This window comes from Callospermophilus lateralis, chromosome 7, assembly GCF_048772815.1.
Source record: "Callospermophilus lateralis isolate mCalLat2 chromosome 7, mCalLat2.hap1, whole genome shotgun sequence".
NCBI lineage: Eukaryota > Metazoa > Chordata > Mammalia > Rodentia > Sciuridae > Callospermophilus > Callospermophilus lateralis.
Window position 1 is genome coordinate 89,625,916 of NC_135311.1, and position 288,358 is coordinate 89,914,273.

At 41.8% G+C, this 288,358-nt stretch overlaps 2 protein-coding genes and 2 pseudogenes across 3 annotated transcripts; 3 read left to right on the forward strand and 1 right to left on the reverse strand.

Moving 5' to 3' along the window:
* Window positions 1-8,664: 8,664 nt before the first annotated feature.
* On the forward strand, window positions 8,665-10,127 carry LOC143404447 (amidophosphoribosyltransferase pseudogene; annotated as a pseudogene).
* A 38,514-nt stretch (window positions 10,128-48,641) lies between these two features.
* On the forward strand, window positions 48,642-171,858 carry Gng12 (G protein subunit gamma 12). 2 transcript variants are annotated; one of them, XM_076863736.2, is made up of 4 exons: window positions 48,642-48,722; window positions 98,580-98,633; window positions 166,068-166,186; window positions 167,831-171,858. In XM_076863736.2, the coding sequence occupies exons 3-4, from the start codon at window positions 166,094-166,096 to the stop codon at window positions 167,954-167,956; spliced, it is 219 nt and encodes a 72-aa protein (XP_076719851.1). In that variant the 5' UTR covers window positions 48,642-48,722; window positions 98,580-98,633; window positions 166,068-166,093; the 3' UTR covers window positions 167,957-171,858. The 2 variants fall into 2 exon arrangements, with proteins under 2 accessions (XP_076719851.1, XP_076719850.1); XM_076863735.2 differs by lacking the exon at window positions 48,642-48,722 and adding an exon at window positions 48,949-49,075.
* A 14,613-nt stretch (window positions 171,859-186,471) lies between these two features.
* Gadd45a (growth arrest and DNA damage inducible alpha) lies at window positions 186,472-189,540 on the reverse strand. The gene is made up of 4 exons (XM_076862311.2): window positions 189,222-189,540; window positions 188,675-188,776; window positions 188,195-188,432; window positions 186,472-187,112 (listed from the first exon to the last, which is right to left on the reverse strand). Exons 1-4 carry the CDS (start codon window positions 189,263-189,265, stop codon window positions 186,999-187,001), a joined length of 498 nt encoding a protein of 165 aa, XP_076718426.1. The 5' UTR covers window positions 189,266-189,540; the 3' UTR covers window positions 186,472-186,998.
* An 8,848-nt stretch (window positions 189,541-198,388) lies between these two features.
* On the forward strand, window positions 198,389-204,888 carry LOC143403999 (mesoderm-specific transcript homolog protein-like; annotated as a pseudogene).
* Window positions 204,889-288,358: the final 83,470 nt, after the last annotated feature.

Sequence of the window (288,358 nt, forward strand, 5' to 3'; positions counted from 1 at the left end):
AGATGGAATTCCTATGAATGATTGACTCACCCTGAAGCCCTCTACCTGAAGCACCTCCCCATGGAAAGCAGGACTCATAGCTCAAACAAGTGTCCTCTGTTTTTTTTTTGTGTGTGTGTGGTTTTTGTTGTTGTTGTTTTTTTTTGTTTTTGGTTCCAGGGATTAAATCCAGGGGTGCTTAACCACTGAGCCACATCCCCAGCCCTTTTTATTTTTTATTTTTTATTTGTTTTAATTTAGAGACAGGGTCTCACTATGTTGCTTAGGGCCTTGCTAAGTTGCTGAGACTGGCTTTGAACTTTCCATCCTCCTGCCCCAGCCTCCCGAGCCTCTGGGATTACAACATGAGCCATTGTGTCCAGCCTCTGTTTAGGTAGAATAAGTAAAAGGTTATTTTTTTTTCTGATCCTAAATATGTTTTTTAGTAATCTATATTCACAGAGCTATTTAAAACAAGAAAGAACCACTACATGATTTGCTTAGTTAGGTATCTTCTGACTTAGACTCCTTTTGTTTTCTGCTTCACAAATTTATGATGGTATTTCTACTTCTAGGCTTAAGCATCTGATGCTTTTTCACCTATATGTTTCAGTCCTTGTGTAAAGACTAGTTTAACACCGAGCCAAGCAACCTCCAAAGCCATAATTCCCTGAAGATTGAAAAATGGACAAAAGACAGGGAGGAATTAGAACAAGGATTTGGACTTTTCACTTTGCCTGCCAATGTCCAGTGGGTGGCTAAAAGCAGGATTAATGACTTGGCTTCTCTGCCTCCATTTTGCATCCATCTCCTTTACTCCAAGTCATCTTAGAGTCCAGGATCAAGGACTGCTCAGATAAACATCCTGTGATGAGTTAAAGTCCCTCAGGCAAAGCAACTTTCTTACTCTGAGATAATGATGGACAGACCACACCTGATCAAGATCCTCTGCCTTGGCAGCTGTGAAAAGCCTCCAGCTGTGCCAACTCCCAGCCCTTGCCCTCACTCCCTTTATGTAAAAGCCTCAGTCATTGTCAGCCCCTGGAAGTTGGGGCTCCAATGTGGGCCCCCTTGTCTTCCAGGTGTAGCTACATTAATTCAAGTTCCTTTCATGCTTTAAAAAAAAGAAAGAAAGAAAGAAAGAAAGAAATTGACCAACCTAAGTTCATGTAGGAATATATCACAGTGAATTCCTCTATTGTGTATAATTATAATGCACCAATAAAAATTAATTTAAAAATAACAAAAAGAAAGTCTTTAGTTCCTACACTACCAGCAGTCATGGCCATGATCTTTGAGAAGATATAAACTAAGCTCTTCTCTGCTCCCCTATCGAATGAACCCAAAGAAAACAGAAGATACATGTTGGACAGCTGGTTGGCTAAGTTGGTGGATCATCCACTCCCAAAGGCTTATCAATTTGAAAGAAAACAGTTCTAGTCCTTACTCAGAAATGAGAATATGAGACTGAGGCTGGCAGTTGGCCAGAATTTCTCATCTTGTAAGCCCTCGAGCTCACCCCTCTCTCCCAGGACCCCTAAAGCACCAAGTGAAAACTTTATAATGTATGAAGAATTTCCTCAATGTCCCTAGGACAGACGGTGGCAATAACCCCAAAATTCCATCTCCACCCATCATCTCCCTCTTGGTTCCTACCCACTCTTTCACCAGCATTTATTTAGGTCTTCTTTAATTGACTTTGGTGTTTTGTGGATTTTATTGTATAGGTCTTAGACATGTTTCTTTGAATACATTCTTGGGTGTTTTATGCTACTGCAAATGACATGTTTCTTTCATTATCTAAGCATGGAAATTCAATTAATATTTGCACATTAATCTTGTATTCTGCTACCATGGTGAATTCACTTAATGGAGTTAATAAGTGTTTGTTATTGTTGTTGCTATTTTGTAGGTTCCTTTGCATATTTTATACATACAGTCTTGTCATCTGTGAATACAATTTTATTTTTTCTCCTCCAATTTTCCAATTTTGTTTTTTTGTTTTTGTTTTTGATTTTTACATTTTTATTGCCTAACTGCATTTTCAGCACTTTGAAAATATCTTTTGGGTAGGCATTATCTTTAATAAGTCTGCTATCATTCTTTTTTATTTTCTTTTTCTTTTCTTTTTTTAGTACCAGGAATTGAACCAGGGGCACTTAACCACTGAGCCACATCCCCAGCTCGTTTTTGTATTTTATCTAGAGACAGGATCTGGCTAAGTTGCTGAGGGCCTTGCTTAAGTTGTTGAGGCTAGCTTTGAACTCGAAATCCTCCTGCCTTAGCCCCCAAGCCACTGGTATTACAGGTGTGCACCACTGTACCCGATTCTGCTATCATTCTTATTTCCTATAATATTCTCTGGATTCCTTTAGAATTTTCTCTTCCATTTTTGAGTTTTTTATTCTGATGCATGTAGGTATGTTTTTTCTCCATATTTAACCCTGCCTTGGATAAAATTTATGGATTTGATGAAGATTTTTTTTCCATTAAATTTGAGGGAAAAATGGCCATATTTTTTTAACTAATTTTTGTCCCATTTTCTCACTATTCTTTCTATTTTGAGGACTCTAATTACACTTTGTTAGAACACTGACCATTGTCCCATACATTACTGACACAGTAGAGATTTTTTTTTCCTATGTATTATTCTTTCTGTTGTTCATCTTCGAATTCACTGATCCCTTTTTCTGCAGTTCACATTCTGCTGTTAGACCGGTTCAATTTATTCTTTCTTTCAGATGTTGTATCTTCAGTTCTAAAATTTCATTTGATTTTCCTTCATATTTCAAAAGTGTCTATTTTCTATTTTTTTCCTATATATCCTTCCATTCTTTCCTACTTTTTCCAATAGATCTTTAAAGTTCTTGTCAGTTCATTTTAATATGTGGATCGCCTGGGGGTCTACTACTAATGATTTTTAAAGTATCTTTTTTTTTTTTTCTTTTATTGTGTACAGGAGAATAGAGGAGATGGTGTGTTAGTCAGCTTTTCATTACCATAACAAAATACCTGAAATAATCACTCAAAAAGAGAAAATGTTAATTTTGGCTCACAGCTTTGGTTCAGCCTGTGGTCTGTTGGCCCAGTTGCTTTTGGGTCTGTGGCAAGGCAAAACCTCATGGCGAGGAGTGCCTGCTGGACCAAAGCTGTTCACCTCATGGCAACAGGAAGCAAAAGAGAAGGGCATGGAGGGGCCAAGCTTTCAAAATCCCCTTCAAGGGCACGCCCCCAATGTCCTAACTTCCTTCTATTAGCCTCACCCACTAAAGGTCACCCTGGTCTGGAGACCAAGTCTTCAACACATGGCTTTTGGGGGACACTTAGCCAAAGCACTGCCAATGGTTAAGTTGATTTTTCTTTTCCTAGGGAGGCCAAGCTTTCTCCTATGTCTGGAAGCTGAGGTGATGAGCATTCAGCATTTGTTGAGCATCAAGTTTCTCTGGGATGAGGTCTCAACTTTACTACGAGTGAGCTCACCTTGGTTAGCCTGGTCACAAGCTGCACTCCACCTGCAAAAGCAGCTAGGTAACCTCTCCACTGACAGACGACTGAGGATGCTGTCATTATTGGGCTCAAAGTCTTAGAATTTGAGGAAACAGGCTGCAAAGGAAAGAAAGTGAAGCCTGAAGGTGTGAGATTCTTGAAGAGGGTTTTTGGATGGGTTTGTGCGTCTACGGGTAGATGTTCAGGAAGCTGTGATCAGGCAGTGAGAGGTCTCCAAGAAATGACAATGTTAAGGACCACGTGTGACCATGGAGTGGAATGGAAGTGAAGTTATTGGCATGAAGGAAGACGAGGCAGTGGGGGGCTTGTTTGAGGGGGGGATGATTCTGTTCACTCAACTGACCCCAGGGGATCAGCTTGAAGTCTGCTAATCAACCAAACCAAGAGGAACAACAAGTTCAGCTCCTTTATCAAAACAGTCAGGTTATGTGAAAGTTGCTGGAAAGAAATTCAAAGGGGTCTGATAGCTGATTAAAACAGGGCAGCCAGAGAGCCATGTTAAGAGAAATGCATGAACCAGAGCCTCAACAAAAATACAGTGAATGAATCTCCAATTAAGTGAATGGAACTGAATGATGTCTAGCCAAACATCCCCAAAGTGAGCAGTGCCTTTTGGGAAGGCGCTAACAAATTAAATTGGACATTTTCTGTTCAGACATCTGCTGAACATGAACAACATTTCAATTAGTGTCGCACAAGAAAGATCATTCCTGTCAAAAATAAGTGATTTTTCTATAGCTTTCAGGGATGTGATGCTGAAGAAGAAAAGAACAAACTTGGGACATGAGTGCTGGATATGTTTTTAAAGACATTGTGGTTTTGTATTCACTGGTGCCAGAGAAAGAAATGTAATTTAATGAAATACATAATGTCATCAGCCAGGATAACATATCGACCTGGAGACGAGGGTAAATGGTAGGCAGACTGAATTCCACAGATGATGGCTAGACAATGGGCTGTGCTGTATCATCCTGAGACATCTGCCTGATTGGCTCCAAATCCTTGAGGAATCCATGTCTGTCTCTGCTTGTTTCCAGGTTACCAGAGGAGGAAGAAGTACCTACTTTGTGGGTTCATGAGTCACTCAGCTGAGGCCCCAGCCCATGAAGACCTCTACCAGACTCTGGTTAGTTCTAATTCTCACTCACCATAGAGACTGCACACAAGCTTTCACAATATCCTGTTTCCAGGTAGGACTGTATTGGATACATATAACTGAAACCAAAATGGCAGCTGGCTAAAAAAGGCTAAAAATTTATTTCTCAACCAGGTCAAAGAAAATCAGAAATTATCATTTCAAGTATACTAAATAAATACCACAAAGTTATTAAAACCTAAGTATGTATCTTTTTGCTCTGTCATCCTCAGCAGATATCTTGTATCCTCAGGATCACTTCATGATCCAAAATGGCAGCTGGGTGCACCAGTCATCATGTCCACATTCTTAGGCAGCAGGAAGATAAAAGGAAACAAGAGCAAAGGGGTAATCATCAAAGCTGAGTTACCCTCCCCTTAGAAAGACTTCTAGGAAGTCCCCGACAACACTTGTGTTGATATCTTACTGACCACCCACGGGATTGCCATCCATTTTTACACAGTTCTTTACAGGAAGAGGTTAAAATGTTAAAACCCGTGGTTCCCATGTGGTTTATCTCGTCTCTTTTCGTATCAACCTGTGGGAATCATATACTCACTCAGCTCTCTCCTATATGCTAAGCTTAACCTAGGCCTTGGGAATGACATAAGTAATTTCAAACCAAAAGGGAGAGTTTTAGGAAATCCAGTGATAGCAACAGTTATTTTCCAGGTTGTTCCTGAGCATGTAACAGTTAATGAAAGTACAAATTTTTAAGTACAAAATAACATACACACAGTCCCTTCATAGACTCCTTATGGTGATTGATGGATTAAGTCCTCCCTCTGCTTCCTCACCTCCCTTCCTCCTCCGACCTGTCCATACTGCAGAAGTTGGAAAGCTTAGAAACCTGCATTTCTAGATTCCTTCACAGCTAAATTGCAGATGCAAATTATGTCCCACCAAATAGATGCGCGTGTGCAAGATGTAAATGGTAGAAATGGAGCTCGGGCCTATCGCCATCCCCCTTTGTTTTCTCCTAACCAACGTTAGAGGTTTTCTACAGCAGGATTGCTGTGTATCCTCACCTTACTAGGCTATAAAGCCATTTGTAATAGAGACAGTGGGGATGTGGGCCTCTTGACATGACTTCCTGATCCTTGGAGTCAGGATTCAGATAGTTTGGAGGGGCTGGGGTTGTGGCTCAGCAGTGGAGCACTTGCCTTGCATGTATGAGGCACTGGGTTCAAGCCTCAGCACCACATAAAAATAAATAAACAAAATAAAGATATTGTGTCCATCTACAACTAATATATGTGTGTGTGTATATATATATATATATATATATATATATATATATATATATATATATATTTAAAAAGAAAAGATTTATATGGTTCAGTGCAGGGTCCTTGACTGTAGGGTGTTGAGTTCTGTTCTGTGAGAAATATGCTCACTTGTCCAAGCCCAAAGAATGGACTAAGAGACATTAGGAACCGCAAAAAGAGGGGCTTTACTTTAATATTGTTCTTGCAAGATCAGGTGGCTGGTGGTCACAGACCCACAGTCTGGATACAACCAGTGTTTTATCCCCTAGAGCCCAAGATCCTTCCCTGGATCTTCATGGCTGAATACTATGGGGTGCACAATCTTCCTGAACATCACCTAGATTTTACTGTCTCCTACAGGGTTGTTTAAAGAAATATACCTTTAGTTGTGCCATCTCCCTTTGTTCTCTGGTGGCAGGAAATTCCCCTGGGATTGAGTGCCTTTTGTCACATAACACAGTTCATGATCTCTGTTGGTCAGGTGGTGGGGCCCTTCCTTCTCACCTCCTGTTCATCAAGGGACTGTGAATTCTTACATTCTGGTGCTAATTGCTTGGAACTTTTCATTCTGTTCTCCCCTCCAGCTGCCTTTCTTACATCCTAAGTTATTTTACTCTTAAAGCTAAATACTGGCTGTATGTGGTGGTGCAGGCCTGTAATCCCAACAGCTTGGAAGGCTGAGACAGGAGAATTGCAAGTTCAAAGCCAGCCTCAGCAACAGCAAGGCGCTAAGCAACTCAGTGAGACCCTGTCTCTAAATAAAATACAAAATAAATAAAGATGTGAGCCACATCTGGGGATGGGGCTCAGTTATCGAGTGCCCCTGACTTCAATCCCTGGTACAAAAAAAAAAAAAAGTGCGGCGGCCCGGCTGGCTGGGCAAAATAACGGGGGGGGGGGGGGGCGCGACGAACTACTTGTGTAGATTGATGCAGCAGGAATGGAAGCCGTTTATTGTAGGATCTGAGTGATATTTATACATTTTACACAGCTTATCTAATTAGCATAAAATAGATACAGCAGTCAACCAATAAGGAATCTCCACACTTAATGGCTCGCTTTTGTTACTTCACAAACCACTCCCTCTGGCATTTTGCCAGGCGCCATCCAGACTTGTTTACAGACTTTAACAAAAAAGCTAAATACTGTATTCTGAAAATGGACCATCAGGATTGTCTATTTCTCATATATTCTTTCTCAAAATTTCCAGGGGTGGCCTGAGAAGTGATAACTTCCACAGGGATGAGGAGTTGTTATTCTGGGTGTGAGGCTTTTTCTCCCCCAACCTTCCATTATTTTTACTAATATCTCATTTCCTGCATGAGAATAACTTTTGCATAAGATACCTATAGTGTTTCTCTTTCCTGCACTGACCACTAACTGATACACTATTCCATCTCCAGCACCCACAAGGTTAGGGAGTGAAATTGCTGATATTATAGCCAAGCACCCAGCAATGCCCAAATCCTGCTCAGCTTATCTTCTGTTCTGAAAGAGCTGTCCACAAAAGGAGGAATAAGTTAAAATTTAAACTACCACGTATTCCTAGTGTGAACAAGCTTAACCACTTGACCGCAGTGCTCTGGTAAAGACCACAATGGAGCCTAGGGCCCCTAATGTCCATTTTATCACTCTAAGGGACTGAGCATAAGCAGGAAGAAAGTTGAGAGAGTAAGCCAACAGAGTCATCTAGAAACTGCCATTGCATCCTGCTGCGAGGAAGGGAAGAGGAAGGTGAGAGACTCATGCAGATGAAGACACAGTAAACCTGCCCACTAGTCAGCAGAGCACAGCCAGCTGTGCTGGACTCTGACCACTCCAACTGACTCCTCTCCCCATGGAGGGAACTAAGGAAACAGTCGAGAGAAATGGGTGACCATGGGAAGAGGCCACAGGATACAAAAGAAGGGGCTGGCTGAGCAGAGAAGAGAGACAGAACTATTGAATATCCCTCAGTGAATGTCACAGTCCCTCTTCTGACACAGTGTGAGAGCTGGGATACACAGTTACATTCTTGTCTGTCCCTCTGGGGTCACTTGCAGATCTGAGACCTTCCAATCTGCACAGATGTGTAGTAGGTAGGAGAGTACATGTGAAAGAAAAGGATGGAATGGTGATGGGCAGCTGGCCTGTGTGGGCCAGTGGTGATACAGGTAGGAGGTGTTGATCATTATCCCCAAATGTGTGTGAAATTTTTTTTCAATTTTTTTAGGTTGTAGATGTATACAATATCTTTATTTATTTTTATGTGGTGCTGAGGATCAAACCCAGTGCCTCACTCATGCAAGGCAAATGCTCTACCACTGAGCCACAACCCCAGCCCCATGTGTGTGGAATTGACCTAAGGAAAAGACTAATACAGACACTGACAGAATACACTCATTTTCTGAGAGGAAGGGACTGAGAGCAGAAATCCTGACTGCTTGACCTAACCTCTCTGGAAGTTCAAAGAATTTTAAAGTTCTGTGAATCCACTCTGTGCTCTGGAAGCAAATCAAAATTTCTGTAGCCTCTAGGATTTCTTAACTCAAAGAAATCAACAAACACCAGCCTCCTGAAGCCACTTCTGCCTCTCTGCCATCCCCCCGCACCATGGTCTCTCTCCTCCTCCCATATGTCCCCACCAGGACTTCTTCCTCCATGAGGCTCCAGGGAGCCACCCGACCTTGGACTTTCAGCCTCAGAACTAGGTCAGGAAAGTGCTGGCATCATGACCAGTGATGTGACTTCAGTGCCAACATACAAAAACCGCACAATATTCAAGCCATCGGAAACATGGAGAAACAAAATGAGCTGTGCTATCAAATTTGGATGACCAGCGCAGAGATGCTTTTGTTACTAGTAGAACCAGCCTCTGTTTTCATCCAAGATATACTCTTACTTTCACTTTGCAAAGGAATGGGTCTTGTAAACCACATTTTTGCTGAAAACAATTTAAAGAAATTCCATGGCTCAAATCTTGGAAATGAACACATGAGATGCACCATTGCAGGAAACTGCAAATTCGAGAATTGCCAGCCCTTTGTTGTTGAAACTTACCAGCTCCTGGTCCATAAAAGCGAATTGGTAAGCAGTGTACCATTAAGGATGAAGCCCCTGCGTCACCGCGTTGATCTGTCAACACATTCTGATGGTGACAGAACTTATATGATGGTGTAGACACTCTTCAGGAACAAGATGACAGCCCAGACTGGGTAGCGAGATAAAAATTTAATGAAGGAAGCACCCAAGCATGCCGCCTGCTTGTAATAATGCACAGAGATGTTATTTTCGCAATGTGAGATCATTATGGAAGTTGTCCTCTGTGCATTGCTCATCTTATTCCAGTTTCTGATGTAAATGACAAAGAGGAAAGAACAAAAACATCAGAAACAGAAGGACAGGTGGTGTCCCCAGAGTCTTGCAGCTTTTAATCAATGATTATAAGATATTACTATGCAGTCTCCTCTGGAGAAATTGTGGAAATATCCAGACATGATGTCTGAACTCTTGATTTCAAGGCCTGAAGGAAACCCAGTGGCTTTCTGTATCTTTGAGTACGTCTATTTTGCAAACCAAATGATTTATACAATAAACAGTTGGCCATGGAAGCATCTGTGGATTCAGATTTGGTTGACACTGTTCCAGAATCTTCTACACCTGCTGGTCTTTGTTATGTAGGGGACCATGGACTTCCACAGGTGGAGATGCTGCATAAAAACTGATGTAGGAAGAAACTTCAAGTCAAACATGAGGTTAAGACAACTTAGTGTTGCAAAAAAAAAAAAAAAAAAAAAAAACAGGGGATATTGTCAGGTAACTCTAAAGACCAAAGAATAGCTCCTGTGGAGGATTCAATTGTGAGAGGTAATACCATCCCACCCAAAATAAAACTGCTCAAGGCAGAAAAGATAGACATTAGAGAAGCTTCACCACCAGTTGGATATCCAAGCTTCATGGGAATGAAGATAACCACAAGAGAAGATTTTACTACCAATAAACAAGAATCCAATCATCTTGCAGGGTGCCAAGGAGCAAAACAATGCTGTGTATCTGTCAGTAGTAGAAATATCGGTTTCCTCTGTACAACAAGAAATAAACTTTAAAAAATGGAAAGTGAAAAAGCACAATATTATAACTTGAAGAAATGGACCTGGTCTGGGATGTTTTAAAAAGAACAGTCACTGTGCAGATGTCTCACTGGAAAACACCCTGCAGAATTGGAGCAGAAGCTAGGAGGGACAGATGTATTCCTCTAAGGCATGAAGTCAGTCAAGAAGTTAAGTGATCATTACACCTGATCTATTGATTCTAACTCTCCTGCTACAATATAAAATTTTAAATGCTAATAGTTACCTTTATAAGTTTTGAGTTGTTGTTTTTTTTCTGAAAAGAACACCAAAGTACTATAATTGAAACTTGCTAATTGTATACAATACGATATGTGGCATTCTCTTTTGTGTTTGTTTCTTCCTGAAGTACTGGGGATTGAAGCCAGGAGCGCTCTACCACTGAGCTACATCCCCAGTTCTTTTTATTTTGAGACAAGGTCATGTCTCACTAAGTTGCTAAGACTGACCTTGAACTTGATCCTTCTGCTTCCTTCCAAGTAGTTAGGGTTATAGGTACTCAAGAAACACCACACCTAGCAGGATTCATTTTTGTTGTTGTTATATAAACTGGCTAGTTTTTGGTTTTTTTGTTTTTTTTCACATGATCAGAGAAGCTGGGTGGCAAATGGCATCTTTCAAGTAGATTCTTTAAAGGGTTTGCCAGAGGTTGGACAAGATGGGTGTGATGTAAACAGGACAGGTGAGTTAAATGTAACATCCCAAGCAAAGTTCAAACTCCTGCTCCCTCTGCAGTTCTAACTGTATGATCTTGGCTTCCCTGTCTAACCTTAGACAACTCTTTAAAAAAAAAAAAAGTATCTGTTGTGTCTCAGTTTCCCTACCTGTGTAATGGGACACTTATACTATTAAATAATTAATAGGGATGTTAATGTTGTAGTTTTGGTGCTTAGAGCCATAATTTCATCTCTGAACTTTAAGAAAATACATGATTATCAGCTTTGGAAAATTTGTTTGAAATTAGAGAGCAACTGAAATTTCATCATGATCAAGGGGGACCTACAGTTCGACAGATCTTTGGCATCTCTCTTTGAGATGATGCAAGAATGGTTATAAAAATCAGTGGAAAAAGTTTTTCCTATATTTTTCACAGAAAATGTGGCCCATAATATTTAGTGTCCTAACAGTATAAGCTCAGCAAGTAAACTAGTACATTAGAAATAAAAACCAAAATTTCAAATTCCAACACTTTTTATCCTTAACTTCATTAATTTTCAAATGAAGTGCTTAATTGCCTGCAAGCATGCATATGTGTATTGCACTTACACATACATAGGGTTGAAATTAGTGGAAAAGTAGAAACATCCCAGGGGACAATCTTATTTTAGGATCAAGGAAACAACCACTTTTTTGAAATAAGAATGCTCATATCCGAATACTAACTCATAATCACGCTTTTCTACTTCATTTTATTAGACTCTAATGAGTTCAGAGTTGAAGCTTTTTAGTAGAACTGTGAGATTTAAAAGATTAAAGTGACCTGCCTAACCATCCCTGATTATGTAAGATTTTTACAACATTAGTGTTTGTTTCTGTATTAGGTTACCACAATTTAATGTGTGCAGTGTCCAGAGCCACTTAGAAGTATGCTGTTTATTAATGACTGAAACTGTTCATCTTCATTGGGTGTACAGTGCTGTATGTTGTATTGTGGCAAGTCAAGATAAAGCCGGTAGTTCCAGAAGAACTTCCACAGATTGGGGAGTGTAGCCCAGTGGAATGGCACTCACCTAGCATGTATGAGGCCCCAGGTGCCACCCCTAGCACCAAAACCAAAACAAAGCACAAACCTGTGCTACAGTGGCTCAGATACCTGCCCCCCACACACATACACTCTTACACTTGTAATCCCAGCAGCTTGGGAGGCTGAGGTAGGAGAATCAAAAGAACAAAGCCAGACTCAGCAACTTATCACGGCCCTAGGTAACTTTGTGAGACCCTATCTCAAAAATAAAAAGGGCTCTGGATGTAACTCAGAGGTTAAGCACCCCTGGGTTCAATCTACAGTGACAGTGACAACCCCCCACCCCTCCCATCCCCCCTCCCCCCCACCCCCCTCCCCCCGCAGTGACATGGGCAATCCAGCCTTGCAAAGCCCTGGGACTTTTCAGTGAGTGTAGCCTTTTGTCTTAAATGTATCCCCAGAGCAGCATGAAAGGCGTAAGGCCTTTGGGTCCATTTTGAAATGCCCTTAGTTAAATTTAATTCTTAAAAACAAGAGACTCAGGAAAGGCACTAAACCAATGTCTCTGATTTGACTTTTGTGTTTTCCATAGCTTTTTTTATTTTATTTTGTTGAGATACTTTTAAATAATAATACTGTGACAGTTTTGGTATTCTGTAACTTTCTTAACATTTCTCCATCACGGCCTTTCATTTCGCAGGGTTCTGAAATCCGAATTAAATTACCTTCCTTTTAACCGATTTAGTTTCAAAAGTTGTTTAACTGCTTTAAATTTTCATAAGTAGGATATTACAAACCACAGAGAAGATGAAAAATGTGTTTCTACAAGATCTTGTTGTGAACAAAACTGGGCCTACATTTTATTTTGTGGCTACTTTATGATCCCTTGGTGACAAACATATATTATAAATGGGGGGGGGAGTTTGTTTTTTAGAAAAAAAAAATGACACTTCTGCCAATTCTCCTTATTTTTGTAAGCACTAAAGAAAAAAAGACATCTTTCTAAAGCAAAGCTGCGCTTCAGAATTGTTTAAAAATCTCAAAATGATCTGTTATGAAAATAGGCAGAAGAAAATAGGAAAAGTTCATTGTGCAGAAAATAAAATCCCATTTTGTTTGTATTGTTGAAAGTATTGTTTATATTGTTGGATGATCTGATCTTGGATTCTTCAAATGTACTGCCAAGTCCTTCCTTCACAAGCCCTCTGGCAACACACCACCGCGCCTGGCTTTCTTCAGCCTTTCTTCTCCATTTTTCAAGATTGGATAATTTTTATCTATCTTCAAGTTACCTGACTCTTTTTTCTGTAATACTAAATCTGCTTTTAATCCCACTTTGTGAATTTTTTTGTTTTGTGTGTTATTATACTTTTAAACTCTAGATTTCTCTTTGTTTTAATCATTTCTATTTACTGATTGAGATCCCCTATTTTCCAAATCATTTTATCATATTTTCTTTAATCTTTTATATTTTTTTTTTTACTTGTTTGAACATATTTGTAATAGCTGCTTTGAAGTCTTCTTTGCAGAATTCAACATCGGAGTCTACTTAGAGATGGTTTATATTGATGGTGCTTTCCCTGAGTAACTGTCATATTTTTTGGTATCTACATGTCTCATAATTACTTTTTGAATTGGACATTTATCAAAAATTATCAAAATATATTGCAGTGCTGGGTGCAGTGACATACACTTGTAATCCCAGCAGCTTGGGAGGCTGAGGTAGGAGAATCACAAGGACAAAGCCAGCCTCAGCAACTTATCAAGGCCCTGGGAAACTTAGTGAGACCCTGTCTCAAAAAATAAAAACTAAAAAGGGCTGTGGATGTAGCTCAGAGGTTAAGCACTCCTGGGTTCAATCTACAGTACCAAAAAAAAAAAAAATAAAACAAACAAAAAAACCCACTAAAATATATTATATATCACAGTAACTCTGCATTCTGGTTTATTTCTCTGAAATATTGTTTTACTCTGCTTAGAACTTTCCTGTACTTAATCTGTAGAATTTCTCTCCTATGCAGTATATAGCCACTGTTGTTTCTGTTTAGTAATCTTTAATTCTTATTTCCAGTTTTTTTTTTTACTTTAGTTTTTTAAGGGGGTGCCCCCTGTCTATATCTTTTGACTGATCACTGGCTGATCTTGGAAGTCAGCCTGTGACTGGCCAGAAGATGCTCAAAACTTCAGCCAGCAAGACTTCTACCAATTCTGATGGACCTGACTATTGTGGACTGACTAGTGTGCATACAAAGTTCAGGTACATTTCAAGGGTGCTCTGGATTTTTCTTTCCACTGGGTGCCACTGGGACTTCCTGCACACGCATGTCCTCTCCGTCATACGGTGATGAGTGGGGAGCTTATCTAATACCCAAGGTCTCGCTGTTGGATTTCGGGCCCTAACCCCAGATGGCGAAGGCCGAGAGCTCTTCCTATGTATTCCTGGGTTTTCTAATTTGAGTGACAGTGCCCTTCTCTCCAAATCAAGTCAACCCCCCCTGACAGCCAGACCCCTTGTTTCCACAGGCAGCCCCACCCTGGCAACACTCTTGTGGCAACAGATCTGCGGCAGGGGGTGCCAACTAGCCCTAAACAAGAATGCCACAGACTCCCGTTGTCCTTGCCCAGAGTTCAGCAGTATTTCATGATAAATGTTTCTCAATTTGTTGTTTGTTCCAGAACCCTGAAATGGTTGTTTTGAACAATTTTTTTCCAATTGTTTTGGGGAGATATTTGTCTACTTCTTCACTCTGCATTATTGGAAGTCTTACCTCCAATTCACTTTAATGAGGTTTGGGTTTCTCATGAGTACAATTAGGTCTCTTTCTTTTTAGTTCTATGCTATTTCCATTGATCCAAGGCTTCCAATGAGGAACTAGAGGCATATTAAAAGATGACAAAGATGTATCACTTAAGGCTTGGATATGAGCAACCTCGCTTGACTATGACTAGCTGGAGCATTTTGGAAGAATTGGGGACAGCTCAGAGACAAGAAAGCCACTAGTACAAATTTTAAAAGATGGTCTTGCCTCCAATATAAATTTTAAAAGATGCTTTTGCCGCAAACAAAAGATTATTCAATCACTATATGATTGTAAAACTAAACACCAAAAAATAGAGACCAGGAAGGTGGGTACCTCATCGATAAAAGAAGGGGAGGAGAAAGGATCGAATGGGAACAGGAAGGACAAGAGAATGCTAGTTTCAATTCCATAAATTAAACTTACTTTTTAAATGTGTGGCCCAAGTATTATTTGTGTTCCACTCAGAATAAAGTAAACGAAAGCCTTCTGCTTGGGAACACATCCTTTATTTTCCGGACTCTGTCAGAGGAAGTTTGTAAGGTCCCCAGAAGACAACACTAATTCTGCATATTGGATACTGGAGCACACCATTTGGGAAAACCCAGAACTGCATAGAGACAAGACCAGGTTGTCATGAGCAGGCCCCCACAATTAAAGGTCTCCCAAGTGAAGGTACATCCTAGATGCTGGTGCAGGTGCAGTGAGTATCTCAGCTTGGCTTCCCAAGAAGCAGGCTCTGAAACCAAGTCTCAAGTGCAAGCAGTTTATTGGGGAGAGCAAAGAATATTGTGGATGAGGAATTATCCTGGCCAAGGAGTGAGGGGATTGGGGTATTTATATGAGTTGGTCACGATTAAGGTTTATTCTCAGAGGAAACGTTCATTCTAAGACCATATGAGATGGGCTCCAGATGCATGGGGTAGCCTCCTACTAAAGATACAGGCAAAGGCTAACCTTTGTAAGTCAGGCTGACCTGGGAAGAAATGGTAAAGGGATTCTCAGAGATTTGAGAGGAACATTGACAACCTCATAGTGAGGCAACCCCAAAGTTAACAATGACATTTAACTTAATGGGGAAGGGCTGGAGCTACTGGTCCCAGGAGACAGGCACACAACGTGGGAGTGGAAGCATCATGGTGGGCTTGTTTAGCTGACCTAGCCACTCCCAGCAGACACAACCCCTTCCACTGTCCTCCCCCACCCAGTCTCCCACCAGTATCTCCCACTATCCAAAACCAATTGTGAACCACTTGACAACAGGGTCTGGAAAACCAGACACCCTCCAGACACAGAGAGCAGAGTAGGTCAGAGGAATGGAGACTGGCACAGCCAACAGCCTGCCATGACATAGAGGGCTCTGTTCTCCCCAATCTCAAAGCATCAGGATTCCTGGAACACTTTGTTTAAAATACAGATTTCTGGGCCCTATTCTTGACCCAGTGAATCCGTACCTTACAGATTAAGTTGGGGTGTCAGGGGGATAGATTTTTAAAAGGCCCTGAGGAGATTCTTACATAGAATAAAATTCGGCTACCACTGCAGAAGTGATTCCAGGTAAGTGTGTTACATATTTTATAAATGAAATGAACTATGTAACAAGATACAAATTCTATTTCTTGCCAATCCCAAAAAAAAGTCATAATAAAAAATGATCCTTTTTAGTTAATCTAATTTATCTGTATAACAACAAAACTTTGATTTCTATTTTACTGAAAAAATAATCAAGTTCAAAGGATCCTGGAAAATATATCCATGAAAGACTGAGGTGGTAGGATGCAAGGTACCAGGGAGCAAGGTTCAGATTGTGGATGTCTCTGCTGGTGCACTTATTGTGCCAGGTTGCTATGTATTTACCTGCCACGTTTGTCTCTCCTGCTGGACTCTAAAGTCCTTGAGGATGAGGATTGTGTCCTATTAAGTTCTGCACGCCCAGCCCAAGACAGCGCCAGTTGCACAGAAGGTGTCTGCTGAGCATGCTTACGATTAAATTCTGAATCTAAAGCTGTCCATAAGCTAGTAATTCCTCTGAAGGTGGCTCTCACAGGTACAAGTCAGCTCAGAGTGTGGACCAATGTTTTTTTTAATTTCTAACACCTTCTTTTATGTTTTCCACTAAATTGACCTTTACAACTTTTTGTCTTAGTTTTGAGCATTCGTGTGGTCAAGTTGTTCGATGACACGTTACACATGATCTATGGTGTAGTTCAGAATACTCAAGAAATTTTATCATAGAAACTGCATGACTTGATTTTATTAAGAAAAAGACCCCTTTTCCTAAGACAGTCATATATTTTGATCAAAAAAAAAATATTTCGAGGCATGAATTGAACAAAATAAGCATTTCAGAGTACAAATCCAAAATCAGAGAAAGATTGACTGTGTTCTAAAGTGAGATGAACAAAAACAGTTGATCAGTTTTACTGTTTCAAGGGAGTGGACGAGAGGATGGAAATGTATTTTAAAAATTCCATTACCATGAAAACTCATCTGGGGACATTTATTTACAGGGAAATGAAGTAGAAGCAGAAGGCCGCATGTCAAATAGGAAGCCTGCCAGCCCCAAAGCTAGAGCCATTTGGGAGACAGTTCCCAGAAATTAATTAAGAGGCCACACCGAAATCAACCAGACGTGGGTCGAAATCCAGGGCTTAGCATAAAACAGCTACATGATCTTGATCAAATTACAAGCTCTGTACCTTTATTCAGGAACCAGGACACCTGGCATGAAATCTTAGTTAACCAGTGCGCTCTTTAAGATGCTGTCTTACCATCTATAAAGTTTGGAGTTAATTGAAAATATGAATTGTCCCCCTAGAATAGGCATCTGGCTCTCTAGCAAATCTGAAGAAAAGGATATGTGACAGTGACAGGGAATGACTCTGGGTTCGCCATGGAGGGACATCAACAAAGGGGCAAAGGGGTACAGATGGAAAATTACCCCCAGCTCAATCAAGGCAGGGCCCTCAGGTTTAAGTGTCAGTCTGCAGGAGGCAGTTATGTTATGATAATGAAGAGCAGGGATTTTCCAGTCACCCTGGATTCTAATCCTCACTCTATCCTCACTAGCTAGCTTTGTGACCTATGGAAAATAACCTGTCTTCTCTGTGCTTAAGTTACATCATTTTTCAAAAACTGCATAACAATGCCCATCTCATTGGATAGCCATCAGAATTAAGTGTGGTCTGGGTGGTATTTTTAATCACAAGGCTTGGCACATGAGTGTTCAGCTTACTCTTAGGAGTAAAAGCAGTTTTAGTATGAATAGTACAGTCTCTGTTTCCAGGTTGGTCCAGGAATGAAATGCATCTCCCAGCAGGATTAAGAATTGGAAAAAAAAAATTAAGAGTCACAGTTCTATATGGATGGAGTTATCAGGGAAGATAGGCAGAGCAGTAAAAGGCAAAGATACAGGCACAAAAACAAGGTATGGTGCAAGACCAACAACAGAGTAAAAAGACAGTAACAAGAATCGAGACAAATAATCAGCTTTTACCTAGCAGCAGGTAGGCGGCAATGATATTGGGCCAAACATAGTGACTGTAGCAGGCAGGCTGAGCTGATGGCAGAGAACTCTGGGAAAGCAGATGGTCGACTCTCCAGCACACAACCTGAAGCTCAGTAACTCTCCATGTGTCCAGAGAGCGTGTACTCAGCAGCATCTTCCACAAACTAAACAAAAAAAAAAAAAAAAAATGCTTCGAAGCAATATTTGTCAAAAAGTCCACAAAACAGAATGCAGGCATCTCTCTTACTGATGGGGAGTTTGTCATCCCTCCATTCAGATCCTCTTTACCCTTGTTTTACAAACAATTTTAACTAACATTTGTGTTTGGTTTCCTAGCCTATGACAGATTTTGGATGAAAGAGGAAATTGGTGGTGGGAATCCTGTCAAAAAGGAGACATTACAAAATTATCTAAAAAATAGAACAAGTCTTTCAAAGCCTAGCAGTGTTGTACAATATTATGCAAGCTCAAATTGCCCTGGAAGCCTCATAAATCAAGAAAGGACATTACATTACCAGATATTCATAATGATAATTTTGAGTCTCCTCATCTTAGTAAAACTATTACTGACCACACCAATGAATCAAGCCCCCCAAAACCAGAAGTCATTGTGCCTCCTCCCCCATCTCCAATCCACTGGCAAGTCTTGTCAGTCACAAATGCAAAATATGCTCTGGATTCATCTGTATACTCTTCCTTACCTCCATCATTACCACCCTAGTCCAGCCACCACAGCCTTTTGCCTGGGTCATAGCAATGACCTCTAACTGGATTCCACAGTCATCCGTCATCTCACAGAAGCCAAAGTGAGCTTTTCAATACAAACATGGTTATATGTCAGCTCCCTGATTTAAACTTTGAGCCTTTTTTTTTTTTTAGTTGTTGATAGACCTTTATTTTATTTATTTATTTAGGCAAGTGTTCCATCACTGAGCTACAACACCAGTCCTAAGCTTTTAGCCTTCTATCACCTCAAAAGGAGGATTAAAACTCAGTATTCTCTGAGATTTCATCTTTGCTTTTGTCACCTCTGTGCTCTACCTTCCAACCACATGCTTCTTCCTTTGCTTTGTTGCTTAAATATGTCAGGACCTCACCCACCTGAGACCCCTGCTCTTCTCTCCTCTTGGAGTGCTCTTTCCAGACCTCTACAGACACTAGTTCAAATGGCACCTCCTCCCTGTCTCCAATCACTCAGTCCAAAGTTACACCAGTCATTATTTTAAATCTCAACTGATACTTAATTATTATTTTTTTCCATTTTACAAATAAACAAAACAAGTTTATTTGACAAAAAGTCAAAAAACAAAGTTACTTCAGTAGTTCTGGGCTCAAATAATTCAATGGGACAACTGTTCTTTCTCCTCCAGGTTTATCTTACAACCAAACCCAAGCCGAGGTTGCCTCACCCTCAGAGGTCCCATTTTGCACAAGTGGGGAATGCCAGACAGAATTCAGCAGGGTGACTCCCTCTTCCCTCACCCCTTCCAATTTCAGTGCACTGTGGGGAGGGGAAAATCCCACCCTGGCCCAATCCACTCTGAGTCACCTACTAGGGGCATCCTGCAACAGTTCCATCAGACCTGGGCTCACAGAGACCGCTGGGGTGGGGGAGGTGGAAGCACATCAGCTGCTGCCATGCTGAACCTTCCTAACTGGCCCCCATAAGGGTAAAGATGCTCGTTTCCCTGAAGCACAGAAAAGGCCAGAAGGAGGCAGAATAGAGAGCCTAGGAAACCTGCCCATCCACGGAGGGCAAAACTCCCTTTCTGTAAATAACCTGGGAATAGGTTACTTACAGTCACCAACTTCTCTCTATCCACCCTCCCTCCCCTTCCCACTGCAAGGGGTGGGCCAAGTCACTAAGGAGAGGTAGAGGAGCCTCTCTGAGGGTGTTAGGGATCTTCTGAGAAAGGACAGAGCACGTGCCCTTGCCAGGTTCAAGTCAGCCAACACCCAGGACTGCCCTCCCCTCATGCCCAACCTGGCACTGTCAGGACACTACAGGCCAGGGCTCCTGGCCTATCTTTTGACCCAGTAACAATGTTATTCAGAACAAAAATAGTTTGGCTAACAAAAATCCAATTATTGTTTCTTAAAATATATAAAGTAGAAAATATGGCTGTTGGACACTACCATCAATTAAAAAGCAAGATTAAAAAACAAGATAAAAAGCAGGGAGAGAAAAGAGATGAAGACAAATGTGATCTGTTTCACTGGGAAACTCAGGGAGTTTCCCTTGCACCTTGACTAATTAGACATATTTATAGAGTACAGTCAATGATCACATCAGGGTAATCAGCATATCTATTACCTCGAACATGGATCATTTCTTTGTGCTGGGCACATTCAAAATTCTTTCTTCAAGTCATTTTGGAATATGTGATAAATTATCATTAACTGTAGTCACCCAGTTTTGCTCTCAAACACTAGAACTTATTTTTCCTATTCAACTGTATTTTGTACTCAGTCACCAACTTCTCTCTATCTACCCTTCCTTCCCTTCCCAGATTCTGGTAACCACTATTCTATTTTCTATTTATATGAAATCAGTTTACTTGGCTTCCACACATGAGCGAGAACACATCAAATTTGTCTTTCCATTTCTAACTTATTTCACTTGACATAATGACTTCCAAGTTCATCCATATTGCCACAAATGACAGAATTCATTCTTTTTATGGCTGGATGATATTCCATTATGTGTATATATGCCACACTTTCTTTATCCATATTCCTGTTGATGGACACTTAGGCGGTTTCTTTTGCAAGGCTGTTGTGAATAGTGCTTCCATGAACATGGGAGTGCAGACATCTCTTCACTGGTCATTCCATTACTTCACCCTGTCATTTTTTTTTTTTACATGACATTTAACACTACCAGATATTTCTTGTTTATTTCAATGTATGTGTTGGGTCCCCACACTGAAATGTGATCTGGTCTTTCTCATGCTCCCTTGAATCCCCAGTATTCCCTGTTCCCATTATAGGGTTAGTTGACTAATAAATGGTTACTACACATGAATATCCAGGAAAAAGCCTGTCCATCAGGGGTTTTTTTATTTTTATTTTATTTTATTTTATTTTTTAGTTGTAGGTAGACACAATGCCTTTATTTTTATTTATTTATTTTAATGTGGTGCTGAGGATCGAACCTAGTGCCTCACCCATGCTAGACAAGCGCTCTACCATGGAGCCACAAACCCAGCCCCAGATTTTATTTTTAATAAAAGAACAATCTACAGACCTCAAACATCATTACTGTATACATACAAGTCACTTGCAACCCCTCCCCATTACTCAGGTCCTGCCAGGGACTAAGCACCTCTACTGTGGCAAATGAAAAGAGATCAGGTGTTTTTGCAAAGGAAGGAGACTTATGGAGAAGGTATTTTATGGAAAGGTGGATCTGGACAGACAGAAGCCAGTTTGGCCAGCTGGATTTCCATTTTATCTATCCAGCTGTGAAATGATGGAGCCTGAAGTTGTTCAGGGAAAGGAAGGAAGAGACGTAAGGATCTTTATGGTGGAAGAAACAACAGTGTTGAGACTGAGTAGCTTTGTGATGGAACCCTGAAGCTCCAAATCTTGCAATGATCTTCTCCCTCTCACATGAAGTCTAACATATATAATAAGCTGCTTTATTTAATAAAAATGGGTTCACAGCAAAATTTCCCTTTTTTGATTTATCTTCCATGATAATTATGAAAATAATGCTGTTTGCAAAAAGCCTAGAAAGATTTATTCAATACCAATAAGTACATCAATTAAAAATGTTTCAGTAATTACAGTGGTGTTCTATATACAATCATTTTGAATGGTTTCAATTGAAAGTAAGAGTTGGGTCTTTTTAACGTTTTGATAATTTAACACTTTGAATTTTCCTTGATGTGGTGCATTAGTTTTTTTTTATTGATGCTGTAATAAATTACCACAAACTTGGCAGCTTAAACACAGTTCTGCAGGTGAGAAGCCTGGCCCAGGTCTCACTGGGATGGAGCCAAGATTGGGCAGGGCCACTTTCTTTGATGGAGCCTGGAGAGGAGAGTCCATTTCCTGGTCTTTTCCGGAATCTAGGCTACATATATTCCATGGCTTCCTCCAACCTCAAAGCCAGCAGCTTCACGTGTAACTCTCTAAGGACCCTTAGAATTACAATGAGACTGAACCTACCCAGAGGATCCTGGACAGTTCCCTATCTTAACTTCCCCAATTTAACCACCCCTGCTCTCTCCCTTTTGCCACACAAGGTAACATATTCACAGTCCTAGTCACTGAGGCAAGGGCATCTTTGGAAGGTCATTATTCTGCTATATGTGATATCATATTGCTATTATTATTATCTTTAGGAAATATATTCTTAATGTGCCCATTGCTGTATTCTGTATCTGGATTCTCCTAGTAGCTGCTCACAGTCATAAGACAAAGAGGCAAATCAAAAATTTGGCCAATTTTATTTCCAACATTTTAGAAAATTATTTTGTTTTATTATATAAACCCTCTATCTTATCCTAGGCAACACTTAAGAAAGCTAGAAGGGCCTAAAAATATATGGTAAGGATGATGTGTCAGGAATGGAATGCAGCCTCCTCTCTTTCTATCCTTCCGTATGGACATCCTGCAACAGCAGAGTCCCACAGTTCAGAGCAGAGATTCTAGGGCCAGACTGGGGCAAGAACTGGACTCGTGCCTGGCTCTGTCATCTACTAGCTGTGTCTTGGAACATGATACCTAATTCTCTGGGACTTAGCTTCCTTATCTATAAAATGGGAGTTCATTTATTCAACCAATACTTAATGAGCATTTATTATGTGAGATCATAATTCTAGGCACTGGATATTCATACAGAAAAGACAAGTACAGATGGTCCCCGACTTATGATGTTTCGATTTAGCCATATTTTGACTTTACAATGGTGTGAAAGTGATATGCATTCAGTAGAAAATGGACTTGATGGTCAGTTTTAAATTTTTTTCTTTTTCCAAGCCAGCAATGTCCAATGTGACACTCTCTTGTGTTGCTGGGCAGTGGCAGCGAGTCACAGCTCCCAGTCAGCCATGCCATCATGAGGGGAAACAACTGACACTACAGCGTACTGTATGGCTGAACTACAATGTTGGTACATTAAGTGTATTAAATGCATTCATGTTCAACTAAGGATAGTTTTCACCTTACAATGGGTTTGGGGACATCACCCCACAGTAAGTCAGGGAGCATATGTGCTCTGTTGTTAAGAAACTCTCTACTCTCAACCTCAACTTCACATCTGCCCCAACCTCAGCCCCATGATTCTCTGGATTTTCCATAACCCAGCAATGGTACAGGTGATGCCCAGTAGAACAGAGGCTCTCCAGAGCACTTGCTCTCGTGCAGCCCACAGATGCCAACAGAGGCACCGTGGCAAGCTGCTGGAGAGCCTCTGTTGTGAATTTAAAATAACACCCCAAAACTATTAATCTGGGAGTATTTGCCCTTGAACAAAGTTCAAATGGTCCCTCCTCCCCAGAGTTATAATTTCATTCCTCAAACCAGATTGGGGTGCTCCAGTACTTAATGGCTTTCACGTAGCCCTGAAGAGCCTTCTCCCTGCCTAAGCTAGAACCTTAGACCATGTCCATGGAGATATCCAGAATTAACAGGGTTCTCCAGTACCTCAGAACTCTGCAGTGTCAGGTCCTGCATGTCCCTCCTATAAGAGAAGATTCTGGGGTATTCAGGAATTCCAAATTTCAATCACAATCTTTAATAGGCACCTTCCATGTAATGCCTTGGAGATTCAAAATAAAGTAACATCTTCTACCCCCTGAAGGGTGCTCTTCTCTTCTTTTCTTTCTCTAAACACCCTGCTGACCACTCTGCATTTTCTCAGGACTATCAACGTCTCCCCTGGGCTTTTTCTAGCAGGTGCTCAGCAGAGTTCCTGGTGTTCTCCCAATGAACAATTACTTCTTTATGATAAAGATGGTGTGGCCTGTAACTCAGTGACTAAGGGACTCAACTGCAGGAAATGACTGGTCTGTGATGCAGATATCCAGGGCTCTTTTCCCACAAATATGGGCAAATCAACTTTTAAAAAAAATTTTTTTATTTGTTTTAATTAGTTATACGTGACAGTAGAATGCATTTATGCACTTTGATATATCATACATAGGTGGGATATAATTTCTCATTTTTCTGAGTATACAAGTTGCAGAATCATATTGGTCATGTAGTCACATATATACATATAGTAATAATGTCTGTTTCATTCTACTATCTTTCCTAGCCCCACATCCCCTCCCCTTCTCCCCATCACTTCGCTCTACCTAATCTAAGGTAATGCTATTCTTCCCTAGTGCCCACACCCCGACCTTATTGTGAATTGGTGTCTGCATATTAGAGAAAACATTCGACCTTTTGTTTTGTGGGATTGGCTTATTTCACTTAGCATGATATTCTCCAACTCCAAACATCTTTTTTCTTGTTTTTGCAGTGCTGGGGATTTAATCCAGGGCCTCATGCATGCTCAGTGAGTGTTCTACCACTGAATTATATAATTATATCCCTAGCCTGTACCACCTTTCTTATTTAAATACTCTTTCATTTTATTTTGTCTTATTTTATTTTATTTTTTATTTTGGTACTAAGGATTGAACCCAGGGGCACTCTACCACTGAACTATACCATCACCCTTTTTAAGACAGGGTCTCCCTAAGTTGCCCAAGCTGCCCTCTAACCTGTGATCCTCCTGTCTCCCAAGTTGCTGGGATTAATACTTGAATACTCAAACATTCCCATTCCCTATTAGCAAGAAGCAGTCTTTTGGGTTATTCTCAACTCTCGTTCATCCAACGATCTTCCTGCTGCTTACACAATGCAACAGCAAAAACATTAGACCCACTCTCTATACCTGACTGAAAGAAAAATTGCTGGAAGGATCCAAGGCTGCCAAGCCTTCTATCAGTCATTGTCGTGGGACCAGTTCTGCCAGGTCCTTCTGACACTTGCCTCCTCACTTGGATCTTGAGGTCACAGGTCTTTCAGATGAGACCTTCAACCTCAGGAATCCTTCCCTTCATTCATTTCATTCTGACCAAGTAGCTGGTTTAGAAAAGCTTATGGTATAAATGATGGATTGTAGAGAAACCAGTCATATCTCACAACTTAGAGTCTTGATCCTAGGTCATCAGCCCAGATATCCCTTATTCATTGAATTGATTTTATTTTAGGAAACTGATAGCCTTCCCCTGCCCTGAATCTAAGGTGAACTCTCTGCCCTTCTTCAGTGTCTCTATCTAACCAGACCTCAGGGCAGAGTTTGTAATCATAACCCCTTGTCTTCCAAAGTTCCAAGAGTTCAACAGTCATCTTCCCTCAAAATCAATTTCCACTGTGTAGCAGCCTTACCCAGTTGATAAAATTGTTATGCCCCAAACCCAAAATAATGGGTGCCTATTTGTCACATATGAAACTTCTAAATGGACCACTCAAAAAGCTACACAGCACAGAAGAGACAGGCCTCTTGATAACACATATATCCACACTGTGCATATTAAAAAGCAGAAGCTGAAGACAAAAATCAGATAATGCAGTGTGATCTGTCTGTGTCTGACATTTTTATTTGATCTGTCTAAACATCACACTACATCTCATTAATTTCCTCTGTCTGATTTGGGTGAGCCCTAGAAGACTCGAATAATTAAGATGTATAGACAGAAGCACAAATAGTGTAACTGTTCTTTGAATATGTTGGTTACTGACAGAGCTTTCAGAAAGATATTGTGATACAAAAGCTCCATTCTGTTCTCAATTAAAAATGTTCAAGAGCAACTTGCTAGCTGATAGATGTCCTAAGGACAGGCCATGGCAAGTGTGAAGTGTGAATGCTGTGGGCAAGCACTGCATAGAGCCAAAGAAATCACCTGTTTCTTCCCCTGTGCTGAAAAGAAATGATGGTAGGACACATCGTTCACTCTTAATTGTGCATGATGGTATAGAAGCATGTGATTTAAGTCACATAATTTAAATAAGCTGGAACAAACACACTGTGCTCACTAGTATTGTTAAATAGTTTGCGAAACAATACTTTGAGAAGAGGCTGCTGCTCCCTGGCCAACAATATCCGTAACCATCTTAATCTGAAGATCAGTTGTCCCAGGCCTTTCAGTCTGGAGCTTATTGAAAAATCTCAATTTCCTCTCAAAGGGAGAACTCATTAGGAGTCAGCACACTTGGTCTCTGAACCGTGTACACCTAAGCCAGGGATAATGAACAGATTTTCATCTAAAGGGCCAACTCTGATAGATACAGGATTCTGCATCAACATTCAGCTAACAACCAACTGTAACATCTGTGTGGGCACAAGATGGAGCGGCTGACAAATTTTTCTCACTCACCTTGGTATTACCAGTGCCTTGAATGGCATGCAGCTCACAGAAAGCATTCAGGGTAAAAGCTTGCTGAACAAATAAGTGAGCAAATTAATTAAACTATAACCTCTGACTGTCATCTTTGAAAAAGTGTAATGTTGTAGGGCTGGGGTTGTGGCTCAGTGGTAGAGCGCTCGCCTAGCACGAGTGAGGTCCTGGTTTGGATCTTCAGCACCACATAAAAATAAATAAATAAATGTATTATTTTTTAAAAAGTGTGATATTGTAGAAAACACACTAAAAAAACTACATGAGGGGCTGGGGCTGTAGCTCAATGGTACAGCGCCTGCCTTGCATATGTGGGGCACTGGGATCAATCCTTGGCACCATATAAAAATAAATATAAATAAAAATATTTTGTCCATTTTAACTAAAAAAATAAAAAAACAAACAATTTTTTAAAAAGCTACATGATCCAGGAATGGTGGCACACATCTGTAATCCCAGCAACTTGGGAGGCTGAGGCAGGAAGATGGCAAGTTCAAGGCCAGCCTCAGTCACTTACTGATACCCTACCTCAAAATTAAATAAATAAATAAATAAGGAAATGGGGATATAGCTCAGTGCCAATCTCTGGTACCAAAATATAAAATAAAAATTAGAAGACATTAGCTCCAGGGCTAACAAACACCTGTTTTTTTTCTTTGCCTCTGAATCTCAATTTCCCCTTCTGTAAAATGAATGTAAGAATGTCTTATTAGTCAGCAGCTGAAAAAAAATGGACTATCTGAAAACAACACAGCACCATATATTTTTCTATAATTAGATCTATCAATTCACCACTTTGCCATCCGCTTCTCAGAATGAACCTGCCTCTTGCAACCTGTCTGACCCTCAGAACCTTCCTAGAGACATGCATTTTTCAGGTTCAGCCCCCTCCTGAAACCAGCCTCAGAAAGATGGAGAAAGACAAACAATCAGAATATTGGAAAATGCAGTTTGCAGTGAATAGTCTCATCCTGATGAAATTGTTAACTCCTGAGCAAAATTACAAGGTGAACTTTACAATAACATAATAAAAGGAGAACATGAAAAATCTAAGTGCTACACAGTGACATTTAGATACAAAAGAAGAGGTCTCCAGAGGTATCTCCTTGACAACCAAAGGCAGAGTGGAGGGAGCATGACCTTCCACAGTCTGCTTCTGTTGAAACAAACTATCACTTCATTACATCTGTTCTAAGTAGGGGGCTCTCTGTGCTGCTCACACATGTTTAAAAAAAAAAAAAAAAACTTATTCATTAGGGTAGATTTCCTGCTCAATGTGATTCAGAAATGAAAATACTATGAACATTAGAGAATTATATTCCAACTATTTAGGGCAACATTCCAGCTCCTCAAAGATCAGGCCCCATCTATTCCTCATTCCCTCACCTTTATGCAGATCTCTCCAAAGACTAGTCCTCCACTTGGAATGAAATCCAAAATCCTTGTAGTGCTAACCAGACCTGCATGTCCAGGCCCTGCGGATGTCCCCAGGTGCATCTGCTACTGCTTTGCTCCCACCACTCTGCTGTGGACATAAATACTTTAGACTTGCCATGCATGTTCCTGTTCTAGAACTTTCCATTCACTGTCTCCTCTCCCTGGAGCACTTCCACCTAGAGATTCATAAGATCCACAAGGACTTTCCAGGCCATTCTATTTGAGTTAGCAACCTCCGCACCAACACTCGATTCTCTAAAATTTTTAATGTTTTTTTTTTTTTCCTTCTGACATGTTTCTCACAAGTGTGTGTACACACATATCTAAACACTTTTAACTTGTTTATGGTCTATCTCCCCTCAATAAAATGTAAGCCCTTGAAGCAGGCAGGTTGTTCCACCTTTACTGCTGGATCCTCATGCTGAGAATGGTCTCCAGTCAGCATTTATGCAGCGCTCCTAAGTCAGAAAGGGGTTTGTGGACTTTTTTACTTACTGTTTTTTCTCCAAATAGATAGTAAACTCCCTGGGGGATAAAAGACATATAGGCTTTTGAGCTGTTTGAATCCTGACTCTGATACTCACTACCATATTTCATTGGAGTAAAGCTAACACAAGACACAGCATTTGTTAAAACATGCTTCTAAAAGGAGAAAAATACTGCCAATTAACTGCGGGATGCCACCAATTATAACATGTATGGATTTCAAAGATCTGAGTATATGAAAATTGTGCATCCAGGAATTGATGGAATGTGGGAGGCGCGTGGCCTTAAACAAGAGGCCCAGGTTCTTTGAACTTCAGACTTTTCATTTGTGAAATGAAAACCATACTTTTCCAATCTTTCGACAAATATTTATTGAGTGCTTTGGTGTTGAGATTTCGATTTTTTTCCCCTCAGGTTGAAAAGAGCAAGAACTGTCCCTGATTAACTTGAGCAAAAGGGGATTTACTAGAAAGGTATTCAGGGCCCAGAGAAGTAAAAGGAGGATGCGTGGGGCCGGGTAGGGTGGAGGGGGCCACTCAGCGATGAACCTGAGGAGCACCAAGACCTGGTAATAGCCTCTCACGAGGAGGAGCTCAGGACAGCCATGCTGGCACTCCACCTCCTCTCCGGACTTTGGGTAACCCCAAGCCTCGGCTGGATGGAGCTTGCCCCCAGGTGCAGGAGTCCAGGGCTGCAGCATCTGCCTCTTTTGGCTTCCATAACACTGAATTTGCCATGCTTAAGAGAAGAGATGTAATTCTATGAGAAATCTGAGACTCTGTTAGGAAGGAAGGGAAGAGGAGATGAGTGCCATGTAGCCACACACAAAAAAATATAAATTTCAGGCACTATGCCCCCAAATAGTCCTGGTCCCTGCTCTCGAACAGTGACCAGGGAAGGAGGCAGATGAAGAAAACAGACTGCTATGGGAGAGAATAACTGGGACACGTACAAAGCTAAATCCAATGGCTAATCCAATGGCCATTTTCAGTCTTCATTGTACGTGAACTGTCAGCAGCTTTTGACCCACTTGGTCACAGTCTCTCCATGAAATACTGTCTTCATAATAACTTGGAGGAAATGACATATTCATGGCTTTCCTCCTCCTCAATGGCTGGTCCTTCACCTTTGCTAGACTTTTCCTCTCAACCACTCTTAAGTGCTGCCCTGTCTATACTTACACCTTTGATGAATCTATCCAATCTCAAGGTTTTTTAAAAAAATATCTGTACACTGAAGACTGCCAAATATATTTATTCATCCAGAATAAATCCTCAGACTTACATATCCAACTGAAGTCTCAATATCTCCATTAAGATGCCTAATTCAAGGTTCAAATTTATCCTGTCTAAATCTAATTCCTTGCCTTCCCTAGGCCAAGCCCACCCTACCATAGTCTTCTCAATTCAGGAAACAGTAGCTCCATCTTGCCAGGAACTGTGCATTCATTATTGGCTCCTTTCTCTCTCACACCCTACAGCTGATCTGTCAGCAAATCCTGTTGGCTCCAGGCCTGACCATCTCTCACGCCTCCACCACCATGAGCCTGGTCCAAGTCAACCTCATCTCTACTGGATTATTGTAATAGCTTTATAGTTGGTCTCCCCAATTCTGCCTTTGCCTTTCTATGTTCTAATTTCAACACAATTCCTTGAGTAACCCTTTGAAAAATCACGATCTCTCCTCAAAATTTTGGGATGGCCCCTAAGACTTCCCACAGTCTTGTTTGTAACCTTTCCAAACCTTTTCACTTGACTCTCTTATTCATTCACTCTATTCTGATCCTCTACCAATGTTTTGCAATTGCTCTTGCCTCTTGCTGAAATGTTCTTTTCTCTATATACATTTTCCTTCCTCATTTTCAGGTCTTAACCAAAATGTCATCATTTTAATTAGCCCCTCCCTAACTTCCACATTTAAAATTATAACACTCCTCCAGACACACACCCACATGCAATCCCCTTCCCAATTCTCCATGCCTCTCATCACTATTTGGCATACTATATATTTTTTTCTGTATGTGTTTGTCCCCCACTAGAATGTAAACTACATTAGGACAGGACCGTCCTTCTCTGCTTCCAACAGTACCCAGCACATAATGTGCTTGCAATAAATATATGCTAAGTGAACTAAGTTACCTAACTTTAAAAAATATTACTCAAAGAGAATGTAGGCAATCACTCTTCCTACAGCACAAGATTCACATGAGAAGCTAGTGAAATACTGTGCACCGAACACTGAGCTGCACCGTACACTAAGCTGCACGGTACACATGTGAGGAAGAGTGAGAACCTGCTCTCTACCTGGACACATTTTTCACACCTTGCCCTTTAGCAATCCTTCACATGGATTGAAAATATGTTTTTTTTTTTTTTTGCTACCTGCAAAATGGATTAAAGACCCAACAAAATTTTTCTTTCCTTGCATGATAAAGATACATTTCTTAACTATCTACTTCTCATAAAGCTCTTATTACCCAGCCCCAGAAAACCCTCAAACAATGTAGGAAGAAGCTGAGAGGCAATTTTATTAGATAATAATAGTATTAGTTGGCAACATTTCAGAAAGCATATTTTAAAGCACACAAATATTTTTGGCTTTTATTAAAGAAAATGAAGCATCTGGTGGCCTGAGCAAGTAGGAAAGGGAGCAAATATATACGGCGGGGGAAGTTGGCTGACCTTGCTGTAAAAATATTCCCTGAGGCTGAATCACAGGCACTGGCATCAATTAGACTTCTTCCCCAGACAAATCTGAGCTATATGCATATAATCATATATTCTGTGTCAAGCTCCAAACAAAATGAGCTCTTGGCCCTCTCCCACCTGGGAGACTAGGAACATATGATTATAACAGATAGCAACGGTGCGTGTTTCAGTAGATTAGGGAAAGCAACGGAACAGAGAGTAATTGAATTCAGTGCAGTGTGTTAGGAAGAGGCTGATCTTCTGGCATTTGCATTCCATGCAGGAGCTTTCTCTCTCTCCATCTTCATGGCTTGCCTGTCCAATCAGACAAGTCAATTGCAGAAGGACTCCATCTTGTGTAAATGCAGAAATGGAGAAAGGATTATCCAGGAGGAGCACCTGCCAAGAGCAAAGCTCAGGAGAACCTGAAAGACAGCCACCATCTTGCATGACTCACAAGCTCTACTTAGGCAATCATGACTGGAAAGCTGCCCAGAACGGAGGCTGGTGAAGAGTAGAGTCTTGGGGCCAGGAGAAAGGAATAAGGGCCATTGTGGGAATAATATAATAATAAGACTATGGGTTAAGTGTTTACTTTATCCCAGGACTGTGCTAAGAACATTAATAAGCACATATTGTGTAACTTCACACTTACACTGACCCCATGAGTTTGATACATTCTACATATGAAGAAAGCGGTTCAGAGAGGTTAACCAAGGCTCCTAATACATCGCTGGCGCTAACACTGAAGGACTGAGGGATGTTTTATAATATGAAGCACCAGTCTCAGATCGTGCATGCACAAATGGACTAGCCCACATTAGCCTCCTTGTAAGGGGCCAAAGAAGGACCTTGCTCATAAAGCCGCCTCCACCTGCTCATATTACTAGAAAAACTCAGCAGATGGGCTGCTCCCAGAGTTTAGTTCTGACTGAACTCTGGCTGTGTGCCCCACAAGAACCACATTGATGTAGCTGAGAAGGTATGGCTTCTAAATCTAGGCTTTTATAAAGAAATGTTGCCATCTGCTGGATACCCAGTCACACTTTTAAAAAAGTATCCATGGGAAAAAAAAAAAAAACTAAAACAAGGGAAGGGTGATGTACCCTGAACCTGAGTTGTTCTTGTTTAATCTCAACTATTTCAGCTTCCATTGTAGGGTCCTTCTTTGTACTCTGCAATTAATAGGACTCCTTCTCTTTGTGGACAAACACCAATCTGAAGAATTTTCATTCATCTAAAAATAGCATCCGGCTATCCACTGCCTATCACCCTCCATACAAATCAAGTCCTCTTGTTTTCACCAGCCTAGTAATGTCAGCTCTATCAACCACATTATTTAATTAAGAAATCTGGGAGCCATACCTCTCATCTCCATTCCCTCTACAACTCCACACAGTTCCCTCACCATGTCCTATCAATTCTACCTCTAAAATATACCTCAAAGCCATCTGCTTCTCTCTTCACCTGTTTGGTGGTTCAAACTACCATCTCTTGCTTGGATGAATGCAATTTTTCTGTTTTAGAACTGGGCCCCGACTATATTGTTAAGCTCATCTACACAGCTCACATTGTTCTTCCCTTTTCACTGGATACCAGTCTTCTTTGGGCTTCTACAACACTCCAAGTTTTTTCCTGCCTCAGGACTTCACATATGCTGCTCACTCAGGCTGGTGCTCCTGACTCCACTGTGCTTGAATATTATTATCCACTCATTTTTCAGGTAACTGGAAATAATATGATAATTTCAAATGTATATTAAATCTCCAATATTTTTATTATTTCAGGATATATTCTTTTTTTTGTATTTGTCTTAAATACATTTGTGTATATGTATGTGTTTTGAGTTTTCCAATTCTTCATCCATTTCAAGATTTTAAGTTTCCTGAGGGAAAGAGCCATATCTCTTCAATGTACCTTTGCATCCCTAGCACACAGCATAGAGCATTATATATAAGATTTTTTTTAAAAAAAGGAAGAAAGCTAGCTTACAATTGTGAACAATATTATTACTAATATTATTATTAATAATACCTTATATTGTTAGCTTGCAGTTGATTAAAAATACTGGTTGTCACTTCACCAAAGAGTATATACAGATAGCAAATAAGCTTGTGAGAAGATGTTCGGATGTACTATCCTTTAGGGAAGGGCAAATTTAGAGTAGAATGAGATATGACTACACTCGTGTCAGAACAACTAAAATAAAAAATAGTGACAACATCAAATGCTGGTGATGATGCCAAGAAACTCTCTCACTCACACATTGCTGGTGGTTATCTAACATGGAACAATCAGTCTGGAAGATAGCAGGTAGTTTCTCAAAACTCCAACACACAACTACCAAACCCAGTAATGCACTCTTGAGCATTTATCCCAGAGAAATGAAAACTTATGTTCATATAGAAACATGTACACAAATGTTTATAGGCACTTAATGACAATAATCCCAAAATGAGAAGAGTCCATGCATCCTTCAAATGGTAAATGGTTAAACAAACAATAGTACACAGCAAAAAAAAAAAAAAAAAAAAAATGAACTATTAGTATATGCAAAAACTTGGATGGATCTCCAGACATTTATTCTGGGTTAAAAACAAAAATCTACTCTCAAAAGTTTATATAATTTATGATGCCATTTATATAACAACTTTTGAAATGACAGAATTCTAGACATGGAGAACAGATAAATGGCTGCCAGGGGCTCAGGACTTGAGGGCATGTGGCTATAAAAGGACACAAGACTGGGAATACTTGTGATGATGTAGATGTGCTGTGTCTTGTCTGTCTCAATGCCAGTTTTTTATACTATGCTGTAGTTTTGCAAAATGTTACTCTTGGGGGAAACCAGAAAAAGAATATACTGCATTTTTCTGAGATGCTTCTTACAACTGTGGGTCTAGTCTCTCCATGGCTTAGTCTCTCAATTGGTTTGCCTTGACTGGGGAACAACTTTTTCTTCCCTTCCCTTCCCTTCCCTTCCCTCATGCTGAATCGTCATGATGAAGCAACCTCAGTGAAGACTTGAGGGTGTCTGAGGTCATTCTGACAGGGCACATGGAAACCTCATGAAGCACAGTGTCAGACACAAGCACTTCATAGCCATGGACTAGTCCCCAGGCATGGTTGCTACCACTGTTGTTGGACCCATGCTCCAGGGCCACTTCTGCCCAGATTAAAGTCTTCCCTCCTCTCCCTCTTCCCTCGGTCCCTCTCTCCCTCACGCTGCATCTCGGGCACTCTGTCATTCCTCCAACCTTGACCACCACTTCCTGGGAAATAAAAGTAAAACTACTTCAGAATAATCTTTATCCAAGGAGAATATCTTTTAAATTGTATTATCCTTTGCGATTTTACGAAACGGCATGTTTTTGTCTCAACTACTCCTGCCTGATCTAGACCCTAATTTTTGCCTTATCTGTAACCAGAGGGCCACTGAAGTGTTTTGCAACCAAGAACAGTCCTTTCATCCAAGATTGTGTCAACAAACTCCTAGACCAATGTTTTTCAAGTTGAAGGTCATCGACCCATTAGTGAGTCAGGACACCCTTGGAGCGGGTTGACACCAGCATCAATTTAAAAGATAAAACAGAAGAAAAAAAATACCACAGTGCATCATGATTGGTATTTTAAAATTCAATATGTGTATTACTGTGAGTGGTAGTAAAAGAAATTGTTTTGAATTTAGAATACAGAACCAGCTACAAGAAATGTTTAAAATATTAACTTTTTTCCTTCATCTGTTTCAAAATAAAATATTAGCACTCTAAAATCTAAATAAAATCTACTAAAAAAGAAGATAGACAATATTTTCTTCCTATATTTCCATATCAGTTTATAGAAAAGAGGATACTTCCATGCAGCTTCCAGGAGAAAAAATTTCTATTCATATTTCTCTAAGACCCCATGCCAGTGCCCCAGGGAGGAGCCAGCAGGTGCTAATTCCAGGGACCAGAGCCAGATTCTTCTTCTTTTTAAGAGCTTTTATTTTAAAAAAGTGAATGTGTGCATTGCAGGAAACTGAAAAACACACAAAATAAGGAACAAAGTCGTCTAGTCACAAGCAGTTCAGGTGGACCTCCTAGGTCCTGCGTGTACATACCTAACATCCCAGTGTGTCACTTAGGCCACTTTGTAATGGCAGCTGGTCTGTTTCCTGTATCCTCTTCTACTTCACATGCCTGTGCGCAGTGGGCCATCTCCCCTTCCTAACCCCCAGCCCCCAAGGGAATCACATCCTGGGCACCAGCTGTCTCTTGGAGCGCAGGCTCTTGGTCCAGTGTGCTGGGCTACAACAGCGTGGCTGAGGCCAGCCAGCCCTTCCCCACTATCTGGCCAGTGAGTTCCCTCCATCAAACAGCCTGAACATGTCCAGGTCAGGACATTCTAGACTCAGCCATCTCCATTCCTCCATTGACAGGAGAAAACTCTGTGAGGCTTGCACACCAGAAAAATAGATAAGCTCTATTAGTCTATGAAATAAATCTAGTTCCTTGTCTTTTGATTGGCTTTTAATTGGCTCTTGATTGGCTCCTTCGGTAGCGGACTTTGGAGGTTTAAGGCATCAAACTCTACCTCTAACTCCTAGCAAGAAATATGTGAGACTCTTCTAATAAATAAGCCGGATTTGTTTCATGAATGCAGTCAGCCTCCAGAACTGCAGCTTCCTCATCAGGGAGTTCAGCCCCCTGCTGATCAAAACAGAAATTTTTCTTTTTAATTGCATCTGTACTGAACATGCAGAGACTTTTTTCTTATCATTATTCCGAAACAACACAGTATAGCAACTATTTACATGGTATTTACATTGTTTTAGGCATTATAAATAATCTAGAGACAATCAATATATACTGGAGAATATGCTTAGATTAAGAAAACGCTACACTATTTTATTTGACCATCTGAGGATTTTGGCATCCCCATGCACACTGAGGATTGAAGACTGTGTCTTCTAAATTTACTAATTTTCTGTAAGACTTTAGGTAAATTTTTACTCTTGTTATCTTTCATTTGTCAAATAAGATAGTGGGGCTGGGTAAAGTGGTGGACACCTGTACTCCCAGAGACTTGGAAGTCTGAGGCAGGAAGATCACGAGTTCAAGACCAACCTCAGAAACTTAGTAAAACCCTAAGGACTTAGTGAAAAAGGGGCTGGGAGTGTGGCTCAGTGATTAAGCACCCCTGGGTTCAATCCCTGTTACCAAAAACGAATAAACGAATAAATAAGGTAGTGAGACTTGATATCTTATCCATGAGATGGAGATAATACCCACCTCATAAGGCAATGGCAAAGATTTCATAAGGTAATAAGTAAAAATTCTTAGAACTATTTCTTGAATACAGACGAAGCTTAATGTTATTTTCCTCCAACTCTTTAAAAAGCTTCTCTTATAAATTACATGTAAGCAATGACTCAGAATTTAATCCAAAATACTTTCTTTTTTGTAGATATCAATGAAGAAAAACATGAAAGTCAATAATAGAAAGTAAAAGAAAAGGAAAAAAATGTCATTAGAAGGAGAAGTTAAATAAGACATATTCTAAGGAGAGAAAGGGAAGGAGGGAGATGGAGGAGGGAGAAGGGGATAAGGAGAGAAAGGAAGAAAATGAGCCATGATAATGAGGCCCGGAGACATGGCTGCTTATGTATCTTTCTGTGATCTCATTCTAAATTCAAGCAATAGAGCTTTACAAAGACGTGACTATCTGAAAATCAGAACTTGATACTGCCACCATTCAGGCTGGTACCATTTTTACCTGTTAAGCAAGCACTTTCTGCCTGTGTGGAAAGTTGCTGGTACATGATTAAATAAAACTGATTGATCACAGGAGTGTCTCCACTGCTTCCTAAGCCTATCAAGCCAATATTAAATGAAAAAAGAGAAAAAGTGTAAGCCTTTAAAAACAAGAAAAATGCAAGACTAGAGCGAACAACAGAGGGAAAATAGATGCTTATTCAAGAAGAACTGGCTTAGCAAAACAAAGAAAGCTGAATCCAAATGTCCATTGAAGGGAAAGGAGAACACCAATAAAAGCAAGCTAATTCATTGCACCAGAATACAGACAGGCTCAGAAATCCAAGGCAAAATCACCTTTGAAGATCGGGATATAGGGTAAGGCTGAAAATAGGAGGATTGATTGGAAGTCTTTATAAGGAGCCATTGGACCTCCAGATCCTGCCACTTCCTTTTGCAGCCAGTCAGCCCCAGCCCTCACTCTGGCCAAACAGTAGAGATGTGTTCCTACTAGAATGCAGGCCCAGGTGGGCAGAGTGATTCATCTATTTTGTTTGCTGGTGGGTCCCCAAGCATTTAGAATTGTGCCTAGGATAATATTCTAAGGGGATACTTGATAAATGTTTGTTGAATGAATGAAGATTTAAGCATCCACAGTGTGGACACAAGTCAAAGGTACAGAGTACCGCACGAAAAACAAGGAGATTGAGTAAACAGCTAGATTAAAAACAAAAAGCCACCAGGAGACCTCGAGGTTCCTGGAATACCAGTAGTCAGAGTTGAATCCTTCCCCAAGCCCAAGTGGGTCAGCTAATCTGACAAGGCCAACAGACATATAGAAACCAGAGTTCTGCAGACAATACAGCCAAATTTACCTTCCCTATTGCCATCACTCAGGGAGCCCTGTACACACAGAGGTTCCAATCAGAATCAGTCAGGCATTAATGGACATTTGAGAAAAGCAACTAACATGAAAGACACAGATGAAAATGAATTTATAAAAGACAGAAAGAAAAAAAGGTTGGGCTCAGAGGCTGAGGCAGAGAATTACAAGCTTGAAACCAGCCTCAGCAACTTAGCAAGACTCTATCTGCAAATAAAAAATAAAAAGAAATAAAAGACTGGAACATATCTTGGTGATAAAATGCCCCTGGGTTCAATCTCCAGTACCAAAAAATATTTTAAAATTAAAAATAGAAAACAAACTAAATTAAAAATACAATTAAAGGAACAGGAAAAAAACTCTAAAAATATAATTACTAGTCTAAAGGAAATGAGAAGACTTGGATTTTACTATTAAAAAGTAAAATGTGTGTGTGAGATTGTGAGGGTGAAGAAAGCAGCATTCCAAGTATAATAGCAATTTTTAAAATATCTAGAAATCAAAACAACTGTCAATAAAAATAGGCATTATTAGAATGTATACCATTTAGACAGGAAATTCAAAACTTTTTTTTTTTTTTTTTTTTTGGTCCTGGGGATTGAACTCAGGGGCACTCAACCACTGAGACACATCCCCAGCCCTATTTTGCATTTTATTTAGAGACAAGGTCTCACTGAGTTGCTTAGTGCCTCATCATTGCTGAGGCTGGCTTTGAATTTGTAATCCTCCTGCCTCAGCCTCCCAAGCCTCTGGGATTACAGGCATGTGTCACCACACCCAGCCTACTTTATTACTTTTAACTGATATGTATTGTGCATATTTATGTTCTCCCATGTGACATTTTGACACATATATATATTATATATTCAAATAAAGGTAAGTGTATCTATCTCCTCAAACATCTATCATTTCTTTATATTGAAAACATTTAAAATCCATTTTCTAGCTTTCTGGAAAGAACCATATACAATCAATATCATTATCTATAGTCATATTACTGTGCAATAGCACACCAAAACTTCTTTCTCCTACCTAACCATAACTTGGTACATGTTAATCAACCTTAAAGGAAGGAGAGATGGGAAAATGTTAATCAACACTTGATATATATCATAAAACAGGTGCAAATAAAAATATACACATCAGAACTAGAATTTTTGTCTGTGGACAGGAAAGGTATGGAACAAGAATAAGAATAAAGATTTTAAGTAGAAAAAAAATGGATCAACTAATTAAGAAAGGTCCTTATCCAGATGTAACCAGTACAAGTCACCAATGGAGAAACATGGTTAGGTAAAGCTTCCATGTTTAAAGAGTGTTAAAAGAGAGTTAGATCCAGGTACTCAAATGATGTCTACAACTCCCACGTCTGCTATCCCCAAGCTTAAATCTTACAATGATATTATTACTTTGTTCATTAGTGTATGTATGTTTAGAAATTCAGGAATGGCTCAACTGGATAGTTCATTTCCAATCTACTTGATCTAGTGGCAGGCTAGAGCCAGAGGTTCCTCTTTCAAAAAAATTTTTTTTTTCATTCACATGTCTGACACCCAGTGTATTTTGTACCCATCCTCACACATACACACAAACACACACACACACACACACACACACACACATACACATGCTCACACACACACACACACACACTAATATGTTGTAGTTTAGATTTTACTCAATTACTACTTTGGCAAACTACTTTTTGATAAATAACATATCTACAGTTCATTGTATCCATATCTCTTCAGTAATTCAGTCTGTCAGTATATACTGATGGAGCCTGTGAATGTGCATGGCCTTGTACTTATTATTCTAGGTCCACTGTTTAGTTGGTAGTTTAGTGGTTAGGTAGAGCTAACAGGATCCACAAATAACTAAATATATACATATCTTAGTGGAGAGTAGACACTGTATTCTTCTGAAATCAAAAGCCTATAGGTAAATTCAGTGCATTGTAAAATTAGAAAGTGCTACACAAGTGGTGGGATCATTTACAGCTGTGGACTGAGTACTGCCTGTACATAGAAAAACTCCATTCTTTCCAATTTTAGCTTACTATAAAAGTTGTTTTCTTATAATAAAACCTGAGATGGTTTTGTTTGTTAGCAGAAAGAAAGAGCAAACCCATCTTACCTACAGGGGATTGGGAGACTAGATCTGTCATCTAGAAACATTTTTAATTGTGTACTGCATTAGTAAGGATGTGAAGCATGTAATCCCAATATATGTGCTTTTATTTATAAATAATATATCAGAACTACTGTACTAACAAAATGAAAAGAAAAAAAATAAATAAATGCAGTTATGATTTCTAACATGTTTTCCTGCACCCTGGTGGATCGTTTTGGAGATTCAAGTAAAAAAGACTTTTGCAGTTATCAAGTACAATTTTTAAATCGTACTTTAATTGTTATATTATAAATACATTTTTAAAAATACTTTACATTTTAAAAGTACTTTACATTGTTAAATAACTAAGCCCATCTTAGGACACTAAATATTTAAGGGTGTTGCTAGAGACTGTTCCTAGATTTCTCCTTAAGGAAGGAAGAATAGACATGCTTCTGGAGAACAGAAGAACTAAACATGGAGTCCAGAGTTACTAGTTCAAGAAAAGAGACCAGGATGGCAACTCTGTTATGAGACATAATTAATATTTGTAAAGAAATTTGAGCCAATCAGATTAAGAATCAGGGTCAAAAGCAAGATTATTACTGCCAGGTTCCTGAATTCCAGGTAGATTCCAAAATGTGACCTAATCCATCAAGATATCTGTCAAATTTATGGACAAACAGAGTAGTTTGAACAAAGTGACCAATGTCACACCCCTCAAGGTCCTCACTTCCCGAAAGCCCCACCTCTGAACATTGTTGCATTGGGGACCAAGTCTTCAATGCACAAATCTTTGGGGGACGTTCCAGATCCAAACTATAAGAGGAGATGGAGATGAAAGTGGAGATCAAAATGATTAGAATTCACAGAACAGAGATCCAGGAAGAAGGGAGTTGTGCAGAAAGAGAACCCAAAGACTAAAACCTCCCCTCGAATATGAGGATGCATATGAAGAGTGAAGATGAGCTCGGGCAGATAAAGTAACTACCTAACACTGGAGATAAAGCTGTTTGCAAGAATTAGAAGTAACAATGCCTGACGCTCACACAGGAATAGTGCCTTTTCTCAGCAGCCAGTTGGAAAATCTCAAGATTTATGGAGCATTGGGTAGGCACACAGGTTTTATTTCTATAAAGGGAAAATTAGGCCTAAAATGACAACCATTACAATCCTGCCAAATAAATCTTAAAAGCCAGACCCAAAAGGATTTATGTTTCTTTTAACCATCTTCCAGAATAAAGCTCAAGGTTTGTTTATTTGTTTGTTTTAATAGAAATATCCAGCACAATCCATCAGAGACCTCCATAAGGAGATCCATGCCCAAATTAGCATGGGGACTACAGATGATGATTCAACATAAGATATTCAACCTTCCTAACAATCCAGGAACTAGGAGGGAAAATAATAAGAGCAGGGTTTAAATGGGAGAGAAATGTGGTCAGAACATTCTTTAAACTAAGGCACCTTTATTATCTTCAAAATTTTAATGTGGTATATACTTTCAGGGTAGTCTTGAGACAGAAATGATCCAAATTTTTATTTTAAATTTTTTTTTTTTTAAATTTTAGGGGGGTACTGGAGATTGAACTCAGAGTCACTCAACAACTGAGCCACATTCCCAGCCCTACTTTGTATTTTATTCAGAGACAGGCTCTCACTGAGTTGCTTAGCACCTCACTTTTGCGGAGACTGGCTTTGAATTTGTGATCCTCCTGCCTCAGCCTCTCAAGCTGTTGGGATTACAGGCGTATGCCACCACACCTAGCCCAAATTTTTATTTTTAAAATATTGAGACAGGCATGGTGGCACACCCAGACAATCTCAGTTACTCAGGAGGCTGAAACAAGAGGGTTGCAACTTCAAAGCCAGTCTCAGCAATTTAGCAAGTCCCTGTCCTCAAAAAGGGTGTCAGGGAGTTGCGATTGGTGATGTAGCTCAGTGGCTGAACACTTGCCTAGCATGTGTGAGCTCCTAAATTCAACCTCTAGTATCACAAAAAAAAAAAAAAAAAAAAAAAGCAAAACCTCAGATAACTGAGAAATACCAACAATAGTCCTTATGTATCAGTACTTGTGTAATATTGGAATGTTAAAAAAATAGCACTTTAATCACATTTTCTGAAATTCGTCTATATTCAGGAAAAAAAAAAGACATTTTAGATATTTTGGGAACTGTGTCACTGGAAGTCACAGAGATTGAAGGCTTGATACTTTCCATTCTCACCAAAATCCAAAGCAAAATAAAAGAACAGATCTGTTATCATAGCACCAGAATAAATACTTTCCATTCCCATCTCTACTTACTAACCAGTCCACATAGTTGACTGCATGAGTCAAAATCCAATAGCACAGGCAATAGATGAACCAATATCTAATCATTATCTCACAGGCTGCTTCCCTTTCTGACACTGCAAGGGCCTATATTTTCTTTAGGGAAGGTCTGAGGTGAGTGGTTGATGAAGAGAATGTTTCTATGGATATATTTAATTACTTAGCATCTGAGTACATTTTAAATCAGGGCCAATATCCAGCTTTTCTGGCTGAGTTCTGCAAATGAGCAAGGACCTGGCGTTGCTCAGATTGGCATCAGTTATCTTGCTCCTGTGAGTTCTGCAAGTAGGAAACTTTGAGGCTGGGTACCACTTATTGCGAAGGAGAAAAATCCCTGAACCTACTCTGTGCATCTGGAGGTAGACTGGATCACATAAGAAGGGTGTGCTGGAGGAATGGGGAGGGAGAAGATAGGCTCCAACCAATTTGTAATCTTTCCTCTGGGGCCTGACACCTTCCCTCCGCTCCCCTGGTTTGGTGTCCCCCAGGTCTGGGTCTATTCTTTAGGCTGTCATCCTACTTCCCCAGCATAATTTTGTTCCTAACTTCTTCAATCATTCTATCTTGGACAGATTCAAGCCAGAAAGAGAGATGAACCTCAATCCCCCAGCCCCATCCCAGTCCTCTTTCACGTGGAACAGCATCTGAGGACAAACTCTATCTCATCAGAAAAATGAGACAGAGAGGAAGAACAGGAGAAAGAAAAGAAGGAGAGAAACAATAGGTTGGAAAGAAGGGGGAGGAAGGAGAATACTATAGACCTTATCTACCAAAATACTGATATTATCATTTTGTTATTATAATCATTACCCAGAACTGGGAGCTACTTTAAAATATACAGACTATATTTTTTAAAAATTGAAACTGAGATACACTGAAATCTGAAGAACTGGTGAAAACTAAGTTGCAATTTGCCATACCAATAATGTTTTTTAGCTCCAGGGATTGCCATGCTTTTCCCCTAAAGGAAGAAATAAATATTATATGTAAGGTTTTGCAAGCCATAACTCCATCACAGCTATTCAACCCTACCATTCTAAAGTGAAAACACCCATAGACAATAGGTGAATGAATGATGTGGCTATGTTCCAATAAAACTTTATTTATAAAAATATGTGGTCCTCTGGTCTTCAGGTCATGGTACCTTAACTCCTGGTTTACTAATCCCTTTTTTCTTCATTGTATAATATTAAAAAGGATACACTTAAAACATTAAAAAATGATTCATAGAAAAGCTACACGTTCACTGTTTTAAAAAATAATGCACTATAAAACATAGGTTACCTGAAATCTCACCACCCCAAGAAAGTCACTTTTAATATATTACTAATTACCATTGCAGATATATTCATAAAGAAATTTGTGTGTGCCTATGTGTATTTTTTAAAGCATGAATTGGAAATTCTTTACATGCTGTTCTATAACCTGCTTTCTATGCTTAAAAATACATTCAGGGTATGTTTTCGTGTGAATATATTTAGATCCATATTTTTTTCACAAAGTACTATGGATGGAGGTACCATACCTCCTGTGATGGGGATTTAGGGTGGTTCCCCATACCCTCTACATCTCTACTTTTTAACTGACCACTGGTGGAATACTTCCAATGATGGGCAATTTGCTAACTATTGAGCCTATGTATTTGACCTTATATAACAGTATCTGGGGACTTCTGATCTGCATGTGGAGGAGATGTGGCTTGGTAATGAACCAGAAAACTCATACTGAGTTAGTAATCAATTACCTTGAGTCAATGCCTCCTTTTTGAACCACTCCCACCCAAGGTTCTGATGGCTTCTACACATCTGAAGATGGAACACTGTTAAATTGCCTTCTGATCCATAGCCACAGGTTTGGTCAAAGTTCCTGCTTGTGGTAATACATGTTTCAACAGGTTACCTGGGGATTTCCAAGGCTATGGGTGCTTCTTCCTGACCTGACTTCTTCATGGGAATATGGCAGCCTCTGACTGAGCAGAAAAACCAGTTTGTGAACACACTTGTCCAGGTATCCTACTTACAAAAAGGTAGCTCTCCAGGACAGGTTCAGACAGAACGTGGCCATATGCAACAGGACAAGTAAAATACCCAGGAAGCAAAGCAGCTATCCCATACAAATTGTTCTGAAGTCTGTGGATACCTATCTGGTCACCCATAGACTGACTGGTTTGCCTTTTTTTTTTTTTTTTCATATTTCCTCATGATCTCTTTCTGATACTTTTGTTAGGATGTTGTTATTGAATAGTGAATAAAAGTTCACATTATATTCATGCATGAATTGCAATTAATTTTAAAATTTGGCTGGCCTGAGATGTTAAATCATTTTCTTGCTTGCTTTGTAAGGGATGTGTAATGAAGAAAGCCACTTCATTTATAAATGTAATTTTCATAGAATTGGGACTTTAGAAACCATTCTTTTGCAATCCTTTCACTTAAAGACAAGCACAGTTGCAGTAAGGTCAAGTGATTGTCCCAAATTCACCAGTTTGCTAATGACAAAGCCAGGATTTAATCCCCAAAACCTCATCTCATAAAGCCCAAATTTCCCTCCATTCTACTGCTACTTATTCATAAGACAACTGATTTATTCATTTATTTCAAGTGAAGGAGAGGGTGGGAAATATAGAGCAAGAACATATAAAGAGAAGGAAATAATGTAAAAGAAGTATGGAGGAAAAAATAGGAAATTAAATAAGCATTCAATATCAGGAAGGGAAAGTACAACTAATAATTGCCCCAGTGCTACAGAGAAGACCAAGTTCAGGCCCTCCAACATTGAGCTGTGTATTCCTGTGTGAGCTACTAGAAACCAAATGAGATCCAGGAGATAACCAGCCTGTAGTGTATGCTGAGAAGCTTATCTCAGGTCCCTGCTCAGGACTGCCCCAGCTATTCCCCAGCTACCGGGAATACTGGCCTCTGAGCACTCCCAGGGGTCCATCACTGAGTACTGCCCTGGGGAACTGCTTTGCCAAAGGTTTACCTTTTCCGGGCAAAGGTAGGATATGGAAATATAAAGGTCCAAGTCGCTGGACTCAATTTGAACCAACTCTGAAGAGTGACTGTACATTAGTCCCCCACTGGGCTGTAGGCCCAACTGAGGCCTCAGCTGTCCCCACATTTAGAGGTAGTTTATCGTTCCACACAGTTTGTCACCTTCACTTCCTTACCTGTGTGTCTTTTAATCATGCACCAGTAAACCTTCCCATAAAATGCACGATTCCAGGAAACTCAGTTGTAAGATACCACCCAGATTCACACTTCTATCCCTGTCAGAATTGGGACTGAAACTCAGATTTTTCTGTCGCCTCATCTCATTAACCTAGACCATTCTCAATTACTATACATCTTTCTGTGACCAAGTCTCTATGTACGACTTGGCATAACACATCCTCCTATAAGGTGGGCCTCGTACGGTATGAAATGATGGTCGCCAGTGTGTTACACAGATGATTTTTGGTAACTGGCGAGGCTTGTTTTTACTTCAATAGTGACTATTTTAGCTTGGGATTCCCCAGAAGCAGACCTTGAGATGAGGATACAAGCGAAAACGATTTATTAGAATACAGGTTGGCTTCACTAATGTGTGACTTCCAGAGTTACACACATACCTATGCAGTCATATAGAGCCCTATGCTTGGTTTAATACATGGTTGCTGCCATTTTGAAATTCTTAATTAATTTGTGAACATTTTTCATTATGTATTAGCACCCCCCCCCATTCATGTTGCAGTTCCTGATTAGGACATATTACCAGGAAAAATTGGTATGGGAGTAAGAACTGGAACTGGGAAGAGGAAGAAGCTAAGCAAGGATGTGATATGAAAGTCTCATAGAGGAAAGAGGAATTTAGCCCCACCACATAGCGAGGGACTTCTGTTGTCCGTGTTGATTCAACTGAGAACTGTCCAAATTTGTTGCAAAAGAGTTGGAGTATTTTTACCCCCACACTAGTCTGTCATTGGTTAAAGGCCAAGTGTGAGACTAGAGGACATTAATTACCAACCATTTCCAGTTGTTCTGTGTGCGGGCAAAGCAAATCCTGCAGCTGAATGTGGAACTCTGACCACCAGATGCAGGTGCTGGTAGGCAGGAAACACATATGGAACCAGTATGTATGAAGTTGGAAAAGGATCACAGGGAATATGACCATCACTGGCAGCTATTGCTGGAGTTAACATGAACTAGAGTACTTGATTATCAACTCATGATATCATGGGTAGAATAACTAACTGCACAGGTAATAAATGTAAGAAGTAACAAAAGTGATTCAATAAAAAATGTAAATAAAAAGTAGGAGATCCAGTGATATGAAGATGAAATGTGAGTCACTGAAGTTTGGGGAATATCAGCAGAGAAAGAACATTGGATCCAAGGCCATTGGTAAAAGTACAAAATGTAGAGCCAGGTTCCCTGGGTCTAAATCCTAGCTCTGCCACTTTCTGACTGTTTCATTTAACTTTCCCGTGCTTACCTGCCAGGGTTGTTAGGAGGATTAAATAATTTAATACATATAAAGCACTTAAAGCAATATCTGCCATGCAGGAAGTACTGGTTAAACGTTAGCTCTGACTATTCTTGCCTTTCAACTAATTCGATCAGGGATTTTCCAACTATATGTAGTGCAATTGTTCCTCAATACCCACTTGGGAATGGTTCTAGGACCATCTTCCCACCACCACAACCTATGGATACCAAAATCTGAGGACAACGAAGTCTCAAATAAAATGACGTAGCATTTGCATAAACCCTATGCACATCCTTCTGTATACTTTAATCATCTCTAGATTACTCATAATATCTAAAACAATGTAAATGCTACATTAATAGTTGTTATACTATATTGTAAAGGGAGTAATGACAAGAAAAAAAGGCTGTACTTGTTCAGTACTAACTCAGTTTTTTTTTTTTTTCTCAAATAGTTTTAATCTGCAGTGAGCTGAATCTGAAGATTAGAATCTGCAGATGCAGAACCCATAGATAGGGAGGGTCAAATGCATTTTATTTCCAAGTTGTTGAAGGATGATACTTATGAAATAAACCAACATACAAAAATAAAAGCCCATGTTTTTTTAATGATTAAACGATTCATCAGGCATAACTGCTACAGAAGTTTCTACCGGCTCGTTTTCAATATCTGTTCCTTTGCATGACAGTTTACAGACCATTGCTAGTCTGTGACCATACTTTGAATAGCACTGAACTAGAAAACCTTCAATAAGCCACTTAGCTCTTGCACCTCAGTTTCTGGATTTTTTAAGAGACTAATGAAAGAAGAATAAAATTAAGTACATGAACGCACTTAGTAAACTACAGTGTACTAGAAGAGGAAATTTGTGGTAGGGCCATCAGAGTCAATTCTGTTGTCAGGCTCTTCTATTTAGGGTGAATCCTTCACATTTTCAGTATCTGAATCAGTCAAGTGTTTCCTATGTTGTACAGAGCAGGTAATAAAGGGCTTCTCTGGCAAGTTATGACTCCCACCCCAACAACCCAGCCATTCACAGGTTGCTAAGACCATACTCCTGGAAAAAGGCATCAACTATAGCAGGGAGAGGAAATGTATGGTTGTTCCTTCTGTACCCTATCCAAATGATTTCACAAAAACTGATACTTGAGTAGGGGTCAAAGGGAAAGCAGTGTGAAGATAATGTCATTAGAGCAGTTCTTGGAGCCCAGCTTCCCTGGGGTCCACTTCTCTTCAGCTGGTGAAACTCAACACTTACAGCCTTCACCAATGCTTTTCGACTCCAAGCATGGACTCTGCCCACACTGGTTCTAAGTGACTTACTTAGGCCTCACTTTCTCTTTTATCCACCCCGTCAAACAAGAAGGAAGATACCTAGAGATACTCAAGCAATCTACTGAGTAGTAAAATAGTAAATTTCTGTACATTCACCTTCTTTATTCTGTCTAGATTCACAAGCTTTATTTTATTTGTAAATACTGAGAATTCAACCCAGGAGCACTCTACCACTGAGCTACATCTCCAGTCCTTTTATTTTGAGGCTGGGTCTAAAGTGTGATCCTCCTGCCTCAGCCTCCTGAGCTGCTAGAATTACATGAGTGCTCCACTTGCTTGGGGGCTTGAAGCTTTTTGAGAGCAAGCCTCCTGTCAGATTGTTAGCTCCCCATCACCTTCAGCACCATACTTGGAATGAAGCAGGTGCTCAATTCTATTTTTGAAAAGGCGGTATGAATGAGTATGAAGTCTCTGGAAGCGAAAGTGGCTCTTCAATCTACCCAACCCCGAATCCATCCAGAAAAGGCCAACCAAATCCAATTAATTCATTACGCAGAACGCTGCCAAGTTCTGGGCATTCGGAAACACAAATTTCATGCGGTTGCGGGGAGGTGGAGGAGGGAAACCTCATGAAGGGCGGATGTACTTCAAATTTAACAATCTGGTCATACCTCTGCTTCTGGGAAACAAAATCTCTCCGTGGCCCCAGGGCCCTTTAAATGTTACCGAGGCTGTTTTCCTCAGACATTTTTGGATCAGAGCCTAACTTTTGTGTAGGGGTTTGGCAGCGCTCGTCTTCGCAGCCCAGGGGACCCGCTGCCATAAGGGCTGGCGAGGCGTTCACACGCGGAGGAAACTTGCAAGGAGTCAGAGAGGCCAGCGTTCGCCGGTGGCGAAGTGGAGGCCCCGGAATCTAAGTCCAGGTCTTCGGGGAAAATTCGGGGGAGTGGGAATGGCCAAGGGCGCCCAGACACTAACGAGCTTCGCCCACTCGCGACGTCTCCCCGCCGCGGGCCGGGACCCGACGCGCGCAGGGCGGCCGAAGCGCGGCACCGCGCGGGCGTCCGGGCGGAGGGAGGGCGGGGAGCGGGGGGGAAGGAGTCCTAGCAGCCGCCCCGCCCGTCGGGCCGTCCGCCCCGCCCACCCCGAGCGAGGCGGAGCCGGCGCCCAGAGGAGCGGGAGGAGGAGAGGTCGCTGCCGTCTCCAGGAGCCCTTAGAGACCGAGTCCCCGGCAGCGGCGGCGGCGGTGGTGGCGGCGGGGCCAGCGCTCAGGAAGGCGAGTGAGCGCCCAGCGGCGGGCGCGGGTGCCCAGTCGGTCCCTGTAGGGTCAGGGGCGCAGCTCGGGGCGGCGGCCCGCGAGTTCGGGTGCTGGGAAGCGAGATGGAGGGAGGGAACGGAGGAAGGAAGGAAGGAAGGAGGGAAGAGTGTCCCGGAGGGCGGGGACTGGTCGGGGCATTGGGCGCCGGAGAAGGGGGTGGAGGAGGGAGGGCAAGGGACAGCGAGACCCGGAGACCGGCGGCGCGCGCCCTCGACGGGCGGCGGCCGGAGCGCGCGGGTAGCAGGGTCTCAGGGGCTGGGGCCAGGGCCGGCGGGTTGGGGGAGAGGGAAGAACGATCCCCCCCTTCTCGCTCGCTTTCTCCTGACTCCCGCGGCGCGCCCTGCGCGGGTTTCGGAGTCCCCCACTGTCCCCAGCGGTGCTGGCGGTGGGGCCGGGCTGAGCGAGAGGCTGGGGTCTGGGGGCGACCCGCACGCCACGCCCTCTTCCCTACTTTTCTTCCTCGCTTTCTTGCGACAGGCCGGTAGGAGCGCAGCCTGGGCACCCGCTAAACGTTTGGGGGTCTAGCGGGTAAATAGCGGGTCACCGAGAGGGGAACCCTGATGACACACCCCGCAGGGGACCCGGAGGCTGCCCTTTTGCAGACTGTATTTGTAGGTGGTAAGGGGAAAGGTCAAAGTTCAGTCTGGAGTCTAGAATGTTGTGGTTTTTTTTTTTTTTTTTTTTTTTTTTTTTTTAAAGCCTTGCCGGGACACTTCCTTCGTCGATCAGGGTGACTTTTCATTTTAATTAGGCATATCATTAAAACTGATTTTGAAACGCGGTCACCAGCGTCTCCGGACACTCTCTTGTCCCTTGCCTTGTGTATCTCGTAAACTTGACTTAAACCATTCATAACTTCCGAAAAGGGAAGCGTGGTTCTCGTTGAACTCACGCGGTTGGAGTGAAACTTTGGACAACTGGAAATCGGAGTGAGGGACCTGAAGAGGCCTGTCATCGTGTGGTCATCCTGTGCGGGCGTGGCTGTATACAAACAAGGGGACCGGGAAGGAATGGCCAAACCCCCGGAGTTAGAAGGCAGGTCCCCTGCGCCCACGTGCCAGCGCACGTTTAATGGCTGCTCCGAGTGGAGACAAATCCGGAATTTATTAGACTTGGTGGAGTTGGACAAACTCCACATGATTAGCTTCCTTTCCATCAGTGATTTCCTCTCCCCACCGCTGTCTCTGCGGACACTGTTTATATTTCCTGGGGCAGTTGAAGCTTCGCCTGAATAGATTGTCTATAATGAATCTTTCGGATGTTGTCAGAGGCAGGGTCTGTGTCTGTGTGTTCTCTATGGTAAAAGGAGAGTTTGGCCTTGTTTTTAAAGTGCTAGTCACCACGTTGCACCATTGCTGCTGCTGCTTCTCCAGCTCCCAATGTAAATTACCACCGGATCCCGGCCCTCCCCCAGCAGAACCAGGAAGGCAGGCAGCGTTAGGATGACGGGATTGAATTTTACTATTGCCAAAACAATCACTTTCAAATAAGGAGCTGGGTTGGTTGGTTTTATTTTAAACCAAACTATGTAGATTAGCAAGGCCCTTTTCCAATAAACAAACTTGCGGCTCACACACACAATTTTTAAAGGTAATCAAACATTGCAAAGACTTAAATGACAAGAGGACTTTTGGATCAAACGTTCTGTCCCTTCACCTTCCTTAACAGTTAACCAGCACCATGAAGCTCTGGTTTAAGTCCAGAAAAAAAAATGCAGAACAGTCTAACTACTGTGTCTTTAGGCCTTATAAACAATGCAGTTGTATGTAGCCCAAGTAATTTATTAGGTAGGGGGCTCTGGGCATGATTTTGTGTAGAAATATATAGAAATGTGAATCTGTTTCACAAGAGACTAAAAAATTCTGTGTAGAAAGCCCCAATCTTATTTGAAAGACTAGCTCTCCAACAATTAGATTTGTGGTCTAGGGTTTGTGTTGTCACTTGTTAGAGAACATGGTTGTTTGTCAAGTTGTGACAGCAAAAGCCTTCATGGTTAAAAAATTTGAGGAAATGGTTAACTAATACCAATTTAGTTTTTTTTTTTTACATTAAATACCTTTTCTGTCTAGCAATAAAAAAAATCAGATTGATATTATGTCATTTGCTGTGTTAGATTTTCATTAGGTGGATTTGTTTCTTTGTTTTTTTGTCTTATTTCAGATTAAGTTGAACATACAAAGGTAAGTTGTAGAAGCCAAATAAATTTTTCTGAACCTTAATTGGGAAGATAAGCAGTTTAACAGAGGTTTGGGGTATGGGCTTTGGTGTTAGACAGACCTGGATAAGAATATTAGTTATTTAGCAATTTTTGTCTAATTTATAAAACAGGGATAGTAGTGGCCTCTATCTCTAGAATTTTAATAAATGTATGACACTATTTTCAGAAAACACTTTGTACCTAACCTACAATAAATGTTCAAAATATTAGATGTTTTAGTTAGCTTAATGGGAAAGCTGATGGTTAAATTATAAGATGGCAGCCCGAACCTTCCGGAAATGCTAGATAGAGCAGTTTTAAATTCTAAAGAAGGTACCTGTTTTTTATGTCTTCAAATATGTGTATGTGTTTGTCATGTTTCTACCACAGCAGTATGAATAATTATTATTGAAGGGTTAATAATTTTAATATGTTTTTAGAGCTGAAGTTACAGTTGCATGGTATTTTTAGGGCCAATCAGAAACATTTCATTAATTATCTTTTAATTTAAAAAGACTTTTTATTTCATATAGTTGTGTTTATTAGCCTTTGACATGAAATTAAACCAGGAACAGAAGAAGTATTTGTCTTTAACCATGTATGATTTTTACTTTAAGTATGAAAAAATGTGACCTAAGGGTATCCGGTTATTTGCTTTTACATGTACTGATATGCAAGGCCAATAGATAAGCCACTAGAAGTGTTAGGATTGTTTGTGAGCATTTGTTTTATTTTAAAATTTTTGTGAGAATGGATGTTCAGTTAATTCAGGGACTCTACTCATCGCATCATTGAATCATTTGCTAAAATTTGCAAAATTTTAAAAATGCTTCCATCTTTAAAACAAACCCTCTCAAGCTTCTCTGTGTGTGTGCGTGTGTGTGTGTGTGTGTGTGTGTGTTTCCTTAGTGCACATCAGGCACACAGAATTGGTCTGATTGGAATCTTAGCTCATGCCACAGATGACTTCTAATTTTACTAATTGTTCCACAGGGACAGAGAGATGTTGGTTTATAATAATTTCACATAACTATAAAGGGTACAGTGTTAATATGAACTGTTTCTTACTTGTGACACTATGCTCTGAAGCAGTGGATGACTTGATTGAATAAATTATTGATTGCTTTTACTCCTAGAACATCATAATATAATGACGGATTCCTGGCTCCTACTTGTAGATGTGCATGCTGTGGACAAGTTACTTAATCTCTCTATGCTTCGTTGAGGTGTTGTGAGGAATTAAATGAGTTAATCTATACAGAACATTTAGAACAGTGCTGGGCATTTAGTCAATTTCAATGAATATTAACATTAAATTGTTTTTTGGAATGTTATTATATAATGAGCATGAATTATATTTATTACAGAAGAAATTATAAAAGCTATATGAAATTATAACATTTTCCAAAAAATTTTTAAAAAGTCTCAGTAATCAAAAGTCCTGCCAAATATAATTTGAAAATTAGAGAACATATAGTAATTACACAATATCATTGTGTCTTTTAAATATGAAATGGATTGCAATCTTAATTATTCAAATTAATTCTTCTAGATCTCAATTCCATTCTCTTTCTTTTCAGAAACTTTTAAAATCAGTAATGCATGAAGTCTGTTATAGATTAAATGGGGGAAGGCAGTGTGCAAGTTTTACTGCATTATTACAGCCAGCTTAAAATTCTTAACTGTGCATTTTTAAAAGCCTTGAAGAAAATACAAATGGGTGACTGGATTATGTCCACCCCAATTTATCCTATTTGCCCACAATCAGCGAGTACATACATGATAGTTCATTTGTATAATAGTTACTCAAAACAAATTCTGACATTAATAGCAGGGTTTTGTTATTGTTTTAGGGAAAAAACATCAAATTTCATGGCACTTTAAGGTTCTCAAATTTAATGTCAAAACCTTTGCAGTGAGAATTATGTCGCAATATAAGGGAGTCCTTTCAGAAGCTGTAGGTTTGTCTTCATAAGAGATATTTGAAAAGTCCATCAATTGTTAATAAGAATCTGCACGCAGGCCAAGTCCACTGACCTTGACTTATGGAAGGTGCCTTTTGCAGATCCAGATGTGCAATGACTAGCTGCATTTGTACAGCATCTTCGGTATTATCAGACACCTGGACTGCAGGAACGTTCCATAGATAAAAAGTAATTACAACATAGTCTTTCCTGCAGGATCTCACCGAGGTCTCACAAAGACCCAGGTGAGGAGTCTGAGGTTCCCTCAAATCTCCAACCTTGCTCAAGGGGCAGGGACAGAATTTGCCCCAGAGTCATTCTGCCTCCACATCTCCTCACTAAGTGCTCTGCCAAGAGCCACAATGGATGTGTATCCAGTGTATCCAGCTAGATCTGGGAGTGAAAAGGGCTTTATGGAGGCAGTTCCATTGAAAAGTTATAAATCCGATCAAGAAAAACAGGAGATGGCTCCTTCTAAGAGAGAAACGAACCATCAGAGGAGAATCATCAGGGCCTCCATTAGCTTCACCCTTCTTCAGCCATCTGAAATAAATACAGACACCCAGTGCTTTGGTGACCTGTGAAGTCTGCCTTTCCTATCCCTGTACTCCCAGAGGAGGTTTGAAAGGTCCTGAGAGAACCGGCCTGCTAAGTCCTTCTCTAGAACCAGCGCCTGCCAAAAGGTCCTGAACTCTCTCTTCGCTTCTCTCTTAGGAAGGACAGTACAGTCTTAAGTATGTAGCTTGGAGCCAGAGAAGAGAGTGGAGGTGATTTGACTGAAGGCAACTTGTAACTGGATTACTCCCATTTACTGCCAAGTCTCTCTTGAAAATCATTTCTAATGTCACTTAAATGTTTGGTTTATCATGTCAGGTTATATTGGGTATCGTAAAAGTGCTTAGTTATGAGTGTCTGGTTGCCATCCTGGGACAAGGAAGGTTTTTGTCTTCTTTTAATGGGCCTGCATTTCAGAAGATTATATAATAAAAGCTGGAGTGTTACAGACTATTTAGACTTTTGATATTTCAGCTCTGCTGGAGGATTAATAGCTAAAGGAATTTTTTTTTTCAAGGTGTGAATGAATCGGTTGCTAAGAATCTTTTGCACTTTTCACATTCATTGATTGTAAATAGGTGACGTGGGAGCTGGGGGTCAGAAGGCTCACATATTCTGTGTGCTTCCTTATAGAAATAGGCTACCTTTCCCTTTGAAGGCAAGGTGGTGTAATTGACACAGAATTTCCTTTGATTGAGGGAGGAGAGAAGTGTAAGCCCTGGTTGTACTTGAGTTGGCGTGCTCACAGATACTCACTGGAGTGTGTCTGAATTGGTTGCCATGTCTTCACTTGAATTCTCTGTATAGAGAATTGCCTTCATTCAAAATGGCTGTGTGTAAACCCACATGAACCCGTTGGGGGTGGTATCTTATCTTCACTGGTGCAGAATAATCGGGCTTTTATTTAGCTGCAGATGCTGCCAGCCAAGATATCCCTGACCACTGGACACTAAACCCTTAGCCCCCACTGTGACATTTTGACTCTGATTCCAAGCTTATGGTGACCTCAAATTTTGTCTGCTTCTTGAGGAGAAATTGCAGAGGAGAAGTATGAGGCCTCTTCTCAAATGAAGATTCAGAGTGAAGCCTATGAAATTCCAATGTGAGCTAAATCTGAGGATGTAAAAAGGAATAAAAATCCAAACCATGTTTGGAGTTTATTGAGGCTTACCAAGACCTTATGGAGATAAAACCATCACCCAGGTTGATTCAACCAAAATCTCAGACGAACCGAAAAGGTGTCAAAACCAATAGACTAGGAGTCTGAATATATCTAGACTAATGAAATCTTTTGAATTATTAGGCCATGGCCTGCACATTAGACTACAGGACTTCATGTGGATATAAGTAATGATCGGCTGTCCTCTGATGGACTTCTTTTTTTTTTTAATGAATTTTTTTCTTTATATATGATAGCGGAATGCATTACAATTCTTATTACTTATACAGCACAAATTTTCATATTTCTGGTTGTATACAAAGTATATACACACTGATTCGTGTCTTCATACATGTTCTTTGGATAATAATGTCCATCATATTCCACCATCATTTCTAACCCCATGTCCCCTCCCTTCTTTTCCCACCCCTCTGCCCTGTCTAGAGTTTTCTATTCTGATGGACTTCTTTCTCTTCAGTTCCTCATTCCTTAAGGGGCAGGTAAAGACCAGTATTTGGGGTGTTGTTGACATTGTTTACTATTAATTGAACAGAAACATGCTCAGTATCATCTGATCCATGCCAAGGGAATATGGAAAGGGATTCCTGTTATTTATGACCAACTATGGGCCCTCCTCCTTGGGATGGGATGCAAGTGACAATGGCTGCAAGTGCCTTTGGAATGCCACATTTTGGAAAAAGATTTTTTTCTAGTTTAGGTAAGAAGTGGGGAGCCTTGTTGTCAAAGCCACCAGAAACTAAAAAAGAAAATTCAACTGGCACTGCATACTTGCTTTCTCTTTCAGGCTGATCCTTTAGCAAGCCTACTATCAGAATCAGCTTCATCTTCCTGGTTTCTCTCCTGAGAGGCATTTGCACAGCAGGTGGGATGAGCCCTGTTGGGTGAGTGTGACCGCTAAGGCGGTGGTGCTGAGGATAAAGGGGCTGTCCTGTACTTTGGACCTTGGCGTTCTGCTGTTTTATGGAGAGACTACACCTTGTGAAAACAGCCAGCAGGATTAGAAACGTGAACACTTTCACATTTAATCTGGTTAAATGTTCCCTTCTTCAAGCGAACTTGAATTCCCAAAGCAAAAATAGTAGAAGGTGAATTCCAAGGATTCCCTATGGAATTTCTTTAAATAGCAAAATCACCTACTGCGTTTTCAGTATGATTTGATTTTATAAAATTTCAATTTTCAGGAATATCTCCAGAATTGAATATTCAGTACATGCTTTGCCCTCTTTTTCAAGGTTCGTATTTGATGAGCAGTATGCTTTAGTCATTACTATCTACATCCCAAGAGTACATAAATGCTCCTGGCGCCCTGCCTGAGAGTGTTTCTACCTTTGCCTCCAGTTCACCTGCTGTTCTTGACTTCCTTCTGGGTGTAATAAATATCAGGGGCTTTAGGCCACCCATAACCAGCAAGGCAGAATCACCCTGTCCACGGTCACTGTGCTCACCTCCTGAACTCTGGACTGAGCTTTTTCTGCTCACTGACTCTCACATGAGACCTTGCCTGCCTACACCCTCTGTCTTCCAGACCCCTTCTCCTGAGCAGAACTCTTATAGCCTATTTATTCCCCTTGGGAAAAGAGCTATAAAACCTCTTCATTTTAAAATATAAGCAGTATATTTATCTGGTTCCTCCCCAAAATCTCACCACCCATATATAAAAGGAAAACACTGAAAAATATTGTTTCTGTCCCATCCCTCTCCACACCTTATCTATACTGTGTGTGATAAGCAACATGTAAATGCAAGCCAATAAGAACATGTTTTATATTATTTCCCATTATTTCAGGAAAGATGGAAATATTTATATGGATGTTCTGTGCCTTGCTTTTTAAAAAATTAATAGTATGTCCTGGAGATATCTCATCAGGTAGAGATCTCCCTTTTTCAACAGTGCAGTTGTTTTCATTGTGCTGGGTACCATGGACCAAGTCCCCTATGCAGGACTTTTTGGTCATATCCAGTCTTTTGCTATTACAGACAGTGCTGTGAGGGCTAGAAGTTAAGTCTCCTTGCTCTTGTGCAGGTGTTCTTAAAGACTAATTCCCAGAATTGGGACTGCTGAATCACTGTGCTCTGTAATCCTCCTCTGTCAGGGCTAGATCACTGTGCCCTCTCATGGCACTGTGTTAGATGGCTGGTTCCTATAGTCCCACCAAGAAGAAGAGTGTTAAGCTCTTTTTGGTTTTGCTAATCTGGTTGGTATAAAATGGCACTTTAGAATGTTTCAAGTTTTTCTTATTACAAGTAAGGTGGAGGTTTGGGACCATTTGTACATCTTTTCTTGATCATGGTCTGGGATAGTAGGTCCACCTTGTAGGTCTTGATTGATCTTCCCTCTTGCATGTATCCCTGTCAGAATCTCTTAAATACTGACTTCAGAATGTGATGCTTCCTTTGGCCTAAGTGTAGATTGGGCTGCCAAATGCTGCAGAATCAAAAGAAGTGGAAAGTAGGGTTTTATGACAGTTGCTAATGTCTGAATTATGAATAGTTTTCAGCAAATGGTATTATTAAACTGGGGCTTCTCCAAAATCATAATGAAGATGATCTTCTAGTCTAGAATTTCTTCCCCTTTTAAAAAATGAGCAAAAGAGAGATTGAGGAGATGTAAATTCCAATGACATTTCCCACATAATCTTTTCTTTTTAATTTGTTTTAATTAGTCATACATGACGGTAGAATGCATTTATGTACTTTGATACACATAGATGGGATATAATTTCTCATTTTTCTGAGTGTACATGTTGCAGAATCATATTGGTCATGTAGTCACATATATACATACAGTAATACTTAATGTCTATTTCATTCTACTATCTTTCCTACCCCCACATCTTTCCTCTACCTAATCTAAGGTAACGCTATTCTTCCCTAGTGCCCCCCCACCTTATTGTGAATTAGAATTGGCATATTAGAAAACATTCGGCCTTTGGTTTTGTGGGATTGGCTTATTTGGCTTAGCATGATATTCTCCAACTCCAACCATTTACTAGCAAATGCCATAATTTTACTCTTCTTTAAAGCTGAGTAATATTCCATTGAGTATATATACCACATTTTATTTATCCATTCATCTATTGAGGGACACCTAGGTTGGTTCCATAGTCTGTCTATTATGAATTAAGCTGCTATAAACATTGATGAGGCTGTGTCACTATAGTGTACTGATTTTAAGTCCTTTGGGTATAGACCAAGGAGTGGGATAGCTGGGTCAAATGGTGGTTCCATATCCAATTTTCTGAGGAATCTCCATACTGCTTTCCATAGTGGTTGTACCAATTTGCAGTTCCACCAGCAATGTATGAGTGTGCCTTTTTCACCACATCCTCACCAGCATTTATTGTTGCCTGTATTCTTAATGATTGCCATTCTGACAGGAGTGAGATGAAATCTTGTAGTAATTTTGATTTGCATTTCTCTAATTGCTAGAGATGTTGAACATTTTTCATATATTTGTTGATGGATTGTATGTCTTCTTCTGTGAAGTGTCTCTTCAGTTCCTTAGCCCATTTATTGATTGGGCTATTTATTTATTCGTTTATTTGGTGTTAAGTTTTTTGAGTTCTTTATATATCCTAGAGATTAATGTCATTGCAGAGGTGCATGTATGTGGTAAAGATTTTCTCCCAATCTGTAGGCTCTCTTCTCGCTTTATTAATTGTTTCTTTTGCTGAGAAGAAGCTTTTTAATTTGAATCCATCCCATTTATTGATTCTTGATTTTACTTCCTGTGCTTTAGGAGTCTTGTTAAGTCAGATCCTAGGCCAACATGGTGAAGATTTGAGCCTGTTTTTTCCTCTGTTAGGCACGGGGTCTCTGTTCTAGTGCCTAAGCCTTTGATCCACTTTGAGTTGATTTTTGAGCAGCGTAAGAGATAGAGGTTTAATTTCAATTTGCTACATATGGATTTCTAGTTTTGCCAGCACCATTTGTTGAAAAGGCAATCTTTTCTTCAGTGAATTTTTTGGCACCTTTGTCTAGTATGACATGACCATATTTAAGTGGGTTTGTTTCTGTGTCCTCTGTTCTGTATGATTGATCTACAAGTCTGTTTTGGTGCCATTACTATGCCGTTTTTATTACTATAGGTCTGTAGTATAGTTTAAGGCCATACAATCTTTTAAGAAGTCTAGAATTTTCCATTTATGTGTATCTCCAGAAGTATTATACATGTCAGACTTTTTTGTTTGTTTGTTTACTCCCTAAATTGGACTTCTGTTTTTTTCTTTGATTCCACTGTCAGAGATTTTATTTCCAAGGTAAAAGGGAAGATGAAAGTAAAAATACAGCGTTAAGAAGACAGACCAGAGCTCAGTATTCCAGGAAGTGAGTAGGATTGAAATTGTGTCTTGCTTTTTGAGCTGCTCTTTAGTTAGGCTCTTGGGTGTCATTTCAATGTAAAATTAACTTTCATTTTTTGAAGATGGAGTTCCATTGAAAGAGAGGGACATTATGATTTGGTGAAAAGATAGCTGTAGTCTTTTTATTTTTAGAAATTCCTAAGGCAGTAGTGTATAAACTTGGCCTACATCTGTATCCAAAAAAGTAAAAACCAAAAGCAAACTAATAAACCCACAACAACAAACTCTTTCTCAGAGTTATACCACTATCAGTGATGGCCCTTGGAAGGTCCCATAGAAAGGAGCAGATCTCCCAGCCCAGAGCTCTATGTCTTTTCAGCTCCTGAATATGTGGGTTATTTTGTAAAGTTTGGTGTAAAGATCTTCCAGTGCTTGGTTTTTCTTCTAGCATTTATCTTGATCTGTTGTATGGTGTTGATCTTCTCCAGTATTGCATCAGCCATAAGGACACTGCCTTGGTCTATCCCCAGCATATAGAAGGATACCAGCACCTTTGGGAGCCAGATCCATGTGGCTTAGATGCTCCTGAAGTACCTTCTGGACCCAACTGGATTTAGCTGCATTAGGGACCCTGTGTCAGACATTGGCCTGGGAAGTTTGTGTTAGCCTTTCCGTGGTCTTTTGACAGGATGGTTTAGAGCTTAAATCACCTAGGCATCACCTGACCACTTAGATCTTCTGACCATTTGAAAAACAGAAATAATAACACAGTATTTCAACATATCTAAGATGTCATCAATTATGACATATGCTGTTATTTTTTGTGCCAAAAGAAGAAAAAAATGCTGCTGATTAAACTATAACAAACATCAATGATAGGAGTGCATTCATTTTCTGTGGCTGCTGTAACAAATTATCACAAACTTAGCAGCTTAAGACAATCCAAATGTATTAACTCACAGTGTGTTGGGTCAAAATGCAGGGTGGACTTGGCTTGTTTGTCTCCTCTGGATTTTATAATGCTGAAAAAGTGTCAGCCAGCTGGGCCTTATTGGAAGCCTTGGAAGGAATTTATTTCTAGGTTTCCTTAGGTTGTAGGTAGACTTTAATTCTTTGCAATTGTGGTGCAGAGGCACATTCTTTGGGGTCTCATCTGGGGGGCGCCTTTATCTCTTAGAGCTATCTCTCTCTCTAGTCCTTGCCCCTAGATTCTTCGTCTCAGAGCCAGCAACAGTGTGTCAGATTCTCCTCATGCTTCAAATCTCTTTGAGGTCCTTTCTGCTATATGTCTATGCCCCTAGCCAGAGAAAATTCTCTGTTTATGAGGGCTCATTTGATTATGTTGATTGGATTGGCCCCCCTATAAGTTATTCCTCCTATATAAGGTCTGTAACCTTAATTACATAATGCAAAAATTCTTTTGTCCTTTAACATATAATATTCACAAGTTCCAGGAATGAGGATTTGGACATCTTTTGAGAGGTGGGCATTCTGCCTACCACATACAGTTATCCCAGTATCTGGGATGATAAAATGTGAGCAAACTATGCTTCTTAGTATTGATTAAGTACTGTCTGTCTTTATTTTAGGAATAAAAGAGCTACTGATGTATATAAAGCTCTTGGCATGTTAATAAGTGCTCAGGGGTTAACTATTATTGTAATTATAATTGACATTATGATCAGTATGGTAGATACCACGCATCACCTTTAATCTCAACTGAAATTATTCCACAGTTATGCATTTGTCAAACCCTAATTGAGAGAGTATAGTGTGCTGGCAGTAAATTTGATGGTAGTGATGCTGATGGGTACTCCTTGAGTGCCAGCTCTGTGCTGGCATGTGCTAACACCTTTACATGCACTTTCTCACTCCCTATAGTAGCTGTGAGTAGGAAGTGCTAGCTCTGTTTGTAGGGGAGGAGGCAGGTTCAGGGTTGACTATTGTGCACAGTAATCAATGGAGGTGACATCCTGCTTTGAATCCAAGTATGTCCGACTCTGAGTTGTTGCTCTTTTTATGGTGCCATGTTGTCTGTCCCTGTCCCTGTCCGCCCCCACCCCTCCTGCTAATACCATATGAAAAGTGCAACAGGAAACGTGTCCACCAGGTGAGCTGGAGGAAGTGGCCTGCTGGAAAGGGAGGGGACAAAAAGGGAATCACAGATACTGTGATTCTCTCCTGTGCTTGGATGTTTCTTTGCTGATAGACATTTTAGCTCTTGTGGACAAAGACCCTGTCTCTTCAGCCTTTTTTTCCTTCAGTTTTTAATAAGCACCAAAATGAACTTTCTTCATTCAACAAATAAAGGTTGCCTACTCTGTGGGGATGCAGCTTTGAACAAGATACTCCAGGTTCCTAGAGTGAAACCACATGAATGAGACTGATTCAGGTAGGGTAAGTCCTTTGAAGGCAATGAATATGGGAGTTTAAGAGGAGAAATAACCCCAACTCTGGGGAAAGACCACTCTGCAGATGTGACATTTGAGCTGCCCAAGCTAGGAATGAGTTGGTATGTTTGAGCACAAAAAGAGACCCTGTGGTGGAAGTGGGAGGGGCCCCATCATGTAGGCCATTGTAAAGACTTAGGGTTTAATGAAAATGCAAACAAGACTTTGCAGAGAAATCTGCTTTATTTTTGCAAATAAGCTAGCTATAGCAGGTTGGAAATATAATGTCCTGGGTGTGTACTGTGTGCTGTTTTCAAATCGGGGAAGGTTTAGGGGTGGAAACTCAGTTCTGCCAGGCCACTTTCCTCCTCTTCCCCTTTCTCCTTTGCCGTGGTTAGACTTAAATTAGTTTAAGAAGTAGGACTGGGGTTGAAAAAAAAAGAAAAGGAGTTACTTGAACTCAATAAACCACTCCAGAATCACAATCTAGAATTTTCTCAAGGCAACTGTAGATCCTAGATTATCTGTCTTAGGCTCTTCAAATTCAGGTGGACGTTGTTGAAAACTGATCTCATCTTCCTTCAGAACCTGTTTACTTTTTGGGGCTGGGATTGTAGCTCAGTGGTAGAGCACTTGCCTAGCACATGTGAGGCAATGGGTTCCATCCTCAGCACCACATAAAAATAAATAATTAAAATAAAGATGTTGTGTCTATCTACAACATACATATACACATAAGTAAAAATAAAACATATATAATAAATATATATAATATATATTTATTAGTATATATTTTTTTAAAAAACAACTGTTTGCTTTTCTTCCTGTTCTCAGTTTAGGACCTTTCCCTTCTACCAGGATTCCAGGCTCTGAACAACTGAGTCATCTGAATCTCCTTCCTCCTCTGCTTCACCTCTTTCAGCTCAACCCCTCTACCCCATCAAAGCCTGCTGCATCCCTTCCTAACCCGCCCCTGTCTGTGCCTCCCCCCTGCCCTGGTTTCCTCACTGACCTCTACCCTCTATATTGCTACCTGGCTGACTTCCCTTAAACAGATCTGAATCGGTCACTTCCTGGTTGAAAGCTGTCAACAGGTACCCAAAGGCTTGCCAGTCTAGTAGTTCAGAGTTCTTGCTGCCTAGATTTAGCCCTGGCCACATTGTTTACCAGCTTGGAACCTTGAAAACATTTTTACCTGCTCTGTGTCTGTTTCACCATCCCTAAAATGAGGGCAATAGTAGATAGTAGCACCTGCTCCACAGATAGGTTGTAAAATTGAAAGGGTTAATAGGTGGAGGCACTCAGAATAGCACTTGGCATACAGAAACCCTCACTGTCTCTTATTGCATTTTATAAACCTATTCTTCCGTGATGAGTTGGAAATTAAAGGGCAGGTCTTTTCTCATGATTACTTTGAGGAGCAATTCTCTGTCCCTGCCTACTAGTTCGGTGATTCACACTGTTCCTTTGCCTTGAGTTCATTATACATTTATTATGCACCCGTGAGCACAAGATTCTGGGGGCATAAAGTTGGGTAAAGTATTACCCTTACTTTCAAGAACGTTTCTCTTAAACTATCCAGTGAACTTCTGCCTATCCCTCAATATCAGTCTAACTTCATTTTTTTTTTTTTTTTGTCCATTAAGAAAACATTTGTTAAATACCAGCATTTACTGAGCACTTTCTGCCTCCTGTTGCTGCCCTAAGGACCACCAAGCTAATGGGGGGACATAGACATGTAACAAACTTTGACAGTACAATAGGTTAAAGGGCGGTGTGAACAGAGGAGGGTGGAGCCTAGCTTTGCCTTGGCAGGGGCAGAGAGAAGCAATCAGGAATGGTTTCACCACTGAGGGAAAGGCATGTGTCTAAAGATTAAGATCCATACCTTGGAGTCAAGCCCAGCATGGCCAAAGCCCAGCTCTGCCACTCACTAGCCACATGACTTTGAGTGATTGCCTCTCTGAACTTGGGATTCTTCATCTGAAAAATTGGAATAGCAGTACTTGCCTACCTCCCCAGAATGTCTTGAGGCTCAGGGGAGGTGGTATGTACAGTGTGCTTATGTGAGCATCTACATAAATGCCCTATAATGTCACCTGGCATAACTGTGCTGTCTCCTTTATTGCCTTCTCTGAGAATATTTAAATTTTCCCTTGTCTGGCATTCCTGTAACAAGCTATTCATCCAGCACACTTATATTATATTGGATTTTGTAGTTTTATCTACTATATATTTGTCTTCCTTCTAGAATGTGTTTTACCCCTTGGATTCAGTGGCATTTTTTCATCTTTATGGGCAGTATCCAGCTCATAGAAGACTCGTGTCTAGAGAGTATGTACTGAATTGAAATGATCCAACTTTGAGAACTTTGTACTTTTCGGAAAACTTCGTGAGGAGTCTGGTCAAACCTTAAATTTCCATCTTACAGCTGGGGAAACAGGCTGGTTCTAGATGGTTTCTGTTACTTGCCCAAGGTTACAGAGCCAGTAGATGGCAGTGGTGGCACTAGCACCCCAGACCTCTGATTTTCCTGGTTTCTACAGCCTGGTGGAGTCTACCTGTGACTGGGGGACTGTGGGTTGCTACTGGACTTAACCTCTTATCACCTGCTGGCTGACCCTGGAGGGCTGAGTGTGGGGGAGAACACACCTTCTTTCCCCACCCTTTCACTTCCTGCTGCCCTGCAGATATTCATGAGTCACACCAGAGCCTGGGGGCCTACCTGGAAACATGGTGGTGGAGGTGGGGCTGGGCCAGGAACCTGGAGGCCAAGAGTGTGGAAGTTTGTGGGGAGGATCTGCCACCAAGAAGGAGTAATTTGTAAGTAATTCTAGAGGGCGGGGCCAGTCAAGGGGGAGAAGCCAGGGAAGTCAGGGGGTTGGGAACTGGTGGCTCCATAAGGATATCTCCAGGGCAGTGGTTCTGCTAAGCTGATCACCCTGCCCCAGCGACTGCCCACAGCATTGTGGTGCGTTCCCTTTCCTTTGGAACCAGGATCCTTTACCCAGTTCAGGTGCACGTTCTTGTGCGCTAAACACTCAGACTAGGTATAAAGTGTAATCTTTATTATGTAGGAGGGCAAAGGGATGAATTCACTTGAAGGACTCTGACCTTGAGCTTTGCTGACTTGAACAAAAGTGAACAGTTTTGATTTTGTTCCTCTTCTTTTTTCATTAGAAGAAAAGTTGACACAGTTCTCTGAAGGAGCAGGATGTAGTGCTCCTGTAGGATCCCAGAAGCCAGAAGTGACCAGAGCAGCACTTCTCAAACATTTTTGCATGCTAGCATCAGCTGGGGAGCAATTTTGAAATGATGGGCACCGGGCCTTTGGAGCCAGCCTCTCCTGTGTGCTCCAAGGGCAGTGAGCTCCTGTCAAAATGGCAGGTCAGGTTGGGAGTCCTGGAGGTACCCTTGCTGCTGAGGTTAGTCAGGCTGTTCCTGTGGATAACACTTGGGAGGGAAGTCAGGCCTGGGCTGCTGAGGAGTCTCACAATTCTGACTCAGTTTTCCTCATCCATTTATAGGGTTTGGAAGGAGTCTGTGAGCACAAATTCTTGTCAAACCACAGAGCTGCTTCCTGGCAACACAGATTCTTCTTACTTACAAGCCTTACTTACAATTGGTGTGTTCTGTTAGGTGAAAACAAAAAAGCTGTCCTGGGAGAAGAACCACCTCCTTTCCTCTTTTGACACGGTAGTAACCTGCAGTGTAATAGCACAGTACCTCTCTGGACAAGGGACACAGTACAAGGGGTCTTGGCTGAGGCCTCTCTCTGAGGCAGTCTTGCTGGATGGACTGCTTTCCTAAGAAATTGGAATTCTGGGATTCCAGGACATAAGACATACTCATGGCCATGTTCTACTGTGGAGCCTGGGAGCAGATTGTTGTTTTTGAGGGCGGGATCTATGTAGACTTTCGAGTTTTGACTAGAAGTGGCTTTCATGGTCAATATTAATTTTCTTTGATATCCAGCAGTATGTTTTATTTTTATCTGAGATTTAGTAAAAGAAAAATTATGAGGGAGGGCAACTTGCAACATTTGCACTCATAGAAACAATTTGTGGCTTTGTTTTTCTAGATACAAATACAGGTTTTTTTGAAGAAAGGTTTTATTTGTATTGAATTTTTGATCCATGTATATTTTTGCATTCCCCCTTGAGAGCTAGAACTTTCGTATGGTAATACCTTCCAGAAGCACCTGAGAGTCAGTTCCTTAGGAACATTTATGGTCGCAAACCAAATAAAAATGAAATCTCAAGAGTGCAACTTGATTTTGAAGTTAACCTTTTACAACTTTGGTTTTGGGAAGGAGAGGGAAGTATCATTTTTTATGCCTACTCTTGATCATGTATTACAGTCCACCCAAAACAAGGAAGTTAGGTCATTTATAGAAGAGAAAACTACAACTCAGAGTGGTTCAGTAACTTACTCAATGCTGTACAACTCATGGGAAGTAAAGCCAGAATTCAGATCTATGCCCATTTGACTACCCCATCCATCCTCCTCAGACTAAAAAAATATACAAAACTTAGCGTTGTTTTCTTCCCCCACCCCCCAGCACCTTTAAAAGACTTGTTTTCTTTTATTGTTCACAGAAGATAGTCTGGATAAACATATAAAAGCACATGAAGTGTTGTTGAACCAGAGGCTTAGTGGAGATGAGCAAAGATGCAAAGTGTAGGAAAGAGAAAGTGGGATTATTCCCTGGCAGGTACGGTGTTTATGAGGAGCCCAGCAGCCACTCATGCAAATTCATTTTTAAACTGCCTCATAATAGCTGCAAAGATTGGCATTGTCAGTCCCCAGCTCAGTTGTCTTTTTATTTGGGGGGACTTGCCCTTGCTAAATACGGTAGGTAAGGTAGGAAAAATTTTGCTGATCCTAATATGCCTTCAATTGATGGTTACATCGCAGGAAGGTTTTTTTGGTTTTTTCCCCAGGAAACAATGCTGAGGAAGTTTTAGAGAAAATATTGGAAAAGTGACAGAATTGAAGGGTTGGCATTCTCCAGAATCTAGAAGGGTGCTTAGGGGCAAAATCTGGTGTTTCCTAATAAGCATGTGTGTGTGTGTGTGTGTGTGTGTGTGTGTGTGTGTGTAAATATTTTTATACACATGTTTTTTTAACAATGTTCCTAAAAATGTTTGTTGTTAGTATTAAAAAGGGGGCTCATGTAGTGGCAGAGCAGAAACCTGACTGGCAGGATTTAAATTTCAGCTCTCCCACTTGCTGCTGTGTGACCTCGAATAAGTTCCTTAACCTTTCAATGCCTCAGTGTCTTTCTTGGAAAAGAGATCACAGTGTCTTCCTCCTGGGGTTATTGTGAGGTGTAAATTAAGAAAGTGCTTAGAGCAGCAGTGCCTGTCACTCAGTAGACTAGGTACTCCATAAATGCTTGCTATTGTTATTTTAATTAATTGAAGCTTAATTAATTAAATTGGAGAAGTTAGAGATAATGGGGGTGGGGGAGGATTCTGAAGTTGTCACAATCCAGCCTTTGGTGAATTCTTCCAGGGTAAATAATTCTTTTCAGCTCAGTGATTCTAGGTTTGTGGTTTTTGTTCGCAGTGTACTCCACGTTTATGTTTCTCCAGTTCAGTACAGTGGGAAGGTCACTGAACTGTTCATTTTTTTAAATATGTTCTTATTTTAACTCTACTTCCAAGATGTGTTAATGTGGCCTCTGAGGAAGATATGTTTTCTGTAGGGTGGAGATAAAGCAAGGCAGCCTGGAGGTGTGAGTGTTCCATTGTTGTGGAAAAGAGTCCACCACATGCTTAGGCATTAATTGATGCCCCAAGTCATAATAAGCCATGTTGTTTTCACTCTGTGTCCAGAGGAAACAACCATTTCTGGTGAAAGACACCTGTTTTTCTGGCCCTAAAATGCAACAAATTTTATCATGTAGGTTCTGATGGGAGGAACACTGGGAACTGCTTCTTCAGGATCTGTAGTCTTTGTAGTGAGCATTTAGGGATTATTTTTTATCTTAACCCTTCAGGTAATTAGAAGCACAGTGTTTAATTTGGATCCAGTGACAGTGTTTCTACAGGAAAGAGTGAAGTCCAGGGGCTTGGTTCTTTTGATGCAATGTGATCAAGGGCCCAGCCTGAAGTCCTAAAGAAGGGCAGGTAGACTCTGGAGTCTGCTCTGTGAAGATCAGGGGCAGAATTCTGGGTTGTTCAGCTGAAAGGACCATTGTGATTATGCAGCCAACAACTTCCTTCTTACAGATGAGGAATCAGAGGCCCAGAGATTCGCCTCAGTTCACAGAGCTGCTGCATGGGGTATCCAGGTCTCTGGATTCCAGGTCTGGTTGCCTGTTCCAGTAACCACATCCTTGTCATAAAAGTTGCAGGCTTTAGCAGCTCTGTGCAAAAGAACTCTCTGCAGGGACGGAAGTGTTCATCCTGCGCAGTTTAGGAGCCAGCCACATGTGGCTCTTGAGCAGTGAGATATGAATAGTGTAACTGAGAAGTTGAATGTTTTGTTTTATTTCATTTTAATTAATTAAAATTCACATTTATGTAGCCACATGAGGCTAGTGACTACCATGTTGGACATTGAGGAGAGCAAGGCCTGTTCTTACATCCTACCTACCTCATTGCCACCAGGTGAGAGGTTTTCATTTCCAGTGGCTCCTGCCAAACCAGGAGAGTCACCTGTGCCCACCACACCTTTCCTCCCCTCTAGGTCAAAGGTGGTTCCTCTGCAAAACCAGAGGTGGAGTAGATATTTCTCTGAGGCCTTATCTGCTGCTTTGTGACTAGACCTGGCTTTCCACTGATCTTCAAGGTGACCTTTGGCATGGTACATAGCCTGCCCTGCCTCAGTTGCCTCACGTCAGCTGAAGTTAAAACCTGTTCTGCCCCTCAGAGATGTTGGGAGGGGACAAACTAGGAAATCATGAGAGGAACTCCTTTTGCAAGCTTGCTTTTTAAAAAAAAATAGTCTTCAGGATCTTGAAATGCTTTTGACTGTGGTACTAATTGGGCATGGGTTTTCCTTTCTCTGAGATGTTGCACTTAGATGGATTTGCTGTGTCAAGGTGATGCTCATGGTCAGGGCGGGACATTCACAACTCGTCCACAAGAAGTATGAGCTGGAGGCAGGGTGCTGATGGAGGGTGACTGATTTGAGCATGAGTGCTGGTGTTCAGAATAATCTTTAGGTACTCCCATCACTCCACAGCCAGCTGGCTCATCTCAGAAACCAAGTGGACCTGCTCTCTGGGAACAGTGTAACTCCATTCTCATTTTTTTCCTTTTGCTCTCTTTATATTCTGTGTGCATCCCTCTTTGAGTATCTGTAATGTGTGTTCTTCAGTAATCAAAGCCCTCTCACAGTTATCTCCTTGGTTAGAACCTCTGTGTCCATCGTTTTCAAACTTTATTCCTAGACCATGGCTTTCAGCTGGCATGTCACAACTCACGAATGAGCCTCAGCTCTTTTCAGGAATATGCTACCAAATTGTGAGAAGACATAAAAGGTAATTTTATTATTGCCAAACCATGAGAGTCACCTGTGCCCACCACACCAGAAAGTAGGTCTTCTGACCTGATGTAAGGTGGGGCACCACTTGCTCTGGGTTGCAGGCAGTGTAACAGCAATCTGGGGCCAGGCCCAGGAAGATAGCTACATTGGTGCTTTTGATAAATTTGCCCCAAGTGCATAAGATACTTTTCATGGGCCAGTGATGCCATGCTGGAGAATGACCTTGGAATGTGACCCATTATGAAGTGGCTTAACTGGATGCCCCTTGGGAGCTCCAGAAAGTTGTGTTTTCTTGTTTGTTTTGCTTTTATTGAGTTTGCCTTTTAATTATGGTTTACTGTTAAGTCTTTTAATTCTTTCAATGGTTCCACCAAGAGTTGTAGCATCTGCAACAATGTCACAGAAACTGTTCTCTGTCCCTGAGATTCTCCTGGGGTGACTGCAGGAAACAGTCAGATCCTGAGGGCACACGTCAAGCTCTTCCTACCCAGTACAATCTAATTAACATGTCTTACACTTCAGTCTTCTGAAGAAGATCCCTGTTGCAGGGACAATTCCGCTGCTTAAAAACAAACAAACAAAAAGTTGAAAACCCCTGCTCTAGAGTGTGGTTCTTGAGAATGTTCTAGGTGTGTCAGAGCTCCTGGTGGGCTGCAAAAGCACAAATCTCTGTATCCCCCCCCAGGGTGGTTGTAGTGTGTCTAAGTTGCAGGTTGAAAATTTGTACTTCCAGCCAGCTCCTAGATGATGCTCAGGTTGCTGGTCCAGGGACCACTGATTACAAACTGAACAATTGATTCTAGTGAACAGAGATAATATTAAATACTTGTTATGTCAGATGTGAAAAAAGGAGGAAACAGCCATTCAGAGTTTTAATAGCTTACCTGTCATCACACTGCTGGTCATCACAGAACAGGAATTTGAACCTCACTTGTCTCTGTTGTAGACAAATTGTTCCCAGTCTGTATTCCAAGGTGGGGCATTGGGTCAGATTGATTACAAGAGGTTTACAAATCTGGGTGTAAAGCAGTCATTGCCCGCAGCGTGGATGTCCCTCAGACCAATACCTTTTTTTTTTTTTTTTTAGCTTTAATTAGTAAACTTTATATTTTGGTGTACTTTTAGGTTTCCAGCAAAATTCAGCAAAGAGTACAAAGAGTTCATATATCTGCTGTTTCTGCATGCCTCAACCACCTGCACCAGAGTGGTTCATTTGTTACAATTGATGAACTTAACACTGATACATCCTTCTCACCCCAAGTCCATAGTTTACATTTGAGTTCACTCTTGGTATTGTACATTCTGTGGGTTTTAACAAATTAATGAACATATATTCTCCTCTTCAGCATTTTAGTATCCTGTATAATAATAGTTTCCCTTGCCTAAAAATTCTCTGTGCTCTGTTCATCCTTCCCTCTCTCCCTTCAACCTCTGATATTTTTACTATCTCAGTAGTTTTGCCTTTTCTAGAAAGTCTAATGGTTTTAATCATATCATGCAGCCTTTTCAGAGTGGCTTCTTCTACTAGTATAATATGTATTTTCACCTAATAAAGAACATCTTTAGGATAATTATGAATAAAGCTCCTATAGTAAATGATAAATCTTGACATGTACAAGTGTTTGTGTAGACATAGTTTTTAGTTTGTTTGAATAAATACCAAAGAGCATCATTGCTGAATTATGGTAAGACTGTATTTAATTTTATAAGAAACAAATGAGCTATCTTTTAGAGTATGGACTATACCATTTTGCATTTCTGCCAGCAATGAGAGTTCCTATTGTACGACATCCTCGCCACCATTTTGTTTGTCATTGTTTGGATTTGAGCCATTCTGATAGGTGTGTAATGGTATCTCTTTTTTAAAATTTATTATTCCCTGATGTCATATAATATCGAACATCTTCTCATATGCTTTTTTGGCCATCTGTATGTCTTCCTTAGAGAGCTGTCTCCTTAGGTCTTTTGCCCATTTTAAAATAAGTTTGTTTTCATATTGTTTAGCTTTAAAAATTCTTTATTTTATTTTTTTTTTATAACAGATCTTTATCAGAAGTTTCTCTTGCAATTATGTCCTCTCAGTCTTTGGCTTATCTTCTCATTCTCTAGACATTGTCTTTGGCAGAGCAGGAGTTTTTCATTTTAATGAAGTTTAGCTTATCAATTTTCTCTTTCATGATTATGCCCTTGGTTGTATCTAAAAATTTTGCCACGCCCAAGTTCATCTGTTCTCCTTTACTACCCTCTAAGAGTTTTATAGCTTTTTACATTTAGGCCTGTGATCAATTTTAGCTAATTTTTGTGAAGATTGTAAAGTCTGTGTCTAGATGCTCTTCTTTCTTTCTCTTTTTACATGTGGATGTTCAGTTCTGGCACTTTTTGTTGAAAAGGCTTTCTTTACACTATTTTACTGCCTTTGCTCCTTTGTCAAAGATCAGTCAACTCTATTTATGTGGGTCTATTTCTGATTCTGTACCATCCCATTGATCTCTTTGTTCTTTTGCCAGTACCACCCTGTTTTGATTACTGTGGCTTTATACTGAGTCAAGTCAGGTAGTGTCTGTCCTCCAGATTTTTTGTTCTTCAATAGTGATTTGGCCTTTTTGGGTTTTTTGCTTCTCCATATAAAACTGTAGAATCAGTTTGTTGATATCTATGAAATTTACTGGGATTTTGATTGCTGTTGCATTTGAATGCAATTGCATTGCCGTGTTGACAGTATGGTTTTCCTGTCAGTGAGCATGGAGTATCTCTCCATTTGTTTCATTATTGAGTATGTTTCATCAGAATTTTGTTGATTTTCTCATAGTTCTTGTACATATTATTAGGTTTATACCTGAGTATTTCGTTTTGGAGGGTTGTTAATGTAGATGATAACATCTTAATTCAAATTCCACTTGTCCAATGCTAGTATATAAGAAAACAGTTGATATAGATTGTTAGTTCCAGGAGGTTTTTTCCTCCCCCTTGGTCACTATTTTTTTTTTCCTTCAGATTTCTGTATAGCTTATTCTATCATCTATGAACATGTTTTGTTTTTTTCCTACTGTGTCTGCATATCTTTAAATGCGTTTTCTTATTGTATTAGTTAGGACTTCTAGTGCAATGTGTTGATCTTAGGAAAGCTATAAGTTACTTATTATTAAATAGGACTTTAGTTGTGAAAGTTTTATAGATGTTTTTTTAAATCAAGTTGAGGAAGTTTCCATCTAGTTTACTGAGGGAAACTTTTATCATGACTGAGTATTGAATTTTTCCAAATGCCTTTCTGTTGATACGATCATGTGATTATTCTCTTTTAGCCTATTAATATGTTGGATTTCATTAGTTGATTTTGAAATGATGACCCACTTTGCTTACCCTATACAAATCCTATTTTTGTATCATTCTTTTTACTCAAAGTTGGATTTAACTTGCTATTATTTTGTTGAGGATTCTTACATCTTTCTGTTCATGAGAGTTATTAGTCTGAATCTAGTCATGTTATTTATCTGGTTTTGAAAGTTAGGAAATATTCTCTCTGCTACTGTCTTCTCAGATTCTAGAGAATTTGTATAATTTAACCCTTAAATGTTTGGAAGACTTCACCAGTGAAACGGTGTGAGCCTGATATTTTCTTTTCTGTTTTAAATTATTGATTCACTTTTATTAGTAGAAAAAGGCCTACTTACATTGTTTTATTCTGTGAATTTTAGTGGATTGTCTTTTTTAAGGAATTGATCCATCTCTTGTAGGTTATCAAGTTTATGAACTAGGAATTGTGCATAAGATTCCTTTATTATTCTTGCAAAGTCCGTGGGATCTGTAGAATATTCTCTTTTGTTACTTTTCTCCTTTTTTTTTTTGTATGGAGAACTGAACCCAGTGATACTTTACCATTGGTTCACATCCCCAACCCTTTCCCTTAATTTTTAATTTTGAGACAGGGTCTCGGTTGTTTAAGGCCTTGATAAATTGCTGAAGCTGGCTTTGAACTTGTGATCCTCCTTCCTCAGCCTCCCAAGCTGCTGGGATTACAGGCATGTGCCGCCATGCCTAGTCCTTTCATTTCTAATAATAATTTGTTCTTTTTTCCATAGTTATTCCTGCCAGAGGCTTCATTTTAAACAACTTTTAATTTAATTGATTTTTCATTATTGATTTCCTGTTTTTAATTTCTCTTATTTCTGCTCTAATTTTTTTCTGCTTAATTTGAATTTAATTTGCTCATTTTATACTTTCTTAGGGCAGAAACTTAAATTATTGATTTTAGAGGTTTCTTATTTTCTAAGATGCATTTAGTGCTTAAGTTTCCCGCTAAAAAGCCCTGTTTTTGCTGCATCCCACAAATTTTGATAAGTTGGATTTTCATTTTCATTTAGTTCATATTATAAATTTCCCTTGAGATTTCTTCGACCCTTGTCTATAGTGTTATTTACTCTCCAAATTTTCTAGCTGTCTTTCTTTAATAATTTCTAATTTAATTGCATTGTGTTCTGAGATCAGGTCTTGTATATGATTTCTATTTCTTAGGTATTAAGGTGTTTCTGATGTTGTTGGTTGGTTAGTACTGGGGATTAAACTCAGGAGTGCTCTGCCTCTAAGCTGTACATACATCCCTTTTTCTTTTTTTCCTTTTAAGACAGGGTCTTGCTAAATTGCTGAGATTAGCCTCAAACTTGCACTTTTCATGCTTCAGTCTTCCAAGTCACTGAGATTATAGGCATATGCTGTATCAGGCATATTTAAGCGTTTTTAATGTCCTGGTATGTGGACATTATGTTCCATAGGAGCTTGAAAAAATGTGTAACCTGCTGTCAGATGAAGTAGTCTGTAGATGTTATTATATCCAGTAAATTGATGGTACTGTTGAGTTCAACTGTGTATTTATTGACTTCCTGCCTGCTGTGTCTCTCCATGGCTGATAGAGTGGTGTGAAAGTCTCCAAATATAATATAGATTCATCTATTTCTTCTTTCAGTTCTATTTTGCCTCATGTATTTTGATGCTCTGTTGTTAGGTGAGTAACATCATTTTTTTCCTTTTTTAATATTTTTTTTAGTTGTAGTTGGACACAATACCTTTATTTTATTTGTTATTTTTATGTGGTGCTAGGCAAGAGCTCTACCACTTAGCCACAACCCCAGCCTGCGGGTTGCTAGTTTTTTTAGAGAAATGACCCCTTTATTAATATGTAATGCCCCTCTTTTATGCCTGATAATTTTCTTTGTCTTGATGTTCTCCTCTATAAAATTAATATAGTTATTCCCACTTTCTTTTGGTTATTTTTAGCATGATATATCTTTCTCCATCTCTTTACTTTTAATCTATATATGTCTTCACATTTAAGGTGGGTTTATTATAAACAAAGCTTGATTGACTATTGTTTTTTTTAATCCACTCTGACAAACTCTTTTAGTTGGTATATCATCCATTTCTAATTTAATTACAATTAGTATATTTTTAGATCCTTGACATTTAAGGTGATTACTAGTGTACAGTCATGCATATGACAGGAATACATTCTGAGAAATACTTCATTAGGCAGTTTTGTAGTGTGAACATCATAGAGTATGCTTAACAAAGCCCGAAGTAGTACACCCTACTACATACCTTGGATATATGGTACACTCTGTTGCTCATAGGCTACAGACTGGCACAGCATATTAACAAACTGAATCCTATAGGCAGTTGTAACCCAGTGCTGTTGGTGTACTTAGGTAAATCTAAATGTAGAAAGGGTACAATAAAAATGTGGCATCAAAGGTAAAAAACTGTATACATTCATGGAGCAGTTACAGTGGAACTTATAGGATGAGAGTTGCTCTGGATGAGTTGGTGAGTGAGTGTGAATACTGAGGACATCACTGGACGCTATGTAGACTTTTAATCACTATATTCTGGCTACTCTAAATTTATATAAAAATATTTTTCTTTATTCAATAATAAGTTAACTTTAGCTTTCTATAACTTTTTAAAACTTGTTTTTTTAGCCTTTTGACTTATAACATTTAGCTTAAACATACACAGCTATACAAAAATATAAACTACGACACAAACACACTAGAACTACATGGGGTCAGGACCATCAGTATCACTGTCTTCCACCTCCTCCCCATCTTGTCCCACTGGGAGGTGTGACAATAACAGGCAGGAGTGGTAACAGACACAAACTGTCCTCTCCTGTGATAACAAGGCCTTCTGAAATACTTCCCTAAGTCCTATCTGGGACTGTAACAGTGAAAAAAAAAAAAACTAGTGTAAGATTATAATAAAAAATACTATAGTAAATACATAAACCAGTGCCATAGTCATTTGTACATACAAGGCCGTACTTTTATATGCCTGGCAGCTCAGTAAGTTTGTTTACAACAGCATCACGGCAAACACGTAAGGAAGGTATTGTGTTGTGACATGCTGACAGGTATGAAGTCATAAGCAGTAGGAATTTTTTGGAATTGCCTCAGGCAAGGTATGGAAAGAATTATTTCACTAAACACTGTGTCTGGTTCCTTTGTTTTTTGAGAGCAGTGGGAGATGGAGAGGCACAATGTTAATTCATAGGTTTTTATTCAAGAGGTTGTTGGAGAAAGCAATGCTCTTGTGTTGATTGGGTCCCCATGGAGGTTTCTTCCCTGCTCCTGTCTACTGAGGCTCTGCCCACCTCACCTGCTCACAGCTCTTAACCAACTTCCCAGTCTCTTCTTTCTCTGTTGCTTGCCAAGGCCAGCCCTGCCTCCTGGACTCCATGCTGTCCTGTTGCCTTACTCATCAGTTGTCTCCTCTTGCTCCTCTGCTCTTTCATTCAAATGTTTTACCTGATATACTCACTGTGTAGCAGACACCTCTTCCCCTCCTTCAGTAGATGTGTCCAGGCCTGCCAGGTCCGCTCATAGACATGGTCAGTGCACCTGGCCCATGTGTCAGACTTGGCTAAATCCTCATCTTGCATCCTTTTCCACTGTGGGTCCTTGGAGAAGTTACCTATATTCTCTAAGCATCTGTAGAGGAAATATTACTTCCTAAGGTCATTGTGAGAATAAAAGTAAAATAATGCATGCAAAGCACTTAACGCAGAGCCTGACAGGAAGCACAAGCTCCTTGTGGTTCTGGAGGCTTGCCCAAGAAGTCCTGGCACCGCTGCCTCCCCTGCTGTCTCCATTCAGTCCTCCTGGCCCTCTCACGCCTGTCACTGAATCACCTTCCCCTGGATCTGCCTCTCAGCCAGTTTTTCATTATTGCCACATAGAAAAGAAAACTAATATAAATTTGAGTAGACAAATTTAATTAACTTAAATTAAAATTTTCTCCCTAATGAGATAAGTTAAACATTAAGGAATAAAATGTTGTTGAATAGGCTAGCGCTTTGGAGGTTCATGAACCATTGGAATAACAAAGTATTTTTTTTAGTCACTTCCCCCACAAACCTCTTCCCTGCCTGCTAGTGGAGGCAGTGTCCTTCCCAGTGGGAATGCACACTGTAGTTAGCTACATCTTCTCTTGGTGAAGCTTATTTTCTTAAACCGCCCCCTCCTCGTTGGCTTCTCTGGCTAGCCTGTTCCCACCTTCTGTGTACTGCTTTTCCAATGGCTCCTTCCCTATCTGCTTTCCTGAACCACTCAACCACACAATAGGGCTGAACACCTGCTTGGTGCAGAGATGTCCAGGGAGTGAAAGACACCTACTTCTGTAGCAGGAAACAGACCAAAGAGTGGGTAGCAGAAGGAACAAAGTCCAGTGAGAGCCCTGGGGGTGAGCGAGCTTTGGCTGCTAGACTGGGGTAGAGGGGAGTGTTGTGGCAGGTAGGGAAATGCAGTAGGCAGGGCCATAGACACAGGTAGCCTGGCAAGAGGCCCCATAGTTCTGATGCAGCCCAGGGCTTCAGAGATACCACCGTGACATTGCTCTTCCTAATGATTGTTGTTTTTTGTTGTGTTTTGCCATAATATTATAAAGATGGTCTTTTTAAAAAGTGCCACATGCGCCACTTTTTGAGAAACTAGTTCTGAGGAAGAGGAGTGAAAGCAGGACATGCACAGGCTGATGCAGAGGGAAAGCCTCAGACCCCAGGTTTGGCAGAATGACAGGAGTGGCAGGCTAGAAATGGGTAGAACCTAAACGTGTTTGGCCAACAGGGTTTTGGAAACTTGCCACAGGTGCTTCCTTTTTGCGTCTCTGACCTGTTTTCTTCCATTGCTTTTCCATCTGCCCTCATTTCCAGTGCCACATGTCTCCCACACAGGTATTGATCTGCCACCCTGGACCCTTCCGCTTGTCCATCCCTTCTCTACAGCAGACTTCCACATCTTTGTGGAAACACTCACCCCTCTGGCACCACAGTACCAGCCTCCTTGGCATTTCCATCCACGGATGCACTGTGGGCACCTTCAGATCAACTCATTCTTATGGTCACCTAGGCTTGAAACCTGGAGAGACAGGAGGCTTCTTTCTTATTCTCTGGTTAGGAAACCACAAGCAGGGCTCATAGATTCACTTTCTCTGAGACACTGCCCAGCTTTACTCTCATTTCATAAACATTTCCCTCCCATTGCCATTTTTCCTCCTCTGTCCCGCTCCGCTCTTCGTCCCTCATCTGGCTAATATGGAAAAGCAATAGGAGAAAACAGGTCAGACACACATCTTCCTCCCTCCCTCCTTCTCCCCCACCTCTTTCTTTCTCCCTCCCTCTCTCCCTTTGCTTTTTTTGTGGCTAATATTTATTGAGCTAGGAACTGTACTCTTTGCTTTGTATGCATTTTTTATATACTGCTCACAGTAACTCTGTGATTTTATGTATTTTAGTTCATTGTACTTGAAAACTTATGCTTGCCAAAAGATAGTTTTAGGAAAATTAATAGACAGGCCACAGACTAGGGGAATTAAGAGTAACATATCCAGAATGTTTTAGCACACGCTTACAACTTAACATTAACACACACACACACACACACATACACACACACACACACGGAGGGTGGGGGCGGTTAAAAAAAGTACTTCTTGTTAAGTATTGGTATAGTATCAAAGAATAATATCTATAGTTATCTGAAAAGACTTTCCATGTACATCTATCTGTATGAGGCCAGACTCTCCTTATATACTACAACCAAACAACAGCACAACAAATTGGACTTAGAGCTGGGTGCAGTAGCAATACCTGTAATCCCAGCAACTCAGGAGGATCACAAGTTTGAGGCTAGCCTGGGTAATTTAGTGAGACCCTGTGTCAAAATAAAATATAATAATAATAATAAGATGATGATGATGATGTCTGGGGATGTAGTTCAGTGGTAGAATGCTCTTGGGCACAATCTCCAGTATCATACACACAGATGAATCTTGAAACAGAAATAAGATTCCAGTTGTCTCCTATTAAGGAAATTTGCAAAGAAACTTGACATTAAAGAAATTTTTTTTAAATGTGGGACAGTTTTTAAAACAAATTTGTGGAAGTCTGTTTTAAAAAGTGGAAACAAATTTGGAAAATACCGTTTTTCACAAAATATTTTTGTTAAAATCTAATGGATTCACTGTTTATTATATTTTTGATGCATTCAATATTTTTCAATTTCAATTTCTTGTATATCAATAGATAAATTCAAATAAACAAAAACCCCTTTGGGATTCTCAACTTTTGGAAATGTTAAAAGTCCTGAGCCCAAAGGTTAGAGAATTGTTATGTTAGCACTCTGTGTAAACACTTGTAGTCACTGGCATATATTAATGAAAGGTAAGTCTTCTAATGAAGTTGGTGCATGAGCATCAGTGTATTCTGGGATCAGTGGTACCACCAGATTAGTATATAAAGGTATAAAGTCAGACATATAGGCGAGAAGCAATTGCAGAATCCTACACAGTGCTCTGCTGTCTGTGACCGAGCCTGGGATGCATAGTATTGTTAAGTACCTTACCCAAATGAAGTTCTCCAGAGAGACCAACAAGTGTGCCCCTATGCCTGTAGCCCTATTTTTGGTCTTTCATTTTGTTTCCAGGCTTTTAGAAAGGGCTAAAATCCTTGGAATCTTCCAGATCATGTACATTTTTAGATGCTTTTAAATTGATCTTTGGACAGTAGCCCTTAGGTGACTTCATGGTGGGGGTTGATCACCAAAAAACCCAAGGCAGGATTAGAGGGTCAGAACTTCCAGGCCCACTCCCAGACCTCCTGGGGGAGGAGAGGAGCTAAAGGTTAAGTTGACCAATGATTTTAATCAGTCACGCCTATGTAATGAAGCCTCCATAAAACCCCAAAGGACAGGGTTCAGAGAACTTCCAGGTAGTTGAACACGTGGAGGTTCCTGAAGGGTGACACCTCTAGAGAGGGTATGGAAGCCTATGGCCCTTCCCATATCTGCCCTGTCCATCTCTTCATCCACTGTTCCTCAGTGTCCTTTATTATGTCCTTTATAATTAACCGGTAAATGTTGTATTTCCCTGATTTCTATGAGGTACTCAATAGAAGCCAAGGGGTAGGGATGGGAATCTGATTTTTAGTTGTTTGGTCAGAAGCACAGGTAAACAACCTGGGGCTTTTGACTGCCATCTGAAGTCTTGGGGACTGAGCCTTCATCTTGGGGGATCTGACTCTATCCAGGGAGAGTGTTAGAATTAAAATGAATTAAAAGATACCCACCTGGTGTCCACTGTGGAATTCTTGCTTGGTGTATGAGGGAAACCCGTGTACATTTTTGCCTGCAGTAGTCTTCTGGGTTGATTGTTCAGTGACAGTAGAGGAGAAACTGAGTTTTGGCTTTTTTAGAAGAGGCTTCTAAAAAGGCTTGTTTTCTGCTGCAGGAAGCAACCTTGCAGTATTCAGGAAGAACTGTGGCCCTGCCCCTAACTAGTATGATTTCTTCTATCCTTACTTTTCTTCCTTAGCCAAGGCTGATTGGGTCAAGAAGAGCCCTTGACTCCAAGGGAGCCATAAGCTGACAAGCAGCCTGGTCTGCCCTGAATTGGCTCAGCCCAGATTAAAGCCCTGGCACCATGTGTTCAGTCAGATTCTATATATGGATTTCAACTATGACCTCTTTATATGAAGGTGAAAAACAGCCAGGGTGCAGAGAGTGAGCAAGTGCTCACAGTCACAAAGAGGTCACTAGGCAAGAACCCAGGGAGGAGAAACTCGGAGAAGAGGGAAACCTAAGACAGACATTAGTGAAAGCAGAGAAAGGAAGGCTGGGTCATCATCAGTGTGGGATCCAGGCTCCTGCTACAGGCTGAAGAGCGGACTCCAGTCCTAGTGCCACCTTGGCTCCTCAGTTCTTGGCTGCATTTTTGATCTGGGCAGGGCCCTAATTTTCATCTGTATCCTTACCATAAACCTTCGGTACTTGTCACCCAAGGAAGTCTTTCTCTTCTTTTTCTTGTTTTTGTATTTTTTAGTTGTAGATTGACACAGTACCTTTATTTTATTTATTTATACGCAGTGCTGGGGTTGAACCCACTGTTTCACATGTTCTGGACAAGTGCTTTTCCACTGAGCCACAACCCCAAACCTAGGAGTCTCTTTCTTTCCATGAGAGTTTAAGGTAAAGAAAGGTAAATGGAAGTTGGCTAGTGTGTATGTGTGTGTTTGGGGGCAGGGGAGGGGTTGTCTAGGGGTTCTTCTTGGAAGAGGTGAAGTTAGTAAGGCGTGACAGGACTTGTCTGTACTTATGGGGACATTTTAGGTGAGTGCTTCCTCCTTCCAGTGGACATTTATTTTAGGGGAGTGCTTCCTCCTTCCTGTGCAGTAAAGAGGTGGAGTCTGTACCTTTCAGAGTCTTGGGTCTTCATGGCAGGATGGGGTAGATCTGAGTAGAAAAATACTTTTAGAACATACTCTGGTAAGCCTGACTTTTTGTATTTTATCCACTGGTTTTTAACTTAGAAAGGTATAATATTCCAGGTGAGCATGAGCTAGGATTTGAAATTCAGTGGGCTAACTAATTCAGGAGGCTAACTAACCCATTTCTCTCCACCTTCATAAAAGGTTAGCTTAACGGCAAGCAATTGCCCTTACCTCTCTGTACCCCATCTATAAGATGTTGGTAATTATAACATCTTCCTTGTAGTGTGGACATGACATTTACATGAACTGAAGTATAATGCTTCTAGCAAAGATAAATTTATTGAGAGCCTACTGTGTGCCATATACTTGATATTTGGAATTATTCTACAAAACAAGATTGTATTGGGATTCATAGGGAAGTGCTTACAGATATCAGCAAGTGGTACCCATTGTTGTTACTATTACTTGAGAGAGGTACACCCAAGTTCAGAAATACTGGAACAATCAGAGTTAGCCAAAGCGGGATGTAGAAATGCAGGTTTCAGGCAGAAAGCTTCCTGAGTGTGCCGATTTTAGCATGGAAGGCTGGCCCTGTGGAGCATAGGCCAGGTCATCTGAATCTGAAGTGGGAGAGTCATATACCAGGCTTTCCATATACCCTCAGCATTCACTGATTGTGACCTTCAGATTCTGAGAATAATTTATATATTTAGCTTGGCAAATAAATGGACATCTTTTGTCAAGAAGCATTCATGTTCATGACATGCACGAAGAAGGTGTTTTTTCAAACTTGGTCGCATGTTAAATTGTGAACATGCGTTTTTTAAAAGTTCACAATATTACTAATACAGAAGCTGCAGAAACAAAACAGTAGAAAGAAGAACCAGTTGTCAATGTCTTATTAAGTTCTGGACACTTATTGAACGCTTATGACAAGTAATAGTCTAGCCCATGTGCACATTCTAATGCTGATTTCCGTGTGCAATTTTTTTGCGTAGAGGGAATCAATTTGTCATCCTCTCTGTTGGCGTGTCTCTACATGTAACCTTGTTTGTGTTGCCCTTTTCCTGGGTCTCACAGTTCTCATCCTTCTCTTGTGATGGCCATAAAATAAACCCCTGCACTCTTAAGTGGTCATTGGCTTAACTTTTCATCCAAATACTAGACATTTGGGTTGTTTCCAGGGTTTCTCAGTTAGGAGCATATTTGCTATAAACATTGTGTACAGAGAGCTTAGTCAGCAAGTTACTAAACACCTTCTGGAATGGGACTCTCTGCCAAGGTCTTTGAAGTGACATCAACTCATTAAATTAAGAGTTTCAAGAGCTGGCATTCAGGATTTCCTGAGACAGCATCTTATTCTTTGGCTTATTTTGCTTCACACATTTAGTCAGCAGATATGTACGTAGGAGTGGGCATGGTGGTGCACACCTATAATCCCAGATACTCAGGAGCCTGAGGCAGGAGGATTGCAAGTTTGAGGCCAGCCTGGGCAACTAAGCAAGACCATCTCAGAAAAAAAGAAAGAAAGAAAATTTTAAAAGGCTGGTGATGGAACTCAGGGGTAGAATGCCCCTAGGTTCATTTCCCAGTATTGAGGAAAAAAAGAAGACATGGAGTGCATGGAGGACTTGGAATATGCCGGGAGTGTACAGGCTCTGGTGAGCAAGGTAGAAAAGTCCCTGGGTGCATACAGCAGCCAGTAGATGCAAGATGAAGCTGTGGGCGTGAAGGTTGTCATGATGGCTCTGCTGCCCCATAGGCACAGTCGGTCAGATTTCTGGGTAAAAGTAGGCCTACATTCTAGGGGCATCAAATGTCCAGAAATGACACATGGTAGCTATCTTACTGCAGACGGTGAAATTAGGGGCAGTCAGAATTGTAGACTATTAGAAAGCAATACAGTTTTTATTATTTCTGAATTAGGTGGAAAAAATGATGGATAGTGTTTGAAGTTGCTCGGTGTAGTTAAAAGCACAGGTTCATGAATTCAGATGGTTCTAGTTTTGAATTCTAACTCTGCTGTAGACTTTTGTTTGAGGGAAAAATGTTTAAATCCTCTGGTCCTCAGTCTCGTTATCTCTAATTTGGATATAGTATTTTCTGTCCTCTAGGCTGTTTGTATCCCCAGTGCCAAGTACAGAACCCAGCACAGTACAGTGTACCAACAGTTGGTTGTTGGCAGGAAAAAAAAAATGTTTTTTTCTTGATTTGTGGAAGAGTGGTTAGATATGAATGGGTAGAGTGACAACTGGATTGAGGAAGACTGCGGGCCTGTAATAAATATAAAAAACTTCAAGGGTAAATAATTATAATTATCATGTACTAATATATTTTTTTTAAAGGCCTGAGGCTGGGTGTTTTTTTTAATATTTATTTTTTTTAGTTTTTGGCAGACACCACATCTTTGTTTGTATGTGGTTCTGAGGATCGAACCCGGGCCACACGCATGCCAGGCGAGCGCGCTACCACTTGAGCCACATCCCCAGCCTGTACTAATATTTTTTAATTAAAAAAGAGTTACTCATATTTTCTCCATTAGCCAATTGTTTGCTAAGCAAAATTTTCTACTTCTAAGTCAGAGGAGACCAAATTAAGAAGGCATAAGCCCATCTTTTGTTCCCTCCTATTTATGAAGCCTATAAATAACAGAAAAGCAAAGCAGACGAATTGTAACCCTAAGGGTTTTCTCCACATCTTCAGAAACTCTGGAAGAGGAAACACTTCTGCTATTTGCCATTGAAGACCTATGCTCTTCTTACCCTTTTTATCCTCCCTCTTGGTTGTGTTAAGTTGTTAAATTTTAGACTTGCTTTCTTGTGGTTACCATATGACTTTCACAGTTGTGTGCCTTATGACCCAGCTTCAGTGTGGAGAACCCAGGAGGCTCCTGTCACTGTGCCCCTGTCTTCAGTGAGGAAACGAAACCTTTTCCCAGTATCCTCCATACATTGCCCCTGGGCCTCCTTGGGTAGGGCTCCACCCTTCCTGAGTTCTCAGCTCACTCCAGCAAACCTGGATGATTAGCAGGGCAGTGTTGAGGACTGTCTGCTGGGTGGCCAGTCGTAGTGTTCTCACATTTTCATACAAATCAGGAGTAAACGAGAAAGTCAAAACATTAAAGTTCATCAGGTATAATTTACTTGTAAGATTTTGATGTCTGTAATAAGGGACTCGGTTTTTGGATTCTGTTAGCTTTAAGCTGAGTAGAATGTTTTTGTGGCTGTGTGTCTGTTTGTGGTGTATGGGAGTTTTGTCTGCTCCGCCCCCCTTTTGGAGATGGCAAAAGAATAGAGGAGTGAAAGTCAAATAGGGAAATATTTTCTTGGGTTAGTGCTGGGCCTCTGAAATGCTCCAACCCTGACTAATGCCAAAAACTGTATGCTGAAACCAGCCAAAGGACTGCTAACAAAATACTTCCTCAACCAATCTGAGTGAAGAGAAAAAAAATGTAAAACAGTGTTTGGGGAGGCTAGAGGAGGGGGCAGGCTGGAGGGCTGGCAGGGAAGCTTTGCAGAAGAGTGCAGGAATTTGGGGATGTTCAGAATGTCACCAGTGTTGGTGGCTCTGCCATGTTCGGTGTTCAGAAAATGGAGGAAGAAAGGAAGCCATTCCACAGCCAAGAAGGATGCAAAGCCTACAGTCCAGAGTTAAATTACACACACATTATAGGAATCCAGATTTGTGATTTAAAGAAAGAAATGAAAGTGTTTTTGTGAGAGCTTTTGACTTGGATAACAAAATGCTTCCTTCATAATCCATATCTACCATTTTTCTCTTTTGTACAAACCACCCAACAACTTAAATTCCTAAACGATTAAATAGAATTCCATGTCACATAGAAACTTTTAAGCTCTAAAGGAATAGTTACATGTGTAAGTAAAAGTTCATCAAGTTGCATATGATTTATTGCATTTTATCTTAATTGAGGAGGTCAAAGGGCAGAACTGATACTCATCAGTGTTTTCTATTTGTGTTTTCTCTGATGTTAGAATTTGACCAGATTCTTGAACTGTACTAGTCTGAATTATTTCTCAAAGATTCATGACTAAGAATATCTTGTTTTTCTGCAAGAATTCCAAAGTCTTGCTTATAAGGTAGCTGCAGAAAGATTATGTTTTAAGAAAAGGAGAAAGGAGACAGTAGACAATAACCAGTTGACTGAACTCTCTGACGCTGAGGCTTGCTAAGAAGCCAAGCACAGGAAAGGCGAAATTCATGGAGAGAGACGGTAGTCTTGTGGGGTGACATTCATTGTGTCCCAGGAAAGAAGGCAGAAGACTGGGAGGATGGCTGCCTCTTGAGGCTAACACTACCACTGAATGCATCATGATAAATGGGGATCATTCATGAAGGAAAACACTACTCCTCTGAAAAGCACCCATATTGGCCAAGTAGCCAGAAACCCCAATGTATTGGAGAATCCTGGCAGGAGGGATTTATAAACACTTCTGTGTCCTCTCTGAGGAGTTTTCTTAAAACAGTACTTTCTGTGCTCTTGTTGCGTGGAATCGTGCAACAAAAGTAGTGTAGCCTGACCACTCGGCATTGAACTCTGAGCCAGCTATATTCAGAAATAACTGAAAGAAACTCCACCATTACATATATAAGGCAGACAGGACCTTCTTGGCTTGGTTCTGTGAGTATTTTTTTTAAGGGTAACAAAGCTTGAAGTTTTTAGTTAGAGAAAACCACAGAAAGTGCCAGATGCTTAGCAAAAATTTAGGTACAATCACAGTTTTCTCTGCATTCAACCATCACACCATTGATTTTCAAGGCAGGGGGTGGCATAGGGCACAGTGGGGTGTTTTGGAGAGGGCAGATGACAGATTACAGGGGAAGTGTATGTATTTTAACAATCACACATTATTTTATGATTCACTTGGGAGAAGAGAAAATATTTATTTTCATAATACAAACAACAGAAAATCAAGTTCAGCAAAATATTTCTGGCCAGTTAAGAATATGCATTCATTCAGGAATAGAAAAAAAAAAAATTATTGAATGCCTAGTCTGTGTCAGGCTTGCCTCAGGCACTAGGGGCATAGCAGGGAGCAAACAACGTCCTTTTCTCATGAAGTTTACATTCCAGTGAAGGGGAGGCCTCATCACTCAATACATAGAAAATAGAGTGCCAGGAAGTGCTAAGTGCTGTGAAGAAGAGCAAAGCAGGGCAAGGGAGGACAGAGTAGGGCCGTTCTGAAGAGAGGCGACTAGACCTGAAGCCTGTAGACAGGGAGGCTGGGAGTTGGCAGGCCTCTATATCTGTGGTAAGAAGTTCAAGGCCCTGAGGCAGAGAATTGGGGGTCAGTATGGCTACATAGAGTGAGTGGAGCCAGTTCCTATGGGGGCCTGTGGGCCCTGGGGTAGGCTTCAGTGGTGTGCTAAGGGAACTGGAGTTCTGAGCAGGGGAGTAAAGTAAATGACTGACCTTCCCCTGCTTCGTGGAGTCATCCTGAGGCAGTGAGCCAGAAGGCGGCCCAGAATCTAGGGGCCTTCTGTTGCATCTAGGCAAGAGGTGCTGTGGCTCAGACCAGCAGGGAGCAGAGGCCGTGTTGAGACATGGTTGGATTCAGGAGGCATTTTGGACACAGAGCTGACAGGATTTGCTGATAGATTGATGGACTGGATGTGGAATTGGCGAAAAGTGAAACAAAGATGCAATGAGAAGTTGGGCTTGGAAGGGCAGAGCCTGTGGTATCCCTCTGCTGGGGAGCCCAGGAGAGGAGCAGATTGGGGAGATGATGAGCATTTGGGTGTGTCCATTTTTATATTTGAGAGGCCTGATAAGGGATGAATTACAAGTCAGTCAGATCTGGAGTTCAAAGAGAAGACTGGGACTAGAGACAGATTGGAGAGTCATCAGATGTGGGGGAGAAGAGAGTGTTGAGCAAAGAAGCCTGAAAATGCAGATTAGTTTCCCAAGACGGCAAGGCAAGGGTGTACCAGAATCTGGGTAGGGATAAAGTTTTTATGGTTATCAAAAATGGGTGTATGAGTCTTAAAAGGTTAAGAAAGACTGTCTGATATCATCAGCATCCACAGCTCTTCCTGGAACTGAGAGAGACACATTCACAGGAATGAAAGCTAGCTCTGACAATAGAAGATAAATAGCAGCTATATTTCTGTTAATTTTATTATTTATTTGTAGTGCCTCATGAATGCTAGGCAAGTGCTCTACTACTGAGCAACATCCCCAGTCGTGTAGTCTAATTTCAGAACTAACTGTTCTGTTACCTTTCTCCTAAGCCACTGGGAACATTTTAGTTATAGATAATTAGAAATAAAATAAGCACATCTAGGGCTACCCCCAACCCATTTACTGAAAACCTCTGGTGTGTCAAAGAGCTAATTTTTATAGAAAGGAAAACAGTACATAGAAGAACAAAGTATAGCCCATGCAATCAGAGGCCCTTATAATCAAGTTGTCAACACTGATACACAAACAAATGAGAAATAAGAGACCCCTAAGAGAAGGGTTGAGCATGGAAGTGGCTAGTTTCACAGAATGTTGATTGCCCTAGCCACCTTTAAATCCCCTCCCAATATATGATGGGTGACAGTTTTTGTTTTGTTTTTAGCTCTGGATTTTTGTTGTTCTTTTCTGGTACAGTAAAAATATGCTTGTATACTCCCGCAAAGCATGGTCCACAGATTTCTACGTAATTCAAAATGTATGTAAAATGGGAAGGCCCATGAGAACATCTAACGTTACGATCGACACTTTCCCCAGGAAGCACAGGTAGGTGCAGGAACAGGTGGCTGGTACTGGTGTGCAGTTCTCCTCCTGTTGAATTTTGGCCTTGAGGTCATATTGAACACAGCTGGGTTCTCTGTTAATGTTAATAAGCTGTGGCTCTCTTAATGATATAGGAGGAAAACATGAACAAAGCCTTGGAATTGCTGTATCTTACCTACTCCTTTGATTGTTTTCAGTGACCAACCAAACAAAACAAAACAAAACAAAAAGCAGTCAGTGTTCCACCATGTTTTGGTGGCTGTAGTTGAAGACTAAACCTTCAGTCCAGTCAGAGAACCCAGACCAGGGTGGGATGTTTTTCAGCCCACCTGCTTCTCATGTGAACATGGATCCTGGTGGTCGTTGCTCACTGCCTCACCCGGGAGGTCGGCTCTTCCCTGTCAGAGGAACAGATCTGGCCGAGTGAAAACAAAACCTTCCATGGCTTGTTTTCCTGGCCTGGATGGGACAGTGCCCTCTGCTGCATCCTGCCCTGCTCATGCGGCCTCACTCTGTGTTCTGGAAATGACCTGAATATTTCTGTGATGACTCTCTCTATCTTGGTGTATGATGGAAAGTGTGTCATGAAAAAAAGGGATGTGATTAGAGGACTAAGCCACATGGGCAAAATGATTATTTTGAACAGATAGCAAAATCTGTTACCCAGAATACACCAATAAAACTGGAAGTTTTAGAGGAAAACATAACTATGACATATATTACCAGAGGGAAATACTGCTAAATCTTTCTCAGATTTTCCCCCATTTTTGAAGCTAATAAAAATACAGCCCTGTTTTCTTATAATTTTAGATTTTTCTTAAGTAGCTCTATTCAAGTGTGGTTGGATTTCAAAAATACTTTTTCACCAAGAACTAACAAAATGTGTTGGATGTGATTGCTTTTTGTCGGAGAAAGATCCTAAGGCTCATGTGTTCATCCATCCTGTGATTCTCGCCAAACAGCATGAGGCCTGGATGACCTTGGCTCAGCTTCCTGGGGTGCTTTTGGAGTCAAGGATGACTGGTAGGCCCTTGGCACAGATCAGCTTGAAGTCTTCCTGGATCTTCTGCTGACTGAAAGCCACGTTGCCTCCAGTCATTATCCCTGTTGTAGGAAAGGAGAATTAATTCTTGAAGCTCTTGCTTCCTTTTTTCAAACAAGGACTGTGAGCAGCAGCTGAGTTCCATCGCCTTAGTCCACAGCCCTGATGGAACACACCATCCAGTCCAGCCTGCGTCTTATCCACAGTCCCACTCACATTCTCTTCTGTGATTCTGTGTCTCAGTTTTCCACTACCACTTATTTGATGAAGATTTATCAGCCACCTTCTGCCTGTCAAATATTGTCAAAGTGTTATCCTCTTGTGACTATTGATTGGAAAATGTGATGTGTTCTTGTTGCCTTTTAAATTTTTATAACTCTTGAAAGTAAGACTCTAAGCCATTGCAGCGAGTGAAGCATTATAAGATCCCTAGTTAACCAAGATACATGAAAGTACATTTGCTTTCTATATCTAAGTAGAGTAATTTATTTTAGGAAAATTTTTCAATGTCAAAGGCTAAAGTTGAAAGAGATTTGGTTAACTCTCAGTTAATGACAACACTCCTCTGGCTAATTGATGTTTTCTAAAGGCATTAACTATGTAATTCTTGAGCATGAGAGATAGTAATTACTAGGCCTTCAGTTAGTCTGATGCTTTGCAAGTATTATTCAGTATGGATTACTGCAGATGATGGTGAAGTACCAGAGAGGCCTCCAAGCTGTTCCAGAGGATTCCATAGCTCAAAGGGTCCAGGTGAGCCTAGGTTGAGCATTGCGGGGGTCACACTTAACACCCCAGTTCCTACACAAATACCTAGATCACACATCTTATTGCCCACTTCTTGCACTTTACAAACTTAGAGTTAGATAACCAGCCATTTTGGCTGATATGACACTGGAGGGGATTCCGGGGATGGGGGACTTTCAGTGCTAAAACTGGAAAAATCCCAGGCAAGCTAAGATGAATTGGTTCCCAGTTCAGAATCAGGTTCATTTAGCAGAAAGGAATATCAATGTATTGTCTTCTCAAATGAGCAACTTACCTATAAATGGAGATAACTCCCTCTCCTCCTGCATTTGTGATGAGGTGCGCTCATCACTGTTCCCATCTGCTGGGTTGGGTAGCTTATTGGTTTTTCCGTGGACTTGGGACCAGCATTGTCTTCATTGAGGTAATAACTGTGAAGCAGCATGTTTTCTTGCCCTCGGGAGGCCTCTTACCTAAAGAGACTCTGACTCTTCCCTCTTGTCAATTCTGGATTCTTCCCATTGGCCCCGTGGTTCTCACTATACAGTTTCCTGCTTAGGCTTTGCCTGACTGTTACTTCCTATGGTAAGGCCTGTCTCCCATCTGGAACTTTTCCCCCACACTCTACACTCCTTGCAGCCCTCAGGGTGCATAGAGACTCTTTTCCTCTTCTCTGTTAATCCTGTTCACGTTTTAGTGTTGATATTGCTTCCTCATGGAAGCCTTCCATGATCATCCCAGATATAGGTGAGGTGTTCTTCTCTGTATTCTCAAACTGCTTGTGCTTACCACTGTTAGATTATATGCCTCTAGAGTTGTAATTGCTTTTTTAGTTATCTGTATGACTTATTGTAGTCTTCTTGAGGAAGAGGGGCATTATATTGTTCTCTGTGTATCCCCCAGCACCATCGACTCTACCAGGCACATAGTAGATAATGGAGCAGGGTGGTGGAAGAACCAACAAGCCACAAACCTCCTTCTACAGTTTGCTTTGGTCTTACCTTATAATCTTGCCTTGTGGCTGTTGGTCACTGTTCATCCAGTTCTTCTTGAGATACAAAACACACTAGATTTTTCTCAAAAGACTCAGCCTTCTCCATTCAGGGACCACCATCCAGAGTAGTTAGGTCTTAGTTTGTCCTGTAAGGCATTGGGAACTTTTTGAAAATACTTGAAATGGCCAGCTCAACAGATAAGGGTTACATAAACATCAGTGGGAAAGCGTAGGACCTAAGAGTGTATTATGTAGGTGGGGCATCAATGTTATGTATATTTGTATATACATGGAATAAATTATTTCTAACCAGGCTCCATTACTTGTAATACCAACTACGTGGGAGGCTGAGACAAGAGGATAGAAAATTGGAGATCAGCCTCTATAATCTAATGAAACATTGTCATAAAATAAAATAAAAGGGCTAGAAATGTAGTTCAATGGTGGAATGCTTGCCTAGCAAATACAAGGACCAGGATTCAATCTCCAGCACCACATACACAGAAATAACAAAATTCTATAGTGACAAATATTTCAATAAGATATGTAATCTTCCCCTCAGTTCTGAAGATCTGGTGGCTCACGGACTGTACTGTATTAAATTATGAATTTTAGATGTTTTTGTTTTATAATTTGATCCAGATTATTTTTCTTTCTCCTTAGTTAACATTAATCACTTCCTGTGAATTTTCCTAATATTAGGAAACAGCTATTCAAATTTTTTATGAGTTTTTTCCAGATGCTGACCAAGACTGGATTTTTGAGGAATGAGTTATATTGGAACTTGCAAATAAAAGCATAAACAGATATTTCTGCAGAATTCTAAAGATTTTTCAAGGTTGGAAACATTTGGATGTTCTTTAATACAGGTTGCGTGGTTTAGCTAATGCAGACTTCTGGCCTAAGAATGCACCAGAACTGTGTCATGATGAGGTGCTTGCCAAAAAATGGAGTGATATTGCAAAGAGCACACAGTTAAGACAACTTATACCACAGTGCGCTCAATGCTTTTATTTTAACCAGACTCTGCTTTTTCTTTAAATGGCTCTTAACTATATAAAACTCTCCTCCCTCCCCCCTCCAATGCTGAATTGGTGTAGGGTGCTTGATAATTTAAGAAATACAACTACAAATAAAAATGGTGTCTTGGGTACTTATCATCTACTTAAGAAATACAACATATTCTGAAATATCTGTGATGAAGATAAAGTAGAAAAGTATAAATTCAGGAGAAGAATGGTTTCACTGAGCCTAAGCATGAGGGAATCCTTGGGAGAAGACATGGCTTTCATCCAGATTTTTTTTTAAATAATAAAGAAAAACTTAATTTAGGTCTGAAGGTATTTAAATTATTTTGCTTGCTTAAAAAGGTACATAAGGGTGGTTCATTATGTAAGCCATCATTTTTGTAGATTTACTAAATTCTAACTTTTCTTGAGCCTTCAGGGCAGCGAACCTGTTGGTTCTCTGATGCTTTGTGTAAAGGCATTTCCAATAAGAAATGCTATAGAATTGGTACTCTGAATAATAATCCATTTTGCACAAAATCATTTGACCTCACAAGCTTCCTTTCATAAGAATCCTATGGTTCAAAGAAAAAGAGACTCCAAAGATGGTCTTGGCCAAATCCAGCATTCAGGGACCCTGCCCAAGACATCAGACTGGTCTGTATCCCAGTTTCCTCTGATGTTCACTGAGCATTGTCATACTCCCCACCTCCCTCACAAGGCTTGCTATGAAAGTCAAAGTGGATGTAAATGGACTTTGAGAAGCAAATCAAAAGCCAAATGGTTTGCCCAGTAAGCAATGCCATAGCTCATGAGGTTTAAATAAAATGTGGCAATTGCATATTATTTATTAAATAGCATATAAATTAAAAGATGTTTATATAAAAATTGTAAAAGTTTGGGGAATGCATTTGTAGCAAATACACATTAATTGTGGATGATCATGGACTATAAAGTAGTCATTCAAATTTATAATATCAAGACTCTAGACCATGAATGAACAAAAAATATAAACATTATTTTTCAAGGTAACAAACTATGAATAAATAACATGAAAAATATTTATACTAATTATCTTAGAAAAGCAAGATAGATGTTAACCATTTTATGTATAAAATATCAAGATCTTAGGAACTGTTCATTATTTTGTTGATATTATTATTAGTAAAAACCCCTTTGAAAAAAGCAAAAAAAAAAAAAAAGTAATTATACTGCTAAGAATTCAAGGGAGCTAGAAAAATAAGAGAAAGGAATGAAACAGCTAAAGCCCAGTGTGATTGTATTTATAATAACTAGAAGTAACTTAAATATTCAGCATTAGGAGGGTGATTTAGTAAATTGTGGCTTTTCAACATGAAAGACTTTGAATAGGTGTAGAAATACATACAAAAACATTTAAAATTTAAAGTGAAATAAGAAAAATAGTAGCCATCATTCATGGAGTTTGGCAGTACATGCTGACTTTTTTCTTTTTACTCTTTATAGCAACTATATATAAAAGATATTACTAGTCTATTTTACACTTCAGAAAATTGAGGCTTAGAGTTCAGTTGCCCAAGAGCAGCTTGTTAGCTGAGGATTCAGTATTCACCCTAGAACAATCCACCTGCAAAACCTGTACTAGGTTTATTACCAGTGGCATATAATCTGCAGACAGAGTCACATAAAAACACATATGTCTATCAAAAGTAATAGGCAAAAATAGATATCAGCACTAACATGGTGGGAATATGAGTAAATTCCAAAGAAGCTTGCCATACTTTTAAAAGTGCTACTGCCCTTTGAGTAGAAACATGGGGGAAAAGATAAGTTGAGTGTAATAATATATTGTTTACTCTTGACTTTTAATATAGTCTCTTAAAGTGCAAAAAAAATTGGAAATATATGTGTGTGGTTTTTTTTTTAAGATTTCACACTGAATTTGGCATTATCAGAATTCTTTCCTTACTCTTCAACTCATCCACACGTTAGTTGAGAACATACACTGCCAGCTCCTCAATTAAGAACAGAATTTTAGTCTGTGCATTAAGAATCCTGACCAGGTTGTAGAGTCCTGAGGAACAGCCCAGACCAGCTCTTCCAGACAGGAGCTACGGGGTGGTTTCCACTTGGCGAAAGTAGGCCAGTTCCCCGTCTCGGGTGTGCCGTCCCTGGGACAGAGCCTTTGCACAACAGGGCAAAATGTCAGCCTTTTGCTTCCTGCTGTCTTTTAGCTTTGGAGCTCAGGACTTAATTTGTGTCTCTTTGACACATATGGCATTGCTTTGTAAAATCATTATACTTGCCAACAGCTAATAATAGATTTCTCTGATAGACTTAAGTATAAGGTTGGTTTTTCTTTTTTTTTTCAGCTTGGCCTCACCTTGGTGGAACATATATCATTTATTACTACAGTAGGGTTCTTTATGTGCATCAAAACCCCTTTTACATCTGTTTTGCCATTTGAAATAACATTATATCAGAATTTACGTGTGAAAACAAATAGACCTGACAGTGGAGGTATCTCCAGAGTTGGAAACATTCTCCAGCATCCATCTCCACAGAGTCCATTCAGGGTCACTCTTGACTTTGTTGGTGGGGAAATGGAAGCACACATAAATTAAATTACTTGTCCTGGTAGAGAAGACAAGCTAGAAGCAAGGCCTGTAGATCCAGTGTTCATGCCACTTCGGTCCACAGTGTCTATTGTCCTTGAGAATTTAAGTTAGATTTGAAACAAATATATTCAGGCAAATCAGAATCCAATTGCCATGTAAACTAAGATCTTCCAGGGCTCCAATTTTATAGTTCAGTAAACTTTATAGTAATAAAGGAATCCAAAAGGTTGTCATGTATGTTATAGATAAGCCCTGGTTAGTAAAACTTTTTACAATGATGGAAAAAACCTATGTCACTCCACACAGAAGCCTCTTCGGTGGCTACTTGACCACTTGAAATGTGGCTCATGTAAATGAGGAAGTGAGTTTTTAATTGTACTCAATTTAAATTTAACCATATGTACTAATCTCTATTGGACAGTACAGTTCTAGACTTCTTAGTGCTTCCTGGTCATCTCCCCTTGGATGTCTCAGAGTTAACCAGGTCAAATCAGAGTTCTAGATTTTCTTCCTCACTCAACCTGTTTCTCTCCTTGAGCAAGTGAAGTCATCATTGACCCAGTTGCTTGAGCAAAAAGAAAACCAATTTTTTAACCTTATTCCCTGTTGTATCTCCAACATCTACACTGTGCACAGCACGTTATTTGCATTCAGTAAAGCTCTCAATAATAGCAAATTAATGTTATTATTTATTACCATCAGGGAAGGAGATGAGCTAGCTAGAGTCAAACTATAGATTTAGAATTTGATTGTTAATGACAAGATGATGCTGATATCCATGTATGCAAGAAACTAGAGCATGGATATCTTATAGTCTGGATGCATGGGTATCTTATATTCTGGAGGCCATGGAATGGTGAATGTAATGACTGATTTCATGTATCTGTGAGAGGTGGACTTGGCCACAGCCTTGGTATACAATCTCTGATGTGAGCTAGAAGATGCTCTTCTCTCTCTCGAGGTCTATATATGTCCCAGATCTTGAAACTTTTGTCTTTTCCACTATTTAGAGGAAGAGAAGAGTGTCCTCCTTCAAGGTCACTTTTCATAGTCATTTAAGAGGAATTTAGAAAGTAATGGAAAGAAACATACCATAGACTGCTAGGGCAGAGATGTCCAAGCCATGTCCAGGCAGCCAAAGGAGATTTTTCAACATGTGTCTTTTCTGGCATTCTTCTACTCTGACCAGCCAGAACCATTGGCATGCTATTACTTAAGATCCCCATGCAAAGTAGAATGAGCTGATGTACTCAGTGAAGACATGATTAAGTCTGACAAACTTTGGGTTACTTCTTTTCCCTTCATTACTGGGTGATTATCTCCTTGGCAATGGCTGCATTTAAAAGATGAGGTTAAAATAAAACTTGTTTGTTAAAGTTCACATTCAGAGGCTCTTTATCCTGGTATGTAATTATTCAGCCCAGCTTGTAACCCTGTCTCCCATCCTTCCAGTGCTGTTCCAGTGTTTCCCTGTGTGCACCTTTATTGAGCATCTACTATACACTAAACACTTTGCTAGGTCTTGGAGAGACAAAGATGAGTTAAAAGAGTGATTCTCAACCATCAGGGATTCTATAAACAAGTGCACAGAAACCAGTACATGAAAAACTGAAACATAAGAATTACTTGAAATAACAGGAAGCATGAGGGCGATTAGTATAGATGCTGTGGAACCTAGGTGATGGCAAGTACAGTATAACTTATGAAGAGGGCAGGCTCTGAACCAAACTGTCTGGCTCAAGATCTGGCCCTGCCACTTACAAGCCTATGACTGTAGGCTACTGAATTAACTTTTGTACCTCAGTTTGCTCACCTGCTAAATGGAGCAATAAAATCTACTTCATAGGATTTCTAGAAGGATTAAAGGAGTTTGTAAAGCTTAGACATAGCTCCATAAAGACCAGCTTTTATTGTTATCAGCACTAGTACCACATAACTGTCAACTGAACTGAATGAATACTACTTGCTTCCCTTTCCACAAAGTTGTCCCTAGGCCAGCTGAGTAGTTCACAAGGCTTCCCAGGGGTGGTAACTTTTGAACCAAAGCATGAAGGTAAGCTGATGCTATAGGGAAAGGACATTTGACAGAAAGAACAGAATCCTCAAAGACACACAGGAGGATGGGGGTGGGGGGCATTTAGAACCCTGTTAATAATTCTAGGTGGCTAAGAGGCCTGTGAGGAGCGCTTCAATGTGGGGCAGGCACGAGGTCATGGGAACTTTTTTTAGACAGGTTGAGGAGCTTGTATTGGACTATAAACCCAGAGGAGGCCATGGAGGGGTTTTCATCAGGTTCATTGCTCACTGTATGAGCTGGGAGGCAATACTCTGCAGCATGCTGAGCTCATGGCCTGTGATTCTGCAGCATCAATCACTGACCAATTGACCAACCTCCTTCCAGTATGATTTGGGCATGGAGCGCCTGTGTGGATCTGAGTTTGCTCACTGAGTTTGATTTTGGGGGGTTGAGGGAGGCCTGTGGATTAAAAAGGTGAAAGAGGATATATTTGCTTTTTTTGTTTTATGTACTGAGAATTGAACCCAGGGACACACTGAGCTACACCCCAGCCCTTTTTATTTTGAGACAGGATCTCTCTGAGTTGCCCAGGCTGGCCTTGAAGTTGGAATCCTGCTGTTTCAATCTTCTGAGTCACTGAAACTATAAGCATGGGACACAGTGCCCAGCACACAGGATATGTTTTCTTAATTCTTGTCTACTTGACTCTTCTGTCTGAACTCCCTAGCACTGCTGAGACTGATGCAAGGGTTGCTATTTTTCAGACCCCTTGGAGAGTCTAACGAAAGGTATAGGCTCTTCCCTCTGACAGGCCACAAAGACAAGTGTTTCTAGAGAGCATACCTTACGCTCCCTCCTTCTACCCTAGTCATCCAAACAGGCCCCCTCGTCTATCACAATCTGTCTGACCCCAGGCCTACCTGTGGTTTTCATGCTCCCACTCCAGGTTGGTTTTTAATTTAATTTGCCAGCACAGCCAGTACCTGTTCCATCTACTGTCACTGCTATTATCTAACCGTGTTATCATGAGAGCAGACTTTGGATCATTTGATGGTTATAATTAAAACCGAAACTAATGATTTTATTTTGAGCTGTTCAAATTTAATTGAGTGCATAGTGGCTATGAGTATGCTCTAGAGGCAGACTCTGTCACCACCTTATAACCTCGGGTAAGGGACTTAATCTCTGTGTGCCTCAGTTTCCTAGCACAAAGTGGGAATGATGATGTACTTCATAAGTTTTTGTGAGGATTAACTGAGGTAACAGGAACAAGAACAGGGCCTGGCATGTAGGAGTGCTGTATAAGTATTTGCTATCGCTGCTTTATGACTTTTATTAAAATGACACCATAAAATGGGGTAATGATGGATTACTAGGAGAAGGAAAACAGGTGAATAAAATCTCCATGTGTGCTGGACTTGCTTTGGAGTCTTGCCTAGTACCTGAAGGCCAAGAACATATTCCCTAAACCTATGCTGTCTAGTGTGGAGCTACTAGCCTGAGTGGCCAGCCTCAGTCGAGATGGACTGGTTCTTAAAGATTTGGTATGCAAAATAGAGGCAGGGGAGGATGTGGGGAGATGTAGCAGATATGCATAAGGTAGCAGATATGCAGGAAGAGCAAGTCTAGAGATGTAATGTAGAACATGAGGACTGCAGGTGACAAAATCCCATTGTATTGGGGACTTTTATTAAGTAAGATTTTTTGCTACTCTTGTCACAAAAAAAGTATGTGAGATAATAGATATGTCAATCATCTTCACAATACTATCCATCTTACTATCTATATCATGTGAAACGTTCTAAACCTGAAATATACACAGTAAAATTTATTGGAAAAAAAAGATGTAAAATATCTCAATTTTTATATTGATTATTTGTTGAAATGATAATATTCTGGATAAATTAAGCTGTGTTAAATAATGTTATTAAAATTAATTTCACCTGTTTCTTTTATTTAATGTAGCAGCTGGAACATTTCGTATTGTATATGTGGCTGGCATTATTATTTCTGTTGAGCAGCACTACCTGAAGCTCACTGTTATCAATAAGACACAACTTTGTGTGTTTTTACCTGATCAGTGGCCGCCATTGGAAAGCCTGGTGTGAACCAGTAGTTGGTTGGTTGGTTCCACAAAGGTAGCCATGGCTTGGTCTTAGCTGAAAGCAGCTGAGGGACCAACGCAAGAGCAGCAGTAAGGATTTCACTGACTTGGAGGGGTTTGGATGAAAACACTACCATTTATAGTTATACGGCCTCAGACTTCCAGCACTCCCTGAAGTAGATGAGAGAATGCTCTCTGTTCAGGAAGTTGAAATACGTAGGCGAAAAACACTCCCTATTCCATTTGGAGCCAGAAAGAGCTTTGTTAATCTTTAACTAAAAGAATAAATACTCAAAATCATGGCAGTCACTTGGGATTGAAAGCTCACTCTTTCCAAGTTTGACTGACTTATGGAATGTTTTGTTTAATTCTATTTCAGATTCGTCCTATCATTAAAAAACCTGAAAACGTTGGACCACACAAGTTCTTACTGGTAAGTTCTCTTTTATTATTAAAACAAAGTGACCATATGACATTATTTTTTAAATGACATTCACACTTCTAAGTTAGAAGGATCCCAACCAGTACTATGACTAGATGTCTATTTATTTGCATGTTTTTTTCTTTCCCAAATGATTTACAATGTTTTCTTGCCTTAAACAGCAACCCATGTTCTTTTGCTAAGAACATGGGCAGGAAAGAGATTCATGAGTATGCCAAATACCATTAAAATAAAGACTTTTTTTTTTCTTTTGGTAATGAAACTATTTCCAGGCGTCTGTTGATGGTCTGCTTATTTCAAGCAGTATCCAAAACAATAAAGTGTTTCTTTAGCCAAGGAATTCAGACAGTTCCTTGCAGTGTGTTGTAATGAAAATTGGCTCACAAGCTCCAAGATAGATATTAGGGCTGTTTTTTTTTAATCATTGCTTTTTTTTTTAATCATCTGTCATCTCACCTAAATATGATTGTTGTGTTAAAAGTTTGGCAGTGGTAGAAAACATCCTTTAGAGCTAGGAAAGTAATGACAGGGAGGGATACCAGGGATTAAACTCAAGGTGCTTGACCCCTGAATCACATCCCCAACCTCATTTTGTATTTTATTTAGAGACAGGGTCTTACTGGGTTGCTTAACTGCCTCACTTTTGCTGAGGCTGACTTTGAACTTGTAATCCTCCTGCCTCAGCCTCCTGAGCCACTGTGATTACAGGCATGCACCAACATGCCCTTCTATTAATGTGCTTTTTAAGTGGAGAAGTTTTTTGGGCTTCTTGGGGCATCAGTTCCTGATAATACAGCTGTACTACTATGGTGTGTATGAGTTAGTTTTTGTTGCGTAACAAACCACCCCAAAATTTACTTACTCAAAATAGCAGTCATTTATGTATCTCCTAATTCTGTGGCTGGTTATTGATTTGGGCTGGACTCAGTTGTGCTTTGTCTGATTTCGGCTAGAAACTCTTGTGTCAGGTCCAGGTCAGCCAGCCTTTGTTTCTGGGATTCACATTGAAACCCGCCTGAAGTGATAAAAATGGCTAAACCACCTGCCTCATCGCCCTTCACGATACTCTTAGTTTGCTCTTGTTGGTGATTGGGCAGGGTGTTGAGACACAGGCACATATATCTTGAGGCTGAGGTTCAGAACAGGCACCGCAGTGCTTCTGAGGCTTTCTGTTTGCTGAAGCAAGCTCTGTGTCTAGCCTAGATTCAATAGCTGTAGCTATAGGCTCTCCTTTTGATGAGAGTTGCTGAAGAATCACAGTGCAAGGAGCCTGGTTGCAGGGAGGAGAAGAAAACTGTAGTCACTTTTGCCACCTACCATCATGTTTCTGTGTCATATGAAAACAGCTTTGTAAAATTTAGAAGCGCATAGACAGAGAGAGGTCTCAGGTTAGACTCCTGTCTCCCAGCCCATCCCTTTTCCCCATTCTGGTGGTCAGTACCCTATAACCCATCTTATTGTTTGCCATCTGGCACACAGTCAGTTCAGCAGGTTTCTAGGTGATCCTCCCAATCCAGGTGTTTACCCTTCAGGCCTCCCCTCATTCTGCATAGTACTGCCACACCAGTTGTCCTTCAGTTTATATTTTAGGATGTTCCTGTGCTCAGAAGCCATCCCCGCCTTTCTCCTGCCATCCATCACACCAACCTGGGCTCCTCTCTCTGGCTTCTCAGTTCTCTTGCTCACCTCCTACCGGTCCCTTTATTCTTGCCAGACTAATCTGTTCATCATTTCTCTTGAGGGCATCTCATTTTGATTATTCTTTCTCCACTTAGAAATCCTTCCCATTTTGTGAGGCCCCGTAGAATCTTCTCTCCTCTATAACGTGGCCTTACTCCTGACGACTGTGATCTCATTCACTCTGACCTCTTTCAGAACTGAGCTGTATCATCGGTGGTTCACTCTTCTTTTACCTTGGCTAGTCTTACTTCCTCAGTTGCTTTGTTAGTTCTTCAAGAAGGTCACGTGTGTCTTTCTCATGGTACCTCGCACAGTACTGAGACTCCAGCAGGTACATAGTCAGCCAGAAGCACCATGGACCAGCAGCTCATCAGAATCACAGGAGGCACCTGTTGAAATATAGACTCATAGTCCTTCCACTGGGTCATCCACATTCGTTAAATGGACCCCAGGAATCTTAAAGCCCTCACATAATTCTGATGTGATACTGTACGGTTGGCAACTTGTTATGGGGAGAACAAGAAATTTATGTAAAACCTGGCTTTGAGCCTGGTTCTGGGACCTTACAAATCAACCTCCCTGAGCTACAGTTTCCCCAGCTACAAAATGGGAATAATATTTAGCTTGATGATTACTAGGAAGATCAAAAAGAACAACGTATATAAAATGCTTTATAAACCATAAAATGTAATTAACATAGCATTAATTGATTGTGGATCTCTAGCCAGTGTTATGAAAAAGATAGTTACATGCATGCTGAAAGTGTAGGAATAGGCAGAGTGGTTGAGTGGTAATGGAGGGGATGATGGAATTAATAGTCATAGCAGTAGTAATAATTATTCTTCTGTGTACTGAGCGTTGACGGTATGCCAGGTACTGTGCTAACAGCTTTTATAGATTACTTGAGATATACAGGCAAATTGCCCTGTTCACTTGCATCTATACCATTTTTACAGTGTATTCACCATTAGTGAATTATTCCAGTGTTTTTTTAACTCTTCAAAATTCCTTGTTAAAATGTACTAGTTCCTGAGAAAGGAAGGGCTTTTTTTTTTGTATCGGTCATTGACAACTTACAGGCAAGTACAAGGTCCTACAGAGGTATGAGACCTTTGATTTGGTGGAGGACTTAAGAAAGGGAGGGCAACCCAGAATATTAAGAGAGGGTAGGTATGGGTGTCTGGGGATGGACCTGAGAGTGTCCAGCTACCCAAGGAAGGATGGAGCATGCAGGCGGTAAGCCAGAGAGTGGGAAAAGGAGGGGAGGACTAGGATGTTTGCCGACGTGGCAGTTTGGCTGAGGGATATTCCTGGCCCACCACCCTCACTCAGCCTGCTCAGTTAGAGCTTCCCTCTAATGACCTCCATAATAGCGTTTGTGAAATTGTCCTCCACTCGTGTTTGTGACTCCGTGTGTTTTACATTTTGATTGTCATTGATCTAGACTGTGTGCCTGTCCTCTGTCAAAGATTTTTCAGGTGTCTTTTAAATAGTCATATAACGTAATGGGATTAAGAAAAATAAATAAGGAAGGAAATGTATGGGGAAGAACAAGTAGGATGAAGTCAGAAATATGTGATGGGAGCCTCTTTACTTGGTAGCAAGTCCCAGTCTTGTCCCTGGTCTTCTGCACAGTCAGTACCAAAAGGAGAACGCACACAATTAGCAATTTATAGTGGCTAGGAGGAGAGAAAAAGCACACTCATTACTCACAAGAAGCAAGGTTAATTGTGATTTAAGACTCCAGGAGATTCTACAGAGTGCTCATGAACATGATAGTGCAAAGGGTAACACAGAGTCCCTACAGTAGGGAGAATAATTAGGCCTGCCCTCAGTGGAGGTGATCGATGTGACACCCAAGTATAGTATGGGAGAAACTTCCAGGCCAGCTGTATGTTTCTCCACTGACCTTGCTTAACCCCAGGACAAAACTTAATAATTTCAACTGGAGTAACAAGTCCATATATTCATATCCCTGCTTTCTCTGTCCTGCTTCTGTTGGACTTCACAGATTGTCATTACACTTGATGCCAAGCCTTGGCACTTGGCTGTGGTCCAGGTTTGGCACCTGGGTTGACATTTCACTTACTATCCTTATTCCAAAAGAATAATAGACAACCTTCCTGACAATACTCTGGGCATTCTGTTTCTCGCAACTCCCGATTCTTCTAGCTTATGCTGCCATCTGCAGAATGGCTTCTCCAGGCAGAGTTGACACTGCCTCTGTGTATTTTGACCTGTACAACCTTCTTCCTTTGCACCACATGTATCCTTGGACCCCACAACTCTAGGCCATTTCTTACACTGACGTGTTCAGTACCTCTTGAGGGCAGTTTGAGAAGCTTGTGGGACTTGACTGCAAGTGTGTTTTGAGGGTAACCAGCTATAAACTGTGCTACCATTGCCCACTGCAAGGTGTCTTCTCTAGGACTGACATTCATATACATTGCAGAAGGTGGCATCTGCTTGGAGGCAGGACTGTTAAGATGAACTGTTGGTGCAGAGGGTGGTATGTGGTTAGCCTGGACTTTTTGCAGTAATGTCATAGGAAGAAGGAATTTTAATTAAGTCAGGTTTATGTTCAGAGAGAAGTCCAAAATTCCAAAAGGACTATCTATGAAGGGGAATTTCCTTTGGGACTTTATTTTCCTTTAGATCAGGTTTATTAGTTTGAATATTTTGGTTGCAATTGATAAACTCCAGCTTAAGCTTGTTTTTTGACTTAGGTGACTGGTGTGTTCATGCTGCCCTGGCTTTAGGCACAACTGTTTAGTGGCTCAAGAGATATAGTCAGGCCGTTCTGTTCTCTCTCCCCTGCTTTTCTATTTAACTTCATCGGTTGTTTTCTCATATTTGCTGTCCCTCATCACAGTGGCAGAGGTACCTGTCAGCAGCAGCCACCATTCTCACAGCTTTAAACCCCAGTGAAAAGCAACTCTTTGCCATAGTCATAACAATAATACCAAGGAGTTATCTTGATTGATGGTTGCCTGTCTGAATCAGTGTGGCCAGTATCTCTTTGATTCAGGCATGTTCCTGTGTACCATGAGAGGGCAGATCCCACCAGCATCACATAGAGGGGGTTCCCTGTGAAAAAAAAAGGAGGGATTTTGTTACTAGAAGGAAAGAAAAAGAATGCCAAACAGATAAAATTTCCATGTACCAGAAATTTTTAATTTGGAATCCATTAAACCTGAAAAGTTGAAAATTAGGTTCAGCCTTGGTGGCATTGAAAGACTGTTTTCAAGTTTGATATCAGCCGTGACCATGTGCCCAGGATGAGTGACGGCCCGCCTCACTGCAGGGTCTGGTAGGCAGCTCTGTCTGAGGATCTCAGGCTGCAGCCTGAGGATCTAGAGCAGTCATTCTTAACCTGGAGAGAGTGATTAGGTTTTGGTGTATTTCAAACCTTCTATAATTATTTATAAAATTATACATGTATGTGCTTGCCATTTTGACTTCAGAAAGGAATCAGGCTTTCTTTCCATCATTTCTTCCTTGGACTCAGCTCCCCTGCTGCTGAAGAGCTGTTGCTCCACTTTCTCTGGCTGTTTTAGATTTGGCTGGCTTGGTCTTAGGCGTTCGTCTCAGGTCTTGGCTCCACTAGTGAAGTTTAGTGTCCACGATAAACACAGCGACTGATGGAACAGACACGGTGATGTCAGTGTCTGAGCACGTTACATTAAATTATATGTTGAGGTGTTCAGACTTATATGTAAACTTTTCACAGTCGCAGTTACAATTTACCTAATGCCAGACTCTGCCAAGCATCCTATGTGCATTATCTGAACTACTTATTTATATAGAGGGCTCTAATCCTGAGAACCTGGTCCTTTATACTACCCTCTGGTGGAACCAGCTCCTTCCAGCTGCTTCTCTGGGAATACAGGATACTTAACTCTTTTCTTCTCACCCCTGCCTACTATTAAGGATCCCCTTTCCCCACCTTCCCACCCATAGGTGATAGAATCATAGAAGCTCAGTGTTAGAGGAGACCACTAGGACCAGTGGGTGTCAAACTCTACTCTTTGGTTTTCTAGCTCATTCTTTTCTGAGGAGACGAATGAGCAGGACCCAATTCCTTGGCTTGCTTCAGTCACAGACATTCTACAGGATTCTGCTTGTCTGGAAGAACACTAGAATTCAGGATTAGATGTCAGATACGGTTGAGTACATGTTCTGATCCCTCTGCTTATCTGTCTGTGTGACTCTGGGCAAGTTGCCTCTCTGAACCACAGTTTCTATGTCTGTCAAAGGGACCATAATACCTGTCACATGGAGTTGTTAAAGATGCTGAATGAGGTAATATACGTGAAGTCCTCAGCCTGATACCTGGCACACAGTCAAGGCTTAGCAAGGTAAACTCTAACCAGTACATTGTAAGACATGCTCATGGGCCATAATTAAGCCCCAGTTTGATTCTTGTCTGCCTCTGTTCCTTCCAACTTTATTCAGTCAGGTGTGTTTTCCCCATTTCCAGGCTACTTTAGGTAGTGAAAAGTCCTGAGGCCACTTAAAGTCACTCCTCCCTACCCCCTGCCATGAGTACACCTGCACATGTGTTCGTTTTGGAAATCTGTGATGTGCTCTAGTCTATAAACAGTATTCATTCTGAGGGAAGGCTGCTTTCCATCGGGACCAGACTTCAGGTGCTGGGGGAGAGAGACTGCACTGTCACGCCTGCCCCTCATCCCCCTGAACCTGGACCTCTTTCTCCCCTGGCTTTCACCAGGACCACCTGCTGCTGGACCTTTCTCTCTGGGCCTCCTAGAACAGGGAATTGCCTCTTCTCCTTCCTCAGCATCTGGTTTCTAAGAGGCCCTCTTTTGGTGTCCTTTTACTCTCAAGCCCAGGCCTCCAGATAGCACCTGTTCTGAGGAGCCTGGGGCTGCATCCGGGTGTGCAGTGTGTTTGTCTTCCTTTAGCCTCCAGCAAGGGAGGGAACGCAGCCTTCTCCTCTGCTGTCTTATGCAGACTTTGTGGCCTCAGCACATTTCACCCTGGAGCTACCTGGGAGACCCAGGTCAGACCCCTGCCTCTGGGCCTGACAGGGAAGGTCAAAGCTCTTTACCCCACCCACCTGGGTCCTAGGAATCTGAGCATTTCCAAGGAATCTTTCTCACAGAATCCTCTTCTCTTTCCACTGTCCTGACAGTTTGTAGCCTTCTTACGGGTCCTAGAGCCAGCTAGGTTGACTTCTTAGAAATTTCCATGTAATGGTCTGAGCCCTTTCTTTGGAATTTCCCATCAGTCTCATCTTGATGCTACAGTGGAAACTTCCACTTTAGCATTTGTTAACTCTTAACCCCTGACCCAGTCAGTACAAGAAACTCCTCTCCAGTGCCTGAGAGTGGTTCTTCATCCTTTGCTTGAAACCTGTCCAGGCATGGGGGCGCTTACTCTCCCTCCTTCTCCTCTCTTCTCTCCCTCTCCCTCTCTTCCTCCCTCTCCAGTCCAAATCCATTGGATTTTCAGAAGCTTGAAGTTGTTGGAAAGGTGACATTTCTTCTAAGCCAAACTAACTTGCAGTAAGTTGTCGGAGTCAGAAAGGGTGTGTTTGTGTGTTTGGGTGCTTGTGCACTCACTTGGTTTCTGAACTCATGCTCCTCATCTGAGAATATGGGCCTAGGTGGGAGGGTTCCAAAGTGAGACTCAAATACCCTGTTCTCTGAGACCATAGAGAAGCCTTTGATCTGTGTCTCTGGGTAGGTTTTCTCTACCTGCATGACAGAGTGTACTTGATATGACCTCCACAGAAAGCTACTGTGTTTTGGAAGCTGTGCTCAGTCACCCTTTCTCATGCTCAGGACCCTGACATAGTTTCTCTTGATCTCAGGGCTGATTTGCTGTGCTGCATGGGGGCATTTGGATCAGGGCTCCGTGAATAGTTTCTGAACTCTGCAAAAACCTCAAGCTTTGCAGAATGTGCCCCACCTCAATCCAAAGATCCTTGCCCTTCACCTTTTTTGAAGCTTTCCTTTAATGTTCAAATGTTCTTTGGAGTCATCAGTTTTCTGCCTTCTCTGGCTGCAGCACTGTGAACTCAGCCTCTGACAGCATGCACTTCTTTGTCATTTGCAAGTTGAGCCACTGTGATGTTGGATCCTGAAACAATTAGGTCACTCTCTGTGTTTAGGTCCCCCACCTAAACACAAGGCAGAACTCAGATGAGTAAATGATACATGCTGCAAGACACTTGGGTCAGCTAAAATTGGAGTCCCTGTGGGACAGTGGTCTAAGATTAATGTATAAAATGCTTTCCATCATGGACTGATTCCCTTGGCAAGACTGAGCAAATATATAGATGAGAATGATAGTTTTGTATTGGCTGTTTAGAAAGATGGCAGGATATAGCTCTCCCCTCCCTCATTTCCCTTCCCATAGACCTATCACATGGGCCTTGTGCCTAGATGATGTTGGAGTCAGAGGGCTCAGAAAGCACAACTGAACTCCCCTTGGATGACTCACCTGTCTTCTCTTGGCCTAAGAACAGAGCAGTTTCCATTTGGCCACTCAAAGATCTGTATGCAAATATGAAATAGCTAACAGGCTATGAACTAAAATATGTTTTCTGTTTTCCTACATTTTACAATAGGGAAGTGACATACTGCAGGCAGATAGACTAGGGTTAAGATCTTTCCTCAGCTACTGAGACACTTTAAACAGATGGCTTAGCCTCTCTGAGCCTGGATTCCTCATCTATTAAACAGAAACAGAGATAAGGCCATTTTCCTCACAAGATAGCAGTATTTAAGGAAATATTGCACATAATGAACTCAGCACAGTGGCCTGTCATTCAGGATGTGTTCAATAGATGGTATCTATTGTTATTTGCATTTGATTATTTTCATAATTTCTTTCTCTTCTCCCCCTCCCCCGCTTTTAGTGTGTGTGGTGCTGGGGATTAAACCCAGGACCTTGTGCATGCAAGCCAGGCACTCCAGTTGAGCTATATCCCCAGCCCTTTCACAACTTCTTAAATCATTTTTCAAAAAATTTTTAATTTATTTTTTGGTACCGGGGACTGAACTCGGGGGCACTCAACTTACTAAGCCACCTCCACACCCCTTTTTTGTATTTTATTTAGAGACAGGGTCTCACTGAGTTGCTTAGTACCTCGCTGAGTTGTTGAGGCTGCCTTTGAATTTGTGATCCTCCTGCCTCACCTCCCAAGCCACTGAGATTATAGGCATGCACCACCCTGCCCAGTGAATACTTAAAACATTTAAAGCCCTAAAAAAGAACCCAGTTCTCCAGCACCAGGTTTTTTTTTTTTTTTCTTTAAGTCAAATAGTAATTTGAGAGAAAATCAAAATATATGCATTTGCCTGATAGAGCTCATTAATTCTTTATTTTAGATGTTTTGGTGGCAGAGGCAGCGTGGTAGGACCTGAGAATCAGCAGAGCCCCAAATCTATCACAGAATACCTGCAGGTCTTGGACAGGTCACCTACCTCTTAAAGCCTTAATTCTGCATTAAATGGGGATGGTACTGCATAGTGTTATTGAGAGAATTAAGTGAAATCATCTGTTTGAAGGGGGCAGTGTAAATATGGCATGCAGTAAGCACCCAAGTAATGATGGCCCTCAGTTTCCCATCAAAGAAGTATCTCCATTTTACCAGTAAGAATTTGCAAAAAAAAAAACTATTTTCCTTGGGGTAAGTGACTCCATGAAGACATTCTCATATATAAGAATTGTTCTCACTGTTTTGTTCAAGAGAAAACATTTAGTAGTTGATTTACTTATAAATACATAAACTACAGTAGCACATATGAAAATAAGCTACATTAATCAAATTAAACAACTTCCCGTTTTTTTAGGCCTCGCTTCATTACACTGTTAAGATTTTTGCCTCCAGATTAGGAGAAATTTATTATTTTTACAAGAATTGTGAAATTGTGTGGTCGTGGCTACACTGAGCTAAATGCTCTAAACTCACATTAGTTTATTTTGCTGTTTTAATAAAGACCCTTGTAGGTGGCACCTTTGTGCAGCCCAAAGAGGTCTGAGAAGGTGCCATCATCTCCCATGGGTGGAAAAGGGAAAGAAGGCAGGGCTTGAAGTAACAGGATGACCCAAACTGGAGAGTGAGGCTGGGCCTGGCAGGTGTGGAGAGCCAGGCCACGGCAGAGCTGGGGTGCTGAGCGAGGAGGTGCATGCCTTCACATGGCACTGCAGGTGCTCCCTTCTGCAGTTTCTCTCCAGGATTTGTCTCCATACAGGGGACAGTCCCAAGAGTGTGGAGCTCCAGTCCCACTGTGTCTTCTAGACTTTGTGCCCACACGGTGCCAGGTACAAATGTGTGAGCGAGAACTACATCATTATTTATTCCACTGATTTTTGTGGTAGTGTTACCCAGGCCTAGGCACTTGGGGTGAATGAATTATCCTGGTGAGCACTTACGTTGGACATGACTTACACCCCTTCCTGGGACTAGTATTTTTTTATATGAAACATGGCTAGTCAGGCAGAAAGGAATGGTGCAGCCTTAAGGGGAAGGACAGGTCTGTGGCAATCAGCAGGGCTGCTTCAGTTGGCTGATCAGTGAGTGTCTGATGAGCATCTGCCATGCTCTCGGGGGCTGGAGGAAATAGACGTTGAGCTGCTGGCTGCCTTGCAAGCTTTATTCCCAAGCTCCTCAGCCCACTCCCTGAGGCACGGCTGAGCCACAGGCCTTTGAGAAGCCATATTTGCTATTTTGTGGACAAGGTTTGTGGGAGCTCCTTGCCAACTTGTTCCTCAACCATCAGCCTACCAGGAGCTAATGGCAGTTGTGAAGCTGAGCTTTCAGGGTCTTGCAATGGCAACAGCTCCTTCCCATTCCCTGTAGCTAATGTGGTACTCCTATTTTGTATTCTTTTTTTTTTTTTTTTTAAGAGAGAGGAGAGAGAGAGAGAATTTTAATTTTATTTTTTAGTTATCGGCAGATACAACATCTTTGTTTGTATGTGGTGCTGAGGATCGAACCCGGGCCGCACGCATGCCAGGCGAGCGCGCTACCGCTTGAGCCACATCCTCAGCTTGTATTCTTGATATAAAGAGAACTCTCAAAATTGTATAAGCTCAGAACCCACAAAAACTGGATCTGTGCCTGGGTGAGGGAGAGTTGATTGGCCCACCCTCCAGGCCTTGCCTCCGCTGTCTTGTGTGGCCACCTAGTCAATGAAGCTAGCATGTGTTTCTCTCTTGAGAACAGGCTGTAGCCTTGTGTGTGCCCTTTCTGCGGCTCAACCTGAGTTTCCACTGGGGACTCCTAACCCTTCAAGTGAGGGGAAAAGGAGACCCAGGGTGAAATGCTATCTGGGCCCCTTCCTGGCCACCAGACACCTCCGCGGAGTGGAAAGGTCCCACCATTCCTGCAGGAAGGGAAGTCGGGAGAGCCCAGACCTCCAGCAGCTTTGTGGTTGCCCTGAGAGAGGCCTTACAGAGGCGGCAGGGAGGGAGGGAGCCCGGGTGAGGCATCAGCAGGCTGAAAAAGACCCAGTGGTCTTTTAACTCACATGAATCAAATGTATGAAAGAGGAAAATAAAAAAAAAAAAAAAAAAAAAAAAAGACCCAGTGGAAAATTCTCTGAAAAAGAAAAAATCTTTGAAACTGTATCAACTTTGGCAAAACCATAGCTCTGACTTCAGGTTTTAGGAGAACAGGCTGGCTAGCCCACAGAACTGTGCTGATAGTGTCCTGCTCACTCTTAACCCTCAATGTGTTGCTTACCTCAAAAGAGCTGGAGTGCTTTGCTAACCAGTCAGAGTGAACTGTATTAAGAAGAAATGGGAGGGGCTGAGTTTGTGGCTCAGTGGTAGGGCACTCACTTAGCACGGGTGAGGCACTGGATTCCATCCTCAGCACCACATAAAATAAATAAAGTCATTGTGTCCATCTATAACTAAAAAAGAAATTAAAAAAAATAAAGGAGAGGCCCCTTGTATAGGAATATCTTTGCAGCACTGTGCAATTTCAAAGTGTGAAAATGAATTTTTCAGTGAAATGCTGGCCAACTTCGCCCCCTGGAGGAAAACTAGAGGAATTATTTTAAATGGCTTCCTCTCTTCTCTCATCTGGAAAAGATTGTCACACTGTGATAAGCTCTTTTCTTTCTTTTTTGCCTTCCACCTTCCACCTTGAAACAATAACTCTAAACTTACTCCTTTATACCTGAAAAGAGTAAAATTATTTAAATGCCCCCAAGTTTAAGGCTCATTACCACTAAACCTGCAGTGGATGTTTTTGCAAAGCCTCTACCACCAATGCTAGTTGTAGCACAGCCTTCCTAGTCTTGAGCTTCCTTTCCCTCCTTGAGATTGTAGCAGAGACTTAAAACCCAACCAGCAAAGAGAAATTTTCAACCACAACCTGAATATGTTAGAAGTTCTAAATTATAAACTTCAACTGTGTTGCCCACATTGAAATTTTCTGATCTAGACCTTGCTAGTTCAAATTGTTTGCAGCCAACAACTGCTGGGAAGTAACTTCCAGTCATAGTAAGGTTAACTAGTTAATAGGCATTTGACTTTTATGTCCTACATTTTTTGTGTGTATTTTTTAAAGAAAAATGCAAATCAAATCAGAAAGATAATAGTTAAAATATAACAACCTTCTCATATATTTCATTGTTAAACCATGATCTTATCCTGACAACTTTTATTAAACCTTTGTTAATTATTCAGTTGCTTTTATTTGCTAGATTTGACCCAATTATTTAGCATCTATTGTGTCCCCTACAAATAGAGGCTTCATAATAAAAATCTCATCTACTGTCTTTTGTTCACCGAGTTGTATTTCCCATCCCTGGATGAATATGTTTATTGTCTTGATGTTCAGGATCTTTATCCTGTAAGTGAAAGATGCAATCAATTATATTAGTGGTGATTTTAGTGGTTTGTTTTCTTTCTGTGCTCTCAAGAGCACCAAGTTGCACTTAATATCTGCGAGCATGGCATTATGAGAGTGATGTTATTCATGTATCAGATTAATTGCTTATTGGACACTGACTTTTCTTATAAAGAAAAATCATGTTCACATATTTCATAGGTTATTACAAATTATTTTTTCAGTATTTAACAGAGGCTTCTAATAATTATTAGTTTCTTGTCTTGTCTAATTTTATTCATTTCATGTAAACTAAAAGTTTGGATCTCATGCAAAATTAAAATTTTATCTCTTGCAAAAGGAAAGGGGTTTGGTCTTTTTTTTTTTTTCTTCACAATATCATGTGTTTTGTTTTGTTTTGTTTTTTGTCCCAAGTGTTTGGAACCAATTTTCCTAACAGGCTTTACTTGGGGCAGAAGGAATGTGTTTTTCCCAAGACAGGTTCCTAGGAGTCTCTTCTCCTTTTGCCCCTGGACTCACTCTGATAAAGTCCAGAGGTGATTGTGGGCCCCAGGGAACTGGAATCCCTGCTGGGCCAGGGTCCAAATTTTCTTTGTGAACACCCATCTTCTTGCCTATGGCCACAGCTGCCACTTCTGTTATTTAGAAAAGAATACACTTGCACATGCGCACAAGTACACACATGTAGAGCCATTCATTACCTTACCTGTCCCCCCCTTTCTTCTGTTGAAAGTAGCCATTATCATAATGTTGAGACAGCCTGATTCATTAATGGTCCCTTGATGTCAAGTAATTGCAAGGCTGAGAATGGTATGTAAATTCCCTTTAATTTCAGAGCATTTTCAGGCTTTCATTATTATTTGCAAATTGCAACATGCTGAAGTTTTGACTCTGCTAACTAGGATAGACTGGAAGGAGAGAAAGGGCAGGCTTTGGAAATGGATACCTAGGACAGGTCTGAATCGGGTTAGTATTTTTATTCTGGGATGTTTTGCAGACATTTTGATGGAATTTTGTGGTAAGTATGGTTGTCCCTCAATACCCATTGTATATTGATTCCAGAACCCCAATGTATGCAGATACCAAAATTCACAGATGCTCGAGTTCTTATACAAAATGGCATTAGATGTACACATAACCTATGTGCATCCTTCTGTATACTTCAAGTCTACTCTAAATTATTTTTAATATCTTATAAAATACAAGTACTGTGTACATAGTTGTTAGGCTGTATCATTTCCAGAATAATACAGTTCAGTACAAAGGGGATTTTTTTCTGAATATTTTATCTTTCTTTCTACGCTTTTTATTGGTACATTATAGTTGCACATAATGATGGGACTTGTTACATTTTTTTTTTAATATTTCTGATCTGTGGTTGGCTGAATCCACAGATATGGAACTTATGGATACCAGAGCACAGAGTGCTGTAAGATGAAACTGAAGAGGGCACCAAGGCCCCACCTCATGCTCCCATGCTCCCAGTTGGAGCAGCTCATTTGTCTTTCTCAACCAGGCTCTTCCCTGTTTCCCTGAGCACTCCCTTTGGTGACTCTCATTTGCACCCCCTGTGTATTTCAGATCTCTTACCATATTTCATATTTTCTTGTTCTGACTCTATGGGAGCTCCTCATCTCATACCTAGCACACTGGTCCGGAGTGGACACTCAGTGGATATTTACCTAATGAGTGAAAAAACGTGCGAACAACAATACAAGCAAATGGATATGCGCAGGGCCGTGGTAGGAACAGCCCTTTTTATAACCATACCTTAAATCAAAACCCATTAAAGTAGCAGTATAGTATTATTTTTTCTTTCCAAATTAAAATGTATTTTAGTGTATGTCAGTATGCAAGGCTAGGTACCCTGAGGTAAAGTAGACGCTCATCCCTTGTTGGACTATAGTGTGATAGCTTTTTTTAAAAAAGTTGTTAATATCAACAGCCTTAATTCTTTTTAAAGCAAAAAAATTATTATTATAGAAATTATTATAAAAAAGCTATATTATAAAAAAGCTAATAGGTAGTTGATAAGGAGTTCATTTAGAATTATAGCAAAATTATAAACAACCCAAGATTCTACAATGAGAAAGTGCCTATGTAAAGTGGAATCTCATTACAGTAATTAAAACTAACGCATATTCATGTGTCTAAAGTGTACCTTGTACTCATCAGGAAAAATCATATTAACAAACCCAGATTGAGGGGCATTCTACCAAATAACTAGCCCTTATTCTTAAAAAAAAAAATCAATATTTTGAAACACAAAGACTCAAAGTGCCCCAGGTTAAAGAAGGCTAAAGAGAAATGACAGTTGAACAGAATGTATAATTTATGATATTCTTTTGCTATAAAGGACATGTATTTGGACAATTGGCAAAATCTCTTAAGGTTCTAGATTAGATAATAGTACTACATCAGTGTTAATTTCCTAATTAGACTAATTGTAGTGGTTATATAAAAGAACCCCTTATTCATAGGAAATGTACACTAAAGTATTTGGGAGTAAAACATTGTGTCTGTCAGTCTCTGTGTGTGTGTGTGTGTGTGTGTGTGTGTGTGTGTGTGTGTGTGTTTCTGGGGAGTGAACCCAGGGGTGCTTTTACCACTGAGCCATATCCCCAGCCCTTCTTATTTTAATTTTTTATTTTAAGTCAGGGTCTCACTAAGTTGCTTAGGGCCTAAGTTGCTGAAGCTGGCTTTGAAGTTGCAATCCTCCTGCCTCAGCCTCCCAGGTTGCTGGGATTAAGGTATGTGCCACCATGCCTTGCCTGCCTGTTTCTTTCCCTTGCCTGTGCCCCAAGGATTAGATGGTGTTAAAGTAAACACACTGAAATGTTGACATTGGAGGGATCCAAATCTGGCTGAAGGGTATCAGAGACTTCTTTGTATTATTTTTGCAGTTCCTCTAAATTGAAAATTAGTTCAAAATACATTCTAAGCCAGGTGCTGTGTTACCCTAGCCCCTTGGGAGGCTGTGATAGGAGAATCACTTGAGCCCAGAAGTTCAAGACCAGCCTGAGCAACATAGTAAGACTATCTCAAAATTAAAAAAAAAAAAAAAAAAGTTTTAAAGCACAATGTGTATAAAGAATTTATCATCCATAGGGGTAAGTTTTTGCTGAAGAGGAGCAAAGAATAAAATTGTATAGCCAAGCATCATTTTAACTACCTTAGAAACTCATGTAGAAAAGATTAGAAGAGGGCTGGGGTTGTGGCTTAGTGGTAGAGTGCTCACCTAGAATGCACGAGGCACTGGGTTCGATCCTCAGCACCCCATAAATGTAAAATAAAGATATTGTGTCCACATAAAACTAATATATATATATAATTTTATTTTTTTTAAAAGAAAAGATTAGAAGAAAATAGAGCCACATGTCAATTTTTGTTATTTTATATATTTTCTCTAATAGCATGTACTTCTTGAAAAACAGGAGGAAAAAAAAAATCTCACAGAAGCCCTGAGAGGATCTTAGTCTCACCACCATACACTCTATTCTAGCAGAAGGAAGCCACATATGTATGTATGTCTGCACATACATACACTGTTATTGTTTGGATTTTATGTATCCACAGAGACTCGTGTGTTGATGGCTTGGTCCCAGTCCAGCAGTGTCAAGAGGTGGGACCTTGGGAGGTGTCTAGATCATGAGGTCCTGACTTTGTGACTGAATTAATCCATTTATGTATTCATAGCTTAATGGAGATTGGAAGGTGACAGAGACTTTATGAAGTGGAGCCTGTGGAAGGAAGTAGGTCATTGCGGGCATTCACTTAAAGGGCATATCTTGTCCCAAGATACTTCTTCCTTGCACCACCTCCCTCAGTGATTATAGAATCACTGATTCTGTAATCTATAGATCATAAATTTCATAAATTACAAATTTATATATAAATTATGAATTTACATACTATTGTAGACTCAGTTATAAAAACTATAGATTATAAAATATAAATTCTATAATCTATAAATTTATAGATCTTTTCAGTGATTATAGAATCACTGTAGGAGTTGACCTGATTTACTCCTGCCTCAGAACATCGATGTGACATAGAAAGAATGGAATGAGGGGGTGTCCATACTACCCCATTTGGAGAGTTTGCTATCTCTTATGTATTCAGTGGAACTGCTGGAATGTGTTTTATTCATTTGGAATCATAAATAAACCAGTTGGTTTTGCAGGATCCAGGTGTGTGTTGGTGTGTTTGCATGTTTGTCTCTCTGTGTATCTGGAGATTCAGAGTCACCCCCAAAGCAATATTGTTGAGCAGTGTGTTCCTTGTTTCCTGGGACTGTACCTCATCTTTGAGCTATTCACCAAGGCCTGCTATCCATTTCTGTTATGAGAACCTAAGGACCCCAATGTATAAGTTTTTTAATCTACCATATTATTAAAGTCCAATAGAGGCAAAACAGTTGTTAAGAATCCCACAACTGGGGACTGGAGTTGTAGCTCAATGGTAAAGTGCTTGCCTAGCATGTGTGAGGCACTGGATTCAATTCTCAGCACCACATATAAATATATAAAAGGTTCATTGTCAACTAACAATATATTAAAAAAAAAAAATCCCACAACTGGTTTGGGTTGGAATCCTTTCCGTTTATCTTTGGACCTCCTTAACCATTTTAAAGTTATCTTGTGCATTGTTAGCAAGATTACATGAGCTGATGTCAGTGCAGAGCATAGCCCAGCAAGTAATGAGCATTCAGTAACTGCCAGTCATTGTCTACAAACACTGACCAGCAGGAGACTTGTGATCAGACCTGCTTTCCAATCCTAGCTCCACTCCAAAGATCCAAAAGTGAAAAGAAACTGAGCTGTAATGAGGCTTTGAGAATTTTTTAGTGTCAGGATGGGGATGTAGCCCAGTGGCAGAGTGCTTGCCTGGCATTTATGTAGCCTTGGGTTCCATCCCCAGCACTGCAAAAAGGAAAGGGGGGAAAAATAGAGAAGCATAATTTTAAAAAAGAAATCTTTTAGTGTCTAGCCCATTAACCTCATTTTCAGAAACTTAGACTTTGAAAGGCATAAGAGCCCTAAGTTTATTACCCATAATTAAGTATTCTACCTCTCATTTTTAAAGCAAGACTGGTAATCACTGTCCCTTGTAGAATTGGTTTGAAGAGGAGGTGAGTTAGTGTACCGCAGGCTGGGTCTGGCGGCAGAGTGAGTCCTTAGTACACATGAGCTGGCATAGTTACCAGCAACTCCCTGTTTATCTTTTCCTCTTGTTTGTGAGGGTAAGGACTTATCCTTCTTGCTTATTATGTCCCCACCATCTGGCATGGTGCCTGACGTAGGTGCTCAGTACGTGCTTGTCAAACAAATGGAGTAAGTGTCCTCCTGCAGCTAGGACATAGGCAAAATGTGACTTGGAACAAGTGCTCTAACTCCAAGGTCCTGGTTTTCTACACAATTCCCTCTTGGCTTCAATTTTAGAGAATTGCTTCATTTCTCTGTACCTCAATTTCCTTAACTGTGCTCCTTCAGGTCTCTTCAGACCCCAGCACTAAGTATGCCAGCCTTTTGAGGAGACCAGTGTTTGCGCAGACTGGCCACTAGGTGTCGTGGTTGGTCAAATATCAAAGAAGGAAACAAAGGGAGGGGGGAAGCCTTGAACAGATCGCCCTATTGAGAGTGTGGGGGAGTGATAGCCCAGAGTGAGGTGGCTGGGCCCCTGGGGAGGCAGAGGACAGGAGTTGCACATGTGGACTTTGGAGCCAAGCATGGATTATGGCCCACAGCTCTGCTCACACCCACTAGGACCTCAGACACCAACTTCACAGGACCCTTGCTGCAGGAAATGGCGCACTTCGCTCAGCAATTGGCCATAATGAAAAAAGGGCTCCACACAGCTGGTGGCTGCCATGGCTAATTCTGGTATTTGATACTGTGAGACAGCTTTTCTGTTCCCTGCCAAGCCAAATGCCAGAGCTAGCAAGCTGTGTGCCTCGCTCCCTGTTTCACAAAACCATGTTCTTAATAGTGCCTTAAATAGTAGAGTGTATGCTTCCTCCATCCCACGTTAAGGGGCAACCTAGAATATTGCAGGGACATCAGAGCTTCGAGAAGGGTCACTGTGGATTGTAGTCAGCACAAGGCATAGTGTTTTGTACACCACTAGAACATGGGGTAGAGAGAGAGAGAATAGACATTGTCACAAAATATCCCTTATTGAAAGTTTTCAAGGAAAAGATTTCTTTGTTGCCTGAGCCTTCATTCGCATCTGGATATCTTATTTTTAAAAATAATTTGAGGAGACTCCTCTAGAAATAAAAACTACTAGTTTTTGTTGCACATTTAGTATGTGCAACCTGTTATGCTAAACACTCACATGCATTCATTCATTTAATTCTCACAGTGGCCCTAGGAGGTTGGTATGGTTATTGTACCCATTTTGTAGATGAGGAATTTGAGGTACAGAAAGATTATAATAATAGCCAACAGGTATCAAGTACTTACTATAGGTCAGACATTATTCTAGGAGCCTTAAGTACCATTCTCATAGTAACCAAGAGGCAAGAACTATTACTACCTTCATTTTACTGATGAGAAAACTGAGGCTTAGAGAGGTTAAATAGCTTTGTAGAGGACATTTAAGGAAAAAGAGTAGACAAATCAGAATACAAAACCAGACCCATCTAATGCTAAAGCACATTTTTAAAATCATTGTGCTGTACCGCTTGCCATAGTTCTTTGTATGCAGTAGGTACTTTATAAATGTTTATCAAAGGGAATAGTTAAGAGACTATAATTAGCCAACAGAGAAGACTCACTGAGGAGGGACTGTGTGGGCCTAACACTCCTCCCACTCAAAACCACACCTTTGCCTGCCTTCTTTAATATTATGGGTTACATATGCCATCCCATGTACTAAAATTTACTCCAAACTTTTTGTTAAGTAATAAGGCACGTTTTCCTCAGAGCAGAAGGAAAAGCCTGTCATCATGGCCAGTGTTTTCAGGAAACACTTCTACAGGGAGCATCTTAGCTCACTTTACTTGCTTCATATTTTTCTGGCAGACATTTCTTGGGTTTGTTTGTTCAAACAAATTAGACAACAATTGTGTCCAGTGTCACCTCTATAGCCTCTAAAAGTCAGGACTGAGGATTTTCAGTGCAGCCCTATAGTGTTGTACCACTAGTGTGTGCCCCCGTGAAGGGCTTCCAGGTTCTGACACCAGGCCAGTGCCAGGGGCCATGAAGACTGCAGGAACCCACCCACTGCCAGGTTGGTGAGCTGGCCACTGTTACCAGACTAGTGTTACTGCAGTCTGAGGAGGGAAAGTAGGACTCAGGCTGCGTTAATCATTCCTTAGGTACATAATTCAGTCCCAGGGATTTGGGTACTTGTTCTTTTTAATATGTTGCTGTAATAGGAAGCCCAAACAAAGCTAGACCAGAACTTCCTCATCAGACTTGAGATTCTGAGCCCTGAGGCTGGTTTTTACAACACCCTGCCCACCACTCTGTTGGCATTTTCTGTGACCTGAGCCATCGCTAGTGGTTCTCAGACTTCTCAGCCCTCTCTAGCATCTTGGGGACCCAGGCTCAGCATTCTCAGGGAAAGCAGTGAACTTTCCTCCCTCTAAAGCAAGACTGTTTCCAAAATGCCACCTGTCCAAGGAGATGGAGGGACAGTCTGGCACTGTGGGAAGGAAGATGATATTCAGTTGGTAAAGCAAAATCCTTAAGAAAGCAGGAGATGTGAGGTTGAGCACCTGGATGGAAAGGCTCCTGTTTGTCATGGTCTTGTCAGCCCTCCTGCTTGTCACCTGCCATCCGTGCCTCTCCTTGCTCACCACCCTCTGCCCCCCCCCCCAAGTATGCAGTTAGAAGCTGCTTGTTTACCTTGTCATTAGAAAGCTAGTGGACACTTGAGTAACAGAAGGTGATAGACTGAGGAGGACTCTGGCTCTTGTGGATGTTTTCCTTTGTCGTTCTGACCACCTGTTTCCTCATGATCCTTTCTCATTCTGGTCACCTGTTTCCTCATGATCGCATGCTTAAAGAAGTCATACTGTAGGATGGAGGAAGATGCCTGTGGCTAGAGACTCTGGGCTGCCCAGGCCCCGCCCGATCATCTAGAGCTCTGTCAGCAAGGCACACAAGCTGAGAAACTCTGGTCCAGAGAATCATAAGCCTCCAATGCAGAGACCCCTGCAGACCAGTTATTTGACTTCAGAGGTTGTGAGGCCCAGTCATTAGTGGGACTCAAGGAGAAACCGAGGGTCGAAGAGGCATGGCCACTTGAGCTGGTCACAGAGCATTTGGTGGCTATGCCTGGACCAGACCCATTCCTGTGCTTACGTGGCTGTGGGATGGGATGAGTAAGAAGGCAGGGCTCCACATCACACATGTACGTACACATGCACACATCCTCTCTCTCACGAGATTCAGCGAGAGCTACTGTGCCTCTTTGAAAGAGATTCTGAGCCCTGAGGCTGGTTTTTACAACACCCTGCCCACCACTCTGTTGGCATTTTCTGTGACCTGAGCCATCGCTAGTAGTTCTCAGACTTCTCAGCACTCTCTAGCATCTTGGGGACCCATATTTCATTCAACAAAGTATTGTGCAAGCAAAAAGAAAATCAACAACCACTGTATTCTATCATGTGCTTCCAACTCAAATCCACTGCAATCCTGAACCCAGAAGATGGGTGGCTGGTACCCAGATCCGTGACTTTTGGGCAGCAGCCACAGCCGTGTGCTCTCGGGGACCCATGTCTGGCATCATTTGTCGTGAGCCTATTTCTTTCCTGAGAAGACCCTGGTGCTCCACGGTGAATCTCTGTGGCAGTGCCTGGGTTTCCCAGCCTTCAGCCTTTTCTTTCTTACCCCAAATGCTGCCAGAATGAGCTTTTTATAAAACTGATTTTGACCCTCTCCTTTTTATTTCTTTCTTCTCCTCTGTTAGGTTGATGAGTTTCCCCTTTGTGTTCAGATGCAGTGTGGATGTTCCCCTGGGAGGCCTTTCTCAAGTCTGGAGTTAGGATCCCTGGGATCCCTGTTGTACCTTGTACCTTTTACCTTCCTCGTAGGACATGATCACATTGTTTTGAAGTTGTTTTGCTTCCCTGCAGGCCCTGGACTCAACCCCTTGAGGACAGTGGGTCTGTCTGGTCAGTGTTAGAGCCCCAGGGCCTGTACAAACAAGGTAGGCCTTTAGTGCACATCCAGTTTTGCCCCTCTGTATGATGCACCGTTCTGCTTGTTCTATTTAAAGCTTTCGCATCTTGGTGTATCAAGGCTGTCACATAAACAAACAGAAACTTACCACTAGGGATGTCCTAGGACCAGGTTATATTTAGCACAATTTGTTGATGATTACTGTTCATCGTTATGACCCTAGGACATTATAAAAGTCTTAAGTGCTCTTGACTCATCAAAGGCAAATTAAATTATTCATTTAGCAAACATTTTGAGTATGCACTTTGCACAAACATGTGCTTAGTACAGTAAGGCATGTAAGGATGCGAAAGGTAGGTTTTTCCCCATAGCAGGGACCATGGGGCTTTTATATTGTTTGTATTTCTGCCTATATTGAACTTAAAAATAATAAATAAACTAAGTAAGCCCCTCAAAGAAGGCTCCCTTTGAGGGCAGTGGGACCCAAAATGTGAGGCCAGAAAACAGTGGTGGCCCATCATTCAAGCACAGAAGTAAGATAAGCCCCAGTCTCTGGAAGATATAAGGATGTATTCAATGCAGACCTGCCCTCCTAAACCCGTCCATAGAAGAAACAAGATTTGTACCCCAGTGTCTCTGTGTGAGATACAAGTAACAGAAAATCCAACTCCAAATGGCTTAAACCAAAAGGGGACTTATCTTCTCATATAAAAATAAGTTCACATGTAGAAGTTCACTCCTGTTTACTGAGTAGCTCATAGACAACAAGTTCTTTTCATCTGTTGCGCCATCCTCCAAGCATCATCCTGCCCTCCTTGTGGGTTGCAGGCATCCCAAACCTTCATACCAATGCCAAGGCAGACAAGGAACTATTTGCGGGGCATCTCTTTTTAAAATGAAGAAATTCTGAAAGCCCCCAGTTGACTCCCCACACCGTGTCTCATTTGTCAAAACTTGAACACATGCCCATTGAGTGTCATGCAAAGGGGAAATGTGAGAGATGGCTGTCAAGTAGCAAGCTAGAGTGCCTGCCATGGAGGGAATCATGAAAATCCTTGCATTGTTCAGGGCCCTTGCAGAGTTTGCTGCTGCTGGAGAAGCCCAGCAAGCATGGCCATTGTTCCAGGGAGGGAAGCACAGGTGCCCCCAGCAAGGCTTCCTGGAAGAAGTGATGACCATGTTATGGAAGAAGTTTTTAAAAGGGAGAGACACAGACTGTCTTTCAGAAAGACACTCTGGCCTGAGAAGAGATTGGAGAGGGCCATACTGGAAGGTAGGGAAGCTATTGTGAGTCGTGGGGGCTGCTCAGTCTCAGCCAAGGCAGTAACAGTGAAGATAAAAGCATACCAATTTGAGAGCAACTAAGGAGGTAAAGTAGGCAAGACCTGGAGATGACAGAAGGGGCACCATGAAAAAAAGGCCTTTCCAGAATGAACCCAGGGGTCTGACTTGGGCAGCTGCCTGGATGGCAGAGCATGTCACTCCCTGAGCACAGCAGTCTGTGGTGAGGACAGGATTGATGAGTTCAGGTGCAAGATCGAGCTCAGTGTGTGGGAGGAGGGCGGGTCAGAAACCAGCTAAAGAGGTGATGAGGAATGAGCCATGCAGAGCCCTGGGCCTTGCTGAGAGGTCATACTTGGTCCCTGAGAACTTGTTCAGAGATGGTGGTGAGGAGAGAGGGACAGTAAATGCTGGAAGCAGAGGCAGAGAGGTCACACCTTTCCTGGCCCAGGCAGGGACAGTAAGTCATCATTGGTAAAATGGGACACACAGGGAGCACTAGAGGAGAGGGCAAGGGGACACGCTAGAGTGACTGCACCTGCCCTGGGTATAGCAGCCTCACAGAGAGGAAAATAAGCACCTGCTTTTAAGTTGGCAGCTTGCTTACATACACTGTCACACTGAACGCCCGCTGCCTGTCCTGCTGGGGCAGGCTCCCATTGACAGGTGCTGCCACAGCCATGCTGAAACTGCCAGAGGCATTTGAGGCACTTCTGGAAGTAGCTGTGGGTTCTCCGTCTCAGGCCAGTGCTCTGTTTACCACAGATCCCCGCAGAGAATTTTCATTCACCACTAACCAAGCACTTTCCTAAGTGCTAGGGGTATAGAGCACAATTCTATGAGGGAGGCAGAGAGGCAGAGAAAGGCACAAAATATATATAAAGACAAAACTCGAAGGCAGCAACAGAACCCAGCAGCCTTGACACTTGCTGTGCTCTGAGGCATTTGGATGCCAAGAACAGGCCCTGGCCCCAGCCTGCATCCTGGCTCACATGCCCAGCACACTTAGCTTTTGATGTAAATAGCCTCCAGTGGTAGCCATTGTCACAGTTCATCTGTTCATTGTAGAGCATGAGTTGAAACTCAGAGCCTATTTGAAAACAGGGCTTTAAAAACAAAATTCTTTCAACATATTTACACAACACCCACTTTGTATTCTGCAGTATTTCCAATGCTGAGCATCCACAGGTGAGTAAGACACAGGTCTTGCCTTCAGAAGTTGAGTAGGAAATACAGTCACATCAACAGACCATTGTGGACGGACAAAGTGCAGTGATGGCTGTAGGAAGCCAGAGGGGGGACCTCTGGCTCAGCCTGGGAGTCGTCAAGTTGTAGAAGCTGTAGTACAGATCAGATTCCAGCTGCCTTTCTCTGCCTTAGGATTTTTCTAAAGATACAAGGACATATGATGGCAGTTAATATATAACAGTATGTGGCACATAGTGACAGTGACTGGCAATGAATGCTAGCTCATATTATTTATAACTCAGATTAGTGAAGGGATTAGCTGAGAAGAATATAAAGAATGTCACTAAAATAATGATACTTTAGTTAACTGTCATTTGCACTAAGGTAAGAAATTGAAGAGTAGGAAATCAGTTAAAAACAGGACTAGCTCACAGTTTTCAAGTTATATGCCATCTACAGTTGGTTAGAGTTGGGAGTTGAAAAGAGGTGTTCGTTAACTCACCTCCGCTCAACAGGAAAGAGCACTGTGATCTATTACTGATGTCTGCTAAGGTGACAAGAAGGGACGAGGCAGCTACACACCACAGGTCTGTCACCCTGAAATTAGAATAATAGTTCAACTAACTGGGATTTGACTGCATGCAACCTAGAATCCCAAACCCCTATACACTGACAGTTTTTATAGACAAAGTTAACAATCATATTTGCAAACTGTCTGTTGGAATACAGATACACTGAAACCAGTCTGGAATACTTGCTACCTCTAGACAGCTGCCCTTTTACTCTGCCCTAGAAGCAGAATAACATCCTGAATCACCAAGCAAAGATGAATGCAGGGTAATTAATTGCTATGCTGATTCAGTTATATTTCTTCCAGTAGTAGGAAAACAAGGGAATATATATTAGACTCTCCAAAGGAGCTGATCCAAGCAAAATGTTGCTAACAAGAATATCCTGTTATCCAGAACTTCTCATTAAAGGGTCATCCCAGTCAATCAAGGATGAGCCATGTGGAGTTACCAAGATGTGCAATGGAGGAGGGAGGAGACTGCTCTTTCTTGTCTGGATAATAACTTGCTGAAAGGCAGATGTGATACAAAACACTGGTACTTGTCACGCTTCATAGTCATGAACCTGACATCTCTGTTGTATCCAGTCAGTGCTGTTTTGGGTTAGAAGGGCAGCTTTGAACTCCAAAATATGGGGGCAGGGAGTCACATTTCATTTTGCGTGTGTGTTTGGGAGCTTAGGTTTGGCAGGGGATCCTGTTGGCTTGTTTGGTTTGGGCTCTTCTGTGGTGTCCACCAGATAACACTTTCTACCAATTTTAGAGATGACAAGAGGCATCTTGTTTGTCATGCTATAAATAAGTTACATTTCTCTTTTCAGAATACCATTGAATGGGAATAGGGCCAAGGTGTGGTTTTTCAGGTTATCTAAGCATCAGGAAGTTGTTATAGGGGAGAAGTATAACAGTTGGTTTTTGTGTATATGTACTTTGGTCCTTATGGTACAAACCCAGAAGCCCTTATCTGGGCACCCACCTTGGACAATGAACAGTGCCCGCTGGAGCCCCATTCTGCAGGCTCTGAAGAAACTGGGCACAAAGACCCCAGACTGTCCTCATTATTTATGGGCCATGCAGATGAGGGTATTTGTCCTTCTTTCTGAGCCACCAAAAGCTTCCCCCCATAGATACTGGGTAGTGCTATTCCCAAAAGCAAATGATTAAACAGTATTCCTGCACCAAAGTGACAAGGTATCCTGAAGATTCTGTCGTACTATTGAACCACTATGCTTTTAGTTGTAAAGCTGATGTCAATCATTTATTTAGTAGAATATACACATTTGCATATGGATATTTAGATACTTAGTGGAATATATTCATACACGTATATTCAGTTCCTGAGTTTTGATTTTTACTACAAGTCTTTTTGGAACTAGGTAGAATGTGAGTTGGTATATATGTACATGTGCACATATGTGTGTAAGTGGTTGGGAAAATCTTGAGTAGCTCGAATAATAACCTAAGTTAAAAACTGTTGAAAAAAATTTTTACTACAAAAGGAAAAACAAAAGTACATGCATCTTTTTTTCTATATGATGAGCAAAAATAATTCCTTACTCTGCCTCTTCAGTGTTATTTTTTAAGTACCTAATGTGTAGATTTTTTTTTTCCTTTTTGTACAAAGGATTAAATCCAGGGGCCCTTAACCACTGAGCCATATCCCCGCCCTTTATAGTTTTTTTGTTTTTGTTTTTGTTTTTGATACAGTGTCTTGCTAAGTTACTTAGGGCCTCACTAAGTTGCTGAGGCAGGCTTTGAACTTGCAATCCTTCTGCCTTAGCCTCCTGAGCCCCTGAGATTACAGGTATGCACAACCATGCCTGGCCTAATGTGTAGATTATTACCTGACGCTACATGTAATCTCATAAACCATGAAAATACAACTAATAAAGGAAAATCTCTGCAAGTCAATGTTGCTGTAATTACAGTGGATCATTAAGGTAAATTTAAAGAACTGAAATGTATTCTGTAGTCTGCAGACTCCTAAAATAAACCCCTTGCTCTGTTGTGCATGCTGTATTCTGAGAAGAGCTTCTCAGGGGCTGTGTTCAGTAAGCGATTGATTGCATCTGAACCCTTCCTGATGATTCTGTAACTTAGCACTGCCTGTCTGACGGAAGTCTGAGACAAATGATAGAGCCCAATAAGAATGTATATAAATATGCAAAGGATACTCTGAGAACTGAGAGGCCTGGAAACCTAAGCCCCAGTCATAACACTGTTTCTATGGGAAAACATGCTCCATAAGGACCTTCTTTGAAACCCACTTTTGAAACCCTGCCGATTTATAAGTTGGGGGCTAATGATATAAAGTGATCACCTACTGCTCTGTAGAATTCTCAGCACTAGTCTGTCATCAAGCGTTTATTGAGTAACTGCTGGGTGGATTAGGCCATGATAAGCATAGCAGGGAGAAACAAAGGAAATAAAGGAGGGTTTCTGCCCTCCAGAAGCGTGCCCCTAGTTGGAGAGAGAAAACCTGCCTACAAAGCAACCTGAGAACTTTTACGATGCCTGAACCTACAAAGCAGGAGTCCTGCGGGCAGCAGCATGAAGGAGGGATGTGAGGCAAGTGTGGTTAATCAAGAAAATGCAGGGTTCCACCCGCGGAGCATGCTCCCTATTCATTTGTAATCCCCAGAGGCACACCAAAGACTCTTTCTCATTCTTCCTGTAGAGCACAAGCGTGAAGCTGTGGCTGCAGTGACTGTCATATGATCCCAGCGTGCCAAGCAACTCAAAACCACAACTGGCATGTGGCATTACCTTATTAGGAAAGGTGCAGGCTTTTCTTTCTTCTATAGTTTTTTAAGGAAGACCAAGGCTCTCAGCAGGCTGGGCGATGGGTCCCTCCTGTCTCAATTGCTAGCTCTAAAGCACGCCCTGATGAATCAGAGTCTCTGAGAGCCTAGGATTTGGAGCCTGACTTGATGTGTTTTTGTGTAATTTTCTGGGAGAGTCTGCAAAGGAGACAGGCCTTAACCGGTGACTCAGTACCAGAGGAGCAGAGCCCTTGCCTTATTTGTGAGGCTGAGCTGTTGCTTTCATTCCCAGCAAGCTTTGAGTTCACCAAAAAGGAGAGGGGAAATTGGCAAGAGAGACCAGTTGGGGGTAAAATTCCTGAATGTGGGGCTGTGGTGCATCCCACTGGGAATGCTGACAGCCTGCTGGAGAGAGGGGCGTGGCTGAGCTGCAGCCAGGTAAGGCATCTGGATCAACCAGTCTGGCCTGACTGGAGGCTCCTAAAAATAAGTTCTTTGCTCTGTTGTGCACACTGACTTCTGAGAAGTGCTCCCCTGTAGCTGCAATCAGCAAGTAATTGCATCTGGACCCTTCTTTATGATACTGTTAATTTCGCTTTTAGAAGTATTGAAACCTCTTCATATGCACTTAGGGAAAGGATGGCATTTCTGTCCAAAGAGTTTATATCATCATCATCATCATCAATAGCCAAGAATGTTACTGTGTTCCAAGTCCTGGAAGCACGCCCTATACTTTGTCTCACATAGCTTTACCTTATAGCCCTGGAAGGGATTTTACATTACTCAAAAAACTTGCAATAATATTATCCTAAAATAATAATTTTGCCCTAATTAAAAGTTCCATTTTGCAGATTTGAAAGTTAAGTAACCTGTCTATAGCTTCACCACTCACAAATGACAAAAACAGGACATAAACCCAAACAGAATTATAAAACTGTTCTTCTCAGGCACCGTTTTATTTACCATTTTCTATAGATTTTACTTGTGCTTTTATTTTCCTCAACTCCTTGGGAAGAAGTAGAGCTCCCTGCCCTGCCCCGCCCAGGAGAGTAGGAAGAGGGTGAGGCCTTGGAAAAATAAGTCTGAAATGAATTTATTTTGAAAAAGGAGGGTTTGTGAGGGAAGTGTCGAATTGGCCGGCTGTGAGGGAGAGGCTCTTCTGCACTCTGTAAGTGCTAGGGAAGAATGTGTGGAAGTGAGTGGGAGAAAACCAGGACCGGACAGGATCATGTAAAGGAAGTGTGAGAGTCAGCAGGAAAGGGCAATCCTGCCTTCCAAAGTAAAATGTTAGTGACTAGCACTCTGCAAGCCTGTCCTATCTCACAGGTTCTCTGCAGTATCCACAATTCCCTTGTTTGGGGGGAGTGTTTTGCTTTGCAGAGAACAAAACCAGGACATTTATTCCTGAGTTTCTGTAGAGACTGGATGAAATCACCACTGGAAAAACAAGAATGGCAATGCATGTTAATTATTTCAGGACTCTCAGAGGGTGCAGAGAAAACAGCTGCCATCCCAAGGAGGGGTCACTGCACTTCTTCCTGCACCACTCTCCTAGCTGCCCCCAAGCCCTAGCTCTGCTGCTTGTGCCCTTTTTGTATTTCTGCTGAAGATCCTATACCTTTTTATGTCTCCCTGAAGGGGGGGGGGGCGGGGGACTACACAGATTTCCATAAAGCTAATTGCATCTTCCTGGTGGCCTCCTCTGACTTTTCCATCTGATTGATCTTTGGTAGCCTGCCTCCTGACACCCAGGCTTCTCTGCCAGCAGCCTCTGGAAAGCCCGGAATTTCTTACTGATCCTAACCAAACACTTAAGTGCCCAGGACATAACCTTTTCAGAAGAAACATTTTTGCAAGCAGAAGAATCCTTTAAAATGTATTGTAAAGTGAATTGTAACCTGCTTTGCATGTTCCCTTCATTTAAAAAAGAAAAAGAAAGAAATCCCCTAAAAGGAAGATTCTTTATCCCTCAGCTCTCCCTCCTCCCTTCCCTGCCAACTAGCAGTCTCTTGTTCTGATGTGGCAAGTTCTGTAATTATTTGTCCTTTGCAGATTAGGATAATGAAACATTTCAGCCACTCTGCAGGTTTCCACTTTGCCCCAGAGAACACAACTATGCGCCGACATCCTTTTCCTTACAGCCAGCAGCCTCAAGTCCCACCATATCTCTGCCTTGGCACCCGGAGCCACATGGTTTGCATAGCGAACATTCCTGGACAATTGAAATAGCCAGTTCAACCTCCAGAGCATCCCCATCAGTTTGTGGGTGTTTGTTCCGGGGAGAGGGGGAGAGATGGTGACTTTCATGGTCCACACGTGATGCTGCACGCACACACACACACATACACACACACACACACACACATCCAGATCTTTAGAGATTATCTAAAAGTTGTGTTACTGAAATTAGCATGTAAAATCAAGCATTTGAAGTCCTTCAGTCTTCTTATCCAGAGCAGAGAGTATTAATACTTGCTTCTTATAATGCTACCCACCCAACCCAGTGTCATCATATGCCCAAGTTCATCTGAAATTAATCTTCACCAATGAATATCCATCATAGCACACCTTTCTGGCAATAAATTCTGGTCGTGACTGATGACTAAGGAGGGAGACTTGAATACTCTTATCCCAAAGACCCAGCCTGTAACACCCCATGCTCAGAAGATTCTTTAGGCTTTCAAAGCTGCCTGTTGGGAATTATTTGCAGTGTTGTATGTATGAAGGTTGGATCCAGAAATGACATCAGGTGAGGTAGGAGTAACTTAGTTGAAATGCACCAATTTTCTTCTATTCATTTGGGAGGAATGAGAGCACATCAAAAGAAACTATATTTCCAAACTGAAATTTAAGCCTTCTGCATCAGCTCCACCACCTTTCTTTTATCTCTGTTTAACCTTTCTTCAGATTCTGAGAGAATACATGTTTTAGAACCTTAGAATCAAAATAGAATTGTACCCTCCTTGAATTACTTAGCAGTACTCACTGGGTTTTCAGCATGATTTTTTGCACATATTTTAAAAATCAAACATCAACTGGCATATTTAAGCTAGACTCCCTATTTTTAGAAAAGTATCAAAAAATTGCAGATTCTCCCCCACCCCCAGTGGATGCACAGTGGTGAGGCTCCTAGGCACCTCTCTGTCCTTCAGTGAAGACTTGATATGACTACCTCTTCCCCTGGGCAGCTGCTTGCCTTCCAGTGCCCTCACCCCCATCCCAGCCTTGGTCACTTCTGAGGCTCTGAAGAATTGGTTACTGGAAAAAAGGGATGTAAGAGGTTTAATTTTAAAAAAATTAAAACTATCTTGTAACTTTGCTTTTAGTTCTGGTGATTTAAGTGCTCATTGAGTTTAGGGAGGGGGAATGTGGGCTTTTTAAAAAATTAGGAATGAAGGAGAAAAGTTCCCCGGTATATTCTTAGAAGAACCAACTTAATTATGCCTTTGTCAGCAGGTAGTTTATAGGGGAGTCGATTTAAAAAAGGAGAAGACTCTAGCCTTTAATTATCCCGGTTGGTATTCAGCTTTAGAAAGTCTGTACCTGCTGAGTATGTTAATTTAGCCACTTTATAGTATCTTCACTGTGTTTTCCCCACCCAAACCACCTCCCTAAAGAAAAGAATCTAGAAGTTGGGTGATAAGAATGGCTTTAGCCCTAAGGATCTTCTTGTCTATTTCTTACTACTTTGGGCTTTCATTAGCCTCTCCATCAATTCATTAGCTCCCCCAGTAACTTGAGTTATTTTCTGGCTGATCTGTGTATTCCTACTTGCCACTCAGTCCAAAAGTATTGATTAGGTGCTGACTTTTTATCAAGACATCCCTGCTTTTAAGGATCTTAGATTCTAGAGAGACTAGTAATAAACAAATGATGGAAGTTACTTTGGATAGTGGGAGGTGCTGCAGATCATTTTCACAAATATTTATTAAGATCCTGCCACCCAGCCACAGGCAATAGAAAGCCCTGTTTGTAGAGGGACTCTTAGAGTCACCTTCTTATTTGCCCCCAGCCCTGGCATACTTTTCTCCACTTTAGAAGAGTGGAGATTGAAACTCATGAAGCAGTTATAAAATTCATGTGTGGGAAAACTGGACCCCAGGGGCCTTGAGCTCCTATTCTGAGCCTGTTCCTTCCCTGTGCCTTGCTGTCTTGTCATGAAGTTTTACCATGGGAGGAAACAGGCCTGGAGGAGTGAAATACCTTCTCCAGGTTGTGTGGCCAGTTCACATCAGTTCTGAGACTAAAGCCAGTGACCCTTTCCCAAATGTGTTCTTTAGTTCAGCAGTTTAGATGGAAAGTTACCAGGTCCCACAGCCCATATTTGTGATGGGCTTGCTACATTGGCCACTGCAGGAACTGATTTATACATATTTTTCCATTGATAAATATATCATTACTCTGCTTTGTTTGCCATCTGTGTATAAGAAAAAATTTTATATATTTTTTGCATACCAAGATAAATATGCTTGACTATGTGTCAAGCACCATTCTAAACACTTCACAAGTATTAAAGCATTCATTCCTAGATGAATAGTAATTGTACCAATAGGGTAGATATAATTATTATTCTCAGCTTTCAGTTGTAGAAAGACACACAGGGAAAATAAGTGACTTGCCCTCAGTCACACAGCAGGTAGGTGGCAGAGCTAGTCAAACACAGACAGGCTGGCTCCAATCTATGAACTTAGCCACTGACCTTGGCTGTTGGTTTAAACACATTCCCTTAGGTGATACGCTAAGAGGAACAGAAGATTTGAAGCTATAGAGGCCTAGATTCAAATTCTGGATCTGCTCATTAATAGGTGTGTAATTTGGCACTGATGGTTGAAGCTCCTTCCTCCCCTCTGAAACAGGGAGCTTACACATGCACATGTAGGGCTGAGGTGAAGCTGCAGGGAGGTGGCACGTGCAGAGTCCCTCAAAGAAACACCTGAGTCCTCCTAGCAGTTGCCCAAAGAGTAGCAGCCACACACTGGTGATTCTGGAATGGTGCCTTGTCTCTGTCCGTTTCCGTAGAGTTAGATTAAGATATGTTGGCTCTCTGGGCAGACTACAAATTGGCACTCTTCACTGACATTCTTTGCATATCTGAAAACCAATTATTTAGAGAAGAGCCTGGGCACAGTGTGGAGGAGCATGAGGGGTAGCCCTTGCCTTTCCTTGAACACCTGAGAATTTGAACTCAAGCTCTAGGCACCTCTGCAGCAGTTGGTAGTACAAGTTCTCTTTAGCCCAGTATGTCTTGCTTAGAAAGTAGCTGAGGAGCCAGCATTTAAGAGCAAAGATTAAAGATTAGTCTACCTCTGTGATTTGCTAGCTCCAGCTGACTTCATTTCTTCTTGCCTTAGTTTCTCCATGTATCATGTGGGAATAACAGTAGAACCCTGGCAGGGTATGCATGGGATGAGATGGGGTGTCCTGGTATAGCACTTAGCACATAGGAAGCACCCAATGAAGGCTTCATTGTCTTTGGTATTATTTATTACCATTCAAGCAGTACTCTTTAGGAATCTGTGTCTGTCTATTGCTTGTTCTTGCGTGCGTTCTCTTTCTCTCTGTCTCTCTCTCTCTCTCTCTCTCACACACACACACACACACACACACTTGGAATGGCTTACTATGTTATTTCTACTTACCATTTTCAGTACTCTACTGATAGTTAAATACCATTTTCTCTACTTTGATATATTTCCAGACAGTTGTTTAGCATCTGACTGATGTTCTAAGTCTCTGAGGGACAAATATACTTGAAAAGATCTGGATTACTGTTCTGCCTCTCCTATTTCTAAGTGCATGGAATTCAGTTTATTGATGAATAGAAATATAGAACTATCTTAAGCATTACATAAGCCTGTATCAATCATTCTTTGAATTTTTTTTGAAGTTTTTTAATTTGTTTTTGTAGAGTGTATCTTGACATATTATACATCCATGGAGTAAAACTTATTCTGATTAGAATCCCATTCTTGAGATTGTACATGATGTGTTTTTTGAAGTTTTAAAAATAGATCATTCATTTAGACAGGGCTTTTTTGGTGGGGAGGGAGTCAGGAAGCAAGTTCAAACCTAGGCAGACAAGGGTAAAATTAAATAAACGGTTTTATTTCCCCAGGGCCTCACCTGGCAAGGAATCCCTCTCTGCAGAGGCCTCCTGGGTTGTCACCATTCTTATCTCACCCAGCCTCATCTGGGTGCCACTCTTTCCTTTTGCCTTTGTGTCAGCAGCAGATAAAAATCTCTATAGTTTGCTGCGTAGAAACACTTGTGCCTGAATCAGGTGTCGTTTTTTATTATGTGTTAACAAAAATGTATTGTGTTTTGTCCTGTGTCAGTTTTTTGTTGTTATTGTTGTTGTTTGGTTTTATTTTTTAAATACATGACAGTGTTTTTGTTTTTTTGTTTGTGTATTGGTTCTATTTCAGTTTTGATGATGTTTTGCCTACCCACCTTGCTTCTGCTTCAGGTACTAAGTTCAGAACATAGTAAATCTTGATGCTGTGAATCCAAGATTCCGATTCTTTAAAACATTTCATTCTCACCCAGCTGTTCTTCTTCCCTATTAGGCTATAAAGCCAGTAAGGTAACTTGGGGACTTCACCCCCAAGTTGTTAGTAAATCCAGTGTTGTTAGTAAATCCAGTGTTTATTATAAATTTTGTACCAAGCAGCTGGATACCTTTATTCTTCCTCATTAATAGATAAACAATTTACACTTTACTCTTCTAATGAAGCAGCGTAATCTAATCACTCAATCTAATTTAAATTAACTATCAGTCATAAATCCATTGATTCAGTATGTAATTATCTTTTTTACCAACAAACATTAAAACTGTTTTTTTCTATTAAAATGAAGATATGTCTATGTACCACTAAAAATCTATGTACCTTCCCAAGAGTGGAAAGTTGCACTCTTTTATGTAGAGACCAATCAGATAGCATAATTTGCCAGTGATCTTCACTGAATTTTAATGAGCTGGTCAGGGGGAATTAGCAGAGACTAGGGTCATGAGAATAAAATGTTTCTTAGTATTACTGAGTGCATATTGTGGCAGACTGTCTTTCTATAAATTTTACGAACCCTATTCAAGTCATTTCTGAAAGAGTGTTAGAGTTCTCTGCTTCATCCTCATCTGTGCCACTTCCAAGTAGAGTGGGAGAAAGGACTGAAATTCAGTCTTGGCACTTTGATTCCTAAGCTTGTCCTTGGCACCATTGCCTGTTTGAAGATGACTTGCCCAGGGTGACAACTTGAGAGGCCTGAAGGTCCAGCAAGTATTGCATGTAGGGAGTGAAGCCACCCTCTCCTAAGGCACTACTGCCACTCGGCCTCAGCCCAGCAGTCACGTGGGAATGTGCTCTCTGGAAAGCCAGAAATCGGGATTTTTATGTGAAAGCTCCCAATTCCTAAATGTTGGCTACATTTTTTTTTTTTTAATTCTCTACAGGCCAAATAAAACAAGTCTGCAAGCCAACTCTAGCCTTTCAATCGCTGACTTTTGACTTAGACTTTACTTCCTTGATCCAATTTTCATCAGTGTCCCAAGTTACATAGAATTTTTAGTTAATTCTAATGTCACACACTTTGTTCAGTTGTTGCAGTCTCTAACAATGCCAGAGCCCAAGAGTGATTTGTAACTTTGGTCGTCAGTTTCTCTTTGTGATTATGATAATCTGGGAATGAGCTCTGAGCCCTGCGTGGTAGCCTTCAGTCTTCCCCTATCAACAAGCAAAGGAAACAGATGACAGGCAGCTAAGGGCACAAGTACTCCTTAAGGACTTTGGATTGAATACTGTGAACTTCAGGTCAATGCATTCTTTTTTTTTTTTTAATACTAGGGATTGAATACAGGGGCACTCAACCACTAAGCCAAATCCCCAGTCCTTTTTATTTTTTATTTTGAAACAAGGCTCACTAAGTTGCTTTGGGCTTCACTAAGTTGCTAAGACCAATTTTGAACTTGTGATCCTCCTGCCTCAGCCTCCTGAGCTGCTGGGATTACAGGTGTGCCCCACCATACCCAGCTCAATGTATTCTTGTGGTGCAACAAGGAATGGTTTGAAAGAGAAGTCCACATTGTCTGCATGTGTTGGTGACCTTACATAGGAAGGTGATGGCTGTGAAGTCCAGGTGTTCAACATAAGAAGAGCCAGGACCTCTGACTGTTTATTCTTCCTGAAGGCCAGAGAAGCTTTCAAAAGCAAGCAAACAAAAAAACACTTATAAGAAATGTTTTTCAGTTCTCAGCAGTAGTCCTTAACATAAGAAGCATTTCTGTCTCCTCTCCAGGTCTATATTATATAAAAATGAACTGGGGTTCAATTTAGATAATAAGCTTTTTGATTAATGTATGACCTTCTTATCCAAATTGAAATAGAAACTGTGGAGAGAGTTATTTGGAGTGGTAGTTGTTTTATTCTGTCTCTCTCTGTGTGTGTGAATGTGTGTGTGTGTGTGTGTGTGTGTGTGTGTATGTGTGTATTTTTAAGAACAAGTAGGAAGGAATTGAAGGTATAGCTCTGTGGTAGAGCACTTTGTCACACATGCATGAGGTCTTGTGTTTGATCCCTAGCACCACCAGAAAAAAAGAAGAACCACCATTAAATATTGGTATAAAATATAGATAAATTCCTTTTCATTCATACATATTCATGGAGTATCTGCTAAGTTATTGTCTTAGTCTGTACAGATTGTTATAACAAAAATATCATAACTAGGTAACTTAGAAGCAACAGAAGTTTCTTACTCACAGTTCCAGAGCCCACAATGTCCAAGATTAAGGCTCTGATAGATTCAATGTCTTCTGAGGGCTGTCTCCACTTACACAATGCGTTCTCTGACTATGTCCTCATACTGTGGTAGGGGCCAGTGAGTTCCCTTGGGCTAATTTTATAAGGGCATTAATCCCATTCATGAAGGGATTTAATCACCACCTCCTAATACTATCACTTCAGCAGTTAGGATTTTAATGTATGAATTTTGAAAGGGCATAAACACTCAGTCCATAGCAGTTACGGATGTGGTAAGCTTAGAGAATTAACCATGATCTTTCCTTACTCTTGATCAGGGGTTGCAAACTTGTTCTGCATAGGACCAGTTAGTAAATATGGTAAGCTTAGTGAACTATCTAGTCTCTCAACTACTTGCCTCTACCATTGGAGAGCAAAAGCAGCCATGGATAATAATACTTAAGCCAGTGGGCATGTCAGTGTTCTAATAAAACTTTATTTACAAAAATTGACAGTGGAATGGATTTGGCTCAGTGGCTATAATTTACAATCCCATGCTCCATGTGAGTTAGGTCAAAATATATCCATGTTACATTTTTTTTATTGTTTTTATTGTTCAAACAACAATTGTAAAAGAATATTCATAGACATGTCTAGAAAATGAACTTTATTTTTGTATGTTTTGCCCTCTGTCCATTTCATATGTAAATTTTATATAACACTTTTTATTGGTTCTTTTTTTTTTTTTGGTTATATATGACAGCAGAATCCATTTCAATATAATCATATAAGCATGAAATATATCTTATTCTAGTTAGAGTCCCATTCTTATGGATGTACATGGTGTAGGATTCATTGTATTGCTAAGCATGTTTTATATAGCAATAGGGTCCTCAATATTATTCCTTCAGTGTTTTACCATCCAGCTGGCATGAATTTTTTTTTTCTTCCCTGTGTGTGTGTGTGTGTGTGAGAGAGAGAGAAAGAGAGTTTATATATATATTTAAGTACTAGGAATTGAATCCAGGGTTGCTCTACACTGAGCTATATCACAGCCCTTTTTTTGTTTGTATTTTTAATTTTTTTAAATTTTTATCTTGTTAAATTGCCAAGACTGGTTTCAAACCAGTGCTCCTCCTGGGTCCCTGGGATTACAAGTGTGTGCTGCCATGCCTGACTCATTTTTTAATTTTTAATAAATAATTTTTTCAGTGAATATCTTCCCACACATACTTTGAATTATTTCCTTAGAATGAATTCCCTGAGTTAGGATTTTTGAGTCAAAGGATATGAACATTTTTTGGTCTATTGTTTTGTTTGTGGTGCTGGGGATTGAACCCAGGACCCCAAGAATGCTTGGCATGTGCTCTGTCACCAAGCTATACCTCCTAACCCCCAATTTTTATGCATTTTGAAAGGGGAGTGAAAAATGGCTTTTGTGTCTTGGTTAGGCTTAGAGTAAGCAGTTCATTTGTTCTCTGAATATCTGAACTCATCTTGTCTGGTTCATGCCCAGCACTGATTTATCTGGTGTGCAGGAGTAGAAGCATTATACTTCCTTTACCCTGATGTTCATAATTTAAGTTATGGGAGCACATCATTAGGAAATAATATTAACCTTCCAAATGGAAGACTTCAAAGAGGCTTCTGCCTTTAAAGGTAGAAATCTTGGACACCATTTCCACAACTCCACCTAGACCAGGGAGAGCCCCTTTGCTCTGTGATTTCTCAACAGTGATCACATCGCCATACAGTACCACACCATTCTTCATTACCTGTGTGATGTTGGCCCCCTCTGCTGCATCCCTAGTGCCTCACCTGAGAATAGTAGGTGTTTAATAAACTTAGGTTGCATTACAATAATTCTGGTCCCCATAATCAAGTATCTGTAGATGCCACCTGGGCAAGAATATCACAAACAGGAAAGAGAATCTTTTATACCTAAGCATTTAGGTGAATGATGTTGCCATTTCAGAGATGGGGAATGCCATTGAAAGAAGGATTTTAGGTTTTGGCAAGCATGGTAGGGAAAAGATCCCGAGGTTTGCTTTACACATAAGAAGTTTGAGATAAATTTGGATATCCAAGTAGAGATGTTGAGCAAACACGTGAAGATTATGAATCAGAATTCCAAAGAGAGGTTGAAGCTAGAAATAAAACGGAGAGGAGGACTCAGGAATTATGTGAAAGACTTGATGTAGCCCAGTAATCTGGTCTACTTTATTCATCTGTGTATACCTAGCACAGGCATTGTGTGTGTGTGTGTCTGTGTGTCTGTGTAAAACACGTGTATTTAACGAATAAATCTGTCATCATTGTACAATGGGTGTGGTTTGCTGCATAACAAAATCACTAACTGAAAATTTTCTGAACAGAAAATGGAAAGTTAGTATGACATTTCTTAGAAGTATTTGGCTTGTGATAAAATCAAAGCCCGATACTGAAAAGAACCTTTTAAGGCCATTTAATGCAAAGGTTCACTGTATATATGCAAAGAATGGGAAGGGGAATGGGTAATTTATTGTAAAGGGTGAAGGAATTTTTATGGAGACTACCCATTGACAGTAAATTGAATAATAATGTCTTAAACATAAAGGCACTACTCTTGTTCAAGTATATGAAAAATTTGTTGCAATTAGTAGGAGAACATTTATGTGAGTTTTTTTGTCATTATATATTCTTATAACCCATAGGCTTCAAAAGTACAACTGTCTTTGAAGGAGCAGAATCTAGTAAGAGTTTTTACTTTGAAAGCATCTTCGTGGGCTAAATGTGGCTCCATGGTACTTGCCTTAAGTATGGAAGTCCCTGGGTTCAGTTTCTAGTCCTTCCACCCCCTAAAAAAAAGCATCTTTATATTAAAGTGGGTGAGAGACACTGATCTAATCTAAGCTCTTTGTGTTACTGATGCAGGAAGAGCAGAGGACAGGGACAGGTGGTTTGTAGAAACCTGATTTGAGGGCCTAGGTAGACAGACCCCAGGTCTCTTGACCTTGGGCCCAGAGTGCTTCCCACCATCCTGTGCCTGTTCTGTCTTGGTGCAACTTTCTTGAGACCAATAAATGCAACTAATTTATGTTTGGTCACAGACTTGTTTTAGTGATTTTATTTTGTTAACAATTTAAGATGAGAATTATAATTAGACTTTGCTTTAGCTAATTTCAAAACCCTTTTGCAGTCCCCTAAGAACATGTCCATTTGGTAATGGCAAAAGAACAAGTAGTCCAAGAAGGATTGATGAAAGTAAGATTTTTAATTTGAAGTAGATAATTTACCAACTCAGCAATGCTAGTATCTGAAAAGTAAGAATTTATTTTAGTTGTAAACATGACTTTAAAGCTTAGACATCTATGTAAAATTTCAGAAGGGGACACAGTACCCACAGTTTTTTGTTCATATCTTGGCTGTGACTTGTACCCGTACGGACATTGACTATGCTCATTCCTCCAAGCCTCAGTTTACACATCTGCAAAATGGAGAATAAGACCCTTCCTTTTCAGTATTGGTGTGAACATTGGAAATCATACACATTTGGTTCCTGCCCTGAAACAGAGAGGAGCCCCTTTCGTTTTACATGTAAGGAAACAGGCCGTTTGCAGAAGTGGCCCAGGGAAACCATTTTGAGTTCAGCCTGGAGTTCAGTCCCCTAGGTTTCAATCATCTTCCAACTCATTCCCCCTGTTCCCTGTGGGTGCTGGCTCCACCTTTGCCAGACTGTGCTTGCCAGGGAATTGTCTGTTCTTACCATATGGATAGGTTCCCTGGCAGAGACAGGGGCCATGCTCCTGGGGATGGCATCCAGTGTGTGAGCCTGCAGGCTTTGAGAGCTGCCCTGGGCCCTACTGCTCTACCATTCACATATTCCTGCCACAGGGTGCAGCCAGCCCTCCCCAGCACGGGGTTCATTTACATAGTTGCACAACAGGAAACAGGCCCCTAGTGCAGAGCTGCTCCAGTCCACTGAGCACAGAGCCTTAGGTGCCAGGGTGGGTCCCCTAGCAGGGCGGCCATGGCTGCCCGCTGCAGCCTTCTCCCGGACTTCTACTCACGGGGTTTTTGTTTTGTGTTTTGTCCATCCTCACATGTTTGGCAGGCGTGACGGAAAGAGCACTGTGTTGTGAGAGGGTGCCTTTATGGAGTCAGAGTTCCTGACAACACAGTCCTTCAGCTCCTCTCCCACAGCCGCTGAAATTGAAATGAACACAGATGCATGAGTCACTGTAAGACAGGAACAGGGAGCAGGAAGGTGTCCTGCTGATGCCAAGGCATTTTCAGTTCGGTGATGAGAATTCTCCCCCGAGAAAGTTAGTATAGATCTTCCCCATCCCTAGTGTGTGGGCACAAACTGACCCTTTCCGTCCTGAGGGATGGTCCACTTGTCAGCACTCAGGAAATTGGTCCTGTCCTCTGTCTGCCTCTATTACCGCACCAGAGGACACACTTTGCAAAGAAACTTTTTTGTCAGAAGTAGTTTTTTTTAGAATGTTTCCCTGTTCCTCATTTCCTTCTTCAGGGTTGTTTTTTTTTTTGTGAGGATTTTGCATGTTTTTCTGACAGAAACTGCTGTTGGTAATGATCACTCAGAGGTTATAGTACTTGCAGTGATTCTCTGATTTTTTAAATTGAAGTCTCATTTCTTTGTTCTTAAATTATTTTATATTCTTTATAATCAAAAGAGTTCCATCTGCAGCCCTTTTTATTTTTTATTTTGAGACAGGATCTTTCTAAATTATTTAGAGTCTTGCTAAGTTGCTGAGGCTAACCTTGAACTTGGGATCCTTCTGTCTCAGACTCCCAAGCCACTGAAATTACAGGTGTGTGTCACTGCTCACAGCCAGAGCACTGCATAGCTTAAGAACTTAATGTGTATGTATTTCATCTTTAAACAGTGTGGTGAGGTACCAGGACCACATTCCTCTCCTGTCCCAGATGAGGAGACAGGCTCCAATTAAGCAGTTTCAAGAATCACACAATTAAATGGCAAGAATCAGCCCTATTCCTAACAACTCCCTTTGCCAGCATTTACTCAGTGTGGTCAGCAAAACTACTAATCTCATGAGAAATTGCTAGGAAAACATTTCCATGTTCAAATAATTTGGGGAAATGCTGCAAACCATATGTCTCTTGCAGATTATGAATGTATCCCAGTGTAGAAGAGACCCTCAGAAGTATTGCATGAAAGAAGCCGGCTTATCTTTGTTTGAACTATAGCTTTCCATAGGAAATAACATGGAACCTTACTTCTAAACGTAATACATTTTGAGATCACCACACCAGTCTAAAAAGGTGTGTGATCCTTAAGTGCATGGCTTTGGAGCTACAGTACTGAGTTCAATTCTTATGTCTCCTACTCACTAGGTAAATCACATGGCTTCCTGTGCCTTCTTTTCCCCATCTGTAAAACAGGGAAAATATTACAGCATGCACTCACCGGGCAATTGTGAGGACTAAATTATTCAGTGCATCTAAAGGACTGAACGGTGCTTGCACACAGAAGTACTCCATGTTCTAAAGGCAGCAGAAGGAATCAAAACATTTGCTACCCATGGGCTCTGGGCATAGCCAAAATGCTGTTTCATGGATCTTGAAAAAACATTTCAGAGAAGGCAGTATGCCCTTACCCCTTTTCCCTAGTGCTCTCTCTAGCTGCCCTGTACCCTCTGCCCCTCCCCATCTGGTTGCTCCAGATAGCAGCCCAGACCTGGATTCAGATCTGGGCAGTAGGTCTCTGCCCTTGAGCCAGGATTAGCATGTACTCCTCTTGGGACAGAGGATAGCTATCAGGGTTAGCCACACCATGTGGGTGGCCCCGCAGAATCTGCAGAGAACATGCTCTGCAAAAAAGGAACCTAAGTTCCCTGTGTTTGAACAAGGCAACTGCCCTTGCAAACCATTGACTCCTGGATTTTAAAAAGGGGAAACTGTCAAAGCATTGCACTCTCATGGAACCTGCCTCTGTCACCTACAACTCTCCTGAAATCTCCCCCGCAGTGGATTGGACGCTGGAGGAGGAGCCTTAACAGTTTTTCAGGCTCACCTTCTAAGTGCTGGTTTCTAAGTACCAAGCCTGTTTGGGCCACTTGTTATGTCCTGTACCAAGCAGATGTCATGTGGGTTAGGTTTTGCTGGTCCCCTCCCTGCATGTTCTGAAGCTGGTCCTGCATGGACTCCTAGAAAGTCTGGGGAGGGGATCAATTGTAACAATTTACTAATTTTCAAAATTGACACTAGGTATTTCCTATGTGCACTGCTTTTTCTATACATTATAAATGGCCCAAAATGAGAAATTAAAATTAGAAAAATATACCAGCCCTCTGTATGGGCAAGGTTGGTTACACATGATATGTTTATTATTAAATTAAAAATGCAGTTTGCAGAATTATATGCAAATATCCTATTTGTTTAAAAAACCATATACATGTGTATGAAGTGTGTGTTTGTGTGTGTGTGTGTGTGTAAAGGTCAATAGGTGTGGCAGGAAAGAAAAAGACTATTGACCGTAATTACCCCTTTGGTGTGAAATTAAAAGAAAGTTTTAACTTTTTATTCTAGTCATGTGCATATAGCTTGAATTTTGCAATTCACTTCTTTTGTTGTTTAAAAGAAAAAAGAGACAAACTCCCTGAGCTGGCTCCAAAAATAGGGCTAGACTAAATAGTAGTGGCTAGTAATGGGTGTTGCTGCCCGACCGCCTGGAAGGCTTTGCAGTAAAAAGGAAACTTAAGACTAGAAAAAGGGAATTCCAGTCACAGTCAGCACTGCAGGGTACATGTTAAACTGGGCCATGCAGGGTGTAGCTTTGTAGTGCTGCAGTTGCAAATGGTGCTAAGTTCTGCTTTTCCTTTCCCACGCCCTCCCTCCCTCCTTCGGGTAAGCCACACCAGCTGCTCACATCCTCCAAGCTTTAGCTTCCACACATTGTCCTTGGCCAGGATAAAGCACATGATCACCCAGGCCTGCACCAAATGGAGGGGCCCATCCCATACTCAAATACAAGTGGGCATAACTTCCAGAAGGGCAGTACCTATCGCTGTGTCACCTCTGGGGAGTCCTTGCCACATCCACGAAAGTTACTTCCCCAGAAACTGTGAGATCCAGTGGGGGAGCCTGGTCTGAGAGTCAGGAACCTGGGTTCTTTTCCTAGTTTGAGGGATCTTGGGCATGTCATCAAATCTCTTTAAGTGCCAGCTGGACAGAGTAATTTAATTACAGGGTGGTTTGAGGTATGATAATATAAGTGAAAGAGCTTCAAAAGTAAAAGGTGGTGATGTACAAAGAAAAAATAGCATGGCGAACATGGTTATTAGCTGCAGCAAGCTCTGGAGCCTGCACACGCCGTGTGGACCTGGGAGAGAGTGAGCCTCTCTCCCAGCGGAGTGTTCTGTTCTTTCTTGATTGAGAGGTGGAGCCCCTTTCTTAGCAGCTTGCAAAGCACTTTATTCCCTCTTTTTAAAAAAGGTAAAAATACAGAAGTTCAACCAGAGAGGTTGAACGGTTTCTCTCTCTTTCCTCCTTCCCAGATCCTACCAGTCATCAGGGAACAGGGCCACAGTGAGGCTGGACTCTTTCTGTGTTCCTGTTCCAGGTGCTGAGCATTGAACAGGACCCTCGATACACCATTCCTGGCCTGGACACCACCCACGACACGCACTTCCCCATAGTCTTAAAGTTGTCTCCTTTACCATTGCCGTCTTTTCCTCTCCATGTCAGTCACTCTGAATAGTGAGCATCTTGGTGTTCACACAGGATCTGAAGATTGAAGGGACCCCTGCACTCATATAGCTTTGTTTGTATTAGACTCGGTGTTTTGTTTTTTTTTTTTCTTTTGTGCTTTCTCACCCAATTTCTTCATTCATTCAGAAACAGTTTTAAGTGACCATTGCACATTCATTCGTTAAACATTTATTGAGGGCTGCTATTTGTAAGACAGTGTGCTAGCATTAGAACCATTCTTGTCTTTCATTCACTTAAGTTGGGCAGAGTGTGCAAGCAGACAAACTGGTAGGTGGCCATGTTATGCAGAAAGGGGCAGGGAGGAATCACAGGCACAGCGGTGTGTTTTAGAACCTCCAAAGCAGGGATCATCTAACATTGAGAGATTGAGGCATATCCCTGAACACATCATGCCCTGCTTTAAAGCTTTCTCTGGCTTTCAGATGCCTACAGCATAAAATTCAACCTCCTGAGCCTGGCAGCTGACTGGTTCACTCCCACCTGTGCCCCTTCTACCTCCTCTTCTTCATATTGTCTCTACTTAGGGAAACGCCCCTTCCCTGCACAGTTTCTGGGCTTTTACAGTGCTAGTCTTCACCCCTCCACTTAGAGGGTCCTTCCCACCTAGCTCTAAATTCCATAGGCAGTGCCACTCCTCCTTGAAGTCTGCCCAGATTTCCACAGCCATGAGGAATCTCTGCTTTTTCTGAATCTCCCTGGACTTACCTTTCTCTCTCTTGATGCTGCTTTTTTGATTAAAATTATCTGCGATCCTTCTGTTTCCCCTACTGGTAGAGAGTTCCGTGTGAGCAGAGATTAGGGTTCACTGTACATCCTCAGTGCCTACCAATAAATCGGAGCAGACCCCTGATGAGTAGTTGTCGGGGAGGGGGATCGGTTTTTTTGGAGAGCCAGCAGAGACTTGGGGTAGAAGTAACCTAATGTAATCTAGAAGCAAGGGGAGAATCCCAACAGGGGATTAAAAGGGGAAGACTTTCTGGAGGAAAAAATAGGAACAAGAGCAAGTCATAGAGTTAAATTTCAGGGATCAACTGAGGAACAGCAAGTCAAGCAATTGTTCTTTTCCTGCTCAGGGTTGTGGAGAGGCTTTGAAAATCCTGTGAATGCTGTGGAATGCCGGGCATGCCTCTCCCCAGAATGTCCACAGCACCACATTTCACAGCGGATGCCTGGTTTCTTGAAGGGTAAAGAAGCCCTGGAGTGAGAACAGTGAAGGCCTTGAGGCTGGCTCACGGCCATATCAAGAAGGGCTTCTGGGCCACGGTGACAGTTGCTTTCAGCCCAGCTGTTAGTGGGGCCCTGGATGGTTGGTTGGATGGTTTTAAACCTTTTGCTGAAGTATGACAGCAGACAGAACAGGATCATGGTCATTAGTGGGATGATTGATTCACAAGTGAAGCACACCCTCATGGCCAACACGTGATGTGTCCCTTGCCATCCTGCTCTTCAAGGGCCCCACTGTCCACTGTCTTGCCGTCTGATGACACAGATTAGTTTCACCTGTGGCAATGCTGGATGCAGCTAGAACCACGTGGACTGTGCTCCATTTTCACTCGGTGTCTGGCCCTTTCATGCACCCCAAAGTGCATGAGACTCATTCCCACTGCCGTGGAAGCTCATTCTTTGCTGTTCTCTGTGTAGTACTCTGTGGAGCGACTCCTATTTGGCCATTTGGGCAGCCTCCATCTGGGGTAAGAGTGTAACGGTGCTGCTGTCTTCTGCTACATATAGGGGCACCTTCCTGTCAGGGATACACCTGGACTAGAGAAGCAACATATAATCATTCTGCCCACATAATTTGCATGTCCACCAACACACTGGTGTTTCTAAAGGTTATAATACCATCAGAGCTGAATTTTAGGGGATGTATCTGGCTGTGGTGGCTTTGGTGGCTTTTAGCAGTGGTTTCAGTTGTTTCAGAGGCCCTGGTTGTCTGCAGAGTCCCGCAGGCTGCCCCTGAGAAAGGGAAGGTGAGCTAGTGGTCCTGCTCTAGGCTTCTCATGCCCACCCCACATCCACCAGGGTGGCCTGCTCATGTCTCAAGTTTGCTTTTGCCCTTATCAAGGGCATCTTGGCCATGGCCATCAGTCTGACAGGCTGAAAAGCCTTAGAGGACAGCTCCAGGGAACTGTTGCCATCGTCTCCAAACACTTATGGAGCAGGAGCCTGATCCAAAGGCTGCTGGTGGGGACTGCAGACTGAGGTGCTGAGAAAAATGGAACTGGCAGGGCTAGAGGCCCTTTGAATGTGATGGGGCATGGTGATGGTCCCAGAAACACAGCTGAAGTAATGAAAGTTTTATTTGACGAGAGAGGTGGGTTGAGTCCAGAGGAGGACTTCTGGCCTTTGAGTTCAAGGGCACTGGGAATAAGAAGTGTATGAACCTTGGCATCCAAGGAACTTGCAAGCTCTCTGGATGAAGGCATGGGTCTGGGGCCAGAGACAGATGCAAGAATCATCTGCAAAAAATGGGAGTGGAGGGCTGGGGATGTGGCTCAAGCGGTAGCACACTCGCCTGGCATGCGTGCGGCCCGGGTTCGATCCTCAGCACCACATACAGACAAAGATGTTGTGTCCGCCAAATACTAAAAAATAAATATTAAAATTCTCTCTCTTTCTCACTCTCTCTCACTCTTTAAAAAAAAAAAAAAAAATGGGAGTGGAGGAGAGGAGAGAAACAGGAAAATCGGGTACTGGGCCAAATCTTCAAGGTCAGCTGTATTTAAAGACAGAGCAAGGAAGAGACAGTACAGAGCCAATTTGAAACCTGAAGATGGACCCAAGGGAGGCCTGGACCAGAAACCAGGACAGGCTGGCTTAGCCATGTCAGCATGAAAAAGTGGACATGTTCAAAGCTTCAGTTTTATCTGGAAATAGGAAGTTTAGCAGAGTGTCTTCTCTGTTATTATTGTGGGTTCTGGGTTCTATAGGCATGTGCTGTCATCTTTGAAAATTGGCAACAGTGGCAATTCATCCAGAAATTTCAATTTGCTCTGATACCCTTCCCAGAACACTCTAGCTAAAAGAGCTTACTGTATTTGTGGGCATGGTTCCTCCCACCCAAACATCCATTAGCACTATTTTCTCTCCTTAACACTCACCTACCTTGGAACCCCCTGGTAAGGAAAATGCCCCACTCCCCATGTAAGCTGGTCCCCAGTTGTAAAGTCTTCCAAGGCATTAACTCAGTGCTGACCCCTGCACATCACCCCACAGCATAATTCTGTTGGCAGTAGCCACTGCTGTTGGAATCACCTCTGCAGTTCACTTAGTGACACTCAGTCCCCACCTTGATCATTAGGAATCTTACACCAGTGGTTTGAGTAGTGCAAAGAACAGGAAAGAAAGGGCTATTCAGAGGGAAGCCAAGAAGTGGTGCAGAGTGTCTCCGTTACTCTTCTCTATTAGGGAGAGGAAACTGAGGCCCAGAAGGGGAAGGGACTAGCTCCTCTACCAGGCAGAACAATCAGGAGGCCTCAGCCTTGTGACTGAGCAGTCCAGTCACATTCTAGTCCTGAGGCTCTTAACCAGGAGTACAGGCTCTTAACCTGGGGATTTTCCAGAATCCACCTTGGCCAGGTTCTATCCCTGAAACTCTGATTCTGGAGGTATGGCATGAGGTTAGGCCCTGGGTACATTGAAAGAGATGCCCAGGTGAGTCTAGAAGGCATTCCTCTTAGGAAGCTATCTGGTAGTCGTTCTGTTGGTGCTTTTTGTCTTTCATGTTGCTATACCTTTTGAGTGCAGGTATAATCTGCTTCTAGGGAAATATAAATTGCTATATTAATCTGTTTTCTGTTCTATAACAAAATACATGAGGCTGTGTACCTTATAAAGAAGTTTATTTAGGTCAGTTTTGGAGGCTGATAGTCCAATATTGGGTGGAACTCATGGTAGATGGCACAGTGGCAAGAATGAGTGCAGAAGAGACCCCATGGTGAGACAGGAAACCAGAGAGATTCAGGGGCCAGCTGTACTCTGATAACAGCCTGCTCTCAAGGGAACTAACTAGGATCCTGTGGGAACTCCATTAATCCCTTGGGCGGGATTGGGGAGGGTGCATCCCCAGTGACCTGATCATCTTCCACTAGGATCCCACTGCTTCTCAACACTGCCACACTGGGGACCAAACTTCCAGCACCGGAACCTTTGGTGTCACACTCAAACCATATCCAAACCATAGCAAATAAGATTCCATTTAAAAGAAAAGGGGGTGGGGAATCTCTGTTTGAAATCCACATGAAATTATTAAAACTGAAAATGCACTAAATATTTAAGAGAGGAAGCACTTGATAGGCTATTAAGAAATGAGGGTCTCTTGAGGCAGAAAGATTATTTTTTTCAATTATCTGCAAAAGTACCAATCACATAAATTTACATGCTAAATTCAAGAGGTTCACACAAATCCATAAATAGAAATAAAAATAAATAAAATAATTAATTGACCCTGTATAAGATGGTGTTTGAAAAAGCACTTTTTAATACTTTTGATGGCATTATTATTTTATCAGGCTCGCCACATTGCAAATAGGATAGCAGGGTTCTACATTGGTTAAAGGTGGAAGTGGCATACTAACGTGGCAGCAACTACATGTGACAGCTAGGTATGTGTACCCAAATCTCAGCTGGCAATAGTTTTCAGCTGTCAATCCCTCCGGTCTATAAGAGCACAAGCATGCAGGGACCATGTGAACCCTAGGTCTGTTCATTTGTAAATGTTTACACTGAAGGTAATGGCTGATTGTAAGAATTCCATGCAGATTCTTATAATCTTATATAATTTCTGGTATTATATAAACACATGTCATTTATTCTGATTTTCACTGGGCATAAAAGAATCTCATAGCCAGGGGTGGTAGCACATGCCTGTAGTCTCAGCAACTGATCTTGTCTCAAAATTACAAAAAAATAAAATAAAATAAGGATTAAGGGTGTAGCTCAGTGGTAAATCACCCTTGGTTCAATCCCCAGTACTGCAAAAAATACATACATATATTACAGAATCTTCACATACTTAAAAAAAAAAAAATCTCATGCACTTCTGAAAATATCCTGAAGACAGACTTTTGATAGAATCTGCTTCAACCTTCTGAAACTCCTGTTTGGTTACAGACAACCAAATGTTGATCTCCTGTGGTCTTTCTTAGGAGTTTAATCCCTGGACCCCTGCAGTGTTAGAAAAGTTTGATGGACTTTACAATTAAGGACATGAGTAAGTTAAAAGCCTTAATTTGTTGTATTCACTGTTAGAATTTACTTGAAAATATTTGCCCAATGCTGCTTGTGAGATGAATTAGCCTTGGGAAGCAGCCCACTTCTCCACCCTAAGTGCTTGACCTGCACAAGCAGATTTAAGCAAAGAAGAGATTTGGGACACTTCTTTCCTTCCAGAGCTTGCAGCTTCAGAAACATACTTTCCTATATTGGTCTTTAATACAAGAAGGAAACTGCCACCAGGGACAGAAACTGAAGAAAGAGCTGCTTTTGAACCCAAAGATACCAGGTATCCTAAAGTCAAAGTTGATATCACACTCCCATTCAAGTGTACAGGGGTGATGAAAGTGTGTGCACTAGAATTATACTTTTGTTTTGTTTGGTACTGGGGATTGAACCCAGAGGCACTTTATCACTAAACTACATACCCAGCCATTTTTATTTTTGAGACAGGATCTTGCTAAATTCCTGAGCATGTTCCTAAGTTGCTGAAGCTGGCTTTGAATTTGGAATCCTCCTGCCTCAGCCTCCCTGGTACTAGGGATTATGGGTGTGCAGTCTCACGCCCTGCTCACTGGTATTATGCTTTGAAAGCTGAAGTTGAACTATGCTCAAGACATACAAGCAGCTGTACAAAAAATTTACGTTTTAATTTAGAGATGGTTATTATAGTTCCTACTTGATACTTAATTAGAATCAGAGCTAATGATTAGTTTATCTAACTTAACCTTTTTGTCTGGTAGGTAATGCATTTGGAAAAGTCTTCTCTGAAGGAATCCTTTTGTAATGTGACATAATCCCAGTTTATTTCACTGGGTTCAGACTTTTATCATCACTTGCCTAAAATACTGTGCCATCATTTGATTGAATTGTTTACTGAGTTTCTGCTGTGCGTCCAACTGTAGGACTATATTGTCCATTTCCTGAATTATGAAGAATTGTGTCCATAATGAGTAAATCAGCATATAGTCTTCCTATATGTAGTTCATGTGGAAGATACAAAGAACTGTGTAATGTGGGGTGCCTGCCCTCTAGGAACCACTATCAGGTAGAGTATGAAGCTTAAAGAAAGGGGGTGAAGTAAATATCAATTATTACAAAAAGTAGGATGGCCATAGCTGTAGACTCTTGGAACTTACAGTCTGGAGTAGAATACTTTATCTAGGTCTGGCCTGGGAAATCAGGATTAAAAAAAGCCATAGAAATTCTTTTTTGGCATTTGCAGGTAGAAATCCTGCACTGTATTTTGTGAAATTCTTGAGGTGAAGTGAACAAAACTTACTTAGCAAGTTGTTTGTAGTAACATGCTACATATTTAAATTGGTGTCATTTCTCCAGCTGTTCTAAGTGAAGATATTTTTGTCATGATTTGTTTGTCTCAACAGTCTTTCTTAAATATTCTATACCTCATTTAAAGAAAAATATTAATGAATTTGCATTAATTTATAATTCTGAGAAATTTTATATCATTCCTTTGATGAACTGGAGACATTCAGAAATTTTACAGAATTCAGTGAACCAAAGTAGAAGCGTGCCTTTTAGGTGCCACATTATTTAAATCACTCCGCCGCTGTTGATGATGATGATGTTTGAACCTTCAGCGACTCACCCTTGTTTCCCATTCCATTTTCCCTCAAGCAACATTAAAAAAATAAAAGTTGTTATCAACAAATTTGATTTCAGAGGTAGAATTCTAATCAATTTAATAGAAAATTAGTTAGAACTACAAGAAGTCAACTTGGGAACCTCTTGTATTCAGTCCCATTTCTTTGAAAATACATATTTAGGTACTATCAAACCTAGAGAATGCTCCCCTGCTATTACCTGGAACGCTCCTCCTCAGATCCAGATGTGTCTTGGCCATAGGTTCATGGGAGAACGTGAGATGAAGTTTCCTATTCTGCATTTTGGCATGTCAAGTGGTGGGTATCTGGACCACATTGTTGCCTCTCATTTTTGTAGATGTCTGTGGGTAGTAATGCTTCCTGGCAAGGTATCCTTGGGTATCTGTGACCCAGAGTTAAGCACCGTGTGAAATGGGCAGTGGTCCTAGATCGCAGCTTATAGTCCCATCTGTGCCTCCTCAAGAGGCAGTTAGTTCACTGCACTATGGACACTGGGCATACTGGTTAGAGCTGATCTGGAGAAGGAAATTAGGTAATTATTAATGTACGTATCTGTCATTCTTTAATGACAGATTCTCAGCTGATAATGTCAGTAATTGTCATGTCATATATTATTTAGAATCATAAAAATTTTCTTTTTCTTTTTTTTTTTTTTTAAGAGAGAGAGAGAATTTTATTTTATTTTTTAGTTTTTGGCAGACACAACATCTTTGTTTGTATGTGGTGCTGAGGATCGAACCCTGGCCGCACGCATGCCAGGCGAGCGCGCTACCACTTGAGCCACATCCCCAGCCCATAAAAAGTTTCTTTTAATTTTTTATTCTTAAATTTTTCAACCATATCCAAAAGTGGGATGAACCTCATGCAGCTTAACTATTGAAGCCACCCAGTTTCAACAACTAACTAACTCATAGCTTGTCTTGCACCATCTATATCCCCACCTACACTCTCTCCATTCATAGTTTCTGTCGCCATCTATTTGTTTTTCCTGTTCAAGTGGTCAGTACGTACTCTTTGGCAGTTGACACCTTTTGCTCCAGTGCCAGCTGGGTGTAGTGGCACATGCCTATGATCCCAACTTGGTAGGCTGAGGCAGGAGGATCACAAGTTTGAGTCTAGCCACATAAATTTAGTGAGAACCTGTCTCAAAATAAAAGATAAAAAGGATTAGGGATGTAGGTTAGTGGTAAAGTGCCCTGGGCTCTATTCCTAATACCAACTATTCCTAATACCAAATAAATATATATATATATAAATGTTCTAATGCCAACCATCTCATACAACAGTTCTGTCCAGTTCCTTGTCTTCACTGCACTGCCACACTTCTTTAAATACATTCCTGTCCCTACTGCTGGTGTGTTCCTGAGTTAAGAGTTTTCTCCAGTTCTTTATTATTTGACCTGCATTCCCTTCGCACTGTGTTAACTACTCATGCAGGAGTCCCCAGCCACCAACTGGCAACTCCCCACTCACCAAGTCCAGTGAACTAGTTTTTGTTCTCTACTTCCTTTATTCCCATAAACCCCTCCTCCTAGTGTGGTAAATGACAATCATGGGATGTTTGCTGTTTGGTTATAATCATAAAAGTGTCACACACAGTTGAGAGCACAGGCTCTGGAGCCGGGTGCTGGTCTGAGTGCTCCACCTATGTAGTCCTCTCTGACCTCTCCCCTGACCTCGGCTGTCTTCTGAGTGGTACCTCCCTCAGTTCTAAACTGGGAAGAACAATAGTAACAACCTCATAGCATTGTTTTGAGGAATAAGTAAGTTTATCTGTAAAACCCTTAGAACAATACTTGGCAAGCCTAAGTGCTGTGTAAGTATCATCTATTATTACCCTCCCCCCCCACCAGCCAAAAAAAGAAAAAAAAACCCTAAAGCTTTTAACTACGGGAGTACATAAAAAGCAGCACCAAAATTCCCTAACGTTGTTACCACCTAACAGTAAGTACAGTTTGGAGTGTGCTCATCTAACATGCACAATACATTTTTAACTAAACATATTTATACAACATTAGCCCCTCTTCCTCCCCAACACCCCCCACCAGCCCATCCTCTAGCTTTTGTGACAGTGTTGCCCAGGCTGAATGTTTCCTTGCCCCTCATGTGCTCCTCTTAAGATGCCCCACTTGAGCCTGTTCCTCTGAGGAAGGTCCAAGGCCCACAGCTGCACTCTGCTCTCTCTTTCCTGTGCTCACCAGCAGCCATCTTTGTGCTGTCACTCCCTGTTCAGCCCTGCGAACAAAGTCTTATTCATTCTTACGTTTTCATATCTCTTGCAAGCAATTTTTTTTTTTTTGCATTCCAATTGTCTCTGTGTGCAGTCTCATGCTGTAACTCCTGATAGTGATAGGTACTGAGTTTTTTCCACTGCCAGCTCTTTTCTGTATTTTTTCATTTAATCATTACAGTCCTAAGAGGAAGAAACTCTGTCTTATTTTGCAGATGGGCACATGGGAGTTCAGGGACCATAAATGACTTAACATCCTATTATACTAAGTGGTAGAGCTCAGATTTGCACCCAGTTCCATCTGACACTCAGACGTGATCAAGTTGCTGTCTTCCAGGCCTTCCATGGGTACAGTCCGCCTTGTCTTTCCCAGTCTCTCACTTCTAGTCCTTCTTGCCTGAGGTTGCTCAATCATTTTGCCCTCAGCCCTCCACTTACTCCTGTCACTCTGCCCAGAAACTTTTGGTGGCTCCCATTTTATATTAGAAAGCCACTTAAATCCTCACTCTACTGCTCCCCTCAATCCCTCAATAATCATTCTGAAATTCTCTCCTTCTCTTCACCCACCTATAGTTTCCACCCTCCCAGGAATAATTCAGTTCGGACCTGTATCAGCATCAGGCTTCTCTGCCTGCTGCAGCCCTCATTGACCACCCCTCTCTGGGTTCCTGATTCCTATCTTTGGATTTTTTATTGGCCCACTTACACTGCTTATTTTATTCAGGACTTAATCATAAGCCCTTCCACCACCAGTCAGTACTCCACGTTCATTGGTGACAATGCCCAGCTCCAGCCCCAGCCTCAGCTCCAGCCCCAGCCTGCGGCTGTAAATGCCAGTGAGCTACAGGAGCTTCCTCAGGACTTTGCAGTCTGTTCCTCTCTGAATCATTTCTCCTGCTCCTTCAAGAAGGCGGCACCACTCAAAGCAGGGCAGTGGCAACTGTTGCCTCTAATCCAAAGTGATGCAGCCTCGTTTGTGGGTTGCCTTATTTACATCCATCCCATTAGATATTTGGGTTTTCTGCTTTTATTTAAGTGCACACATGAGAGACTACCTCCTGTCTGCTTAGCCATATTATAAAGTATGCCCCCTGTTTAATGTGAGGCCAGAGTCCTAAATATCTCTGTTCTGTTTTATCATTTCACCAGATAATGGGGACAGAATTGCTACATGTGGACAACATCCAGGGTGAGGGGTCCCCGTGCAGGAAACCTCCAGCCCTGCTCAGCCAAGGGGGTCATAGAGGGTTGAAGGCAGGTCCTTCAGGAAAGCTGATGGGGAGGAAACCCAGTTCACAGATGGGAAGGAAGGTGTAGGTTTTCTGGGTTTAGGTATCAAAAGGGCCACAGAGCACTTTGTCACAGGTAAGAGGAGGAGACCTCAACCCAGCCTGTGGATGTTCTACCTCCTGGGTTAGGCAGCTTGGCCTTACATCTCTTCCAATTCCTCAGGATACAGCCTCTGTGTCTCTGTATCCCGACTCTCAGCTTAGCCTTAGGATAATGTGGGGAATATGGATCAAGCTTGGTTTACCTAGAGTGAGTGTTAATTTATTGAATTCTGGACTCTTCTCCTCTTTACAGCTTAAAAAAAAAAAAAAATCAGAAGTCACTTCCCCTGGCACTGTGGTTCTTAAGTTTTAGGGAGCATCAGAATCACCCAGGGGCTTGTTAGAATACTGATAGTCTGGGCCCAACCCATTTCTGGTTCTGTAGATCTGGGCTGACCTCTGAAAAATTGCATTTCGAAGAAATCCTCAGTGATCCTGAGGTTGCTGATGCTTGTATAGACCACAGGCAGAGGAGCCACTGTGCCAGAGAACTTCCTAGTGTGTGAGGGGCACGGGGGTGGGGGTGCAGTGTCTTGTGGCTCTTTCCTTTCACAAATGCCTGGCACTTTGGAGTTTAGTGAAACATGTCCTGGGTACATTTTTATATTGTTTAGAAATCTCTTCACTTCATATTGTAGTTTTGTCCCCAAAAGTAGTGCGCAGGTCCTTTTAGGACAGGGTTTTGTCTTTTGCATCCCTGATCATACCCACTTCTTCTCTGGCCTCAGGAAGCTTCTGGGAGATGCAGGAGGGATGCAATGTGAGAAGTAATTAGGGATACCAGGCTTCATTTCAACCTTGGCATTTATTATCTGGATATCTGTAGAGCTTCAGCATCCCTGTTTGAAAAATAGGCATTATTACATACTACCTTTAACACAATCTCCAAAATACAGTGTTAGAATAAAACACATACATGCAATGCATGTAATATGCTCCCATTTTTATTTTTTAAGACAGATACATGCATAAACATGTCTGTATATGAATGGGATATCCTCAGAAGGAAATATGAGAAACTGGTAACAGCAATTGCCTGAGAAAGGCTAGAGTTCAAGGAGAACTACTTTGTGTTGAAGACCCTTTCAGACTGTTTAAAATGTTTACTATATACTTATTCCTTCATTAACATTTGAAAGCTAATTAATGAAGTAAGAGTAATATTTTTTTAGGGGCATTGTGAAAAGTAAATAAAATAATTTTACATAAAGCTCTTAACACAGACTTTGGCCAAAAAAAAAAAAAATCCATTGATGATGTTACCTTTTTTTTTTGTTTTAAATATTAAGTAGTGATTGCATTCATTCATTCCTTTATTCAGTTATTAGGTAAACATATGAGACATCAGGCCATCTTGAGCCAGCCATGCAGATATAAGCAAATCTTTCCTCAGTCAGTCTTACAACACTAAGTAGAGAGTAAAGCTTGTTTGTAACTGTCATTCTCAGTGTTGACTGTAAATATACGTCTCTATGCATGGCTGGATTCTGGTCTAGCACAGCACAGAAGAGACTGAGTCCTACACCTCTGTAGGTCAGCCTCAGAGGGTACTCCTTGTGGGCCCACCTTCAACAGTTGGAAACCTGTTTGTGGTACAGTATACAGGTAAAATGCAATGTGGCTCTCGGAACCTGGGTACCACACAAGTGGCCAATCCATGCTGGAGGTAAAAATTCAGAATTAGTAATTGACCCTAAGCAAGTGTGGGAACCCCAGGAACTCCACCCAGACTTCTCAGAACTATGCAAGGAACCAAGCAGGTGGGTATCCATTGGCTCAGAACAGTCAGTATTTTGCAGAATACCTGTGGCAAGGAGCAGCAAGGTGTATCTTGTTTCTAAGAAAACAAACACTGGACTCATAAACACCCCTGGGTGGTAGGTTCACTTGCTAGCTGATGTGTTGGTTGCCACATCACATGTCTTAATCTAACCCACGTATTGATTGAGGCCTCATTCTCTGAATTAGTCCATATAAGAGAGAAGGTGGCATTAGATACCTCATCTGCTTGATTAGGACATGGCTTTGAAGTTGGGAAATCTGAATTAAAATCTTGTTCCTGCCACCGATAGCTATGTGATCTTGGGCAAATGTGTAACCTTCTGAGTTTTGAAGTATGACAAAGTCAACCTCTTACATTTCCAGAGAGTATTAAATATCTGTATAGAGTACTTGATACAGTAGCTGGCACATAGTAAGGAATAAATGTAGTTGCTATATTACAGAGCCAAAAGTTTAGTTGAAAGACTAGTTGGAAGCACTGAAATAAATGATGTTATAAGCCTTTCTTGAGAGCTTGATAACAGCTATTAATCCTCTCCTCAGGTTAACACACCCCAAATTTTGCATATAATTTTAGGGTATTCAGGCACACCTCCCCATGACTACCCTTTCTTTGCATAGGTAAGTCCTCAGGTGTCCTTGAACCCCTGAATTATATATACATAGCAGGAATTCATAAAGGGAATTAGACACCATAAGCAAAAGTAGTTAGAGAGACCTTCCTTACAAGAAATAAAAATGTGAACTGGAGCCTAAAACAAGAGAATTTAAGCCAAGAGAAGCAGGTGGAGAGAGCTTGGGAGGGGGATTACAGGTGGGACTTGAAAGGGCAGCCACTGAAGCCAGGGCCTGCCGATGCAACCTATCTCTGCAGTCAGATAGAAGTAGACGCTCCAGGTCTGGTTTCTGCAGTCAAACTAACAGTGCTTAAACCCCAGTCCAGCAGCTCACCAGCTGTTTGGCATTAGGCATACTTCACTGTGCTTTGGTTTCTTCATTTGTAAAATGGGGGAGAAAATAATACCTGCCTCAGGACCATTGTGAGGATCTAGAAGGATACTAGACTGATAGTATCTAGCATGCAGGCTGGTATGTGGCATTTAGCAATCTCTAAGTAGAAATAAGCTCCTTTTGTGATTAGGATTTTTATTATGGTAGCAGAAGCATTAGGATCTTGAGGGTAAAGCTTTGGACTAGGGAAGTCCCTTTGGACTTCTCTTAGGGAATCCTGAGAAATCCCAGGAACTTGTTTGAGCCAACTTTTCAAAAGAATAAGCTAGGGGCTGGGGATGTGGCTCAAGCAGTAGCGCGCTCGCCTGGCATGCGTGCGGCCCGGGTTCGATCCTCAGCACCACATACAAACAAAGATGTTGTGTCCGCCAAAAACTAAAGAATAAAAAATATTAAAATTCTCTCTCTCTCTCTCTCTCTCTCTCTCTCACTCTCTCTCACTCTCTCTTTAAAAAAAAAAAAAAGAAGAAGAAGAAGAATAAGCTGAAAGTGGTACTGTATCTGAGCAAAGGGTCAGAAGAAAATGTACTGGAAGACGATTAGGGTCTGGAGAGCTGTAGCAAGCTGAGGCCAGCATCCCTGGCTCAAGGTCCTGGGAGCAAAGACTGGGTAAAATAGAAGCTGGGAAAATGGGGAAATTAAAACATAGTTTTTCAGAGTCAGAGTCCCGAGAATTTGGAAAGTTCCAGAATGTAAGTTTGTACTGTTTATCATAGCAGGCAGTGTTGTGTCCAGTTAGGCACCGGGTCTATGAAGCACTCCAATTGGGACATCCAGATTGGGATGCACTGTAAGTGAAAAATACACACTGGGTATTCAAAAATGTAAACTGCAATAATTATTATAAGGAATACCTGTCAATTCTGTTCGTATTAAACTTAATTTTACTTTTTTTCTATTTTTCTTTTCATGTTGCCAGTGAAAACTTTTAAATCATACATGTGGCTTGTATTTTTATTAGTTAGCTCTTGATATGAGAAGTTAGAAGGAGGGTTGAGACCAAAGGGTGCCTCAGTGACCAAGACAATGGAGATGTCACAGATGTCACTCAAGAAGGGATAGACAGTGGTATTTCACCTGTGACTATGAACCATTCAAGTGTAAATTTAAATGGTCTACTATTTGGACTGAAGTAAAGGTGAAGTGCATTGGTCACAGCTAAAGTCATAGGGTAGAGAGAGCTTCCTCTCCCTCCCTTGAGGACCAGTGTATGTCAGGCAAGTGCTAATTTACATGCATCCCTCAGTTCCTCCTGGAAGCAGCCCTTCAAGGTATTTACCAGGATTATCCCTTCCTGTTTTACAGATGAGGCTCAAAGAAGTAAAGCACCTTGAAGTCATAAGTAACTAGCCACAGTTTGTATTTATCTGACTGTAAAAGCCCTTGTTGACTCTGCTACTTTCAGAGCCCCAGGAGTGAGCCCTATGGGTACCTGGTCAGAAATAGTGAGAGTGGTAGCAGAGGGATACCACCAGACATGGCAAGAGCAGGGATGTCTAGCTTCTGGACATTTTCCAGAAGGAAGTGGCTATTAAGAAAACAAATTTAGACTTTTTGTAGCAAAGAAATATATTAAATAGTTACAGTGATTTCAAGCTGAAGGAAGCTTAGTCCTGTAGGTTAAGGTAATCCAAACGCAAATTTTTCAGGGTTTGTTCAGAGCTTTAACAATGACCTGTTTTAATTCCCAGATAGAAATAAGCGCGGGCAGGCTCTGGAAGCAGAAACTGCTCATCATCCAAGTTTCTCCAGAGAAGCTGTCAGGGTCACCTAAGAAGTTTGTAAATGCGGCTTCTTGAGCCCTAGACCTATTGAATCAAGGTTTTCTTTGGTTGTTTTTTGTTTTGTTTTGGTTTGGTTTGGTTTTTTTGTATTTGTAGATGAACAGCATGCCTTTGTTTTATTTGTTTTTATGTGGTACTAAGGATTGAATCCAGTGCTTGACATGTGCTAGGTAAGTGCTCTGCCACTGAGCTACAGCTCCAGTCCCTGAATCAGGTTTTTTAAGCAAGTGCCCCCCAAGTGTTCTGGATATACAGTGAAGTTAGGAACTCACTGCCCAGGCTCTGTAGCAACCTCTCCTTCTGGATTTATTACTTGGTTTGGCTCATTCTCATGGCTCCCTGCCAGCTTCTCTGGGGCTCTGAGGATGATAGGATCATCTGTGTCTTTAGCAAAAGCCTTACCTGGAATCTGGGGCAGTTGTTCTTTTAACTGAGAACAGCCTATTCTCCTTGATTTCCATCTTGGGAGGTTGCTTAGCGCCTCACTTCCTGCTGGCAGTGTGTGGGGACCACCTCTCTAAGTGAGCCACAGCCCCTAAATAGAGCACAGTATCTTCCCATAAGAGATTTTGACTGGCACCTGCCCCTCCTTTCTCCCCACTTCTTCCTTGTATTCTTTCTGTTTAGAGACGGGTGGTGACTGTGATCTTGAGAGTAAGGTCAGCCAGAGCCCCAGCTATACCATGTGAACCAGTGTGATTCTAAGCATGAATTTTTTGTAGTTTTAGATGAATATAATACCTTTATTTTATTTGTTTATTTTTTAACCTCTCTGCTTCATCTATAAAACAGACACAATAAAAGAATGTATCTCCCAGAGTTATTGTAAGAACTAAATGCATGGAATTTACTCACCTGGCAAAGACTAAGTATTCAGTAAATGGTGGCTATCATCAAAATTAATCATTATTTAACTTATCTGTCTCATTATTATTAGAGAGATGCACCCTGGAAGGCAGGTAAAATGCTACTAATGTAGGGTACTAGATAAGGAACTCAAAAGCTTGCTGCTCTTACAGGATGAGCTTGCTGGAGCCTTGTGAGAGCGGTTTTATTTTCCATTCTGTTGATTCTATGTAAATTTCTCTTAGCTGAGCTCTAGCCGTCTCTTTCCCCTTTACAGACCACGTTTTTCTAAAGCTCCATGCAGCCCTACCTCGCCTCTCCCTCTCAGTCTCCTCCCCCATAACTAGCAGCTTGCTCTTTCTGCCCTTTGCTCTCAGAACTGTGCAGAATGAGTAGGACCTGCGGCTGGTCACAGGTTCCGCCACTATTGGCCTCACAGCCTGCTACTGTGGTCTGGCTGAGAGAGAATTTATGTCTTAACTACTCCCTCCTTTGAGTCCTAGAGTTTGGGGTATTCAGCAGTGATGGTATGGCAATAACAGCATAGCTAATATCTGCAAGTTATTTGCAGTTTACAAACAGCAGATTAGCAGTTGCATGTTGTTCATGGTTCAGTTACAGCAAACAGAAAGCGCTCTTGGCAGTTTCAGTGGAATGGGCTTAATACAGGGGTTGGGTGCTTGCCTAATCACCTGAGGTCTGGAGGAGCAGGTTCTCAGAGTCCCTAGGAGGGACTGCCAGCACGATAGAACTGGCCCCCAGGACCCAGTGGAGAGTGCAGAACCAGGAGGCTGCCACAGCCACGGGGACTCTCATCCTTTCTCTACCTGGTTGCAGGTGGCTAGGATGCCCCTGCATCCACACCCAGTAACTAGCTCACCACCCTGCTTGTTAGCAGAAATCAATCTTCCTGTCACTCCCACCTATCAGAATATGTTAATTGGCAGAATTGACATTTTCCAGTGCCCTGGCAGCAGGAGACTGGGTGTATTCATGTGCGAAGGACACCATAGCCAGCTGCCACAGGCTCAGGGCTTAAGCAACAGCAATTTATTTTCCCATGTTTCTGGAGACTAGAAATCTGAGGTCGAAGTGCTGGTAGGGTTTGCTTTTCCTGAGCCTCTCTCCTTGACTTGTGGATAGCCATCTTCTTCTAATCTTCCCCCTGTACCCCTGTATGTCAGGTTTCCCCATCTTATAAGGACACCAGTCATACTGGGTTAGGGCCTATGTTCAAGATCTCTTTTTATCCTAATTCCTCTTTAAAGATCCTGTCACCAGATACAGATTCTGAGGTACTAAGGGTTTAGAACTTCAGCATATGAAATGGGGGAGGGTGGGCACAGTTCTTCTCATGGCCCTGGAGATGTCATTTTTCACTTTCCAGCCCTACAGTCCATGGGCCATGCTAGGAATAGGATAGGGCTGCTGCCTAGGGCCAGCCCATTAGGGTTTGCAAGGGCTTGTTGCACGTTGTATGGTATATGATAAGAAGATGCAGGTGCTAAACAGGCAGGAAAACATATTCCTTATATTTATTGTAATGATAGACTTTTTTTTTTTTTCTCTTTTGCCATGCCAGGGATTGAACCCAGGGCCTCTCGAATGCTAGGTATGCACTGTTATTGAGCTACATTCCTAGCAGCCCACAGACTTTTTGTTTTTGTTTTGGGGGTTTGTTTGATGTTGGGTTTTTTTATTTCGTTTTGTTTGGTACCAATGATTGAACCCAGGGTACTCTGACACTGAGCCACAGTCCAGTGCTTTTTATTTTGAGACAGGGTCTCAACTAAGTTGCCCAGGCTGTCCTCGAACTTGTGATCCTCCTGCCTCAGCTTCCTGAGAAGCTGGGATTACATCCCACACACTTACTTTATCTGATACTTTTAACAGTCCTTTGAAATATGAAAGTATTATTATTATGTTCATTTCCATGAGAAAATTGAGGCTTAAATTGTTTCCAAGTCTTGCCTAGGGCCTTAGAGCTGGGAAGTAGCAAGAGCGAGACCACATCCCCTGACTGATCCTTGACGTGTCCCTGGAATTAGCTATCCAAGACGCAGTGTAAAGACAGAGTCATGGGTTCAAATTTGGGGGCTCCACAGGTGCACCAGCATATGTTGAGAGGGAAGCCACTACTCAGATCCAGGTTTGTTTCAATCTTCCTTTAAAAGTAAAATCTCTCAATTTCTTAACTGTCGACATCAATTTAAAGTTCAGACACACACACACACACACACACATACACGAGCTAACTCTGTGTGTGTGGCCCAACTAAAAACATCTGCAGCCTGGCTTTGCCTTGCAGACTCTGATAGGAATAATAAGTGCTCATGAGAACAGAAGTTTCTCAACAGCCTGCTCTACACTCCCCCGTTCCCACCAAGGCCATGTTAGAAAGCCACTGCTACCTGGTCACACAGCCTTGAAGTTGGAGAGTAATCTTGATCTTCTGCTTGTTTGCCTCCATAGGGAGGAGCCCAGGGAGCAGCATTTGGTAAACACATGAGTATGCCGGGTGCACTGAGCAGTGCTCCTGCCTGCTTCTGACAGCCCTGTGAGATGGGTGTTTTTATCCCCCTTTTTACAGAAGAGGGCAGACAGAGAGCTGGAGGAAGGCATTAGAAGTTGAAGGCAAGATCAGAAAGGAAATGGAAGCCTGTGACTTTTTTTTTTTTTTTTTTTTTTTTTTAAGCTGCTCTTTCATTACAGCCACAGGGGTATGTTTGCTCATGAAAGTTGGCTTCCCTCCAGTGGTTCAGTTACTGGCCAGGCCATGATGGCCCTGGGGCTCCCTGGGGCCTTCCTCCCAAAGCGTGCTTGGTGACACTTTCCATCCCCACCCTTCTCTCCCAGCTTTAAGCCCCCCCACAAACAAAGATTAAAATGTCCATATTTCCCTAATGGGACATCTTGTTCCTGGGAATTTCTAGGAACAGGAGAATTCAGATGAACCACAGCATTAAAACCAATGCAAATGATTTGACTAGCTAAATACTACATATGTTTATTCAAATCTGTTACCCTTACATGCAACTGAAAATAAGGCTATAGAGGAGATAGCCAGAGTTTCACCAGATGGTGGTCTGCACAGGCTCACGCGGGGCTTGACCCTTCTGGGTAGAATGGAGCACTTGGGACCCCAGATGCTGACTTCAGCCCTTGCCCAGCTGGTGCACAGGAGAGGGGAAGACTGCTCTGCAGGCACCAGGTAGACAAACAAGGTGCCTTCTATCCAGGAGGGGTGTCACATAAACACAAGGTGGTCAGCAGGCCCACTGTTCCAAGTCAATGAGTGTCAGCCACTCCTGACTAAGAGCCACATTGTGGAACATTTAGTGATGTTGCTGAGTGTGAATAGATTTCGTTGGAATTGCTCTCTTTTTTTGGATTTAGTTGGAATTTGATCCCTCTCCAGAAGGGGTGGCTTCTGGAGAGAAAAGGATTACAAGGTGGACTGTGGTATACAAACTGGGTTGCCTCAAAGCCAGTTTTCTAACCTCAGTTGCCCCATCTGTAAAACAAGGATGGATAGTAATGCCCCATTCAGGATTCCAATGAGTGGTCCTAGAATGATGCAGCCTGTGTACTCTCAGCCTCCATACAGAGATTGGTGTCTACCTTGGAAGCTGTTCTTGATGTAAGGAAACCAAATGGATAGCATTAATAGCACAAACAACAGACATCCTTGCCATTGAAAAGACCAGAGCAAGCCCTCTGAGGGTGCCAAGACAGTTGGAGATAGCCTGCCCAGCCCTTGGTCTTGTTCTGCCACAGCCCAGCTGTTAAGGCAGAGCAAAGCACTGAGAACACCTTCCCTCTCAGGAGTGAAACAATAGGAGCCCTGCCTTGAGGCCAGGTAGCTCAGCCAAGAAACTCAAGAGTCCCTGGAAGAGACTCCCCAACTTGAAACAATATAATTTTGATCTGATTTCTCCATAGGAACAAAGTGATAGTCAGAGATTATATTATTTTCCAGTGGCCCAGTTTACAGTATTCTCTAGGGTTGCCCATAAATACCCGCATTTAATTGACTTCTGAAGCTATTGCTGTATGATATTCAGTAGGAAGATGTTTGTGTTTAATAACTTTGTGATGCTATAAAAAATCTCCCATCTCCAAAACTTTAATCAATTATTCATTTACCAGCACAGGGGAAGGAACTTTCAGGAAAAGATTGAGTGGGAGCCTGAGAGGAGCAGAGAGCAGTGGCAGGATTGGGCTCTTCCTGAAACACAAAAGGAAAGGATCCTCTTTATCTAATGTCTCTGTGAGGGCAGAAGCTGTGTCCATCCTACCCATTTATTCTTAGCTTGCTATACCAAGTACCAGTAGCACTCATTTAAAAATGTTTTGCAGCTGGGTATGGTGACGCACACCTATAATCAATCCCAGCACTTAGGGAGGATGAGGCAGGAAGATTGCAAGTTTGAGAGAGACTCAGCAACTTAGTGAGACCCTAAGAAACTTAGCAGACTCTGCCTTAAATAATAAAAAGGACTGGGGTTGTGGCTCCATGGTTTATTGCCCATGGGTTCAATCCCTCATACCCCTCCCCCTGCCGGAAAAAAAAAAAAAAGTATCACATACTAGTTCCCACCTACTCAGAGGCTGAAACTGAGACTGAGGCAGGAGGATCACTAGAAGCCAGGAGTTACTGGCTGTATCTGTCATGTCTGGCATGGAACTCCTGGGCTCAAGTGATCTTTTAAAATGAATGAATGAATGAATCAATCAATCAATGATCTTGCATGGACTTTGCAAAGCCTGGGACCTGCAAGATTCCCCAGTGGAAGGCAGCAGGGAGCTGTGAGAGTGAGAAGGCCCCACAGTGAAGAAGCAGGGCAGAGCAGACATCAGAACCAGACCACTGCATAAAGCCAGAGCTGGCAAGAATGAATTGGGGATTGCTAACTGTTTTTATCTTTTTTCTCTTATGTTTTGTTCTTACTAGCTAGCTGTTTTAAATCCTGATTAAAATTCAGTCAAGAAGGGGAAAAGTCTCCCGTATTCTAGGTGCCAGCTTTCTCACCACTTTGAGAGGGACCTTCCCAGGCTTTTTATAAATATAGCCTGACTGTGGACTATTTGCTTATGGTCACACGGGGTGGGAGCAATGACTGGTCAAGGTCCCATCTGTGTGACCTGTTTGCAGTTACAGGAAAACTTGCCCAGGCCTTGGAAAGTTTGTGCCCTGGAGGTTGAGGAGAATGCTTGGCATTGTTCTCATGCAAGCAGCACATTTAGAAAATCCTGAGGGTGCAGCCTAGAAACCACAGGCCACTCAGAAAAGGTGTCATGTTCACATTCTGGAGGCTGAGAACAGCCACCAACTGGAGGGGCAGCCCAGATCAATGTGTTGCAGGGGAATGAAATTTGCAACCAACTCACTGGGCACTGGGCAGTGTTTGGGGTGAAGTTGCCCACAACCTCACGTTCATTTCAGATGCTGGCCTGGGAGCATAGAAAGGGGCTAGGCCAGGTGGCTGGGTGTGGGTAACACCCCCGAGGAGGAGACCTGAGGCCTCTCCTTGGGTGGGGCAGCAGTACTGAGGAGTCTGAGGAAGAATGTGTTGAACTGAGGTTGCCCAAGGCCAGGACAAGGCAAGGCCACCCTGCCCTGCCACATGCTTCCTCCTCCCAATTTCCTGTACTGTTAGGGCTTCTTTTTCCCTGTGGCAATCCTCTGTTGGCTATCACCAACCTTTGTGTCTCACCTTGATACTAGAGTGTGGCAGAAGTGCCTGGGGGCAGAATCAAAAAAGAGCTGATCCCTGAAGCCCTGCCTAGACCCACTCAGTCAAAACCCTTGACACTCAGTGACCAGAATTGAGGAGAGGTGGGCAGAACAGTCAGGTAAAGGAATTCCAGTTCATGGTCTGTATGACCCCTGGCCCCCTGCCCCCCCGCCAGGATAAAAATAATAGCAGTTGCATTTTATGAGAGTGGCTTGGTCCTGTGCTTAACCCTTAGGTATGCATCAGTGAATGAATCCCAAAAAAGCATTTTGTGGTGATTAGTAGTATTTTTATGTTACAACTGAGAAAACTTGAGCATGGTGGCACATGCATGTAATGAGGCAGGAGAATCACAAGTTCAAGAGCAGCCTGGGCAACATAGCATGACCCTGTACCAGAAAAAAAAAAAATGGCTGTAGATGTAGCTCAGTGGAAGAGCAGCCCTGAGTATGCAAAAACAAAACAACAACCTCAAAAATTCTTGGGCTCAGTCTGCCCACTTCCACCTGTCTGGGAAGTGGCAGAAGTAGGGTGCAGTCCCAGGAATGTGAAGCTACTCATGAAGCTGATTTCAAAGTTCTGCACCCAATTAAAAGCAGTTTTATTTGTGTACCTGACCCAATGCTTCCTCCAACCTCAGAGGGTGCAACCTCAGAGATCCTTGAATTCAGTCCTTGGGGATATCATAATCTGGTGAAACTCAGTGTTGGAGTACCATAATGCCCACGTGGTGGACAGCATGGAGCCTGTGGCTTGCTGGTGTTTTTTGCAGCCTGACTAGTCTAAGCCTTCCTGCAGCTGCAGGTCCTGCTGAAGGTTGAGTCAGCCTGGGTTTGCTGCTGGCGCCACAACGTCCTAAAACTGTTGAGCCCTTGCCTAGTGCTGGCAAGACACACCTACTGTCCACCTGCTCCTGTGAGTCATAAACTACCACACTGCTGCTAGGCCTGCCAGCTCTATCTTTTCCTCCATTCACCATCATGCCAAGAGAAAACTTAACCATATATGGCAGGGGCACCAGGCAGCTCTTGTCCCAGGCCTGCCTTCCTCATGAAATGTGCCACTAGAAACCAGGCAGGTCAAAGCTCAAAAGGCCAGCCTGTTTCCGTTGTTTGACATCAGGTATCTGGGGAGAGGACAGCAGGGCAGCCTGGAACTCAAGGGCTCAGACAAAAAGAGGAGAGTCAATCCTGGCCAAACATATAGGGAAGGGGAAGGTAACAGGATTAGCAAACCCTTGGCCACCAGGATGAGGCCAGAGAGATGTCAAAGGAAGGAATGATAAAGCTTCATTGATTATTTCAGACTTACAGCTGCTCATGCGTCTCAGTTGACATTTACTGTGGATCTATCATTGAGTCTTTCAGCCAAAAGTTTGCCACTTTTTCTTGAATAAAGACTGCTTACCTGCCTAACATTCTGGAAACATTTGCACATGTTGATAGCACCTGAAAATGTGATTTTGTGCAGAGGTCTCTGGAGAGGCCTTCTCACTGTTTTCTCTTGCCAGGACTTGCATCAGCCTAATAGTTGGGTAAGAGAGCTCAAAAGAAATAAACTCAGTTTCTGTTAGAGTATGTAGTAGTTGTATTAAATTGACATGTAACGTGGCCTCTGGTGGCCAAAGGCCCCTTAACTACTGCAAATATTGATATTTGTTTCTTCCTAGAAAATTCTTTAAAAGACCGCCCTTATGCTATATGTTGGGTTTCATTGATTAAACTGCTGTTCTGGGTTTCTGCAAACCAAAAATTTATGTTGACACTCAAATGGATGACAAGCTGGAACATCTAAGCCACCACTGGGATTGCTCAGGGCATCTCAGTAACTGCCTCGAAGAGGCTGTGCTGATGGGCAGATGCATCCATTTTCCTTCAAGTAACACACATTTTCCTATGAATGTTTAAATAACTTAAAGATGACTGTTATTCACTATTTGAAAAAAATTTTTTTTCAGATTTCAGGGAAGAACAACCATTGAAGATGTCCAGCAAAACAGCAAGCACCAACAACATAGCCCAGGCCAGGAGAACTGTGCAGCAGCTAAGACTAGAAGCTTCCATTGAAAGGATAAAGGTGAGGAACCCAAGGGACAGAATCATGCCTGCTGTGGTCCCTGCTGCTCTTCCAAGACTGGGAAATGAGTCAGAGAAGAGGGTGCCAGTTAATGCAGCTTGCTTCCAGGATTTTTCTAGAGCAGGTCAAGGGCCTCACAATATTAATTTTTATTTCCTAGCCCAGGCCTCATTTAATAAAAAAATGAGGAATCAGAGTCTGAGTTGACCCCTGTTCGCAAAATCCTGCACAGGATTTGCAGAGGACCTGCCTTCCCTAAATGAAAGGGGTCAAGTCTAATGATTGCTATGTTCTAAATTGGGACAGGGAGTTTATCAAGTGTTCTAGGGTATCAATGTATCTGAGGGTGCCTTAAAGTCAACAACTGGGGTCTTCCTTTTAGGAAAACATAGCTTTTTAAATGTGCACCCTTTGGTGACCATTTTCTACCCCCAGGATGAAGGCAGGTCCCACTGAGGAGCTGGAATGCATTTCTTAGATCACATGACTTTGAAGTCTTTCCCTGCTTGGTTCCAAGAGAGGACTCAGCAATGAGAACCCTGGAATGTGGTGACTAAGGCTGTTTCCTAGGAACAGAAGCAGTCACCTGATAAATTCCTCTGAACTGAGATGGTCACCTGTCCTCAAAGCAGCAGGCTGCCGAGTGCAGAGCTCCGTAGAGCCAGCTCCGCCACACTCAGTGGCCTGGGTGCCTGACCTGATTATTACCTGGGGTCTTCCACCCAGGTTTCTGAAAACAGGGTATGACTTATTCCAAGCCTAACTCAAGCTGGAGAGGGGCACAGCATTTTCCTATGCTGGTTTTGCCCTTTGTATCTCCCCAAACCTAATAGATAACAATAAATCTTTCCTTTTATTCTGCCTGCTCCCATTCGAGGGACAGAACCTAGGGCCTCACACATACTAAGCCAGCACTCACCACTGAGCAACATCCCCAGCCCTCTAACAGTAAATATTGAAGCTCTACAACTTGGCTTCAGAGTTCTGGCTTCAAGCCAATAATTCAGTTCTGTTCTGCTTCCAATCTGTTTTTACCTGGATAAGAACTGATAGAACCTTCCCTTGATTCACAAACTTTTCCTTCCCTGATACATCCCACAATTTTGATTCTGAAAAATTTCAAACCTAAAGAAGACTTGTAACACTAAACATTCATATTCTCTTCACCATAATTTGCCAATTCTTAACATTTCACCATGTTTGCTTATATAATCCCCCCTATACACACATATAATTTTTTCTGTAAGCCAGTTGAAACTTAAATAATATCTAACACGTGGTCCACTTTTTAAGAACCCAGGCAACTCATTTTTCAAAATCACCCCTACTTGGGTCATGCTCCTTTGCTGATCAGATTCTCATTAAGTATTTTGGCAGGAATACCAGCTAGCTGGCTGGTGTGATATTCTCAGTGCTCACGTGTAGGGACAACCATGCCAGCTTGTCTGATCACTTGGCTAGGGAAAACCATCCCTGCCAGGAACCATATCCCTTTGTACCTGACTAGTTGTATGAGAATGATGTCTAAGGCTGCTTATCCTGTTTGAATCAGTCTCCACCCCATGGCTTAGCGTTCAGTACACTCTGGAGAGTTCTGAATAAAGGATTTTCATCCTTATTTGTTGCTTTGGTTTGTCTCCTCAGGTCTCAAAGGCCTCTGCAGACCTCATGTCCTACTGTGAGGAGCACGCCAGGAGTGACCCTTTGCTGACAGGCATACCGACTTCAGAAAACCCTTTCAAGGATAAGAAAACCTGCATCATCTTATAGTGGAAGAATGGAACCGTTCCTCGTCTCTTCCCAACAAAGCAAATCCTGAGCGACTCCTTGAAGAGATTTGCCTCCAGCTTATTTGGTAACCACTGCTAATAACTAAAATGCTCTTCTTTTGGAATAATGGACTCTAAAGTCTTTATTTTCCAAGTTGCCCTTTCTTTAAAATACCCTTTACTGATTTAATACAGAATAACAATCTTTGTTTTCCATTTGATAACTATGGTATTACTTTGGGTTACTGTTTAAGGAGAGTTGGCCTGGGCCTTCTTAAAAACACAATTATATATTTCATGTATTCAGTTGATTCAGATATGTTAAGACTTAAAATGCCTAAGCACCTGTCAAATTAAAATGCCAAGAATAATTTCAGTCCTGAAACCTTTATATCATATTCTGCTCTTAATAAGGTTTGTGCCAACCTGTATAGTGTACAAGGGAAAGGGGTGTATTTTGTATATGTATGTCTTCGTATGTACACATATCAAAGCTTATTTCCTCATCAAAGCTCCCCTCTCCATGTAACAGCAGTTCCTCAACTCCAGAAGTTGTATTTATCTTGAGCTGTGTAGGTAGAATAAAAATTTTTTTCATATAGTTATTGTGCAAAAAAATAAAGAAAAAGCATCCTAAAGATTGTATTCATTGTGATCAGGTGATATGTCATCTCTCCTCTCTTGAAACTTGCTGGACCTCTTAGGTGATGATGAACCATGCCAATTAAAAACTGAAACTGAACTGAAAGCTCTTTGATAAGGTATTAATTCATAGGGACCCTTTTGGGCTTCAGCCATCTTGAGTCTAGAAAAGGGGAGGGGACCCTTGGAGGAGGACTGTAGCAGCTGTGCTTTCCTGGGGAAGACACCTCTGAAATTTCTGCCCTGGTGATTAAAATGAGACAGTGAACAGTGAGCCTGACCAGGGGGAGCAGAAACATGTAAAAACCAACTGCTCGTCTCAGGCCAGCTTTGTAATTTGTCCCCCTCTTCTTCTCCATTAGCCTCCCTTGTATTCTCCCTCTGCTGCTAGAGTATTTTCAGAGGTGACATTCCCCTCCCCAGACCCAGGAAGATGAGACTTGGTGGGAAAGAAATAGACTTAAAACATTAAGGTGTCAGGACTCATATGCTCTCCCCAGATGTCTGCAGTTTCAACCCTGCCTGTCCACAGACCCTCCAAGGGAAACTGCAAGCTTCTCAGGAGGGGCTTGGACGCAGCGGTACACTCCTTGGACCATAGGGTCCCAGCTGCTGGACATGGGAGTTTCTCAGCCTTCCTCTGAGAAGATAGCCCTTATGTCCTCAAGATGTCCATGGGGAAGCCAAAAGCATGCATCTCCTCTGGCCAAAGGGGCATCGTGACTTTATCAGAGAGGAAGGAAGGCTCCTTTTTAATTAGGGGCCAAACCATACTGAGGATATGACACTTTAGTCCACTTTCAGCTCATTAAAAAGAACTACTAATGAAGGGTTAAAAACTTAATCACAGAGGATTCAACCCTGAGAAAGAATTATTTACGATAGTTTCCTTACTTATGTACAATCTGCCCTGAAAAGCAAAACCTTTTAAAATCCAATGCTCTGGGCTTGAACATCATGCTCATTGGTGGTGAGCAAATACAGTCCTGTTTTTAAGTGGCTCGAACGTAGTCAGTGTTCCTCCCACTCACCCGTCGACTCAGCACTGTGAACTGACCCTGTGAAAGTCACGGCACTGCCCTCAACCTTTTGTCACCTACTGCTTGGTTCTGTGAAATACTCAGTCCCAAGTAAATTACAGGCACCTGCATAGAAGAGAAAGCTTTTTGCCTTTCAAAAGGTGAAATTGGAAATGTACACTAAGACAACAACTTCACATCTTATGCTTCACTTAATGAGACATTCTTTTTTTTATAAGTATATTTTTCTACGGATAGTTTCAGAACACTGAGTTTATTTTCACTCTAATTTTTAACATGTTTCTTTAAATATTTATAACACAGCTTACTACAGAATCTTTTCATGAAATCACTCTTATTATACCATTTTGTACACATTATTAGCAGCCAGCATAGTTTATTCTTTAGCATTAAAACAGTCTTTTGCCTAACGGTAAACAAGCATGTTTTGCTATATATTTGTTAATTTGTTTGTTATGGTAAGAAATGGGCTTGAGGTCCCAGGAGATTTGATTTTATTTTTACTGGTCAGATAAAATAAAGGCTATGAGTATAAATGTCATGTAATTTCCTAACCAGGTGTAGGGCATGTTCATAAAAAAAAAATGGAATCAAATTGTCCTTTGATGCTGACACAAGAGGGGGGAAATTGTAACCACATGTTGATTTACTTATAACTAGATACTATGTGAGGAAAATATAATATATGTATACATATATATGATATGCAGAAGTCACTTTTATTTATCTGGTCTGTTCTACTTGTGAAGCCACAGTTAAACCGTCTCCAGCAGTTGGTTTGTGATAATGGTAGATGCCAATGTGTGTTATTTTTTTCTGCTACCACTGTAATGACACACTTAAATATATACAGGCAGCTTCTTGGCTTCATTCCCATTGAACTATTTAAATACACTCAATATACTTTGTCTGTAATGCTGCTTCTGTTAACAGTGATCTTGTTCCTTTTTCATTCCTATATTTTCATTAGTTCATCATAAATCTGTCCAGTTGAGGTCTCATCACCATGGCAAGATAGGCTAGGCCAAACATAAGATTCCAAAGTATTTTACAAAAACACTTTTTTTTTAATAGAGAAATACTTTCTATATGAGGTGGTTCACAATTTATGGGTTGTGACTAAATACTTTTTTCCTTTTCTAAGAAAAATTTCAGGTTTTTAAATTCCTTACCTTATTAAAGTGAAAAGTACCTTACTTTTTAAAGGAAAGGCCTGCTTTTTGCAGGCTCCATGTTTGGACTATGTGTCTCTTTTACTAATCTTTAAACTATCAGGAAAAAAACAACAACTTTGTACCAACAATTCGGTAATTTTGAGGCATAGATTAATTTTCATAGTGGAAGAAGTGCCAATTTTCTCTTCAGATGCTGACTTTTCAACCAATTTATAACTAAGATATATACAGGCCCAAGAAGTAAATAACAACCATACATGTCAGGCGTTTCTTGGTGAAATGAACGTAATACTAGAGTATAGTATGAATTGTACTGATCTATTTATTTCATGATAATAGATCAATAGGAAAAGATACCTTAAATCAAATAGAGTTATATAAGTATATCACAATAGAGCACTGACCTAAAGTCGGGGCCTGTATTTTAGCCCTCAGTCATTTTCTAGCCTATCCTGTTATCATCTTACTTTGGACAAGGCAGTTCATCTCTCTGGGCCTCCATTTTCCCATTTGTAAAACAAGGGGCTGGCAGCAGGCGACCCCTGAGATCCCTTTCTGTCCCAGATGCCTTGGTTCAACACCACTGCCCCTCTGCTGGTCCTGCCAATGTGTTGGTGCTACATGCTACTTCAAATAGAAACTTGGTTTGTCTATAACGTGTGCTCCCTTGATAGCTTATGAAAGGCGTTTTTGTTATACAGTGCTTTTTCCCCTAGTTTTACAGACTTAGTTACTGTAATGATGTTTCTAGCTATTTTCTTGATGTCTCAGTAAATTTGCATTTGATATATTGTTGGTGAGATTGTGTTGTTTTGTAACATTCTTTGGCTACTCATCTGTCCAGCATCTTATTAACCTTAACACTGTGATCATTGTTTAAAATATGTTCTGTGGAAAGAATAAAAGCATTTACTTCACAGCTAGCATGTTCACAGATTTGAAAGAAAGTTCATTAAAAAGCACTGTTGCTTTCTTTACTGAGTCAGTGTCTCGCATTGTTTTGCTGGTGTTTGCTCAATAAATTAATAAAAGACCTTTTCTCTTCATTCATTCAGTTAATTTTTTTGAACACCTGTTGGGATGTGGGTCAGGCTGGTGACATGAAGACAAACAAGACTCACAGCAAACCAAGAACATGAGTCTGGAGCAAAGAGGGTTGGAATGACAGACACACACACACACACACACACACACACACACACTCATGACAGCGTCATCTGAGAAGTGCCGGGACTCGTAAGCACAGGTGCTGAGAGCCCAAGAGAAAGAGGGACCAGCTCCAAACCAGAGAGCCTTCTGAGAAGGCTTCCAAGGGAGGGCATTATGAACTGGGGCTTGAGAGAGGCAGAAGAAACACTGTGTGCATTGGCATGAAGTCTTGGGAGATAAGAGGCGAAAGTGGCCACAAGCTAGTGTGCAGAAGGTCTCCCATATACTGCCTATCCAGTAAGCAACAAGGAGGCAGAAGAGGTTGTTAAGAGTGAGTCTGTGATTCCTCATGCCTGGAGGGCTGTTTCCCATCCTGAGACCCAGCTGTGACCATGGAAACTGATAACAAATGGAAAGGTCATTAGACTTCTGGTGACTCATATTCACCAACTGCTTGCAGAAGGTGCCCTGCCTCCTCCTCTGACCTTCCCCCTGGGCTGGGTTTCCCACAGAGAAAGGGAAGGCAACATCTTCCAAAAAGGAAAGAAAAGGGAGGCATCCAAAGAGCACCAAATCATGAACTGATCAAGCTAGAAAGATAGCCCATCTCTGAGAACCAGTGCACTCGTGCAAAGAGTGGCAACAGGTGGGCACAACAACTCAGGCCTGTAATCCCAGCTACTCAGGAAGCTGAGGCAGGAGGATCACAAGTTCAAGGCCAGCCTGGGCAATTTAGCCAGACCCTATATCAAAATAAAAAGGACTGTGAGTGTAGCTTAGTGGTAGAGTACCCTGGGTGCAATCTCCACTACTGTAAAAAAGAAAAGAAAAAAAAGTATAAACAAAAGATGGTCACTCAACCCATTCTAGTAAAGGACTGAAGAAGAATTTATATACTATATTTATGAGAACTAGGCAACAATTTTTACAAGCACTCTCATCAGTTCTGACCAAATTCTTATGAATAGAAGACAACTGTATTGGGGATGGTGGATAGGATTGGATAGAAAAGTTTTTAGGTGGATAAGATTGGATAGAAAAGTTTTTAGAAAGATAGAAGCCAGGGGTGGGGCCTATGGTGTAATCAGGAGACTGGGACAGGAGGATTGCAAGAAAAAGGCCAGTCTGGGTGGCTTAGCAAGACCTTGTCTCAAAATAAAAAATAAATAGTGGCAGCATGTAGCTTAGTGGTAGAGCATCACTGGGTTTAATCCCCAGTTCCAAAAACAAGAAGGGGGTTGGATGGTGATGAGATGGCAGGGGTGTGTAAGGAAATATGGCAGGTGAAATGTGCACTGCCTTAATGTTACAAGAAATAAGCCAGCAGGTAGAGAGACCTGGTCCCACAGTCAGCTTCAGCCATCTGCACAACCTGGCATAGCCTCCTCCTGTAGCTGACTTGCAGATCTTGGTTCTACCTGCTACTCCACCCTTTCCCACTGCAAGAAGCAAATTACCTTTGCCTTCAGATGAACCTTCTGTTACTCCAATGGCTGTCCTCTTATCTGAGCCATTCAAATCTATTAAGGCCATTTAGCTATCAGCCAGCCCTGGGCAAACATGAGCTATAATCCAAGGAACCCTCACCTCATCTGTCAATTTTTTCAGAACCAAATTTTTTCTTTTCCCTGGAGGAAAGTACAGTCCAAATAAATTCATGGTAAAAGTACTAGTGACTTAATATATCAATCTGTAGACCATTGGCACAATAAAACAGAACTATGGAGGAGCAAACAATGCTCAGCACAAAGGAATGGGAGTTCGTAGCAAAGTTTCAGGCATCATTGAGAATATTATATATGAAGCATCCCTATACCCTCTAATTCCTTCCAAACAGTCTATACTGTTTTGGAAGCAAGTAACTAAAATGATTGAGATACATGATAATATGATGCCAGTCTTGATAGTCTGAGAAATTTGCAGCTAGACATTATGTGCAAGTTGCTACTTCTGGCCTCTCAACTCATTAATCCCCACCCTCTGCCCCACTTCTATACACACACACATATGCACACTGCTTAGTGATAAAAGGGAGAGATTCATTCACTAGAAGAGCTTACATCTCTGATCCTAGAGGATATTAACCATGTAAAATAATAAGGGCCCTGTGGATTCACATATTTGTGTCTGGAACAGGGATAAAACAGTCACTCCCAGAACAAATGTAGAAATAGTACTTCCTCTGAGCCAGGCACTGACAGACTGGGTCAGTAGTGTTCCCTGGGATCCAAGTAAGGACATTCTTAAAATTGGCATGTAAGATTTAGGTAATACACAAGTATGTGTCTATATGTGTGTGTTGGGAATTTAACCCAGGGCTAAGTGCATACTCTACCACTAAGCTACACCTCCAACCATAGATTATTTTTTTTTTAGCTTACTAGTTGTATAATTTTATATATATATATATATATATATATATATATATAATGAAAAACTAGAAGCCAGGTAGGATGGTGCATGCCTATAGTACCAGAGACTCAGGAGGGTGAGGCAGGAGGATCATAAGTTTGAGGCTACTCTTAGCAACTTAGCAAGACCTTGCCTCAAATTAAAAAATAAAAAGGACTTGGGATTTAGCCCAATGCTAGAGTGCCCTGGGTTCAATTGTCAGTACTGCCAAAATAAAGAAGGAAAAGGAAAAAAGCTAGAACTAGTACAAGTTGTGATAAGTTTCCACCTAAGATGGACTTAAATAAAAAGGAAACTAATAAACATTTTCTTTTAAACATAAATAGTACAGCTTGTACTTAAATGAGGCAAAAATTATATAGAAGCCTTACATTATATCAGAAAACCAACATCCCTTCTGAGAACAGTACCCAAGAATTGCCCATTAGAATGCACAGGTTCACATTTCTACACTTAACTTTGAAAGCTTTCCCCATAGCCAGTGAATTAGAAATGATTTGTTCTAAATGTGCTTCTGATGACATTTCAATATGGGCTGTACAACCTGTCGATATTCATAGACATTTGCGCAAGGCATTGGAGTGAAGTCCAGACACCAGGCAGGCATTTTGCATGTGACCACCCATTGAAGCCCCACAGCTGTTAAACAAAGGAAAATCAATGTGATGTGATTTAATCCCATCTTACAAATGAGGAAACATGCTCAGAGAAATAAAGTTGTGCCCAATTCTACAACTAAAAAATGTAGATCCTAAGTTCATACACCTGTGTATATATCGGCCAGATTCCCATTGGTTGTCTTCATGCATGGTTTGAATAGGGAGGAAAAAAATGAAATAACTTTGGAAAGTTTAAAATCAATCGAGTAAGGTAAGTTGAACAAACAAGTTCTTTAATAATCAAATTTTTTCATAATCAAGAATGTAATATCTTGGGCCAGGCACATGCCTATAATCCCAGGAACTTGAGAGGCTAAGGCAGGATTACAAACTCTAAGTCAGCCTCAGCAATTTAGCATGGCCCTAAGCAACTCAGTGAAACTCTGTCTCAAAATAAAAAGGGCTAAGGATGTGGCTCGGTGGTTAAGTGCCCCTGGGTTCAATTCCAAGGACCAAAAAAAAAAAAAAAGTAATGTGTTTACTAGTAAAAATAAACAGTAATGTACTCCAGGCATTAAAAAGACCAGGTACTGTGTTTGGCAGTTTGCATCTATTAACTCATGTAAGTCTCACCACAAATCCAGGAGGGAGCTACTATTATTATCCCTACTTTACACACGAGGAAAGAGAATCTCTTTTGGAGAGATCCAAAAGCATATTTCATTATTTCATATGCTTTTCCAAGAAACCTGAATCTTTCATCATAGTCAGTATGATTTAAGAGAAAGAAAACATACAGTCCCCCTTTTGTGCCTGGCAGATACATTCCAAGACCCCAGTAGTTTCCTGAACTACAGATAATACCAAACCCTCTCTATAAAATGTTTTTCCTATACATAAATATCTATTATAAATTCATGTTAGGCACAGTAAGAGATTTATAATAGCAACTAATAATAAAACAAAATGCTTACAAATATTAATACTACAATAAAATTGAAATTATGTAACTGCTTATTTCTGGAATTTTCCATTTAATATTTTCTAACCTTGATTGAAACCTTGGACAAAGGGGCACTAATGTACCTTACAAATAGGAAATATATGTTCTGGTCCGATTGCCACTGATTTTCTGTGTGACCTGAGGACATTCATGACCTCTAGTTTTGTTTCCTCATCTATTAACAAGGATTCAGTCTAGGTGATAATGTTTCTTGTAATTCTAAATTTTTACATAAATCTGAGGAGGGAGAACAACTTGTTTTTCAGTTGTTTTTTTTTTTTTTCTTTTTCTTTTTTTCATCTCTATTGTAAGCCATTTCACATTTTCTTCATTGAATTGAAAATCAGGAGAAAAACCAAAGTCCAGGGTATGAAGTCAGGGTATGTGGGTTTGCTGTGTATAATTAGAGGTATTTAAAAGATATTTAAAGAATCATTTCCTGATACTTCAGCCACTGACTTCTCAGCAGGACTGGAAAGAATTTTATTTTTTTCGGTGCTGGAGATTGAACCCAGGGCCTTGTGCATGCTCGGCCAGCGCTCTACCACTGAGCTACACCCTCAGTCCTGGAGAAGATCTTTTAAGGAAAAATGAATTGTAGAAAGTTGACTATCAACATGTTGTAACTTGCAGAATTAAATGAGGAAAGTTCTTCAGGAAACTAAAGTATCATCATGCCTTATAAGTTTGTAAAACATAACTTCAAAAGAAAAACAGCACACTCGGTAATGCGAATGATGAAGCCTTTGGATTTTAGAAGGGACAAAGAGAAATTCTTTTGTTTGTTGAGCTGTGACTAGGAGTATAGTAGCTCCTATTAGCACTGTGTAGGTGTGTCCCAGGATAAACCCAGTGAAGACAGGATCTCTCAGAATAGTTTGGATGGGAATAAGGGGGGTGGGCTGTAGGAGGAAAACATAAATTACTATGAAATGTGGCAGATGCTATGATAAGATGTTGCTCTGCCTGAATGAGTCAGAAAGAATTTTACAGAAGAGGTAAAATATCAGTTGGGCTTTGAAGGATGAATAGGAGTTTGTTGATGAAGAATAATCTCAGCATGAAAATAGTATATGCAAAAAAAAAAAAAAAAGCACTAAATTCTCAAAAAGCCATAGAGTCATGACAACAGAGATCTTTACAGAGGAGATATGTAATGTTGATGAGGTTGCAAAGGAAGATTGGGTCAAATCAGTAGTTTGCGTTGAATTATATGGTGTGGGTAGAGATTTTAAGCAGAGTCTTAACATGATAACCTTTGTTATCAGGAAGATAATTAGAATGAATAAGGAGAATAAATTATAGCTGAGGAAAAGTGGTGGTAGTATTTCTAATCCCCGCTGGATCCTTAACAGATATTCCATAATTTTTTTTTTGTTAGAGTTTGTTCAACTCCTCCATTCTAAACTTTTGTCACCCTCCAAGTACCCCTGTCTTCTACACCAGAACACACGCACACACACACACACACATCCATGCACACACATGCCATCTGACCTGAATTCTTAAAACTTCCTGCTTCCCCACATGCCCACATCTCTATCATAGCCACCTGCCATCAAGCTCACAGGTTGAGGGTCCCTCCCAGTCAAGTCCAAGCCCTCCAGCTCTTCACTTATCCCCCTATCTTCTGACCTTTTATTAGAATTTTTCAATGTGTGTGTGGGGCGGTGGGGTGGAGGATAGAAGTTCACTGGATTAGACAAAAGGGAATGAAGGGAAAGGAGGGAGTGGCGGTGGGAAAGAGTGAATTGGACTTAACTTTCCTATGTTCACGACCAGTGTAACTCCACATCATGTACAACCATCAAAACGAGAAGTCATACTTATGTACGTAGGATATGTCAAAATACATTCTACTGTCATGTACAACTAAAAAGAACAAATAAAAAATTAAAAAAATTTTTAAATTGTAGATGGACACACATCTTTATTTATTTATTTACTTTTATGTGGTGCTGAGGATCAAACCCAGTGCCTCACACATGCCAGGCAAGCGCTCTACTACTGAGCTATAGCCCCAGCCCTAATTTTTTTTTTTTTTTTTTTTTTTTTATATGTGGTCTCCTTTCCCATCCTCTCAAGGAACCATAATCTGGCTTTTACCTCCACTGTTGTAATGAAACTGATCTCACAACTGAATGACCAGTGAACTACTATTTTCTAAATTCAATGAAGTCTTTCAGTCCCTGCCTCATGGACCCCTTCAATAATATGAATCATCCTCTTCCATAAACTCACCATTCTTTTCCATTAGCTTCCATGACATCATCTAAACATCTAGCCCCAATCTCTTGTCCAAACACCAGACTTGTCTGTTGCCTGGTGGACATTTTTAACAGTCATGCAAGACTCTGAAACAGCATAGTAAGTCCAAGACTAAATCCATCTCCTCTCTATTTTTTTTCCCCCTAGTACTGGGGACTGAATCCAAGGGCACATTACCACTGAGCTAGATTCCCAGCCATTTTTATTTTTTCTTGAGATAGGATTTGACTAAGTTGCCCAGACTAGCCTAGAACTTGTGATCCTCCTGCTTCAGGTTTCTGAGTCTTCTGAGTCTCTGGGATTATAAACCTGTACCACTGTGCCTGGCTCTCGAAAATTTCATTAGTAGCATTATGGTCACTAAGTTACCCAAACTGGAAGCCTGAGAAGCATTCAAGAATTATCTCTCATTTCTTATACTGATCTAACACACACCTATTTGATTTCCCCAAAACTCAAATCCATTCCCTTATTTCTTAAACAAATGCAACAAGTTGGACATGTGTCCTTCCTTAACGGGACAACTGCAAAAGCCTTCCATCTAGGCTGCAGTCTCTATATTTGCGCCTGGCTCCGTTTAATTGGAAATGTCCCAGTTTTAGCACTAAAATTCCACATTCCAGAAAGCTCTCCTCCCTGATTGCTGATCTTCTTTTGGTTGCAAAGGAAACTAGTTTAAGCACATAACTGAAAACCTAGACCAACTTCAGGTAGAGGTGGATTTGGGAGCTCTGCTTTCCAGTCTCTTCTCTGCCATTCTTTTATCTATCTATCTATCTATCTATCTATCTATCTACCTATTTGTTTATTCTTATGTGGTGCTTAGGATCAAACCCAGGGCCTTGCACATGCTAGGTGAGCGCTCCACCGCTGAGCCACAACCCCAGCCCCTCTGCCCCTCTTTCTTGAACAGGTTTCATTTCTGGTAGGTAAGATGACTGCCAGCAGAGACATAGCCATCAGCTGGGCAACACCAGAAGAGAATCTGTGTAGCAGAAAAGTCCCAGGGAGGTCTCTGATTGGCCAGCTGAAGTTGTATATCCATCTCAATCACCAAGGCAGGGGGATAGGCCAGACATGACAAATCTACCCTTGAGACTAGAGTGAGAGGATGGGAAGAAAGAAGTTAGCAGAAGGAAGAGGGAGAGGAACAGGACAGAGAGCAACAATAAATAAATGTCTCTTTACATTACCCTCAGATCCCTTCCAGGACGCTGTGTCCTGGGCAATTGAATCCATCTGAGAAAAGCTAGCCACAGTACACTCAGAATTGAACATTTTATTCTACATAAAAATCCTCGGAACCTCCTGCTCATTGCCAACAGGGCAAAGTCTACACTCCTCAGAAGAACACACAAGGTCCTCTGTGATTTGTCTCTGTCCACCTTTTTAGCTGACAAGTCTCCACTCCCTTCACACCTAATCCTCTAGTCAACAGCACAGAATGAGACCCATGTGGACCACGCCCTTCTCCCCTGAACTCCTAATCATGCTTCAGGACTCAAGTCAAGCATCTCCCTTTCCTGGAAGGCTCCTTGACCACCATCCTGCACTCCGCATGCGCAAGTACACACACACAACCACCGTGCATGCCCAGACATGCCATGACACTAAACTGGCTTGAAAACTTGTCTGTCTGTCAGCTTCCTATGCCCACATTCAAGACTATGGGCAGACACCAGGCATAGTCATCTGTATGGAGCAGTCTGCAGTTCAGTGCTTAGCATGCAGCATGTTCTCAGCCCTAGATTCTGAACAGAACTACTAAGAGTCCAAGTAAGGGATAAAGAACTGAGTTGAGTTCCCTGAAAGGTGAAGCTAGATTAGTGAAAATTAACATAATGTAATTGGACGTTGCATTTAGTTAAGTTGGACTATGCAGCTTGTGGAGGATGAGGGGGCAGGGTAGTTCTTTTTTTTATTTAAATAACTCTCTAATTTGGAAATTTAGAATAATTGCATAGAAAATATACACACATACATAGAAAATTACCAACTCATGGGAAATGTAATTGTTATTAAATTACACGTATTGTTCCTAGGAACTGGGCTGAGTGTTTTCAATATACTGTTTTCATCATCATAACAACACCCCCACCCCCTTTATAGAAGTAAAGCTTAGAGAAGTTATGTTAACTTTCCCAGGATCCCAGACCAGGTCTTTCTGGCTCCAAAACCCCACTGTCTCACCTCTTCTGCTCTCCCTCTTTCTTTTGCCAGCCCAGTCCTTCATAGTCACACAAAAAAAAGCAAAGTGAAGACTCTTCAAGCCAGCCTCTTATCGCTGAGTGCTTATTTCAAAGATTGAAACATGATTGCAATATGGTGATAGAGTCATGTAAATTTGCTGCTTTTCTGAATAAATTCTTTTCTCAGAGCATTAATTCTAGAAAAAAAAAAGATTTTATTTAGCATAAATATACTATGAAGATCCCTTTTCCCAGTGATCTGATCTGTGATACCAGAACAATTCTTAGAATGCTCTCCACCCAGCTTTTCATCTCCTTTAGTTTTCCTGAGGCTTGGTCCTGCTTATCGGGGTTAAGTAAAAGATTAGATTCAATTAGTTTCATCCTCCCCAGGCAACCTCTGCTGTCTGGTTGGCCTTTTAGAGACAGCTTCAGTATAAAGAGGATTGAGTTCACAGGAAAATTCTGTTCTTCTACTTCCTTGCTCAAGAATCTTGGAGAGGGGCTGGGGATGTGGCTCAAGCGGGTAGCTGGCTCACCTGGCATGCGCGGGGCCCTGGGTTCGATCCTCAGCACCATATAAGACTAGAATAAAGATGTTGTGTCCACCGAAAACTAAAAAATAAATGTTAAAAAAAAAAAAAAAAAAGAATCTTGGAGATGTTTCTTGACCTCTATGAGCCTCACTTGCTTTAGCAGAAAAACAAATGAGTTAATAATTGTGAAAAGTACACTGTACTAGAGGATATAAGAAAAATGGGAACCCTCTCACTTCCTAGTACCTGCTACCTTCCTGACACCCAGCAGTATGCCTGTACAATAATACCGGTACAACCATTTGTTATGTCAATCATTTCTTCCTCATCTTCCCACTGCCCAGCACTGTGCTGGTGCACAACAGGTCTTTTGATGGTTCCGTTCAAGGTGGAGGCAAGAGCCTTTATGTTTGTGAACTTTCCTGCCTTTTGTGATTCCTGTAACTTCTGTTGCGATCAATTTGGTAAAATAGTAAATTTTAACCCTGTCTCCAGATGGCATATGGTTCTGCTACATGTCTTCCCTGGGAATCTCTGCAATTTGCAGAGGAAGGTACATTCATTCCTCAGCTCCTGGGGGTGCTGACATCAAGGAGAGAATGCTGTTCCCTCCCTCCTCCCTCCTGGGACTTGGAAAGTGGCTGAGCTGCATCTGCAGGCACAGAAACTCAGGGAAATCTTGAGGTGTTCCTCAGACTTTCCTGATAGCAAGACTTACCCGAAGCACTTAAAGAAATTCTAAGCCTTATCTTGGCCCCACTTAATCTGAGACTTCTGGGAAGGGGTCTTGAAAAATTGAATTTTAGCCAGCACCCCAGGGCCTTGTTTGCATTAGCAGTTTGAGAAGTTCTGATAGTGCAGGCACGTCTTTTGACACAGGTAGACTCCAAGCCCAAGAGTTTTAAATATTGAGGCAAAAGGCAGACCACAAGTTGCCCAAAAGTTTAGGGAGGGAAGACTACTTGAGTCCAGTAAGCTAGAATTGACTCTAGAGAAGGCTGAGGCCTGTGGCAAATAAGAAATCCTAGTCTAAAAGGGAGGAGATTCTTCACAGCTCCAGCCATGGCTACAGCATCTAGCAAATCTAGAAATCAAGATTTTGCAAAGAATTTTCCCATATTTAAATGTTAAATCTGATATTTTTTAAAAAATTGCTATTTTTCTTGGCTACCCATTTCCACACTCACATTAGGACTTTGTGTCATTCTTTTTCTGGCTCTCTCTTTATGGTGATAACATCCTTTTCCAGGTTATTTATTTATTTATTTATTTTTTTGGTACTGGGGATTGAGCCCAGGGGCACATTACCAACAAGCTATATCTCCAGCCCTTTTAATATTTTCTTTTTGGGAAAGGACTTTAGCAAGTTTCTGAGGGTCTTGCTAAATTGCAGAGGCTGGCCTCAGATTTGCAATCCTCCTACCTCAGCTTCCTGAGTTGCTGGGATTATAGGCATGCATCATCATGCCCAATTGGCCACCAGTAATTTTTAATTTTTTTCCCCCCCTCCATGGTACTGGGGACCAAATCCAGGACTTTGCTCACACTAGGCAAATACTCTACTACTGTGTTATACTGCAACCCAATTAGTTATTTTTAATTGCTTTGTATTGCCTACTAGAAAAAACTTTGGCTTGCAGCAAAATCATAGTTAGGCTCCTGCCATTTTCCCCACATTGTCACCCATCATTGAAGGACAATACTACATCTAGCTTTGCCACTTGCTATCCAGTATGACTCTGAGCAAAATTACTCTCTCTGAATATGAGTCTTTTCACCTTCAAAATGGAGATATTCATAGTATCTACTTCATAGAATTGTTGAAAGTGCTGGTAAGTTGCCATAGGTAAAGTACTTAGATCAGTGCTCAGCATAAACCTATATTATTGTTCTCATCCCCAGAAGCCAGCCTTAAACATGCCTTGAGCTGCAGTTCCTCCTCCATGAATAAATGCCCTTCACTGTCCTCTGGCAAGTCTCTTCACCTTTCATGTCTCACTGGACCTAGAAAACACTCCTTGACACTTAAGTCTTAAGTATATCACTTATCACCTATTATCACTCATCACCCAATTTTACAGGTATCAGGCATCTCTACTAAATTGTGCACATCCTTGAAGACAGCTGCTTCTTCATCTTTTATAGCCTGGGACCTAACACAGCTCCAAGTACATGATAGGCATTTAGTAAAGAGCATTAAAGGAATGAAATGTGCTTATCCTGATTACCTTATAGATTATAAACTAAAGGGCAAGTGCTCCCATAGGCTGGATCTTAGTAATAATCTCTGTAGCACATAGCAAAATCATATTCAAACAATCAATCAAGTATTTTTGTGCAATTTTCAATGCACAATGCTAGCTTCTAATCAAAGAACTTATAACTTTTGCTCCCTTCCATCCCTCTATACCCTGGAGATTTCTACCCTTTGAACTTCCCTAAAGATTCTCTTGGCCTCCTTTCTTTTGTGTGTGTGGGGGGCATATTCTGCTTTAGTATATTGTGTGTGTCAATATACTTAACACCTTGTTTCTCTAGACTGTGAGCTCCCTGAAGTCAGCATATACCTGATTTTTTCCTAGACTTCAATTTAACCAGCTTAGACCCTTGCCCATAGTGAACACTCACTCTTTCTTGGTGGTTTCTATGAATACAACATTTTCACAGAAGTTCTGATGTTTAATAAGCATTGTTTTTTTTTAAAGGAATTTATCTCTCAACTTAGAGACATTGGCATGAGTTAAATCATGCCATTGGGTTCTATTCATTTGAAAGAAAAATTTAATGCTTATAATTGAAAATAAAGGAGAGAATTATTTCATAAGGATTATAGTAAGCTAACTCAAAATATGCTTTGAAAAAGCTTCTAATTGATAGCATACTAATAGCTGCTGCCTACAATCTTTTTTTTTTTTTTTCTTTATTTGGGAATAGTAGATAACAGGAGATTAGCTACTTTCATAGGCCCTTTCTGATAGAAGTTTGACTTACTGAGGCCCTTAGTTAATTGTGGAAAGGAGGAGGCAATGCTATTTATGACACTGAGGTTAAGTTGCCAGTGGGGGAAAAAAACCAAACAGGTATTTTCCACTTTTCAACATTCAAGACACCTTAGGTAGATGAGGGGATTTTTGTTCTTGTAACATTTCCACCTGGCTTATGATAAGTACATTTAAGGATTTTTCAAGCAACAGCTGAAGAATAAATATTGGCATTAATTAGAGGCAGATGCTGTCCAAGCAATTGTGTACTTATGTAGAACTAACTCTTTCATGACTGGATTTTTCAGTGCTATGTTAACTTTTTATTATGTTCAGGAAAGAATAACAATGAAACAAAACTCAAAACAGTAGCATTGCGTAAATTGTTGAGATTATCTACAAACAAGGCAGTCTGAGGAATGTGTGCTATTATTTCATATCCCTAAGCCATAGAATTTAGGATAAAGATTCAAGACTTCTTTTTAATAATAATATATGTGTGTACATTATAAGTAACAGACAAATGTCTCTGAAGTCTTAAATGTTTTCCTATTACTATCATCTGGGTTTTAATATGACACCTTCTATTGACCAACTATTATATGCCAGTAGTTAGCACTCATTCTTTCTCATTTTTCTTTTTCTTTCCTTTTGTGGTGCTAGGAATTGAACACAGGGCTCACTCTTGCTAACCATATGCTCTACCACTGAGCCACATCCCCAGCCCTGCACTCATTTCTAGTCATTTATTTAACAAATATCATTCAGCACCTATTGCTGCCATGCATGTGTGTTAACCACTGGCCTACAACCACGAACCAAATATTAGTTCCTGCCCTCGAGTTGTAGTAAATGACCTGCAAGACAGGTCATTTTTATCTCTATTTTACAAAAAAGAGCAGAATGGAGAAGGACCAACCCAGGCTGCCTGCTATCCAGGTTCCTTCCACCAAAGTTGCTTTTCTCCACTCTGCCTACCAAGTTTAATTCACTCATCTTTGCAGAAGGGTTTTTAATCACACATAGTAGTGAAAAAAAAGATTGAAAATACTTACTCTGATGGGAATGCAAAAAAAAAAAAAATGCTGTTTCAAACTCACTGCTCTCAATTTTCTTGTAATATGAAAAGATTAAATTCCAATTATGGTTTGGATTTTGCTTTGGCTGAACAAGCCCATTGGAATTCTAGCAGACAGAAAAAAAGCAGAAACACCTATGTTCTGCAGGTGAAAGGTGAAAGGCTCTTTATGAACCTGTTCTAAGATATGCAGGAACTTAAGAGTAGTTTTTTTCTTTGTTATTGTTGCTATTGGTTTTTCTCTACTGTTCTTCCTGATCATACAGAGTCATGATAATGATGGGAGACTGATGGAAGGGAGCTTGGGAGGGTATGGTTTAAGAAGTAAACATAGAAAAACCCTGAGGACTGAAGTTATGCTAGGCCTCGCCTCAGTAAGCATTTTTGCTTTCTTTGGCTCTGTCTATAGGAGATTGTTGCAGTTAATTATCAAGTGACTGTGCCAACTAAAAGATGATTGTTCTGCTGAAAGTTTTCATTTCTTTCACTTCTTTCCTCTCTGCCATCTTTCCCAATTGACATAATTTAACCAGTCCCCTTAAAAACTGTTGTGAATATTCAGCTGAAGGGTACAAAACCCTAGGAATAGGCTAAGGGCACTGCCATGCTACCAGGCCACTTCATTCCCTAAATAAGGTTCTGCTAAGTGCACAGCCTTGGACTGGTAGTCACTTCCTAATCAGCCCTTTTACCTCCAGCTATTCAACCCAGTAGCGGTCTCTCACAGTCCAATGTTATCTTCCAATGCTGACTGTGCCACTTAGTTCATGAAGCTGTCTGCAGGCTGCTCATTTACAGAAGGCTATATGCATATGCTATATGCCTTCTGTCTGGGCCTAATCTCCACCTACCTTTTCAACTATCTCTCCCTTATCTGTCTATACCAGAGGCACATAGAGTCACTTTATGTTCCCTGGAACAGGTTGTGATGTTTTAAGCCTCCACACCTTTGCATAAACTAATGCGGCTGCTAGTAATACCCCTTTCTCCTACTAAAGAGAAATGAAACTTTTTAAGACCCAATAAAAATGATTCTCCTCAATAAAAACTTCACTCATCTTGCAGATAGCTTTGGTAATTCCTCTGTGCTTCCACATTTTGTACACAATTTAGCACTAACATTAATAAGCTATAATTTTTCAGATTCTGTAAGTTGAATCTCACCATGGGTTTTGGGTTTGCAGTGCTGAGGATTGAACCCAAGGTATGGTGCATGCTAAGCAAGTGGTCTACCACTGAGCTGTATCTCCAGCCGGCAAGCTGAATATGTAACCATTTCTTTTTTCTAACCCCAACCCTAATTCTTCTTAAATTACATGTTTCTCTGATCTAGTGTAGAGCAAGGCATCAGCAAAATATCTTTTAATAAAGTCCAAGCTAACAAAAGACAGAACACACTGAGAAATGATGCAATTATTCCACATCAGTTTATTGTAGGTATTGTTTCAAAAAATTTATAGCATAAATAACCTTTCATGTCATAAAATAACTTAGTACAATTATAATAAAACTTTTGAGAATTTAACATCTCATCAAAATACAATAAAATATGGTTTTAAAATATGATTAACCCTTTCAGTTTTTTTTTTTAACTTGAGGGAGGGAATATAAACCAAAATACCCAAACTACTGCTGCACATTTAAACTTTAACAAAGCATATTTGGTTTATTTTAATGTAACTCAACCATCCTAAATTAATACATAGTTTTCCTTCCCACGTGGTTCTCTGTAATTTTTGTTCCTTTTGACTTTTATTTGTTTCAACACAGCTTGTTTCTTCATTTTCACCTCTTTCCATCTGCAAAGTCATCTATCTCTGGGCCCCCAGAACATGTAGTTGAACTCACTCAGCCCCTTGACATCAGTTTCTGTAATCCTTGCATCAGTGTAGGGAGTAACTGCTTGAGTAACTACAAAGGTATTTCAAAACTTCAGTGCAATTTGGTTTAGTTATTTTCATTCAGATGCCATCACCGTTCAGGGAGATTAATCACTGGAACCCACTGATCCATGTAGCGACTTTCTCGGCAGAAACAAATAAGTTGACTTAAGGCAGGATCCTTCCATTGTGATGAATGTGGATTCTAGGAACAAATTTAGAAAAATTAACTTCCCATAAAAATCATCAGCATTTGCTAATAATTACACTACTGGTGAAAGGAAGATACCTGAATATTCTATATTTTGGCTATGTGACATGGAGACAAGTTATAAGCACAAATAATATAAATTCTTCTAAGTAGTTGGGTTTCCTATAAAACAACTAAAAATATTATCTATCAAACTGTACTCTGCAAAGTCTAAACACATGAAACTCATAATGAGCCACAAATATATGTTTGCATATCTATTCAGTTTTGCATGAGAGGATCATTCACAGGGTTGCCTTCCCATACTTGTACCCTGAGCCTTCAGTGTAACAATTTTGAAAAGTATTTCCATGCTGTGTGTACAATGAGATGAGAGCTGCACACCAGCTAACTGGAATTGCCACCTGTTATCTTCCAAAAGATAATGAGTGGTACTTTTCAGAAGTAGCAAAATAACTGAGGCTGCACTTCCCTAGACCAGTCAAAAAAGAGTAAAATTCAGAAGACAGTCAAGCCAGCACAATTACTTCTAAAAACATCTTGTCTACCCTCCAAAGGCTTTATGAGAGTGGGGAGGTGGGACTGCATTTAAAAATTGCAAGATTGCAAAGAAAAAAAAATTCCACTCGAGCCTCTTAATGTATTTCTAGGGAATTAATAAGGTCAGTCTCCTACACCATTTCTATTTTTAGCTTTGACTGGCAGAGAACGTAGCTGACTTCTTAATGAGGGGTGAGCCAGGAATTTATTTGGCTTTATCTAATCTACCCTGCTAAAGGAATTAGTCACGCGAGGTAGTGCAGATGTAGGTAGGGAGTAGCCCTGCTGACTGCTGACTCACAGGGATCTCTTCCGCTGTTGGCACCAGCCAACGTGCTTAGACTTGTTCTGTACCCGAGAAAATCCTGATGATGAAACTAGTACCTCTCGGCTGAAAGTCCAACACACTTTAGTGGGGCAAAGGCAGCCACGCTCTTAACCCCCACCCATACAGGTCTGCAGCCTATCACTCAGCCCTAGCTCGCTCCCTTTCAGGGTTCTAGCCTCAACTTGGTCGCAGTCTCCTTCTTCCTTACCGTAACCAGCACGCAGTGCAGGTCCGGGGGCTGCGCTGCGCCCTCGCTTGCAGCTGGGCTCCCGTCGGTCTCCAGCAGCAGGAGCTCTGCCAGCCGGCCCGGGTTGCTGACGCGCAGGATGTTAATGTCGTTCTCACAGCAGAACGCCTGGATCAGAGTGAAGTGGATCTGCAGAGCCACATCCCTGTCGTCGTCCTCGTCTGCCGCCAGCAGGCACAGAACCACATTATCCGGGTCGCTGCAGGCAATAGGCAAAGCGGGTAAATGCTGAGGTTCCCCAGACCCGCGTGGGCACCCGCAACCCCCGCCGGATCCCGGGATCACCTCCGGCCTGGGGCTACCAGCCCGGGGCAGGCAGCACGCAGCAAATGCAAATCACAGAGGAGTGCTGCACGGTGAGGGGCGTCCCGGAGGCGACCTCCGCGGGCTGGGGTGGGAAGGGGTCCCAGGAGGGGATAGCTAAGGCTCGCCCCCACTTACACGTTGAGCAGCTTCGCCGCCTCGTACACCCCGACTGTGATGGTACGCTGACTCAGGGCTTTGCTGAGCACTTCCTCCAGGGCATCGCCCACCTTGTCCATCCTATGGGCGAGCAAAAGTAAGGGGACCTGTGAGCCCTCGGGCCATTGCCGACCCCTCCCCCTGCACCAAGACCCTCTCTTCCGAGGGCCAGGGCACTCGGACTTTCTGCAAACCCGGATGCCCCGGCCGCGTCACCCCTCATGACCCCTCTCACGCCCGGAGGCCGGGTGTCCCGTGAGAATCCCCGAGAGTGCCCCGTCACCCTCCCCGGGGGTCATGACCACAGCCTGTCTGCCGCGGAAGCCGCTTCGGACTTCGCAAGGCCCTGGCGGGGTGCTTTCCGGTGACGGGTGATCCTCGAGGATCCCCGAGGGAGCGAGGGCAGGAGGTGCCCTAGACAAACTTTTCCGCTTGCTCCCCTGTAAATCTCCCACAGCCCGGCTGCCCTGAAACGCGCGGGGAGGGCGAGAGGTCTAGGGCCGGAGACGTCAGCAGGCGGACTTACCTTTCGGTCTTTTGCTCTCCAGCCGAGAATTCTTCCAAAGTCATATTGCAACTGCAAGTCCCTCACAGAGAGCGCGGCGTGCGGGCTGCTCCTGCCACCGTGGGCGCGCGGGCGCCAGCTCTCTGCACTCGCTCTCAGGCTTCCTGTGGCGCGCTCCGATCCGACGCAGTCCAACCGCCCCTCGCCCTCCCGGGCTCCTCCAGCAGCGCCCGCCGCTGCCGCGCCGTGCTCCCTTCCCGCCCCGCTTGCTGGCTTGCCCCGTCGCTTGCGGGCCCTAGCCTAGAAGAGTACCACGACGCTACTACCGCAGCTGCCTCACAGCCACTGGAGGACAAAGGCCCTGGCTCTCCGGAGTTATCCTGCCAATCCTCAACCAATCACGTCCAGTCTCATTTGCATGCGGTGCGGTCATTGGTCCATGCAAATTAGACTGCTTCGGCAATTTGACCCCTGTTCTTGGAGCCCCTCTGAGAGGAGCGGAAAAAGGCGGAGCTAAGCGAGAGGCGATCCGAGGGGACGCGGGCGGTGCAGAAACCGGGAAGGCGGGGTCCAGAGCTGATTCTCTTATCCGGTTGGTGGGGGGCCATCTGGAGTGAGGAACGTTGCGATGGCGGAAGGTGACTTCAGTTTCGGCTGCAGCAGCCTGCCGATTGTTTTTCTAGTTGGTGCACATTTAAAAATTATTGTTTCATATCTTTTGTTTTAAGAGGTTGTTATTAAAATCTATTCCCAGGGTTAATGCACCCAAGTCTAGTAATTATTAGTAAGCAGGTTACATTAAAAAAAAAAAAAAGTATATCCAGACCTCCTGGGCAAAGGTTAGTTACCTCAGAAATTTTGTTTATATAAGTCTAGGCAAAGCTGCTTATTAGTAGTAGTATTATTTCGGTGCCCTGATGGCTGGTTTGATTTATTTTTGGAAAGTTGCAAGGGTTGGAAGCTCAAAAAAGAAAAACCAACACGTTTGTGTTTTGTGATGGCAGGGAACCAAGTTGGAATCTTTTCTGCAGAAAGCAAAAAGGCTTCCCATCAGCAGTGTGTAGCTTTGGGAATCCCTGACCTAGCTTGTGTATCTGTGGGGAGCTGATGACCACCTGTGAGAATCTCAGCCTGACAACCCAATTTCACCTTTCTCAAAGTGCCTTTCCCACAGAAGGGTCCTTTGCATGCATAATAGCAGAGAGACAAATATCTGACACCCACACAACCAGCCACAATCTAAATTCAAAATGCTCTAGATATGCCCTGAGCTTTTTTTCATAAGACAAGTGAATATGCCACTATCTTCCACAGAGTCTGTGATCTCACTGTGAATTATTGATGTCAGATGCTGAATCATGAAGCTGTGGCTATAGGACATTTTAGTCATATGCTAAAATTTCACCTTTGAGATAATGGCAACTTGTAGGTGGAAAGCAGACCTTTATAACTGCAAGCAGGAGTTACATGTTTCTTAAAAACAAACTTTAATGTAAAGATTTCACTGAATAGTTCAAAACTCCCTTCCTTTGTTTTATGACTTTATGCAATACATGCAAAAACATTTCATAAACCTACTGGAGTCACTCAAGTGGTGAAAATGCCTCCGATATGCTTGCATTCAAAACAGTGCTTACGTTATAAGGGTCTCTGCACTGCTACAGGTCACAGAGTAAATTTTGCAAATGTAAATGGGAATTTTGTGACCCTATGTTTTTATCATTCTAGACAAGATATTCTCCAGCTCCTTTGATTTTATTTAGTATAAATGAAAAGTAATAGATTGGTTTTCTGGTTCACTTATTTTAGCTGCCACTTTGCACAATTTCTAAAAAGGAACAATATTTAAGTAAAGGAATGGTCATCATCAATGCATAAGTCACCCATGGGTGCTGTGTATTTTGTATCCATGCCTTAAATCCTTATATGAGATGTCTTTGTTAAAGAGCTCCTCAACATTGGGACATAGTTTAGTGATGGAATGTTTTCCTAGCATCTGTTGAGTTCCTGGGTTCAACTGTCAGCATTGCAAAACAAAAAACAAAACAACAAAAAATCTTCAACATGGAAATTTAGGTAGGTATTGAAGCATTTTCAGTTTTGCAGACAAAACCTGAATTACACAATCTGGCCTGAGTCAACATCTGGAGATTATTGAAATGTGTTCTATGGAACTCCAAGGGTCTATCCACTACCCATTTCTTAGAGGTTCTTCAGAAGGAAGTATGACTGCAAGATGACATGAGTGAGTTTCTTTTCTTTTCTTGCTTCCCCCGCCCCCCCCCAGTACTGGGAGTTGGACCCAGGGGCACTCTACTATAGAGTTACGCCCTAGCCCTTTTAATTTATTATACTTTATTTTTTAAAATTATGATTAATTGATTAATTTATTTGGTGGTACTGGGATTGAACCCAGGGGAACTTTACCCCTAAGCTACACCCCTAGCCCCTAGCCCCCAATTTTTTGAGATAGTTTCTCACTAAGTTGCCCAGGCTGGCCTCAAACTTATGATCCACCTCTCAGACTCCAAAGTCACTGGGATTATAGGCATGTAACACCACAGCAGGCTCATGTGAGTCTCTTGACAGCAAGGACTGACTTATCAGTTGGGTGTCCTTAGCAACTAGCACATTTCCTGCATTTAGCAAAGACCCATTTGTTTATTGGGTTGAATAGAATCTGAGAGTTGAGAGATCTCAGAATACTACAGCCCTGTGAATTGAGTGAATTCTTATATTCCACCTTAAACATTAGTTCAAAAATACTTTTTAATGTCCTATTATATACCAAGAACTGTACAATTCCTGTTTTTTGCCTATAAAGAGCTTAGAATCTAATTTGTATGGACATGCTTGAACTGAATTTTGGGACAAAGTAGGATCCACTGTCATCAGCTAGCTATGCTGAAAGTCCCATGACTTTAGTCATCTGAATGGAAGCTGTGGGACAGTAGAACTCATGTATTGTTTACACCAATTCAAATGAAAATACAGTCCTAACAGTGCCCCCAAAGTCACTATATGCAGTAAAAATGTGTGATAAAATGGCAGAAATATAATTTTAGCCTCTGCATGCTATATTTTGCCACATGGGGAAAGTTATTTGTTCAAGTGTTGTGGAGTTTTCTCTGTGAGATAATCTTAGTCTCCCAGTATTCAAAAATATTCATTTGTCATACTTGTGACTCAGATATGTTATATTATTTTACCTCACTGATATTTAAGATTATCTCACAGAATATTTCATCTGTAATTCTCCCAAGTTGGCCTAATGGCTGGAAGTAGGAACTGCATTTAGCTACACAAATTGCAGTTATATATTAGAGTGGTCATAGATTATTTATTTTGTAAATGTTATTAGTCCTGGGAGGAGTTGGTGTTTAGTGGTGAATCAGAAATTTCTCTAAATCAGTATAATAGCTAGATAGGTAGATAAATAGAGCTTTATAATCAGTATAACTCCAATAAGTCATTTTAAAAACTATTCCAGGTAGCTCCAGGTGCTACAAGTACACAGGCCTATAGTGACATTGTACTTAGTACTTATAAGAATGCTAAATGGCTATATTTGGAACTCATATGGAAATATGTACTTCATATGGGAACTGTTAAATCTGTGGGTGTGGTGCCGTAGGCCTCTCAGGAGTCTGAAGCACAAGCATCACAAGTTCAAGGCCAGCCTCAGCAACTTAGTGAGACCCTGTCTCAAAATAAAATAAAAAGGGCTTGGGATGTGGCTAAGTGGTAGGGTGCTCCTGAGTTCAATCCCCAGTGCCCCTCAATACACACACCAAAACAACTTATTTTAGCACTGCTACCTACTTTTCATATTAAAAATATTTTTGTATGTTCTTCACTCTTGTCGTATATACATTTCTACTACTGGTTCTATAATAGAGAATTAATGTTTCTTTTTCTCAAAGAGTACTGAATTCTTTAACATCAAAATAAATGTTTGTTATATCAGTATTAGATCATTTTTCACATTAAAGGATAAGATCAAGTGGAGTGTGATGGCACATCTGTAAACACTACTAGTATTAGGGAGATTGAGGCAAGAGAATTAAAAGTTTCAGGCCAGCATGGGAAATATAGTGAGATCACGTAGCAGAACAAAATAGAAAAAAGGACTGGGGAGATAGCTCAGCGTAGAATGCTTCAGCAAAGGACAGGCCCTGGATTTAATCCCCTGTACCATGGCGGGGGCGGGGGCAGAGGGGAGGAGAAAGATAAGATCACTAGAATAGTTTTTTGATTTTTTGCAATTCTGAGGGTTGAATCCAGGACCTCACCTATGCTGAAGTATTCTACCACTGAGATACATCTCCAGCCCTTTTCTATGTTATTTTGAAATGGGTCTCACTAAATTGCTTAGGCTGGCCTCGAACTTGTGATCCTCCTGCCTCAGCTTCCCGAGTTGTTGGGATTACAGTTGTGTGCCACTACCTCTGACTGACAGGTGGATTTACTACCTTTCTAGAATTATATTTCATTGATAAATCATAAGGTTGCTGATTTCTTGATATTGTTGTTTTGTCTATTTGTTTGTATTGATCTGGTGATGTGATTTTCTCAAAGCAGGCCTGTGAATGACTCTCAGTGTTACCCAAAGAGGATTATTCAAACAATATTACTGCCACTCCCAAAAAATGTGCCCTTTTTTTTAGGGTCAATACTTCCCTTTGAATTTAACATGAAGGTTTAGGTTCTTGGACCTTCACTGTCTTAGGCAAAATTCTAATATGACCTTGATGATCTCCAGTGCCTGCTATTACACTCTGCATAATCCACCCCGCCTTCTCTTGCTTTCACAACAGAATGTGGCAATGGTGCTGGGCTACCCATGATCATATTGCATTTCGTTGCAAAGGTGAAAGGACTTTATAGGTGTGATTAGGGTCCCTAATCAGTTGACTCTCATTTAAAGAAAGGGACATTATTCTAGACAGGCCTGACTTTCTACAGGTGAGGCCTTCAGAAAAGAACTAGTCTTTCTCTGAAGAGACTGGATCCATTTCTCCACTGTTAGTTTGAAAGAAGTAAATACAGCTTGTGCAAGGAAATGAATTTTTCTGACAACTCAAAGAAACTCAGGAACAGATCCTTCCCTAGTCAAGCCTTTAGATGGTAATGCAGCCTGGCCAATATGGGTTTTTAGCCTTCTGAGATCCCTAGAAGAGAATCCAGCTAAGCCATGCCCAGATTTCTGAAGAACAGAAATTGTGAGATAACAAATACATGTTATTTTAAGCTACTACATTATGGCAAGTTGTCACCTACTGTTAAAAACTAATATAATACCCCTAGTGCCATCTTTTTGTGTGTGAAATCTTTACCGTAAGGAAATTCTCTTTGACTATTAAGAGTCGCTGGTAGTGGACTCATGGTGTCATTTGGAACTTTGGGTCAGTATCTTGTGCTGCCACCAGGCATTTGCATTTCACCAGCCACACATGGCCCAGCCAGTGGTGGTGTTAGATGAGGAGGATTTCTTTAAGAGTTCTTTATCCTGTCTCACCATCTCCCAGCTGGCTTCCATCACAGGAGGAATGTTCTGAAAGTCTTTGCTGCATAGATTAATTACTGGTGAGAAAAGCAGGTGGTTTGAGTTGGTATTCAGCCATTGGTTTTGTTCCTGTACCTTGCCTTGACTAGGTTTCTGAGTTTACGATCTTTGAAATAGAGGTAGTGATTGTAGGTGATTCTACTTACTCATCAATTTCCTTGCAAAGTTTTCTTTTCCTTTTTTTTTTTTTTTTTGGTGGTACTGGGGATTGAACCCAGGGGTGCTCTACCACTGAACTACTACACATTCAGTCCTTTTTATTTTGAGACAGGATCTCATGAAGTTGCCCAGGCTGGCCTCAAACCTGTGATCCTCCTGTCTCAACCTGCTTAGTAGCTGGGATTATAGGCACATACCACTGTGCCCTGCTTTTGCAGAGTTTTCTTCTTCCTAACCTCTTAACAGCTCAGTCCTTGGATTTCTTCTCTATATCCTCACTCACTCTCTTGGTGACTTCTTCTGATCTCATGTCCTTAAATATTTATATGCTGATGACTCCCAAATGTATTTCCAACCAGGTCAGTCATCTCTTCTGAACCTCAGAGCTTACTCATGGTCTTTGTGTGAGTGTACAATAAGCATCTCCAACTTAAAATGACAAAAGATGTCTTCTTTATTGTCCTAAATCTTCCTTATTGTCCTACTATAGGTCATTTGTAACTTGATTCTTCCCCTTGTTTGGCCCCCAAACCTGTGAATTATTATGTGTTTTTTTTTTAAGTTGGGTCTTTTTTTAGTTATACAGAACATTAGGATTCATTTTGACATAATTATACAAGCATGGAATATAATTTGCTTTAATTCTGTCCCCAGTATTTTCCCTTTCCCTCTCCTCCTATTCTCTTCCTTCTACTCTACTGATTGTTCTGCTGTTTACTTTTAGGGTTTTTGTTTTGTTAGTGTCTTGTGGATATATACATGATGGTGAGATTCACTGTGGTGTATTCATATATGTACATAGGAAAGTTAGGTCAGATTCCTTCCACTGTTCTTACCTTATCCCATCCCTTCTCCCTTCCCCTCAGTCTTCTTTATCTAGTCAGTCCGCTGATCTTCTATTGTAATGGAATCTGCCCCTCTTTTTCCTCTCTATTCCCCCATTATTTTGGACTAGCTTCTGAATATCAGAGAAAACATTCAACCTTTACCTTTCTGAGTCTAGCTTGTTTCACTTAGCATGATAGTCTCCAGTTCCATCTATTCACCAGCAAATAACATAATTTCATTCTTCCTTCTGGCTAATACTCCATGGTGTATATATACCATGAAGTGAATATTTTGTTTATTCGTTCATCTATTGAAGGGTACCTTGGTGGTTCCATAGCTTGGTTATTGTGAATTGTGCTGCTGTAAACATTGATGCAACTGTATCCCTATAGGATGCTGAATTTAGAGCTTTTGGATATATACTGTGGAATGGGGTAGCTGGATCATATGGTGGTTTCATTCCTAGTTTTTTGAGAAATCTCCACACTGCTTTCCTGAGTGGTTTCACTACCTTGCAGTTCCACCTACAATCAAACCTAGGTGTTCTTGACTCTTTTCTCTTGCAACCCACATCCAGCCTATCAGTAAATCCTATTGGCTTTACTTCAAAATGTAAAATCATTCAACCTTTTCTCACCACCATCATGTTCCACCTGGATGAATGTAACAACTGGTTTCTCTGCTTTTGTCCTTTGTCCCTTCACCTCTAGCTGCTGAAGTGACAGCAACTCTTTTCACTCACTCAGTAAAATCCAAAGTCCTTCCTGTAGTGTAAAACACCCTGTAAAATCTGTTTCTTGTGATGAAACTGTTCTAATATTGATAGTGGTGATAACTGTACAACTCTCTGAATATAGTAAAACCCATCAAATAGTATATTTAAAGTGAAATGTATTTTGTAAGTAGATATATATATATTAATCTGATTCCTACCCAGATGAGTTATCTTTTACTGCCCTATGCTCGTAAATAAGATAGGGTAGACAATGGACTCCAATTAAGATTTTTTTTCAAATTTGAAGACCACTCCATGAAATCTATAGAAACATTCCAAACATTCCAGGCAAGCCTTTGTCCCAGAGCAGGGGGTGGTAGTGGGGTGGGGAGATGGGGAATGGAAGTAGGGGTGCACCCGAATGGAGTTTACAGGAAAATTTAAACTCAAGGGTTAATAGGGCACAACCAATTAGAAGGTCATGGGCCAAACCAATAGCATTGATACTTTTCCAAGACTCAATTAGCATAGATTTTGACCAATTGTGTTGGTACTTTTCCAAGACCTGATTAGCATAGATATTGATCAGTGCCTCTACCCAGGAGTTATATAAGCTCCTGGACTAGTACATTTAAGTGGCAACCTGCTATCCGGTCCCCTTGGTCCCCTCTTGCCTTGCCAGAGTTCTATCTCTTTTCTTCTCACTTAAATAAATCCTATTCATTTCACTTTTGCCTTTGGTTATTATCTATGGCTTTCATTCTTCAAATTTGCAAGACAAGAGCCCAGAAAGAAATTGGCAGTGAGCTGCTGTGGGGTCTGCTGCAACCCTGGAGGGCATAGCCAGCCATAAAAACTGCAATAGATCACTGAATAGTAGTGAAGTGGAGAAGAATCTGGCTTCGTTGGCTGCAACCCTCAGAGCTGACACCAGAAAGCATCCCCTACTGTGATTAGCTGCTAACACTAAAATGGGTTTTCTCATCTGCAGAGGCATGTAGCTTATGTAGATCCCCTCATCCCCACTCTTGTAGCAGAGGCAGCAAATAGATTTTCGGCTCAAACTCAGGTTTCACTCCTTCCTCTCTGGCTGCAAGGGTCGCATTTAGCCTTAGGGCCTTTGTACTGATTGCATGCCTGGAATATTCTCTCTTCTGATGCCCATACTGCTTATTCCCTTCCAATTTTCTTCATTTGAGGCTTATCCTGTCCACTCTTAAGTTGTAACTCCCTCTACTCTGTGGCACTACTGAGCCCCCAAACCCCATGCTCTCTCTTTTTAAAATCATGCCACTGATCACCCTCTCACATATATTTTTTAGTTATATGTATTTGTTATCTGACTCTCCTCTCCTGCCCACCCTAAGCCCTCAAATATAAGTTCAATGGGGTAGGATTTTTTTTTGTTCACTGATTAATCAATCTCTAAGTAACCAGAACAGTGCCTTACATAGAATAGACCCTTAGTAAATATTTGCTTAATCAGATATTGCTGAAGGAATAAATGTACGTATTTAAAGATGTAATGAATAAACAAGAACATAGGGCCATAAACTTTCTGATCTCTTTTCACATATTAGAAAGGAAGATATCTTGATAGAATTCTATTCTGCTGCTCATATATATATATATATATATATATATATATATATATATATATATTTATCTGCTGCTCATATTTTTTAATCACAGAGGATTTTGACCCTTTTATCTGCACTTTATTTTTCATACTCCCTCCACCCCACCCAAATCTTTGTCTTATATTTTTCCAGGAGCTATGAACTGGTCCATTTTGTAAACTAAGAATTTGTGATCTTTACTTGTCTGTATTGTACACACACATAAAACCCAATAGATTAAATGGTGCTTAATTGCCAAGGTTCAAGGCTTGTTCTTTCAGTGTAGCATAAAGAGATGATAATGATGAGGAAAAGCAACCTTAAAAGGTTTTATGAAGTTGATTTTTGGATTGGGAGATTTTATAGAACAAAATTGGGGTGCTTTATTGTAGTGGAAACCTGCAAGAAGCACAATGAAGATGAAGACAAGCAAATCGAGAAGTACTTAGGAGGTTGAAACAAAAGAAATAAGGAGTAAAGGAAAATTAGAGCATTCTGAACTTTAAGCTCTCTCTCTGGCTTTAGCGCTTGTAAGCATTTAATCTTTATTAACTGGAAATTTCCGTCAGTAAAGCTTATACTTTGAAATTGCTTATAAGATTTCTTTTGTCCTGTGAATAATATGCATGCGTCTATTTCTCTTTGGTCCTGCTTTACTTTGGCAATGAAATGTCAGGCTCAAGGTCTGGAAGATATTAAATATTAAAACAGGATAATTTAAGATTAAGCCCTGGGAGACTGTGATCTTTTGAAGAGGGCCTAGGACGTGGTCTTTTGGAGTCCTTATTTCTGGAGGAATGGTCTCAGAAGATGGCCACAGCCACGTTTGTCTGACAGCACTCTTCTGGCCACCCCATGACTTTATATTGTAAATGTCCAAAGCAGCCTCCTGTTTAGTAAGCAAAGACCACAGTGAGTGGTCTGTTTTCTGGCTGTCCATTATGGACACTCGACATTTGAGCTTCATAGACCCCATCAGTTTGTGGCAAAGTGATGGATTGTGCTTAACATTCTGTCATTGACCTGCACAGATTTTTGCCATATGTTCCAACTCATCCCCTTAAGATATAGGAAGGGGAAATCTTATTAGTATCATTGGCCACTAAGCTGAAAAGTGTCAGGGATTTTTGCTTTCTCAGCTGGAGCTTCAGCCTTGGCAAGCTGTCCTCCCTGTTTGGGAAGGCATCACTATCAAATACCGAAGGTCTGTTTATAGACTTATTTGGTCGTTTAGATCTTTTAAAAATTTGTTCTAATTAGTTATATATGACAGTAGAATGCATTTTGACCCAGCATACATAAATGGAGTATAACTTCTCATTCTTCTGGTTGTACATGATGTAGAATCCCACTGGTCGAGTAGTCACATATGCACCTAGGGTAGTAATGTCCGATTCATTCTACTCTCCTTCCTCCCCCCATGCCCCCTTCCCTCCCTTCATTCCCCTCTATCTAATCCAAAGTAACTCTATTCATCCCTAGTTGGTTGCTTATATCTTATATCTGGCTTGTATTTAAGGAAGTTTTGAAATTATGCTGTAAAATAAGATGTAGATAGCTACTTTGCATACATAGCCAACTATGATAAATCTAGTTTGATGTCTTTCCAAGAATGTGGCTTGAATGATGTGTCACTTGAGGCAGGTTGGTTTCCTTCTCTATTCCTTGGTTTCCTCATTTGTCAAATATTTGTAAGCATTTTTTTTTTTAAGAAAATTCCCTTTTCCCAAAAGACATAGAAGGCATACTCCTCACATGTAGATGGATAGAAGGCCAGGTGTGGCTGAAGGCAGCCTTCTGGGAGTGGGGGGTCTGCAGAATTCTGCAGGTGCAGACTTCCACTCACCCCCTGACCCCAACTCACCTGTAGACCCTGAGACACACTCTGGTTATGACTGGAAATGGAAAAGGTTATTCTCTCAGTCAATTCTACCTCTAACACTCTTGACTTAATAATTTTTTTTATTCTGTAATTATTCTATGATTTTCTGCAGTCACTAGAAAACTTGTAATACTTACCTTACCACAAAAGTTATTTTCTTGGACCTGAAGAATTCAATCACCAGAGACTGTATCTAAGGAATTAAAAACACAGTCATTTTCTTTGGCTTTGATTTGAGCTTTCAAAAATTTCAGTCCATCCCCACAGGTCAGCTGTGGTTGTTAGAACTTGCCGTGTTAACTTCAATATATTGTCTGGTTACCAAATGCTCTGCAGTATGATTTGGCACTGAATCCTAATAAACAGGTCACACCTGGGAGCGAGAGGGAACTCTCCCATCTGAGAAGAAACAGCTACAACAGATGGTAAAACGACTGAAAACCAGGTGGGGTGATTGTTTAATGACTATTTGAATTAAGTTTGGTTAATTTGGCATGTCTCTAATTATCCTTAGCAACTGGACCCTCTACTCCACTTTGTAAGTTTGGATTTACGTCTTTTATGTAAACTATCAAAACAAGTCCATCTGTGATCCTGAAGCTAAACTTGCCCTCAGTCTGAAGGCAATCCTCATGTCTTTGGTTCTAGCTGTCGGGAGCCCTTAATGCTAGACTTTTACGATGCTGTGATTTAGTTTTTTCTCAGGTTACTTCTTGTCATCCATGAGATGGGTGTTTTCCTTCATTCTTTTGTAAGTTTTTATCAATAAGGTTATATTCTTAACCTAAAACACATATTAGCATAGTTGTCAACAATCAGAGATGTCAAAACTTCAACCCATGTGCACCGTTGAGAAGACTTTCTTGTAAAATGTGTGCAATAGTGAATTGGTTTCCAGGATGTTTTGAAAGATTAAGAAGTTGTGCCATCACCACCATTGTAATAGCTTCAGAACCTGACAGCTTCTTTACTCTCTCTGATTATGCTTGTTACCCATTAATATCAACAACTAATTTGTAAATACTTATCATATGCTTGGCACTATGAATAAATTTTTATTTATATGACATCACGAGACTCTTACAATAATCCATGAGGCTACTATCGTATTTCATTGCTAAGTAGGCTAAAGCCTTTTGGTGAGGTTAAGCAAACTCCTGGCTCAAAGGACCCACAGTTAAGTGGCTGGGCCAGGATCTCACATCCTTAACCACCTATAGTCTTCCTCCAGAACAACTTCAGTTCACATGACATCAGTGTAGTGTTCAGAACGTGACTCAAGTCAGGTTTGGGCAAGAAACCTAACTTCTTTTGTCTATTTCCTGACAAAAGTTGTAAGCTCATTATGAATATTAAATGAGATAATGAGTATTCATACAGCACTTAAAGTATACAGTGTATAGTAGGATGCCATCAATGTTAGTTATATGACACTCATTTTCCAATTCCCTTCTACAATTATTTGTTCTTAACTCCTTCATCTAAGCAAAATATTACATTTATTATTATTTTCTTTAACATTTGGGCATTGTTACTGATGACAAAAGTACCGGACTTCCCAGTCCTCACCTACTGTGAAAAATTCCTCTGAATGTTAGTGCAACCCCAGATAAACCCAAAATACAGTTCCTACTCTACAGACGAACCAAACTTCCCCGTTTGTGCACTTTAGATCTTTAGGCCGTTTTGATAATGTGGAATGATGTATTTCTGTGTGCTAAGGAACGGGCTTGATGTTATTCAAACACTTCTCATGTGTGCATTTTTAAATAGAGAACAATGAGTTTCTCAAATTCACTGTAGAATACCCTTATGTTTTCTTTTATCCTCTGAGAGCTTCCTGTATTTGTGAACTCCTTTCAAATCAGCAACTGCAGCCTCAACATCTGGATCCTTCCTGCTGCGGGGAGCATAAATTAACTGGTAGCGTCCTGTAAATGTCATAGGCAGGAGCTCAGGGCACACACAGAGGCAGGCCAGGGTGCTTTCAGCATTTAGCAGCTGGTCCCTGGGCAGCAGTGCCTCAGAACTGGTTTTAGCTGACGTCAGATAACGCTGATGTGCACCAGATTGGCTTGTAGTACCAGTAAAGCTGACCCCTCCCACTTCCCCTACTGCCCCTGTGCTTGCCAGAGTGCTGGAGACCATTATGAACTCACAGTTGTCATTTGATCTCCATCTGGCTGCTGTCACTAAAGCTGCCTTTTATCGCTTGCCAAAAGTGTAAAGCTAAAGACATTTCTCTTTCTCACAGATCTTTGCTTCTCGTCCTTGCTTTTCTGATTTTCTGGGTAGTTTCAAATAATTCTCCTGTCTGAGGCTATGTACCAACATCAGGAAACAAAGAAACCACTAAATATTCACCTACATGTTGTCTTCTTGTGGAGCTGGATTTAGCAATGGAGATGGGTTGTGGCTTTGTTGACTTCAAATATTCTGTCTTAAGTTTGATGTGGTCTGAATTTCTGATATAAATGAGAGATTTGCCTGTATGATCTCAGGCTGTGGTGAGTTTATGAGGATATGGATCACAACAGTCTAGCCATACAATTATGTAGGACCCTGTATTGCATTAGAATCTGTACAAATTAAACAATAAATATAATAGTAACATGCTATAAATTGGATCTTCTAACAGTTTAATAATCAGAGGGGACAGAAGAATGAATTCTGAGGTGATGCTTGGAGTACTTAGTCACTAGAATGTTCTCAAAAACAGAAGCTGATCATAAATTTGGTATCAGCCTGAAGATGCATTGTTAGTGATAATTTGGTAGTGAAGATTTAGCAATATTAGTGCCATAGCCTGAGGATGGCTCTCGGTCCAGGAAGCTCTTTAGGGAGGGTGTCTCACCTTTAAGAAGTGCTGTTGACAGTGACAGTACTGGGACATCTCAGGCTCCATGAGCTTTGGCAACTAATGGAGGATCCTGATTTTTATCTAGTTTATCGAATTAATCCCTTAAAAGGCAATTATAAAGAGCCTTTTATGTATGCTCTTAGTATACTGTTTATAAAAAATTAAAAGGCACTATATTCTGCATGAATCCTTCCTGTGTGGGGACACATGTTGAAATGTAAGCAATGTTTCTCTTGAGTGATGGGGATCACAGGTCATGTTGATTTTTTTTTTTAACTTACATTTCTATTTGTTTAATAAACATGTTTTCCTTAAAGATATTTTTAATTGAGGTAAAAATTTATCTTCATGAGGCCAGGCATGATGGCACACACCTGTAGTCCCAGTGGCTCGGGAGGCTGAGATAGGAGAATCACAAGTTCAAAGCCAGCCTCAGCAAAAGTGAGGCTCTAAGCAACTCAGTGAGACGCTGTCTCTAAATAAAATACAGAATGGGGCTGGGGATGTGGCTCAGTAGAGTGCCCCTGAGTTCAATCCCTGGTGCCAAAAAGAAAAAAAAAATTATCTTCAGTGAAGCACACACATCTTAAATGCATGACCTGAAGTGGAATGTTTTGTTAGTTTGTTTTTTGCAGTGTTGGGGATTGAACCCAGGGGTACTCTACCACTGAGTTACATCCCCAACTTTTAAAATTTTTTTTTATTTTGAGACAGAGTCTCACTAAGCTGCCCAGGCCATCTCTAACTTGAGATCCTCCTGCTTTAGCTTCTCAAGTAGCTGATATCACAGGTGGTACCACATGGCCAGCTCTATCATCTGCATTTTGACAAATGTATATACTTGTGTAACCCATTCATAATACAAAGCCCAATCAAGATATAACCCAATAATGATATACCACCAGTAAGATATATAACATCTCCATCACTCCAGAAAGATCCCTCTGGCCCCTGTCCACTCAATTGTCACATCCCACAAGCAACCTCTACTCTGATTTCTATCAGCATGGATAAGCATGGGTCACTTTCTGATAAACAACACGGTTTTTTAAAAGAAATTTTTGGAGCACATGCGTGCCTGGTCCCCCAAACATGGAGTCCTGTAGCCCAGGTCTTACCTGAGTCAGGCTGAGGGAGTGAGTCCAGGTGGGGCTACTGGCTGTGCCTCTGTTGGCCACATACCTGCACATCCCACCCCCTCAGCTCTCTCCTACTCTGCACTCATGGAAGACTTCTGACAAGTTTTTCACCTACAAGGGATTGCACATCTTCTACTAGGACTCTGTGGTTGTAGTTGGCAGTCCTGAGATAATCGTGCTTTTACATGGCTTTCCAACTTCCAGCTATGACTGGTATAAGATTTGGGAAGGTCTGACTCTGAGGTTTCATCCAATGATTGCCCTTGAATTCTTAGGCTTTGACTTCAGTAACAAACCGAGACCACACCACTATTCCATATTTGAGCAGGCCAGCATCATGGAGGTGCTACAATAGGACACAACCTGTTGTCTCACGACTATGGAGACATTGTTGTTCAGGAGCTGCTGTATAGGTTCAAACAAAATGAATCCAGCCAGCTTACCATAAAGAGTCTCTATCTGTCAAATGGAGGTATCTTTTCTAAGACTCATCGGCCTCTTCTTCTCCAAAAATTACTTAAAGTTGGAGGTGTGCTGTCACCCATCTTCACGAGGTTGATGGACTTCTTTGTATTTTCTCGAGGTCTTATCCCAGTCTTTGGACCATACACTCAATCCTGTGGGATATATTGGCAGGGATTGGAAACAATGACAGGAACCTGGTGATTGACAGTCTCTTACATCAATCAGAAGTGTAGAGGATGCTGGGTGGGGGCTCTTGCCTCTGTAACTATTCCCATTCATTTTATCTTTGGGCCATTGGATCCTATAAATCCTATTCAGAGCTTTTGGAGCTGTACAGGAAAACACTGCTGCGGTCTACAGTGTCAATTCTGGATGAGCAGATTAGCCACTACCCACAGCTAGAGGATCCCATGGGCTTCTTGAATGCATGTATGGGCTTCATCAACTCCTTCTGAGCTGGAAAGAGTATTTTTTCTATATTATCTCCCCCACTCCAGTATCTGTTGTGTATTCCACTTAGGAAGAAATGCTCAAAAGAGGTCCTGGCAATCAAACACTGTTCTCTCACAAAAGTTCACTTTACTCACATTGATGGAACAGAATATAGAAAGAAGGCAGTAGAAACTCTGATAAAATAGTCCACCTCATTCCTTTGACATCTGATTAAGTATATAGACTTGTCTTTGTGTTTATTAGGAAATTCTGATGATCACGACTTCTCATGGATGCATAGAGACAGCATTAGACATTCTTTTGCTTAAAAGACTTAACACTTCTGTGGACTTTGCTGAAGTCTCTGACAGTGCTAATTTCTGGCCCAACCCCAATTGGAATTCCACAGTAAAGAATGAGACGTGGGGCCTGTTACCTCTTCTTGAAAGGCTTAAAAGGTACATGGTTTTTAAAGTTTTTAAAGCAACATAGCTTAAGTGAGAGTGAATATCCCTTTTCATACTTTGGATTAGTTTCATCAGCTGCTTCAAATGATAGACATTTTGTTAAAATATTTGTTTAAGTAATGCAGTATTTTAAAGTATGGTGTAACAGTATGATTTGTCAACACATTGTGTATAGTTTATAAGGACATTACACTGGCAGACCTTTACTCTGCCAAAGCAGTGAACCCTTATTAAACATGTGTAATTTCTGAGTAAACTAAATCTAAATTATTTACAGAATTTCCTAAAATCACAGACATTAAGAACCAATTGCATGGGAGGAATAGACGAACTCTAGATAGGGCAGAGGAGTTGGAGGGGAAGGGAGAGGGCGTGGGGTTAGAAATGATGGTGGAATGTGATGATCATTATTATCCAAAGTACATGTATGAAGACACGAGTTGATGTGAATATACTTTGTATACAACCAGAGATATGAAAAATTGTGCTCTATGGGGTAATAAGAATTGTAATGCATTCTGCTGTCATGTAGAAATAAGAAAATTAGAATAAATAAATAAAATTTTTAAAAAGAACCAATTGCATCTGTGCCAGAGATTTACTATCATTAGCTGGAAGATCAATTCTAACAGCAAATAATAGTCTGACTACTCATACCTCAGTGCTTAGAAGCATGTCCCTCCTGAGCTGAAGTGTAGGGAGGGGACTGTTGTATACTTGGAGTTACCTTGCTGAAGTACACTGACTCCGCTTGTGATGGTTGTTTAACTTCCCATTGGCTGTCCCAGAGAGGCTTTCTCATGCAGCTCAGCAGTTCCTGTACTTAGCAGACAGGATAGTTCCCAGACACTCTAAGAACAAATTCCCAAAGCCCTATAAGCAAATGGTCTGAATAGTTTTTTTTTTTTTTTTTAAGCCACAGTTTCATTGTCTTAGTCAAAGTAGGATTTTTAAGTGATTAATTTTAAATTCACTTTTTTAAAAAATCAGGAACTTTAAGTATAGCAACTTTGAAACTGGAAAAAGTGTTTATTTTCTATTAATAAAAATGAATTGTGACTGAAGTAAATAAATAAATAAAAGAAGCTTCTGTGTAGACTGAGGACAAACACAAAATGTCAAAACCATTTCCTGCCTTCAAGGATTTTTGTCTTGCTGGTGAGGAGATAAAAACAATAAGACAGAGATAGCTTAGGAACAAGTGTTTAAGGGTCAAGTCATACAGCTCAAGAGAACTCAGAAAGTTACAATTGTGTAAGATGCTATACAATCTTAGATTTCTTACCGCATTGCAGTAGAAAAAGGGGAGCAGATACTAGACTATGAGCTCTAAGAGGTCAGGGATTGTTTGTCTTGCTTACTGTATCTCAGGTGCCTTACACAGCACCTAGCACAGGGCCCTGACTCAATAAATATTTGCAGACTGAATAAGTGACACTACTCAGTTAGTCAACAAATATTTATTTATTCTTCCCACAAATATTTATTGAACTCTTACTATGTGCCATGGGATTGTGCTAAACCCTGGAGACATAATGGTGAAATAATTGACTTGGTCCCTGACCTCATGGAGCTAGTATCTGACATCAACCGTTGTTAAGAGGCAGGTAGCACAGCACTGTGAGGGAGCCAAGAAAAGGGACCTTCCTAGGCCTGAAAGCATCGGCAGAGGAGGGACAAAGCCTCAGCAAATGATTGGCAGTGATGAATAACAAGTAGAAGCCTCAAAAGTGACTCTGACTTGGTGGATGGTAGATCATTTTAAATTTTTTTTTCTCTTTCAGATTGTTATGCACAACAAACTCAGCTCAAGGTTAAGTGCGGTGAGGTTTAGACATCTGTTGCATGCTGGAGGGACAAAAGTGGTGATTGGGATGGCTGGTGCTGGGCAAAACAGTAAATTGGAAGGAATTTTATTTGGTGCCCCCACCTGTTCTTTTAGGTGCCTTTTCTTCCTCCTGCGGATGCTCCTCCCTTTTTTCTACTAGCCCTCATATATTTTTTCCCAGTGTCTGATAGCTCATTCCTACTAAGGTGGTTACTGATCGCTGTAGTTCTAAGATGGCGATTCCTTTTTTCTACTTCTCAAACCCTCATGTACCTGGCATCTTTGCCTTTTAAGTGGAATGGAATGCGTATGAGGAGGGTAAGCTCAGTCATAGAGCCAGCTGTTAGAATTGTAATTTCTTGGAGAAAGGAGGCTGTCCTTGGGCCCAAGTGTGCTAGATTCATCCTATCATTCTCTAGTTACCCTATATTTTCTTCCTTGCCATTTCCCAGTATTTTCTTTATACCCTCTGTTGATCAGTGGTCTTTATTATGGATCTGAGCTTTCTGACCTTGGAACGTTTGCTTAACATCTCTGAACCTCAGTTTCTTCAACTAGCATGGGAGGATCTTATCAATGTCATTAAATTCAGTATCTTCCACGTTGCAGTTTCTTGATTAAGTTGCCCCCACCCAACTTGTTGGTTCCATTGTTAGAAATCTTAGACTCAGGAATGTTACTCTCAGACAGACTCCATTCTAGAGGCAAACTTAATGGTCCTACTTCATTGGATCTGGAAAGTGTTTATCTCACTCTCTTCCCTTTCTTACTTGTCCATTCCAAGAAGACATGGCATCTTTGAGTGATAGTCATTAATCTCACCAAGTCATAAATGAATACCATTGAACACAAAAATTAAGGGAAGGGGTGTGGTTGGATCTGTCCAAATCCATTCCCACCTTGATAAAAGCAATTTGATTATGTTGTATGACGATTATCAATCACAAATGTCCTGTGAATGAAGATGAATCTTCAGTCGGAAGAGTGCACCTATGAATCCAGTAGAGTAACCCATGGCATTTATACCTATGAATAATATACTTATTGATCCAAATCAATTAAGTAGGGTCCAGCATCTGTCTGTTCATTTAGTCACATGTAGTTGTTAAGCATCTACTGTATGCAAGGGAGTACACCAGATGCTGTGTCTATAGTGACAAGTGAGATAAGAAATCCCATGGAGTTGACTTTGGAGATGCACTTAAAATAATTAATTAGAAAGTTATGTATTCAATTATAATTGTGGTACATTCTACAAAGAAACAGGGCAAGCTGCTATGAGAATTTACAGTAGGAGATCCAATCAACCGGGGAAGTCTGGGGAGATTTTCGAGGAAATTACTGAAGCACTAAATATGAAAGTAAAAGCAATTTGGGAGGAAAGAAAGAGAAGAGCTCCCCAGTTGTCTGTAGGATGGAGATTATGAGTTTCCCGGTGCTGGTGGTGATGTCATGGGAGTTGACCGTGAGTGTGATGACTTATTGGTCATCTAAAGCTAGGACCACTAATGATTTTTCTGCATGGTAATGCCCAAAGGAAGAAACCCAACCAGTTGAAATGGGAGAGTTATAAAGGTGTTGCGGATCATTTAATTCTCTTATCAAAAGTATCCCCAGGTTACTTGGGACCCCAGGTCGGGATGACTGTTTTACACAACTGTGAGCTCACTCAGGCCTCTAATCATCTTACAGTGCAGACTTAAATCTCATTTTCCACCCAAGGCAATTGAAGGTGAAGGAGGTTGAATTGGTGTACCATCTTATAGGTATGAACTCTCATCTATCTGATGTGAAGGCCCGTGATCTTTAAAACGATCTAATAAAGATGAGTCTTGTGCAGATGCATACTATTTAAATTTGTGCGTTTTGATATTCTGTTTCTTTTTTCCCACTCCTGTACTGGTAATTGAATGCTGGACTTTTTGCACATGCTGAGCAAGCACTCTACCATTGAGCTACCTCCCCAACCCATTTTATTATTTATTTATTTATTTATGAAACAGAGAGAGAGAGAGAACTTTTTAATATTTATTATTATTATTATTATTATTTTAGTTTTCGGTGGACACAATATTTTTATTTTATTTTTATGTGGTGCTGAAGATCGAACCCAGTGCCCTCGCGCATGCCAGGTGAGCGCGTTACCGCTTGAACCACATCCCCAGCCCTTATTTTTTATTTTGAGACAGGGTTCAGGTTTGAAGTTGAGCTCCTCCTGTATCAGCCTCTATAACACCTGAGATTATAGGCATGTGCCACCACACCTGGGTAGTTCCTTAAATTTTATTAACAAAGAGGTGAAAGGAAAGTTAGCGTGAGTCAGAGTGTCCACAAATAGATTGACCTTTGGAAAACTAAACAGAAAAGAATACACCATCTGAGGGTTAGCTGTGTGAACCATTGTCAGTCTCCCTGGATCTAGACATTTACTGTTTCCATGTAAATAAAATGGATAACTGCCATATTTACCTTGAACTTCCAAAGGCTAGTAAACCAAAAAGAACTCTAGAAGCTTCCTGGGAACAACTTGGTAATTGAGAAATCTCATCCGAAGGGTGTAGGGATCTTTTCTTTCTTTTTCATGGGAAAAACTCAAGTGACCCAAAGAGCCATGGGTTTTTGGAAGGAGATCAAGAATAAATAAATAGACTCTTCATGTGCTTCTTTGCTTGTGGGAGTTACAGAAATGGAAATCTATGCAACAGTTTCATTTCTTGCATTTTGTGTTTTAACCTTCTCCAGGATGGGTATGTCTCTGATAAAAATGATGCAACTGATGCTAAATAATTAATTATATCAAGCACTGCTTTAAACTCATCTGACAGGCTTAAGTAAAATGGTGATGATTTCCCTTGAACTTCACAGCCCGATGGAACCTTTAGTCCATGCCTCTTTCCTCATGGACTCCTCATGTACCTTGGGTGTTAACTTGGCAAGTCACACCTCCTACTCATTTCGCAAATCTACCTTTCTTCCCTGATGAAAAGGTCAAGTTCAAGTCTTAGCGTCTCTGGGCCAGGCAGTCGCCTCTGCTGCTATGCTCTTCCCCTGTTTTTCTCTCTTACCCTCCAGTCTACTCCCAGTAGCACTGCCAGAAGTTTCTTCTTGCAAACTAATCCCATCAGGTTACATCATTGCTGAGAACCCTTCTCAGGCTTCTTGTTAGCTATGGGACAAAGTCCAGGCTATTTAGCTTGGTTTGGACTCTGCCGATCTCACCAGTGTCATTTCCTGCCTCGTAAAGTCTTTCTTCCCCAGGTACTTCTTGTTCCAGCGATGTTGAAGCATTTATGGTGCCTATCAGGTCTGGCTTTATGGGTGTGACACCTGTGCTGTTGCACAAGAGCCTGAGCTTAGAAGGGCTCCGTGTTGATTCACTGCTTTGCTAACACTATTGTGAAATTTTTAATAATCTGTGCACAAAGTATCCAACATCTCCATTTTGCACTGGACCTTGCAAAACTAGATAGCCAGTTCTGGTGCCCAAACTTGATGTTGCCTTACTCGTCTGTGTGTTTCTTGCCCTTTTCTCTCTGACTGGCATATCTTTCCCTTCACTTCACTTCCAAAGCCCCTTTCCTTCAAACCTAATTTGAATGCCACTTCTTCAGCTACAGTTTCCCTGAACATGGTGCCTCCACCTCTCACCACATTCATGCCCTCTACCCCTTTATGGTGCACGTGTGTGTCTACTATAGACCTTCCATGCTCTGTGGTGTTAATCTCTTACCTGCCTTTCTCCTTCTGTCAGGTTTTGAACTCCTTGGTGACAGGGTTCATGCAAAGTCCAGGAGGTGGAGTATAATTGGTTAGGAATTTTGGAACAAGATTATCTGGCTGATGTGACCCTGGAGAAGTAACTTGACCTCTCTGTTTCTTAATCTCCTTACTTAACCAAAAGAGAATAATCACAGATTCTACTTTGAAGGGTTGGTTCTGTAAAGTTTAAATAAGTTATAGCCATGTAAAGTACATAGAACAATAGTGCCTGGCATACAGGAAGTGTTGAATAAATGTTACTTGGTTTGGGACATTGTTCTTTCTTATGTTCCCAGAACCTGCTACAGTGACTAGAACATTTATTCCCAGACATTTATTAAATGCCTACTATATGCCAGACTCTGTGCTTGCTGCCTGAGATACAAAGTAGAAGAAGATACTACCTCTGTTCTCAAGGAATAAGGGAGAAGAATGAGCAATTAACAATCATGGCCAAATGTGATAAAAGACCAACATGCCAGTTTCTTCCAGAGCACAGAAGAAAGACATTCAAATCAGCCTGTGGAGATGAACTTTGATGCAAATTGTGCAGGGTATCTAAGAGTAAGCTAAACATGGACGAGGAGAGAGATTACTCTATAAAGAGGGTACATATGCAAAGGTGCATACATATAAGTCTTGCCTAGGGAACTACATGTTGTTCTATGCAACTGGAGCAAGTGACATTCTGGAGGCTAGAGAGAGGCAGGCAGAAATGGAAAATGGATCTCACTCTGGTCTGAAGCATTGTATTGAGGATTCTGAAGCCATGTCCAGCCTCAATAAGTGTAAAGATGGCATCCATTAGTTTCCATTTATTGTGGGAGCACAAGGGTAGAGTGGGAAACTTCACATCAACTTATTTGCCATTAATGATGAATTAGGTAGGGCCTCATATCTGTAGTAGGAAGCTTGGATTTTATCCTAAAAACTAGGGGGAATAAGTAAAAGATTTTTAAGCACAGGAGTGACATGATCATCTTACATAGTAGGTGCTCCATAAATGCCTGTTGGATTGAGCTGACTATGAACCCCACTTCACCTATTAATGATTTAGAGTATCAAATAGCATCCAAATGACCTGAACCCAGCAAATAAAACATGTATAACAGAGCTAATTGTGCTCAGAGGCACTGTGCTAAGTGCTGAAAGAATTAGGAGCAGCGTCCAAGGGAGTTAACATGCTCCCCTGGTGTGGCTTACACAGTGGAACAGTCTGCTCCACGCTGCAGTTTCAAACCGAGGACTAAAGTGGTGTTAATAATTGATGCAGCTATATCGTTTCACACTCTGACTTGGATGTATCCCAGAAGAAAGACTTACAGGGGCTCTCTGAACTTTAAATATTCTGCTGCTTACAAATCGAACAGTTAAGAAAATGGTGGGAAGGAAAAGATTGCAATGTTTGTAGATAGAAATATATTGAGATGTATTTTGAGAACTATTTCTAATAGGTCTTTTATTTGATACTAGGTGGAAAGGACTCAGAAATTGGAGCTATTACTAAAAATAAATACCCAGAGTTATTATTCTTTTTAAGAAAATCAATTAAAATCCTGTAAAATGGTATCTCTTATTGCAGTCACTATCTTAACTGTCACTGGTCAAATAATCTTGAGAGAACCCATTTCTAAAAGAATATACTAAGCGAGGCTTTTTTTCTCAACATATTAGTGTAATAGCCAAAGACATATATTGTTTTTTTGTTTTTCCCTTAATTCCAAAGTTTGGTTTAAGGTAGCATGGAGCAAGGCAAACAGTATGGCAAGTAAAAAATCAACTTAATAACTATGAAGATGGGACACAGAGAATTTGAAAGTAAGAAAATCTGGTGTGATCTGTGCATGAGATTCGTACACAGAATGTAGGACAGTTTGTGTACCTTAAGCACTCAGTCCAAGCAACACTTGAGTTTCTCTTATGTACCAAAAAGAAAACTGAAGTAATTGACATTGACATTTTAATTGTTGTAAGTCTGAAAGCAGATTCTGCCTAGAAACAATTAAGTGAATCAATGAAGATTTTGGCATTAAAATTAAAATTTGTACTTCATTTCCCTCTTTCTTATGGGTTTATCTGCTTTGTCCTTGTAGTCTCTGGCATCCCTCCTCCCCTCTGACTTCCTATCATTATAAAGGCTGACAATGGTCATAGATCAGCATGAAAGGGTTTTGTCTTTGTGTAAATATTCGTGCACAGCCACATTAGTAGGGCTAGGGGTAATAGGAAAGGTTTTAAAGTACTAACAACTTGAACTGTTGATACTTTATCTGCATTACTCAAACCTGGCACAGTTATTTTTTTTCTACTTTAATATTTTTTTTAGTTATCAATGGAACTTTATTATTTATTTATTTATATGTGGTGCTGAGAATCGAACCCAGTGCCTCACACATGCTAGGCAAGCGCTCTACCACTGAGCTACAACCCCAGCCCTCTAGCACAGTTCTTTTTTTTTTTTTTAGAGAGAGAGAGAGAGAGAGAATTTTTTAATATCTATTTTTTAGTATTCGGTGGACACAACATCTTTATTTTATTTTATGTGGTGCTGAGGATCGAACCCAGCGCCCCGCACAGGCGAGCGCGCTACCACTTGAGCCACATCCCCAGCCCACTAACACAGTTCTTAATGGATAGTTGGTCCTTAATTAATGTGAGTTAAAGAAGAAATGAAGCCTCACAGAACTATTAATCTGACAAACATGCATAATCTGTAAAGATTTATGCCAACGTGATACCTTTATTATAGCTTCCAATACTCAATTCTTAATTTGTGAGTTCATGTTACATGTTTTCAAAAACATCTGTACTATAAAAAGAAGGTACATTAGAAAGACAAGGAATAGAAATTAAAAAAAAAATCAGAGCAGGCATTCAGGAATTCTTCCTCCTTTGCTGTTCCATTATTCATTGTTGACTTAATTCATGTTCTTAAAAAAACTGGAACACCTCCTGGGCCCCAAATAAGACTCTCTCATTCCTATCTAGCTGCCCCTTATTCTCAAAAAGGATTTTTTTTTTTTTTTTAGCTTCTTTCTCCCAAGACTCTAGAATATTCAAGAAGTTTGGTGAGGAAAGCTAAGACCATCTTTGTTTTGTTTTTCAGTATTTTGTGCTGGGCTCTCTCTTAGGCAATTTAGCAGAGATTATATTATTGGGTATGTACAGGAATCTTGATAGGGTGTGTTTCCACTTTATTAATGAAGAAACTGCTGCTCACAAATATATCTAGCCTTAAGAGTCCTACGAAAGGGGAAGGAGCTAGGATGCAACCACAGATCTACCTGCTTCCTCCCCAGTTATGGTACAAGATGGTACTCCTCCCTCTCCTGAAGCTTTCTCTGAGTCTTTTTTTAATTTTAATCACTGAAGACCGTCTGTGCTCTGTGACCTTGGAATGGGATTAATGTTGTTGTTTTTGTAACTAAGCAAAAGGCATTGACTACTATCATAGCAGATCAATCAAGTTTGTCATTGCTTTACAATTATCCTATTGTTTGAATAGAAAAGAGAGGCTATAGCAAATGCATAGGAAAAAAATACTTTCTGTACTATCAGAAACATTAGCTCTCCAGTTCCATGACATGACCTTTAGAGTGCATTACTCAAATTACCAAAATGACGGTGATGAGCATGGTGAAAGCGATGATGACAATAGCAACTAACTCTCATTTACTGCACACTGAGCATGTGCCAGAGGCAGTTTCAAACGGTCTTTAGGATCACATGACCTTCACAATAACTTTATGAGGTAAGTGTAGCCTCACTCTATCATTTCACATCATTCAGATATATGTATTAAGCATATAATCTCAGTGGCTTTTTTTTTTTTTTTTTTTTTTGCCTATATGGTGAAATAATGTGTCCCCTCTCATGACCCAGATTCTGCCACTTTTCGCTTATTGACTGAGTCTTGGATATTCATTCTAAGTTCCTCTGCTAGACATCCAAGACACTAGGATGTAAGGACACAGATCTCATGATCAAGGAATTCATAACAACTCTTTTTTGTGTGTGTGATGCTGGGGATTGAACTCATGGCCTTGTGCATGCGGGGCAAGCACTCTACCAAGTGAGCTATATCTCCAGCCCCTCATTCTGTTTTTTATTTAAAGCATAAATAAGTTTGATCACAAGTCAGTGGAATAGTTCAGATTTTATGGTGAAATGTATCCAACTGCTTCCCCACTCTACACAGAAGCCCTCCTATGGTATGGCAATGATCTATAAAAAGTATCTATGCTTTACACGCTAGAATAAGAGGTACCCAATAGCTCATGGATGGATTCTAGTCAGTCTCTGCTCAAGAAGTTTCCCAAAGTGCTGAAACACTAGAGGTTAAACAGCTCCCAGGAATAAATTAGAGAGAGCACCTTCAAAACTATTCGAAAGTAATGTTACTTTTAACTGTGTTATCCAAAACCTGGAAACTGGGCTGGGGATGTGGCTCAAGCGGTAGCGTGCTCGCCTGGCATGCGTGCGGCCCGGGTTCGATCCTCAGCACCACATACAAACAAAGATGTTGTGTCCGCCGAAAACTGAAAAATAAATATTTAAAAAAAAAAAAAAAAAAAAACCTGGAAACTTGTTATTCAAATCCTGGCTTTTTGAGCCACTATCTGTGTCAATTTCTGTGTTACACAATGCATTCTGAAATTCTCTATGCTTATTTGTATAATAGTTATAATAACGTATTTATTAGTTTGCTTATTTATTCAGAGAATTTTTTTTAAAATGCTTACTACATCCTAGGCATTGAACTAGGCCTTAAATAAATAACGTTCAACAAGATAGACACTGTTCCTACCCTCATAAACTTTATGAAAGTTCAACAAATGAACTTGTTGCTATGATGAGAAAAAAAAGGCGGGGGGTGGGGCAGCGTGTTAATCAGCTTTCCATTAGTATGAAGAAATACCTGAGTCAGGCTACTCCATAGAGAAAAGAGGTTTATTTTAGCTTACAGTTCTAGAGGTGCACCATCCAAAGAACATTGTGAAGGTTCTCATAAGGGCCCTCTTAGGCTGCATTGTATCTTGGCAGGAGTACATATATATCTCTGTTTTTCTGTGTGTTCTCTCTCCTCTCTTTATAAAGCCACCAGGATTCAATAGTAGGGGCTCCACCCTAATGATCTCATATCATTCCCAAAGACCCCAACTCTAAACACCAGAGTTGGATTAAGTTCCCACTGTTTTAATACTATTAAAATAAGACTTTGGGGATTAAACTCTTGCATGGGTTTGAGGGGACAAACCAAAATCAAACTCTAGCAGGTGGCAACCTGCTCTCAAATAGGCAGTCAGAGATTTTATGGTGAAATAATGTATCCCCTCTCATGACCCAGATATATAGGAACTTAACTTCAGTAGCACTTTCCTCCCTTTTGTGTTATTAGTGTCATATCTATGTTGTAAACTGTTGAGGGCCACAGCTGAGTTGGGATGATGCATGGCATTTTTGCCAGAATGGAGTGGTGGAGAGGTGACACCAGCAAGCCATTGAGATGATGATGGTTATGTTAAGCTGTGTATTCAATTGTATATTAGACCCCTGCTGTCCACCTCGGCCTGCTACTTTGGAGTTCTCTCGGGATTCCTGGTGAGTTCAAGTTGGTTGGGGAAGTGCCAGAGGAGGGATTTCTGGTTGGTGTGTGGTGTGTCCCGGGAGAAGGTCGAGAGCGTGGTGTCCACGGGAGTTCAGAAATAAAGTTTGTTCCTGCTTGAGTGGCTTGTGATTTGTGCCCAGCCGGACTGTGGCAGTAAACATCACAATATAGTGTTATATAATTTGCCTTAAGAAGGTGACATCAGGCTGACGTCTAAAGAATGCCTAGGACTAACTTATAATTGGCAAATAGGAAAAGTGTTTCAGGCAAGGGAAATGGTTTGTGCAAAGACCCTCAGCTGGTGAGAAGGAACTTTAAGTAGTCTTGTAAGTTGAAAAATGAAAATGAGGGCATAAACCTATAATGTGGATATTTTCTACCCTGAAATTCAATATTATTACTTCTGGGAATATGCCCTAGAGAAATGCTTGCACATATCCACTAAGAGATGTGTAAGAGAATGCTTCTAGAAGCATTCATTTTGTTCATGACTGCACAAGGCTAACAACGCCAACACTGAGAGAAGAAAGAATAAGGAAGTGTTGGTATACTCACATAATGCAAGATGAGATAATAGAGAAAATGCTTGAAATACAGTTGCCCAGACCAACAAAAATTAATCTTATAAATATTGCTTTGAGTGGAGAAATAAAATCATTGAAAAAGTACTTATAATATTCTTTATTGTACATAGTAAAGTGGAATATATAGCCTTGCTACTGAGCTACATCCCTAGCTCTTTTTATATTTATTTTTATTTTGAGATAAGTTCTCATTAAGTTGCCCAGGTTGGCCTTAAACTTGTGATTCTCCTTCCTCAGCCTTCTGAGTCGCTGAGATTCCAGGTGTGTACCAATGCACCTGGCTATATTTTTTTTAGGTATTTCTTAAAAGCAAAGAAATTGAAACTTTGGCTTCTGGTCAAGATATTGAAACAGGGTATCTGATTTACCCTTCTACCTGAAACAACTAGAAAATAATGAAACAGTGGTTCTCATAAACTGGAAGCAGGCAGAGTAGAACTGTGAACAGGTGAGCTCTGTATTTGCACCAGCTTACCCTCTATAAGGAGTTCCAAGCAGTGGCATAGAGAAGGAGACCCCAAGCAGAGCCTAGGGGTCTTGCTGAGTGGAGGGAGTAGAGATCAGAGTGAGGAGAGAACAGGGCAACCACAATTTATGCACAGAGGACTACAGGAAAGAGAGCTGCTTGGAGAGTTCTGGCTCTCTGCCCACGGATCCCCTTAATATCTTGACTGAGAGCTTATTCTTGTTTTATGTGAGGGAATTACCTAAAGTCAGGGAAAGATCTATCTGAAGTGAGTAGGCAGAACACTTCCTGGATATCATGTAGGACTGGGAGGTGTTCTTGTCCCCAGAGGTCGGAGTGGAAGATCTCACACTATAGGGAGCATCAAGTAGGAACCTTAAAAGTAAAACATCTTAAAACACCTTAAAAGTAAAACACCTTAAAAGTAAAACAGTGGGCCCAAAGCCTTACAAAAGGTTGCCATGAACCCCAAAATAATAAAGCTTAAAAGCAAGCTTGAAAGGATCCAACTGTGATCCAAATAGCTCAACTGTGTGCCAGAAAAAAAGTATAACAGTATTAAAAGAATGCAAGGAAATCTAGCAACCAGCAGCTTAAATTCACAATGCCCAGTATCTGATTGAAAACAAATAAATAACCATAAGGCATGAAAACAAACAGGGCAATAATGGCCCAGAACACAGATAAAAACCACACGTTAGAAACAGACACAGAAATGGTATCAAGTATGACATTAGTGGATAAGAACATTAAAATTGCTATTATAAATATGTTCCATGTATTCAGAGGGTCAAAGAAATTATCACTATAATGTGGAAATAATTTGAAAATATGCAGAAGATCCAACTGGATCTTCTAGAGACGAAAATACCAGATTCAAAGTGAAAAATTCATTGCATGAAATTTGTGTCTTTGAACTTAAAGTACATCTCTGGTGGAAACTGTGTATTGGGTCTTGCTTTTATTAACCAGTCTGACAATCTCCGATGGGATTCATATTCACATTTGCATAAGGTCTATCTAGCTGGTTGGGTAGAGTTGAATGTTTTCTTCCTTCCATCCTTACTTCTTCTTGTTCCTCTGTTCCACCTTAACCATTTTTATTCTAAAAAATTGATTTTTGTAGACCATATTCATTCCTCTTTTGTCCTGATTTTTTGGTAGTTCCTCTAATGATACAATATGCATCTTTAACTTATCTTAATCCAACTCAAGTAAATTCTAATATACTTCTGATAAAATATAGGAACTTAACTTCAGTAAAGTTTGTGTTATTAGTGTGTTGTAAACATCACAACATAGTGTTATATAATTTGCCTTAAAGAGTCATGGCTTTCAAAGAAATTAAGAGAATAAAAGAGAAAATATATACATGAGTATAATATTTCATATTTGTGCTTATGATTAGTAAACATACTAGTGCTTTTCATTCCTTCTTGGGGATCCGGGTTCTCTTCTGGGCCTTTCTTGTAGTATGGATATGCTAGCAACGAATCCCTTCAGTTTTAGTATATTTGGAATTGTTGTTGTTTTGCTTTTATTGTATTTATTTTATTTTAATGATTTCTCAAAAACAGTCTGGATATACAATTCTTGATTTTCAGGTTTTTCTTTTAGCACCTGAATATGCCAATGCAATATTTTCTGACAGATGTGTTTTGTGTTCCTTCTGGGTTCCTTTTCTTCTAGGGTTTAGGCTAGATGCGGGATATGCTTTTTCATGTAATCAATCCTGCATGGGTCTTCGAATTCTGTTCGTTTTTCTTCATATTTTTTTTCTTTATCTTCTTTAGGTTTGTAATCTATGTAAATCTATTTTTTTATAAACTCACGATTTTCTTCTGATAGAGAATTAAAAAATGTGTAAAAGACCCAAATGAAACTTCTATGGAGGAAAACACACCAGATCCAAAGTGAAAAATTAATCGGATGAGATTTGTGTCTTTGGGCTCATCTAATAAATTTTTCATTTCAGCATATTAGTCTTCAGCTCTAGAATTTTCATTTGTATTTTTTTATGAGGTCTGTTTCTTTGGCAAAGTCCCCAAATTTGTTTGACCTTAATTTTTTTGATCATACACATTTTAAAATTACTTAGACAGATTTATATTTTAAAGCTGATTTGAAATCTTATTTTCTTGAATCCAACATCTGGGGTCATTTAAAATCAGTTTTTATTGAACTTGTTTTCATTTTCTGAGTTGTGGGTCATTCTTTTCTAATTTTTTCTTTTTTTAGTTTAAAAAGAAAATATCCTAAATAATGTTTAGTTATTTTGGGATTCTGTTTTATTCTTCTTATGATTTTTTTTTTTGTCTCAGTCAGTAACTAACTTGTCTGCCCTCAAAACTGCAAAATCTGCCTTTCCTAGGGGGTGTAGCCACTAATGTCTGTGCTCACCTCCCCCCCCCCCCATCTTGGCAGAAAAGTACTTGGCTCCCTGGGGTCTCCCCTGCACAGGTAACCAGCCAGAGGCTATACTCAGACACCTCCAGTCAGTAAGACTTTCACTCTACTGAGGTGCCTATGGGGTGAGGAATGTGTTCAAGGGTACAGAAGTTCATAAGTCTCCACAAACTTTTTGTTTTCACTAGAATGCACACATAGGTGAGCACACATCCAGTACTAAGTGGAAATTGTTTCATATCAGCCCTTCGGTGGATCTCACTTCTGAAATTCCCTCATGTTAACAGTTTGACTGCCCTGCTCAAGTGAAGATGACCATCTGCAGCAGATGAACCTGTGGGCTTTTTGCTTTTGTGACATGTTTATAGGAACACTTGTTGCCCCTGTCCAGGGGCCATAAACAAAGGCCCCAGACTTGCTCTTCTTTTGGTATGGTCAAGTTTTCATGAGTAAAGCTCCCCAAGGCCTGATTTTAATCATTTTCAGGGCTCCAAAGTGTTTGTTAGTAATTTTGTCCAGGTTAATAGTTGTTTGCAGTGTAGAGGTATCTCTCTGCCTCTGATCGTGGACAGGACTCTTCCTCCCTAGTAACTAGAGGGAATAAGGACAGAGTCAGTGAGGTTAGGAATTTAGTGGCGGGAAGATGAAGTAATTTCCCTCTGAAAAATTCTCTTTTCTTGTTGCAGTATGGTTAAGCCCTTCGGAAGTAGAACTGGGAAGGTTGGTTTGAGGAGCTTTATTTACTTATTTGTTTGTTGTGGTTTTTGTTGTTATTGTTGTTTATTTATTTATTTTGTGGTACTGGGGATTTAACCCAGGGCCCTCTACCACTGAGCCACATACCCCTAGCCCTTTTTAAAATTTTCTTTTGAGAAGGAATCTCACCAAATTGCTGAGGGTCTTGCTAAATTTCGGAGACTGGCCTTGAACTTGTGCTCCTCCTGTCTCTGCCTAGGAATTGCTGGGATTACAGTCATGCACCACAGTGCCCAGCAAGGAGTGTTTGAAATGAACATCCGGAGAGTGTAGTGAGGACTCCACAGGAGAGCATGTGCCTAGTCCCTGGTTTTCAACACCCCTTCCTTCTATCTAATGTGCCCACTGCAGCTACACTCTGGGCCTTCTTTGGCAGAGGGTCATGGACTCCTGTGGCTGCGGTCTGGGGAGAAGTGCTCCGTCAGTAGGTAATGAGTAAGAGTCATCGGAGGAGGCAGCTGTCTTCCTGGCAGACTCCTTGTCCTGGATCTGCCCTCGAAAACATTGCTAGAGATCTGTTTACAGCATTTTGCAACCAGTGAAGGGTGAGGGAGGGCTAATTCTGCAAGTTTTGCTTGCTAATCTTATGTTTTTAGCTAGGCCATTGCTACACAGAATGTTTTCTTGAATAGTTTTTGTTCTGAGCATTTGTACACAGTGCTGTTTGCAGTGTGTGGACTCCCATCCACTGAGGGCTCCTTTGGTTGTGCATCTCCTCTGTGCTATTCTGTACTATAATATAGATTACATGTGTGTATGCATATACACTATAGTATGTGATTTACTATGGTGGCATTTTTTAATGAGACAAATTATTAACATTTATTAATTTAGCAAAGGAGAAAAATCTTCAAGTCATAATACACAGAAAACAAGAAGTTGTAAAATGTTTATTGTAAAAACAGTCAAGAGAGGTTTACAATGCAAATATTATCTCAGAACTTCCCCTTGGTTCCTGAATTTGCTAGGCTCCTATGTACCAGCACTATAGTAGCATTTTTAACTTATAATTTAATGTGGGTTTTACTTTTCTATCTGACATCGTAGGCACTCAACAAATGAGGAATGAACTAGTCTTTCAATCACAGTGTATTTATTACAGTGCTTGGGAGACAGGCTTTGGCAAGCAAATGCAGACAGGCACTACCCTCAGGTCACCTGCAATTAGATCAATAAGACACACAGTAAGGAGATGTGAGGTGAATTGTCAATATACAGAATTTGGAATTGAATTTGAAGTCCATAGAGTGAAATAAAATTTATGACTTAAGACAAATTGCTTACTTCCTGGATCTTGTTTCTTTGTTTTGAAAATGGGGGGGGGGGTTATACCATCATGAGAAATAAATAATATAGGTAAAGTGGCCAACAGTGCCTGCGCATTGTCAGAACTCAGGAAAATGAACTCACCATTTGAAAATGTCTTGTTAACTGCGGGCTACATTTGGTGTGCAGAGAGTTGTGTTCTCTGTCAAAAGGAGACCATTGCAGTGCAGGCTCTCTTCTGGTTCTGTGGGAACAGTGCCATTGCAGTGTTAAGTAGGTTAACTCATTATTTCACCTGAAATATTATTTCTTATTTCTGTTAGAACCCTGTGAGGTGTCAATTTTACAGATGATTAAACTGAAATGTAGAGAGGTTAATTTTCTCAAAGTCAGACAACTAGTAAATGGTAGAATCAATAGATACAAACCCAGGCAGTTTTAAAACTAGATGTAAGTAATTGTAGCAATATTAGTAATATGAGGTAGCACTCCTTGTAGTTAAAAGAGATCATTTTGGGTGGATGGGATCTGAACTTGGCTTTTAAGTAAGGCAAAATCTTGAGACATAGAGAGGGATGGAGCTTTCCTGAAGCACAGGGCAACTGTGAAAAAAGGTTCAGGCCAGTGCAGGCTTGCCCTTTTTGACCCTGCAGAGGGCCTGCCTTATGGGAAAGCAGCATAGGACAAGGCCCAGGAAAATGGGCTAGATCTGCTCATGGAGGAACTAGAGACTAGAGGATGGTGTTTGCTGAGAAGTTTGTTGTGAGCAAGGGGGGTCTTTCATCTGGTGTGTCAGCCTGGGACTTGCAACATAAGTCAGGGCAAAAATGAAGATTTGGGATCTGTGTGCACAGAGGTGGTAAAAAATCATTTCTTACAGAGCTTTGTGAAAGCTCCACTGCTTTCATATCCAGGGTTTTTGCTGATCTTCACAATAATCTCATTACTGGGGTGGGAAGGTAACTCCTATTAATTGAGCCACTGTGTATGAAATGCCTACTTCCGAGTGGGTCCATCATGAAGGCCACTTCCTTTTTACAGACAAAACAGTGAGGGGCACCGATGCTCAGTGTCTTGTCCAAGATCATGAGCTAGTAAGTGTTTGGAGTGAGGACTTGCATGCATCTTCTTTGCTCTCAGCCTGTTGAGTTTTGCACACTCGACATGCTTAGCCCAATAATGTTTTATAGTTCATTCAGTGAACAACTGAGCACCTATTGTCTGTCTCGTTTGCATCAGGCTGCAGGGATGCCAAGATAAACATGTTTACAATGCTCACAAACCATCCGGGAAAGGGGATTTTATATTTAAAAAAAAAAAAAAAAAAAAAGACTGTGGCAGTAGGTACACAAGTGGGAGCAAGGGAGAGAAGAGCTTCTCAGAGAAGGCAAAGCTTGAGCTGAGCCACGCATACAAAGTGCGCTCCTGCAGATGGTCTGAGTCTCACACTCCCAGGATATCGAATGTCAATGGACACGCTGGAACTAATGAGCGTCCCAAGAGAAGAAATAATGCAATTGAGAGGGTGAGTAGACAGAAGTGGCAGCCATGGGAGTGCACTCTGGGTCTCTTCTGAGAGAACTGGATGGGAGGAGCAGGGTGGCTGACAGCCAGCAGCTGTTGCCCCTCGGACGTCTGGGTCTCTGTAGGCACACCAAAGTGACACTCTCTCTGGGCTGCCCCCAGCCAATGTCAGCATGGCAAAGCCACTAGAGCCAGGTCATTCTGTCCAACACTAAAGTCTTCTAGCAAGTACTCAGCCTGGGAGCCCAGCAGCCTGGCCCACACTTTCTCAGAGGTTCATGGCAGCCTGGGGCTCCTTCTGTCCAAGCTTCCTTCCTTCCCCCTCTCCTTCCACAAGTGCCTGACCTGCACCGCTGTGCAAGGCTGTCCCCACCCACCCCTGCTCCTTCTCCTTTCATGGACACAGGAGAGTTAGGAAGGGAAACCAAGGACAAAACTGTGAAATGCCTTTGTTTTTGTAAGTGAGGACAGGAGGTGGATGAAGAGAGTGGACAGGCCAGCAAGAAGCCCTGTAACCAAGACCTAGGGACAGTAAATTCCAGGAGGACGATCCCTAGTTGGGTTCTAAAGAGAAAAGAAGGTGATGAGGACACAATCACAGACACAATCAGTATTTTAAAAAGTGTTGAATGAGTGAGTGGACAGAGACAGAGAAAGCCAGCCTCTGCAACAGAACCCCCCCCCCCCCCAGTTCTCAGTGCTTTAACCCAATCAAAGTTTATTTTTCACTCACAGCAAGACCAGTCCTGGTCAGGAGACCCTTCTACCTGTGGCTTATCCATCCAGAGCTGGAGCTTCTGTGGATGCCAAGGGAGGGGAGGAGAAAGGGAGAGGGTAAGGAGAATTTTGAAGGGTCTTTTTTTAGGAGTAATTTTCATCACTTCTCTTAGCACTTCATTTGCCAGAACCTAATGGAAGGGAGAAGAAAAGATCTGTTCCCAAGGGCCCCAGATACGCCAAACACTGTGGCGTATTCCACATGGCAGAGAAAAAGCCACAGGTCTACCTAGTCTCATATCATTGTATCCATGTTGTATAATGTCTCACAATTTCCTTCCTTTTAAAGACTGAATAATATTCCATCATTTGGACATACCAGATTTAGTTCATCCATCTATCTATCGATGGACCCCCATGAGTTGCTTCTACTTTTGGTTACGGGGATAATGCCACTATGAATACAGTGCACAAACACCTCTTTGAGATCCTGTTTCCAATTCTTTTGGCTGTACCTAGAACTGTTTAAGGCTCTTCAGGTGATCTGAACCACAGTTAGCTCCAAAAACTTTTTTCATGCAAAGGGGGACGGTCACAAATGGGGTCACCTGGAGGAAATGTGCTGCACACAGTGCAACGACGCGGAGGAGGAGCCAGCGTGAGGGAGAGGGAGGCAGGAGCCCAGGACTGTGGAAAGGAAAAGATGTCTGATGACCTAGTTCCTTGAGTGGAGGCGTTATGATCCGCTGACAGGAGCAGGGCTGGGTGTGAGGACAGTGGAGGAGCAAACCAAGTTGGTATCCAAGGAAGGGGAAGATTCACAGCAGCTGTTAAGAAGAAGGTAATTGGGAGATGATGGGAGAATCGATGGTCCAACAAAGTAAATGACCCAGGATTGGGTGTCAGTGTGGGTGTGTTGGAGGAGAGGGGGTAGAAGTAGAAGGAACTTCTTTTTATTAAAGAAAAAGGGTGGGGGCAGGGAATTTTCACTTCAGAAAGTTTGTGACAAGTGTGTCAGAAAAGGACAAATAAATAAATAAATAAATAAATAAAATAAACTCATTTGAAGGCTACACAGATGTCTGCCAGGACCCAGAAGAATAGATAGGTGGTGGGTTGGGTTATGTGATGGGCTTGGGTCTTCGGGACAAGGTGAAAAAAAGTGGATCATGAAAATGATCCAGGTTTGGAAATGGGCCAGAGGATGTGGCAGAAGGTCAGGGGAGGAGAGGGAGGTAAATGCCAAAGAAGTGCTGAGAACTGCATACCTAAACAAACCCCAGGGCTTGCAGAGGTTCCCTGCTAAAAATAAGGTGGATTGCTGTGGCATCCACAGGCTCCCATACCTACTCATCAAGTCAATCACAATGCTCCTGTGGGCCCCCCCTTGCCAAGAGCCCTCTCTAGCACCAGACCCACCGTCTTCCTCACCACTCAAAACTTCTCTTACAGATCAAGTCTTCTATGCTGCACTCAGGAACCAGAATCCTCTCTTTGTGCCTGCACCATTGCTCGGACATTGCAGCCAGGAGCTCAATCTGGGGTCACTAGTAACAGATGCTTAAGACCTCTGGGAGTCCCCTTAATGACTCAGTGGGGTGACTTTGCATTTCCAGAAATTCTTGACCTTCCTATTTTACTATGGCAGCTGTGGGCTGAAACAGCCATCCCCAGTGATCTCATTTTGAGCTCATCTGAGTTTAAAAAAAAAAAAAATCAGAAGTTTTAAAAGCAATTGTCCTGAAACAGCCATTCCCTTCCCCCTCCTCTCTTCCCCCTAGATGACCCAATCTGTCTTACTGATATGGAACTTCCTTTATCTGGTGTCTAGTGGCAAATATAAAGCTTTGTTCCTTGTTCCTGCTGATGCCCCCTCTCCCGAGCCTCAGTCTTTGCTGGCACCATTCCATCTCTTTTCATTTCTCAGTGGGTCTCAGCTTTATCCCTGGATAATTGCTCAGGCAACCTCCTGCCTTCTCTGAGAAATCTGTCAGTTGCTGCCTGCTGCTTACTGTCTGTTATCTTTTACTTGCTTCACTGGGCTTTTGATCCCCCTCTGCACACTGCTGCTGCTCTAGGGCTAGATATAGATCTGTTTGTTTTTCTAAGCAGCCTCTTACACTAGCATTTTGCTGTCCACACTTTATTGCTTTTCTCTCTCTCTCTTTTTTTTTTTTAACCTCCCCTCATTTATAGGAGTATTAGAGGCACTCCAGCAGGCAGGCCACCTAGGGAGGCCACCATCCTTCTGGAACCTTGAAGCATCCAAACTGATGGTGTCCTTCACTTGCAAATGTGCAGGCAGCTGGGCAAATGGCCAGGTGTCACTGGGGCAGCCCAGTCCTCAGAGGGTGGCCAGGGAATCACCTGTTTAATAAATAGAATAACCAGACAAAGTTAACTGAAAAAGATGCAGGACTGTGGAGAGAAAAAAAAAAAGATGTACAAGAATGTGTCCACTCGCTCTCCCTTCTGTGTGTGCCAGGGGGACGGGGTGTGGGAAACAAAGCCCATACAAAGGTTATCTTGGAAATGCCAGGACCCTCCAGTTCAGTTTTCTTCCACTTGGTTCCAGCTTCTGCAGAGCTGCTGACCTTCCATTCCTTCTGTTTGCCTCTAGAAGCTGGTGTGGGCCCCTGGCTTCCTGTGTTTGTACCGTCAGCACTCCCCCGGGGAATTAGGCTGTTTTGATTCTTGGCTGCCCCGGGCGGAACACCCCACGCTTGTGATGGTCCCGTTTTGGACTGACCAACCATAGGCACTGTGGTCAGACCTTCCCTCTCTGCCCAGACCTTCCGAGGCTGTCCAGATGGGGAGGTGGAGGGGGAAGTAGAAGAGAGTTCCCAGGAAATATTTGAATTATGCTTGTCTCTAGGTGGCAGAAATGTGAGAAGGGAGAATCTTTAAGAAAGGAGTGTAGAGAGACTTAGAATAAGTTCTTTGCAATGTTGGAAAAAGAAATGGTAGTGATGGGGGGACTTAGAGCATCAGTCAAATGGTTAAGAATACCATGACGCCAAAATTGATAGAGGTCTTAGGAAATAGGAGCACATCTTGCTTCCAATACAGCAGTAGAACTTGAGTCTGTGTGATACAGTAATAGCAATGTAGACATCAATGCATCACTGGCTCACATGCTACTTAAGGTAAATACCACTCAAGGATCAAAAGGGTAAGAATCTCTGGATTTGCAGTTCCATTCTTTCACTGACCTAACATTAGCCTGGTGCCTGCCCTGTGCTAGATGCCAGGGAAGAAGAGGCCCGTAGGGCGTGTGCAAGATAGCTACCCATGTAACAAGTTGGGATAAAGAAACAAAAGGTGCTGCAAGAGAGTATATGTTTAAGTATCAATTAAGTCAGTACTGTGGGTCCTTGGGAGCCAGCATCTCTGCAGGTTGGCTGGATCACTGAGGGTCCATGGAGAAGAAGGCCTCAAAGGGACCCTGATAAGTAGGTAAAATTGTAAATGAAAAGACAATTCTTGCACTTATTGATTTACTGGGTTCTTATAATGACAAACTGTAGAATAGCTGTCTCAAATTAAAATCAACAAGGGGCTTCTTTGCTATCTCTCATGACCTCCAGTGATAGGCAGATAAGAAAGCATTAGCAGTGGGGTACAGTGGCGCACACCTGTAATCCCAGTGGCTAAGGAGACTGAGGCAGGAGGTTCACAAGTTCAAAGCCAGCCTCAGCAACTTAGTGAAGCCCTAAGCAACTCAGCAAGACTCTGTTTCTAAATAAAATATTTTAAAAAGGGCTGGGGGTGTGGCTCAGTGGTTAAGATTCCCTGGATTCAATTCCCAGTACAAAAAGAAAACGAAGGTAATGGTAAACATCTAGCTTTTGGTTGTTGGGTTATTAGGATGTGTTTCAGATGTTTCCCTTACCATGGTACAGACTTGATTGGTGCATTCTGTGCCCTGTTGAATAAGAATATAGGATTAGGATGCATTCAGCATCCAATAATGGGGTGTTTGGTTAGCAGTAACTTAACCAAGCTATTGTGATTATTAGCAGTAGTTGTTAATGATGTTTACTCTTCTCACATAAGGAGTCCACAGTCGTTATAGCTGCCCACATATGTCAACAGGAGCCCAGGCTAATACTCAATTGACTCCACCATCTGCAGTGGGATAATTTGTGTATCATGGGCTAATTTCCTCATGATAACAAGATGGCAGCTACAGCGACCCACAGAATTGTATTCCACGCATAAAGAAAGGGACAAAGGTCAAAGATATTCTACTTGTGAGCTCTAGGAAGGAAGTCTTTGCCAGAGCACTCCAACAGATTTACCCTGATACCTCACTGGCCAGAACAGAGTCATATGCCAACTCCTAGCTAATTCCTGAGATTTAAATCAATTGTAATTCTTCCCTGGCTTGAGTAGACCACAACCGGCTTCCTTGTGGTCAAGGATCCTATTTCTATCTGAATAAAACCAGAGTTCTCTTTGGCAGAGAAGGGAGTGGGATGGTGGCTGAGCAGGCAGTGAATGGTATCTGTCATTTTGTCATCACTATTGGCACCTCCCGTGTGGCTCCTCTACTGACTCTAGCAGGCCCCTGATTGAGGCCTGCAGGTACAACACTGAGTTTATTCTCTATTTCTTGAAAATTATTGTTCCTGCATAGTGAATCTGACTTATGCAAGGAAGGCGAATCAAAATTCCAATCAGCACACCTTTATTCAGAGAGAACCCATTGGTCATACCCCATAAGTTGGTGAATGAATGTACCTTTATTTTAAAATGTTTATGTAGATACCATTTTTACGACTCCTCTCATGCACTGAACTGGCTAAAAATTAACTTACAAACCTCCTATAGTCCTCGCTGCATTCAATAAGAAGACTTCTTATGTTGCAGTTGTTGGTTTCTTTGCCCAAGTATCCTACTGGATTAAAATACTAGAGGACAGGGTTCAATGTGTAACTGGGTTTTTGTCCTGAACTCTAGAAGAGAGCAGTCCAGTATAGTGGTCATGAGCCACATGTGGCTATTGAGCACGTGAAGTGTGGCTAATGAGATGGAGGAACTGAATTTTTAAAAAAATTTAAAAATTCTAATTAAATGTAAAATCTTATTCAGTCATTGGAAAACTTTTAAATATGCTTGTAATAATTCAGGTATTTGAATCTATTTTCAGTCATTAATTTTACAAAGCCTAAATATAATTCCACTATTTCTGGTGAAAATGTATTATCTGAATTCAGATATGTTCAAAGTATAAAATATATATTGAATTCTCAAGACTTAGTATGAAAAGGAGAATGTTAAAAAAATGACCTAAGGAATTTGTATATTAAATACTTGTTGAAATGGTAAAATTTTGAACATATTGGGTTAATAAAATATATTATTAAAAAATAATCTTACCTGCTTTGTAGTGGCACTCCCTTTCTCCACAGAAAAGTCTTAACTGGGCTTCTCCAGAAATCTTTAACATGGTTGATTTTGCATAGACTCAGCAAAAGAGTCTATGCAAAAGAGTTCAATGTAGATAAACTGACTATTTTCATGTTGCCCTATCTTACTTGGCCACTGGCCGGGAAGAGATCAGCACTCTAGGTGCTGGACACCCCCTTACTAGTTTTTCACAAACGTATCCAGTATAGTAGTTTGTAGAAATGTGCAAACAAGTCCTCTGGCCTTGAGCTGGACTTCACAGAGATGTCTACATTTTTAAGATAAGAGAAGTTACCAATTGGGCTTCATGGTAACAGCTGGCAGGGGGAGGAAAGAAAGGGGAGAAGAAGCTCTCCCCTTCTCAAGTGTTGTTCTTGAAGGGTTAACTTGCCCAAAACAGTGAAAGAAAAAGCTGCTTTTATGTGAACTTCTGCAGACTGTGAACTTCTGAGCCCTTCCCCCTTATATGCTGGGTATAAAGTTCTGAAACTACCTGAACTCAGGGTTCAGGGGATTAATTGATTACAGCAAAAGTTGTGTCCTCTGAATCTGGCTGCAGCCAAATAAATTTATTTCTTGCTATCTTCGGTGCCTTGTCTCGTCTGTCCCTACAACAGTTTCTTTTACCATCTTTTTAAAGTTGGCTACTAGAGAATTCTGAATTGCAGGTGAGGCTTGCCTTATACTTCTCTTGAATGGCACTGCTCTAGTATATCATGAACACTCAAATGTTAGTTGGATGAATACATGAGCTCAGTGACTTGACCAAGGTCACTCAGAAAGATTTAAGACTGGGTCTCAGGGTCCCTTGATCTCCATGCCCTCTCTTTCCATCATTCCTCATAGCCTCTTCTGTCCCATACTTTGCTTCCTGATCACATTCACCCATCACATTCACATTCAAAAAGACAGGACCTTTTCCCCAGAAATGAGCTTTGCAAACTCTGAGGAAAGAATAGCACCTGGGTTCAGGGTCTGTGAAGGCAGCAAATTACAGAAAAAGGAGCTCTTTTGATGGAAGAAAGTGAATGATTTAGGATGCCCAATCAGATGCCCCCCCCCCACTTTTTATTTTATTTTATTTTCAGATTTTGCCCTATCTGGGTATTCTCTTTGAGATCTCCAGTCAGCTCATTGAATGTGCTCGTTTTGAAAATGCTCCTTTCATAGAATGGGTGGTTTTACACTTCTGGGCAGATTCTTGCTCTCCCCAGGGCTCTACTGACAAAAACAGACAATAGCAAAGTAGGCGGTGTGAGCACAACTGGAGGAAGGCCGAGAAGGGACAGCCACCCACACTGCTGCCTAACAGGCTCAGCACTCCCCTGGCTCAGAGCAGTTGTGTTAGACACCAAACAAGCTTTGCTATGACCCCTGAGACTGTTCCCCAGCTTGCAGTCATTATGGAGTGGTGCTTGCCACTGCTGTGCAGAAGATGTGCATGCAGCCATCTGGGCTTGTGTATTGCCCAGTGGTGGGAACTCATCAGAATCTCACATTTTCAGCCTTAGGTCACTAAGTTGAAAGTCACTTTATTTTTGAAGGATTTCATTGCATAGACATCCATGCACCAAATACTTATTGAACTAGCTAAGAGCCAGGCAATGCGAGGTGCTAAGATAAAACAGTGCATGATGATTTATTGGTCTGAAATATACATAAATTATTTACTTGGCTGAACTATAAATAAGTTATGTGTTTCTTTATCTGAAGTATTGGAGGCCACAAGAGACAGAGATAATTTTTAAGAGCACAACCCAAAGGTACATGTCCACATACAATAATATACTTGCCACTCTGGTTCAGAATGAAGGCCTCTATAGACCTTTTTTTTTTCATGTCTCTGACAGTGGCATTAAAACATTTCATATAATTCTAGGAATCTATTCCAAGGAAATAATCAGAGATATGGTCAAAGGTTTGTGTACATTGGCAGTCATTACAATGTTATTTAAAAGACAGAGAAAAAGAAATCTCTAAATGTTAAATAAGAAATGTTTGGTAAAATCTGGGCCCATCCATATAAGGCAAATCATTACAAATCAAGTTTTAAAGGATATTTAATGATATAAGAAAATATTTTCTTTATATATTAAGATTTATGAACAAATAGGATATAAAATATACATGGTATATATTTTCCAGTGGGAAAAATACGGATTTATGTATATAGAGAAGAAAGGCTAGAAAAATATGAACTAAAATATTAAGAATAAGATAGTGGGGGTGAGATTATGCATAGCTTTATTTTTTTCTTTAAATTCATAGTTTTAAAATGTTTAAATGTTTATCATTTCTAAAATGACCAAGGTTTAAAAGAAATTTTGTTCAGGGACATTATTTTCCTCTATGGAGTTAATTTTCAAATATTGTTAACCCAGCACCAACCCCCTCCCTGTCACTCCTTAACATCTCTAGATTTCTTTAAATACTCATTCTGGATTTGTCACAGTTGACTTTATCTGAAAATTTTAAAGCAATTTGTAATTGAATATGAGTAGTGTGTGAGCAATTAAATCCATAAACTTACCTCCCTGTATCCCCTGGGTGATACTGCTCCCCTTCCTGGGATGTGGGGCCATCAGGGCCTAGGCCGCAGTGCACCCTCAATACTGCTGCCTGCCAGGCTTCATTCCCTTCATATCTCTGCCTTGTGTAGTGTTGGTTTTGATGTTTTTGTTTTTTTTTTCTTAATGTTAGTTCATTTCTTTTTTATTGTAGTAAAACATATATACCACATATGAAATCTACTAAATATGCTGTGTCTATGTATGAACATACTACAATGAATCTTGCATATATATAGTATATATACAAAATTATAATGCACTAACTAAATAATAATGATAATGATAATGATAAAAGGGAAATCTGTAGAGTAAGTGGATCAAGGAGAGGGAGGAGGAGAGGGAAAGAGAAGGTGCTGGGGAATAACATTGGTCAAATGTTATGTATATGTATGAATATGGCAAAATGAATCCCACTATTATGTATAATTATAATGCACCGAAACACATCCCATAAAATTTATCATTTTAAATATTTTTTTTGAAAGTGCACATTTTAATATGCTTTTGCATATGTATGCTCCCACAGAACTATCACAACAATCAGAATAACATGTCCCTCACCTCTGCAAGTTTCCTCCTACACATTTGATCCTTCACTCCCCTGTCCATTTTAACTATTTTTAAGCTTACGGTTAGTTTGGTGGCATTAAATACACACAAACATGGATGTGCAACACTAACCACTTTCAGAACTCTTTGGTCATCTCAAGCAAACTCTGTGCCTCTGCACAATCACCTTCTCTGCCTCCTGCCCTTCAGTCCCTGGTTACAGGAGAGGCATTGCAGTCCTTTGTTCTTCTGTGACTGGCTTATTCCACTTGGCATAATGCCCTCATGGTTCACTCAAGTTGTAGCAAATATCGAAACTTCCTTCCCTTTAAAGGCTGAGTGCTGTTACACATTTTGCTTGTCACTCTATTGTGAAGAGTGCTGCAATGAGATGGGCCTACAAATATCTGTGTCAGCAGTTTTGTTTTCTTCAAGTAGAATTGCTGGATCTCATGATAGTTCTATATTTAACATTTTGGGGAACCACCCAACGATCTTTTATGGTGGTTGTGCCACTTTGTATTATGGTGTTATTTTTATTTACTTATCTTTATGTGATGCTGAGGTTCGAACCCAGTGCCTCACACATTCAGGGAAGTGCTCTACCACTGAGCTACACCTCCACCCCACTATGGTGTTATTTTTATGCACTTTTCTTCTCCTAATTAAGTTGCTGTCCTGAGATCAAGTGCCCGGTTGCATTCACTTCTGAGTCCCTGAGAGTTCCTAGAAAATTGCATCAAATATCCTCAATAAAATCATGGGTAAAAGTTGTCCCCCCACCTCAAGTTCCTGGAAGAAGCCTGTCTGCACCCTTGCTGTGCCTCTTCTGTCCATCCTTACCCCTCCCTCAGTTCTCACATTCTGTGATTTAGTAGATCTCTTATAGTAATGTCTGCATGTTTAAGGATTTATAGGCTGGTCATGCAGCTCTTCAGAGCATGGTTAGTGTAGTCAAGGAAGACCTGGCCCCAAGTCCTGGCTCTGCTACTTACAAGTTGGATGACCTGGGGCAAGCTTCTAACTTCTTGTTTCAGATATTTATTGCTACATAACAAAACATTCCAAAACTTAATGGCTTGAGACAGTGACTCTGTTATGATTCGCTGAAATTCTGTGGGTCTACGGGGTCAATTCTTGTGCTCTGCCTGGTGTCAGCTGGGGCCACTCCCATGCTGGACTCTTCAGTGAGCTTGGCTGGGGTTCTGGTGAATATAAGGCCTCACACAGATGTCATGTATCAAGGGAGTAGCTGGAATCGCTAGGGGCTGGCTGGGTCTTTCCCTCTTTCTTCCTAATATCTTATAAAACCTGGACCTTCCTCTCCATGTGGCCTTTCTCTCTCATCAGGTTAGTCAGGCTTCTTAACTTGGCAACTGACTTCCAAGAGAAAGAAAATGGAAATTACCCATGTCCTTCAAAGTAAGCAAAAATGGACACAAATCACTTGCAGTTGATTTTTTTTTTATATTTATTTTTTAGTTTTCGGTGGACACAACATCTTTGTTTGTATGTGGTGCTGAGGATCGAACCTGGGCCACAAGTGTGCCAGGCAAGCGCGCTACTGCTTGAGCCACATCCCCAGCCCTGCAGTTGATTTTTTGTTGTTGTTGTTGTTGAGAACAGCCACAGGAGAGCCAAGACTCAACAGGAGAGAGAGTAGACTCTTAACACTTGGAGTGAGGAGGGGCAAATGTATACTGGGGTGAGATAAATACATAGCCAGAACTGCAAATGAACCATCCTAAGCCCCAGTTTCCCCATCTGTAAAATGAGGAAAAATAATCATACCTATCTTTATAAGATTAAAGTGAAGGTGAAATACGATAAATGCATGGAAGATGTGCACTAATCATGATTTTAAGTATCTTTATTATTATATTATCATTGTTATTTTATTTCATTCAGAGCAGAAGTTTTTCATGTTCATTTTGAAATTCTCCTTATGTTAGTCAATGAGGTCAATACAGTGCTGATCATCACCACAAAGAATACTGAAATCAGTACAAGACTTTCTGTGCTCCCAGGCCTGCTGTCCACACCAGGGCTGGCCTCCTGGGGATTGTAGGCCTTCCAGCCTGTGGACCAGTGCCCCACTTCTTGAGGTGTGGCTCTTCGAGTAAAGGCTCATCATCATCTTTGGGGCCCACTTTTGAAGTCCAGGAGTTTTCTCCAATTTATTTTTATGAAATCAGTATTTTGCTTCTTGAAAAAATTTAATGTCTTCTCTCTTTGAATGTTGAGATTTCATCATGCACCTTCATGAAGGAAAAATAAAAAGCAGAAGGTAGCATGATCACAAAACGTACTTACTTCATAATTCAGATATTTGAACAAATACATCGTTTCTATGTTGATCTGGTCTTCCTCACCAAATGGTATCCATCGGTGAGTGGGAGGAAAGATGTGGTCAAGAGCCAATCTGATTTGAAAAGCAATTTAATCTGGTCATGCAAGCGGTTCCTTTTAGAGGGTGACCATGCGTCTTGGCTAGCACTCTCTCAGCCTTTTCCTGCCCTTGGTTTCCTTCTGAGATGGTTGGTATCTGTGTATAAGAGGATGGTGTAGCCATTGCTGCTTCCTGGGTCAATGAAAGAGGCAGAGTCCTTGGGGCCCATGTCCTGTCCCACACCTGGTTTCTAGGGTGATGTCCCTTGTTCCCCCACTTATTACTCAACCTAAAGGCATTAGCAGCTGAAGTCTTAGGCTGATCATCTCTGGATTTGGCTAGCATTTCTAGTGAGTCCCTTGCATGATTCAACCTCAGCTTAGTTCCTATGGAGACCTGGCCACAATGTGGCCTGGACATTGCTTCCTGGCTATCCTCTCTCAGGGAGTTAACTTGAACCTTTCATTGGAGCAACTTACCTCACCCCAATCCAGCAACCCCTTGTCATCCTCCATAGCCTGCCACTTAGCCCCTTCAGCACCCAGACCTCTGACTGACCATGTTGCCAGCACCTCTGATCATCTTTTCAAAGATTTTGCTTTCATAAATAATGTCCTGGTGAACATGTTGCATATACCTGATGTTTTCTAGGAATAGCTATAGAGGAAAGGAATTGTGGAATTTTAGATTATACACATTCTTCATTTTTGAAGAGTCCCATATTTACCTCAAAGTCACTGTTACCCATTGACACCATGTCCCCTCACCCCTGATAATTCTAAAGATCATCAAACTTAAGGTTTGTCAATCTGATAGCTGTTAGAAGGGTCTTTTAGTTTGTTTGGCAATATTTTTTTTTCCTTTGGTTTGTTGACCATATCTATTCTGTAAATATTCTGTTCATATCTTTGACCCCTTTTATGGGAGGTGGAGGGGGTCTGGTTTTCTTTCTTCATTTTTCTTATGGATTTATATATTCAGGTGTCTTAGCTCGGGCTGCCATAACAAGATACCATAACCTGAATGGCTTAAACTGTAAGAATTAATTTCTCCCAGTCCGAAGCTAGGAGTCCAAGACCAAGGTTCTTGTAGCTCAGCATCTGGTGTGGGCTCTTCCCTGGGGGTCCAACGCTGTCTTCTTGTTGTGCCCTCTCATAGCCTTTCCTTGATGTGTGCAAGAAGAGAAAGACAAAGAGAATGAGAACTACCTCTTCTTATAAGGCTACTAATCCTGTGGGATTAATCTCTTCCTTCTGATCTCTTTTAACCTAATTACCTCCTTGAAGCCTCATCTCCAAACACTGGAGGTTTGGGCTTCAAGATATGCACATGGTGGGAGGACACAATCCAGTACACAGCACCAGAGTACTATTCTTTTGCATATGTTTGCATGTGTGTGTGTGTGTGTATGCATGTGTACACATGTATGCATATATATATATACATACAAATGCAGATGTTTTAACCTAGACATGGCTTTTCATTGTGTTAACGATATATTTGTCATAGGTAAATTTAATTTTATTCCGCTTATTCTTTATGGCTTTTTGTTTTTATGACTTGTTTAAGAAAGCCTTCTCTACAACGAAGGTCATAAACCTATTATTGATTCTTCTGATTTTGGAGAAATTGCTTATAAGCCTTTGAGCCTAGTGTCCTTAGCACAGGCTGGATGGAGGTACATTTTTAGCCAATAGTTCAATTTCTTTTGTTGTTATTACTTTATTAATGTTTTATGCTTCTTTATTAATTAATTTATTAATTTTGGTTTATTCTATTTTCTTAAGATACCATCCCTTTAATCTGGGTCTCAAATTTACCAGTATAAAGTTATATAATGTCACTTTTATTTTTTTATTAATTAAAAAAAATTATATATGACAGCAGAATGCATTACAATTCATATTACATATATAAAGCACAATTTTTCATATATCTAGTTGTATACAAAGTATATTCACACCAATTCATGTCTTCATACATGTACTTTGGATAATGATGAGCATCATGTTCCACCATCATTTCTAACCCCATACCCCCTCCCTTCCCCTCCACCCCTCTGCTCTATCTAGAGTTCATCTAATCCTCCCATGCTCCCCCTCCCTACCCCACTATGAATCTGCCTCCTTGTATCAGAGAAAACATTCGGCATTTGTTTTTTGGGGATTGGCTAACTTCTCTTAGCAAATAATGTCACTTTAAAAAGTTATCCTGCTGGGCATGATGGCGCATACCTGTAATCCCAGCAGCTTGGGAGGCTAAGGCAGGAGGATCGTGAGTTCAAAGCCAGCCTCAGCAACTTAGCTAGACCCTAAGCAAATCAGCAAGACCCTGTCTCTAAATAAAATATAAAAAAGAGCTGGGGATGTGGCTCAGTGGTTAATTGCTCCTGGCTTCAATCCCCAGTACCCACCCCTCTACAAAAGTTATCCTTTAATTGCATATATTCCTTTTCACTCACATTGTGTATGAAGCATTTTCTTTTTTTAAACTAAATTTTTAATCTAAAAGTGTTTTTACCTTATTTAAAAAAAAAAAAACAACTCTGTGGTTCTTTTGGTCTATTTTGCTGAGTTTCCCCCATTTCATTTATTTCTGCTTCTATAGTAATTAATTCATTTCTTACTATGTACTTGTCCTTATTTTGTTTTCCTTCTCAATCCTTTTTGTATTTTAATAGATAAATGTAAGACTAGAGTTTTCTTCTGAAAATTGCTTTGTCCATGCCCCATTGGCTTTGATGTGTGCTGCTTTATTGTGGTCCAGTTCCTAGTAGTTTACTTCCTCTTTAAACCAGAAGAACTTCAGAAGTGTGTTTTATATTTCAGGAGTATAGATTTTTCTTGGCTCCCCATTTGTTAATTTCTAAATTTATTGAATTATGGTCAATGAGTGTGGCCTATATAATAGCAGTTATTCTAAAATGTGTTGTTATTTCCTTTGGGCATAGAAGAGAGTCAAACTGGGTGAACTTTGCATGTGCCTTTTTTAATTTAAAAAAAGTATAAAGCAATATTTTTACCTTCCATTGTCACAGCCTCTGAGGCAATAACTTACTGGCATTTGATAGCCAAATTATCACTGATTTATTTGTTCAACAGGTATTTTTTTTTTTCAAGTATCTGCACCTTTTAGGAACTATAGGCTTCAGGGACACAAAGGTGAGCAACAATAGACATGGTGCCGTCTGTGTGAATTCAGAGACAGGACATGAATCAGTCAGTTCCACTAGTGGAACAATGGGCTGAAGAACACACATTTGATTCTGTGCTAGGGGAGCCTAAGGATGAGTAGAAGTTCACTAAGAAAAGGGTTGGGGAAGAGTGAAGGGTGTCCTCAGCAGAATAGCTTGTTGTGGGCCCCCCTGTAGAGGGCAAACAAGTGCTCTGGGGTCCTGGAAGCCATCCCATGTGGATGCAGCACCCAAAACTGGGGAGCAAACCACAAAGGCCTTATGAAGAATTTTTGGTTTTATTTAAGAAAAATGGGAAGTCATTAAGGGTTTAGATAGGCTTACAGGATCCTGTTTGTGGTTTTAAAAGATAACTTTTAGAGGAACTCTTAGAATTTTCTTCTGGGAGTTTTTTATTCCTTGATGTTATACATGCAAAGTTCTGCCTCCCACTCCTGCTCCCTCTCTTTAGCAAACTGTACTAAATGTATTAAGAAAATAATCTCCCAGTGAATCTTCTATAGTGATCTACACATCGCTCTGTACCTATGGAAACACATCTGCTCTGGTGGTAGATTGCAATAATGACAACAATAACAATCACTTAATAAGAAGACAAGGGATAGATATCATGTTTTTTGAATACTTACTATGTGTTCCAGTTCTTTGTTAAGTCTTTTGCAAGTTTTATCTCATTTTGTCTTCACAAGAAGCTTATGAAATGTTTGTTAAATCATATGTATCAATTGCCATCGCTGACATCCCTTCTAAGAGAAGGATTGCCGCCACTCAGTGGAATGTAGTTGGCCCCTGTGACTTTGATTTTCCCATTGTGGTTGTACACATACAAACACACACACATACCCCTCTCTGGCTTTGGGCCTAATAGCAACTTATCCACAGACCAGTCAGCGGTTTGCATGGTATTGTAAGACAAAAAGTTTGGTCCAAATAGATTCTTGGTTTTAGAAATTTCAAGTTGGAATCTATAGAGGAAATCAGTTTATTATAGAAACCGAAGCTGAAAAATGGAAAAGCCAGAGAGGACTGTTTGGTCTGAGTGTTGAAAGCGTGAGCAAGACCATGGCATGAGAAAGTAGTAACAGAGGTAGAAAAAAAGATCCTGGATGAGGGAGACCAACTATTTCACAAGGAGACAGACAAACCAAGAGCAGGTCAGCACTTGAAGAGCAGGTGAGTCCTTGGGGAGTGGGCACTAGAGAAAAGACCCAAATGTGCAGCCCTGGGATCTGGTTCCAGATTCTGAAGTTTCCCTTAGAATGGCTCCTCCTGTCAATTTTGAGTGAGATGCCTTCCTCCCTCCCAGGCCTTATTAGAACCCCATTATCGACATGAGCTGCGAAAAATCTCTGTTCTATGAGAGTTAAGAGACCTGGCACTCACAGCTGCAAATGAAGGGGACTCAGAGAGGCAACTTGCACAGATTGTCACTGGCTAATTGGTGAAGTAGAAATTGAATCTTCAAAACCCCATCCTCAAGCATAATGCTCCTTATTACAGTAGCAGGAAAGATTTATTTAAACTTTTGTTCAGACCTTTAACTTTTCCTTGCTTAGAACACAAATGCAAGAAGCATACAGCTTTCAAATTAGTAAACCTGATAACTCAGCATTATTGACCTGTTGTTAAATATTCTTAGGTAACAATATTTAACACCAGAGGATGGTTGCCTGTGAGTAGACTGCATGCAAAGTGTTCCTACCTAGTCAGCTATTGATGGGGAGAGGCAGAGAGACAGCAGGGATACCTCAAAAGGTGGATTTATAATTTCTCCTCCAAGAACTGGTTAGAGCCTTACTGACCTGGAACCTGATTATTCATTCACTCAGGGAATGGCCCTGGGAAAAGTGGGTGATGTAAAAGAAAATTCCAGCAATCATTGGGAAGTAGATTGCTGCCAATCCAGTGTTGGGTAGTGGAGGAGCAGAGCTGGGCGCCTGATCAATCCTGACCACGGTCCTCTGTGTACCATGTCCTCTGCCAGGTGCAAGACAGGGGAATGAATGCAGAACAGGTTCAATGAGTGCCTGGCAGGTGTGAGGCCTCGTGCTCACAGAAGGAATAAAGGTCAGAATTAGAGGCACATGTGCCTGAAGGAGGTGACCTTCACAGTGACACAGCAGAAAATCTCCCAGCCTGCAGCCTCCTGGTCGGCACAACAAAACCTTCCCTCCCTGAGACCTGTCTCTTGCTGCCTGTGCACAGATCCTATTATGGCTCCTGGCACGTCCCAGGTCCTGTGCTGAGGACAGAGGGGTCTTTATCTTTGGGATTCTTTCCCAACAAGCCCTGGGATGTCCTGTGCTAGATGCAGCTGAAGGCATTTCTTTCCTGACCTTTGCCAAATCACCTTGAACCTAATTCCTGGTGTTTATCCTATCAAGACAAGCACAGCTGTGACCTAGAGTCCAGGGCAGACGTGCACATTGGTGAGAGGCCCAGTGGAATGCAATGTGCCCCCTCCATTTGCATGTCCCATGAGGATTGGCACTCTGTGACAGCATCACTGAGCCCAACCACAGAGATCAAAGATGGCCTTGGGGTTGGCCACAGGGTTCACAGATGGTCACCTGTGTCTGTCTTCACTCTTCTTTCTTTTCTATCCATTGTTACTTACTGAACAGTTTTCTTTAAAAAATTCACTTTTAACGTAAATGAAATTTTATAGTAAGTGGAAAAGTTAGAATCACTTGTCAAAAATAAAGAAGGTAGCTTTAACACTAGATTTCACTATTGTGTTGGAAATCATTTGTCCATGTTTTGTCTAAATCCAAAGCTCACTGCCATTGGGCCTGCCTGCCTCACTCTGGCCTGGTGGAGGCTGGAGAGTTGGGCTTGACCTAGTGTCAGCCCCTGGTCCTGTTTCCACCATCTGTGACTAGAGACTACAAAGAGGTGTCTTCAGCTAGCTGGGTCTCTTTTCCTTCCCTGTCAATGGGGGATTACAGCACCTGCCTCACAGGGCTGTTGCAAAGACCGGATGAAATATCGGCACGTAGCGTGAGGCCAGGGACACAGCATCCCCCCCATAGGTGCTATTGTATCCAGAATTTCCCCTATAAATGCACTTGTGATTTTCAGATGATCCATCGCAATCTTTGTTTGAAAAAAGGTGGTTTTAATAAGATCAAAGTTCAACTGGAAATAGAAGAGATCTAAGAAACAGTGAGAAAGGTGGAATTTTGCTGCTATTATTGCTCAGGACAAGAAAACATGAAGGAGAGTGACAGACAGTTCACGGGGGTCAGTTAGCCAAGGTAAAACACATCTTTGTGAGGGCTCCAGGGCTGCCTCCAAAACAGGCATCTGTGAGGATTGTCCTGGGCACCAGGCCTCTCCCTGCAGCTCTTTAGAGTAACACACTAGAAGTTTCACTCTAGTCCTCAGCTCGACTTGGCTCAGTTCCAGTCACAGGTCTAGGCTTCCCCAGTCGCAGCCGGTTCCAGCCAGAGGTGTGGTTTTCTGAGGAGTCAGGATGCCTCCCAGCCTGGGTCAGAGGACAGCAGGCTGCAGGGCAGCCTCCAGACATTCTGCCACAGAAATTCCCAGATGAAGCGGCTCCCTTCCGGTACAGCCCAGGGCCAGAGGCGGGCCTCCTCTTACTTTTAACCACTTCCCTCCACAAGCCCTGATCTCTTTCACAGCATGCCTTCACCCTTCACCCAGGGTGCTAATCTACCTTTCTCTTCCCCTCCCCTCCCTCCCCTCCCTCTCATTCTCTCTTTTTCTCCCCCCCCCCCTTTTTTTTTAGTTGTAGATGGTCAGAATACATTTATTTATTTATTTATTTATTTATTTATTTATTTATTTATTTATGTGGTGCTGAGGATCGAACCCAGTGCCTCACGTGCTAGGCGAACGCTCTAGGGCTGAGCCACAACCCCAACCCTCTCTCTCCTTTCTATTTTATCCTATCTTCTCCTTCCCTCTCCTCCCTTTCTCATCCCTCCTTTCCATCTTCAGGACTGTTTAATGAGCCCCTACTCACAGGCTAGGTATTGTGCTAAGGGTTGGAGTCGTAATGACATCCTTGTCCTTTTGAGACTTTTAGTCGAAGAGGGAAGACTAACACTTAATTGTCCAAACGATTATTTAATCATACCAGGAACGATGCTATAAATGAGACCCGAGTGGACCATATTCTACAGAACTCATTTGACATGTTCCACATCTGATTGATACAGCAAATGTACTTGGTTATGAATATCCTAAACAGCAAGGACTAGGCCTGCCTGGAATTATATATCTCCAGTGTTTAGCACAGAACCTGACACATACTTAGTGTGCACTCAGCAATTGTCTGTGGAATATGTAATACTTTGAAATGTAATCTGTTAGTGCACATAGGCCATGGGAGTGATAAAAATAAATTGGAGGTGGCAAATCTTTTCTTCTGTCCCATCTTTCTCTCATCCTACCAAAGGGCAGCAAGAGGCAAAGAATGGATGAAGGCCAAGTGCCCTGGATTCTCTGCCCTTAGCCCTCCCCTCTCAGAAAACCTACCTGGGTACCCCCTTCACAAGCCCCCAGCCTTACAAGAGTCTTAGTCTGTTTCATATCACTGTAACAGAATATCACAGACTGGGTAATTTATCTTAAAAATTAATTTAATCCTCACAGTTCTGGAAGCTGGGAAGTTCAATATCAAGGTGCAGGTGTCTGGTGAGGGCCTTGGTGGTGCATATTCCATGGTAGGAAGCAGGACAAGAGGGTGCTAAGACAAGCAAGGGGGCAAGAAAGGACTGAACTCACCTGGGGAACAAGCCCACTCACGGTAACTAACCTAATCCCATGATCCCAACACCAGTCCACTCATGATGCAGAGCCATCTTTACCAGTCACCTCTTATTAGGCTCCACTTCCCAACACTGTCACCCAGGATTGTTTCCAATATATCAAACTTATGGTTTGATATTTTCAAACCACAACAGGAAGAAATACAGGGACAATCACTGTCCAGATTCATGGCTTTTTGGCATGAATGCATTTTGACTACTGTCACTATGATCAAATAAGTTGTCTTTCAGTTCAGATCCACTTTGAGACTTTTTATTTTGACTACCTCCATTATATGGAAAGTAGGGGGGGGGTATTAAAAATCATGTAAACAGGATCAGCTAGGAAAAGAGACTAGTAACCAATGGAAAGTGCAAGTTTCAGTAGTGACAGGAGAAGATATCCAGAATATACTTATTTCATCACATTTTCACTCAAACTGGGAATAATAATAAGGTATTGAAGGATGGGAAGAAGCAAATTAACAAATAAAACACAATCCTTCAATTTCAGCACAGGTGCCAAGTTAGAGGCAGGAAATAAGGGATCTGAGTACTAGTGCCTGCTTCCCTGTGACCAGGTGCCCAGGTAGGTGTGAAGAGCCATGCTAGAGGGTCAGACATCCTGCAGGGAGACAATGGGCCTTGGGCTTGACCTAGATTTGACCTGGCTCTGATAAGAATCTGTCCAATTTGGCAATGATGTGACAGTAAATTCCATGGATTTGAAAAGCTCAGCTCTTGCCAAAAAGCTTGATTGCTTTTTTGGACAGAATTGCCCTCATTGTTACAGTGTGGCAGACCAAAAAAAAATAAAGTGCAAGAGACAGAGCATCTCTTACTTTCTGGCTCAGGACACAATCAGTTCTTTTCTCTCCAGTACACAGGGGAAGTAGGCTGGTGCAAGGACCAGTGAGGTCACCTTCAAGATGCCCTGTTCATCCTAGTGAACACGTCAGAGCGGAAAGAGATGGAGGCTCAGCCCACTTTGGGATGTGCAATTGCCCTGGTGTGCTAGCTCATAAACCCAGAGTTTTATTGCAGGGAAGGATATCATTGACCATCCAGTCCAAAAGCTCTAAACTAGTTCAACCCCATTGCTTTCAGGGTGAGACTGAGGTCAAGGCACGGGAAATGACTTTCTCAGAGAGCATTACCCAGGTAGTAGCTGACCCATGACCTGCTTACAAAGTACCTTCCTCGATGTCCCTGTCTCCAGTGGTAAGTGCTCAATTAATGTTAGCCATCTTTTCCATCCTCACTCTTACCATTATATGCACTTCACACACCCTGTGGCAGTTAGATGGTATTTCCCACTTTTGAATGCAGAAACTAGAGAATTTAGCCAGGCACTCACAGCTAACATGTTGGGGCAGGCCTGGTACCCAGGATTCTGACTCTACCTCCAGAGATCTTTCCAGTCCTCATGCTCTCTGTCCTGTAATCTGTGTCTTATGAAGCCATCAGCCCAGAAAGACTGATTGGAAGACCTTGGAGAGCGGCCTGCCAACTTGGTCTGCATAGCAGCTGTTTGGGATGCTCTTTAGGAGAACAAATAAAAGATCCCTTCAAGATAAGCATTTCTTTTCTGGTAAGGCCCTGGGGTTTAATGAAGTGCTTGGTTTTATCTTTCCTATGGAGCCTTTGGTGGGGATTAAGTAAAGACATGCTATGGCAAGATTTGTGCTTCAGGTATTTCATGCTGGTGGTTGGATATAGGATGGATTTGAGAGGGTTGGAGGAGAAGCCAATGCTGAGAGAAGGCAGAGGCCTAGGTGAGATGATAAGGGCTTAAACTACAGTTTCAGGAGGGTGGGGAGGGGCAGATTCAGGATTGATAAGGTCAAGAGGAGGAAGAGAGAGGAGTCAAGGGAGAGTCTCTGGTTTCTAGCTTTGATGACTGAGTAGGGTAGGAGCGAGGAAGAAGTGTTGGCCTGGAGGAAAGATCATGAGTTGTGTTTTAGACATGTTGAAATAGAGGTTCCTAGAAGATATTTTAACCGCATTTCTCCCAAACATTAACAAGATCCGGGCAGAGGTTTACCTATGGTTCCTTTATGTGGAAGGTGACCCCCAAGGAAGGATGGGAAGGAGGGATCAAGGAGGTAAATAAGGAAGGATGGAAAGCTAATAAAAGATGAATATGGAGTTGACCTCTGCCATGGGATACTGGCACTGGATCCCCTGGGGCATCCTGAGGGGTATTTCTATTGCACTTGGCATGTCCACTCAAGAGATAGAGGGATAAATGACTGTCTACTGGTTCTTACACACCATAGAGTAGCAGCCCCCCAACTTCTTGCCTTATACCTAGGTTGCTTATGCACAGGTGCTGGGTACTTTCTGGGGTATCTAGAAGGAATGAATAGATGTCCAGGGACATCAAAACTCAGGGTGAAGCATAAGCCACTTGCTGAAGTGCAAACTGAGTCAAAGCCAGAGAAGAGCTGCTTGTTAGAGGTGCTATGGGACTCAGAGGCGAGGCCACGAGTATGTGGGATGGCACACGAGAAGCATCTTAGCCCTAGGACATCCAAGTGAGCCTGCCTCATCGGTAGATGTGTAAGTCACCTAGAGTTCTGGAGAGAGGTTGGGGCTTGGAAAGGTTCTGGGAAACCTCAGTATCCAGGAGGTTGCTGAAAAATTGTAGGGAAATGTGTTGGATACACAGAGCGGTGGGCTGACAGTACCCTGGGGGATGTGGGAGTAGGCAGAGGAAGAGGGGCCCAATGAAGCACAGGAATGGCCAGGGAGATGGGGAAAGATCCTGGAAAGCATGGGACCCTGGGATCAGTGGTAGCAAGTGACAAGGAGAGTGCTTGTCAATACATCACATTCCATGAGAAATCCCTCTGGGTTTGGCCATCAGGAAGTCTTGGGTACCATCAGCAAGATGATGATCAGTAGAACTGTGGGGATGGGGACCAGTAAATATTAGCCTGTGGTGTGGACAGCAAGTAGGAAATTGGAAATAATGCAGCTGTGCAGACATGAGGATTGCCTTGGGCAGGACATGGGTAGTCAGAAGGGGAGAGAGGTGTGAAATGGATCAGGTTTTAGGTCAGAGTCAAGAGCTAAGGAAAATCAGGCAAAAGGGACTTAATTTGCTTGATGAAACATGCTGTGGTCATAGGAGGGCCTGAATTGGAATTTCCCTCTCCTTGGAGCTTGCAAACCAGGCCCTACCTACAAGACAGCATTTGGGCTAGCACTTGGCTGTTGCTCTTTGGTATTTACTGAGCATCAACAATGTGCAAGGTCTTATGCAGGTAACTGAGAATGATACAGGGATGGTTATGATTGAATTCCTCCTTCAAAGGAGCTTTCCAGCATAGGTCCTGGGAACGAGCTACACTGCAGAGGAAGTGAAAACCCAGACTGGGTCAGGATGCTGACCTGTGCCCAGGTGTCTGTGCATTTTTTTCAACAGATTTAAGAGGGACTATTATGTGCCAGGCACTGATTCAGCTGCTCAGAAAACAAAATCAAAGAACAAAAATGATGAAGACCCTGCTCTTTTAGACTTTATGTCCCGATGGGGCATATTAGTCAAGAGAGACTAATTTACGTTGTGTTAATAAATGACTGCAAAATATCAGTGGCTTAACAAAACAATGCTTTATTTATTGGTTGATTGCACAAAGTCCGTTAATTCTTTGCACAAAGTCCATTAAGTTTCTTGGGGCAATTGTCCCCCATCTGGTAACTCAAAGGCCCAGGAGGCTTCGCCATCTCAATCTGAAGTTCCTTGGTTTCTGCTCCTCCACTGGTGGGGGAATGGAAAGAGACACGGAAGAACTTCCCATAAAGTTGTCGGTGCCCCAGCTAGGAAATGACCCACAGCACTTTCTCCCAGAACTCATCACATTAGGGCCTCACCTAAGGACAAAGGGACTAAGAAATCTGAGGGGGCACAGGGACTCTATGTTAAGTATTATCGTATCTGCCAGATGGTAGGAGTCAGTTTATAGGCATAATAAATGACAAATAAATAAGTTATATACACTCTTCAAATGTGATCAATGCCATGGGAAAAAAGCAGATCTAGGTAAGATCTGCAGGCAATGCTGGGAGGGAACAGAGAAGGTGGCATTTTTAAACAAGGCAATCATAGTAGGCCAAAGTCTTAAAGGAGAGGTGGGAGCCATTTGGATATTTTAAAGGGTGGTCTCAGCAGAGTAAACAATTCAGACAGAGACCCTGAGGCAGGAAGATGTTTTGAGGAGGCAGAAGTAAAGCAAATAAAGCTAGACAGGTAGTGGAAGAGGGCCAGGGAAAGGAAAGGAAGAGCCTGCAGACCGACCGTGTAGGGTCTTAAAAGCCATTTGTAAAACTCTGAGGGGAAAAGGGAGCTCCAGAGGATCATCGGGTCCTGTTTGAGGCATTGATGTGATCACGCTGGATGCTCCGTGGGGAAGAGTGTAGGGGCACAGGCAGAACAGACAGAAGGCTGCTACAGCCATCTAAGTGGGAAATGATGGTGGTTTGGACCAGGATGAGAACAGGGGGTGAGAAGCAGTTGAATTCTGGAAGTTTCTAGAAGTCTGTGCCATGGGTGGAGTGTCTGGGCTGCCCTTGCTCCTTGGTTCCTGACTGAGCAGGCCACATCAGCTCAGAGTCCCTGGGGAGTAAAGGTGTATTTAAGTCAGTGGTAGGTGGAGGGAAGGGGCAGGAAAAGTGTCCAGTGCCAGGGGTGAGAGTCCGAGCTGGGTTCTGCACACAGAGACGGCTGACAGACAGCCTCCAGAGCACTGGGGTGCTGCCAGAGAAGTGATCACACCCCTTCCCACCAGGTCACAGTCCTGCTGTCTCAGGTCTCAGCACCGTCTCCTATCACACAACAGCACCTGGAAGAACGGGGTGGGGGAAACTAAAGCCTGCAGAGTTAAGATGACCCCAAACCCTAGGCTTGGAGTCAGAGACTGAGCCCAGTGTCCCTCCCACCTTCCAGCCCAAGGCTGCTGCTTCCTTCCTTGCCTTCATCCTGTGGCCTGTTCTTGCCACATCCAGAGAGCTTGGCGATAGGGGTAGGATGGGCCGAGGGAGTCCCTCCTGTTCAGTCCCTCACCCCCCAGCCCACTCCTCTGATCTTGGTGCAGGTTTGGGAGTCTCACACCCAGCCAAAGTGCTTAGGTGTGCCTGGCTCCAGGAAGGGAGGAATGAACCAGGAAGTAAAGCAAAAAGTCCCCATCTCTGTTGTGGTTAGAGATGAAGGACAGGCTTCAGTGTCAGAAGAACCGGCTCCAGTCCCACTCTCATCACAAGGTAGTGATCGTGTCTCATCCGTCGCCTTTAAACTCAGTGAGCTTTCGTTTCTTTGTCTGAAAATAGGGATTATAAACCAATCCCACGGGACTGTTATAATATATAAGATGCCCGGCTCAGGGAAGGAGGATGTGACAGATCCTGTAAATGGGTTCATCCAAAATCTATTCCCAAACACCTTCTGCTTTGTTTTCCTTGACTAGAGGGGTAAAAAAGGAAATACTCAAACTCCCAGATCCTCTGCAGCTAAGGGGTGCTCACAAAACCCAGTGCTGGCCAATGAGATGTAACTAGAAGCCTGATTTTTCCAAATAGCCAGAGCTTCTGCTCTCTCCCTGCCTCTTTCTCTTCCTGCCTGGAACCGAAGGCCGAGTAGCCACCTGGCATCAGGAATTCAGGATGATGATATGGCAGCCCAGAAAGAGATGGGCACCTGTTGATGTGGTTGAGCTACTGTTTGGTCCGGGACTATCTGCCCAGTATTTTTTGCTGTGAGAGACAAGCAGCAACTCCTTATTGGTCTTCAGCAGTATTTGTTGGGATCTCTGCTGTGTGAACAAGCACCATCAAGAGGAATATCTACCACATCCCCACCCCACCCCCACCCCTGCATCCCCACAATCATATCCATGCTCCCACAACCTCCAGATCACAGCTCTACATTGTATTATCTAATGGGGGGGGCTAATTAAAACTTATTAAATGAACCTCTTAGGTAGCTTTCCCAGGAAGTATTCCAAGAACAGTGATTCTTTCAGGTATTAATAGGTGTTCTGAGAAAAGAAAAGCTTTAATGTCAATTAAGTCACAAATTATATGCTTTGCAACTATTTAAACTTACCATGAAACTTTTTCGATGTTTACTTTAAAAATAGATGAGGATTAGATGAACTCTAGATAGGGCAAAGGGTTGGGAGGGGAAGGGAGGAGGCGTGGGGATAGAAATGAGGGTGGATAATATGGACATCGTTACCCTAAGTACGTGTATGAAGACACTTTGTATACAACCAGAGATATGAAAAATTGTGCTTCATCTGTGTAATATGAATTGCGATGCATTCTGCTGTCATATATAACAAATTAGAAAAAAAGTAGATGAGGGGTATAGAGTTTCAGATTTTTTTTTTTTAGGAGTATAGCAAAAAATTGGAGATGACTGCCTTAAGACAACTTGTTTCCATGAATAGATAAAAATGGTAAGTAATTACAAATGATGTTATGGAAATGATGCTTTTACCAATAACCACTGTTCTTTTTTAAACAGCCAGATACCCTCACTACCAACCGTTGCATATTCTACATGTACACACACATAACTTTACCCACAGATAACGCAAAAGTAAACTTTACCTCATGTCTCTCTAGTCACAAGATGGAGGTTTAGAATAATCCCAAGTTGTTGATCTGTTAAGAAGATTTCATCAAACTATGTCAATAAGATGATACTACACTCCACAATCAAATAGCTTCAAAGAGATATATTTGGAGGACAAAATAAGAGAGGGGGTGGGGTGGGGAGAACAAACAGAACTCACCACTAAAAGCAAATTAAATCTTGCAGTGGAAGGGGTGACAGGTTTGCTTTTGGTCTCAGCTGACTTTTGCAGACTCTAAGTTCTACCATTGTGAGGTATAACCACGGGGGCCTAGCCGTTCTAGAAAGAAATGGGAAACTCAAAGAATAGAAGTCAAGAATAATGAAAACTGATTTTAAAAAATGTGTTGTATTAGCTATTGATGGATCTTTACTTATTTGTTGTTTATATGTGGTGCTGAGAATCAAACCCAGTGCCTCATGCACGCTAGGCAAGTGCTCTACCACAGAGCCACAACCCCAGCCCCCAAAAGCTGATTTTATTAAAAAACTCAGAAACAGTTTATTTATTTATTTATTTATTTCTAAAGAGAGAATGAGCGAGGGAGGGAGAGAGAGAGAGAGAGAGAGAGAGAGAGAGAGAGAGAGAGAAGTTTAATATTTATTTTTTAGTTTTCGGCGGACACAACATCTTTCTTTGTATGTGGTGCTGAGGATCGAACCCGGGCCCCACGCATGCCAGGCGAGCGCGCTACCGCTTGAGCCACATCCCCAGCCCCCAGACAGTTTAAAGGAGTTCATTTATTTTTAAAATTTACGTATCTTTCTAATGAACCAGGAAGTCAAATGGTAACCTACAGAATGTTTTGGAGAGAGCCAAAAAAATTTTTTTAAAGAATCTTTTAACATTTATTTATTTATTTTAGTTTTCAGCGGACACAACATCTTTGTCTGTATGTGGTGCTGAGGATCGAACCCGGGCCGCACACATGCCAGGTGAGCGCGCTACTGCTTGAGCCACTTCCCCAGCCCGAGAGAGCCAAATTTTAAGGAGGGAATTATTTAGGGTATATTAAGGATATAGTAAAGGTTTTGAAAGGATTAATTGTTTTAACAAAGAATATTTGGTGATCAAAATTCCTGCTTACGTGAAATCGTTCACTATATAAAAGGAAAGCTGGGAAAAAAGTAGGGAAGATAAAATTCCAGGTTAAAAATGGCATTACCACGATTATGAGATGATTAAATTATAACTTGAAATAATCCCTACTAACAAAAACAACCTTTGGTTATTAACTTAATAATGATACACCCTTAATTTTATTAATGCCATTTTATCAGTAGCCCCATTGTTGATTAATAATCGATACTAATGACTGAATAAATTATTCGGTTTCCCAACTCATGTTCAAGCTCCACTTAAGCCAGAAATCCTAGAATCTCCGGTAGAAGTGTCCAAATGGCCCAAACCTGGAAGAGACGTGGGGAAGGCATGAATGATTCACAGTGGTTTTTTGATGTCTGAAAACAAGGAACCGGATGTAGATAGCAGGAAAGTGGACTTCCTGAATCAATCAAGACAGAACAGAAGAACTGCTTTAAAAAAAGACAAAACAACCAAACAATTCTCTCCACTCTAGTGTATCCCAGCAGCATAAACAAAGTGTCAAACGTGGTGTCAGGAGGAAGATGCATCCCTGTTTTATTCGCCCTTACTCCTGAGTGGCCTTGCCTTTGTGGAGTCCACAACCTGAACATCTGCACATGGGGCTTTGATCCACTATCCACAGCCGGAAACCTGGATCTCATCCTTGATTTCCTCTGATATTTCCTTTATCCATTACTCTCCCTCCCGGTGGCTACTTCCCAGTTCCCAAACTGTCTTTAGGCACACCAGTGTTTGTCTCCTAGTCAAGAGCTCAATAAACATGTGTAGAATAAATAACCTGATTTGGTATGGTCTGTGGTTGACCTTTTTCTCCAAAGAGTGCTCTGCCAAGAAAGGAGATAGACAGAAAATCTCCTTATCCTTTAGATTGTTCAGGTGCTGCCTCCTCCAAGAAGCCTTTCAGATCCTTTCCTACCAACCAGGCTGGGGTACACAACCTTCTAAAGCACCCTCTGCCTAACTTGATCAGAAAACTTCCAACTTTTCCCTGTAGCAATTGATTTACTTGTCTGGATCCCCCACTCAGATTTTACACCCAGATCCCCAGGACTAACAGAGTATCTGGTGCAAAGTGCAAAGACAGTGCTTACTGCTGATAATGAATGAATGATACGGGGAACCAGTGCAAACACACCTGTGCTGTGGAGCCAGATGAAGGAGCAGCAGATTCTTCTACGAGGTGAGTGACAGTGAGAAAACCCCTTTTGAACTGTTCAAAACTTGGGCTGCAGGTGGTAGACCAAGGGCTTAGCATGTATGTGCAAGGCCCTGGGTTTGATCCCCAGCCCTAAAAAAAAAAAAAAAAAAAAAAAAAAAAAAAAGTGGGTTGGAATTCCACTAGAGATCAAGGCAAGAAAGGGCATTCCATGCTGAAAGAACAGCATGAACAAAAGTTCGTAGCCAAGAAAGCACATGAAGTACAGCAGCCCGGCAAGAACAGTAAGAGGAGATGGAACGGACGTGGCCAAACCTCACATACAGGTTTTAAAGGACCTGGAAGTGACACCAAGGGTTTTGAAGATTCTGTAGTAGGAAGTCACAGAAGGAGGAATAACATGTCCAGATTTCTAAAAGAAAACAAAAACAAAAACTTTTGTTTCCTTTTCATCAACTAAAAGTCACAGATCTAACTTTCTCCATTTTCATACATCTTGATACATGATGAAAATACAAAAAAAAAAAAAAAAAAAAAGAAAAAAGAAAGAAAGAAAAGAAAACAAAGGCCAGCTGAAGCAATTCTTTCCTTGCCTGGTCCGCACAGGCTATTTTCTTTCTCGCCCTTGTTTTCTGGCAAGTGGCTTGTGCAGTTGTGCATCACACAGCTGGGAAAACAGGAGTCTGTTTGGCTTCAGAGCAATGTGGGTGAGCGCTGGTCTGGGCACTGTGTCAGCTCCTTCCTGAAAGTCTGGGTCAAGGAAGTCCACAGCACGACCTTGTTTACTTGATTTTGCTTTCAGTGTTGAGAACACTGGTTCTGATGACTGCAAAGGTGTATGTGGTCGCTGTTGGCTCACAACCCTGTAATTCCTTTGAAAAGATGATCTGATTGGGACAACGGTGACCTTATTTTAATATACTCCAGTTCCTTTTGAAACAGCCAAATGAAAAGCGATTCGTTATTTTCCCAGTGGCTTTTGTTCCTTGGCTAACCATAACAGTGTGTTGGATCTCGGGGAGTGATTCTGCAGGACTGGGTTTGCTGGGCTGGCAGATTTGGAGGGCAAGACGATGAGTGACCAGTCTGAAGCAACTCCTCTAGCCCAGACACGTGAAGTTACAGTTAATCAACAAGAGTTTACTGTCTGCTCGGTGCCAAGCCCTGTACCAGACGCTGGGATACCAAGAGGAAGAAGACAGTTTCCACCAGGGTTTAGTAACTGTCTGAAAACTCATCCAGGGTAAAAGCCAACTCTTAACTTGCTTTAAATTGTTTAGCACAGTGTCTAAGTCGAGGGGGAGCCAAGAATACCGAATGTCTAAATACACTGGTATATTTCAGTTTTGCACAGCAAATATTCAGTAAGCTACCATGGATTGATGGGTTAGTAAAGAAGGAGAGGCAGACAGCGTCCTACCCTCAAACTGCCCACTGTCTGGTGGGGAAGACAGAGGTTAAAACACTGCTCTGCCTGTATAAATCGGAGCCCCCCTAGAGTCTCTGAGCTCCTAAGGAACTTCTTGCCAAACAGTCCCTCCCTTGGAACCCCCATATCTCCCTCCTCAAGGGATAACAGCTAGCATGGAAGAGAAGTTCCAGAATACTCCTCCAGCACTATGCCCATTCTGATTGGTCAATGCTTTCGTCTTTTCAGCTGATAATGTCTTAGTGTCATTTGTGCAGGTAATGATGGAGGCACAACCATTCTTGTATGGGGGACAGAGGAGGGAATAGCTTCTTCAGGATCTGAGAAGGTGCATGGTTAAATTTGAAAGGGGAGTGGGAAGCCCCCAGTAGGACCAAACACAGCCCAATACAGTCTCCTCACAGCCCCTGCCTCCTCCACCATGAGCACATGCATACACCCCAGATCAAGTAATTGTGTGGTCCAGAGACGAGGGGCACCTGGTGGTTACTTCATGTTAATAATTGTGGGTTCCAGATGCAGAAAATAACTTCATAAAACATTTTAATTTTAAAAGTTAATTTCATTGTTTTTGTTTCTTCCTTTTCTGGACCAACCCTATCCACAAGTATAGTTTCATAGTCATCTTGTTTCAAATAATATTGCAGTCGGCTGAGTCACTAGACTTGCTCGTGAGCAGTAATGGCCCAGAGAGCCTTCCCGAACCAGTTTACAAATCTTGAGGGCTAATCCTCCTAGGGGGTGGGGAGGAGTGGGGGGGGGGGAAGCAAGGCTTTTGTTTTCTTTCCATCCCTGGCAAAGATAAAGCTTAGCACCTAGAAATATTATGGGACATTCTGAAAAACAGGAAGGGAGGAGGGAGAAGGAGAGAGGAAGAAAAGAAAGAAAAAGTTCTGTCTAAACCCCTCCTCAGAGGTTCAAAATACAGATTTGTAAAATCCTAAAGCAAGAAGAGCCAATTTTCCACTTGTAAATGCATCAAACATTACCTGACTGGTTTCTCAGTTGGAACCACAATTATTCATGGAAATGTGTCAACTCTTCCCAGTTCAAATTTTATGAGCAAAAACAATGAAACCAATTACACTTGTACAGGTAATTGAATTTGGCTTCTTAAAATTCAGGCAGTGGACGGTTGAGAACATGCCGGTGCCTTTACTAGCTCTTTTGTTTGTACCTCCTTTCACTCAAAGCAGGATGTCATAATATTATTTTTTAAAAATATGACTGGCATGAGACTGGTTTCCGGTCACTTCTCAGCCTCTTCCTTCACCTCTCGCTTTACACACAAAATACAGAGCTCTGTTCCCAAGCAGACACCCCCATAACCCAGCCAGGCATTCCTCATGCTGTCCCCTCTCCATGGAATGACTTTTCCCTCAATTTTCCTTGGGAGTGTGGTCTCCAATGTGGTCTCTTCATCTCTGTTCCTTGTCTGGACACAGAGCCCTTCCTTTTTCCCACTCTGCACACCCACCTCTACCCTTACCACCTTCCCTTGGAAGTACGGTCTTTGCCTATGTACCTCTCTTCCCATCTCCCCTCACTGACACATCACGCATCTTCCACATTCTTATGGCCTCACCTACTACCTGAAAGAGCAGGTACTTGTACCAAACACCTATTGCTGTATAACAGGTTCCATCAAAACCTAGGGCTCAGGGCTGGGGTTGTGGCTCAGCAGTAGAGCTCTCGCTTAGCATGTGTGAGGCACTGGGTTCGAGTCTCAGCACCACATATAAATATAAATAAATAAAATAAAGGTATTGTGTCCACCTACAACTAAGGGAAAAACAAAACAAAACAAAACAAAAACCCCCTAGAGCTCATGACAGCACTAGCTGTAATCTCATAGTTTCTGTGGGTCCAAAATCAGGTACAGGTGCAGCTTGGGTGGGTGATCATGACTCAGGGTCTCTCATAAGGCTGCTGACCCAGGTGTCTGTCACACTGCAGTCATCTCAAGAGTCAACTGTAGGAGGAGTTCCTGTGGCTGTGGGCTGGCCTCAGAAAATCTACTTCCAGTCTCCATCACAGGGGTGCGGGCAGGCCTTAGGCCCCTGCTGGCTGTTGAATGAAGACATTATTTACATGTGACATGAGCTTCTCCATATTGGTACTCAAAACATGGCAGCTGGATTTCCCCCAGAGTAAGGGAGAGGAGTGGGAGGGAGAGGGAGAGAGAGGGGTAGAAGTCACAGTCATTTTGTAACCTAACCCCAGAAGTGACATTCCAACACTTTTGTTGTTTTCTGTTACTAAAGGTGAGTCACCAGATCCAGCACACACACAAGGGATAAGGGTTGCTCAAAGCTGTGACTACCACGAGGTAGGATCACTAGGGCCATCTCAGAGGCTGCCTACCACAGTGCCCATTAAATGTGTGAACAAATGGAAGGATCCTTCTAATCAGGATGAGTCTTTCCTTCCCCAAATGCTATAATATCTAAGCTGCCGTTGAAGAATACAGCACAATGTGGCTTTAACTAGGTGTATGTGAACAAAAATAGGATGACTTTAAGCAATCAAGTAAAAACAGTGCCAAACACATGGCTGGCACACACGGCTGGCACACAGTAAATAACAGTGCCAGTAAATAACTGGCACACAGTAAATAATAGTGAATGGGTGAAAGAAAGGGTGTCAGACAGCAGCACATGTCCATTAATATCTCTTCTTCAGCGATGTAGGGTCAACACTGAGACATCTAGGCACAGGCAATGCCTTCCTCAGTAGGATTCCTAAAGTTCAGGAAACAATGTCAAGGATCAACAAATGGGGTGGGCATCAAACTGAAAAACTTCTACGCAGCAAAGGAAATAAGAATGTGAAGGGAGAACCTATAATGGGAGAAAATCTTTGCTAACTGTTCTTCCAACAGAAGGTTAATATCCGGAATTATGAAGAACTCAAAAAACTTCCCACCAAATAACCCAATAGATATGACAAATGACCAACAAATATATGAAAACACCAACATCTTTAGCAACTAGGAAAATGAAAATAAAAATACACAAGATTTCATTTTTCTCTAGTTAGAATGGCAGTCATGGAGAATACAAATAATAGTAAATGCTGGAGAGGATGTAGGGGGAAAGGAACACTTTTACACTGTGATAGGACTGTAAATCATACAACCACTATGCAAATCAGTATGGAATTTCCTTGAAAGACTAGGAATGGAAGCACCAAAAAAATCCAGTTATACCACTCCTTGGTATTTATCCTAAAGAATTAAAGCCAGCATAATATAGTGGTACATACATACCCACCCTAGGTGACCATTGATGGATGAGCAGATGAAGAAAATGTGGCATATATACACAATGGAGTTTTATTCTGTTGTTAAAAGAAAGAGATTATGTCATTTGCAGGAAAATGAATGGAACTTGAGAACATTATATTAAACAAAATAAGTCAAACTCAGAAAGTTAAAGTTTGTGTGTTTTCTCTTATACGTGAAAGCTAGACAGAAAAAGGGGAAAAATATGGGGTGAATCTCATGAAAATAGAAGGGAGACCCATATAGTAGAGGATGGGGGTCAAGAGGATGGGGAAGGAGAAGGAAATAAGAGATAGTAGGGAATGAAATTATATTGCTATATTTTGTGCATGTAAGCCTATGTAAAAAAAGAATCTCAGCCCTGGGTTCAATCCCCAGCACCACCAAAAAAAAAAGAATGTTTATGGGCTGGGGATGTGGCTCAAGTGGTAGCGCTCTCGCCTAGCATGTGTGAGGCACTAGGTTCGATTCTTAGCACCACATAAAAATAAAAATAAATATATTTTAAAAAAGAATCTCACTATTATGTATAATTATAATGCGCCAATAGGAAAAGTCTTAAAAATATTTCTTCTTCAATAATAGAATCGCTTATTTCTAGCTGGGCACAGAGACACTTCACTAGAGATGACACTTTCCAATCTCTTGCAATTAGAGGCAGCCATATTACCATTTTTTTGGCTAATGGGATGCAAGTGGAATTTTGGGCAAACATTTGTTTTCTCCTTTAACCTGGACTGGAATGCAGAGGTTGGTGAAGACCCTGCATAGGAAGGTATATGCATATGGCAAGACCACCCCATCAGACTACCTGCCTTTGTACTAGTGCATGAAGCCAGCTAAATTTCTGTCTTATGAAAAGCCCTGTGCTTTAGAGTCTTATTGTTATATCAGCATCGAGTGTTTCCTGTTTGATAAAGAATCATAAAACAAACATGAAAGACAGTCTCTACCCCTCCTCCCACTAGCCCAGAGCTAACCCATGCTTTAAACATGCTATAGGAGCTACAAAAATATTTGCTAGATTCAATTGTGCCTGTGGGCCCCTTGGACTTTGTTGGTGGATGAAAAGGGATAATTTAAGTCACCTTTCTACCCCTCCTCCCACTAGCCCAGAGCTAACCCATGCTTTAAACATGCTATAGGAGCTACAAAAATATTTGCTAGATTCAATTGTGCCTGTGGGCCCCTTGGACTTTGTTGGTGGATGAAAAGGGATAATTTAAGTCACCTTTCTCCTTGGACAGTCAACTCCTGTAAAATCCAGAGTCTCTGAGGCTCCCCAGGGAAGCAGCCCACAGCACAGAGAGGCCTCCACTTTCTAAGTTGGAGGCAGAAAGTCATTAAGGAGAGGCGTATTTCAGTGGACTGTTGAAGGAAATCTGTCCATATTGAGGTTTACTCATGCGTTTTTGTTTTTTTTGGTTTTTTTTTCCCTCCAGGGCTGGGGATCGAACTCAGGGCCTTGTGCACGCGAGGCAAGCACTCTACCAACTGAGCTATATCGCCAGCCTGCTTATGCATTTTTATTTTTCCCCCAAATGAAGAGTTCTCAGCATAGCTCTAAGACAGGAACAGGCCAGCAGCTCCCCTAAATCCCTGTGACCATCAAGGGCCGGAGTCCCACTGGGTCACAGCAGACATCAACGTCCTTGTTCCCCGCTCTCTGCTCTCAGGGAGCCGGCCAGTGCTCTGATTCTGGAGGAATGGGCCTTTTGCCTTAATCTGGAACTGGAAGGCATCCATGGCCTAAAGCTGGATGTTGTTGTTCCATTCGTGTTCTTTTACAGCATAGGGATAGAAGAAGGCTCCAACCAACACCATCCTCCAATGCCAAAGTAAAATGCTCACCCAGCCCACTCGTCTCTGCTGAGCTGGCTCCGGGAGATGACCAAGCCTTGTTTAAATACAGGAAGGGGAAGGAAGGAAGTGGGATAAGGTTTTCTTGCCTGGATTGAAAAATCTGCTAAGATGATAGATCTATGCCAAGTGTAGAGTTGTTTGAAGATTTTTTTTTCCCTCTAAGGGAAAGCAAGTTCAAAATAAAAACCAAAGGGAAAGAAGTGGTGAGGAACTGCAGGTTGAAGTCTACAGGTGCAGTTATCTTGGAAGGTGGGGACATTTTGAAGCACCTGTGTCTGTGCTTAGTACCAAACAGTGTTTGGTACTAAAGAGAACAGGTGTGTCTGTTTCCAACAATGATTCCCACTCTGAAAAAACTATAATATTTTAATGCAGCAGATGCTAGGGGAGAGACACAGAGAAGCTGACCTGAAGAATTGTTGAGATTTACCAGCTGTTCACTGGTGAACAGGAGAGATTGTTTCAGTCAGGCAATGACAGGAGCCCCACTCTGGAGATCTGAGCGTTAAGTGATGTTGCTGGAATTCCCAGTGTCCCGGGGAGGAAGAATCACAGGACCCTTGAGTTAGGTATTTGATAAGAAAGAGTAGATATGGCTTCAACTGATAATATGGGGAAAATACTGCAAAGGAATGGGGAGGGAATAAGAAGAGTTAATACAGCAAAGAAGCGAGACAGCTTCTGTTCTGTGGAATCCAGCTTCTGTTCTGTGGAATCAGGGTTTAGCAGAAGGGCTGTGTAACTTAGTGGCTAAAGTCAGAAGCTCTTAAGCAGCCACAGTGTTGGTGTCCTAGAGGGCCCTAACAAAGTACCACAAATTGGGTGGCTCAAACATCAGAAATTCATTGTCTCACAGTTCCGGAGGCTTGAAGTCAGAAATCAAAGTGTTGGCAGGAGTTGGCCCCCTCTGAAGTCTGGGAGGGAGAATCTGTTGCCTGCCGCTCTCCCAGCTTCTGTGGTTTGTTGGCATCTTTGGCATTCCTTGGCTTGTAGGTGCATCACCCGGATCTCTGCTTTCATCTTCATGTGGTGTTCTCCCTGCATGCATGTCTGTCTCCACGTTCAAATTTCCCCTTTTCATAAGGACACAGTTATATTGCATTAGGGCCCACCCTAATGACCTCATCTTACTTTATTGTCTGCAGAGATCCTTTTTCCAAATAAGGTCACATTCAGAAGATATCAGGGTTAGGACTTGAGTATATTTGGGAGGTGGTGGTGAGGGAGACACAATTCAGCCTATAACAGCCTTGTAGGTTTGAGTCCCAATTCTGCCATTTACTGGCTGTGTGGTCCTGGGGAAATTACTGGCTGTGTGGTCTTGCACAAACTGCTTAATGTCTCCTAACCCCAGTAACCTGCCTAAAATGGGACAAAGGATCCTCTTGATGTAAGGATTAGCACAAAGTAAGTGCCTAATAAACACCAGTGCTTACCACTGTGTGCACAGAGGATGGAAGCCGAGGCTGCCATCACTGCTAATTCAGAAATAGGCAGAAATCTTACTTTTTCTTTTTGTTTTAACTACCAGGCCTACCCCCAGTACCTAGCATGGTTCCTAGAATCTTCTGGGCTCATTAAATGTTTTCTGCAGTTTATGACTCTATAACTGGACTTAATATTTACTTTGGGCCACTATACTCCCAGGGTTTACAGAAACTAAGGACTGTCAATTTGGGGTTTCTTTCTTTCTTTTCCTAGGATTGTGGTAAATTTCAGAGAATTATATTGGACCAGGACTCGAGAGCATGGGAGCTAGTTCATTTTGGGAGGAGGTGTGGGGGCGTGGTTCTTATTTCATGGATCTGCCAAGGCTTCTAGTAAGACCTACACAGGCTTCATTCCAGCCCCAGTGCCCCTGAGGCCCAGAGGACTCTCTACCACCTCCCTGTCTCACAGGACACAAGATCCTCTGCACCCTCTGTACCAGGCTGGAACATGGGCACCTCTCTCTCTCTCTCTCTCTCTCTCTCAGCTTTATCCCTGCAGTCACCCCCTCCTGCAGTCTCCTGCTTCCTTCAAACTCTGTGTGGGAAGGAGGTACAGCACCCCTGCCCCTGAACTCCCCAAAGTTTTCTGAGGAGCTGCAGCCCTGGGGCTCTTGTTCTAAGACCATCTTGCCCCTGCTTTTATTAACTTTCCCTGCTACCTCAAACCCAGCTGGATTGCAGGGATGTTTCTCTGTCTTTACTGTATTTCCCTAGACATTTGGGGGATACCCCAATCCTCTCAGTTCCCTTGTGGATTCGGTGGTTTTGGTTTCGGAAAGCCAAGCCCAGAAGACAGCTGCAGGCTCTCCGCACCTTTTCCTGACCCCTTCCTCCCCTGAGGCCTGGGACCAAACCAGTCTGTTGCCTCAGGAAAAGATACCAGGAAAGGAGGGAAAATCAGTTAATATTTAAAAAGCATTATCCCAGCTTGTTTGGGTGAATAAATAATGAATAAGTGGTACTGGCCCAGGGCAGTTGGGAGAGATCCTGAGCCAGCCTCATGGAAAACTTCTCTCCTGGGGTCCAATGAACACTTGTGTTCCCAACAGGAGGACCCAGAGCACATACACCCCCTTCCCACTTGGAGTCAGAGCTGGGCTGCGTGGTGCACACGTGCTCCGGGCCTGCCTGCCCCAGAGGAAACGGCTGGTCTCTTCCTCCGCCTCCCAGGTCTGGTGGCAGTTCTAAAGAGCACTTATCCACACCACCTGGTAGGATTACAGTTAATGTTCTACACATCTGACTTCCTCACTCCTGAAACCAGTTCTTACTCACCATATGCAGCAAAGTGAAAGCTTGGTCACCATCCATGACCTTGGCTGGGCTGGGCTGGCCTCTCTGAGCCTCATTTTCCTCAGAGGTAAAATGGGAATAAGAACACCCACCTCCTATTGCAGGATTGCCATGAGGATTAAGTCAGAGACCTACATAGAGCTCCCCAGATGGCCGGGGATGGTGGTCCATGAGCTGTGGCCCTGGCCTGGCTCTTCTTCACCTCACCTTTGCAGAACAGGGAGCAAGTAGCCATGCTAACAAGGTCACCTCTGCAGAGGGGATCCAGCTAAGGGACTTCACCCAACAGAAGGACCATCAATAAGTCCCACTCATATCTTAAACCATCCCAGTTCAGATTAGTGCTGACTCATCAAATAACCAAGCACCTATGAACATCAGCTGCAAAGTGGGCATTTTCATACACCTGAAAAGGGGCTCCGTAGGTGGCCGGGGGGGAGACAGACATGGACGGAGGAACAGAACAGTAATGGAAAGGGCCAACAACTGGGTTTAACGTGGGTTCAGGGAGGGACACCATCGGTTTCCTTGCGGTCATTTGTATATTCATACCACCATCAAAGCCACCTTTTTTTGCAAAAAGAGATTTAAGGAGGCCTAGAAAAATAAGGAATTCTACTCAAGAGGTCATTTGTGAGAGTGGTGCTGAACACTCACTAGGTGACAGGAGACAGAGATTGCCCAGGCTCAGGGGACAGCATGTACCAGGCCTAAGTATGAATACCCCAGTCCTGGATGCTGTTTTTCCAAGGAAAGAAGCAGAGCACTTGTTCTCAGACATTCCCACATCTCAGTCCCTCACCTCTTTCAGGTTTCTATTCAAATTTTCTTTCTCAACAAAGCCTTCCCTACCCACCAGGGAGTCTCAGCTCACTAGAGCCAATTATTAAATTTTCAGGAAATTTGTGGTCCACTTTATAAGCCAAGCCATTAATAAAAATTAACTTATGTAAACTTATAATTAAATTGGAAGCCAAGATTAAAAATACTCAAAACTCATAGTTTCCCTATGACTTTACATTTTATTATTATCTATACTCAAGATTATTTACATTCATTGTCTGGTAAAAATACTGTATAATGCTGTGTACTTTTTCCCAATTTCACATTTAATGATGTCTGATTCATAGTTTACAATCTGTCATGTTTATTCCTCCTATAAAGCCAGTTGTTAAATATTTACCTGCACCCCACAACTAACCACTTCCCACCTTCAGTTCTAGTTCAATTTATTTTTTTCAGTAGAACATATTGCTTTCTAATTTGTTACACTGCATTTTTTTAGTGTCCTTATTTCCTGTCCAACTACGTCAGCATCTAAGCTCCAGGATGGCAAGGATTTTTTTTTTTTTTTTTCTGTGATGTCCTTCATAAGCACCCAGAAGAATGTGTAAATTTAACTGAGTGAATGTTAGTAGTAAACATGAACCTCTCTGTGGGTAAGGCTGGTGGGGGTGGGGTGCAACTCTCTAGGTTCTTGCTCACGCCCAGTGGTGTCTTTCCGGACTCATGGGCTGACCCCACTTGGTCACCCTCTGTCCATCTCCCTCCATCCCTGTAGTCCCCTGGATGCACACAGTTAGGGAGATCTGGTATAAATCCCTCAAGAACCCCAGCCTGTGGGATGCCTGTTGACTCTACTCTTCTTGTCTCTGGCCAAGAAGTACTCAGCTCACGGATCTGAATTTCACTAAGACATTCTTGCTCAGAGCTTTGTGGCTCTTTTAAGGCAGTGGTTCCAAAGTGGCCTTGGACCAGCAACACCTGGAATGAGTTAGAAACCTAAGTTCTCAGGCTCTACCCTAGACAAAGTGAATCAGGAATCCTGGAGATGAGGCCTAGCCACCTGTGTTTCTGAGATTCTAATGCAGGAGGTTCCAATGCACATTAGTTTGAGAACCACTGACGTAAGCCCTAGAATCCCTCTAACTTAGTGATTCTTAGTTGGGGCTACTTTGTCCCCCAGCGCATATTTGACCATGTCTGGATGCATTACTGGTGGTTGCAGCTGAGCAGGTGCCACCAGCATCTAGTGAGTAGAAGCCAGGGCTGCTGCTGAGGCTCCTTCAATGCACAGACCATGCCCACAACAAAGAAATAGCTGGCACAAATGTGGAGAGCCAAGGTGGAGAAACCCTGCTCAGAGACTTCCCTGCTTTCCCACAACCCCACCTCCATCCTCCCCTAGACCATTTGCCTAGCAGTCAATAATAATCAAATGCTCATTCAACCGTCAGCTGTGAGGAAAGAGTGAGTCTGGTATCTGCTTCTTGGTCATTTCCAAACACAGAGATACTTTAGCTGAACTTCACAGTACAGTATGCTAAGCATCATGATTGGGGAAGTATCAAGATGACCCCATCCCAAGCTTCAAGCATCAGGAAGATTGCTACCTCTGTGCAAAGACTCAATTTGGAACGGACAGGGAGGCTGGGAGGGGACAGTTTTCATTTTGGAGCACTTGCTACGTTTCCTCATGGGTGCTAAGTGTTCTACCAAAAAGATCTCATCTGATCCCTGCAGCACCTTCTGGTTGACACTAGCATTATCTCCATTTTACAGGTGAGGCTACTGAAGCCCAGAGACTCTAAATAATTTGGCTAATGTCACCTAGCAGGAATTGGAATCCAGATCTATGGACTCCAGAGCCTGGAAGAAAGTGGTTACTGTTTACCAAAGGCAAAGGGGTAGACTGGTGAATTTTTTAAAAATAAAATACAGTCAACTTTTGTGTCAGGAGCTAAACTATGCCCCTCCCCATTCATAACTCCCAGAACCTTAGAATGTAATGTATTTGGAGGTGCCGTCTTTAAAGGAGCGATTAAGTTAAATGAGGCCTTCAGGGTGGGCTCTAATCCAACACAACTGGTGTGTTTATAAGAAAAGGAAGAGACACTGAGGATGCATGTGTGCACAGAAAAGGTCATGTGAGGACACACAGAGCGAAGGGAGGCAAGCCAGGGAGAGAGGCCTCAAGGGAAAGCAAGTCTGTCCAACACCTCAATCTTGTCTTCTGGCCTCCCAAATGGGGAGATATTAAGCCACCTAGTCTGCGGTACTTTTTTGTGATACCTAGCAAACTAACACACCTTATTTCCTCATTGAGAACACTGCTTGGATAGTGTGGAAACTTAAGGGATGTTAGCTGTGTTCTGTTTTCTCTGCTGTAGAATTAAAAAGAGCGTGAGGTCTGGGGTTTTGTCCTCTCCTACACTGACGCACATCTCAAGAGGATCCTCAAGGACCCTTGTTTCCCCTGCCTCCAGGGCATCTGCAGAACCAAAGGTTCTGGGAGACAATTTCTTTTCCTGCTTTTGTAAGAGCCAATTTACTAAGGAGATGGTCAGTAGGTCCTGGAGGATAGGAGAGAGTCCTCTATGGGAGATATGGATTCTCTGAGGTCAAGAGGTGACAAAAGTTTGAGGGTGCCACCAAGCAGGACCCAAGCCTTACTTCCTCACAGCATTGTGGAGTGGCCATGGACACCGACCAGGCAAGGCTGAATTCTCCTGCAGTAGAGCCCTGGCCCTGAAGTGTGAATCCACAACTGCAGCAAAAGCTGAGGACTTTTTCTCTACTTATGGACCCTAGAAATGATGCTGCTTTGGGAGGCATAGGGTAAATACAGTTAGCATCCATCAAGGCTGAGATCAACTCTTGCTTCAGCCTAAAGAGATGGAGTGTCCACATTAGACTGAGCTGAGCTGAGCTGAAGGTTGCAAAGAAAGCAACATGATATGTTTTGTGTGCCTGAATTTGTGCATTAACATTCAAACTGACTACACTATATTTTCGGAGTTGGGATACCAAAAGGCAGGGCAGAGCCAATCCAAGACAAAACTGAAAACATTTCTTTCAGCAAGAGAGGCGAGCCAGGAGAGAAGGAGGAATAAGCTATCCAGTGTTTTTCCTCTGGCTCTGCCACTGTCTCCTGGCTCTGTTTTGTCTCCTGACTAGGACTAATTATGCTTGTCATCTGCATCAGAGGATGGGGCTAGGATTAACAAGCTAATATGGGGAAAAGCTCTTGGAGCTCAGTAGATGAAAGAGGAACTAATTAGCAAGGCCAGCAATGACTGCAGGCGGGTAGGCAGGCGGACAGGCGGGGCAGATTCTGTGCCTTGTACTTAGCAAAGGGCTAGTTAGAGGTCCTGGGAGGGACTGCGGCAAATTCCACCCAAGCCTTCTGCACGGGGAGAAGAATTTCCCACATTTTCCTCCAATCCTAGAATTCTGTGATACTTCAATGAATGGAGGGGCAGGGGGCAGTGGGGGGGATGCACACACCTCTATAAGCTGATTGACAGAAGGGACAGGTCAATGCACAGAGGTCAAAAAAGTAGGACAGTGTGGATGGCACAGCGGACCTAGGTCCAAATCCTCATTCTTCCATTTCTAAGTTCTTCATTTGCCCTGAGATGGTAATACTTGTAAGGCTTAGATTTATGTTGGGGACTTGTACCGAAATAAATGGATATTTTGATTAATGTTATCAGTATGAGTACTGCCATGCATATAATAGGTGCTTGGAATATTCATTGGACTGAACCCTTTTGTTTCATGCACTTTTTCCTGTGACCAGGGGAGATGGCACTGGGCAGCTGAGTATACAAAGCTAGGCCACACAGATATGGTTCTGCCCTCACAGAGCTGGTGTGTGCGTCGGGAGAGGAGTCTCCATAAACTTAAATCCTCTCTTGATGCCTTGTTTCTCTTAAAAGGTAGTACTTAAGTGTTTTTTAAAAATGGGAAAAAAAAAATTTCACAGCTCACAGTTTTTTTTACTCTAAGAATTATGGGAGAGTATTAGTTTAGAGCACCCTGAATTAGCCAAGGAGGAGTATAAATTCAGGCCAGCCGCAATGGAGCACACTTGTAATCCCAGTAACTTGGGAAGCTGAGGCAGGAGGCTCTAAGTTCAAAACCTGCCTCAGCAACTTAGCAAAACCCTGTCTCAAAAAATAAAAAAGGGCTGGGGCTGAGGTTGGGGTTGTGGCTCAGTGGTAAAGCGCTTGCCTTGCATGTGTGAGGCCCTGGGTTGGATCCTCAGCACCACATATAAATAAATAAATTAGATAAAGGTATTGTGTCCATCTACAATGACAAATTATTAAAAAAAAAAAAAAAGGCCTATTAAGAAAGGACTGTAACTCAGTAGGAAAACACCCTTGGGTTGGATCTCAAGTTAAAAAAAAAAAAAAGGGCTGGGGTTGTGGCTCAGTGGTGGAGTACTTGCCTTGCACATGTAAGGCACTGGGTTTGATCCTCAGCACTACATAAAATAAATAAATTAGTAAAACAAAGGTAATGTGTTCATGTTCAATTTAAAAAAAAATTTTAAAGTATAAATGCTAAAGCAAGACTTCTGACCTTTCTTCAATTCCATATATAGGGCCAGAGGTGCTGTTTTGCCTTTTATAAAAATGAAAGCCTGGCAGGAGTGAAAATAGGGGAAGAGTCTGTTCCCAGAGATTGAAAAACTGGTTCTCACCGGGCACTTCTCAGTACTTCTCAGCACTGCCACTGAGTCCAAGTTGGTGTAAATATTTGGTTAACCTCTGTCTCCCCCACTGGGCCATGAGCTGCAGGAGGGCAAGGACACTGACCTGGGCTTCTGATGGACTCTCCTAGGCCTGCTGCTGCCCTTTACCCTGGACACTCCGAGGCCCAATGTTCCCTGAGACTCTTTGTGAGCAGGGGCCTGGGCTACAGTCTCTTTGCATGTGCTCCCACACATTCTCACAGCAAACCCCTCAAGGTGGGAGCTCTTAATCAAGTACTTTTTTTTTCTGTTGAAGAATATGAGGCGAAGCAGAGTCATGTGACTTCACTCCACTCCATCTGACAGCCAGTGAGTGTCTGAGTCACTCCACTAGCTCAGAACACAGGAAAGGCTCCAGGGCTCTGGCACTCACCCATTCCACCACGCTGCCTTGATGGACACTTGTAGAAGGCCATAGGTGGAACAAGCCTGGCTGGAGACATGGGGCAGAAGTGCTTGGATGCAGGAGGGGCCACATTCTGAGGCTGCTCAGCTGCAGAGCTGCCTTAAGAGTGGGACAGAGGGTGTAGGCTGCACTCTTCAGATCAGCTGGGTGGTCTTGAGCAAGTTACCTCCTGTTTCTAAGTTGCAGTTCCCTCTTCTGTAAAGTGATGACTAAAAATCAATAAACCATAAAACCAAAACTGAAATGAGATATCCCCCTCATTCCCAAATGAATGGCTACTATAAAAAAAATTGACTAATATTGGTGAGGATGAGGAGGAGCTGGGGTCCCTGCACCCTGTTACTGGGGATGTAAAATGATGCAGCCACTATGGAAAACAGTATAGTGGACTTTTGAAACATTAAAAAAATAGAAATACTATATGATCCAAATATTGAACTTCTGCATATATACTCAAAAGATTTGAAAGCAGTTTCTCAAATAAATATTTGTACACCCATGTTCATAGAGGCATCATTTGCAATAGCCAAAAGGTAGAAAAGCAACCTAAGTGTCTGTCAATGGATGAATGAATAAACTAAAGATGGTGTATACATACAGTTCAATAGTATTGAGCTTTATAAAGGAAGGAAATTTTGATATATGCTACACTATGGATGAATCTTGCAGACAATAGGCTTCTAATGGACCCTCCCAGGCCTGGTGCTGCCCTTTACCCTGGACACTCTGATGCCCTGTATGACCAGTCACAAAAGGACAAATATTACCCGATTCCACTTACAGGAGGGACCTAGAGTTGTTGGATTCATAAACAGAAAGCAGAGTGGTGATTGCCAGGGGCTGTTGGAATTGGAGAAAGACAAGTTGTGGTTTAATAAGCAGGTTTCAGTTTTACAAGATGCAAAGAGTTTTGGAGATGGATGATCATGACAGTGAATATACTTACACTTTACCATCAGCTCCATTCACTATGAACTGTGCACTTTCAAATGGTTAAGATGGTAAACTTTACGTGAAGAGTATTTTACCACAATTTAAAAAATAATCTAATAAAGAAAACAATAATCTACATCTGAGAAGTGTTGTGTCAAGTGAAATAGTGTGGCACATAAACTTGAGAGAGTTGAGGGGTATAATGACTCAAATGCCCTAAGATCTCCCTCAAGAATTTGCAGTAAAAAAAAGGGTTTCTGCACCTTGGGCCCCCCAAAAGTAGGGAGCACTGTCAGATTTTATCTAGTGTGGCAGGCCACACAGGAAGGTTTATTGTTGGGGTTAGATTTGGGCTGTTTTAAAGGCAAAGAGGACTTTGGGTGCAATTGCTGACTTCAAAGCAGATACCTCTCACCACCCACAGTCCTTGGGAGTGTCTGGCCTCCAGGCAGGGTGGGGCAAGAGCAGGGCCTGATGGGTGAGGCTCCATTTGTGTGTCTCTGTCAAACACTGGTGCCCGTTTGCTACCAGATGCCTGATCTTCCAGTGCTGCCAAGAAAAGGTTCAGGAATGCTCACCCAGCCTGAAATACCAGGCCTCCATCCTAGTCAGTGCTTAGTACAGTGATCTGCATTAACTGGCACACTGCAGAGCAGGAACAAGGGTTTCCATTTATGTACCACCTAGTGTTTTGCATATATTATCTCATTTAATCCTCACATGGGGTGACTATTCTGTGTTTTTCAGATGTTAAAATTGAAGTTCAAAGAGCTAAAGTGACTTGCTAAAACTAATGAGTGGAAGAAATTAGATTTGAACTTAGTCTTTATCCAAAGCTGCTATTCATTTCATTATGTTACACTGATGAAGAATGAGCAAATGAATGAAAGAAAAGGGTGAGGGTTGTTATTTCCAAATGCCTTTCACCTGAAGATTTCAAAGCATTTTTTTTTTTCCAAGAATTCTGCAGTTATGAGGCAGGAGATGTAGCTCAGTGGTAGAGCACTTGCCTAGCATGTGTGAGGCCCTGGATTCCTCACACCACATAAAATAAATAAATAAAGGATCATTGACAACTACAACTAAAAAAAAATATTAAAAAAAAAAAAGAATTCTGCAGTTATTTATTGGCTATCTGCTCTCCAGACAACATAGAGAGCTGGCCACATTGTCCCTATTCTTAACAGGGCTTGCATGCAGAAATTTGGGGGGACAAGCATGTGATAACTAGTAATAGCTAACACTGACTGACAGCGCTAGGCTTGCTTTCACATGGGCTATTTTGTTTAATCCATAGAGAAAAGAGCATGAGAGGTATTAAGATTAACTTCACTTTGCAAATGAGGATACCAAGGCTTAGATGGGTTAAAAATTAACCTATGAAATTTCCAACTCTGCTACCAGAAGTGTTGTCCTTGTTAGTGGCCTGACACAAAATGAGCATGGAAAATGAGTTTAAGTGTTTTGTAGAAATTTGATAGACAACATTTTTTTTTTTTTTTTGGTCTGTTGAATAAAGTTTTTTTTTAAGTGGATCTTATATTTTATATGTTTGTTTCTTTTTATTTCATTCTCTATGATTAATTCCCTTAGTTTTCATTTCAAAGATATTGTTCTGAAATAGGATGAAGCAATTGTTCCTTTGCCATATACAGTTCGAGAAACAACGAAATAGCCAAAGGCAGACCTAGGATTTGACTGGGACAGTCTCACTCAGAGCCTAGGCTTTTTCTCAGGGTTAAAAAATGGCTGTTGCACTCCAGGCTCTGCATCTGCCTTCCAAGGAGAAAGGTGAGGGACGAAAGGCACCTGCCAGTTGACTCACAATTGGTCTCCTGGTTGTTTATCTGTTTCACCATACTTATTTCTACTTCACAGCCTTTGTTCTTGATAGTCTGTCTACTCCAGCGACCATAAGTTTGGCTGCAGAACTTCACTTCAGTCTGCATTTGAGAGTCTTCTCAGACACACAATTTCTGGCCACACTACTTCAAATACAACCATTGTCCTTTCACTTGCCAACTCTGTGCTGACCAATATAAGTAGCCTCCGGTCACTTGTGCCATTGAGCACTTGAAATGTGGGTAGTCCAAACTAAGATCAGTTGTAAGTGTGGTAAGAGTAGATTTCAAAGACTTTGTTCAAAAAATAATATAAAATATGTCACTAATAATTGTATGTGTGTGTGTATATATATATATATATACAATTGAAATATAATTTTGAATATACTGTATTGAAAACCAGCCTCTACCTCAGAGCAAAGCCTGTCCAAGGAAGGGGCATGACCCATGACCATTGTTCTTGGAAAGACCCACAGAGCACTCCTAGGCACATTCTCACCCTGCTAAGTTGTTTATCTACAAATAACAGGAGAGATCTGCTGCACCAGGTGTCCCTGACTCAAGTCAGGCTAGGTGGGGATCCATAGCAACCCCCTAGCAGCCACCAATCAGCATGAGACAGGGAAATACCTGGGATGCCAGATGACCCTCCCAGTAATTTATGGTGGTTGATAACGTGTTGGGAAACCATGTAGTTCAGCACGTACTCCCCTCTTGGCTTAAACCAATCAGTTCAAACGAATCCCCCTCTGTACTAACCAATCACCCCTACCCAACTTGTTCCTGCCAGTGAATGTGCTAATCATGTTTTAGATTGTTTTATTTTTCCCGCGGTGTGTGATGATTTGCTGAGATGCTATGATGTATGTGAAGTCCCTGCCTTCCCCAAAGAGTGTATAAAACTGCTGCAAACCCTGGGCTCGGGGCCTCTCAGTGTCACCAGTTGCTATGTGCTCTCTGAGGACCGAGCTAGCTCGAAATAAACACCTCTTTGCTGCTTACATCGATCTTGGTCTCTGGTGGTCTTTTGGGGGTCCCGAATTCGAGCATAACAGTATTAAGTTAAATAAAATATTTCAATAAAATTAATTATAACCTTTTCTCTTCACCCTTTTAAAATGGGCTGCTAGGACTACCTGGTGTTTTTGCATATATTATCTCATTTAATTTAAAATTACATAAGTGGCTTTCATTGTATTTCTACTGAACAGAGATGTGCTAGTCCCTGGTACAGCTGTGTTTTTCCTATAGAGGCCAGCTTCACCAGACAGTAGCCGATTTATTTATGTTTTATTGATCACCAGCCTCTCCTAATGGAATTGAAGCTCCAGAATGGCAAGGACTTTATTTCCTGCTCCCCCACCCTGATCCCAGGTCCTAGAACACAGCCTGGCACAGCCTGGATACTGTCTTCCAGCACCAATAGATAAATAAATGAGTGAACAAACCCATTGGGCCAGGGAGTGCCTTGGCTCCTTTCATCTTTGTGTTTACACCATTTTGCATGCCTGACAATTTGCTTAAAAATAGGCCTTTGTAAAAAGCATAAAGCATGTGTCTACCTTCACTTTCATCTCCGCCCTCAGGGAAGTTAGGTAATATTCAAAGTGCTCCACTCAGAAATCCACACTTTAGAAAGATTGCTTACGCTTTTCAGATACAGAAATCTACACTAGGGTTTTTGTTAATTATCATCAACGATGTCAAAAATAATTATTCATGCTGGAGAAGGGGCTCCAAGGTGCAGCTTTCTTGACAAACAAGACTTGAGAACCAGCAAATTGGGCAGCCATGTGCCCCCAGGGCAGCCCTGGAGGTCCTGAGACCCCCACCCTGGGTCTATGATCCCACCTCTTCTCACCGATTTTCTGCACTTGACCTGGACCTGGGGTGGGCTGCTCTTTGCCAGATCTTTCCTGCAGACTCCTTACAGGGCTCTCTGCTCTTACCCCACACACTTGAAAGAACTGATCGCGTTTTTTTGCACCTAACTTGCTAAAGAACACAAGTCTGGCAGAATTGGTTCAAGTCCTGCTTTCATCACAGCTTAGCTCCAGGTAGCAAGGTGAGGGGGATTGGATGTATGCCTTCACCTGGCCCATCTGCCTCCCTCCGCTGGAGGCGATTGTTGTGCATCAAAAAGCAGCCAGTTGTTAAACCAACACGTCGGCTGAGGCCCATTAGTAAGAGACTGTTGGGGTTTTTTTCATCCCAGGTGCTGCTCTTAGTGGTCGCTTTCTCCCCAAGCTCTCCTCCTCTGTAACAGAAACCTGACCCTGGCTCAGACGGCGCCTGTCTGCACTTGGGCTGCGGTGGTTCTGCTCCCTTCCAGGCCTGTTGCAACAAGCCATTGCCAGGGCGGCAGGCGGCACCTCAGCGGCCTCAGAGGTCAGATGGAGGTGTTCGGTCTGAGCCAAAATTTTAGAGGCTACTAATATTCTCACGGCCAGGACTCGGAATTGGCCTTAGGCTTTTGTTCTGCTTTGGAGAAGAGAAAACTGCAGTCTTTAGAACCTCAGGATAGGGCTGACTCCTGGTTCCCAGCACCGGGCACTGCCCTGGGGCCATCTAAGGACTTTGCGGGCAGGTCTGAATCCATGTGCGCTTGTGCAGTAAATGGGGTTCATGAGCTGAAAACCTACTATTTCCAGAGGCATGCACTGTGTTTTATATGCTTATAGATGAACAAAACTTATCTTGGTTGGGTGATCAAACTTCGGTCAATATCTGAATCAATCCATCCTAAAAGAACAAATGCTGTTCCTCAGGGTCCTTGTACTCAAAGGCTGAGCTTAGTGCCAGCTCCTGAGCAGAGGAGAGTTCACAGAGCACCTGGACCAATGATTTTCATATTTTTCTGGGTAGAATCTTTTTTTTTTTTCTTTTAAACCAAAATCCCATTTTTTAAAAAAGAAGCAATAAAAGCAGCAAAGTCCCCCTAGAGTAAGCTAGTTCTGCACCTAGACAGGGGAAGGCTACTCCAAGCCAAGGCTGATGTGGGTGCCCCACCAATGTCTACAGAGCTACTCACTCTGTCATCGGGGAGCCTTACTCCCCTAGAAGAGTTGCCCACTCAGTGTCTCATTCAACAAACACTTATAAGTACCCGCTGTGCACTAGGAAGAATGCCATGCCCTGACAGGCAAGAATAATTGTCATGGTGGATCAGGCATCCACAAGGCCACAGCCATGGAGCCTGTGATTCCTCTGGGGGTCACCAGGGAAAGCTTTCTGCAGATGTTTCAGGGAACTCTTGAAGGAGGTAGGTGGAGGGGAGGGAGAGTTTGGGGGAAGCAAGGTTGGCCTAAGTATTCTAGGCTAAAGGAATGACATGTGGAGGGAATAATAATTACAAGTAGCCCAGGTGACAGTGATCTGCATGCTGTGGCATCTATACAACCCTTGAAGGTATGTACTGTTATATGCCCCATCTTTCACGTGAGGAAACTGAGGCACAGAGCTGTGAAATACCTTGTCCAACATCACATAGTGGAAAGTTAAAGAACCAGGATTCAAACCCAGATCATCTGGAAGCAGGATCTCTGTATTTAGCCACTGTGCCGCACTGCCTGAAATGTCAAGAGACCAGGAAATACGTCGCCTTCAGTTCCATGTCTTGGCAGACTCTGAGGAAAGGCTCAGAGGCCAGAGGGACCAGCCAGGCCTGACACTATTCAAGATGCTAAGGAGTCTGGCCTTGATCCAAGAGCAATGAAAAGCTATTAAAGGGTTTTAATTAAAGTAAAAGGAACAGATTTATTTAAATTTTCCTGCAACAAAACCAGATCCTTATGAGATCGTCAACACTGATCCTATCATTTCCCATCACCCTTTTCACCTCAGTCACCTCTAGAAGGTCAAACCTCTCCCCCAAGTCACCCACCATTGCCCCAGCCCTCAGCCCCAAGGGAGCTCTGCACATCATTAATCTGGCCTATGGCTCCCCTACCCTGACCCGTCCTATCAGCAGCTTCCCCTCCTCTGTCCTCAACCCCTTCTCTGAATGCTTGCCCACCCCTTGCCCTGACTAGGCAAGATTTGCTATAAAACTTGGTTCTGCTTCAGCTACGTGAAAACAGGTCCCCTTATTTTCCCCTCATACCATGCCCCGTGCCATGTGACAGGATTGGTGTGTGCCTCATTTCCTATGGCATTCCAAGCCTTTGACTCTCTTCTCCTTCAGTTCCCCTTCCTTTTATTTTTATGTCACAGACTTTATTTCCCCATCAGTCTCCTCAAGTGGCTGCCCCCTCCTGCCCACCCTGTTTTTCTCCTTTCACTGGTGACCCCTAGCATCCCCTTGTTTCCTTCCACTGCCACCATTCTTGGCTACTTCAAAACTCAGGAGACTGATCCAGCTGCTATCCTGGCTCCTTGTTCTTCAATTCACTGACACCAATGCTGGTTTCCCCAGCCTACCTCCAGCTGTCCTGGTCCTTGCTCTCAACCTTCCATAATGGAATCCCATTAAATGTGCCATCTCCTAAATTGCAATCTCAAGCATCCCAGTCTCTGCTTCCAGCTCACTCTCTCTGTTCCTCCAGCCCAGTATGTTTCCAACCTCAGGGAGACCTTCAACTCTATCAACCGGCTGTGCTCTCATCAGTCAACTCACTTCCATCTCAGCTTAGAGATACTTTTTTTTTTTTTTAGGGGGGGGGTACTGGAAATTGAACCCAGAAGCACTTTACTTCTGAGCTACATCCCCAGCGCTTCTTATTTATTTATTTTATTTTTTCACTTTGAGACAGGGTCTTACTAAGTTGCTTTAGGCTTCCTTAAATTGCGGAGGCTGGCTTTGAACTTTCGATCCTCCTGCCTCAGCCACCTGAGCCACTGGAATTACAGGAGGGTGCCACCGTGCCCGGCCTACAGTTTTTTCTTACAGACAGTCCTGCAACCCACCTCCAACAAACTTCCCTGCCAAGCTCCAACTTTGTAGCTCTCTCATCTGAACCCAAGCAGCCGTGTGTTCTTGCAGAATCCTCTGACTACCAGGATTGGGTTCCTGATACATTTATGGTCTCAAATCCCCAGTGCACACTTCCCTCTGCCTTATGACACTTCTCCACTACCTTGACTTCTCCTCTTTACTACTGTTCACACCTTCTTTCTCCTCTGGCTTCCTACTTCTCCTCTTCCTTTGCTCACTAAGGAAAAGGAGAATACCTTAGAAACCATGCCGTCTTCTTGCTGACGAATCTTCCATCTTCCCTGGGGCTGTGCCCCACAACTGCTCCTTTCCTTCTGTTTTTATAGGGGACATGCCCCTGCTCCTATCTCAGGCTAGGCCCTCCCTCCCTCTCACCTTGTCCTGGACAGTGCTTCTCTAAATACTTCCTCTCTTTTTCCATCACTGTCTTCCTTTCTACTGGTTCACTCTGCTTGTCCTCCCTCTCCTCCACAGAGGCCAAGAATCAGGGTTCAAAAGCAAAACCATGGGAGCCAGGAGTGTGGCTCAATGGTGGAACCTGCTTCGCATGCAGCTGAGGCCCGGGCCTCCACCCCCAGCACCACAAACATGAAGCAAAGCCAAACCAGAAACGAGTGAACGTTGCTCAGCCCCATATTCCCCTCTCACTGCTGGTCTAAAGCTTTGTTTCCTTTACTGACCAACATGGTGAGCGGTTGTCTATGGCTGCCTCCTGCTCTTCCTTGCCTGTTCTCGTCCCCACTGGTTCTTTCTGAGCTTGTCTCTCCTTCTCTGAAGTGATGCCTCTTGGGAAAGTGGCCAGTGGCCCCCAATGGTCACTTTGTCATTCTTACCAGAACTTCACAGCCGCATTTCAAATATGGCTGGCCCTCCTTCTGGAAAGATTTTTTTTTTTTTTTCTTTTGACATCTGGGACATCAGACGTCAAACTGTCTTGGCCCTACCCTACCTCCCTGGCAGATCCTTCTTTATTTCCTCTGCTGGATCTTTGTCCTCTTTGACTTTAAATATTGGAATTCTCTATTCTAGAATACCTTCATTCTTTCCTTTGTGATCTAATTTAGTCCCACAGTTTCAATGCCAATTTAAACCTATGATTCCCAAATTAAACCTCCAGTCATGGCCTCTCAGTCGATTTCCCAACTCTATCCAGTTGCCTCATTGATACCGTCAAATGGCTGAACCAAACTTAGCATGATGCAAGCTTGACTCCATTCCCCTGCCAGCTTGAACACCACCAGGTTCCCTGATTTAAAAAAAAAAAAAAAAGTGACATCATCACTCACTGAGTTGTTCCAACCTGAAACCTTGGAGTGACCTGATTTCCTTCTTTCCTTTGTCCCCATCAGCAACTGCTCTCCAGAATCCATCTACTTTTTACTGATGCCTCCACTTGCATCCCCAACCAAGTCCCCAGCATTTTGTGCCTGGAGACCTGAAAAAGGCTACTAATTAGACTCTGTCCCCATCCCCCGGCTCCTGCCCTCCACACTGTTCTCCTGACACCTGCCAGGATTACCTCTGAAAAGAGTCGAGTATTCCTTGTCACCTTCCTCCTTTTGTCTTCCCTCCTGACTTAGAAGAAAAACCGTAATTCTTGTTCTAGCTTTCCCTGTCCACTGTCTCCTCCCCTCCCACTCACCCTGCACCACTCATGCTGACCTCCTTTGTCCTCCAGACTTGGAAGCTTGTCTCTATCATGGGGCCTTTGCTATAGCTTCTTCCTGTAGACCTCTGCTTGGAAGGATCCTTCCTGAGTCTCAGCCTATGTCACATCCTCAGAGAAGCCTTTCCTCACCATTCCGCCTAAAGCCTCACCCACCACCATCACCACCACACCCATGTTATTTGCTATCACACTATCTTGATCAATGTTCTTCAGAGTTACTGAAGAAAAAAAAAATGTAACCTGATATTTGCATACTTATTTGTTTAAGATATTTGAATGTCTTACTTAGAATCTGCCTCTAACCTCCGCCCCAACGCTCTTTCTTCCCACTAAGCTACATGTCACTGTCACTAGCCTAGAATACCTAGCACTCAAAATATACTTGTAGAATGAATGAATTATAAACTAAGTACTCCATGCTCCAAAATGCAGAATCTGTCCTTAGCTAGATTCTTGCATGAGAGGAGGCCCATGCAATCAAGACAACATTTTCAGATGTAATATTAAAAGGTCTTTCAAATAATTTGAACTAAGAATGGACTGAGCTCTTTCAGAAAGGGGGAAGGTTCAAGGAACTATTATTAGATGCCTATTGCAAAAGGTTGTCTCATTTCATCCTCACAACAACCCTGCAAATTTTGTATAATTATCCCCATTTAGTGGAGCAGAAACAGAATCAGAGAAGTAAGAAACTGGCCCAGAGCCATACAGTAAAAATTGGCATCTGAGTCAGGGATATTTAATTCCAGAGAAGCCATGGGTTTGTCTGGCACAGTTAGCTGGTGCTTTATTTACTATCCCAAGCATTGGGGTCTTCCTCTGCAAAGTGATGGCAATGATGTGCTCTCTAGGGCTGTCATTAGGATTTCAGAGACCATGCAGAGAGAAGTGTTTGCTCATGCTCAGAACATGGAGAGCACTCGTCACCTATATGTTACTATCAGTGTTGTCTAATTGTTTTGTTTTGTTTTGTTTTTGTAGCAGGAATTGAACCCGGGGGTGCTTAACCACCAAGCCACATCCCCAGCCCATTTTTGTATTTTATTTAGAGACAGGGTCCCGGTGAGTTTCTTAGGGCCTCACTAAATTGCTGAGACTGGCTTTGAACTCACAGTCCTTCTCCTGAGTTACTGGAATGACAGGTGTATGCCATTGCACCTGGCTGTTGTCTAATATTTTGAAATTAATGAATGGAGAAGCTAAGACAGGAGGCCTAGTAAACTCCAAAGCCTTTGTCTGTGATTTTCCCATGGAGTTGGGTGGGAGATTGTCAGATCTGCAGCAGGAGAGATGCTATAAGACTGAGGATCTCCACATCCCTCTCAACTCTGACAGTGTGTCATTCCTGCCTTTATCCTCATGGGCCAATAGAAATCAGAGTGCATTCCTCCATCAGCCTCTACTTCTGGGTGAAGCAAACCTGGCCTGGCACCACAGAAGTATACATAAGATAATTTTGTGTGATGCTCATTAGAGTCAAACCCAGCTGGGTTTGGGTACCATGCTTACACCATCTTGGGTTAGTGTGGGCAAGTTCTTTTCTCTCCGGAGGCCTCAGTTCTTTAATCCACAAAGCAGGGATAATAAGACATCCTCCCAGCTGGTGAGTACTGAAGGGGTTAACATACATAGAGTACCCAGCTCTATGCCCACAGAACCTGGAAAGGTACTGAGGCCTCCCCTGAGTGATAGTTCTGGTTATTATTCCCTCTTCTGAGCCCCTGGGTGAACAGTCATTGTTTGAAGACCCGGGGCAGCCCTGTTTGTGCAGAATTTGCTTCCTATGGTTGGACCTGTTAGATATATAATCAGCTGATTAGAATTTGCTCAAGTGTGTAGGAGCCAGGCTGCAAGAGGGGCTGGATCCCTGTGCAGAGCTCCTAATGAGGCAAACAAGTCGTGCTGTTCCTGTTTTTGAGTCTCAGGGAAAGACCGAGGGCTATTTTTAGTTGTGGTAGGTTTGGGTTCTGGGGAGGGCTCTGGAGCTGTGTTTGTTACATTAGGTTTTAACATAATACAGAGTCACACGCTGAAGGGATCTGTTTCGGGTTGTGTTTTTTTTATTAATCAGAATGTTGTTGTGTTTTTTTTTCAAGTTGAGATGTTCATACTTAATGGGCAGCAAGCAAACAGGGCCCTATACACGGATTTAACCTAATAAAAATAAATCCTTTGTTCTATTAAGTTTCCATGAGGTCCCCTAAAAACAGGAAAAAAAAGTCATAATACAGCATTGCCTTCACTAAAGTTATTCTTTTAGTAAAAAAAATATTTTGTGATTATACCATTGTGTATCTCACAAAAATAAACTTTGGATGAATGTGCTGTGACTCAGGAGTGAAAGCAAGACCTTCCTATGGAATTTTTTTTGAGCTCTTTCAGGTGTAGACAGACGACCATCTGTCTCCTAAGATGACGAACCTGAAGCAGCGGGGGAGGGAAATAATTACAGCAAGTACAAATCATCTGCGTTTGGGAGGCTGGGAACAAAATGTTGATGTGTGTAATAAGCCAGGTTTTGCAGAATCAGACCCAATGGTTTCACTTAGGAAACATCAGCCTGGTGCCCAGGATGGACCTGCTTCCAGAGATACATATGGGAACCAGCTAGACTCCATCTTGTTTTGAAGGAATTTAAGGCTCAACAGGGAAGATGCAGGGGAAAACAGTGTGATGGGGGGCCTGTAGGAGAAGCAGCCTCCTGAACCAACTAAAAAACTTTCGATTTGCTGAATAATCCTGAACTTCAGTTGCTTCGTGCATGAGGCTAGGATGGCAGGTTAAACATGTGCACAGATGGTCAAAACAAACAAACAAAACCTTCCCATGTCCTCTTTCCCACGCTCCAAAATGAAAGAACAATCCAAGCAAGAGGAGAGCAAGGGACCCAGAAATAAGGAGTTCCAACCTAAGAGAGAGCCAGGGAGCCCGGTGACAGCTGTGCACCAGGCACAGAGGCCACCTGTCCAGATCTGAGCTGATTAGAAGATCCCAGAGAGATTGCTTCAGGAAGATGAAATTGATAGAATACCAACTAAATATAGTTGGTGTACGTATTTGGAAAGCATACAACGACAGACATGTGGGAGGTGGAATTAGATGTAAATGCACAGAATATGAAGACTTTAAGAAAATTATTTCAGAGGCAACAAAAAATTATGCAGGTAAAGTAAAAAAAATTAACAGGCTAGAAGATACAGCAGTGAATATAGGGATCTGGCAAAAATTAAGTTTTATCTATACTAAGAGAACAGAAAAGGGAGGCATATGTATGGGTGTAGGGTATGTGTATGTGGTGTGTGTGTGTGTGTGTGTGTGTGTAGGGTGTGTGTGCAGGGTGTGTGAGAGTAGGGTGTGGGTACAGAATGTGTGTGTGTATGTGTGAGTATGGGTTTAGGGTGTGTGGTCATAGGATATGTATAGGGAGTGTGTGGTTGGGTGCAGAGTGTGTATTTATGTATGTATGTGTGCAGCAATTGTGTTGTGTGCAGTGTGTGTGTGTGGGTGCAGGGTTGTGTGGGTATAGGATGTGTGTGTGCAGGGTATGTATGTGTGCATGTGTAGAATGTGTGTGCAGAGTGTATGTGTGTGTGTGTATGTGTGTGTGTGTATGTGTGTGTGTGTGTTTTGAACATGGGTGGTAGGTCGATGACAAAGCTTAATCCTTATCCTCCATGGTACAAAGCCATGCTTAAAACCAAAATCACAAAGCAGCAGTCGAAGCATGTGGCTGAGAACACAGTGCTAGACAGCAGGGAGTCAGCTAACACACTGAAGGTGGTGATCTCTGGCCTGTGGGAATTGCCTGGTGTGGGTTTGGGAATGGAGTGGGGAACATCGAGGTAATCATCATTTTTTTTTAAAAAACCAAAGTATGTAGAGCTGCTTGACTCTTTAACTATATACAACTTGGATCACATAAAATCAAATTTAAAAAAAAACAGCTATACAAAACACAAAGTGCTGGAATTCCTTGGTGTTTATTAGCAAACATGAAAGTCATGTGCATATCACATGAAAACCTTTCTAAGAAAGGATTGCCATCACATGATGAGCCCAAGCTAGCCACCCTTCACATTAGTTCTCAGACTTGCAATGCTGGCTTGTTGATAAAACATCATCTACTTAAAAATGAGGGTGGGGTAGATAATAACAGAATTTCCATAGGGTAGTTGAGAGGGTCAAATGCAAAGAGCATTTATTTAGTCATAAACATTAGCCATAAATATTGGCCATAAAGTTGACCTCTCTGTTCTCCTCTGTCATAATCTTGCTTTATCTCAGGAGATGCCCTTAAAGTGGGAGGAGAAGGGACTTTCTCTTCACTTCTCCTTCTAATGCCATCCAGGATGGATGGAATGTTAGGTGTGGTGGTGAGCCCTCTGGGACCATGGTGACAAGGGCCACACCCTGAGGGTGGTAAAATAAGAATACAGAAGGAGACATAACCTCCCACCCAGCCCCCAATTCCAGTCTGTTATATGAGAAAGAAATATACTTGTGTCAAAAGTCCTGGGTGGCTATCTTATAGTCTAACAACTTTCTTGGTTCATTCACAGTAGCAGCAGCACTAGTTGGACAGTTACTTACGGTACACTGAGTAGGAACACCTATCTTGTACCCGGACACCTGAAGTCTTGATGTAGGAAAGACTGAAGGAACTAGTAAATGTTTAGGCTAAGAGTAGGGAAAGAATGTTCTGGGCAGAGAGTAAAGCCTGAGTATCAGTGATGCAGATGAAAGGAGCACATAGAGTTGGGGGAACCCAAAGAAGCTGAGGAGGGAGTGGAAGGAGAAGCTACTAGAAGCAAGGCTGGTGACATAAGCAAGGCTAAGGGCTCACAAGCCAGGTTAAGGAGTTCTGATTTCCAGGGACAATAAGGACCCATGGAAGGAAAGATGATGGGACTCAAATTTTAATGGGTGATGTTTGTGGGGTGGAGGATGGGTTGGAAATAGGAAAGAACAGAGGAAAGGAGGTTAGTCAGGAGGCTGTTTCAGTCCTCTATACAAGACATAAAAGAGGCCTGGGAAATGGTAGTAGAAAGATGGACAGAGGTGAGGACAGATTTGGACAGCAGGTAGAACAACTAACTCAACCTGAAGACAAAGCGGGAAATGGGCATTGAGAATCAGGCCTGGGTTCCTGGCTGTTCTGCTGGGAGGACAACTGTGCTGTTCATGGAGGCAGGGAACAGGATGGGGAGCTGGCTTGGGGAGCTGTATACACGATACTGGGCTCAGTTTCACAGTTGGAGGAGCCAGAAAAGCATCCAACTGTTAAAGTTGGGGAAGCAACTAGATATCCAAGAGAGAGTCCAGGCTATCTGGATTTGATCTCACCCCAGAATTAGTCTTCCTAATGCATTTTAAAAGAATGAGTTAGGCACACTTTTGAATAGCCGCATCAGTTTGGGATAGGGACAACACCATTTTACAGCAGAGGACACTGGGACCCCCAAAGACCCAAAGCCTGTACTCAGGGAAGTTAGAGGGCTAATTCCTTGGGTCTGCTCAAAAATAAAAAATCTAGATCATACAACTCAACACAGCACGCAATGCTGGATCTTTGTCAGATGACTCTGAAATACCTGTCAATCCCCTCATGATGTCAATCTTTCACTAACCCTTAACTGAGGACCTGTCTGTGCGTTGTGCAGTTCTTGAAGTTGAAAATATGTAAGGTGAACAAGACGAAGTCCAAGTTAAGTGGTACTTGGGAAGTAAACCATCCTGCCACCACCCATAAGATGCTAGCCAGCAAACCTGTGGCACTATGAGGAAGAAGAGCAAGGCGGGCCTGATCCAGAGGGACAGGGGAGAGACTTGCCATTGGATGATCAGGAAAGTGCGCTCTAAGGCTGTGAGCCAACCATATAAAAAAATCTAGGAAAGGGATACTCCAGGGGGCAGCACCTGCCGGTGCAAATGTGAGATGGGGCTTGGTGTAGAGAAGCTGTTGAAGGCCAGGGTGGCCATGGCAGGCTGAGCCAGGGGGAAAGTCCGAGGAGATGGGGTCCGGGAGGTGCCAGGGTACAGTGCAGCGGTATTTCAGGTGAAAGCTGGTATATCATTCTATGTCTGACGGGAAGTCATTAAAGGGTTTCATTGTGGACATAAGCCGTCTCTGTGGCTGCTATGTGACAGGTCGATTCGGGCTGGGGGAGGCAGGGAGTGGAAACTGGGTGAGGGAGCTCTCTCCTCTTGCTCTGACTCTGTCCTCACAGCCTCCTCTTCCTCGCCACAGCCATGAGAACTGTTTTACCCCCGAGTTTGAGGAGAATCCTATTTTGATCTCTACACAAAGCCAAGCACAGTTTGGGGCATGTAGCTGTCCCTTTAATAATATTTGATGTTTGATTAATAAGTTAAACAACCCATTGATTCATAGAATCGGGCAACCCAATTAAAAGGCCTCAAAAACAAAGACTAGACATACCAGCTGTTTGCCGGCGCTGGTCAGTTGCTAGAGCGGGAAGCCGTGTCAGGCCCAATCAACAGGGTGACCCAGTAGCCCGCGATGACACAGTCTCCAGGTCCTGCCATTGTCCTCTCTGTAAGCTGAGTCCCTGCGCCTGCAGAAATCTGGAGGAAAACAGAAACATCCCTTTTCAACCCCATGTTTTCTCCAGGGGCTTGTCATCATCAGCTGAAGTGGCAGCACCCGTGAGCTCAGATGTGGACCCCAGGGCACCCAGGTGGACTGTGGATCATGCCTTATCTGCTTCCCCCAGATTCACGGGGTAGCACAGGATCTTTGGGCTTTCTCACAAACAGGGCTTGAGTCACCGCAGAAGCTGAGGAAAGGCACGGTCATACTTCCTGTCCTCAGTGCTCCAGTTCCTGGGCCAAACCCATCAACCAGGGCAATCCCTGGGTCACTGCTCTCCTGAGGTAGGAAACATGGTGGTTGCCGGGACTGATGGGGCATACCGATTGTCACAGCAACTTGGGAGACTGAGGCAGGAGGATCACGAGTTTGAGGCCAGCCTTAGCAATCAAAATAAACAATAAAAAAGGCTGGGGATGTGGCTCAGTGGTAAAGTGCCTCTGGGTTAGATCCCCAGTACCAAAAAAAAAAAAAAGTGCACAATAATTTAGAGTTGCCTGCCCCACTCAGCCTCTCCTGGAAGAATCCCCACCCGGCTCTTGTTGAAAGAGTGTAAAATGTATAAAACGTCATGACCCCATGGCCTGGAAGTAATTCCCTGACCCCAAAATGTCTTCTACATAGACTGGCCTGAAAAATTCATCAAATCACTCTCTTGAGGAATTGGAACCCAAACCCAGAAAGTCTGGCCCGAAGCTTATGAAGTGAGACAGTTGAAGCAGGAGGAGAATGAGAAAAGAAAGGTCTGGAACTGTGCTGGGCAGTGCAGTAGTCACGGGTACTGATTTAATTCTATTTACATAACCATTTCCATGAATAGATTGAAGTTAGTGAATGTGCTTAAATCTACGTATGTAATATTAGAAATTAGGGGCTGGGGCTGGGGCTCAGTGGTAGAGCACTTGCCTGGCACGTGTGAGGCACTGGATTCAATTCTCAGCACCATGCATAAATTAATAAATTAAAGTTCATTGACAACTAAGTATATTTTTCAAAAGAAATTAAAATTCAGTTCTTCAGTTCTACTGTGCCAGCATAGAATATTTCGGTCACCCCAGGCGGTCCTATTGGACAGGGTTGGTCTGGAAGACACATTAGGTTTGAGAGTAAGGAATCTTAGTTCCAGGTTTTCAGCTCCTGATTCCCATCCCCAGACCTCCTGTCCCACACCTCACAAGATCATTTGCATGCTTATAAGTAACCTACCAAGCCTCCTCCCACCACCACTCTTTTCTTGAACTAGTTGGATTCTCATTTTTATTTTAGCTTATTATAATCAAAAGAACATGTGTTGACTGATATTAATAATAAAAGTGATTTTAAATGGTCACAATTTGTCAAATGGTCCTATGAATGAACACCATGCCTTAGCTTTGTACATATGTTCTTATTTAATCCTCTTAAGGAAAACTAATAATGCACAGATTTTGTCTCTGTTTAACAGCCAAGAGAACCAAGACACAGAGAGGTTAAGCAAGTCATTCGAGGCCACAGAGCTGGTAGGTGGTAAAATAGGAGTGGAACTGATCTTTGCCTTCAGTGACTGACGCACAAGAACCTGGCTTAAGCTCCAGATTCAGGCTGTAGGAAGTGGACTCCTAAGGCACCACTCTTACACAATCAGTAGGAACTGGAAGTCTGAGACTTCCCTAGAGATAGCCAGGTTCTGAAACCCCTAATTAGGACAGCTGGTCTGGTTGCAATCATCACTCTGTCTCGTCCTTTTTTCTCCCTCTATAGAAGGAAAGTTAGAAAAGTGACAAGGCCCTGAGCTCAGGCTGGCCCTGCTGAGAGACAGTCCATCAGGAGCAAACTGCATGTCCTGTGAACTTGGGGTCCTGCCAGCAAAATTCCCTGATGCTAGAACTTTGGTTAGGGACCCTAAGTGGTGTGCTGATTGGCGATAGAAGCCAAGTTTGGGGGGTGGGGGTGGGGGTGGGGGTGGGGGGAGTCAGCACATACTTCTCCGCTGAACTTCATTTCCCATTTGGTTTGGCAGCTTGTATTTAACGAAATGGGGCCAATCCAAGAATTCCATGTCAACATTGCTCTTTTTTACTGGAACCACAAATTCAGCCCCCTGGGACCTGGCTCTATCTCTGGGTAGACATCAAAAACAACTCCTTTTTTTCCCTTTGAAACTGTAACAGTCTTCTAAGAGCAAGCCACTTCCTCACCTTTTATTTTTTTTCTCCCCTTTGAGGAAGAAAGTAAGGGCCAGAGTTTGTGGGCTGCAGCCCCCCAGGATTTACCGTTGGCAGAGAAGGCCTGGGGGCTGGCCAGGCTGTGGGGGTCTTCCTGCACTCAGCTGTTGGTTTGTCCTTTCTTGTGCTTCCAAGGCCTCAGGGCTCCTTCCTGCCAGCCTGCTGTTCTCCCTTCCAGGGCCAGCTCCAGGAGTAGGCATGGCTCTCCCCAACCCCCTCATCACCCTGCCACAGCTGCCCTCATGCTGTGACTTGGGGACGGGGAGGGCGGGGGTGTTGTAAAAGGTGCTGTCCCATCCCAAACCCTGGCCCAGCCGGTGAATAAATCCTCACACACATCCATCAAAACTTCCGCAGCTCTCCAGGGCTCCTCTCCTTTGGGGAGAGGAACGACTTTTGAGCTATTCCAACACTTGAGATCCCAGCTGGGGTGGGGATGGGGGTGAGGGCAGGAAGAAAGTGATCGGTGATTAATGGGCAGTTGAAAGTGGAAAAGGCTGGGACAGCAGTGGTGTGTGCCACAGGCCAGGCTCTCCCAGCGAGAGAGGAGCTGGAGAAAGGCTGATTAGTGCCTGCTGCCCTGGACCCTAGGAGGACCTGGTTCCAGGCCACCTTTCTCCCCAGGGGTGGACGTGAGGCCCTCCTCTGTGTCCTCATGACTTCTTGTGCTTCTCTCTTTGGTAGATCTGACCATTCAGAAATTGTCCTCTTCCTCACCGGTCTTCCCAGCATGACTCTCCTGTGCCCCCAGCTCCGTGCATACATGGAGGTCAATGCACATTTGCAGAGGGAGGGGATGGATCCTGGCTGCTCTGTGGACCACCAGGGGAGGTGCAGGTGACGGGGGCGGCTTATTGCTGCTCCAAACAATGATTCTAATCCAAGGACAGCATTGTGCTTGGAGCATGGATCTAGGCTCTGACACCTACCAGCTGTGTGTTTGGGCAAGGTTAATCCCTGGTGCCTCATTCTCTTCACTTATCATATAGGGATGATAAGAATACCTACCTGATAGTGTTTTGTGAGAAATAAATGAGTTTATACAGGTTGAGGATCCCTCATCTGAAATGCTTGGGAAGAGAGGAGTACCAGATTTCAGAGTTAATATCAGCACAAATTTTACTGATTCACCATTCCCAGTCAGAAAATCCTAAATCTGAAATGCTTGAAAAATCCAAAGCATTTTGAGTGTCTGCACTTAAAAAAAAAAAAAAAAAAAAAGAAAGAATTCTCAGATTTTGGAAGAATTTGGAGTTTGGGTTTTTGGATTATGGATGCTCAATCTACACATCCCAACTAAGCTCTCAATAAATGTTAGCTACCAAAAATAAATAGAGTGTTGGGCATGGTGGTGCATACCTATAATTTCAGCAGTTTGGGAGCCTGAGGCAGGAGGATTGTGAGTTCAACGCCAGCCTCAGCAACTTATTGAGGGCCTGAGCAACTCAGTGAGAGCTGGTCTCTAAATAAAATACAAAAAAAAAAAAAAAAGGCTGGAGATGATGTAGTTCAGTGATTGCGTGCCCTTGGGTTCAATCCCCAATACCAAAAAAAAAAAAAAAAAGTAAATAGAAAGCACGACTGGAAGAGTTGGGCCTTCAAGTTGTCATCATTTGATGCCAGCTTCCTTTGCTGCCACTTCAGTGACTTCTCCCATGGCCATCCTTTCTGGTCCATTCTTGTCTTGGGTCCTGGTTTATTTCTTCCCCTTGGATGGCATTCCCTTCCCCAAGTGGCTACGTGACTTTTTCTCCCACGTAAATGAAAAATATTTTTTCCTCAGAAGCCTTCCTTCTCGTCCCCTCCAAAAGAGCGACCTCCCTGTTTCAGGTGTCTTCACGGAGCGCGTATTTGCGTGTTCCTTTCTTTGCCTTTTTATCTTATTTTTTGTGGGTGTATATGGACAGCATGGCTTTGTTTCATTTATTTATTTATATTATTTTTTAATGTGGTGCTAAACATCAAGCTCAGTGCCTCACAAGAGCTAGGCAAGTGCTCTGTCACCGAGCTACGGCCACAGCCCTTTATATTGGCCTTTTGTTTGTGTCCACACTGAAATGTCATCACCGTGAAGACAGGTACCTTGTTTGGTTGCCTTGTCGTTCCTAGTGCCTGGTATAACGTCTGCCACGTAGTAGATGCCTGGAAATAGCCATGGAGTGAGGGAATGAGCGAATGCGTGAGTAGATGAAGAGTGTCTGGATGGGTCCCTTGGCCCCTTTGGGGAGCCTTTGTGTCTATTTCCACCAGCTTTCTCCTCTTCAAACCACCAACCGCATTCCCTCATGGGAAGCCCTCAACCAACTCCCTCTCTGTGCCCCAAATTTCTCCCTAGTGCCCCCCTTTCCTCACTGTGGACCCAGTTTGCCAAAACCATACCTGTCTCGGGAGGCAGGTTTCTGGCACAAGCAGTTTGGGATTTGCCGACTAGTCCAGAAGGATCAGCTGTCCCCGTGTCAACAGTTCTGGGGACACAGTGGACAAGACAGAGTGATGACGGGCCAGTGGGAGAAACAGATGAATAGGGTGACAATCACATCTGCTTTGGAGCTGGGTCAGAGAAATCCAGGGAGGATGGGACCACAGAGGAGGGCTCACAAACCAGGCTTAGGGCAGGAGTCTGCCTTGAACAAAGCTGGGCTCCATCACAGAGCCCCATCCAAATAAAGCACGGAGGAATGACGCATAGGTACGCTGTTCCATTTATCCCAAGTTGAAAAAGTACCTGGAGAACCAAGCTCTAGTGAAACTAGACACTTATCAGCCCGGGAGTTCAGATGCCACATCATCAGAGAGGTATTCAAAGGCCTCAGGGAGTAGC

Excerpts from the sequence above, each read along its gene's own strand:
- Gng12 (XM_076863736.2), top strand. The coding sequence starts at position 166,094 with ATGTCCAGCAAAACAGCAAGCACCAACAACATAGCCCAGGCCAGGAGA. Across the intron at positions 166,187-167,830 it reads CTTCCATTGAAAGGATAAAG|GTCTCAAAGGCCTCTGCAGA; the intron begins GTGAGGAACCCA and ends TTGTCTCCTCAG.
- Gadd45a (XM_076862311.2), bottom strand. The coding sequence starts at position 189,265 with ATGACTTTGGAAGAATTCTCGGCTGGAGAGCAAAAGACCGAAAG. Across the intron at positions 188,777-189,221 it reads GGAGAGCAAAAGACCGAAAG|GATGGACAAGGTGGGCGATG; the intron begins GTAAGTCCGCCT and ends GCTCGCCCATAG. Across the intron at positions 187,113-188,194 it reads TGCACTGCGTGCTGGTTACG|AATCCACATTCATCACAATG; the intron begins GTAAGGAAGAAG and ends ATTTGTTCCTAG.